This window comes from Neodiprion fabricii, chromosome 2 (genome assembly GCF_021155785.1).
Source record: "Neodiprion fabricii isolate iyNeoFabr1 chromosome 2, iyNeoFabr1.1, whole genome shotgun sequence".
Lineage (NCBI taxonomy): Eukaryota > Metazoa > Arthropoda > Insecta > Hymenoptera > Diprionidae > Neodiprion > Neodiprion fabricii.
The window spans coordinates 17,865,624-18,153,981 of record NC_060240.1 but is presented as its reverse complement, the minus strand read 5'-3'; the positions used below and the strand labels follow the sequence as shown (position 1 = coordinate 18,153,981).

The following is a 288,358-nucleotide window of genomic DNA, read 5'->3' as shown; positions in this document are numbered from 1 at the left end:
ACCACTAACACCAACACTACCCAGCACAAAGACACCACCGGAAAACACCCCCCAAAAAGACAACCCACAGAACACACAAATCACTAATCAAAAAATCATACCCACAAACGCACAAACAACAGATGACACACAAACCGACAAAGAAACCGAACCACAGATATGCGCAGGAATACGAGAACTCACACAATCACAACACACACAACTACAGACGACAATACAGCAGAAAATCTCAACAGTACCGGGCCAACTCGGCCTAACACACCTAATTAAACACAAAATAGACACACAAGGACACGCACCCATAAAACAAAGATACTATATGGTATCACCAAAAATTAGCGAAGCCATCCACACAGAAATAGGCAAAATGCTAAGAGAAGACGTGATAGAACCATCAGACAGCGAATGGTCGAGCCCAATTGTTATGATAAAAAAACCAAATAACACATATCGCTTCTGTTTAGACTTTAGAAAAGTAAACTCAGTATCAAAAAAAGACGCATGCCCGCTACCATACATGACAGCAATATTGGACAAACTACGGACAGCACAGTACATATCAAAAATCGACTTAAGCCAAGCATACTTCCAAATACCACTCGACGAAGACAGTAAACACATAACAGCCTTTACAGTCCCGGGAATGGGGTTATTTCAATTTAAAAGAATGCCATACGGACTGACAGGCGCACCGGCGACATTCCAAAGACTACTAGACAGACTCATAGGCCCAAAATGCGAACCATATGCATTCGCATACTTAGACGACATAATAATAGTAATACAAACATTCGACGAACACTTACAAAGACTAGAACAAATACTCAAAAGAATTACAGACGCGGGACTAACAATAAACCCAGAGAAGTGCGAATTCGGATGCGCACAAGTAAAATATCTCGGATACATAGTAGACAGACACGGACTACACATTGTGACGGGTTTTGAGTCCGCACGAATAATATGGGGAGGGGAGACAATTAGAGACGGGGCGGATATAATCGGTAAAACTTAGTGTGTGTATTTGCGAAAGGGGGGGAGGTTGTACATGCGTTGCGATCGGGGAAGGTGAGTCGACTTAAACTATGAAAGATACAAAAGGGTTGTAGACTCTAACGGGGGCTGATCACGCCTCAGCCCTTAGCGTTTCTTACTACTAACTTACAGGTACGCGCGCGGGGGGGGGGGGGGGAGTGTGGGAGGTGACGGGGAATGTGAGGTCGGAAGGGTTGGAATTGCGAGGGGAGGATGGTGTAGTGTGACGGGGGGTGTGAGGTAGAAAGGGTTGGTATTGCGAAGGGAGGAGCAGATCGGCTGTAGAATGCAGGCTAACCTGGCGTCGCCGGCGTGTGTGTAGAAGGGTGTGAGTGTGACGATGTGTGTCGGGGTCTCTCTCTGGTGCTCTCTCTCTCTCTCTCTCTCTCTCTTTCTCTCCCTCTACGGTTCTCGTGGACTTTTCTTCGGGTAGGTCTTACTGCCTCGCAGGTCGTGGTCGTAATGCTGCTGGCGCTCGGCTCTGCCGAGCGTCGGGGGGCTACGGTTATGTTCGGGCCTTTCCCGACGGGACAGGACTTACCCGTTCGGCTCTTCCCCGCGGGTTTGGGGTTTGTTATGACTTGATCTCTAGGTGCAACGTCACAACTCCCCCCTCCCCACGCGGGGCGAGGCCTATAGGGTGAGCCGGTTTCGGTGACGGATTTTGTGGTCATTTCGTCTGTGTATTCTCCTTTTGTTATTTCTGTTGTTTCTGTGTTGTCTGCTCCGATTTGTCGGGGATAAGGGATGTAGGTTGGGTTGTATTTGCGGGGTGTGTGTTTGGTGTGGGTTGTGGGTTGTCTTATATCTACTTATTCTACTTGGTCTCTTGTGTCCTAATCAAAATCATGTTTTTCCTCTTATACAAACTTATTCTATTCTTATATTATATTGTACTTGAATTTTTGGTTTTGGTTCGGTGGCTCTCGTCGGTGTAGGTCTTGGTGAGTTTTTGCGTTGTTCTTTGTACCTCGTGGCTCGTGGTTGCTTCTCCCTTCTCTTCTGTCTTTTTGGGTTGTGTTCTGTTTCTTTGGCCTCCGTCCGTCGTTGTTCGTCCGTCGGTTTAGTGTTGTTAGTGTATTTGGTGTTTTCTGTTTTGTCCCCTTTTTTTTTTTTTGTATCGTATTGCGTCCCGTGTTGTGTGTGCGTCGTTGTTCGTCCGTCCGTTTGGTGTTGTCAGTTTGTCTAGTGTTTTCTGTTTTGTTTTTTTTTTCTGTTTGCGTATTGATTTTCGTTTTTTGTATCGTTTTGAGTCCCGCGTGGTGTGTGTGGTTGGTTGGGGTGTTTGTGTATGTTCGACTGTGTCTGTGAGTGAGGTGGTGTCGGTGTCATTGTTTGTGTCGTTGTCCGTCGATTGTGTCTGTAGCGTGCTTGTGTGTGTGGTTTCGATGTGTATGACTGTTTCTGCGCTGGAGGTGGTGGAATCTGTGTCGCTGTCGGTGTCTGGTGTGTTTGAGGGTTGTGTTTTGTGTGGTGCTGTTAGATGTGTGGTGTGTGGTTGGCGTGTGAGGTGCCGGCTTCTGTTTCGTCAGTGTTTGTGCGTTCGTGTGCCCGTCTGGTCATGTATCTTTCTCTTTGTGCTCGTAATTCGTCGTCCAGGGTGCTTGCTGATTGTAAATTTGCAATTATGGCTATTATTTCGGGGGGTGGTCCTGTGTGTTTTTTGTATGTTTGTTTTGTCTGTGTCGGTTCTGTGTGTCTGTCCATGTTGGCGAGTGTCTGTAAGATCCTGTCTTCTGTTGTTTGTGGTCTCGCGAATCTGGTGTGTGCCCATTGAGGGGGTGATGCGGGGAGTAGTGTGTGCCATGGTGTTGGTGTGGATGTGGGGCGTGTGGTTGTGTGGGGTGTTTGTTTCTTGGTGGGTGGGTGTGTAGTCGTGTGTGTGGCTGTGGTTCGTGTGGTTTGGGTAACTGTTGGTGGGTGTGTGACAATTTGTGGTGGGTGTGGTGTGTCTGTGTTAGCTTGTGCAGGTTTGTATGTGTTCTGTGTATTTTGTGACCCGGACCAGCCCGTTGCATTTCGGGCATTGCCTTGGTCCGGAGAGTGTACTTGTGTGTGTGGTCATCGGTGTGTGTGTTTGTGAGTGTCTCTGTGTGGCTGTGGGTGCAGTGGTTGTTATGTGTGTTGTTGTCGTGGTGGTCTGTGTTACCTTTATGTATGTGGTGGGTGTCGGTAGTACGGTTCGTCGGGTCTCAGTCTGGTGTGTGCCGTCGCGTCCGTATCTGTGTGGGTGTGGGGCCTGTCCTGGTGTTTGCAATAGTGGTGTTCTTTCTGTCTGTGTTGTCGTTGTCGTCGGTCTCGTCAGTCGCAGTGTCATCAGGGCTGGTATTTTTGGTTGCTGCTTTTCCATGTTGTGTTTGTGTGGGGTGAATACACATGTTAGTTCATTTTCTAGGTGTGTTATTGGGCGTGGTTCTTTTGTTGCTTATTTGATTATGTACATAATTTTAGGTCTTCTATGTGACGTTTTCCTATATTTTTACCGCTCTCAGTTGTTAATTCGTATATTGTGGGTGAGACTTTTCTAGTGATTATGTATGGGCCTATGAATTTTTTTCTTAACTTAGCTGTCGTTCGTTCTGGTCCGGATGAGAGTGTATGGTTCTTTTTCAGTACTCTGTCTCCTTCCTTGAATTGAATGTCTCGTCTTCGTAGGTTGTAGTAGTGTGCTTGTTTTTCGTTTGCTTCTATTAAGTGCCTCTGTACTTCGTCTCTTAGTATTTGTAGTCGTGTCAAGTGGTCTGTCCATCTGTCTGTGTCTTGTAATTCTACTTCGTCGTCGTTCTCTAACTGATTTCCTAGACATTGTGTGGGATTTAATTTCCTTCTTAGGTTTAAAATGGCTGGTGTGTGTTTAGTTGATGTGTGTGTACATGTATTGATTGCAAATTGTAAGTCTTGTAAGTGTACGTCCCATTCTGTGTGGTCGTTGTTTACGTAGGCTTGGATCATTGTTTTAGCGGTTCTGTTGACTCGCTCTACGGGGTTGGCTTGTGCGTGGTATGGGGGGATTGTTGCGTGTCTTATGTTGAATTTTTGTGTCAGTTCGCGTATGAGTTTGTTTATGTATGGTGTGCCGTTATCTGTTAGTAGTATGCGTGGTGTACCCCATCGTGATATTACGTATGAGTGGAATATCTGTTCTACTGTTTTGGCGTTTGCTTTGCGTATCGGTATAATTTCCACCCATTTGGTGTATAGGTCTTCGAACACTATGATGTATTGGTTTCCTTTTTTTGATCGTGGGAGTGGGCCCATGATGTCGGAGGCTACTACTGTCCTCGGTTCTTCAATAATTCTAATGCCCATTAGTCCTGCCGGTCGCGCTTGTGTTGTTTTTGTTCTTTGGCATGTGTCACATTTTTTCATGTAGTTTACTGTGTCTCTGTACATCCCTGGCCAATAATATTTTTTTGCTACTCTTTGGTATGTCTTTTCGATCCCTAAGTGTCCTGCTTGTGTTACGTCGTGGTTTTCGTGTAGTATGTGTGTTATTTTGTCTTTGGGTATGACTAGTTTCCATGGGTTTGTGTCTGGTAGGAGGTTTGAGTGTAGGGGGTTAGGGCGGTGGAAGTATAGTTGATTGTTTCTGATTCGCCACGACTCGTTTTTCTCTGGGCGTGTTTGTACTTGTGTTTTTTTGTATGTGTACCACTTGTCTGTCGTGTCTTCTATTGTGTCTATGTGTTCTTCGTCTTCGTGTCGTCTTGAAAGTGCGTCTGGTACGTCGTGCATTGTACCTTTTCGGTGTGTAATGTCAAAGTCGTATTCTAATAGTTCTAATGCCCATCGTGCAAGTCGGCCTGTGGGGTTTTTCAATTCTCTAAGCCACTTCAGTGCGTGGTGATCTGTGATAACTTTGAATTGATATCCTTCCACGTATGGTCTGAATTTTTTAATGGACCAGAGTACCGCCAAACATTCTCTCTCAGTTGTCGAGTATTTACGTTCTGCCTCGCTTAGCGCACGGCTAGCGTAGGCTGTGACATGCTCTTCGTCATCGAGAGATTGTGTTAGTACGGCACCTATCCCTGTTCCGCTAGCGTCTCTTTGTAGTGTGAATGTTTGTGTGTAATCTGGGCATGCGAGTGTGGGTGGTGATGTGAGTGCGTGTTTGATTGTGTTCATTGCGTTTTCTGGTTCTTCCCCCCAGTGCCATTTCTGGTCTTTTTTCAGTAGTCGTGTTGGTGGTTCTGTAATGTGTGCGAAGTTAGGTGTGAAGCGTCTGTACCATGATGCCATGCCAATTAGTCTCCGTAGTTGTTTTATTGTTTTTGGGTTTGGGTAGTTTTCGATGGGTTGTGTTTTGTCAGGGTCTATGTGTAGTTCGTGTCTGTCTACTATGTATCCGAGATATTTTACTTGTGCGCATCCGAATTCGCACTTCTCTGGGTTTATTGTTAGTCCCGCGTCTGTAATTCTTTTGAGTATTTGTTCTAGTCTTTGTAAGTGTTCGTCGAATGTTTGTATTACTATTATTATGTCGTCTAAGTATGCGAATGCATATGGTTCGCATTTTGGGCCTATGAGTCTGTCTAGTAGTCTTTGGAATGTCGCCGGTGCGCCTGTCAGTCCGTATGGCATTCTTTTAAATTGAAATAACCCCATTCCCGGGACTGTAAAGGCTGTTATGTGTTTACTGTCTTCGTCGAGTGGTATTTGGAAGTATGCTTGGCTTAAGTCGATTTTTGATATGTACTGTGCTGTCCGTAGTTTGTCCAATATTGCTGTCATGTATGGTAGCGGGCATGCGTCTTTTTTTGATACTGAGTTTACTTTTCTAAAGTCTAAACAGAAGCGATATGTGTTATTTGGTTTTTTTATCATAACAATTGGGCTCGACCATTCGCTGTCTGATGGTTCTATCACGTCTTCTCTTAGCATTTTGCCTATTTCTGTGTGGATGGCTTCGCTAATTTTTGGTGATACCATATAGTATCTTTGTTTTATGGGTGCGTGTCCTTGTGTGTCTATTTTGTGTTTAATTAGGTGTGTTAGGCCGAGTTGGCCCGGTACTGTTGAGATTTTCTGCTGTATTGTCGTCTGTAGTTGTGTGTGTTGTGATTGTGTGAGTTCTCGTATTCCTGCGCATATCTGTGGTTCGGTTTCTTTGTCGGTTTGTGTGTCATCTGTTGTTTGTGCGTTTGTGGGTATGATTTTTTGATTAGTGATTTGTGTGTTCTGTGGGTTGTCTTTTTGGGGGGTGTTTTCCGGTGGTGTCTTTGTGCTGGGTAGTGTTGGTGTTAGTGGTTTTTGTTTCATGGTTGTTTTTTTTTGTGTTTTCGTGTCCTTCTGTTGTTTTCGGGTTCGTTTGTTGTTTCGTTGCTCCTAATTTTTCTGCTGCTTTTGCTTGTTTTGTGCGTGTTTGTGTTGATTGGTGTCGTGTTTCTCGTGTTTGATGTATTTGTATGTATTCTTTGAGTGGTGTTGGTAGTTCTTGTGGTCTAGCTTGCATGTGGTAGTGTGTCTGTGGGTCGTCTATCAGTGACCATGTGTTTTTTCCATAATTTATTAGTATTCCAAATCTTATTCAGTCGCTGTTCCCAATGATACCTTGCGAGCCTAAGTTTGGTATTAATCCGAAATTAATTTTTTTTGTTATGTTGCCGAGGCGAATTGGGAGTGTTACTGCTCCTTCTATCGTCACCTGTGTTCCGTTTCCCATTGTAGCTGTTCTGTCGGGTGTGTCGTTTATTTGTGTGTCCGTGTTGTGTAGTATTTGTATTACTTCTGCGCCTAGGTATGAGTGTGTTGCGCCTGTGTCTATTAATGCGTTAAATTTGTGACCGTGTATTTCGATTCTGATGTGAAACATATTTTCCGTTCTGTTGTTATCTGTTGTAGGTGCTACTGTTTCGGGTGTGTTTGTGTTGTTTGTGGGGTTGCCCTCCACCCTTGCTGGGTCAACCCTTACTCGTTTCCCTGGTTCTGTGTTTGTGTGCATTGCCATCTGAAGTGTCCGGGTTGGTTGCAGTTAAAGCATCTGCGTGGTGTTGTGCCTGTGTTTGGGTTCGTTTGTGTTTGTTGCTGAGTGTAGTGCGGTGAGTTATACGTGATTGCGGGGTATCGAGTCTGTTGCGTGTTTTGGTTTGTTTGGTTTCGTCGTATGTTGTCTGTGAGTGCCGGTGGTATATTTGGTGTTGGGAGTATTGCTGGGCGGGGTTGTGTTTGTGTGTACTTGTATGGGATGTATTGTGTGTGGTGTGTTTGGTGTGTGTAGGTTTCTCGCGGGTGTGTGTTGTTGTTTAATATTGTTTGTCTCGTGTTTTCCCATTCGATATTTGCTTCCCATTCTTTTGCGGCCATTTTCAGTTGGTCGAAGTTCGCGAAGTCGTATGGTTTTATGTATGCCTTGTATTCTATTTTCATGTTTCAGTATGCCAAGTCTAATTGTGTTCGTGGGTGGTATGGTGGTTTTAGTTGTGATAGTAGTGTTCTAAATTGTATTAGGAATTGTGTGATTTTTTGTGTCGGTCCTTGTACGTAGTTTCTGATTTTTTGTTCCAGCCTGTCCCTAAGTTGTATGTCTTGAAATGCGTGTGTAATGTCTCTTTCGAATTCTTCCAGTGTTCGCCATTTGCCTCTATTTAATCTGTACCAGTTTTTTGCGTCACCTTCGAGTATCGGGCTGAGGTTGTTGATTAATTGTGTATCGTGTATTTCATAACCCGTTTGGTAGTCGCGGAGATTTTGTAAAAATTCGTCTATGTCTTCGTTTGTGTTTCCTGAGTATTTTATGTTCCATGTATGTATTGTTTTCATTGCCATTGCTGGCTGATTCCAGTATGTACTGTTCGGGTTTGGTGTGTGGTTTGTGTTTGTGGGTTGCATTGACTGTGTGCTGTATATGTGTGGATCTTCGTATACGTTTCTGTCGCTTGGTGATGCTCCGAGGTCTATCAGGTTTTGTATAAGTCGTGTGTTACGTGTGTTGGTGGCTAAAAATGTGTCTGTTCCTGTGAAGTGTCGGTTCGTTTGATTGGTTGTTACCGTGTTAGTTTGCGTGTGTGTAGGTGTTGGGATTGTATCGTATGTTTGTGTGGGATTTGTTGGTTCTGAGCTTTCTTGATGTTGAATTTGTGTACTATGTAAATTGTGTGTATTCTCTATGATAGCTGCATCGATTATATTTATTGCGTTTAGTGAATTTATCGTGCGTCGTATATTTATTTCCTGCGGTTGGGTCGGCGTTTGTTGATCTCGTGTCGCGCGCGGCTCGCTCTGTGTCGAGTTGTTTTGGTTGCGTTCGGGTGTGTGTATGTCCATGTGTTCGCGCGCTAGGCCTTGCGGTTCTCTGTGTCCTTGGTCTGCCATTGTGTGTATCGTGTTTGGTAGTGTGTGTGTTCAACTGTCTTTATTCGAATTTTCGTGAGCCTATGTGTACTTTGTTAGCGTTTATTCTTATGTTTTGTCTCTTAATTGTTCGGATTTGGGGTAAAAATGTGGGTAATTTACGTTGGGCGCCAATTTGTGACGGGTTTTGAGTCCGCACGAATAATATGGGGGGGGGGGGGGGGGACAATTAGAGACGGGGCGGATATAATCGGGAAAACTTAGTGTGTGTATTCGCGAAAGGGGGGGAGGTTGTACATGCGTTGCGATCGGGGAAGGTGAGTCGACTTAAACTATGAAAGATACAAAAGGGTTGTAGACTCTAACGGGGGCTGATCACGCCTCAGCCCTTAGCGTTTCTTACTACTAACTTACTGGTACGCGCGCGGGGGGGGGGGGGGGAGAGGAGTGTGGGAGGTGACGGGGAATGTGAGGTCGGAAGGGTTGGAATTGCGAGGGGAGGATTCTCTCTCTCTTTCGCTCGTAACCTAGGCTGCTCTGGTCTGCTTGCTGTCACGGCCGTGATCGTACTGCTCTTGGCGCTCGGCTCTGCCGAGCGTCGCGGGGGCTTCGGTTATGTTCGGGCCTTTCCCGAGGGGACAGGACTCACCCGTTCGGCTCTTCCCCGCGGGCTTGGGGTTTGTTATGACTTGCACTCTAGGTGCAACATCACAACATAGACCCCGACAAAACACAACCCATAGAAATCTACCCAAGCCCAAAAACAATAAAACAACTACGGAGGCTAATTGGCATGGCATCATGGTACAGACGCTCCATACCTAACTTCGCACACATTACAGAACCACCAACACGACTACTGAAAAAAGACCAGAAATGGCACTGGGGGGAAGAACAAGAAAACGCAATGAACACAATCAAACACGCACTCACATCACCACCCACACTCGCATGCCCAGATTACACACAAACATTTACACTACAAAGAGACGCTAGCGGAACAAGGATAGGTGCCGTACTAACACAATCTCTCGATGACGAAGAGCATGTCACAGCCTACGCTAGCCGTGCGCTAAGCGAGGCAGAACGTAAATACTGACAACTGAGAGAGAATGTTTGGCGGTACTCTGGTCCATTAAAAAATTCAGACTGTACGTGGAAGGATATCAATTCAAAGTTATTACAGATCACCACGCACTAAAGTGGCTTAGAGAATTAAAAAACCCCACAGGCCGACTTGCACGATGGGCATTAGAACTATTAGAATACGACTTTGACATTACACACCGAAAAGGCACGATGCACGACGTACCAGACGCACTTTCAAGACGACACGAAGACGAAGAACTCATAGACACAATAGAAGACACGACAGACAAGTGGTACACATACAAGAAGACACAAGTACAAACACGCCCAGAGAAAAACGAGTCGTGGCGAATCAGAAACAATCAACTATACTTCCACCGCCCTAACCCCCACACTCAAACCTCCTACCAGACACAAACCCATGGAAACTAGTCATACCCAAAGACAAAATAACAAACATACTACACGATAACCACGACGTAACACAAGCTGACCACTTAGGGATCGAAAAGACATACCAAAGAGTAGCAAAAAAATATTATTGGCCGGGGATGTACAGAGACACAGTAAACTACATGAAAAAATGTGACACATGCCAAAGAACAAAAACAACACAAGCGCGACCGGCAGGACTAATGGGCATTAGAATTATCGAAGAACCGTGGACAGTAGTAGCCTCCGACATCATAGGCCCACTCCCACGATCAAAAAAAGGAAACCAATACATCATAGTGTTCGAAGACCTATACACTAAATGGGTGGAAATCATACCGATACGCAAAGCAAACGCCAGAACAGTAGAACAGACATTCCACTAACACGTAATATCACGATAGGGTACACCGCGCATACTACTAACAGATAACGGCACGCCATACATAAACAAATTCATACGCGAACTGACACAAAAATTCAACACAAGACACGCAACAATCCCCCCATACCACGCACAAGCCAACCCCGTAGAGCGAGTCAACAGAACCGCTAAAACAATGATCCAAGCCTACGTAAACAACGACCACACAGAATGGGACATACACTTACAAGACTTACAATTCGCAATCAATACATGTACACACACATCAACTAAACACACACCAGCCTTTTTAAACCTAGGAAGAAATCCCACACAATGTCTAAGAAATCAGTTAGAGAACGACGACGAAATAGAATTACAAGACACAGACAGATGGACAGACCACTTGAGACGACTAAAAATACTTAGAGACGAAGTACAGAGGCACTTAATAGAAGCAAACGAAAAACAAGCACACTACTACAACCTACGAAGACGAGACATTCAATTCAAGGAAGGAGACAGAGTACTGAAAAAGAACCATACACTCTCATCCGGACCAGAACGAACGACAGCAAAGTTAAGTTAAAATCTCATAGGCCCATACATAATCACTAGGAAAGTCTCACCCACAATATACGAATTAACAACAGAAAGCGGTAAAAACATAGGAAAATGTCACATAGAAGACCTAAAATTATATACATAATCAAATAAGCAATAGAAGAACCACGCCCGATAACACACCCCGAAAATAAACTCACATGTGTATTCACCCCACAGAAACACAACATGGAAAAGCAGCAACCAAAAATACCGGCCCTGATGACACTGCGACTGACGAGACCGACGACAACGACAACACAGACAGAAAGAACACCACTATTGCAAACACCAGGACAGGCCCCACACCCACACAGATACGGACGCGACGGCACACACCAGACTGAGACCCGACGAACCGTACTACCGACACCCACCACATACATAAAGGTAACACAGACCACCACGACAACAACACACATAACAACCACTGCACCCACAGCCACACAGAGACACTCACAAACACACACACCGATGACCACACACACAAGTACACTCTCCGGACCAAGGCAATGCCCGAAATGCAACGGGCTGGTCCGGGTCACAAAATACACAGAACACATACAAACCTGCACAAGCTAACACAGACACACCACACCCACCACAAATTGTCACACACCCACCAACAGTTACCCAAACCACACGAACCACAGCCACACACACGACTACACACCCACCCACCAAGAAACAAACACCCCACACAACCACACGCCCCACATCCACACCAACACCATGGCACACACTACTCCCCGCATCACCCCCTCAATGGGCACACACCAGATTCGCGAGACCACAAACAACAGAAGACAGGATCTTACAGACACTCGCCAACATGGACAGACACACAGAACCGACACAGACAAAACAAACATACAAAAAACACACAGGACCACCCCCCGAAATAATAGCCATAATTGCAAATTTACAATCAGCAAGCACCCTGGACGACGAATTACGAGCACAAAGAGAAAGATACATGACCAGACGGGCACACGAACGCACAAACACTGACGAAACAGAAGCCGGCACCTCACACGCCAACCACACACCACACATCTAACAGCACCACACAAAACACAACCCTCAAACACACCAGACACCGACAGCGACACAGATTCCACCACCTCCAGCGCAGAAACAGTCATACACATCGAAACCACACACACAAGCACGCTACAGACACAAACGACGGACAACGACACAAACAGTAACACCGACACCACCTCACTCACGGACACAGTCGAACATACACAAACACCCCAACCAACCACACACACCACGCGGGACTCAAAACGATACAAAAAACGAAAATCAATACGCAAACAGAAAAAAAAACAAAACAGAAAACACTAGACAAACTGACAACACCAAACGGACGGACGAACAACGACGCACACACAACACGGGACGCAATACGATACAAAAAAAGGGGACAAAACAGAAAACACCAAATACACTAACAACACCAAACCGACGGACGAACAACGACAGACGGAGGCCAAAGAAACAGAACACAACCCAAAAAGAGAGAAGAGAAGGGAGAAGCAACCACGAGCCACGAGGTACAAAGAACAACGCAATAACTCACCAAGACCCACACCGACGAGAGCCACCTTACCAAAACCAAAAATTCAAGTACAAAATAATATGAGAATAGAACAAGTTTGTATAAGAGAAAAAACATGATTTTGATTAAGACACAAGAGACCAAGTAGAATAAGTAGATATAAGACAACCCACAACCCACACCAAACACACACCCCGCAAATACAACCCAACCTACATCCCTTATCCCCGACAGATCGGAGCAGACAACACAGAAACAACAGAAATAACAAAAGGAGAATACACAGACGAAATGACCACAAAATCCGTCACCGAAACCGGCTCACCCTATAGGCCTCGCCTCGCGTGGGGAGGGGGGAGTTGTGACGTTGCACCTAGAGTGCAAGTCATAACAAACCCCAAACCCGCGGGGAAGAGCCGAACGGGTAAGTCCTGTCCCGTCGGGAAAGGCCCGAACATAACCGAAGCCCCCCCGACGCTCGGCAGAGCCGAGCGCCAAGAGCAGTACGATCACGGCCGTGACAGCAAGCAGACCAGAGCAGCCTAGGTTACGAGCGAAAGAGAGAGAGAAAGAAAGAACAAGAGAAACTACCACACTCACACCGACACACCCCGCTACACGCACGCCGACGACTCCAGGAACCAGCGAGACCCAGCCGCACTCCACCATACCTCGAGACACACACACACACACGCCGACGACACCAGGTTAGCCTGCATTCTACAGCCGATCTGCTCCTTCCCTCGCACTACCAACCCTTTCTACCTCACACTCCACGTCACACTCCACCACCCCATCCCCTCGCAATACCAACCCTCCCGGCTTCACATTCCCCGGCACCTCACCCACTCTCACCCCCCCCCCCCGCCCCCCCCCCGCGCCTACCTGTAAGTAATATTAAGTAACGCTAAGGGCTGAGGCGTGATCAGCCCCCGTTCGAGTCTACAACCCTTTTGTATCTTTCTTAGTTTAAGTCGACCCCTTTTGCACAAATACACACACCAAGTTTTACCTTTTACATCCGCCCCGTCTCTTATTGTCTCTTCCCCCCCACATTATTCGTGCGGACTCAAAACCCGTCACAGTGTACACCATAGGAGGTAATAGTTCGAACGATTTTATCAACTGGTTACGTATTCTATTTTCGTCTTTTTATTGTTTTTTTTACAAGATATCCGCTTAACCGAAAAACCCACCGCTAGACCACCACCTGCTTATGCACCGTGGTGTCCGATAAAGTACCCCAGTTACTGCACCGGGGCCATGATTTGTCCTCACCGAAAACTAGTGCCGATGCCGATTATATAGGAAGGGGTTCGGAGTGCCCAGACCTGTCTATAAGACCGTGCTCTGAGAGTATGTAGGAAAATGACAGATAATTCTGGTGGGTGAAGTGAGTGACTTGAGTTCGAGCCTGAGAAATACGTCTTGAAATCAAATGATAAAGCATAACGAGACGGTATTAGTAACGCGAGACAAGATAGAGACTCTCTGTCTTAGACAATTCAAAGGACAGTTCCACAACGAGTAAATGTCATTGTCGCTGTCATTTTGACGTTGTTGGATTGCTTCAATAATTCGTCGAATTTAATGATGATTTTTTTCTTCCCCTCAACAGCCAACCGAGATGCGATGTTCCACCCCGATTTATGAGGACTACATTGTACCACAATCGGATTGTTTCATCCCTAAAATAAAGGAGCCAACGGACATTCGAGGAGACCCAGACTACAAATATTGGAAGCGGCAATTGCAGCGGAAACAGCTGAGGTACTTCAGGATCCGCAGCAGGGGTACCCAAACTTTGTCCGACAATGAGCCCGACGAGGAGCTTGAGGAGGTCACATCTTACGTCGGTACCGGTTGCGGCCCCGTCAACTCCGGCCTGTTCGGGGACCACTGCAAACGGTCATTTGCCCTATTATCATGAGGCATTTCCAAATAGATGTATTTTCCACGGATACGTTCATCGTCAACATCATCTGATTCCCCAGGATCCTCGACAACTGCCGTGTGTAGGCCCCGTCTGGTAACCGGTGCACACTTGGAACATGCAATTCCGGATGCTAGAATACTGCCAACCGATTTTAAGACATACATGCACTCCGCACAAGACATCCGTAAAAATCCGGAAGTCCGATCATGTCAACGTGCGAACATCCGAAGCCAAGTAGGGCTGCATATTCCCGTTCATGATGGACTGTAAAAAGTTATCTGATTTGTATAAGTAATTAGAGTTAAAAATAAATAAAAAAAAAAAAATTAGCAAGAGAGCGTTACACACAGTTTTTTTGCGGTCAAGAAATTTGAGACGACAAAATTTGCGGTAGATAATTTTTTATTTTGCGTCATGGTATCGGTTTCATTATGGATGGATATTAGGGTGGTCCTCGTTTAGAATGTTGACGAATTTATTGCGGTTTACCCCACCAAATCAACTCTAAATAATTCCAAAACAATTCACAATTTTTTTCAAATTTTCATACCAACTGTAACCCGTGCCTGTAAGAGGAAGGATTTCCCAGTTCAAAATACACACGTTTCGGACACGTTCTTAGCATATATTTTACTGCAAGAGTAATAATGTTCGCAAAAATCCATGAATGTGAGGTTCTAGTGAGCATTAGTGCTACTATCTGAAAAAAAATTCACATCATCATACCAGGTAATATAGGCAATTGCATTTGTTCCTACCCTAAGATAAGTATCCCAGGGGCGTATCATTTTCACATCGTGAATAGTTAATCACATTTAAACAAACAAATAATTTATTCGGAAATGCAATCGACACGTATTGGTTACAGTTAAAGTGCCTAATATTATTTGACTGGACCCTAACTGATTAATCTACAGCAGACTGAAGTACGTCTGAGGGAACTACGATAAAGAACCGGAAGAGTGTAGTGCCTCAGTGATGGTTCTCGTGTAACTGATTTTGTTTAAACATGAAAATTATGCCTTAGGCAGTAAAGACTGAACCCGTAAGGGTGGGAGGCAATGCCAGGTACCTCCATGCATGGTACGGTATGGGTTGGAAAAACACAGAGACGCCTACGTCACATTCGCGAGACCCTAGGCGTAGGACCCTTAGCGGGCAGCTCATGGTAACGCGTATGGCAACCACCTGGACGCGGTAAACGGAGAAAGTCCGTGGTCCTAAATTCATTGGCTGTATTCTGACCTTGTCTCTGCTACCTTTCCAGGCATGGTTGTTTCTTGGATAATTGATGTGCGTTCTTTACAGCACATGAAAACCGTGGGTCAAACCTGGCCTAGGATTGCCTCCCTTCATAGTTTGGGAAACTTCAAAAACTCAAGAAACTATTTGATCCACAATAAAGCTATAAAATAGAACATTCGGGCATGCAGGACCGAACAGCATTTCTTATAAATAACAAGAAAAAGTGAAATTTCGAGGGTGTACAATTCGTCGAGATTGGTTGGTATGATGATGTGAATTTTTTCTCAGATAGTAGTACTAATACTCACTAAATCTTCGCAATTACAGATTGATTCGAATATCGTTACTCTTACAAGAAAATATATGCTGAGAATGTGTTACGCCCCGACGTACCGCCTTGGCTTACCTTTTTCAAAATTCCATTTCATTCCATTTCATTAATTTCTTTAATGCACAGATATTATTTCATCAAAATCTCATATTCTAATAACGGCGAGTTCCACCCCTCCTGGCAAAACTCACGTAGAGACCGACAATGATCCCTAGTATAAGATTCGACTTTCTTCTATTTAACTGGTACCAAGAACGGAGATAAGGGTCTGCTGAATTAGCATCAGTAGCGCTCAGCCTGGAAATATCCCTCTTTTTAAGTTAAAACTATAACCAATAACTAGGATAAACCACTACCTTTGGAACCACTAAATTAAAATGGATTACTTATTAAGATGTATGAAAGAATGTGTGAACATTGTATGTAAATATCTCTTGTTCATATTTTTAATATGTCACAGACGAGATTGAGAATCGTCGGAACACCGTCGAAGAGCGTGAAGTAACGCTGACCATGTGGATTCGGGCACCGGGAGGTCACCCTCGCACTTCATTGGCTAATTACCGTTGTAACTTATTACAACTGCAGCTCCTTGGACCCTTAGGCCCAAGAAGCCGCGTTTTTCGTCTGTTAAGTCGCGAGGTGCGTGGACGTCAACCCGTATTAGCCCTTCTTGAGCAATAGTAGCGTTCGGAAAATCTTAGTTGTGACCGGCCTAAAGTCTCACGCTAATTCGTCAAATTCGAGCATTCAGTTATTCTATTAGCTGTAAAAGACTCACTATCTTCTACGTTTCCATCTTTTCTGTGCTTTACTAAATCTCATCATTTCGAGAACAGACATTTTTATGCCATTCCATTTTTCGTAATTAAATTGAGTTCGGCCCTGATTCAGCCGAATCAGGTAATTTTAAGTGCTAATAATAATAACTACATTATCATTTTTAATAAATAATCTTTGGAATCATTTTTATCATATATCAAAATCAACAAATTGACACTTTCAAATCATAGCCTTCGATAGTAAAGTTAAATCATTCTAAATCCACAAAGACTAAGTGCCCGACGTTCAACATCGTTCGATTCATCAACTCTTCCGAACTTGAGGTGAGGCCTTGGTCCAGAATTCTACTGACGCAGACCGACACGATCCGACGGCTCTCAATCTCGTCGACTAATTCACCTAAAAATAAGTCAATCCGAGTGTTAATCTTCGACATTGAACGAATTCTTGTTTTCACCTTTATAATCAAAATTTACTTCTGTAATATCCATTTAAAAGCAAGTCTAGAATTGGTGGCTAGCTTCACTACCCCAATTAAATCATACGTATTGTTTCCAAGATTTAACCAACAAGAATTAACAACAGGGAATATAATTAATTTAAGATAATCTAAAAAGAGAGATACAAAAATCACGAACAGCTAGTTATAACCATCGTTCAGAGTAGATGTTTCTGGTACCAAATAATAATATCATTTAAAATAGAATAACACATCATTTGCCAAAACCCGTAAACGGTCGAATTTAGCAATTCTGCAGCTTCTCTGCATTTGAATATAAATTCGTCCGTCAGCGTGGATTATTACATAAACTTAAACACTTTATAAATTGTTACTTTTGGCTTTAACGTCATTATCACAATTCATTGTTATCAGACATTTCAATCACCAAATCGTACGGAATATATTTCATCTTTTATCAGTTAAATCATATTAAACCATTTATTTTGAATGACCTTTTTCCCATTTTTATTATTATAAAATTGCCTCAACAATTTAAACAAACCTCACAGACCTGTACAGGGCTATAGCAACACGATCCTACAAATTACCGGCTTATGGAAAGGTCGGTCTTTTCTTAGTTTTAATTTTTATTCATTGTCGTTACGTGGGAGCTTGATTATTCAATTAATCATTAACTACCACCGCTCAGTACACTCTCGCCCCCACGTAACAAATGTATCTGAAACAGGTGTATTTTGAATGGTGATATCCATCCATTTACAGTCACGGATTAGAATTGATAAAAAAATCTGAAAGAATTGGGAAATTGTTTTTGAATTATTTATAGTTGATTTGGGGGGTGGTCTGAAAAAAAATCATCAACACCCTAAGTCAGGATCACCCTAATAGATATCGAGGTATCAGTACGGGTACGGGTAATTCTGTTTCATTTAAAATTCTGATCAATTTGTCGAAGGTTACCGATTTAGTATCTCGACATGTCATGTTGTACTTCCTAGCTATTGAGAAAAAATGTTAAGCTCTTAGATGTATTTTTTAACGATTTATACCCAGGAATGTTGGCATCATTTCGATCAAGCTGGTAATTTGGAATTAGGTAGTTTTATGAACAACATGTCGTTCAAATAAGAAACTTTAGTATGTAGGGTTTTGAATTTTTTCAATGAAAATGAGCACAAGTTTTAGCATTAGCATTAGTAATGCGTATTTTAACTTTTGTAAACATTGATATCATACACAGACGTGTATCTGTGTATGATAGCATTTTTTATTGATTCGCGAAATACGTTTAGATACTTAATCAAGAGTTTTGCAGTGTAAATCGTGTTATAACCTGTTACACGAATAAAAAGACGTTTGCAATGAACACAATTCATTCTTTCAGAATTTTTAATTAAGCCAAATTCAAATAATACAATAAACAAATATTAGCACAACATTATACACGATTTCTTCGATTCGCCGATGAATTTATGTATATACCTGGGAAATTCTGCGCCAACCGCGACAGTCTTTGACCCTCGCACCTCTCGATTTTTTTCATACTTTTTTCTGATATTCGGTCGACTGAAAGAAGCGCTCGTGATTTCTTACAAATTTTTATCTCCAATCATTTTCGATTTACATATTTTTGAAAATTTTCATTTCCTAACGACCGTTAAATATTTGAACTCTCATATTTCTGGATCCATCAGTCGAATTACAAGATATGACTGTGTGAAATTAATCGGTAAGAAGTGTAATTTTCAAAATAAAGTATGTCGGGATAATTGTGCCTTGTCCTTTGTGGTGAATTCTTCGTTTAACCCTGTCTATGTCTAAAATCTAATGCCGGATTCGTAATCAGCGACCCCGAAAACCACCGAGTACCAATTTTCATCGAAATCGGTGCAGACGAAAAATGCATGACTGAAAGGGTTAAACGTGTAAAATCGATTTTCCTCAAAGTATGACGCGATTCATATTTTTCAAAAAATTCTCCAAAATACTTGGAGGAAAAACAAACATTTCAGGTTATGGCCGATCGCGGCTTTCTCTTCTGAATTTTTGTTCGAATTTAAAAAATTTTCAACGCCAAAAAGATAGCGGTACTGCATTTATTCATTGAGGAAAGCGCGCTATACAAACTGCGTACACGTTCGAAAAATAAGTTTTATAAAAAAAAGTGTGTGTGTCAGCTCCAACGCACGACTGGAGCTTATTCCTTACGAACGTCAATTATGATATATATCGAACAGAAAAAGAGGGTAAATGAATGCATCTTCCAAAATGATAAGAGAAACAAACATATATCTGTAATTATTCGGATTATTTTAACTTTAATCACTTGATGATTTCTTTAATAGTACATAAAAATACACGTATCAATGCATAGAAGTACAAGAAAACTTTAATATCAAAACATTAAAAGTTGATGGTTAGGTTGCTGTTTGTGTACGTTGTATCGATACAATAAATGCTACTATATGTATTTATTATACAGCATGCATACCCTGTATTCGGCAGCAGTATACAAGTTGCGGCAGAACTTTGTAATGCGCAGGCACACAACACACACGTACAAACATACGCACACACATTCAACTCTCAGACCAGCGGTAGTGAACTATACAGTGAGACTACGAAGTATCGCACAAAGAAGAGGCCCCAAGAATAGGATACATTGGGAGCTTTCCAGCAACGACACAGAGCGACACTGTGTCGAACATGGTGCTTTCCAACAACGATACAGAACGACACAGTCGGACACAGCTGCGGATCATGGTTGGACATTGTGTCGGATTCATTGCTGCCAATTTTTTAGTTAGAGATTTTATTTTCGACGCATGATATTGTTTATATTTATTTATTAAATGCAATGATAATCTACACGCGTTTCACAAATGTTTTTTTTCCTGGAGCGCTCAATGATCCTAGATTTTTCGTATAATGCATGAGCGGACTCTAGTGACTGAATTAAGAACCTCAAAGCGTTCCAACATGCACCAAGGCACAGTGTTCGACCATGTAACACAGTGTCACACTGTGTCTCCATGCTGGAAAGCTCCCGTTGTGTAATGTATTCCATCTAATTCTTTTGCACGTTCAATCCTACAGATATATTTATTATATATGTTTGTCTCTTTCTATAACGCCTCAAGTTTTCGTGTTACACTTGATTTTACTACTCATAAAATTTCCGTTCCGGGCCTTATAACTAAATCGTTTCTTAAGGAGTAAACTCCAAAAACAATGAACGAAATATAATGCCAAGTTCAATCGCTGCTCATATTTTTCTCTAGGTATTTCACGAGTATCAAACTGACAGCTTCATATATGGATCCTATTTCTAACGAAGTTATTGTTGAACCTGTGTGGTTCTCTTGCCTCTGTCATTATATCTGTTTGGTCATGGTGCTGAGTATGTGTGTGTATGGATTAGTGTAGGCCGGAGAGCGTGCCTCTCTTATTGTTAGCGCATTCCGTATCTTAGTTTGTAAACACGCCTCGAGACATGTGTGTCGAAAAGGCTCTGAGCTTGATCAATCGCCGTTATTAATGAAATTCTCATTTTTGTTTTCAACAACGCTTATATGTGCCGAAGAGCCCCATAGATTATCAGTTATTTTTTGGCGCGGACAAATAACATTCAAAAGCACCGAAATGAGTAGAACAATGAATTGTTATTTCATCAATCGATGCAATTTCACGAGATACGTAGTTCCACACTAGAAAAGTTCGCTTATGTATTCCTGCAATTGAAAATAAACTTAGCAATCTTGGGCGAGCGGCTTTTAGCGTTAAAAATCTTTTAAATTCGAAAAATAGTTTGCAAGGAAATAGAAAGTCACGATCGGCCCTAACTTGAATGTTTGTATTTTTCTCGAAGTATTTTTGAGAATTTTTTGAAAATGATGAATCACGTCATACTTTGAGAAAAGCCAATTTTACACGTTTAAACAAAGTTCACTATGAAGGACGAGGCACAATTATCTCGACATACTTTTTTTTTTGAAATTACGCTTCTTGCCGATTAATTTCACATAGTCATGTTTTGTAATCCGACTGATAGATCCAGAAATATAAGCGTGTAAACAGTTGACGGTCGTCAGAAATTGCAAATTTTCAAAAATATGTAAATCGAAAATGATTCGAGATAACAATTTCTAAAAAATCACGAGCACTTCTTTCGGTCAAACGAATATCATAAAAAAATATGAAGAGTGTCGAGAGTGGTGAGGGTCGAAGGCTGTTCCGGTTGGCGCGGAACTCCCCACCTGTAGGGAAATTCCAAATCTCGGAGTGAGATACTCAATTTCACCTTCATTTACCGGTATAATTGCGAAAAATTTGACAACATTACAATGCATATCAATGGATACTGTACATACCTACATATTTTATGTAACGATTTATACAGATGATTTTTCGCTCAATTCCTCAAAATCAACACTCTCAGTTTTTCAACCATAACCTCTGATCCGTACAACAAGCAGGACAAAAGTCACAAGCCGGAACTCGAGCAAAACGCCTCTTGTGTGGCGGTCTCGGAATCCCCACTCCAATTCTTGCTCGCGCTCGAGGCGCAGGAACGGGGATCAGTGAAATTATTTTATTATCTTTATTACCATTATTATTATTTCTGGTAACCTTGATTCTCTCTCTGGTTTTTTTCTCCCACCTAACCGACAAAACGTGATCTGCGTAATTTAATAAATAGCGTGATAAATTAACAGTAAATATCAGTGGATTATATTACGAGTCTCGTTTTCGAGATTACATCGTAGTACCGTCTACTTTACGTTAGTGTCACGAATATTCAGAGCTTATGAAAAAAAAGAGAGAGCGCCTGGCCCCCTGGCGCTGCGGTTGTTCCTTCTCCAAGTCATAACGTTTTTCGTGCGTAAAAGTGTAGCACGTTTAGAGCATTGTTCCAGTTTATTAATCAAGAAAAATCATGGGAAAATCACACAAGAGGAAGAAGAATAAGGAGAATAAGAGCGAGAAGTTCTTTAAAAAGTTGAAGAAGATAGTTGATGTGATGCCTGATAGCTCTTCAGATACGACCTCGAGTAGCCCGAGACGCGAGGTTATGCACACGAGCGTGCCCACCTCGGGTAGAGCTGCAGAGAAAACAATTGCTGGCAATCAGGAGGCATCGACAAGTCGTCAAGGTATTTTCTTCTGTTTTTCTTTCGTTATTTCCGTAGACCGGGCGGCTTTGCCGTACGGAGACAAGTTCACAGAAATTGTCTCGGGTCGAACAAAACCTAAAAAGGTTTGAGCGGGTGTCGCTCGCGGAAATAGTGGGCCACAGACTCGGCGGTTTTGTCCGTACGAAGGCAGACTCTCAGAGTTCTACCTTGAGTCGATTGTGAATGTAATTCGCAAAAATGAATGATTATTTGCATATTCCGCATTTATCATGGCCACATGACTCGGCGGCCCAGGCCGTACGAAGGAAATCTCTCAGAGTATTTTCTTAGAGTCGAACTGTACGATTCCCCTGTATGGAGGAATCGGCAGATGGCCCAAGGTTACGGTCGCGTAACTCGACGGCATTAGCCGAACAAAGATAGAGTAATTTTGTCAATCACGAGGCTGTTGCGAAATGAGACTCGTTTGCGTAACAAATACGAGAGGCTGTCTTTATCGCAGGTTAATCCATTGCAGGCTTGTCACCAACGAACGACAACAATGGGGGAAATATTCTCCCCGTCGCATCGGTTGATCCATCGCGAGATACCGAAGGACAAACTCCAGCGGATGCTGAGAGTCAGGCTACAGAGGACGCAGCACAGGCTTTCGACGAAGAGACCCTGCATATCCTGGGTGCCCTTGAAAAATCTGGTGCGCCAGAATTACAGCTAAACTCAACTTTGGCACAAAATTGGGAAAAATGGATAGCCGAAGGACTCAAGAAAGACGACCTAGAGGAGTTGTTGTCAAAGTATGCGCGAACAGGCAATTGTCGCTTGGAAGCGCCAGTGTTAAACGCAGAAGTAGCGTCATCGCTCTTCGAGTCGGCCACGAAACGAGACAAATACTTGAGAAATGCGCAAAATATTCGCGGTTCAGCTATGGCCGCATTGGGTGCTGGAATTTCGTTGCTGTTGACCCCCAAGGAAGACGGCATTGACGAGTATCAATTGTTGGAGTATCTTGCCGACGCGGGTCGACTGCTGGCACACGCTTCTCGTCTGGACTCGATTACACGAAGATCGTGCATTACGCCGTCTCTCGACAAGAAGATCAAGGGAATTCTGGACGAAACTAAGCCCGACGCTTTTTTATTCGGCGAGGATTTGCCCGGAAAAATAAAAACGGCAAAGTCGATCGAAAAGGTGGGCTTGGAGTTGAAGGCTCAACCATCGGTGCCCAAGGCGCCTCTTCGTAACTCGAATTCGGGAAACTGGAAAGGCCCGTCGTCCAACTCGTATCGAGGGGGATCTCGGGCGGGCGCGAACCAGAGAGGATCGAGGAAGACTGTCAAATTTTTCCCGAAGTCGAATCAGTCGTATCAACAGCGAGATCAACAACGAGCTTGGAGCCAGAGTCGCAAGCAGAGCTCGTACCAACGCTCGCGGGACAGGCCTTAGAGGTAAATAAAGCAGCGGGGCGGCTGCAAAAGTTTCTCCCCCAATGGGAAAAGATCACGCGGGATCGATTCATTTTAAACTGTGTAAGAGGGTACAAAATTGAATTAGACCAGTCAGTACACCAATCTCTTCCGCCTCCTCAGCAAAAATTCAATTCTGGGATTGAGCTTGAACATATGAAACTGACGGTCGCTAAATTGTTAGATCTGGGTGCAGTCAGACCCTGCTTGCCATGCCCGGGACAATTTATTTCGTCGTATTTCTTAGTACCAAAATCAAACGGAAAAATGATATTCGTGTTAAACTTGAAAAAGCTCAATAACTTTATAGTCACGCAGCATTTCAAGTTAGAGGACATTAGAACTGCGACGAAACTAATCTCGCGAGGTGATTTTATGTGTAACATAGATTTACAAGATGCGTATTTTTTGGTATCTATGCTCGTGGAAAGCCGGAAATATTTGAGATTCATTTTCGGGGATATAATGTACGAATTTGTATGCCTCCCGTTCGGTCTATGCACAGCGCCGTATATTTTTACAAAAATCCTAAAACCGGTAGTGAATTATTTACGAGGGAAAGGATTCATCTTGACAATTTACTTAGACGATATCCTCTGCATCGGCTCGAATCTTAATTAACGCGTGTCGCACAAACGTGGAAGTCACTATTAAAGAACTGCAGTCACTAGGGTTTATAGTGAATTATCAAAAAAGTAGCTTGATTCCCAAGAAAGATTGCACTTTTTTAGGATTCGTTATTAACTCTCGAAAAATGAGATTGGAGCTACCGGAAGTCAAGAGAAAGAAAATGGTAGCCGTGATCGACGACTTTAGCCATCGCAAGTTTTGTACAATTCGGGAATTCGCTCACCTCATCGGGAAGTTAGTCGACTGTTGTCGCGCAATTGAGTATGGATGGTTATATACCAAGAGATTCGAACGAGAAAAGTTCTTCGCCCTGTTAGTCAGCGGGGGGGATTACGATGCACAGCTCGAATTATCCGCAGATTTGCAGATCGAATTCGATCGGTGGAAACAAAATATTACAACGTCATTTGGTCCGATAAGAAGTTTTCGATTTATTAAGGAGATTTACTCGGACGCGTCAAAAACGGGCTGGGGCGCGTATTGTTGTAACGAAGGCACACACGGTTTTTGGAGTGACACCGAAAGGGGGCTGCACATTAACCAACTCGAACTAATTGCCGTCTTTATGGCCCTTAAATGTTTTGCAAGCGAATTGTACGATTGCGAAATTTTACTAAGAATCGATAATACGACAGCTATTGCATATGTGAATCGAATGGGAGGAGTTCAATATGCCGCACTTTACGGGATAGCAAAAGAGATTTGGCAATGGTGCAAGTGTAGGAAAATTTGGATTTTCGCATCTTACATAGCGTCCAAGGAAAACGTCGAGGCCGATAGGGAGTCGAGGATGAAGAATATAGACACGGAATGGGAACTGTCGAGTTGGGCATACGAGAAAGTAATTTCGGAATTTGGCAAACCAAAATTGGACCTGTTTGCATCCAGGATTAACGCGAAATGTCAAGCTTATTGTTCGTGGCACAGAGATCCTGATGCCTTAGCTATTGACGCGTTCACGATCAACTGGAAATCGGAGTATTTTTATGCATTTCCACCGTTCGCATTGGTACTCAGGTTCCTTCGAAAAGTTATCATGAGACTTGACAATATTTCTCACTCGGCACAGGGCTTCGAGATAAGGATCTCGGACATCATTAAAACGTCGAGACCAGGGGCTTTCCAGCCACTTTTGTTATTGCCGTACTTTCGCGAACAGCCTAGACTGTGAATAGCGAGCACGTTGAAGAGATATTTGGAAATAACAAAACCACTCAGAGGCGATTGCAGTAACGTACTGATCACTTCGAGAAAACCCTTCAAATCGGCGAGTACCCAGACAATAAGTCGTTGGATCCGGTCAGTGTTGGCAAAGAGCGGCATAGGACCTGAGTTCACGGCGCACAGTACATGGCACGCGTCTACGTCGGCTGCCTTGGCAAAGGGGTTGGATATTAGCGCGATAAGAAATACCGCGGGCTGGTCAAAGGACTCGCAGGTATTTGCAGAGTATTATAATCGGCCGATTAAATCGGGCAGAAAAGACTTTGCAGCAACCGTGTTCTCATAATATTTATAAGTTATTGCATAAGATATCATTAATTACATTTTGTTAGAATCGAAGTAAGCGAATAAAAAACCGCTGATTTTTGTTCTCGAGAGACCACTGGTCTCGATAAAAGTTACGTTTTTTGTTGCCTGAGGCTGTTTAGAAAATAATAAAATAATTTTTTCTCTGAACATCTACGATGTAATCTCGAAAACGAGACTCGTAATATAATTAAGCGATCAAACGAACTTACCTGTTGTGAAGTTCGATCGTAATTATATGTAGAGTCTCGTTTGAGATGATTACATCCCACCCATTGAACGTTTTATTTCCGTTCGTTTCTATCATTCCCTCCCCCTTTATTTATTGAAATGTGTTTGTTTTATTATTTTCAATCCTTATGGAGTACTTTAAACAATATGACTTGGAGAAGGAACAACCGCAGCGCCAGGGGGCCAGGCGCTCTCTTTTTTTTTTTTTTATAAGCTCTGAATATTCGTGACACTAACGTGAAGTAGACGGTACTACGATGTAATCGTCTCAAACGAGACTCTACATATAATTACGATCGAACTTCACAACAGGTAAGTTCGTTTGATCGTTTAATTATGTCCGTTTCCTTAAAGATATTGAAAATTGTAGCGACGCTCGCTATACTTGGATAACTAGTGGCGCGGCTCGGTAGCAGATTCAGACAACACGTGGACGTGCGAGTGCGGTCAGCTGTGCGGTTTATGTATTAATTCAATTAAAAAGTGCTCTCCGAAATAAACAAAAAATGGGTGGTACGAGGTACTGTTGTGTTGTGGATTGCAAAAATGCCCAAAAGAAAAATCCAGAGTTAACTTTTTATTCATTTCCAAGACGGAATTGGGAAATGTAATTCGTTTTGCTCTTTCTTCAAACCATTGGAAGCAATCTGATTGACCTTCAGATAATACGCTAATAGTCAAACACTCATTCCTGTTTGCTACAATATTTTCTTCGTACTTCGATAGCAATTCACGACGGCACGTATATTTTTGCAGTCGCATCTTGAAATCACCGACTGGTGACTTTGGATTTGACGTTCGTTCGGTGGGTGAAGTAGGTTTTTTTTGTTTTGTTCATTCGAATTTATATAATAAGTGTTTGAACGTCGGTCCTAGTACGAAGGGACATATTTTGTGGAAGTTTGACGGTAGTGGTGTGATTATTGAAATAACTCTAAGTCTTAATTCATAAACGAGACCGACGGATTTATCGGTATTTTGCGAAGCAGTACATTATGCGCTAACTTAGTGAAATGGCTGCCAACGAACAACGTCAAGAGGTCTTCCTCCTGTCCATCTATCCTCGATTATATTGAGCCAAAGAGGAAACGTGAGCCAGAGGACTCTTACAACAACGAGCCAGTGGACAGACCAACTAAGATCCCGCACAGTGCCTGCAAAATCCCTCAAATTGTTGGCACTGGTGAAGACGCAGACATGGAACAAATCTTAGCTGAAATCAAAGCTCTCAGACAAGAACAAGACACCTAACACAAAGATCTCACCGAGAGGATTGAACAAAATTTTTTCGCCTTCACAAAGGCCTGCTCTGGAATTACGGAAAATTTAAAAAAAACTACAGGAGGATTTTCAGAAATCAAAGGCCAGACATAAAGCAAAAATAACTGCTCTGGAGACAGACTCAGTCAAAAACTCTCAGATTGAGCGTTTACAGGAACTTACAGCTACCCGGAGTCCCGGATCAAGATTATACCAGCTGATAATGAGGTCGAGCTCAACAGAAAACTAGAAGACTTGGATAGGAAACTAGAGTATCTGGAGAAAGAACGTAAGAGAAACAATATCTCAATCAGAGGACTTAAACTACCAACTACCAACCAGGCTTTTCACGTACAAAACTTCTTAAGATCTAAATTTAATGTTGATTGCTCCTACGACTCGATTAAAATTTTCCCAAAACGTGTAATAGTGGAATTGAAATGCACAGAACTAAAAACCAACGTGATGAGAAATAAAAAAGAAAAACTAGCTGGTACCAATGTCTTCAGCGAACCAGACCGCACTGCTAAAGAGTCCCTGTAAGATTGGCATCTTAGAATTGCTAAAAAACAACTGGAAAAAGATGGCAAAAAAGTAACAAGAAGACACAATACCTTAACAATAGACGGCACTGTCTACAGATGGAGCAACGAGGATAATAAACTCGTCATCCAAGACAGCAGCAAGAATTCAAGAAGCTATCATGAGAACAGCATGTCAATGGAAACTGACTCCTCCTCGCAAAAAAACTCAGCATAACTAGTAAAAACAACGCAACGATGAGAATTACCTTTTGCAACGTTCATGGGCTATCAAATTTATCTCTGTGTCCACATATTCATAGACATGAAGTTCTAGCTGTCTGTGAGACCTGGTGCACCAACCAAATAACTCCTGTCTACATGCCAAACCATCAGTCATTCTGTGCAGCCGCCGTGAGGGAACACCAAGTAGGTAGACCCAGTGGAGGTCTCCTTACGGCCATCAATAGACATCTTACCTCAGAAATTCTAGAGTCATCTCCGTGGTGGTTGTTCAACAAGGTCAATGCTGGTGATACAACTATGATTATCGGGTCTGTATACTTCAGAAAGAATCTGGATCTTCATTACTTACTAGAATTGTTGCAGGACACCCTGGACCAGATAAAAGCTCAGCAAAACTATGATATTCTCGTCCTTGGGGGTGACATGAATGCCAAAGTAGGATTGGTTGATATTTAGCCAGAAGAAATCTTCGAAGGTCTCACGATAAACGACCGCATCAGCACTACCGATAGTACCGTTTGTGAAAGAGGTAGAAAACTTATTGAATTTATGGCTGATAACAACTTTGTACTCATCAACGGAAGATCATTAAGCGACTCACCAGCACAGCCGACATTTGATGAAAGAGGTACTTCAATCATCGATCTGATATGGGTGGATGCCTCCTGTATGCACCTCATAATGGATCTTGAAATTCTCATGGAGTCCACTCTGTCTGATCATAGGCCAGTCTGCCTTACTCTTAACATTCCCTGGAAAACTCATTATGATATCATCTCAGTCCCTCCTGCCAAACCAGTCACAAAAGTTAAATGGTCGAATGAATCCAAGATCGAATACCAGCTGCAGCTACTCAAGGCGGAAATCCCCAATACTAATAATCTACAAACACAGCAGATCTATAATCTAATACACAGCGCCATGATTAAGGCGGCTGACCAGGCGGGCATCTTAGTGACAAAAGTTCTTTCTCTGCCACATTTTTGCCTGATAAATCCGTGGTTTGACATAAATTGCAAAATGACCAAAAGGAATCTCCGAAAAGCCCTACGCATATATAAGGCCAGTCATCTCTCGCCCATCAGCAAAGATATTTGCGCAACCAAGAAAAAATCTTACTATAAACATGTCAAAGACGCCTTCGCTAACTTGTCAAATCCAGCCAGTTTCTGGGCAGCGGTAAAAAAATATACCTTCAAGGGAAGCCTGCCCACGACTATTTCAATAAGCAGATGGAATACCTTCTACACCAATATCTACCAGCCCCACTGCTATGTCCACGCCAGACCTTCGACCTTTTACAATGAACTGCTAGACTCTGAAATCTCGCACGATGAACTGGAAGAGGTTCTTTGCGCTCTGAAACACGCCAAAGCAGCCGGACCAGACCTCCTGACAAACGAGCTATTTCAAAACCTCACAGGATCTTGGAGGAATCTACTAAAGGATCTGTTTAATCGAAAACTCGAAGAAGAAATCGTCTCCAATAATTGAGCCAATCCACTGATGACAATGATTTCCAAAAAAGGAGACAAAACCGATCCAGCTAATTACCGCGGTATTGCCCTTTTTAATGCGGTGACAAAAATATTTTCTCTGATAATGAAAAAACGATTCGTGAAATGGATGGACACAGAAAAAATTCTTCCAGAATCCCAACTGGGCTTTAGGAAAGGAAGAGGTTGTACGGATGCAGTTTTCATTCTCCACAGTGCACTCCAACTACAACTAAGGCATAATGACGGACGTGAGATCTTTGGAATTTCGGTAGACTTCAAAAGAGCCTTCGATTCTGTTCCACATCCACGACACTGGCAAAAACTGCAAGATAAAAATGCAAGCAGCAAATTCATAAACGTACTTATTTCACTGTACGAATCGGCGTCTTTCCAAGTTAAAACAAACGGTGAACTCTCGGATAAGTTCGATGTAACCAGGGGTGTGCTACAGGGAGAATCATTGAGTGCCGATCTCTTCATCTTCTTCCTATGGGACTTTGAGCAGTTCTTCGGGAATCGGGGCTTAATCGGACTAAACATAGACGGATTAAACGATCTAATTACTCTACTTTATGCAGATGATACATCAATTCTCGCACACTCACATGTGGACCTCTCCAGGAAGCTAAAAGCGCTACAGAACTATTGCGCAGCTAACGGCCTCGAAGTAAATCGCAGTAAAACCAAAATTATGATCTACAAAGCAGCTGGCAGAACAAGACCAATTCCTGAACTGATCAGATCCTACAATGGGCACCCCCTGGACATTGTTAATAAGTTGGATTTCTTAGGCGTTAAAATATCTTCATCCACCCTTGGACTCGCTGCTCTCAACTCAGCTGTGCTAATGTCACGAGCGCCGCATAATTACCCAAAATTGTAACATATTACCGATTATAACAATTATCATTTCATATATTATTATTATCTTTAGAGACAGGGAAGCATAGTTTAGTTAGTCTATACAAAATATTTTATTATAACCAGTTCGTGGAACAGCCAAGCGCAACGGCGTAGTTGGACAGCCAGCAACGTCAGTGTCTTCGCGCCCGCCGGATCCCGGGTGTAATCAACACCGGGATGAGGCGAGCGCGAAATCACGCGCTTCGAGGATGACCGTTGCGAGGCGAGCCTTTGTTCGAAATTGCAAAGTCAGCGAAAAACTCGCTCGCCGCCCAACGTTCCAAGGGGTGTCGGACGAGCGAGCGAAGCCAGTCCCATTAGAGACAGGATCAAACCAACATCAACGGAAACAGGCTCCTTCAAAGCTGTCGAGTATAGAGTTATAAGTCTTGGGTCTCCGACGATTAGAGAGATCATTCCTTTAAATCTACACGCGGTCATCCAAGCGTCTCGCGTCGCGACGTTAGTCTTCGAAGTTAGACTTTAAGTGTAAGAAGTTGTGCCACGAACTTAATCAAGTTGTGTAGTCTTAATCGAATGTGAGTGTGAAAGAGTGAGCCGTTCTGCGAATTGAGAGCTGAACCACCGAAGAGTAAGTGCGAGAGAGAGAGAGAGTAAACATTAAGATAAGGAATATTGTAAGCTTCCCCGTCTCCCATTTCTCTTGCTATTTTTTTATTTTCATTAAACATTTTGATTCTATACAAAACATTCCTAAATTAATATTGAAATCCTCCAATCCATTTCACACGGAACGCCCTGTAGAGGACGTTCACCTCCGAATCCACCAAAAATTAAATATAAACCTTGAAGTTGAAGTCGTCGCGTGCGAGACCGCTCCGCACGTGACACTACAAGCAAAAAGTGCTACAGGCATCGCTATCTCGATACTATCAAAAGCTAAATGCGACTCCTGGGATGCCTACAATAAATTGTACGAAAGCTTAGTAGCCTCGGTACTATTGTATGCCTTCCCTGCTTGGGGTCTCCGATACCGCAACTCGCTAGAAGTCACCCAATGTTTCTTTTACAAAAAGTTACTACATCTCACACGTAACACTGCTGACTTGGCAATCAGATTGGAGTTCAACCTGACCCCTGTGGCCTGGAAGGCCATGAAGCTGCTATGGATGTGCATCATCAAGAAACTACGCTCTGAAGAAGCTACCCTGGTCAAAATTTGCCTACATAGAACCTATAACCTGCCGAAGGAAATACAACACGTCTCTAAAACTAACTGGGCATCCCAACTTAGAGAGTTCCTCTCAGAGTGCAATCATGCGGAGCTTTTCAACAACCTAGGTCCCGACCTCTGGGAAGCTAAAACCGATGATGTCTTTAGCAGATACCGGGCTGTTCTAAGAAATAAAGATTTTGATGCATACAGGCAATCTATCTCTGCTCAGCTATCACTCCACAGAACATTGCAGGACCGGGAACCGGCCTACCTCCTGGCAAATTACTCGATCTCAATCAAGCGTATTTTTGCCCAGCTGAGACTTGCCAATAAATTCATCCGTCACCTGTCACTCCTGAACTCATCCTGTAAACTTGATCCAGCAAATATGTGTCCTTTATGCAATCTGCAAGAACTAGACACCATTGAACATTTCATGATGAGATGCCCGCTCTTCACCCCGTACAGAAACCACTATCTCAGCCAACTTATACTCAATGACACCAACGTAACCCCGCTACTTAACGCTTCAAGTGAACAGTCTATCTTTCCCGTCTACAACTACACTAGGAAATGTATCCTGCTCCGCAACTGGGCCCTACAACACTAAAGTTGACCTACAAAACTGCATCCATGACGTTCTTCTCATCGTAATCTGTCAAATGACACTTTTCCCATGCCAAACTTGTATTCTCTGACTGGATATTAAATTAAAGTATTAAACTATTAAATTTTATGATCTGTTTAGATTTAATTAGAATTTATCTGTTCTGTTTCTTTTGTTGCTTAAAATTTATTTAACTCTATGTCAAATGCTAATTTTACGTGTAAAATTATTAGTTTAAATATTTATAAACATCATTTTACCCATGGCACCTTTTGCTAAAAGATTTATTTTTGTACTCTTCACGCAATAAATTAAAAAAAATTTAAAAAAATCACCGACTAACGAAATTTCGTAACACCTATAATCTCGTCTCGATTCTTGTAAGCTATAAATTAGATCCAGAATATTATATTGAATTTTGAATTTTGAAAGCGAATGGTCAAACGCACAATGCAGATAATACGCTATACTGTACGGAATCTGATTTTGGTAAATTGTTCTTTTTGTACCCATCTTTTTGAGAGTAGATTCCAGTAAACATTCGAGGTCCGCGTAGATGCAGAACGGAACGGATTCCTTATGATCGAAATTTTTAAATTTTAGAATCTTTTCCTCCTCTGTAGCTAGAATAACTTTTGTTTCGTTCAAACTCATGCAATCAACTCGGTGCTCCAACAAGCATCTTTCAAAATTAAAATGAAACAGACACCCATCGCACAACCACGTCTGATGTGAGCATTTGGAAACTTGAGAACTTATGAATCTCGACAAATTTCGAAATCATGCAAAATGATGTGTTACATTCTTTTCAATATTTTCCATACCATCATCATCATCATCGTCGTCATCGTCGTTTTCAGTCTCTATTAGTAAAAGATGGATTACTGGTTTATCAGACTTGTTTCGGCTCAAATAAACGGGTACAATTTCACTGTGCTTTTGTTTTTCCGTACTATCTACACCGTAAACGTTGATTGAAAGTTTGTTAAGTTTCTCAAATTTTGGAATCTGGTCTAAAAATATTGGAAAACGCAAACCGTCGTATTGTAGCACTGAGCTGAAATGTGGATATGAAGCAATTTTATTGGGATTGTTGTTGTTGGCCGGAAAGAGGGCTGCGGTGACCGACCAGAGGAAGCAATAAGCGTCTCTGTTGCGGATGTTGACGACAGTCTTCTTCTCTTGAACATCCTTCGGTAGTGGTGTGTATGTGAAAACACCTGCTCGCAGCGGCACTTACTTGTTCAGATTCACAGTCAAATTTATAACTTCGGTCAACGACCAACCAGAGTCTTTCTCTTGAAAATGTTCGACTTTGCTTAACATCTTTTGTCTCACGTGCTCTTCGAACCACCCGTGTATGTCAGCTGGCTGGAGGATGATCTGGTTTCTGGTATTAGAATATTTCATTTCTTCAACAAGTTCGGCGTTTTTTGTTTCACCAAATTTGCAGGTTCAGATGCAGTTGGCTTTTAAACCTCCACCCTTTTCTAGCATTCTCTTCATTCTGCCAACAATGAGGTGTTTGGCATCTTCGAGAAATCTGTTCAAGTCCTTGTGTCGTAGATAGATGACGGCTGCCATTCGAATTCGGCTCTCGAAAGCCGTCTCCAAATCCTCCCTCGTACGCGATCGATCCTCCGTCGATTTCGCAATCCAGTGCCCACTTTCGTAAACTGTTGAAATTTGGCTGTCAACGATTTCGGAATTCCAATTGTAGTCAAAATTCTTATCTTTTCCCCGATCGTTGAGGCGTTGTTGCGTAAGATTTTATTCAAAAGCCTGGTATTTTGGGTTCCGCTTCGAATCCATTTTGCAATCTCTGCCGTTGACGATTTTTCAGTTAAAATCTTGAACGCCGTTTCCATGATTTGTATTAATTTCAAACACTTTTCGGAATCCATGTTTGTTTCTTCTTCTTTCGATCACGCACTTAATTGACAAAGATACAGTTGCAAAGCTTGCTCTAGAATGACCGCTCCACGCTGGCACGGTCCCATTTATGGGTAAACAACGACGTAATTCACACATTGCCGAAAATTCGTGAACAGCCGTATACAATATTCTGTGTTAGAGCTGGAACATTTGTCATAAAATGTAACAGTTTTGTATCCTCTCGTAGGAACATGCTGGGGATCATTTAAATGAGTGCGAAATTCATCGTGCAGCAAGCCCGCCTTGCGCGCTTGGCTTCCTTATCGGCAGCAGTGCTCAAATTACGCGATTATATGCACTTGTATGCACTGTCGCTGAGCCCGGCAAGAGACTGGATAGACAGTCTCAATACTGCCTCCCGGCGTAACGCACGCCTAATTTTGCTTATACATAAATTTATTATAGCGTTAACGCCCGCACTCACAATTGCTGTAAATTGTCAATTATAACGCAATTCTCCTTTTTGAATAAACGTGAATATGTACAATCATTGCGTGATTTTCGCATGACAATTCTTCAGCGACAAAAATCCGTTGTCCGCCGTCCGCTCGCCGTCAAGTCAAAACTTGTCGAACGCATTGTTTGTCAGCATAAGTATCCCAGAATCGTTGAGGGTAGAGGCGACTTTTTCACACGGTTCACGAACTCAACGTCGCACCGCAATCCGTTGTCCGCAGGCCGCTCGCTGTCAAGTCAAAACTTGTCGAATGCATTGTTCGTCGGCCTACGATTCCGAGAATCTTTCAGGGTCGAAACAGCCGCATACAAATTTCAGAACCTTCCAGAATTCGACGTCGCACCGGAATCCGTTGTCGGCAGGCCGCTCACCGTCAAGTCGAAACTCATCGAACGCGTTACTTGTCAGTCTAATTGTAACTTTCCGAGAATCTTTCAGGGTCAAAGAAGCTCTTTCTCACGGTCCGGACCGCTCGCCGTCAAGTCGAAACTTGTCAAACGCATTGTTTGTCAGGCTAAGTATCCGAGAATCGTTCAGGGTCGAAGCAGCCGCATACAAATTTCAGAACCTTCCAGAATTCGACGTCGCACCGGAATCCGTTGTCGGCAGGTCGCTCACCGTCAAGTCGAAACTCATCGAACGCATTGTTCGTCGACCTACGTATGTGCCTCTTTATTTTATACCCGATATATAACAAGTATGCATCTTTATTTTTTAGACATTTTGAAATTGGTTTTTGATCACGTTCAATAGTCGCACGGTCCATACTGGTAAGAAGAAGAGAAAATTTTTTTTTCAATACGAAGCTTATGTAATATTCAACCTTGCTCTCCATCCTTGACCGAACTGTACTCAAACCGAGTTATGTTTTGCATTCCTGGAGCGATAGTCACCCAACTCCGCAGATCCTTGGATCTGAATGGATACTGCCGCAGCTATCGGTCGACCTTGCACTCTGGCTTTGACTGAACCCAATATCAATATCAACCGTTAATTCAGAACCTGTGTCTTGCTAGTTAAGAGTTTATTTCAGAACCTTTCAGAATTCGACGTCCCACCTCAATCCGTTGTCCGCAGGCCAGTCGCCGTCAAATCGAAACTTGTCGAACGCATTGTTTGTCAGCATAAGTATCCGAAAATCGTTCAGGGTCGAGGCGGCTTCTTCACACGGCTCACAAACTCAACGTCACACCGCCATCCGTTGTCGGCAGGCCGCTCACCGTCAAGTCGAAACACGTCGGATGGATTGTTTGTCAGCCTAGATTCGTTCAAGGCCGTTGCATGAGCCACCCAACGTCGCGTCGTACCTCCGCCCTTGAAACCTCTCGATCGCCGGAGAATCTTCTCCGTTTTATCTTACGAGAGTGGGGGTGACCTTCAAGGGTTTGCGTCTGGGATGCACGGATAGGCGGCTTGGTCGGCGGGTAGGCGGCTTGGTCGGTAAAGAAGGTGTTTGTACTCAGAATCGGCTTTGTATTGCTACTCAGGACACAAATACTTTAAGACATACTAGAATGGATCTCTTGATACATATCTGTGATGTTAGCAGCAATATATTTTATTTATGTACACGTCATAATTGTAAGAAATATTAGTGTGACTGGTACGTGAGGCTGGCTGGGATTATCACACAACAAAATCCATTCATCCCTGTGTCCGGAGATGACAAAGCCCGCCAGCCAAACAGGACGGCGGTCAGTCGGTCACCAGTCATTTACACAAAAGGACCGCGGTACAGATTTCGGCATCGTCACATTTTCGGAAGTAGACTTTTCTATAAGATACACGGGAGTAGTCTGAGACGGAAAAAGAAGAGGGACCGGGCCATACAAGCAATATCCCGGGGTTTCCCAGTAGATTTGTGTTTTGTGTTGTCCTTTCTATTATTCATTTATTTTTTTGGCCTTTTAACTCAAAACTGGTCCAGTGTCCATTTACCGCGTGTTTCTTTCATATTCTTGGTTTTAGTATATATTTATTCCCGTCAGTAGGACTTCCTTTTTGTAAAATTTTATCTATGCATATATTGGCCGTGTGTAATTTATTTGATATGTCTTTAGTTTTTAATTTTCTGTATGAACTCTATTGATTCTGTTTTTATATATATAATTTTAAACATTTGATGTTCTTATAGCGATTAGAGCTTAGGTTATATAGTTAGCATTGTTATTATTTATTTCTTTTTTTTTCTTTCTTCCTGTTTGGAAAACGTGCCGTGAGAAATCTGGGGAAGGGTGAGTTACTTGGGAAAGGCACCTCGAGGGAAACCACTGGACACCCGTGAGTTGCCAAATTGAGACGAGAGCTCGTAGAAATATCAACTCACAAGGGGAAATTATTTACACCTTTATTTATCGATGTTTGACTATATAACATTGGAAATTCGATAAAGGTTCATGCAAATACACGTATTTTTTCATTACACTACCTTTAAATTGTAATATATATGAAAAAGAATATGACCAGTGTTATAGGAGGAAAAAAAAATAAAAAAAAAAAAAACACGAGCGGGACTAGATCCAGCAACCACGGATATTGAACGCTCACCGCTCGGCCGCCGCCGCCTCGTTGTCAGTGTCGCTACGCACCGGTAGATATTGAATTACGTAAGATTTCTCTTGCGATTTTCTCGAAAACGCCGAAGTTGTACGCCTTGCTACTTGGACATTATGTTGTTCTAATAGAGTACGAAAACTGCACAAAGTTTGAAGAAAATTCGTGATCCGGATGTCGTGCGTTCTCGTTTCAGCCTTATACGTTGAAGAACTGACTAGAGTTATTGTCTGTTTAGAAGATTTCCGGTAAAACGAACATTTGAAACGCAGCCGAGGCTTATCGATCGCGTAGAAGATAACCAAAGAGCTGACCGCTCACAGCGTGTTCCCGCGTTTTTTACACGCAATCGAGGATTATCGATTGCCCGAAAGATGACCGCAGAGCTGACCGCTCACAGCGCGTTGCCGCGTGTTTTACACGCAATCGAGGATTATCGATTCCCCGGAAGATGACCGAAGAGCTGACCGCTCACAGCGCGTCGCTGCGTGTCTTACACGCAATTGAAGCTTATCGCTCGCGCAGAAGATAACTGAAGAGCTGACCGCTCAGAAGAAAGCCGAACGAAATTGACACGAGATCACGCGAATATTCACGCGTGGTCGTAACGCGCCTGTAGATCGGGTCGAAAATGTTACTTGAGAGATAGCAAAGCAGAGAACAAGACTCAGGAGAATAACAGACCTCTGACCGCGAAGGTGGTCGACGAACGAATGCGGCAAGAGCGACGCAGGCCGGCAACATAGACCAAAAAAAAGGAGGAGGGGGAAGCACGCCGGCCGGCGCGTCTGGTCTAACGTCTGAGTTGACGAGCGACCAAGCACGCCGGTTAAATCCCCCCCATCCGCGATACTTAATTTCACTTGAGACTTTCCTGAACACTTCCTAACCACGTCATGCGTGCAAAGTGCGTGCAAAGAAAAGAGTCCTTTTTTTTGAGACAATAAATAAAATGTAACGCTCGTCACCCAGTATCCTCCTGAAGATAAACAAAAAATTCGTTACATTATCTAACAGATATATCAATTCTTTGGTCCAAACAAAGACGAATGCTTGGAGACCCAAATGTTACGTAACATTTGTTCTGTGAATTTAACATAAAATTTTCACGTAGCGGTTACGTTACACTAACGTCAACGTACCTTGTAGGGCACATGCAACATATCATTTATATACCTAACCAGATATATCATTGACTTTTTCATTGTGATCCAGCAGCTACATAAACGAAGCAAGTGTGCTATCTGGGTTGTTATATCGAAGAAACAATATGCTTATGTGCACGAATGTATGTAGACGTGTTAACACTAGCTGATGTATACATAGGTATCATATGCATATCGGTAACTCCAGGAGGCAAAAACTTTTAAACTTACCTACAGAGTAACTTACCTAAGCATGTAACAAATGATACTGCAACATGAGTGTGATCAAAGACTCGATCGAGTTTGTCTACATAACAGGTGATTCAAAAGTGTGTATTTTGATTCTTCAGTGTAGTATGTCATGATCTTAATATTCATATATCTGTACTAACAAGTCGTGGAGATATGTAAAAGTATGCAGTTTCAAATCTATGTATGTATGATATATTGCTGGATTGTTATAGCTTGCCATGGATGCAATAATAATGTATTATATGCTGTGACGCCGGACTTTTATAGGCCTTAGCCACCCAAAGAAGTGACCGAGAACTCGCCGTGAGCACAAAGAATTGGCACCCCGCGATGATAGCTGAAACACAATTCTACAGACTTCTAAATACTCGATAAAGACGCGCCATTTAACGATATAAAAACAAATCATAAATTTTGTATACCAGAAGCGATAAAAAAAAAAGAAACAAATAATCCCCAAATTTGCTTTTCGCGACTCGCAAACGAATACCAGAGGGTAACAGTGAACTATTTCTCAATCTATCGAGCTCTTAGCTCGCTTACTAAACTAAACTGAAACATAATCTGTCGAGCCTTTCAGCTCGCTAAGTAAAACTAGACTCAACTTAAGATTTTCAAAATCCCAAATCTCAACTACATTCTAAATTCTCAACCTAATTGTAAGCAAAAATCGATAATCACTACGACCTCGAAACTATAATTAATTCTCGTCGGCATGCCGACCGCTAGAGATATAAATGGTGAAAATAACCAGTAAATTTATCGTATTTTTACCGTCACAAGCAGGTAATGTGACTGCAAATTTACCACATTGGTCACATGAAAAAAGTCTCATAAACTAACATACTTATTCTAAGAAGAATATTATTAGAAAAAATTATAAACAAAAACTAAGAAGAAATCTCAGAATTATCTGTTTGGGCATATATTTTTGTGATGAAACTATAATTTCATCAATATATTCATAGTCAGATGCAAAGATTATATAGTCTTCCAGCGAAAAAGATCATATTTATGATTATGAGAGGTGAAAAAAAATGACGTGCTACCTCTATCTAGTTATCATTTTGTTTAATTTTCCGAAGAAGAACGTGACCGGAATTTTTGCATGTAATTAAATGGGATTACCCTATTTTTTACCGTAGAATGACCGAAAAAAAATTGTGACCGTAATTTCACAACACAAGATTAGATAAAAAAAAAATTACATCAATTTTCGGTACAATTGCGGTATTTTTTTGGCAATTTTACTGAGAATCTTATCGGTATTCTTACACCTTCACCGATCACGTGATCGAACAGACGGCATTCTCAATAATCACCCGATTCCGAGCATCGGCACAACCGCGTAATGACTAAAACCTCAACTAGACAACTTGAACTGAGCTAAACATTATTAGGCCAGGCATCAGAACGGGACAGAACGATAAAATCGACCAAAAGTGCGAAAAAATGTTGGTAAAGGTTTTATTGTTTTAAGCGCTTCATTTTCGTATAATTCACAAGATTTCAGGTTTTTACCCCCACCCTAGACTCACGCTGAACTCTGTAATGACCAAAAAGTACAAAAAATTAATTTTAGCGGGCAAGATAGTTCCATACAAAATTAAAGGTGACAAAACTGTCTACAAATAAGGTTGTATACATAATCTCGGTAGGACCTTTACTTTTGAAGCAACAGTCGCGCAAAGTGGACCAATTTTCGACAGCCGCAGAAAATATCAATTATACGTAGGTACCAAATTCCACTTTTGACTTCCTTTATAAAATGTAAATCAATACTTGGGTAGAAGCACAATATAATCAAAGTGCTTTGAAAATTTTTCATGATTGTTTACATTCAATCACATTTCATTCTTGACAGCACTCGTGTCCCCGCACATTTTCATATTCATTTAGCTACATTCACAAAAGTCATGAGCATCGCCAGGTATAAACATTCTGTTTGATTGCGGGAAAAAAGGACTCTCATCTGCTGAAGAGGTGGAGGGAGGCCTTCGTACCTGCTAGGCGTCTCTTTTCAAACCTTGAGTGTAGCCTGGCTGTTTAGAGAAAAGGCAAAAAGATATGGATCATCGACGTAGGATCCGCGAATTAGTAACGAGGACGAGTGCAAATGAAACAAAAGTGATGTTGAGATGGAGAGAGATAATGACTACCGATAAACGAGACTTTTATTGGTTTCGATGTGGCGATACAGACCGTATCGCAAGAGAACGTTACAGAGAGTGATGATTTTACAGAGCGAGAGAACACATAGATTACACACATCCATGATTTCGAGACAGTAGACAATACATAAGATACAGCTGATAGGTTTTGAGTCGCGACACGGGCAAGCGGCGAGATTTGACGCAGAGACGGCAAGTAAACATTGCACGTGAGTGTGCGTACCTGTGCGAGGACGATTTTGAGTGTCGCGAGACACACATTTAAATATTCGATACTTTGCCGAAACACTGCCATATATATGTAAGTTTGTGGCCTGTTTACCCAAACTTATCTATGAAAAACAATAAACACGCTGAACGGGTTACGGAAAGGATAACCAAGAGTGAACACCGCGGAGCCATCGCCTCGGGAGAGAGGGGAGTGATTGACAGGCGCTCGAGACATCCACTAGCGTCATAGTGAATGCTCCGCAAAATATATTGTTTATTGTAAATTATTCTTTGTCATCACTGTTAACTAAGCCTGCATTCCCGATCGTCAAAACCGACATTGTTGTTGATTTAGGTGACTATAAGTGTTATAATTATTTTTGTTATTATTTATGTAATTATTTGTGATTGGTGTTAATATAATGTTTTAGTATCGTTTCTACATCAACCCAAGTCGTTGAGACCCAGGAATTATTATTTCCGCAACCCTTTTAAGTTATAAGAGTCACGCTTATAACTTAAAAATCAACAATGTCGGTTTTGACGATCGGGAATGCAGGCTTAGTTAACAGTGATGACAAAGAATAATTTACAATAAACAATATATTTTGCGGAGCATTCACTATGACGCTAGTGGATGTCTCGAGCGCCTGTCAATCACTCCCCTCTCTCCCGAGGCGATGGCTCCGCGGTGTTCACTCTTGGATAACGGAAAGGATAACCTTTCCGTAACCCGTTCAGCGTGTTTATTGTTTTTCATAGATAAGTTTGGGTAAACAGGCCACAAACGTAGTTGTAAAGTACGTCCTACACATTTGTGATTGTACTGTTCATAGCCATGTTGAAAAACAAATTGGACAACAAAAATAAAAATGAAGGAGATGTAATGTTGTACAAGAGCATAAACTCATACATGTTAACTTGAAACTAAAAGCTCAATCTAACTGAAAGACTAAAAATAAGATTACAATGTTTCATCCTGGCTTGGTCTGGATAAGGTAGGTGACGGGCAATTTCTGTTATACATTCTGTTGGTAACTGTGGACCTTCCTCTGGTACATCATTCCGGCAAAGGGTCATCTTGAAACGGTATTTCTTCACGCGCAGAAACTCCTGGTAGTACTTTAAAGTCATGCCATGGGTCAGCAAACTGTACAGACAGCCTCCTTTTTATGCTCCCGCAGATCTTTCTCCCCGCAGGTTTTACGCACGTCGCGTTCTTCGTTCACCTTTCCTCCTGTTAAATTTTGTAAGATCTTTTACCAAATTGCAATTTCTTTTAAATAATTTCCGAAGTTCCAATGCTCATATTTTACTAATACACTGTAGCACTTTTCATATTAATTTGGAATGAAAGGAATTTGAAAGTAAGGGAGGTTTTCTAAGATTAACATAGTACTTGGTTTGTTTATTCGGGAAGTTTCGGAACAAGATCTAGGGACGGATGGAGTCCATTGCCGAACTTTTATCCTAGATATCGAACTTCAAACTTAAAGCTAGTTACAGTTGCACATCCCTCGTTACGGTTGGTCACGCCCCAGCCGGAAGCGTTAATCTTAAAGCTACTCAGATTTAAAGAGTGTATGGATATCTGACATAGAAATTTCTTCGGATCGTTCCCGCACGTCTTTCCGTAACGCACACTCTTCTGGGTATATTTCCGTTATCCGAACCTTACACATGAAATGCTCGCATTCGAACTGTTTCTTGTATTTTTCGATGTTCTTCGAGTATTCTGTCATTTTCTCTAGAAATTGTTGCATTAACTTGGATTGTAATCTTTCCCATTGATTTTATATATGATAAAGATTTCAATAATTAGTAGTATTAGTTTCCACATGGTTTCCCTTGTTCTTGGACTCGAGAATGATAGCTCTTTCAAATATCAGTTTTTTTTTTTTGTTAGTCACGTTCGTCAATCTAGTTTATCTATGTGTTTCACAAATCGTTCACCTTTACCGTCTTCCAAAATTACATTATTATTGCCCAAGGCTTTCACTGTTTTGCACGGTCCTTGGTATCGCTTGCTAAATTTCCCCTTTCTCGCTTCAATCTGTACGCGTGCCATGTCCCATGGTTTACCTTTAAACGGATGCACCTTTTCATCGTAGTACATGTTGGATCTTTCCTTTGCCTCCACTAACAATAAGTTGTTCGCAGGTTTGCATCTCTGTCTAGTCTGGTCTCGGTCTCGTTGTCGATGCAGATCTTAGAAAAATGCATGCTTTTTTCACATGTTCTTTACAGATGTTTTAAATTTCTTTGAGACTTCTTTTTTATAAATATCAATATCAATTGGTTTGATTATATTTACATGAAGTAGTCCTTATCTAAACTATGCGTAATCCTTCTACAAGAGGGTAACAACAATTATACCTCATTGGAGACGACCAAATTAGTCTTTTTGGGTTTTTAAACCCAGCAGTACAACATGCTGGTTTTCGTAGTGAAAATCTAACCGTGCTAGTTTTCGCGGTGAAAACTACAACAAGTTAGTTTTTTTAAGAATTCTGAAACGTGCTACTTTTCGTAAGAGGCCTCGATGTACAGAAATACTCACAGTATACGCTGGATGGCGTATTTAATGGACCGACTTGTTACGAGTTAAAAACCATGCAGCCATTTTTGATAATGTTTATCGTAATATGACGACGTGGCGACCGTGATGGAGCCGTATGCGGATGTTGATTAGTACCATACGTAGTAGGAAGGATTACGTCTATACTTATTTCCAGTTAATTCCACAATTTTCGTGTTTAGAACCACTTTCCGAAACAATGCATAGAAGCCATAACATATCAAAGTCAGTCTACAAGTCATACATTCAATAGGGTGGCAGTTATTTCGGCTGTGAAATTTCTTATTGTTCTTCCCACTAAAATATAATCAAGGTGTGCAAAAAAAAATGTGTGTCAAGTTTGAAGGCACTCGAATAATTTTAACCTGTGCCAGTAAGTGTGCGAAAGTTTAAATAAAAATACATCTACGTTTTTGATAATAATACCTCATAATTCACGTCACGTATGCGATAGCAGTCGAAAAAAATCTGAAATTTGGCACATTCACTGTACATTTTGAGTGTTTAGTGAACAAAAGGACTTTACTGCGACCGCTTCGTCGATAAACTATCATCTGAATCACTTATACTTTACTACTACTTTATGTAATGTTACTAGTTCGGATTTTATTATGATCGAAAAAATCTGTGAAAATTGTATTAAATTTGCCGTCTCATAATCACTAATCACGTATGTGGTTACATGAATTGATATTTTAAAAAAAGCATGATTAGTACACGGAGAGAAAAATCTGAGAAAAATTACCCTGCTGTCTATAATCGTGATGTAAAAGATACCTAATGCATTTTTTATTGTTGCATGTTACAAAAATTATAGGTTTTTATGAAAAAAATTACTACCTTGCTTAGAAACTATGTATTTCGGCAGCACAAAATTTAAAATGTGACGACGCATTTTTCTGATGCAGCACCGTAAAAACTGCATAAAGTGTCTTTTACATCACGATCATAGTAACAGCAGGGTAATTTTTTTCAGATTTTTCTCTCCGTGTATGAGGTATTGCCGCGATGGCACGAGTAGCACAACTATGTGGTATAGGATAAAACGAAGAAAAATGTTTAAAGTGTTGTTGAATTTGCGTATTGTAAAATTATGTATGAAAAGGTTTTCAACTCTCGAATTATTTTTGTTTTTTACTCCAATATAACATTTTCCTCTATTTAATGTAACATACCTATAGCTATATATTTGGTGACGGTCTTAACTTACGCATCTTGAAATTAAGATTGACTTTTATTCGCAATTCACTAACAAATAAATATTTTTACAACTTAATTGTCAATTAACCACCACCCCCACCGTCATTCTTACCCCCACACCCTTCCTCCATCTCCAAAATCCACCACGTTCCAGACACGATTATGATTTTCAACAGTTTATTCTCTTTTTTGCAGTTACTGCAAAACATCATTAGCATACCAAGTATTGACGAAGAACGACGACCCATCGATGCACTAGTAGGTATATAAATTTCTCATTCAATTTTTTTTATCATAGTGAGTCACATGTACAAATTTTTACACCCAATTTGTCATGATTGATTGAATTTTAATCGTGGGTAAACAGATTGTTTCACACAATTGTATATTATATATTCCATTTATGATTGATTAATTTGATTCCAATTACAGCCTTATTATTTTCAAACCATAATTGTACTTACCTATAATTTATTATTAATCTGAATTCAATTTTCAGCCCTATTTTCATTTAATATTTCAATTCATGAAATTCAATATTTTTATTTACATCCAGCACTTTATAGTTAATAGTGCATTCATGCATAACTTATGAATTATCACGGTTGTTGGGAAAAACTTAAAAATCAAATGAATTTGGAATAAATTATCATTTTCTAATCCTCTCATGTACGATGTGCGTTTAATGCATTTTTCTATGTATTCCTCACTTATTTTCATTCTGTCTTACGCATCACGCACACCTTACTCTTACTAATTACACTTTTATAGTACGCAGTATATATTATAATACGTGTTATTTAAGTTTGATTCAAATGATTACACTGAACATACAGCGAAATCAACCTTTAGTAATAAAAATATTATACTAATAATAGAGCTCTCTATTTTCAATGTTTTAGCTGTATTAAAGTCTTTGAAATTAATACATACTCCTATCGTTATTGCAGTTTGAATTGACCACTTAAACATGCATATTTTCACTTGGTCAAAGATAGCTACCTAGCCTTCAAATCAGATCTCTCTTTTTCCACAGCATGCGCCATTCAGTGTAAATGTATGGAGACCGGTGATTACGCCTCTATTTATGTACAAGTGTACAATCAATAGCGAAAGGCAGAGAGGCCTTGGCGCTCGATAAATCGTGGCAAGCCAATTGTAGTTTTTATGTGAAATCTCTCAGAGTTTATTACAAAGTTTTTGTGCTATTCCGTCCATTTTATTTTTTTAATTCCATTCTTCTTATGTAGTCTTATTTCATTTTTTACGCCAACGAACATCAATTGAATCAAGCACAAGTTGATCGGAATCAAGAGACCTTGTCGAATTGATTGGGAATCTAGAATCAGGCCAACGAACATAAATTTATTATTCGACCGCGTGTTTTGCGCACCACCTCTAATCTCTTGTTAGTGATCTACCTTTTCTCCAATACCTGCTTGGAAAGTTTGTTTTTCGAAGCTCGTGGAGCGTGTCTAACAGGCCCAGTTTCCGAACAGTGGGATAGAACAGTGCTGGCAAATGCGCACATTTGAAATGCTAAATATTTACACACTAGGGTTTTCTTTGGCGCATGCGCACTTGCGAATAACTTAATTTTACGCGATGTGTCATTGAGCCCAAATTGCTGAACCTCAATTTTGATGATGTGATGCTTTTCAAATCAAACTTTCCTTAACAGGTATTGAAAAATTAGTGAGTGCCAACACGCGTAGGTGGGTGATATCTGACTCGTGTGGTTACAGTGCTCGTCTTAGCTTATGCTGCGTCCACATTTATCGGAAATCGTCCACATTCTGCACTTCTCATATAATATACTATTTTCTATTCGATAAGATATTGACGTATTTGTCACATATTTAACCAACCCGACGATTGGTTATGTTTATGAAATTTTAGCAGTGTATAGGAGAATGCTGCATTTAAATAACATTTGAAATGAAGTACATAAAATTTGGCCGATTCTGAAAAATAGTTGAGTCAATTATTTGATGCACTATATCGGAGTAGTTTTTCGAGAGGAATCTATTGAACGCCGTCCGAATACGCTGCGAGCAACGTATCAAGAATTACAGCCGAAACTCGAAAGGTTTCCATTGCAATTTCTCTGCTGTTGAGCCCACGCTTCTTCAGAGGTCTTTTTCGTATTCCTGCGAGACCAATTCGTAGAAAAAGTGTCCCGCAAAACGATTCTGAGACAAAGAGTTTCCAGGCTCTGAGTGTCGCGAAAAAGCAAGGCTAACGTCATTTTCCTCCTAACGGTAAATGGTTGTGAAATTTTTCAATTTATTGGATTGCGTGATAGGTGAGTGGTGGCACTGCAGTTTATCACAAAGTCCAGAGTTGTTCATATGAAAAACGTGTGTTCAAAGAATTTTCGGCGGAACACAACAATGGAAGAAAATTTGAAAAAACATCAAATGAAAGTAAATCGAATAACTCTCATTTCCGGAAGTATTTACAAATCTGCGAAAATCTAGAAAAATTCTATTTCTGTAAGGGGTTAGAGGTAGTCAGAGGCCTGAAAAAACGATGATTTTCAATAATTTTTTTTTGGTAGTTCATTGCTTTATTTCACAAAAATAAAAACATAGCTTTAGTACATCATGTTTCGACTTGACTTCACCAAAATTTCAAAAAAAAAAAATTAATAATTTTAAAAGTTATCGCTGTTTGTGTGGAGCCCGTTTCTCTAGAAGTCCCTTGCGGTGATCATCACAAGTCCTTGGAGATTCATCTAAAATCAATCGGACAAGAAAAATTAGTTTTATTAATAGATAATCTTGTGCCTGATTGAAGTTTTTTTTTTTTTTTCACAATTAACAAAATGGCGGCCTCAGGAAATTTTTTTCAGATTTTCGAGAAAAAAACCGACAGTTAATTGTTCAAAAAAATTCAAAATTTTTGAAAGAAAAAAAAATCCTTCGATCAGGCACGAGTTTTTAATGTTTTTCAAAAGTAGAATAAATTTTATTGAAATCTACCGAGCAGTTTTTAAGTTACAGTGATCATCAGTTCAAAAAACATAGTTTTGAGAAAAATGCATTTAAAGTTTTACTATTGATTTATGTCGAGTTATAAGAATTATTTAATGACTTACACTGAGTCATCCATTCCTGGACCATATAATAGTTCTTCAGCCGTCATAGCAGCTTCCAAAATATCGATTTGCTGGTGCCTACGTTGCAATCTACCTTCTCGAGTGTTATCATTAGCGCGCTTATCTGCCACTTTCATTCGTGCAGCATCCATTTTTTTAACACACCGATGAGAATTAGGCCCACAATCAAGTCCTAGTGTATTCATTATGACTAATAATGAATTTATACCTTCATTGAATATACAAATAGCCACGTATGCAGCTATTTGTACAATAGTATAACTAGTATTTACCGTTTTTGGGCATACTTTCCATACTAGTTGGTTAAAGCTTTCATTATTATTTTGATTGAATCCACCTACACATCTTGAAAGTAAATTTTCATTACTGAGATCTTCGTAAATAGGCTTGATAGCTTTTAAAACATTAGTAGGTAAGGGAGAATAATCGTGAACATAAGTAGCAAGCTCTCCTCTTGCTTCAGCGCGCTGGTAAGAGCACCAAGAATCTTCGCCTTTTGGACACATATCATGATTCGGCTTTTCATCGCTCGAGCCGTAGTGATAAAAGGTTGCCATTATAGCAGATTTCATATTTTCAATAGACTCACAATGCCGGCGTATTGATAAACCATAGTATACAGTTAGTTTGTCTATTACTTTTCCTGTAAGCTTACCTCGACCACCAAGACCTTTTTGATGAGTCTTCGGTGTACGTAATCGAGTCCCCATCCGCTTTTGGACATGCCCTATACATTCCTTTTTATTTGCGGTTGTATTTTTGTAAGGATCTGATTTTATAATTCCTGAATAGGTCTTGGAGTCACCATCACCGATATAGTTTGCATACTTAACTCCATATTTTTTTTCAGAATGCGAAAACATTTCGACCATCGCGTCCACCTCCATTTTTCCAGAAGACCCTTTGTGATTAGCAGAACACTCATCTTCATGCGATTGATACCATTCCTGGAACTCAGCTGTATTTGTTTTTTTTTTCCAATACTCACATAGCTTACAATATGCACTTTTAACGTTTATATCAAGAATCTTTCCAGTAAAATAGCCAATTATAGAAGAAACTCCAAATGACGATGTATATCCCCGTTTTTGCCAGGTTCTATCTCCCGATACAGTTAAATGATTTATATCTTCATTTTCAGTTGTAGTCATTGCTTGCTTTTCATCATTCACAGCTTTCGTCATGAAGGCTTCTGCGACGGTTTTACCACAATTTAAAATCTGTTTCAGTAAAATTGTATGCGTACATTTGTCTAAAAAAGACGGCATGTCCATCAGGCCACAAAACTTGCACAATCCTTCGTATCCTATTCCTAGTATTCTCATTACAAAAATGAAACGTCTGTTTATTTCATAAGAATGCCCAATGAAAGAACAGGAAGGAATATATTCATTTCCACAGTTATTACATGCAACTACAATCTTGAATCCCAGCCCACGTGTACTTGCTGTTTGAAACAGTACATTTCCATCACATTTTTTACACTTTATGAGAGCAGAAATCGCAGTGAATACCTTAATGAAATTTATTATTCGATATTCAGTACTGCTGTCTTCGGGTACATCATCTTCAGTGTTTTGTTTTAATTTTTTAGAAGATGTACTCTGAATGTTTTGATCACGTTCCGCTGTTTTCGGATTATACACATTCTTTCGTTTGACTGAACGCGACTTATTAATCTTTTCAGAACTCCGAAATTCTCTTGAAACCTTTCTAGAATCACGTCCCATGGTAAATCACTTGAGAAATAATTTATTTTAACACAAAACTATCTACTAATCAGTGCAACGACTACAGGCATACTGGCAACAAAAAAATATTTTTCTGCTCTTGTACTACCTAGAAATTGTGAATATATTTAGTAGGATATATATAAGTGTATGGAATGGGGAGATATTATGACAATGTAACCCGAGAAGTCGGTTGTTTGCAACTGCTGCTAGCTACCAGCTCTCGAACGCCAAGTAACGCCCGAGCGCACTTTGTTACTTGTTGAATAACTCGGAAAGAATTTCTCGGATTCACTTCAAATTTTCACACAATATTTTTAAAATATTATACTTTAAGGGAGCTTTCCAGTGTGAAATTTTCAAAAAATCGATTTTTTTTTTTTTGCTTTATCGAATAGTATACACTCTTCCGAATATTCCCTGAAATTTTCATGCCGAAATTCAGATTATTTCGGTTACTGTACAGCATTTTTTGGAAGAAGGCAACGGAGCGCTACAGCTGCCGCGTCGGCCGTCTGCCCGTGCGACTGTTATTTCTATTGTCTCGTTCCTACCTGCACGTACATGAACTTGGCTCGCCAATTGTCGAAAATGTGAATTCGGACTATTGCATAATTTGCCGTTAATTAGCCGTAAATTAGTCGCGCGACTTATTTTTTTGTCGCACTCAATTTTCAAAAAAAAAAGCGGATCGCGTGCTAATTTTTCAAAAACTCAGCCCCAAAGGACGTATTCTGCGGCAAGCAGATAGTAGAAATCGCTACGCAGTGTGCTGTGTGCACCTTCAATGAAGGTTACGACCCAATTTTAAAAATTTTGAAGACGATGTGATGCACGATAGGGCCGAGCGCCGCAGATTTCGCCGCTAAGTACAAGAATGCGCGCATCATCCAAGCAAACCGCCGGGCGTCCCTGGATAGCAAAGAGGCGAGGACAGCTCGTCGGACTGAACAATCCATTGAGCACGATCTTTTCGAAGAAGCAGAAGGGATATTGTACGGACCTGGCATCGCTGATTGACCGTAAGTAAACGATTTACCTAAAATTTCCTCACTTGAAACTTTGAACGCGTTTTTCCCGAAACAGCATTTTTCAAAACGGTGTCCAACTTGGAGGGCAGAGTTTTAAAGCTATCGAGTTGAATTTTTTACACAATATTCTTAACGTCATTGTTTATCGTGCTATGGAAGCTTTTTTTTTTTTTTTGACATCTTCCTATTTTTTTGTAAAAAAAACTGCCAAAAAAAATGCTAAAATCGATACTTTTTGTTCAAACTGGCGCCATTTTTGCAAAAAAAAAAAAAAGAAAAAAGCTTCCATAGCACGAAAGCCAATTATATACCGATCAATAATCTTTTTGTGTTTTTTGTTTCAGATCAAAATTGTGACCCCCAACGTGGACACCACATCCAAGTGCATTTTCTGCAACAATTGTTTCATCATTTTTATAGATATTAATTTATAAATAAATCGATCTTTAAAAAATTGTTTTGTATTCTTCAATACCCAATTAATATACAAAAAAAAAACCAGACCGATTAGATTATTTTTTCTTTAAAAAAAAAAATCGCGAAAAACAGCGATTTTTCGGGCTGTCACACTGGAAAGCTCCCTTAAGAACATCCAAAAAAAAAAAAATCGATTTTTTGAAAATTCTGACTACCCCTAACCCCTTAAATTGAACATATTCTCAATATTACATATCAATCAAATACCGTGAAAATAGTGTTCCCAGTTTGAAAAAAAAAAAAAAAAAAAAAAAAAAAAAAAAAAAAAAAAAAAAACAGCAACATAATAAGAAATCATACATAAAATAGATTAGAATTTTAGAATGTTACGCAGAGAATTATTTTTTTTCGCACCACCTGCTTAGAAAATTGGATTTTCGATGCCTGTAGAGTATACGTCAAGTACCTGATTTCCGAACAGTAGTGCTATAGTACAGTTAAACGATGTTCCTGCATGTACGCAATTGAAATGCTCGATTTTATACACTAGGGCTTCCTTTGACGCATGCGCACTTCCGAATAACTCAATTTTCCGCACTTTGTTATTCAGTGTAAGTTTTACTCGCTGTCAATGGCTCTTTTGGTAATTCTCAAATCAAACTTATCTTTACAGGTGTCGGAAAAAATTAAAATGTTACGGATGATCGATATGTGACTCGTGTGCGCAACATTACAAGGCGCGCCCTGACTCACGCTGCATTCGGCATTCGGTTATCCTAATTGGAAATTGGAATCTGTATCTTCACGTATATCACGAAAAAATACTGATCTTCCTCTTACAAATTTTTCACAAGTTCATCAAATGAATGCAAAATTTTCACAATGGAACCGATCTTCGTCAATTATAGATGCATTATCCTTACAATTAAAGAAATAATCGGCAAGTAACAACCAGCTCTCTTTTATTTGTACATGTATATAATATTAATTTTTTTAGTAGGTATCAGTACATCGACGTATTGTGGGTAGGGCTGGGTAAAATACTTTTATGAATACATTTAAAATCAAGGATGAAAAATGCTTATGAAAATATAATTCAAACGGACAAATGGAAATGCTTTGGTTCTCTTCCATTTAGAATAAATAGTGTAAAATACGTATTCAAACTAATTTAAAATATATGAAATGGTATACTTTATTCTGTAAATATTTATATTTCTTGTAATAATTGAAATACGCCACATCATGTTTGTCATTTTATTTTGTACATGGATTACTATTTTTGACAAGCAACGGCAGTTCTTCAAATTATATTAGGTAGTTGATGTGTTTCTTAGTGAATACATTAGCATTACACTATACGGAAATAATCCATGCTAGATAAGTATTGTATTTCAAGAACGGTTTTTCAGCTGTAGAAAACTACAGTTTTCAATATTATCGCTAGATATAACTAGTCCATTAGTTTTTGTAAAAATATCTCAAAAACTGTAATCAAACGCTGTTTCTTTGTAGAATATCATTTGAAACGCTCTCATGTCTCTGGAACGAGACAATAAAATGAGGCATATTTAGTGAAGACCTGATTCTAACATTACGTATCCCAATCCGAGAGAATGTAGTTCTAGAATATTGGGAATTTTTTTCAGAGTTCAGAATCTATTGTAACACAGGCATTGTAGAAATTGGTAAATAATCATTAATTAAATAACATTTTTCCATTAAAAATATAAAATATAAAATGCACGTGCGAATTTATTTGGAATAGAAATTGCAAAATGCCATTTTGCACATTAATTGCATATTGAAAATGAAACCATTTCAAATGTTACCCAGCCCTGATTGTGTGTATACATACAATTTACATACCAAACAGTATTATTATTTCATGTATACCACATGATGAATTTTCACTCTTGTTGGAGATTGAAAAACTTTACCTTAATAGTTATATACGTGTATAATGCACATATTCACGCTTTAATCTCGATTCATAGATTCTTTTCCGATTTTATAATAATATATATTAATAATAATATTAATAATAACAATGATATCAATAATAATAATAAGAATAATGCTAACAATAGTGATGGTGATAATGATAATGACGATAATAATCATAAGATATAATATAATATGTATATGAGGTATTCCATGCGAACTGAGAGGACATTTTTCCTGACCCCCGCCAATGTGATTCATAATTTTTTATATGATTCTACAACCTGAAAGCACTAACAATTTTTTTCCAATTTTTCGTCCCAATCATCCTTTTTTAAAAAAATGTTACAAACCCTTTTATGGTCCTAAAAAATAACGCCATTTTTTGTTTTTTTACAAAAATTAATATAATTTCTAGGTCCTAAAACAAACATTTTGAGCCATAGTTCAGAGTGAAGAATTGATTTTTTGTATTTTTTAAATATTTTTTTAGAGGAATAATTTTTCTTATTTTGTACATATGGGGCATTCCATGCCAAACCGACTTACCATCGAAATTGACAATTTTGATTTCGTCGTAATTATTTCATCTTTTTGTACTCTGTGAAAAAGAGCTTCATGATTTTTTTCGAATTTTTTTATCAAGCCGTTCACGAGATATGAATTTTTCAAAATTTTAGATGTTTTTTTTTTAAATACTTATAACTTTTACAAAAATGCATCAATTTGAATTTTTTTTTTCAAATTGTGTGTATTTTCATGAAGTTTTTGAAAATTTGATGCAAAAAAATATCGAAAAATTATTTGCTTGATTTTTTTTAATTCATAGATTAAATTCTGCTTTTGAACATTGTTTGTATCCTTAGATTTTTTTTTTAAATTCTCAAAAAAAAATACTTCCCATTTCACAAATTTTAAGCCTCGTCCCGTCGTGGGAAAACAATTTATCCTATTTTTTCAGAATTTTTGAAAATTATCAAATTTCTTTTTAACACAATATGATATAAGCATGACTTTCACTTATTTCTGAAAATAACACAGATAAATAACAATGTTTTCTTTAGTATTTCTCTAACGACACCGTAATATTTTGATGTGAGTCGAAACATAAATGAATGCTAGAAAACAGCTGACCGTAATGCCTGGAAACAGCTGAGCGCCTGTAGCGCTGTGCAGCGACTACCGGAGGAAATACTTATTTCCCATATTCATCAGTCCAAATAGTTATTATTTTGTATACTGAGATTGAAAATAAGAATTTCTATAACACATTAAAAATAATGTTTGAAGTTCTTTTATTTAAAAAAAATCGATTATTTTGAAAAATTCTGAAAAAATAGAAAAAATTGTTTTCCCACTACGGGACCAGGCTTGAAATTTGTGAAATGGAAAGTAGTTTTTTTGAGAATTTTTCAAAGAAAATCGAAGGATACAAACAATGTTCAAAATCAGAATATAATCTATGAATTTAAAAAAATCAAGTAAATAATTTTTCGATATTTTTTTGCATCAAATTTTCGAAAACTTCATGAAAATACACACAATTTAAAAAAAAAATTAAAATTGATGCATTTTTGAAAAAGTTATGAGCATTTAAAAAAAAACATCTAAAATTTTTGAAAAATTCATATCTCGTGAACGGCTTGATAAAAGAAATCGAAAAAAAATCATGGAGCTCTTTTTCACAGAGTACAAAAAGATGAAATAATTACGACAAAATCAAAATTGTCAACTTCGATGGTAGGTCGGTTTGGCATGGAATGCCCCGTATACAAAACATATGTTATGGTTGTAACATTTTTTAAAAAAGAATGGTTGGGACGAAAAATCTGAAAAAAATGGTGAGTGATTTTTTTAGGTTGTAGAATCATATAAAAAATAATGAAGCAAATTGGCAGGGGTCAGGGAAAATGTCCTCTCAGTTGGCATGGAATACCTCATATACACATACTTTGTACACCAGCAATTTAAATTCATCTGTGTACTCGGTTCTTATTTTATTATCTTGAACATGTAATGAGCGTGTCTTATGTGAAAAAAATGAAGAACAAACGCGAAAAGTAATTGAACGAAAGTGATGATGCTTTTTCCAGTTACATTTGTGGTCGCTACCTCAGAATTATCTAAGAATTTCATATATAATACCTACAATTATACTCTAATCTTTGATCTAGGCGGTTACAATTTATACACATTCATTCGTTTGTTAATTTATTCGTTTATTTATCAACTGTATGTATCTCGTGTCATTTATTTTTTTTCATTGACCTATGATATAAAACTTACGCAAAGGTAATCAATAAAATTGGTGTGTATAATATATAAGTATACATATAATGTACGCATGTAATATGAATTTACATTCACAAAATTCCGCTGCAGAGTTACTCATAACAATAAGTTAAATTTACATTTGCATATATATATTTAATATGTATATATATATATATGTATACATATATATATATATATATGATGCATAATCTGTAAATGTAGAACTATGTCTCCGTTTGTTTGTTATTCTATAGCTGGATAATTTTCAATACGTGTTGTGTAGTTTCAGGCTATATGCACAATAGTAGGGCCTTCACAAAACATAGATAGATCCTATGGAAACAGACCGGATAAAACGGACGTACCTCAAAATACGGAATACTTCCGTTTCCATAGAACCTGTGGATATCAACTAAGCATCTAAGGCGTCGCCTCATTTCGCATCTAGTACATATTTGACGAACCTTTTCAATATGATTAGAGCTAAGTTATTCCTTACATATTTATTTTATTCGACCGACAACCCTGAAGGCTGCAAAATTTGCGTGAAAAAGTTTGCATCATTTCTTCGATGTGTTTGTATTCGAATTTGAAAACCCGTGAAAACTGTGACTACGTCTATTTTTGAATTTCTGAAATTCTGTCGAATTTCCTTCGCTAACGTTGCGGAGAAAATTGCAAAATACATATTCCCGGTTTCTGTAATTAAAACTGAAACATTACCAAACAGATTTATCTACACGAATACTTATAGATTGATCATTTATTCCTACAAGATTTTCTGAAATTCCCTGAAAATTCTTCGTAGATTATTTTCAAACTGTTTCGATGCTAAATTTCGAATCAAGATCAGAACTTTTCAAGTGCATGGAACATCTGTAGTCAAGAATTTTTCAATCCCAGGGCATGGCAGTGCAATCACAATATCAGGTATCTAACAGTTTCTACATACATAGTATAGGTTATGATATACGTGAAATATCTATTACCGTCATCTCGACGTAAAATTTGCGGTGGCTATAAAACTGATGATCCATATTACACGTTATTGTAATTACGTTAAAAATCAATAATAATTAAATTCAACCTAACAGAAGTGAAACTGCAATGCGCATAAATAAGTTGTGAGATTTTTAATAATTTTTTACTAAAACAATTGGTATTGGTGGAATTAGTAAATCTTTTCTTCTGAGAGAAGAAAGAAAGTTGCCAAGAATAAAATATAAATTTACAACTACGACTATTATTCTACAACTTTTGTGCCAAACTTTTATCTATCGGCATGAGAAAAATCGTTGGAGAGCTCACATATTTTTACATAGCAGTATGGAACACTTTTTATGAAAAGTGAAAACACGCGTAGTATGTGTACGCAAAAATATCGTATTTGGGTGTAAAATATTTTAATTCAAAAATTACAATACTTGTATGCATTATTGTAGATTATGCCTAGTGTAATGTATCGGGAAGAGAAGGTACAGGTTTTATTTCTTCTTAATCCTGAGCTGCACGGTGTTAGAAATACCTAACACCTTTTTCGTGAAAGTTATTTCATCTTTAAGATCTCATTCTCTGTATATGTTTGCACAAAATAGATTTTCATATGATCTTCAGACATGAATTTAATAATATGTGACTCCCGAAAACTGATATCGTACATATCTTATTGGTATAAGCAAATAAAGCATTAAAAAATTAATGTTTTCGGAAAAAACTTTCCTGGTAAAATTCCGACGTGAACATATCAATATTTTAATAGATATTCAGGTTTTGAGGCTCGCTGATAACGAATCTGGAATCGTGCTTTTAGAATTAAAAATGGCGGATTCAATATGGCTAACCAAACTGCAAGTCACTGAATTAAGATAAAATTCAAACAGATTTTCGATTATTTGCATCTTCATCTCCAACGACTAAGAAAACCTTGTTACTCTGACTCTCATGGCAGAAATGTAATTTTACAAATCTGAGTCGATTGTATTAATCCCGCGAACTTTGATTTTGCAAATTAGATATCGGAGTCATGATTAGCGACCCAAAAAACTTTGAGATATGAAATTTCACGGCCAAAAAGTATGTTTTGACATTTTCATTTACCATAATCAGTCCGTCATTTTGAATGTCGAAATTTTGAATTCAGATTCGTTAGCAGTAACCTCGAAAACCCTCGTGTACCCCATCTTACCCAAATCGAGTGACTTTTTGAATTTTCGTCCGGCATATTGATTCCGCCATTCTGAATTTCGAAATCTTGTGCTCAGATACGTAATCATCGACCTCGAAAACCGCCTATCCAGGTCATTTTAGAAGAGCTGCTTGCACAGAAAAGTTCGTGCATGAAAGGGTTAATTAGAGAAACTGATCACAAAAACACTTTGCAAGAAAGTTGCAAGAAGTCAAAGATAGCTAAGATTAATCTAAATTACTATAATGGTGAAAATGCACAACAGTAGAAATCTATCTCACTTGATATTCAAATCTAGTACAGCTCGGTAACGGCTCAAGTCAAACTGAATGTCGTGGACGAAAACGGAAGACCAATTATTAGTTGTCACTGGTTATTCGAATTCGGTATATAACCATTATGTAGAGGTAATTAGAAGATAATACATTAAAAATTGTAAAAAATAACAACTGATTCGTTGCTACCGAGGGTACAGAAAAAATACTATAGCGTAAACGGAACGAGTAAGTTGTTTTCCATGGAATTAGGCGCTTACGACAAGGCCGAACTTGTCACACAAATGCATCCGAATGCAATTCCGATGTATCAAAACAATCGACCAATACCACTGCATTAAAGGATGAAGTAGCACGATCAATCGATAGATTATTAAACGAAAACATCATGACACCAGTAGCCGTGTGCAACCGGGGGACACCTGTAGTACTCCTGATGAAAGCAGGCGGAGGAATAAGAATAATCGATGATTATAGTGTCACGATCAATGAAAATATAATTGTAGATAAACCCTTGTCACCCCGGATGGATCATTTGTTGGGGGATTCAAGGCAGTGTTTTTTTCTTTCAAAAATCGACCTAAGAGAAGCGTGCGCGCAGCTACCACTCAGTCCGGAGTTAAAACAGTTATAATATATTTCAGTGATAAATTCTATGGAAAGATTCCTGTGTAGAAATTTGAAATAGGCGCTGGCTAGACCTTGTCTAATTCCAGACCAAGCATGTAATGCAATATTCCTTAGTGGAATTTCTGGTCAGACAACTCAGCAGCTGCTAACCAGGGTACTCGCCAGTATCTAGCGCGAAAACTCGACGATACTCGAGTAGATACAACAATCCCATCGAGACCAGGACTTCATCAGTCTTGCAGTCTACTGCCTGATTAGGCTCTTTTTTACTAGATTTAGTAGGTTTTAAATTACGTAACAAATTATTCAGTTTCATGTAAATGGAGCAGATGCTTCCGCAAGTGAGTAATTGAAATCTGCAGACAGATGTCAGTAAAAATAACATACTGGAAAATAATATTTCGTACGGTGTTGGAAGTGGATGGCCACAGGATATTAGAAATCGTGTGATATTTTTATCACGGGAACGTCAAGGAGTCCCATGACGCCGGGTGGCTGCTCTCGGTACTTGTAATGTGTCAGGTTCAGTCAGGGTCAGATAAATCTGGCGATTGCCAAGTCGGGCCTTGCCTAGTTTGCCCTAGCCAGAAGATGCACATAAAAGCTGACCAGTGCCAAGTCGAGATTTGACGAGTTCGCTTTAGACAGTTTATCCGGGAGAAATGTCACCAGTATCAGATCCGAATTTGCCGAGTGCGATCCGGCCAGTAAATACTCATCTATAGAAACCAGTCACCAAATTTCAACCATTATACGAATCTTTACAAAGAGAAAATTTTTCTGGGATAGGGACATATCAAATATCTTTAGAGACGCCAAAGAGAGGATTAATTTCAGCTCAAGTTCTAATGAATTTTCATCAACAAAAAGAGATTTTACTAATATGTGACGCTTACTGTTACGGACTACGGCGATTCTTTCCCATTTCACTACTGAAGGTGAGCGCCCAGTAGTGGACGCTTCCAAGTCGCTATCAGCGAGTAAGCTGAACTATGCACCAATAGATAAAGAGCCACGAGCAATCGTATTCGGTATTAAAAAAATTCTATGATTACCTTACGGAAGTAAGTTCATATTACAAATAGATCGCCAACCATTAGTCGGATTTTTCGGAGAAAACAAAAGGATTCCAAATAGCACTTGGCTGCCGGGATGGAGCCGCGTTGAAGAAAAGTTTGTTGCCAACGTTTCGCGAACATTGCAGTCCATTTCATCAGGGCGAGAGGCAACCTAATACTGGCTGCTCCCTTGAAGGGTATCCTTATATGTATCTGGACTGGATCCGTCAGGGGCTGACGTTCCAGTTGGATGGAATTGGCCAGTCTAGTGTTCTTACTTGATTAGCCAATGGATCCACCACTGCAAATTTTGGAAGTCATACTTTGGATTTGATATCAGTGATCTAAAAATCTCCACCGACTAGTTTTTATCAAAATCCGAATATTTTTAAATTTTCATCCAACATGTTGAATTCGTCAATTTGGATTTCGCAAATCTGACCGCAGATTCGTGATCAGCGACCCAACAAACCTTCAAGTTCCAATTTTCTTCAAAATCCAAATGAAACCGGTGATTAGCAACTGTCATCAGCTATTTGCCATCGAGGGTTCTAGAGCCCTTCGGTTATTGTAGAATATCTCGGAAACTGTTTATTATATTCACTTGAAATTTTCAGAGAATATTTTCGAGGCAGGATACTTAGAGAAAATACCTAAAAATCAATTTTTCGACAATTCTTACTACCCCTAACCCCTGAAGACTGAGGAGTATCCATATTGTATGAAATATAAAGCCATGTCCTAAATTAATCCTTTCCAATACCTGCGTCGAAAGAAATTCGTGAAATGCGAAAGATTTTTGACACGAAAGCTGAGTCTGCCCCTCATTGTTTGGATAAATTCAAAACTTCAACTATTTTTCTGACACTGTATAACCGCGATCTTTCATGGATCAAGGCGATTGCGCAGACGTGGAACCGCAGTTGGGACCCTATCCACTTGGATCTAAGCCGACCGTTCAACAGTTCAACGATTATTCCAGATGAACGTGTTACATGAAAGCCCATCCGGAACGCCAGGGAGGAGTCGCTTTGACCCATGCGGAATGCAACGGAATCATTCTGCATCACAAGAAGACTGGAAATTGTTGAGTTAATTAAAACTCAAATGTGTGTATTATGACGTGGCGTTTCGAAGCTTACGTTACAAAGAGGTTCTCCGAACCTGAAACGGCATAATTTCGATTCAGTTGGAAAAAGAGAAGCATCAATATCATGACGAGAAGGGGCGATATTCCGAAAGGTGACATTAGCGAGTTCGTAATAAGATTTTAGCTTATTCTTTTCGTTATTTTCTTTTGCGAGGTACGGTTCACACGGAGAAAGACGAAACGGACAGAACTGATAAACATCGAGGAGAGTAGCGTCGGACGACGACAAAATCCTGCGAAAGGCAGCCTCTCCCCACCGTCCCCCCGCAACAGCTGATCGCGAAATTTAGAGAAAACAAACGACTAGTGACGACGCCTGACCTGATCCATCTTCACCGGATCATCTAGGAGTTGCGCAAACGACAAAATTACGCCCTAGTCTTCAGCTCTGCGTTAGCGACATGACAGTAGATGCGCAACGAATTGCGCAATAGACGTATATGATCTAGAATCGATTGTTCCGAATTTTTGCAAGTACATGACGTCCGCAGAAGGTTTTGACACTCTTCGTCGTTACGCTATCGCTAGTAGTCAGAGAATTCCGTAAGCTTTTTGGAGAGCAATCAGTTACGGCATTAAGTCCGATCGCTTCTTGCGATTATAAGGCTGTGATATTATTTCCTCAGTTCGACATATTGTATTGTGCTTGCGCTTTAACTCAAGTATTGGTTAATTTTCTTTTGTCTCTTGTTGTAAATTCTCGACGTAAATTCCTGAATTTTTATTATTAATTATAGCGCAAGTATGTCAAATTTATTTCACTGTTTTCCTTGTCTCATTCTCTGTTCCCTCAAGTCGTCCCACTCCCTCTCCATAATATTGCGTTAGTCAGAGCTGTCGCGAAAGAGCTGAGTAGCCAGTAGCGTATTGAAAAAGCGATGGAGCAATATACCTGGCACCCATCAAAATTATTCGCGACTGTCATGTACCGGCAACAAGAGAGGAAGAGAGTCAGTGGCTGCCGAGCTGTGCGAATGTACGGTGTGTAAACACCTTCAAATAAACATTTGAAATATATATTACAGGTTCTGTGTTTTTATTTCGATATCTAACACCGACGTTAACATCTGATCAGGGAATCATTGCGGGTGCCAAATCATTGTAAGCCATAGCTAGTGGCCGTGTGGTTACCCGGACTAGGCGATCGTAGAGAAGATGAATTTTTTCTTCTCTTCAAGCACTATATGTGTAAGAATGTATGTAGATGGAGAATGTTTACATTTTGAATTCTTGCTTCCGATGGGAAGCCAAATAAGACAGACAAGCCGTCTAATAATTGATATACGGATATCCATATCGTTAATTACGAGAATATAATTGTTGAAAGATATAAATTCGAACAACTGGTGATTTCGAAAAAGAAGATCGTAGCGAAGAGCTGGGTTACAGTATACGCATATGAAGTAGCAATGAAAGGTAATGTAGTGACGAATGAACAGTAAGAACCACTCATTGCCCATGTATCTGTAATGATATATTTACTTTTTGGAATTTAGGTTGGAAAAACCGAACAAGTGCGAAAAAGACTAGCCATCTCAAAGATTGAAGTCTCGAAACGTGCTCGAAATTCGTTTGCCGATCTTCTTACTCGGTGGTCGTAGCTTGTGTCTTCGCATTTACGCGTAGAGTCGAGTTTGTTTGTTAGAAATTTAGCGTAGAGTTACGCGTTGAAATAGAGTCATTTCTTTTGTAAATTGTGTACAGCCAAACTCTGCTGCACGGGGTCTAGTCGCGTTAGCGTGTTTTCAAAGTGTCACCTCTCGTGTAGGTAGTGTTGTGTGTGAGCGTTCGACTATGTTGTCGGATAGTTTGCGTATTTAGCATAAATTGGCGGTTTCGGATGCGTGGCGTAAAGCGTCCATTTCATTAGTTAAGTTGAGTTTATCTCGAGATTTAGAGTAAGCTAATTTATCAGGATTCACTTCTTTCCCTAGTTCGTTTTCGGATTAGATCGTGATTAACGCGGTAGTTATTAATATTTTTCTATAACGTCGTTGCGAATAGAATCTCGATAGTGTTCAATAATTTATCCATTTCTCCTTAGCGATTAGCGCCTTAATTAGTTATAAGATTTGACTTTGTTCCTTTTTTTTTTTTTTTTTTGTTCATGCTTGCCGAATAGTACCGTTATTGAAGTTAAGTTAAAATCCGTGGCGATTAGCGTCTTAAGGGGGTAGTCTGCTTCAGAAGCTTTAAAAAATCGATTTTTTTTTTTTGCATAAATGTCTTCCTAAACTATCCAAGGATGTGTCCCTAAAATTTCAGAAGCAAATTCGAAATATTTTCGGAGTTACAGAAGAAATAGTGAGCAAGCGTCGAGCAGGTATACGAGCGGTTTTTTGAAGTTTTCAACCAGGTTTTTGAAGAGTCTGAACCAGTTTTTTGAAGTTTTGAACCAGTTTTTTGAAGAGTCTGAAGGGCAACTCTATGGACCAGGAATCGCTGATTAGCATATTAATGCGGTAAGTTCAAGAAAATTACGATTTTTTATGTACGAAAACTTTAAAGCCCATTTTCTCGAGTTTTCATTTTCACAAGTTTTAGGAAACGGTGCCGGCGATAGCAAAAAAAATATATGTCCGATCGAAAAAAATCAAAGTGATCTAGCTTAAGTATTAAATTATCTTCTATTTGAACTAAAAAGGTTGGACAAAAGTACTATTTTAATTACTTGTCTTGCAGCTTGAAGTGAAATTTTTTTTTCAAGAAAGTGAATTTTTTTTTCAAGCTTCGAAAAAATTTGGAATTTCATCATTTCTCCGGTATTTTTTTAGTTCATATAGAAAAGGAACTTAAAAAAACTAAAAAAAAATTTGGTTCGACTGTTTCAGATGCATCGCACGACCTCCACCACCGGCACCGATTTAAAAGTGCAGACTTCAGGCGCCCAGAAAAATTGTTATAACTTTTAAAAATTTCAATATTTTTTAACAATAAAAATTGTTCTTTAAAGCTTAAATATCATACACTATCATCTCAAAATTTCGTTTTACCGCAATCATTTCTTTCCCTTTCAAAAAAATTGCTGAAAAAACGCTTTTTTTCGGCTTCTAAAGCAGACTACCCCCTTAATCTAGTGAAGAACTGTCGTGGTCAGCGCGGTTGAATAATCCTTTCTTTTTGGTTTTGTTGACTTTGTTTGTTATCGACGGCGCGACTAGCGCAATTAGATTAAAGATTTATTAGATATTTGGTTTACCTTTATATTTGCTTTTGAAATCATGAAGCGCGAATTGAGTATTTTTTTTCGTTTTTTTTTTTATTTTTTTGTATCGCCTTTGCGCTATCGAGTACTTGGATTATTTTATTTTACTTTGTTAGATTGCGTAGCGTACACGTGTCCGTTCTTTTTCTCTACAAAACTACCCCTCCTCTCTCCGCGGTACTGAGATACCTGGTGCAGAGGAATATAGACGAGCAATAGCGAAGCTGACGATTGAGAGACATTCAGCAAAATCTCGCGATATCTTTTGTAAGATCAATTTTCCAGCTTTCATCGCGGATCGCCAAATTATCGTGAACGAGGCAAGTTCTCGGTCACTTCTTCGGGTGGCTGAGTGCATCGAAAATCCGCCATCACAAGCATTAATAGCGGAAAAGTTTTTTTTTTGACAATTCACAGTTTAATTCAAACTATTTTTCAATTTCAGATGTAAATATGCATTCATTTTTCACTTATTATATCAATTAGGTACTTAATAAGTAAGACAATGATAATAATTTATACTTTAATCACATAAATTGATATTATATTGCATCGTTCATGGGAGTAAGAAAATAAAAATCGGTTGCGAGGAATAATAATTAATCGTCGCGATTGATTAATAGAGTTTGAAAAATAATCGATCGCACTCGATTAGTCCGGAAAAAATAATCGATTTAATGGCAAATCGATTATTATTGGTCATTCTTAGCGTATACTGTACGCGTGATAATAATAAGTAGTAAGTAAGGAAAGTACGATGGCCAACCATCGAGGATTATTCTATCGTACCGTTAAACGTATACACGTAGTTCTAAACAAACATCCTTCTCTCTCCGATACACTACACCTAGCTGTCTATATAATATTGGGATTGAAAACATTGACGGGTATCTGGAGGACGCTGATGCTGCCAAACAAACATGAACGCCACGGGGATAAGCCGTTAGCAAGGTTCGCGTTATTTGCAAAAATTTTGGCGGAAGAATGATCGGACGCGAAGAGATGCGCAGTAATTACGATTAATGCCCAGATAATGCCTACGATGACGTGTAGCTGTAACCCCGCGGTCCCCATTTTGAATTGTACACGGAATCGCCACCAGATCTCGCATAGAATGTTTATACTCCCAACATAAAGCTGCTTTGAAATTTTTTTCTATAAAAAGAAATTACATTGACGGCCATACGATAAATAACAAAACTTAAAAATAGTTACGTAATGATCCCCGGTAAGAGTTCACGTAATGAAAGTTTTAAAGTGTCTGTAGTTCCTATTTATTTCCATTGCACTTGTGTATATTCTGTCTGTCATTAAAGCTTAACCCTACAACTCACGACTTTATTTTTCTACCTTCAAACGCATGACTGGGTTCCGAACACACCTCGTAGCTTGTCTTGATCATAAAACCGGTTCTATCCTGATAATCAGACTTTCTCATACGTAGTTTCGTCTTCTTTACACAAGGAAAGGAATAATGCACGAGAAATCTGATTTTATTTACATTTAGTCAATGAAAAACCCATTCGAAGACTGTAAACCGCTTAGCGACAGCGACGCTGAGCGTAGTTCAAAGTTTGCGTGAGGTGCGTTCGGACTCCAGTCATGAGTTGTGTAAGTAAACATATTTTTTTAATATATTTACATTTCTCTTCACAACTTCGATATTGTACCTCTCTTGGAAAGTAACAAGGTTACGGTTGTAAAAAAAAAGAATACTGTATCAATCGATATCGAAAGTAATATAAATTGCTAAAATATTTATAAATATCAAACCGCCATTTTTAGCTTTTTCATGAATTATTTCATTTTTATGTAGCGGCATAGGTAAAGGTATATATAATACAAGGACGTTAACTTTATAATATAATACATAGTGCGATTCTTCACTAGGTCTTCGGCTGTGTTTTTTTCCTCGAGGATATTTCGTAATACCTTCAACATAAACTAAAATGCATTGAAAAAATCTTTTACCCAGAGCAAAAGTTTTTTTAGATTTCAAAACTGAGAATATAACGCGATCTGAAAGTGTTCAAAGCACACAGATGGAAGTGAACGTCTTTTTTAAGTCAAAGTAGTGCACCGTGTGCTGCACTCCATAATACTCCATATGCCTAAAGTTCAAATGTGTTAATGTGTTCGAACTATTAATTAATCGCTAGGAATATCTTTTGTTTTGTTTTCGTTTCATTTTTAGCATGAATTGAACCTAATACCGTGAAAGAAAAATAAAAATCTTCTTACTATATTTATTTAATTGGAAAAAAACAGCAAACTATAGATCTTTACGTACTTTTGACGAGATAAGATGCAACTTCGTTCTTAATTATTTTGTTTCGAGATTTAACAGAGAAACCGAACATAACGGGTTCTTACTGTTAAAATTGAGGAACTTATTTGTTTTTAATAACGAGTTGAGTAATCAGCCAAAATTGATGTTAAATTAATTAAACATATATAACGTGAAAATATGTATATAGAAATTAACTAAAGAGCCAATGACACAAATTCTAAAACACAGCCTTGACGTGTTAAATTATAATACGTATATACATAGTTTCATTACGTCTTATACGCGTCTATTGCGTATAATTCGAACCACTATTATAATTTTATCTCAGCGTTTCTCTGTATCTATGCATTGAACGATTTCATACACAACTGTATATTCGTTTTCTAATAACGATCATCAAGGATCACATTGAATTCGTATTACATATATATGTTGTATATACCACGTTCAGGATTATATACCTATATATACATTAGTACAATCATCACCGCACGCATTATTACAAACGCGATTTACGATGCTCTATCCCAATACTTAGAGTAAACTACAGCATATGTACGATTTTTTTTCAATATGCGTACGTACGTGTATAATATTATATACTTTGGCAGTAGCGTTACTTGTACCAATTTGGTGTTGATGTAGGCCCGAATTATAAAAACAAAGCCCCTCTTTGCAATATAATTCAAAAATTTGATAGCTATTCTATACATAATGTAAACGGAATGGTCAGATTACCTAATCTGACGTTCATCGGTCTTACAAAGTGAGCTGTCGTTCCATTCGTCACCCCTTGAAGCATTCATGTCATGCATTACCGTCAGCCTGATTATTGGTATTCGATGTATCGGAAGACGCCGTGTAGTGGCATAAAATGCCCTGATTCTAGTTTACGTATATTTTTCACCGTATTATTTATTCTATGGTAATTTAGTATAAAGGTATATAAAAGTTTGGAAGCTTGCAGAATGCTTTTCTATCAAATTTAATTCAAGATGGTTTTAAATTCTTGAACGCATTTTATGTGTGGAACGTCATGCGTCATGCGTCAATGGGTTCAGAACAAGAATGAAAAGCACAATGTGTGTGTTGTTGTGCATGTCCGATAGTAAAATCGTCGAAAATCCAGCGGAGTAAGTAAGGATTAGTATACCAGGTCATTTCCTTGATGCATCCCACAGGCACGTATATGGGACGTATCAATGAAATAACCCGATGTACCGTGTTTTCCAACAGCGAAACGATCCGTGCGCCTGACACAGGCAACCAAAGTTACAGCTGATGTTTAGGTTGAGCACCGTATCCCGCCACGGGCATCACAAGCATAGAAAATTATTTGTCAAAATAACCTGAATATTATGAAATTCGGAAAATGATGAAAAATTGAACTCGGACAATCAACTAAAGCTGCATTTTCACGTGCATCAAACACCTACACTCTGATCTTAGCCAGGTGTTTGCTGCACGTGAAAATGCAGCATTGGTTGATTTTTCGAGTCCAATTTTTTATCATTTTCCGAATTTCGTAATATGCAGCAAACACCTGGATGCAAAAATGCTCCGATTGGTCAATGATTCTGGTGTCTTCTTCAGGATCTTTCTGCACATGAAAATTGCCGTTCGAAGTGTAGAAATGAACCCACTTTCTACATCAGTTTGCTTTGCTACATACATCAGAAGCATCCCACCATGTACACATCAAGCAGCCAATGAGAGCATTTTGCTGTTGCTGCATCCAACTGTTTACCATACGTGAAAATCTAGCTCAAAGCAATAATGAAGAAACTGAAAGTAGGGCTGTCATCAAATTCAGTTTGTCGTTTGAAATGGCCTCAACCTGAACATGATATGTAACTCCGGTTGCCTTTCACAGGCGCACGGATCGTTTCACTGTTTGAAAAAACTCACGGCGCACACTCACACACACACACACGCACGCACACACACACGCGCGCACACACACACGCACACACACAAGGTTTACCTTAGGTTTACCAAAAAAATTATTGTACAATTATTATAAGTAGGTGTTTAAGGTGTTTAAGGCTGTTGAGCGGCGTTGATGACGGCGACTTTCAAGTCCTTTGCCAAGTGCGATACGTCGACGACGCTATCCACCATCTCTTGGACGGCGGTTACGCTCGGGAAAAATTGCGCTGCCTGTTTCGTCTTCAACACAGTCTGCGCCAGTGCCTCACTCAGCGCATTGGCGCATTCTAATACTCTCGTTCGAACATCATTCCTCTGTACGTTTCTGTGCACCGTATCTCCTATGTGTACGAGCCGGTGTGCGCTTAGGACGACAAATTTTCCGTGTGCCAAGAAAACCTGGAGAAAGGGTCAGAGTTAAAAATATACAGCAAAAAATATGATAACGTAATTAACATCTGGACACGGGGTTTTTTACAGTGGAACCTCGATATTGTCAACACCAAGGCCCAAGCACTGGACAACTACGAGTACAATTGAATCTTTCTCAAGATATATCACTTTCCAACCGAATGAAACTCGCAAACCGTGTATTTTCTCCGCCATTGCATTTCCCAAAACTCAATATGCCCGAGCACTTGGTTCCGCAAACGCATGTTTAATGTCTTATATTGTGAAGTCTCTATAACCTAACCTATAAATAATAACTTGTCATGTAATTATTAGCCAGTGGCGGGAGAAGAGGGTAATATGTACGTTTCGACAGTTAAGGGGATATCAGATCCCCGCCAAATTCGCCAAATCTTTACAATTCTTTCTCTTTCTAAGTAATGAAATTTCTTAAAATTTCGGAAAATGATAGCGTGTATGATTGTGCTTGTGGATTGGGTGAAAAAAGTTTATAAAATTGACGGACGCACCTAAGGAGCTACCCTGGTCAATTTCAACTTTGACGTATACATATCCAAATGCAAAAAAGGGATTAACAGCCCTTTTCCGTACGCAATTCTGAACAAAAACACTCCAATACATTTTCATTTTGACGTAGAAATAAAAAAACGGCATGAATTTTACGAATTTGGTATTGTGATTTCGTAGAATCCCATTTTTTCGACCGTATTTGCTCAAGAATACGTTGTATTCTTATTAGTAACTATTGAAGAAAAACTGAAAATCATAAAATTGTTCGTCAACCAGAAAGTACTATTCCTCTGAATATGTGTAGGTACCAAATTTCAAGTCGATTTATCGGTTAAAGCCCGAGATATAGTGTAGATACACCGTTTTGAAAAACATAGTTTCGAGAAAACTATTTGAGAAAAACATAAATTTATACATCTTACTGTTAATCTATCATTCCTGCCTTGTATTGCATAATAATTTTGACCGTTCAAACTATTTTTTAAAGGGATAAAATTAATAATTTTATTTTGATAATTTCACAGTAGGGTAAACCTCTTAAGTGTTTGCAGCTGAATCAAATCTGTTTTCATTCTATAGTCAATTTTCCGTACTTTTGGAGAAGAAGAGAAGTTCCGTACAATTTATTCTTACCAAAACGACCTGCTGCATGTTGTCAGACCATATCTTTGTGTCACGATTAGAAAACAAAATAACTGGCAACATTTTTTCTTTTGTAAAGGGATATACTTACTGCAGTGTTGTAAGTAATAAATGATGACTGGGTTTTAAGGAATAAACATTCCCAAACGAGTTTTTCAGACCAAATTGCCGCCTATATAGGCTAGATTGCATTGAACTTTACAAAGAAAAATTTCGTCACCTCTCATACATACTCTACTGCTTCTTAATCATGAAAATTTCAGGTTCCATTGGATTGGAAATGGGACATGGAACGCGCTGGTATTTTTTTTTCCAGAGTTTTAGGTCGTGTATGGCGAAGAATCCATTTGAATATTTCAACTGATGAAAAAAGACGGTATGTTACGAAGGGAAGAGGAATTCATAATTCATATACATTTTCTGTAGGATAATTATATTTGCTTAAAAATAAGCCCCAACCGGACCCTGTACGATGAATAAGTTCGGTGATAAGAGCTTTTGAACATCATGTCCAACTGTTTTACTGGTTTCTTATTGTTTTTTTTTTTTTTGAATTTTCAACCCCGTGCAACTCCGAAAATACTGACTCTGGAAATCATTAGATTAGAATTATAAAAAAAAAAAAATCGAGGAATTCTCCCGGGGTATAAACGACATATTCACGAAGTTTTGTAGAATTTGGAAATATCAATATAACTTTTGTCCGAAAGGTGTGCGGTTCGATAGAGAAAGATTCATATGCCGAATACGAGCAAACAGCATGGTATAATATCATGTTTTTTTCAATTCAAATTCTGGGACTGAAAAATGCGATTCATGAGAATTAAAATGTTCGACACTTTTCACATTTGTTTTCGTTTACTGAGTAATAATTATAGCATAGACGACAGGTTGATGTTAGGTAATTAGGATTGGAGCCATATTGCATATAACTTCGCCGTTACCAAGTGTCGTCCGCATTGAGTAATAGGAAAAGCCAAAGCGCTCGCGACCACGGAGAAATTAACGTTTTGAAAGTTCTAAACGTTCAGAGAGTTTCGACTGTACTTGTAAAACTATTTACTGGATTTTCATGAAAGGCTGTGCCCGGGTAAGCATACCAAAAGTGCCCCCATTTTATTTAATTTAAATTTTAACACTTTTGGTATGCTTATCTCGCTATAGCCTTTGATTTTGGAAGGCTGATGATTTTTCCAAACCTAAGACTGAATTTGTGAAATTTAAATGGTGAATTGATCGCGGTGAATTAGTGATGGGTTGTCACTAAATGATCGCTTGATTTTTGGGACAATTCGCTGTCAAACATTTTTCGGAGTGCCGTTACCGAACCTGAGGGCTGAACAGAGAACATACAATTCCAAAATTAACCCTGGCGATTTTACAATGAACTTTCTATTTTTGCAAAGATCTCGTCAAGTACAAGAAAAAAATCAAGAGCTGTAAAGCTGACGTCTTTGGCATTCTCGAGTTATAGACCTTCGGATATCAGAAAGTCAGTGATGTTGTTTTTTCTACGCTCAATTGCTTTCTAAATTGAGATTTACTAGAAAAGACCAAAGATACTCAGGAATAGGTCCTATACTCGACAGGTGTCTTTAAAATTTCAACCGCTATGTCGCATCTCCAAGGCTAGAACTGATAAAGTATATCTAGGATTAGGTCTCACTCTCGATGCACTAGACAAAAATTTTTTTTACTTTCAGGCTAACGATGATTTATGAACTGTTCTCATGTTTGTGGCCCTATACTACAACTAGTGCCATTACTACGAAGGGTTTCGGGTTTACGCCTATTGATACTTGCAATAGGTACTCGATGAGATCTTTCCAATGCCACGGAGCTTTTCGCGAAACGTACCGCGTACTAGGGCACCAGGCCACAAGGGTTCAGAAATTATCCTCTGGTTCTCGTTACCGTTGCTTGCTTCAAAGTTTTAATACCAGATTCATAAAACATGGCTTCCGAAAAATCTCTTGAAATAGCGTTATTTGTTAAAATCACTCTGTTCTGATCCTCCGTATCCAAGGTTGAGATTACTCTTTTTTTCTCTGAATGTTTACGATCGAACTCGCTCGAAACTGAAATGTCACAATTACGGTCATATATCACGCCCAAAATTGGGCCGATACAGCCATAATGAAACTGTCGTTATTTGAAAACTTTTTGAACAAGAAGAATCCAAAGGACGCCGCAGAATCCTTATGGAAATTGGGTTCCGGTTAAATTGGCCAGATTTTCTGTATATTATAGTACATATCCTCCCGATCAAAAGTTCTTATAAACCCATATACGAAGAATCGGAAGAATGGTGTCCAGATTTTTTGAGATCTATGGATTTCGTGATTTCATGAATTATAAAGTTTGACGGGGACTTGAAAGCAAACAAATCACTCAAAAACCTGTACTGTTGATTCTCAAAGTTAGACGGGAAACTGTGATTGATTCCATCCATAAACTCGCTGGTTCACCGAAACGCTGTGCAATGTCAGATTTCGCGTGAAGAACTCGACGCTCCGACTCTTGCAATAATCGACTTGTCCTGTTTTTCACGCGTGTGCCGAGCTCTGCAAATTGGCTGTGAAGTTGTTGAGTGATACATTTAATTTCAAGTTTCCCTTGAAGCTTTTTGATTCGTAAAAATCGCCTACTCCATAGATACCAAAAAATCGATACACCTGCTTTCCGAAGCCTATATCTCGGCAACTATTGATTCTTGGGACTTGTGTCCGTAAGAACGTTTGATCGGGAGGATATGCACTATACATACTGAAAATCCAGCCAATTCAACCGGGAGCCTAGTTCCATAAGGATTCTGCGGGGTTCTTTGCAGCACCAAGTAACAGGCACGTTGAACGTGTCATGCGAGAAGATGCCGCGGCTGGTTCCTACATTCATGATTGTTAGATATTGAATCCACTGTCATTCGAACATTAGACTGTTTAAAGTGAATACAAAGCCGTTTCGGTGTTCCTCGAGAGATTGTCAGATTAATCGGCGCTTCCTTAAGTAACTAATGTGCCGTTAATTCTCACTTTCGGAGGTTGATTCCGTTCGACAGTCTGCAAAAAGGCGTCGATAGCGTGGGTGAGGTGAGCACCGTGAGTTATGAGCTGAGCGGCATAAAAGGCCAGAAGTTGTTTATCGTTTGGATCCATCGGCGTGGGAGTAGCGGGAGGTGCCTGGACCGCGGCTGTGTCATTCTCCGTCACGAGGAGGTCATAGCTGCTCCTAAGTTCTTGCGGCAAAGCTGCCCTCAGTTCTTCTCGTTGCTTAGCGACCACCTCCCGCGACTCTAAATTCACGTAGTCGTAGTCCTCGCCCGTTCCTTCCTTGCTACCGTTGTTGTTACTCCCGCTCGACATCACCGAGCATCTTTTGAAGAGTAAAGTCGAATTGCCCTAATGTGGAATTTGAAACAAGTTTTGTCAGTGTTGTTGTTATTGTTATTGCATGCTAAAATTGTTCCAGTTTTATAAATTTTCATCGTAAAGACATCATTTGTGGATATGAATCGAGCACGGAACTTAGAGTGCTATGCAAAAATTTCGCACGACTCTGCATTTTCAAACTTAATGGAATTTTCTAGTATGGGCTCGGCTGGGAAAATGTGGCGTCGAAACTTGCCAGAAAAAAATATCTGCGCTTTTCAACTTCTAATACGCACGTCTATGGCAGTTGAATTACGCTTTCGTGACCTGTTTTTCTTGAATATGCATACACAATTGTATTTCTGATCGTTTTTAACCAATTTTAGATAATGCAAACACATAAGTCTAGTTGCTCATAGCGGACATATTAATTTAATCTCGTAACCCCTTAAAAATATATTTTTGTATCTTTATTACCTATTGTTCAAGTTTTGCCATTATCCGAGCTATGGTGGTTTCATATTAGCTCAGATTAGCTATTGTATTTTAGATCGCAGTATATGATTCTTTGACTTGAACATGAAGTACCAAAATGTTGTAGACAGACTGTAAAAATTTGTCTTCTCTACTTTTCACGAGTGTACATTATTGGAATGTTTTAAGTATAGTGTGAAAAGTTTCAAAATACGCTTTTGGTGTAGTATTATTTACATTTTTCATTAAATAAGTGTTTCAAACGTTGAATTTTTTGCTTTCTGACTTAAAATTTCCTAAATGTGATCGAAATAACGAAAACCATATTCGGGTACCTCAGAATTGCGAATATGTACAAGAACTACGCTTCTTTTGGGATAATAATTAATCGACAGATAATTAAAGGATCAATCGAATTGAAATAATTTGATTTGCAGAATTGTAGTCGATGGAAGAAAATTCAGTACAAAGGTATTCGTTAGATATTTCGGTTCGATTTTCACCGTGATATAAATATAGATTATGGCAGCTCAAACTCCAATCTGTACTTCTCTAAAAGTGCACAAATTTCACAAACAAATGCAGACTTGCACGATAATAAATGATTCCGAGATAACTTGTACGGATAAAAAGCCAAAATATTAAGCTAAACAAAATAGTACTAACGATAAATCTATTGCGTCACTTTGTCTGTACACACATAGAATGTATATCCATTAGGGTGGTTCGAACAAAAAGCTTCTCTCCGCCGTTACCCCCGTGAATGTTAGTATCTGATAGAGAAAAGATCCTCCCAAAAGATCAGCTCTCTAGCTCAAGATTGACAGGTCGCGTTTTTATATTTTATTTCCCATTCATTTAACATGGGATTGACTTTTCGTTGAAAGTTAACATACTCGTAAACTATTTAATATTTTTCAAATTCATGCATAAGATCTTGAAGCTGATTTTTCAAGCTTTCCAAACTTCTGTTACAAAGCATAGTTATCACCATTAGAACACACATTACAGTCATCTGAAAACTACCGACTTTCTCTTTCAGATGACTGTAATGTTCGTTCTAAATTGAATGATGATAACTACGCTTTGCTGTACATACTTCAAGGTATGCTTCAAGGATTTACGCACGGATGCAAAAAATATAGAATACTTCACGAGCATTTCAAGTCTCAACGAAAAGCGAAAAAGAAAGTGACCTGTTAGATCTGACAGCTAGAGAGCTTAGCTTTTTTCTATCAAACACTAACATCTGAGCGAGTAAGTGAGAACAAAAAAGCAAAATTTTTTCTTACATCCACCCTAATGTCCATCCTTTGTGCATCCAATTAGAAGAAATAGTTAAACAAGGTAACGTTAAGATTCTAACCTGGATGAAACTGGCGACTTGACGAACATCTTCGGTGAGGGCCCTGGCACATGCAACGAGTTGATCCAAGGGATCCGGCTGCGGATGAGGTAAGAGGGACGGGGGTGAGCCGTTCGTTGGGGTTGGTGTGTCATCGCCGCCTCTAGACAGCCTCGCAACATCCCATTTAATCGAGTCAAGCTCGGTCGCTGCGTCTTGAACAAGCCGGTCGGAGTCGCGAAGAGCTTTCACCAGCGGGCGAAGCTTCGTCGCCAAACCCTTGTCGGGCGCTTTTCCCGCATTGCCGAGGGTCCCTTGAAAGATAAATTGAAAACTTAATCCTTACTTTGAGATTCCCCGGAGGCGCCTTACAGAGTATTGGTTATTGGAATCCGGAATTGCGCTCGTCGGGTGAAACGTACTAAAAATTGATCGCCCGACAACGTGTGATGGACTTATCGTGAATCAGGCTATGTTATTACTTTAGGTATAGTTTTATCCTTAGCATTAACTTTAGCATCTTTCAGGAGGAACGAAAAACGAAAAACAGTTTATGAGGGTAAATATAAATATAAAAAAAGATACAATTTTGAGACACGGGATAACATACTTCAATGTATAATATATTTTAATTCTCTTTGGTTTATGGATACCACGACACAAATGTGTTTTTCGTCATTTCAAACTAATTACGCATTAGAAGGATACTAAGTCGTTGAACATAATATATTTTAGGGCTGAATTACGATTTGGCATAGAAAAATCTATAGAGACACCAGGTAGTAAGATTCTTGATAGTTGAAAGATGATTGTTTTCAAAGAACAGTATGTTCACTGAAGTGCTTCGAAGTCGTATTCGTAAAGAAAAATTTACATCGTTGCCGCATGTCACTCTGAAGATTGAAACACAATATCTCTCGCTATTCGACTTTTACTTTGCAGTTTTGAAAATGAACCAAATAAACTAGACAAGAATACCTACTTACACTTATTAGCATGCTCGACGGACAGTTTGTCAGTGAGAGAACATTTTTTTCTCTTTACACTAATCTAATACTAGAGAACATGAAGGTTTCAATATGCCGAACCTACATCTGCGTTCCATTTTATTTTTTTATTTTTTTTTGCTGTCACGTACATGTTACATAATATGATTTTTTTTTTTCATTGTTCAAAATTCGGAGTTGTAATTTGCATTCACACCACTTTAATTTATTTGAATAGTATCTGTACATACAAAATCAGTTCGAACCCATTGAAAAAGAATTTAAAGGAGAAATTGGAAAGGAGAAATTAGAAAGAGAAGAGATTCGATTTGAAACTCCAATCGATGATATGAAAAGGGAGAAAACTACAAAATAGCTGGAATAATACCTACTATGTAGTGTAGTAGCTAGGTTTTCTGACAATTTTACTGTTTAAACTTTTTAGGGTTTTAACTTTTTTTATAAGTACTATTGCTATCATTATTATTTGATTATAATTTGTAAAAAAAATTGCGTTTTATTCAAAAAAAAAAAATATTACGTGAAAAGTGAGCGTGGTACATGTTCTTTACTACTATATTTCGGTTCAAGAGCATCAAATATATTATAGTTGCACATAATATTCAGGAGAAAAAAAGTTTTTTTATTGCAGACCAAAATCTTGTGTCGCCTAATTTGATTCGCACTTACTGCACCAATTTCCATAGGAACTGTAAAATATACGAACGCCTGTGTTTAGGCAATACGTAGTGTGATTTAAACTTAGAAGCGCAAGTAGTTGCCTACGCGCAGGCGAACATTACTCAATTGGTTGCGATTTTATAAGAATTTAATTGTTTGCGAGGCGTAATGTCTTAATTGAAAGTAATAACTCAGTCGAGTCAAAGAAATTCTATTCGTGTAACTGTTTACGGTAATGTTAAATAAATTTACAGACACCAATCGGTGTCATATATATCAGAATGCGTTCGTGCGATCATTAACATGTACATGTAGTTTTTCAACTAATATAATCGTGTGTTCTTTGGTATGTCATAACTGCATCAGTATTACACAAGTAGGAGAAATTAGTTTCAGAATTTACCGATTTTGATATGAATATAAACAATATTTTCATACAAATCATTAAAAGTTTTAGGTACGAGCAGAAATCAAAAACGCTCACAGCGAGCACTGGTTTCATTAAAAATGAATTCCAAATAACATTCAGATGTATCAAATAGCTCTTTGGACAGTTTATGATTTGACCATATTATTATTCTGACTTATTACTAGCTTGCCAGTTCATAATGTAAAAAACAAGCGGGAAGTTATTACAGTACTTCCGAAAACGAAAGGTTGAGTGTGCATAATTAACGAATATCTCGTCACTGTTACCTACAATGTGCTACCAACTTTTATAATTCAAACGTTTTAACGGAGATATTTTTTTGTCTGCACAAATGAAATGTATTTACGTACTAATATTAAAACGTTGAATATTTTCTAATCGAAATTTGAAATTTCACCTTCTCCGGTGACAATCCGTTAAATCATCTTTTCAGATTGTATTTCGAGATCGCATAATGTGCCTTTGATATGTCAATATCTATTCGTTCAATACTATGAAAAAATATTGCAAAAATGTTAAAACTGTCCAAAAAAAAGCAAGAGTTCAAATAAATAGAAGAGAGAATTCCACTATTTCTGCATAGCCGTTGGCTTCTGTTTGGTATTTGGCGCCGTTCGATTTGCTGCGACATATTGTGCATACCTGCATGCGGAAAAGAAACAAGAATATTCAAATTCGCCACGTGTAGCCAACGTACAGTGCGTGTACAAATTATCGTAGAGGCAGTAGCGTAGCGTGGGTTTTAGCCACCCGGGGCGTAGACCAAATTCGCCGCCCTCTTATTTACGTATTTAAGTCCAATAGTTTCCAAAATTTACAGAAATGTCAGAGAACTTTTCGGCAAGAATAAATTTGTTATTGTGTATTGTACAAGGTACAAATAAAGGAATGAATTGTGTATGGTTCATAATATAATAAACACGGAGAATTACCGCAAAGCAACTGGTTCATACAGATGGTGTTGCGAGTTGCTAGAGCAAGCGAGATTACTACAATCACTTGAGGAGTAACACCACTGTAAAAACAAAAGAAAAGCGCTTTTTTGATAATATATTTTTTTTTTGTGTGAAGGAAAAGCAATAAGTTAATAATTTTTGAGAAAGTTATTAGGCATATATTTAAATATGATACAAAAAAAACTAATATCAACAAACATTCAAAAATGGCGACACCAGAGTGAGACATGTCGAATTCTGTGACACGCAGTATAACTGGTGGAAATTTGAATCTGAAAAAAATTACTCAATCTACATATTAATAGCCATAGAAATACGTAGAGGATTATTAAAATATGTTTATTTTTTTTTTTTTTTTAATTGTTTTATTTTCGACTCGAATTTGCCCCAGTTAAATCGCTTGCCGCAAATTTGGCGAGAATGGCTTCAGTGTCTGAATATTTTTTGATGATAACTTTTTGTATTATACTTAAATATATGTCTAATAACTTCCATAAATATTATTATCTTATTACCTTTTTCCATAAAAAAAAAAAAAATAATAATGGTGTATTTTTTAGGTTTTTACAGTGATGTTACCCAGGCAGAAGAGAGATATGAAATGTTTCAAATTTTTAGTTCAGATAACAACATGTTATCATTTATTGTGAAATTTTGCCCCCTCCCATCCGCCCCTGCTTAGACGTTCGCAGCGGTTCACCGCCATTCGCTGCGTTGCGATGCGCGCACATGCATAAGAAAACGGGTCGAGAATACCAATTCGCAGCGATGTAGTGCGCGTTGACCTTAAAGAGTTACCTCTTGTGAAGATGTTGAGGTGATTGATCGAATAATTGACGCCACATGCTTAGGCTGGTGTAACAACACGGATAGGAAATGGTTCGTGCAATAATAATCAAGGTTACAAGGTTTAGGCGATCGAATCGTACTAATGGACGCAAAACACAGAGATGAAAATAGCTAGTTTAAGTTGTGCATTAGACCTGTCCCTAATAAGGGTAAAATCGAATTTTAATGGTCTCGCCCCCCAAATTGGTTCGAAATAATACTGGGCCTATTTAATATGAGGGTTTCGCTCGGATGAATCGTTTAAAGGACCAAACTGAGTCCGCGGGTATAGAAAATATATATTAGAAAGTTAATTGTAATAGTAAACGAGGTAAGATAGGAAAAGTAATTGAATTCGGAAGAATAATCGTGGTGTTGTAACGTAGCGTGAGTAGCTCTGTATTGGAAGAATCTGAAAAGTAAAGAAACAGTTTTAATTCGTTGTTGATTGAGGAGTTTTGTCCAGAAATGTTGGTACAAGTTGGTTATTTTCAAAGGTGAGTAGACAACATATCCAGACTTGAAGGACGTAGTACACACAATGTGTTTCATGATTGTAAACGAACGAGTTGTTTAGATAAAATAGCGCGAACTAGGCGCTTCGGACAAGATTGCACGAACTAGTTGTAATCAAGTTCAGTGCATGAATTAAATGCTCTTAAGAAGGGTGCACGAACTAGGTATCTTGAAATAGAGTGCACGAACTAAGTGCCTGAACGAAAACTGCACGAACTCGGCGCGGTAAAGTAAAAGAGGGTACTCATTGTCAACCTGTTATTTAACCAAGATATGGCGTCTTTCGTTTACTCATAGCTGATGCCAACTCGGCGGTGGTCAGACTAGCTGTGAGCGTCCATTTAACCCCCACCCTTCCAGCCAAACCGATTATGCCACGAGTTTTAATTTTCTATTTTTTACGATCACTCCGATTTAATTATTTCGATATTTAGCTCTCCAAATGACGTTTTTCAACATTTTTAAAATGTTTTCCCAGCGGTTTCCCAAACACTAGAAAGGAAGATTAGGTGATCGAAATTTTTGAATTTCTATTCGTTCTTTCCAGTGAAGAATTTCCTTTTTATTTAAGACCAATCCCATTCAGTTCTTTGACCGCTCAAAAGTTTGGATTCACTAGTCAAAATTTCTTGCCGCACTAAAAGTTACATAGCGGAGTCAAAAAAAGAGATACCTACATTTTCTAAGCGGCGTTCGAAAGGGGACAAATTCACCTTTATGTTGCTTTTTTAGAAAAATTTTTACGATTTTTTTTGGACCCGGTACGAATTTTTGATTAAAACCTCGAAAAACCAATGCTTTTCTTACGGGAAAAAGTAAGGCTTTCTAGGGGTGGGTAAATATCGAGGGAAAATTTTTTTTTAATTCCTAAATTTTTTTATAAAGTATTTCGAACCAATTTGGGGGGTGAGAACATTACAATTCGATTTTACCCTTATTAAGGACAGGTCTATTGTGCATTTTACGAAGGGGCGGTAACGAGTGGTAAAAATTATGCTGAAAATGGACACATGTTGTATATCTGTGCGTGGGTGCATCTTCAAAAATATGAATTCTTTTGTCCTACTATAACTCGAAAACGGGTAGAGTGATGAAGGTGAAGTTTGTTCTATTGGTCGATTTTATTTCTTAAATTAAAACTGCCGATGAGATTATGATTAAAATGGATGAACTCAACCTGAGTTTTATTTGGATGGATGTTTTTTTTTTTCTTTTCATATGCTATGGGAATAGCAGAAAACGTTATTATACTGGTTTTTTGAGACACTGGATTCTTCTGTTTCTTTTTTTAGCCATCAGTTACGAAACCGGAGATTTTTTATCAATTTTCAAAGATATAACACGTCAATATAAATAGTGTAACATCCAGAATTTCAACGTCTAACTATACGGAGTTATTTTCGTGATACGCCTGACAGTGACCCCTAATTATACGCAAATCAGGGTACAAGTCCACGCTGAGCAGCTCCGCTACTCTTTTGTTGTCACACAGCTGATGTCACCTGATTGTGAAAGCGAAATTCGGAGCTGCTCAGAGTGTATAGGTACCCTGATTTGCCTATAATTAGGGGTCCCTGTGGGACGGATCGCGGAAGTAATCCGATATGAATGTAAAGAACTTTTACATGAAAATTGTTTCCCGAAAGTTTCCGTAAGTGCGGATTAAGCCTTTGACCTGAAGCAGCTCGCCCCCTTAATTAAGTGGAAGAGAATATAAAACGTCTCGTTCGCTCATGTCAACCAGCTTTTAGCAAGAGGGTTAGCAGGGTGTTAATAAATGCTAAATGCGTCAACTTTCGCGAGATTCGTTTTGTTGACGGACAGAAATAGGTATGTTTTTGTTATTTGTTTGGAATGAATGAAATGGAATCTTGAATTTTTTGTTTTATATGAATGTCAATATTCATTTGAGGATTATTCGCAACGATATTGAAATACCATTAATCTCTTGTCACGTGCGTTCCTTCCTTATTACTTTTTAGGTTATAATATATATTTATGCGTAGACTGGGCGCTGAGTATGTGTGAAGAGAGAGTGGAGAAGTTGTGTGGACGCGAGTAATGCGTATGTGTATAGTTCAGGTCATGGTACCGTCTTTTTTAACAATATGTTTGGAGTATAACAATACGTGTACCGAGAATTTTACTTGAAAGGATCTGCTCGTAGCGTGCGCAATTTAACTCGCTCAACTTTGATTGGCTGACGTTCGTGCCTGTAGCTTGACGCAAGCCTTAGCTGACAAGAAAAAAATCCCTAGTATCGACCGGTTGACGAGTGACAATCAACCATAACCTCTCGCGTATTAAGGGGGTACCCTGGTCGATTTCGAGGTTGACGTATACATCTCCAAGTATCGAAGTCCACGTATCTCAAACGCGAAAACAACCTTGACAGCCCCATTTTATACACAATTCTGAACAAAAACACTATTAAAAAATTTTCATTTTACGCCGAAATAAATAAATAAAAGGGATTCTACAAAATGGCAATAGTAAATACGTAGAAAACATGCCATTTCTTTAGTTGATATTTTCAGATATATACGGCATCGTCGAAATCGACCAGGGTATCTCCTTAAGAATGGCCAAGTCACAGTACCGCCACGATACCTACGATGTTGACCATATTTTTACGAAATTGGCTACGTCGCGCTTATAAACTGAACGAGTTGTAATTGTCGAGCAGGTCGCTTTAAAAAGAACTCTCGGTATAGACAGAAGCTATATGTATATGGCTAAAAAAAGGATACGAGTCAAGAAGGAACACTCAACATTAGTGTTTACAACTGGACATCGTACAGTTAACACGCGAACCCAATATAAAGAAACACATTATTTCTAACCCACTTTACCTTTCTGGATTCGTATTAAAGTTTGTTTTATCAATTTATTACATACCTGAAGTCTTATTCATCATACAATTGACAGTTAATTAGAGCCATAATATCATTATGCAGATTCACTCACACATTACACTACGGCATTAATACTTGTATCACTCGTACGATCAGTTTTATTGAAAACCTACATTTATATTCAATAAATGAGTTATTTAAAAATAAAACAAACATAATATCTCGCTTTTCAAACGAAAATCAGATGAATCGGGTTATTTGGGTAGATTGCTTACTTGGAGACAGCTGGGTTGTTTCTGTTCGAATAAATGTCATGATAAAATGGACTTGAATTGAATCGGTATCTATTCATAGGATGAGAAATTGTGAATTTGTTTCTAAATACATAAACCCTTTCTTTTCTTCCATTAACATGGAATATTGGTAGAATATCATATCACAACGTTCGACTTTTATAAAATTCGAATCATTTTCCTCGTTTCAAAGCGAAGCAGCAAAAAATCAGCGAAATGTATATCTGTTCAACTTCACGGACTTATGTGAAAGGTTCTTTGCGGCTTAATGTACGAAGAGATGTTCACCAGGTATTGACGAGTGAAGCATATTGATACGTGAAAAATCTCACCTTCAGCAAATTCTGCCAAATCGTGTAGGGAGGTTCTTAGCCTGAGAGCGGCAAGCCTGAGGTCCATAACTGTGGTGTCTAGCTTTTGAGACGTTCTCCATCCGGGACTCACAAAGCCGAGAAGTCGAGCGATCGCGGAGCCAGCCTCTCCCTGGAGCCTTTGAAGACCTTCGAGAGCGGATTCGAGCTCCAGAGGAAGTTCTTTGCTCACAGGGACGTCGTAAATTTGTTGGGACTGCTGGAGCGACGGGGGTGGCGTCGGCGTGTGTGGCACAGGTGTGTTGTGCCTTGAGGGCTGATTCGACGCCGATGATTGCTGCGCTGGAAGACGTGGTCGTGGAACGTCGTAATCTGGGGCGGCGAGGCTTGATCTGCGAAACGAGAAGCTCTTATTTCATTTTTTCTTCTCTACGTGATCTACACTCAGAGAAATTTTTAGTTCCGGTTACCGCTCAATCCTTAACTATTTTCGTTCTTTACCACAATCGAAAAATATAGTTCTAGGTACGAAATGAAAATTAGTTTTCTAGTTTTTACCAGAAAGCTTAGTATCCGTTGCTATTCTTTCTCATTATGATCGCTGATACTATACTTTCTTGTAACTGTTATGAAAATTTAATGCTTGTGCAACAATAAATTGATGTTAAAGCCTAAGTTAACTAAACAAATACAGCAAGCCCAACAAACTGATTTTGAGTTGCAATTACCAAAAAAAAGGATCGACTATAGCGCAAAATGGTTACGTGTACCTCGTTTTTCGTAAGTCCAACAATATTCAAACAGTTTTTTTTTTATGAAACCCGGTACTGAATTTTTCTAGTTACTATAACAAAAGAAATTTTTCTCAATGTACACTTCAAGGGGGTAAAGACCTGCAAGGGCGTGGAAAACATGGCAATTTACTTATAGAAAACTTCATTGATGCACTGCGGTATTCACCACAAGTCATGAAGGACCCTTAGTTCGTAACATCAGGCTTTTCACTTCCTGGGAAGAATAAAAAGAAAGAAAAATGAAAAAATTCGAGTTCATTAAGGTTAGTTAGGTGTTCTATTATACAACAGACACCTTTTTCACGCACGGAGACAGTAAAAGAACAGATTTTACTAAAAAGGGCAGGAAAAGCGGGATGCATCACTAGGGCCCGTCAAATAATGGATAGGAATTTTTTCTACAGCCTAAAACGGGGAATATTTTTCCTGATGTTTCTAAGTGAACAGAAAAAATAAATATAATTCGAACAAGCATAATCATGCACTCGTTTAAGAGTCCCACTTTGCCCGGGGGTCATCTATATCATAGATATTACTATGAATGGTGATTCAATTTAATTGTCTGTTTAGTTTTTTTAAGTCTTAGTTTTGTTCCAAGTAACAAAGTGCAGTGAACTGAAACTACGATTCACTCATTCGCTACAGAATTTTATTAAACACAAGAACGCTGAAAGTTCATCTTGATTATTTTTACAAAATACTAAACCGTTCCTCAATCACATATTTAATAGTAATTTTCATTTTTTCAGTTTTCTTCATTACATCTTTATTGTGAATGGCTGTCTATATTTTTCAGACTGACAAGATTTGTCACCGACAATCAGCAACTGATAAGCGTGCCAATATAAAATCACATCCGAGACGATGATTGCTCTCATTTCTGATTGTTCATCGTGTATATTTGAAAGACAATACACGATAGAGTTCCAAGTAGACAATCGAAGAGGAAAACCAAAAAAGGCTGTAAGTAACCATTTTTAATTTTCGTCTTCAATTCCCGTCCGGTTTTATCTTTATCAAGCATCGATCCAGTTTCTCAAGTGGTCCGATTCTTAAGCTTATATTGAGTACAGAGTTCATACGCTAATGAATATCAAACAATCTACGTCGTGAGCTGACAATGAGCTACAGACACCACAGATCTTATCGTATATGCACGATACAGGAGTTAACCGCCCGTGCAGCGTAAACGTCCTCTCGAAGCATATAACGAAATAGCGTAGAAATTTTCCCAAGCATCGTATTCATAAGCGTTAACTCCATGAGAGATAGATACTATTGTTATTATCGTCCTCAGGATACTAATGTGTGATTAACAAATCACAAACAAGAGATTCTTATATTTACATAATTGTATGATTTATTTTTTTTTTTTCGGGTCAACAATATTTTCTATCGGAAATCTTCCTCATTGTTATCGAAAAATGAATCACCTATGCTGCGTCTCTTTCAAGGACTTCCCAGCGATTTGGAACATTTAGCTGTTTTAATTTGTATTCGTTTCGAACTCAGGAACCAATATACGGTTAAAAGAAATAAGAAAACTAAATTGAAAATACCATGGAGGAGTAAATTCTGATCCGTGACATATTGCGCTCAAATATCCGGTTTCTCACCTATTGGAGCCACTGAGGGATCCATCGTTGGTTAAGCTGGATGCTGAGCTGCTTGGAGTGAGAGGCTGCAGAGGTCTAGGAACGTCATAGCAATCCATCGGTGTCAACCCGGATCCAATGGACCCAGCGGAACCGGCGGAACAGTTCGAATTGGGGGTGTAAGACGTCGGCGGACGAGGGATGTCGTAGCAGGAAGGCGCGGGACTCGGACTGCTAGCTGGCGATGGAATAACGGGCACAGCCCTTGGCGGAACGTCGTAGCAATCGCTTACGTCACCACCACTATCCACCGAGCTCCTCGCCCCGGAAGGATATCGCCCTGGAAAGATATATTAGGTGAAACGGAGACGTGATGAAAATCCAGCAAGGCGAAATTCAACAGCTGCTGCCTTTGAGGCAATCAAATAATGTAATTATAGAGATATCACACTGTGATTTTGTTTAGACGGGGTAATGTTGTTTAAAAAATTTTGAGACCCAGCAGAGAGCTGAGAACGTGTTAAGGATTTTTTCAGATTTTTCCGTAGTAAGCTGTACCTTATAAAAATTCTTCAACATTCGGATTACTGATTTCCGGTGGATTTTAAAGAGTGACCACCTTTTCTTTTGTACGGTGTGAATATCTGGTTTTGGGTAATCCCTAGTAATTTTATCGAATTTTTTTTACTGAAAGTGCATCATTGCTTAGGAAATCATAAAACCGACATGTTTTACTATTTTATGAGCATCACCTCAAAATAATTTTTTCCACTTACAGAACTAACACAGAAATTCGAAGTGTGTAACCAGTTTGGGAGAACTTTTCCCATTGAACGTTAATTTCGAAGTTTTCGACCATAAGAATCGGTAATATAATGTGTGTTTTGCAAGTACAGCTTGTGTATTGTTAGTCACCGTTAGCTACTTCCGTTATCAAGTTTCCACGCCATCTTACATCAATGACTAGTATATATCTCTAATTTTGAAATATAATTTCCCGAATAAATACCAAAACCTCACCCGCTTGGGCGGCAACGGTGTGAAGGTGTTCAAAAATCGCAATGAATAATTGGCTACGATCAAAGAGAGGAATAAGTGATCCAGTGCTGCTCTTTTTACAAAATGTTTTGAAATCGCACGAAATCCTATAAATTCTTATAAAAGGCGCCTGCTGTATAAAATTGTGGCAATTGGATAATTCTAATTTTGTAACCGGATGCGGTTGAGTTTTCAGAATTTTGATACATCGTTCTTCAGTATTCGGGGAAATGGGGAGTGCTGCACTTGATCCAAGTCAAAGATCAAAGTTTTCTTCCAAGCATGACATTTTTCGCGGTGTTAAGTCTATAACACATTGGTCTCTATGAAGATGGTGATGTGTCTTCAAGTGAAATAATAAATAACTAGGCAACGGATCAATACAATGGGGAGGGGGCTTTATAACGCACAGGATACAATGGATTGGAACAAGGTGAAGTTTTGAGTTTCATGATTTACTGAGAAGATAGAGTTTCAATAGCGTTAATTTTGTGTTGAATTGACTACCTTAACGCAATAGACGTCTAACGTAGAAATTCGATAGCTCACTAAATACGAATTACATTGATTGACACGCAGGTTGTGAGAGATTAATTTACACACACTCACTCATCATCGATGTGCATTGATGTCATATCGATGGTGATCTCGAGAAACTATCAAAACCAAGTTTGTGGACCCCTAGTACTTAAAAATAAATAAAATTTATATCTCCATAGCTCCTTGATGAACAGAATTGCTACGAAAAAATTGATCTGCATAGCCTGCGAGTCCACGGAACGAAAGGACTTGAGTTGAACGACAACTGGCAAGAATTGTAATCGCAAATCGGGAGGCTGATAGGTTTGAAATCAGTTCTGCTATATGTATATTAAGCTCATGTATTCTAAATGCTTCCAAAGCACCTTATATGCAAGAACATTTCACGGCATACATTAGAGTGGAAGCTCTTAATAAAAATTTACTCTGCGACTTAGAAACTACCAAAATAATAATTCCCAAAGATTCTTGATATCTACATCTACGATAAATATTGAAATCGTGCAAGGAGTGTCGATTTCACTTCAGTGAAAGTTCTTGGTATTCAAAACCTAGATAGAACGTTTTGATTTTTGGGGTATCACTCATTTCAAAGCAAATTCCTGTACAAACCATACTGACACGAGGTCTTTGTAACGCTTTGAGTTTCGGTTTTGTTTCATTACTTCTACGTACTCTGTTACGCCCATCCTTATGATGAGAAAATAGATGACAAAAAAAAGAGTATTTATTACACCGGGTCTTTTAGTGGAGGCCACGAGGACTTAAAATTATAGGTAACTCACGATCAGTGTACAAGTCCACTTTGACTTTTACTGTAGAGTGGAAAAATTTTCTCGTTAAAGTGTGCGAGAAGCGGGTTCACGAATCTGACTAGGAAAATTTTTAAATCGTAGCTTATATAACAGTGTACGTCCCTAAATTCCGTAATTACTGACCTACATCGCTGATAATATTTATTACGATTAATGATGAATAAACAAAAGCCCGTCATTCGCATCAAACATGGACGATTGGAACGATCGACTTGTTGAATATTCACCGCTTCTACGATTTCCGAATTTATTTCACTTCCAACAAGGAGTTAGGAACGAATGAAAAGACACACGTAATCCCGGAAAACCTATTACATCAGTTAGCATTTTGTAAATGCGGCACACTTTAACGAGGAAACTTTCAGGTGACAGGAGCCCGTTCACTGATGGCCACTTTCCTTTTACTTAAATTTTCTGACACAACACGGTACTAAGTGATTTTATTGGCCAATTCCGTTAGATCCGACCAATCAAATCACTTAGTGTCGAGTCTGAGTTCAACGTTGAAGATTTAGAAGCGCTGTAGTACTTATGACGTCGTGAAACATAATATATGGCAAGCCAGTTCGGGGGCCCCTTGAACATCTTTTCACTCGGAGTTATAAGTCGAAGAATACATCAAACCATGAATGTTGTTGAAATAATTTTTGTGTAATGGAAAATTTTTCAACTCATAAAATAGTACACGAACGAAAAGGCAGCGTATTCGAATAACTTTTTTGGATGTGAAACTTTCTGCTTACTCATCGGTGAGTACGGGTCGAGGAGGTACACGTGTATCTTGAGTGAGTGAAAAATTATTTATGATAGTACAATTTCACGCCGATATTCGGTGCTGTCTTCTATGTAGAACGATCATAATCCAGTAAAATTTCATGATTGTGTCAAATGACAAGACGAGCAGTGCATCCCATTAATTATCCAAAATTAATTAAAAATTCAAACTCATTAATTACCTGACATACATATTCACGCTAAAATTCGGCTTTAGTCTGATTATGTTATCACCAATATCATACTAAAGTGATCATATTTTGTAAACCTGCATATTTTTCCAATTTCATGTGATGTGAATGAATGCGGTTTAACACTAAGTCAGAAACTAGAGTGCGAAAAAACTGTTGGTTGAATTTGCCACACTCCCTTTGTAAACGAGCCGTTTGTATGAGAAGTATGAATTCACATGTAGCTAAGGACTCGGGTGCCATTTTGGTAAATGATTTGTTCGTCTCTCATATCGATAGGGATGAAAGTTCAGATCAATACAAATCGATTTGGTCCAGTTAATTAAGGTCCTACGTCCCTGCGTCTTTGAGTTACAGCACTTCAAAAATGTAAAAAAAAGGGTACTAAATCATGTGTTCGTGTCCGCCTCTTGGACTGATGGTCAGAATCGTCCTCAAAACGTTGAAAATCGAGAAGCAGACATGAAGGGCCCTGCATTATCACGGGACGTAGTTGTAAAAATGTAAAAAAAAAAGCTCTACTAAATCATTTGTTCATCGTTCTGGTTGCGTCCATTCGATTCAATAGGACTACCCGAATACAAAGAAAAAGGTGGCAGACATTTTGGTCACTGATGTTGAGGTGTACCATTTTTTGACGTTCACGCAGAATCAACGGAAAGTGGATATTACGGCTATTTATTGTTAGTATTAATAGTTTTAGTATTATTATATTGTTGAGTGTTTTTATTTGATCCAATAAAAAAAAGAAAAAAAAACAGTTTATTACAACGTCAGAAGACGCAAATAAATTTAAGGATGTGTGTCATGGATCGTCCCAGCCAAAAATTGTATACGATCATACTTTTCGTACTTTGTTACTTAATAAAAATCTGAAAAAATTCAACAACATTCGGCATGCTATGAACAACGACCATCAATAATAATATTGCCTAAAAGTTATTAACAAATTGTTTAAACTAATAATTATTTAACAATTTATTATATATGTATAGGTATATACCTACATATATATCTATGTATAAGTAATAAATTTAGGGTGTTTCAAAAAAAGACGAACTTCTTTTTTTTTCTTATGGTGTCCAAAAATTGATAGTATACCTAAAAACAAAAATTTTGGCGCCAATATGAGCTCTTAATATCAATAGTAAGGTTTGCTTATATCCATTTCTTTATTTTCCATTTAAATAACACGGGAATTTTTTTTTTTTTAATTTTGAATTTTTATTACTTTGGAACGGTTCATCGTAACAACATTCTGAAAAAAAAGATTTGTAGGAAATTTTACGCTCTACAAAAAACGTCTGAAGATCAAAGTTCCTCAGATAAACCGTTTCAAAAATATCAGCTATCAAAAATAACACTAATCAAAAATTTCAAATATTTTCCAATGAAACTACAAAAAAATATCATATGCCATATTTATATTATTTTTTATGTCAAATTACTTTAACTCTGTTAATCTGAGACTGCAAACTTTTTTTTTTTTTGCTAATTACTTCAATACTTAACTCACAAAAAGCACAAATACATAAATATAAAGGTTAAAAATATCACATAAATGATTTTAATTCTGTGGCCCTTCACATTGTTTTTAATCGAACAATTCATTTCTGCCGAGCGGACATTTCATATACACGTTTTTAAATCACAAAAAAAAAACTTAAAAAATTTACTACTACAAAAGTCAGAGGTCTGGATGTCTGCATCTGGATTTTGATCGTTTCAGGATGATTCTGACCATCAGTCCAACAGGCAGACACGAACAAATGATTTAGTACACCCTTTTTTTTAAATTTTTTAAGCGCCGTCAATTGCCAACGCAGGCCTGTCATGGTGGCGGACGTGGTCCTTAATGTTTCTTATGGTACAAAATTTGATATTAATAATGTCTGCCAGACGGACAAATAATTTAAAAATTTTGGCACCCAGCTCCCTAGCTTCTATCCTGTCACTTTCCCGTCGCATAACAATTAGGGACTGAAAAATAAAAATTCAACCCACGAAGCACGCTGTCTGTATTATACATATTTTCTAAAGGCCAGCTAGAAATACTTATTAGACGGTTATATTAATTGGTGAATTAAATTTTCGAAGCCTACCTGATTTAATCAAACTTTCTGTTGAGTAAGATGGACCTCATAAATTTTTTACACGCAATGTGAAAAAATTGAGAGAGTTTTTTCAAAATTGTTCGTTTTGTTGTTTTTGTTCGTCCATCATATTGGATTCGCCATTTCAAATTTTCGAATTTCGACTTCAGATTGATAATCAGCGACCCCAAAAGCCCGTCTACGCAAAATTTTAAGTGAATCGCATGTACGGAAAAATGTATGCATGAAAGGGTTAATAGTTAATAATCATTTCTGTCAATTAAATATTTGCTTTCCGTCCGTTCACATCATACGCCATCGGTTTCACAGCTAATGAATTCTTTACGAAATTAAGTCATGTACCACACTACCGCGTTATTATAGCTATAGACCGGTAAACTTCCGTATTTTCATCTCTGTTCAAGTTTTGTACAGGTAAAGCGATTATTTATATAATTTTGTATACTTATAAAAATCTCTTATACCTACCATCGACCAAATATAGCTGGATCGACCTGCGCTGTTATTTCTATCTCTGTGTAACTTCTGCCAGAGATAGGAGAGATCTGTGCTTCTGCATAAAACAACCACCTCTCAATTCTATCTTTATACTCATATAATTTTGGATGAATAATCTGGGCTGAAAATGGAGAAGTCGAAAATTCTTGCCCGAACTGAGCACTACAAATATAGCAAATTATTATGCGTCGGCTCTCCGTTCACGCATGGCATTGAAATTGGGTTTAAACGATAGCTTTTTTTTCTATATTTATTATAAAATCGTGTACTTGGTGTGAGACTGAACTGAATCCCTCGATGCCGTTACATTTCGGTACTAGGATACTAATTTTTTCCTACCTGAAAGGAGCAAATCTGATGATCTCTGCATAATGCATGGCCGTGGATTTCAGTATGCAGCGATCACCAGATCACCGACTTCTGAAGGCGAAAAAAGTTTCCAGCTCCCGAAACTTCGAGGTGAATATTTTAAGAAGCAATAAGCCTAGACCTACAAATCCCAAGGAGTGGGTGGTAGGACGAAAAGGGGAAAGAAGTAGGGTTAGCCCTTTTTCTTCCGTCACTCCTGAATTCCCAAAAATAGCAATCACGTTACATCATTGCTGTAAAATTCATGGTTGAAACTTGGATGTTAACAGATATAGTGATATATCTACTCACTTGTATGACCAACAGAGATTTCCATAGAGATTACGTTTCAAAGATAGATCAACATTATACATGAACAGTTTTCTGTTTTTTATTTTTTTTTTTTTTAAATAATTGGATTTGTTATCAGTGACCCAAAAATCTTCCAGCTAATAATTTCTACCAAAATCCGAATGTTTTGAGATTTTTTTTTCTACCGTATCGGATTCGCCATTTTGGATTTCGCAAATCTAACTTTAGATTCGTGATCAGCGACCCCAAAAACCTTACGGTACCAATTTTCATTAGAATCTGTTCATCCAATCTCAAGATATCACCATTTTAATTTTCTTCTTAGAATTTTGTTGTTTAAATGATTCAAGAATTACTAAACCGATCACAACCAAAATCATTGAAATCCGGTAACTCGTTCTCGAGTAGTCGTTGCACAAAAAAATTTGAATACACACGTTTATCAAGATCTGTGGTCTTCTAACCTCTCCGGTGAAAATATTATCACATATTTTTCCCCTCTCACGATGAAATTCGATAACCGATCGATGCACGAAGAGCCAAAATATATCAGTTGTAATATTCCCAGCATCGTCGAAATCGTCAGTTCGGTCAAGAATTTCATTCACCTTCAGACCGTTCTTTTTCAGACTACAATATATGACATACGCTTGAAGTGTATATGTATAGGTAGGTAGACATACTAGGTTAAAATAGATCCACCCCCAGAAGTTCACGGAGACAGCACAAGAGAACGCGTGTCGATCGCTCGCGCTCGGTCGATAATAACGAACGTGGCAGTGCGGTATACGATTTAATTTCGTGAGCAATTTGTCCGCTGCGTGACACGTGATGCGAATGAACGGACAGAAAGAATATCAGAGCCAGTGTGGAGAAGTTTTTGAATACAAGACATAAATCGGTGATGATTATTTACATCGATTTGTTAAATATAAAAATATTGCGGCATAAAAATGGCACCGAGTATTGCTGTACTTTCTTGAATAACGGTGCGTCGACTTTTAGTTTATAAGAGCCAAGTTGTTGGAATTATCTACGCAACGAATAAGAAAGCATTCGAATGTGCTCTAGAACGTACGTTTAAAAATGTATGAAGTATATTTCGACGAAGGAAGAGTCGCCTGTCAGATAATTATCAAAAAATTATTTTACCGATAAGCCCAACCGTCTGAGGATTATTTATACGAGACGTAAGATTAGAGAGTATCGATATATGAATTACTGTTATCTTTCCATGAAACTATCTGATAACGTAAGTGGCGTTGTTCTAAACAGTCTCCCTTCCCAGATACACTTAAAATTGGGCTAACTCCTAAACATCCAACACCGTAACTCCTATAATAATTAAATGTATATCCATCTATCTCGTGTATAGATGAATAAGAATTCTCGACCTCGTATGTAATCTATTATAGAATCTTGGTGATCGGTCAATTAAGAAAACGTATTTTTAGTTAACGTTTCGACCCGGATATGGGCCCTCCTCAGAACGATTTATTTATTTAACTGTCAAGAACAACAAAAAGATTTTTTATAGAACAAATAACAGTACTAGAAGTAATCAGACTTAAATATTGTAGATGTAATACTCTTAGAGCTATTATATATTGTTGATTAGTAAGAACCTTATGATTAATTGAAATAAGGATGTCTTTGAGTGTTATTTACCTTTTGAATTAAGTAAGTGGACTAAGATGTAGTCGAATTCACAAATACTATTGGTGGAGACAGTGTTCTTTTGAGTGACGGTAGACAATGTCAATCTTCAAGTTATTTTACATGTGGGAGTTAATAGTTGGAAGTCATTAATTAAAAAGATTAAAGAACTATGTTTCTTCACAGTCAGTATGTCATTGTGTTAAAAGGTTATTAAAGAAGGTCTTTTTAGCAATAAAATTAATTCACAGGTGTCAAAGAAGTGGAGGTAGGCTCTTTATAATTAACTTCCACATGTCTAACCAAATATTGTTGGTTGAACCAACTGAGTCAACAGGTGAATAACGACTGATGGGAGAAAACAATGTAATACAGAGTGAAGGTGAACCTATTATAAACAATTATACAGAAAAACAATAAATATTTTGTAAGAAAAGTTATGTAGAAAGGACTGTATAATGGGGACAAAAAAAATTTTTTTGTATGTAGTTAAGGTTAAACAATATTTGTTGTGTGGGCGGAGATTAGAGGTTTTGTAAATATTACTTAAATGTTCAACATCTTGTCTAAGATTAACAGAATTGGTGTGACCTACAATGTTGCACATTTCTAATAACAGTCTTCTATAATAATTGTGTTCTTCACAAAGGATGTCTGTGTTGTCGTAATTAAAAGTGTGTTATTTATCGATACTATGTTTCGTTAGAGCTGTGTGACGTTCTTCAATCTCATGTACTACATACAAAAAAATTTTTTTTGTCCCCATTATACAGTCCTTTCTACATAACTTTTCTTACAAAATATTTATTGTTTTTCTGTATAATTGTTTATAATAGGTTCACCTTCACTCTGTATTACATTGTTTTCTCCCATCAGTCGTTATTCACCTGTTGACTCAATTGGTTCAACCGACAATATTTCGTTAGACATGTGGAAGTTAATTATAAAGAGCCTACCTCCACTTCTTTGACACCTGTGAATTAATTTTATTGCTAAAAAGACCTTCTTTAATAACCTTTTAACACAATGACATACTGACTGTGAAGAAACATAGTTCTTTAATCTTTTTAATTAATGACTTCCAACTATTAACTCCCACATATAAAATAACTTGAAGATTGACATTGTCTACCGTCACTCAAAAGAACACTGTCTCCACCAATAGTATTTGTGAATTCGACTACATCTTAGTCCACTTACTTAATTCAAAAGGTAAATAACACTCAAAGACATCCTTATTTCAATTAATCATAAGGTTCTTACTAATCAACAATATATAATAGCTCTAAGAGTATTACATCTACAATATTTAAGTCTGATTACTTCTAGTACTGTTATTTGTTCTATAAAAAATCTTTTTGTTGTTCTTGACAGTTAAATAAATAAATCGTTCTGAGGAGGGCCCATATCCGGGTCGAAACGTTAACTAAAAATACGTTTTCTTAATTGACCGATCACCAAGATTCTATAATAGATATCTCGTGTATTTCCTGAATAATCCAATATTATTTCACCATCACGTATACTTGTCTGGGTTGCCTCGCCGCTTTATTGCCTACGTTCTCTTACCTAGCCTAAGACATTTGGACAACCCATGGTTAATTCTTAGCGCCCTCGGAAGAACTGTACTGCTCTCCGCATTTCACGTTTCCACTTCGTTGTTCATTATTATTACTCGTGACAATTGGTACCCAACATCAACTTGATAAGATAAGATTTGTACGTGGCCGGAGTGCGACACACAGTACTATGCAACATTTATGCGTACAGTTCTCTTAGAATTTGAAACCGACGAACACTTGGAAAATGTAAATAATACTGCGGAAGAGTATCAGTGAGAAAGTGCCGAGTAACGAGTGCAGCAAAGTGTTATGCACCGCGACTCATGTCAGCGGCACATCTGTCTTTCAACCGGATTCTCTACTTCGTCGTAATACTAGTAATAAAAAGATCAGGGACAGAGAGTTTATATCATCGCGTACTCCGCTATTGCTCAAGTTATGGGGTAAAATAAAAGTAAAAACATATCACTCATACTGAATACGATATTGATTGTTTCAATGTTTCACTTGACTTCCAAGCAAGCTTACAAACACACGTTAATCAATGGTCAACAAAATTCACAAAGGAAAAAATAAAAATAGTGCATTTGAATAATGCATAGCAATGGAATTATGAACATTTATTGTAAATGCCTGCTGAAAACTTTTTTCAAATTCATCCATTACTGTTGTTCCATTTTGTGACTTCAGCTGGAGTGATGTCCATAACTGCAGATGTGGATTTAAATATTCTTATAACTTTTTGCATAAAAATTTTACACGTCAATTTAATAGAAAAAAAAGATGTGAAGATAATATGAATTCTAAAGTGGAGGTTCACGATATCGGCAAAAATTTTAAGAAAATTAAAATGCTGGCTTGAGCATAATTAAAAGTGTGATCAAAATCGATAGCGTGTCTAGTCAGCGCTGTATAATTATCATCATGTTCATGGATATTTCGTTTATGTTCAATTATTCTCGTACGTAACTTCCTATTTGTTTGACCTATGTATGACACGTTGCATTGAGGCGTTGAAAAATTTCATCAAAATCAGTGTCGTTGGAGTAGCGAAACATGTCGACTCCAATTACTTGCATCGTTGATGCAAATAACAGTGAACTGCAGGTGAATTAATGCGAGATGCGTTTTCTGCTGATAAGCATGGATGCGGCGTAAATCTCATTACATACGTCACAGAATGGGGCCAGCCTAAGAACCTCCTACTGGGGTGCGTTTCAAGCCGATTAAACATCAACAAATGAAATGATTTTTTTTTACTTTGTTATTTAAAGAACGCAAAAGCTACTAAGCTAATTATATTCAAAATCTAACTAGTTCTACGTAAAATTCCTATCAAACCAAATGCATATTGAAAACCCTGTAATTAGTTTAAACGTGTGAGAAATAGCTGATGTTACTGTTAAGTAGCCCGTAAGATTAGAAGTACAGTACATTGAATCTGACAGCGTCAATCACTTTTTAGAAAAAGAGATTCATTATAAGTGTCGACGCAACGAAGATTCGGCAGATCGTTAATATTATGTGAATAACGAATTACCCCTCATAATAATATTATTACCGATTTATTTTTTTGACATCGTCTCGCAGAGCAAATAAAAATAATGATTGAAAATATTGTATCGAGAGTGTGAGAAAATTGTGAAAGTTTTAGTTATAAACAAAATCGATTTTTGCGTGACAAAATTTTTGTAATTTTTCAGATAGCAAGGCTTGAAGAGAGAAAAATACGAGAAAGAATCTTGTAGAATCCACATTTTTCTATACTTGAAGGGTCCTGAAAAAAAAACCACTTTGGTCCATTTTTCATTGAAAACGGGTTAGCGATACCATTGTTTAGAGAGTACATTCGGGAAATACAACTGTTAAATGAAAAACCAGCATCTGTCCAGGAAAATCCTGCCAAAAACGAATTACTTTCGGAAATACTCTTACGAGAAAGCAAACATTCATTTACATTTTTCTTTAAATAACTATAGCAATTTTTTCAGCGTTGCGCGTTTGGACGGAGAGTCTCAGCGATACTGAAATATAGCTGTATTTGATGAGGATGAATCTAGTAAAGTTACTGTGACGATTCATATTTAGGAAAAATCGCAAATTCGCATCCTTGCGACTTTCCGAAATTTAGTAAACCATTATAAATAGAATATACACTGATCTCGATAGGCCAATACCCTGAAAATCATCATAAAATTGCCGAATAATGATTTTTTAACCCTTTGTTGCCACGTTTCTATAGAATGACGTACTTGCCACACAAGGGTGCTATACAATATTTTTTTTTCGAACGCATTAAGTTGACTTTAAAGGATCATGTAGATAATATAGTCAAGAATTAAATTAGGTGTACCAAAAAAAAAAAAAAAAATGCTAAGGAAATTGAAAAAAAACAGTTTGATAATTTTTCTAATTTCATATAATTGAGAGAAAAAAAGCCAGTGGTGGTCTATGCCCCAGGTGGCAAGTGAGGGTTGACGTTACTTGTTTCAGTCTCAACGTATTCGAACGTTTTAGATTTTTCTTTTTTCAAAAATATTCCAAACTGCAATATCAGCAACTCAGATTTTCATTAAACATGGCATGCCGAATATCTTATCTCCATTCATGTTTTTATCCATTGAAAAATTATCGTGATTTCAGCCTCAACATATCGCTCACTTGACTGGCCTATTATACGTAGGTGTAATGTATATAACCTAACCTAACCTAACCTAACCAAACCAAACCTAACCTAACCTAATTAAGTGAATATTAGTTTAGGAACAATGCAAACTGCGCGGCAGGAGCTCAAGGGAATTGACATTAAACCTGAATGCCAGTCACAATCCTCGTGACATATTTGCCTCCGGAGGTATTCAAATTTAGAGGACGCAGGCACGCGCGTTCGTCAAACGTCAGGCCATTAATCCACGTACAAGAACGAGTCACTACTTAGGATCCGGATGGCTGTGCCGTTTTTATTCTCAGCTCATTGTTCTCTTCGATTTTGTGTTCTCACAAATAGTACGCTGATAGGTGGTATTATTAAAGGTTTCATTTGTTCGAATTGCATGCCTCCAGGTAACCATTCAAAAAATTGATACTAAATCTCGAAGAAAACTTTTATTGTCCGTGAAATTATGGTATAATTACTCAAGACTAATCACCTATTATTCTTCGGTTACACTAACTCCGCGTAGTATGTTTTCAAGTGAACGTTTAGCCTCTTTGACGTTGATGGTGTCACAATTTGACAGACATTTCTCTCAATTACTCACGTTAATCCCATAAAAACCCTGGGCAATCCGTTTGCGAGTGAATCGAAGTCAAGATTTGTCGTATCTCACGATCAGTGGAGAAAGTTTTTTTCTTCACATTAAGCCGAATTGCGGTATTTTATAACTTTTGTAGGTTTAGGATTAGGTTTTTCAACTCTCTCGAACTCCAAGTGACTTTATAGGTTAGGAATTACTCGCAACGTGATTTATTCTTGAAGTTTTTCAACCATTTCTCAAATAATCAATCGTGTATTATCAACCTACGGATTGATCCGATTACTGTAACTGAAAAATGTTTACTGCTTTAGCTATCTCTGAATACGTATTCCGAAAATTGATACAGTGCACAAATAAATTAAACAAGTCTCAAATTGCAGAGATGAATATCAAGACCTAAAATTGTTCCACATCCTTATGACCAGACGTATGCATACAGATAAGGGGAAATTAGAGCATATAATATGTTGGACCACCATATAAAATTGGACTGTTATATAAGAAGTATATTTCTTGTCCTATACTTTAAGGTCATGTAGCACACCTACCCTTACCGACCGAGCAAACCCGCCCTTCTCATCCTACATTACATCAATAAGTGAATGGAACGGGTTCAAATTTCAACGGTGCATCATTCTTTTGTAGCAGAATTCAGGAGCCAACCAGGAATGTTCGACCGTGTTCTTTCCGGAATGGCGGAAACTATTTCAACTGCGCACTTTTTGGCCTTCGAAATGCGGGGTAACGTGGAAATAGTAACACATGTGAAGAAACCACAAATTTTTTCAACGATTTTCGGGATACGAGTCACTTTCTTGAATTCCGCCACCAAAGAACGATACACCGTTGAAATTTGAACCCTTCCCGATCGTTTGTTTATTTAATACATGAAGAAAAAGGGTAAGTTTTCTCGGTCGATAAAGGTGGGAGTACATTATGACCTTAATACAGAGTGGTCCAATTTACCTGGTAGTACAGCATACCCTTCTTCCTGTTGTATTTAAGACTCCCGATATCGTTAAGTTCAATAAAATTGTAAATGGTTCTTCACTTGTTAACGCAAATTAATGTCCTAATCAGGGTTTTCTCTTCAAATCAAATTATATTTCTCTAAATAACAAAATAGATCAACTGATACAACACGATGAATTGATCAATCGATTAATCGAACAAAGGATTAATCAAATATACCAATTAATCGATTAATCGCACATTCCTAAATTGAATATATTTGTTCTCTTATTGTATAAAAAGGTCAGTACAGTACACGTACCGATGTGAAGATGATCGTTAATTGGGTTGAGCGGTGAATCGTGGCGCGACGAAGGTGCTGGGCTGCCCCTGCTTGCCGGAAGATCGTAGAGGTAGACGTCACCGCATTTCTGGGGGGTAACCACCTGAAAAATAGAAAAGAGTCACCTCCGCTTGAGTAAAACGTCTGATTACTGAAGCACGAACAGTTGAATTATTCGGGGCTAGGTAGTCACACAATTGATATACAGTCAGAAGTCAACCCTCGTTGTGTTAATGTATTCTTTTTGCGGTACCTCCGTCAAGAACTCGACTACTTGGTGGTTTTTGGCGGAAGTCAGCGTGGAAAATAGGATTTGTGGCATGGACGCATATAGCGACTTGCCACGAAAATAACTGTTCTCACGTCCGGTTCGTTCTTTTCCATATTTCAATAAGCCGAAAGGCCCGAGCTTAAGGAAATCTGCAAGGGATGTAGTAAGAAAAGGAAGAAGACAAAGGACTCAGATTGTTTCCTCTTTCATCTCGACATTGACGTCGGGGATTTGGCACTGATGAATTTTTACAGAATCGAGCAGAGGGTAAAAAAATCAGAAGAACCGAAAATCAGAATGGCCAGAATTCCGAATTTATTAAACTCGAATGACGACTATAGCAGAATAGTTACTGTCTGAAATTTTAAGTCCCGAATGGTGCCCAATAAGAAGCTGCAGTTTACTAAAAATGTGTTTGGTTTCTGCTTTCCTGCTCAACTGCTTTCCGAATCAATTACTTCAGAAAACGTTATTTTAATAATTCAGTCAATATTCCAGAAAACAAATCTGTAGAATTGTTCAAATTCTCAAACGTCCAAATAATATAAAAATTTTAATTTGAACTCATCATCTGGAAGTTGTAGAAAACAGACGTCCAGAATGTAGAAGAGTCATTACTTAGAATTGTACAATTTAGAAAGATTGGTATTCCTAAAGTAAACGTATAGAGCGCTTATCGTCAGAATTTCACATTTCGAGCCTAACGGTTTAATTTATTTCAATCTGTAAAATGTTTTGGCTTATACATCAAATTCTTTACTGAATACTCAACAAAGAAAAGTAAACACTAAGCAAATGGACAACTTTTAGTTTTACAAACCGTTGAATCAGGCAGGATTAGTACGTGTTATGAGTGGAACCACTGCTCATGTCACGGGCAAAAAGCCGAATGACGCATCTTTGAGCTGGTTCATTCATTCAGCTCAGCTTTTCAAATACCGGAATTTTCTACTCAGATTTGTAATCAGCGACCCCAAAGACCCATGATTGCAAGATTTCAAGAGAATCTCACGTAAAAAAAAATGTATGCATGAAAGGGTTATATAAGATAAGAGTGTGCGAATCTCGAGTTTCAAACAGATGCATCGGGCGCATACTTTTAGTTGCAATATTTTTGTATCATTGAAAGATGAAATATCACTTCCCATGTCATTAAATTATATTTCTTGGTTTTTAATATGATTTAAATTATTGATTCTTCTGATATATTGCGATTCTTCATTCTGACGATTCTGATATACTTCAATTCTGTATTCTGATCCTTCTATGAGATTACTACCCGAAATTCTAGCCGTTCTGATTCTTCACCTTTCGCATTTGTGAATTCTAATGGACCAAAATTCTACATTATTATTCATCTGAATGTATCTTATTTCAGATTATGAGCGATAGCATTTGCCTCATTCTGCAAATGGCCTTTCGAAATTTTCACCAGTCGTGTATTCTAAATTCCATAATTTTAAAGTTAGGTACTTTTATAATCTATTTGTATTATTTCTGACTCAATGAGATTTCACACTTTGTTCTTTCCATGTTGTGAATTTTCGGTATTTTTATATTCGGAGTTCTGGCCATTCTGATTTTCGGTTTATCCGATTTTTCATCCCCACCCATCGAGTAGACAACCGACTGTTTTCAAGTACACGAGGGCATACCCATGAATGATATACGTATAAACGATCTCATGTAAATGCGTCGACTCCACACGAAAGAAGTTTTGTATCCAGTTTAACAATAATGTGTTTGCTGATCTGAGGAAAATCTGGGGAACAGTTTCTTCTGTTGAGTTCACAAGACTGTAAGTAATGTTTTATCACCGTAACCAAATAATGATTGATTATTTTCGCCACTGCAAATACGATGACCTTCAAAGATCAGATACCAATATCACATGTGAAGTCAACTTCAAACTTGTGTTATTTCTCTAACAATAAAAACGATAAGAACTGTAATACATTTATTCCCAGGATGCACAAAGTTTTTCATGAGACTCATGGTTTTGTGATCGGTTAACCGTGAAAAAATTGAAAAAAAAAAAACAGAATCCGTTCATGCTGCAGTAATCACGGTGAAAAATTGACTTTGTTCGATTGACGGAAACAAGCATGGCATAAACTGCAAGCGTCAGTCTTTCCGAAACTGCTTTCTTAATTCTTCATATTTAGCACCCGACAGTAGCTATGCAACATTACAAAAGAAAAAGTCCAATTCACGTAATATTTCGGTTTCGTGGGGTTCCAAGTTAATCTTTGGCCAAGCTTCAATCATTGGGGTCATATTGATTCTTCAGAAAAGAAGCTTCCCTGTCATCAATATTGTATTCAAAGGACCCTGCAGAATACTTATGAAAATTGGCTCCTGGTTGAATTGGCTGGATTTTCAGTATGTTGTAGTACATATCCTCCCGGTCAATATTTCTAATGGACACAAGTCCCAAAAATCAGTATTTTCCAAGATACAGGCTTCGGAACGGGGGGTGCATGGATTTCTTTTTTTTTTTTTTGATATCTGAAGACACGCAATTTTTACGAATTAAAAAACTTGAAAGGGTACTTGAGATCAAATAGAAGTTTGAAATTCGTGACCAATGTGGTTATATATATTAAAAATGATTCGTCGAAGTTGGTCATGGTAGAATATCCTTTTATTAATTGATTAAGTGATCGCGACATTTCGATCGGCCACGGCCAATCATCTTCAGGCAATACAAGTGACACTTCCTCCTGACATGGCTAGACAACAACACGTTATGCTTGTAGGATTGTCGATAATTATTGCCTGAAGATGATTGGCCGTGGCCGATCGAAACGTCGCGACCACTTAATCAATTAATAAAAGGATATTCTACCATGACCAACTTCGACGAATCGTTTTTAATAATGAAATCAAATATATCAGTCAAAACTTTGCAGCCAATTTTCAGAGCTCCGCACACGCGTGAAAAATAGGACAAGTCGATTATTACAAGAGTCGGAGAATCGAGTTATTCACGCGAAATCTGACATTGCACAGCATTTCAGTAAACCAGCGAGTTCACACATGGATTCAACGCATTGATGAAATCAATCACAGCTCCCGGCCTATCTTTGAGAAACAACCTTGCAGTTGTGTGAGTAATATGTTTGACTTCAAGTCCCCTTGAAGCTTTGTAATTCATAAAAATCCCGAAATCCATAGGTATAAAAAAAGGTGTTTCTGGACACCTTTCTTCCGAAGTCTGCATCTCGGAAACTGTTGCTTTTTGGGACTTGCGACCAGAAGAATTTTCGATCAGTAGGACACATACTATAATATAATGAAAATCCAAGTAATTCGACCGGGAGCTGATTTCACACGGGGTCCTTTCCGAAAATAGGAATTCTTGAATAAAAAGTGGTAAAGGTAGATCAAACTTTGGAATATAATATATCCAATTGGCAAGATTCCAATAAAGTTTTTAGTTTCTAAACCGGACTATATCATTGAATGTCATCGCGCAAATCTGTCTTAAGCGTGACAGTGTGGAATTGCGGAGAGTAGTGGCTGCCATTCCAGAGTCCTGAAAGGACTTTAGGGGTGGCGCAAACTCCGTCCTGGTAGCCATGGAGACCGCCTCTCGTCCCTTTCTCTTCCTCTCTATGTCTCGCGGCGTGTAGGACGCTGTGTATATGTGCAGATTGTTCGGTGTGTACCAACACCTACGCAAATCCGTTATCGACCCGCACCTACTACCATCCTGCAGGCAGCGTACGTTGGTATATCTCGTGATAGTATACTATTCAATTGATGCTCGAAAGATTATAAAGCACGACAGGTAGGTATAACCATGGTTTGATTCACGGGGATGGATTCAATGGTCTGCAGACATCAATCCCAGCCATTTTATAATCCTTCGAACCTTCGGCGTTTCATCGTATTTCAATATTTTTCCATACATATTCCAGTATAGCGCCAGGGCGTGGAGATTAAAAATGAATACCGCGATCGGATTTACTCCAGGAGATGAATCAAAACCGACTTGGAGTACACGGAATTGATTCTAATTCGAAAAGTATGTGAGAAAGATTCGCAGAACTGGCAAAAAAAAAAAGCCTTTTCTATCTTGTCACTAGGAAAATCGCGATTCCAGCAGTGAGGTTGTAATAATATGGCAATCCTATCCGGCACAAAAAAGTCTTAGACTTACCGTCATACATTTTCTATACAACAATTTGATTGACAAAAATTCAGTTTCAATTTTTCTTCTTTGTTTTCTCGGATCAATTTGTATTTAACTCAATTTTTCAAATTCTTCGGTACTGACTATCAAGTTTATTTGTAAACATGACTAGTTGTATTCGTGTTAAAGTTTGGGTTCGTAACAACTTTACTAACTTTGCAAGAAAAACGGTCAGGGACCCAGGTCAGCTAACTACTTTCCAAAAACTTGATAAAGTCCAAGATCGGTTAAATTCTTAATCGAAAATCATTTCACGTGGAAAAACATTGTGACCTAAGGATTTTTACGTACTTATGGCCAATTAATCCTTTTGATGCCTCGTGTCCATAGATGCGGTATACCTCATGGTATAAACGTATGGTTTGGAAAACAGAAAATCGTTCTAGTAGTTATGAACAATTATCCTAACCTTTGGAAAAAAATCACTATTTTGCAAATAGCTTCAGCAGAAAAATTTATTTGTTATACCTGCATGGAAAGGTGGACTTTTCACAATGTGGAGGGACCGTGAGTCGCGGATTATCGAACCAGACGAAAGCCGTATCGGAATATACATCACCGTATCGTCGGCTAGGAGGAGGAAGGTGTTGTTTCGGCTTTGATTTGAAAAACGTGATGTTTCGCGGGCGATTTTTTAAATAATTTTTTGCAGGCATCACGCGCGAGAAATATGAATTATTAGTTTAATTGCATGAAAAAATCGATATCAAATAGCCATGTATTTTAATTTTTTGTACCGATTAAATTCTTACCATACGATGGAGTCATTGAAATGTTCGTACGTCACATACGATTTAAGATGTTGTAGTAGATTGTAAAAAAATACAACTAATCGTCTAAATATAATATAAATAAATTGCAAAACAGTACGCGTGTAGAATTCGAATTTCGGAGCCTATAGAGTATGCATTAAGGTTCATATAGTTCTTTCTTGAATTTGCTTAGCGATGAATAAAAAACTGCACTTCATCTGGATAAAGTAAAAAAATCCGTTAAACATTACGGTGGGAGAATACAGACTATTTATTTCTCACTCTGGAGAGTCGCCAGCTATAATCAGCGACTTTTGACTGATATAATCTATACAGCCGTGATGCGTGAGGCAAAGGTTAACTTGAAACATAGGAAACTTTAGATCTTGCTCAATGGTATGGTGGCTAACAGAGAGAGAAGTAAAGGATGAAGTGCGGAGAGGCCGTTCCAGTCAATTCAGCCAGCGGCTGTAACGTTGAGTTCACCGATTTTCCAAAAATGCATCCACCCAAGTGACATACGAGGCTGAACATAGTAGCCAGAATTAGCAACCGAACGTTCTAATGTTCATTTCAATAAGATAGCGAAGTCCTAAAATCCAAAGTTTGTAAAATACCTTGAATCCCCAATACTTTTATAGAATTATGAGTATAAGACTGGACTACATTTTTCTATTTCCAAAAACGTTAACACGTTTGGCTGCTAACTCAGGCTGCAAGTTTGAGCTTCATAAGTGATATAATAATAAAATTACGAAATACGTTAAAGACGTTTCACCACATAGCTTTCCTTTGTCATATTCGAATACTTGATTAAAACGTTCAATTACGTATCTCACCCTTGAAATTTACAAAAGAATAAAATTTACGGCGCAAAGTTCGAATATTTTATAATCGTATTAATCAATGTACATTAGACTGGGCCAAAAAAATTGACTATTTTTTTTTTTTTTGAAAAATATATTGAGAATATCATTCAGTATGGCAAAAAAAAAAATTCATGAAATTTTAAGCCCTTAATATCAACTTTAAGAGGTCCATCATCGCTATTTTTGATTTTTAGTAATAATTTGATGTTTTACGTCAGAACTGTCGAAATATTGAAGTGAAAAAATTTATGTTCACTTATCCCTTTATAAAATTAAATTCCCTACAAAAAAGGTCTGATTATAGATTTTTGTCAGACCAGCCGTTTCCGAGTAATTAAGTTTAATAAATTGATATAATTTCTCGATTTGACTTTTTTAATTTGGAATTTTGTAACTAACGAATCAATGAATGTATAAAAAAGATCATGACAGATTCTTAAAGGAAATTTAATGTTCTACAAAAAAGATCTTTTAATATTTTTGCCTCAATTTAATTTTTCAAAAGTTATTCTCAATTAAAATTGAAGAAAAACTTGAAATTTCAATTTTTTTCTTTTCTCAATTAAAATTGAAGAAAAACTTGAAATTTCAATTTTTTCTTCAATTTTAATTGAGAATAACTTTTGAAAAATTAAATTGAGGCAAAAATATTAAGAGATCTTTTTTGTAGAACATTAAATTTCCTTTAAGAATCTGTTATGATCTTTTTTATACATTCATTGATTCATTAGTCACGAAATTCCAAATTAAAAAAGTCAAATCGAGAAATTATATCAATTTATTAAACTTAATTACTCGGAAACGGCTTGTCTGACAAAAATCTATAATCAGACCTTTTTGGTAGGGAATTCAATTTTATAAAGGAATAAGTGAACATAAATTTTTTCACTTCAATATTTCGACAGTTCTGACGTAAAACATCAAATTATTACTAAAAATCAAAAATAGCGATCATAGACCTCTTAAAGTTAATATTAAGGGCTTAAAAATTCATGAAATTTTTTTTTTGCCATACTGAATGATATTCTCAATATATTTTTCAAAAAAAAAAAAATAGTCAATTTTTTTGGCCCAGTCTAATGTACATAACTTGTAACCTAAATAACTATACGTTCTATTACAGATCGAATTCGTCTGGAATAAAAATTTCTAAACGACTACAAGCATCGTCTGTACGCAAGAACTCGAAACGGATCATCAATAAACGACGCTGATGTCTTTACCGAGTCTTGTTGGACTGACCCATCTAGGGTAAATACAATTTGTTAAAGTGCTCTCGTGCAAACTGAGCCAGTTCCTTAATAACCGTAAATATCGAGGCCTGTATTTCGCGTTCTTTACCCGATAAGAAAGGCGCGCCGTTGAGGATGGGCTTGGCTCGCGATATACCCCATTTCGAAGGTTATTATGAGTCAGCTGTTAGCCAAACCTACCTTAGAATTGTTGCCGATGACTATACCTAGGCAACTCTGAGATTGGTATCGGTGATGTTTCAAAACCAGACCTCGGTAAAAATCGCAACCTATTCAGTCATTTGCAGAATCCTTGACAGGAGAACCTGAACTCGAAATTCAAAAACTCAAAATGGCGGATCTAATACGGCGGACGTGAATTCAAAAAGTTATTTAATTTCGATAAAACTTTATGTCACATGGATTTTGGGCTCACTGATTACGAATCTGACCGCAAAATTCGAAAATTCAAAATGGCGGGCAAACAAACACAGCAAGACAAATTTTGAACCGACTCTGTAAAATGTTTTGGTGTACGTTGAGTTATGGCTTAGCAGAAAATGCTTTTTTTTCGTGGAATAGTACGAATTTTGACTATTTGTTTATTGTGTGTGCTATTTTTGCAATTAATAAATAAATAAATTTTATATTTTGTTTTATACTTAGAAATATTCCTGGGACCATTTGGAACAAAAAAACTTGGCAATCGTTACCAAACAAGTAGTTTAATAAATAAAAAGCTGCAAAAAAAGGTGAGCGTCCCAGCGTGAATTGAAGGGTTAAGTATCAGTAGAAAATATTGCTTGCGTTATGTTGTTCCACGAAAACGAGACTTTAGAATTGATTTCATGGAATTGTTTATTATTTTATTCACATTACTTTAAAATGCATTCATGGAATCATTGATAATCGTGAAATTACAAATCTTGTTGAGGGATTGCGAAATTGCAGTAATTTACTGGAAATGATCGATTTTTATTAATCTCACAAATTATTGATTCATTAGAGTAGAGTAGACCGGGGCTAGTTTGTACACGAGACGAATCAATACGCGTGGGTTATTCTGAAAAAGGAGCATCCGAGAAACTTTGGATCTTAACTGATTAATTTCACCATACCTTTTGTTTCTCTAGAACACAAGCCTTGCTGATAATTTCTATTTTGTGACTTCACAATTTTCGTTTTAATTCCTAACCATAAAAATACACTTTTTCACAGTACTTTGATATTTTTTTCAAATATATTTGTTGATATAAATGTCATCTGTTTGTCAACGGCACAAGTAAATTCTACTGTTATAGTGATTTTCTCAAAAAAATAATCGGATCGGAGCGATTTGGTACAATTTTTTTGAATCAAGGCTCTCGGCACTCACTCCTGTCAAATGTTGATTGTTAAAACAGTATTCACCAATAATTATTAGCAGGTAAATCTTGATTTTAAGCTTCAAATAGAAATGTATAAAAATACGATTTTTATTTTTGTAGCTTTTTCTTCAGTTTAAAATATCATGACTCAATACGTATACGTATATCAATGTTTAGTAAATCTCTGATCTTAAATGTTCCAATTTTGTCAAATACTCGTACGAAAATTTTTCAAGTTTCATTGACGCTTCTTTCACTTTATATCACGAACGGCCTCTGATAACAATCAAGTTGCGGACAACCAAATTTAGTCGATGTGCCAATTTTTCCAGTTATCAGATCATGGCACACAACTGTTTATCGAATTGTTTTATTAGTTCCTTTTTTTAGTAGCAATTGTAAAGAACATTTTCACGATACGAGTCAAAACTCGAAATAAGGAAAATACCAAGAAGTGAAGATTAACAAATGACTTACGCAAAGTGTCAAAACGATTCACCCCAGAAAATTATTGAAATTAGAACCGTTTGAGATTCATAATTCGTAAATTCGATTATTCCAAGCTCGAACTATTCAAAAATTCTAAATGTTCAAATTTTTGTTCGTTCGAACTTACGAGATTCGATGTAATGGTTAATTTGAAATCAAACCATTCAGTGTTTTGATGTAAAATTCATTTTCATTCTGCGAACATACATAATCTCTTAAACAGTTACATCTGAGAAACGGCATACGTTACTTTAACGATGCATGTTTGGGGAAGTCGTTACTTCGCAAGTCATTCAATCGTAACAAAGAAAACATGTTCATATTTTGAAAAGCCAACTCCTCGAAGGTCGCTTCAAAATTATAAAACGATTTATTCCATGATGTTTAGTTACGTTAACGTTACTAACTTCAACATGGTAGACTTACAGTGTTTGCACCGCACATAGCATACTGAAAAGTTCACTTCCTCTCTCGCTCCCGCTTTTTCGCGTGTGTAGCATTACCATATTTATGCTTCCTAAAAATCCGAGCAACGAGAGTTTGCCCAGGAGAGGAAGAAGCTCTGGGGACATCGTGGGTATACAACACCGGCAGTGAATATTTAGCGCGAGAATACTCGTAAGTCGTGACCTGCCCACGCAAACGTTGCAGCTTTTGCTACGCCGGTCTAACTTAACCAACAAGCCTCCCGGCACAAATGCTGACTGAGCCCACGTTCGGCCTACCTGCAGGATGCAGTCTGCAATGACCATTCTCCTGCACTCGCTCTCACCCCGATGCAATCTCATCGTACCCGCTTTTTTACTCTTACTTTCCGTTTCATACCTTTCTTCTTGTCTTTACTTTTTTCACCGTTGCATATGCTACGTGCAGAGTGGTGGGTAGACCGTCGTAATTTTTATCTCCAGCTTCTTGTCACACAGACTTGAATAGAGGATTCAAATAGTCGATGAACATTAAAGAGACCGGACAAGTGCGAGTAGAACTCGCGCGTTGAAGGTTCCGTACAAACTAAATTATGTTCTTTTTTTATGTGATATAACTATAAATTAACTATTTTTCGGCTTTCTACTTTAATTGTTCTGTGATACCTTGCTTCTTTCCAAATTTCATGATTCTGGGTCAACGGGAAGTACCTTATATAGGTTTTGATGAGTGAGTTTGCGATTATCAAAATATGTAACGTTAATGGCCGTATCTTTCGATTGCGTTGACTTGGAAACTTGAATTTTTCGTAACTTTAAGTGGCCGTAGTCCTTAGTATTCTATATTAATTTCAACTTGATACCTCTATTCGTGCCTGAGAAAAAGGCTCATGACTGACGGACAGACGAACAACGAAGTCATCCTATGAGGATTGTTTTTTTTCCCCCTTTTGAGGTACAGAATCCTAAAAATTAATACATTTGACGTAAAAGGTTCTCCAAAACTTAACTTTCATTTACAGTAACTATAATTTTATCATGAATTGCATTTATTCACAGCTGCATTTCTTGAGCGTGCAATAACAAGTTGAACTCAGGCTTCAGGCTTGTTCCTCATCATGAAATTTACACATAGCCTCTTCCCAAAGTTAGATAGTTTATAGTGATACAGGCGTCACCATTTCCAAGACATTTTTGAAACTGTCAATCCTAGGTCTAGTGGAATTTCCAGTATATCTGAACCTTTCACGGTTTGATTGCTCCCACACTAGATATCGACGAATAGCCGTTGTGTTACTGACAATGAGTTCCATGGTGAAAATTTCACTGTCCCAGCACAAATATGTATTTTCATCAATGGCCTTGAAGTTATGGCGGCCTGCGCTATTGGCAGCTATTTATAAATTCACAATTTATTGCGAAAAGTGTTTGCTCAGGTCCCAATTCATATCCTCTCCCTAAATTTTGGAAAATGGTACGAATCTTGAACACTATTGACACATGGCCCCTCTCAATACGTGACCTGATTTCAGATAAGAGGCAAAATAATGGATAGACCTTCACGAATAATATCTGATACGATGGCGCCGATTCTGGTCTGTATTTGAAATAATTGGTTACAGTTATATTATTCCTTTCTCTGAGGTGCGAAGAGTTTTTCTAAATTCAATACCGGTATAACCGACTGGCCTCGAAAGTCTTTTACACGCATATTTGCAGTGAATGACGAAAACTCCGGAGCATGTAAAGAGAGTCGAACGAGTAACAGCGTATAATTTGCATCTCAAATAAATGCCAGTCGCGAACATGTGCAGCTCCAGTCTCACGAACTCGCAATCAGAGTCAGTTTGTCCCACGCGAGCAAGTTCTACCGAGTTCATTGATACGTGAATGAACCTTGCGGCCCACGTATGTTCAGCGCCATTTACATTTGATGGTGTTCATTTTATTTCACCCCTCCCGACTGATCGCCGAATGACACCTACGTGTGTCTGATCCTCGCCTACGATTACATACGTGTACAAGACACTACTTACAACGTTTATTGCAACTGCCTAAAGCTGCCAATGGTTACGGATGTAGGACGTTTGATCGAAACCTCCAGCTGCTGCGTTTGCGCGTTATTTTGAGAGTATAATAATAAAACAAGTCAAGACATCTCAAATTCAATTTTACTTAAAAAAAAAATCCCCATAAATTTATATAAAAAAATTATAAAAAAATGAAATAAACGGAATCACATTGCTGTTTTAATGAAAAAATCGTTATATTCATTGAATTTTTATGGGTCACGGCTAATATCATTTGTCAATAGATGCTATACCGATCATATCAAATGAGTTTTTGATTACCTTAACGTATTTCAAGGTAAGGTATTTTGTTAATTACAATCCACAATGATTTTGCATACCAAATTTTTGTGATTGACAATTTTGTGATTTTGTCATATCCAGTTGTGTGTAGGGAATTTATTAAAAAACTAAACAAGATGTAATTCATTAATAGAAATAACAGAACAATGTATTTGTTCTCTAGTTATCAATGACTAGGCTTTTCTCAGTTAGAAATTACTTGTTTCAAATATTTTTCTGGCTTACCTCCGTCAAGAACTCGACTACTTGGTAATTTCTATGAGCACTAATTGTTAAAAAATTGACTCGCATGATTACGAGTTTTTCCATGCGTGTTTTCCGTACACAAAATACACGTTTTTATGACGGACTAGAGAGTCTACGAATGCGCATGCGCAGGGCACTGAAAAACCACTTTCAAGTCCTAGGAGTCAAAAGTAGTATTTTCTGCACAGCGCGCATGCGCTGTTGCGAACAAATCTGATATTACGCGACCCTAACCTCAATTTCGTGCTTCGTGAAAAAACTCATAACATATACTTGTTAATGGAACAAGGAAGCAACAATCTTTTCGCCTCACGTATTTGCAATATTCGTCTTCAGCTCACCTACGACTCATATTGCAAACTTACGCCTGACTCACAAATACCGAGTCTGCCTCCTTGGTGTACAATATACTATTTTGGCATGTCCGCAAAAAGGAATTAGTTGACTCGTATGAGTTTCTTTACATTACTATATACTCGACAAAAGATCCCTATTTTACGCGCATTTGCCACGAAAGTAGGTTTCGGTGTTTTGGGGATGTCGTTTGAATAAGATACAGCTTGATTGACTTTGGTCATATTTTTTTAAGCTTCATTTCGTAATTCTCATGCTCCAACTGTGGGCTTGGTGTATTCTGAGGTTTTTTTTTTTTTTTCAACTAGAACCGAAATAAAAGCTAATTAATTAGAAAGCTACCGAATGAAATATCAAATTCTTTGTAGCGTGATCGTTGAACACTTGGTAACATTTGGGGACTCCTCACCGTACTAGAAACACCTCGTATTTCCTATTATTTGAATAAAATAACAGGAACAGACCTGGATGGGAAATTATTAAAAATTCGTCAACACTTCGACTGTATTTTAAAAGTCGCACAATTCCGTTAAGTTATCCAAACAATGCCGACTTCGAGGAATGGACGGAAACGTGGAGTGAAAAATGAACTCCAAAAATTACTAAGGATAAAAACTTTCTATTATGATACGTACCACGGGTCATTCCTAAGAGTGCATATAATTACTAATTCGTTTATTTATTTCTTTATAACCATCCAATTTATTTTAGGCGACAAATTCTCCGGACGCAACAACGGTCAATGCTATAAGCTGGCCGGTAGTTCCTAAAAAGGAGTCTGCCCTCGACCCTGGCTGAGCCTGGAACAGTCCTTATAAGTCCCTCCTCTGCCGAGACAACGTTCGACCAAAGACTATGCCTTGTCCACCGAGTCAGTCCCCATGGTCACGATAAGGGTTAGCAAAAAAGATGAGGAATTTGTCTTGGATACTTAGCCCTTCACGAGCGCAATTACACAGTATACAGGTAAAAGTCGCGGTTAAAGAACCACCGCGGAATTGATTACTCTTACGTGAAGTGAGTTTTTTGATTTTACGCCGTAGCATTCGGATAATTCAACAGACATGTGGATATATTAAGACCCTCGTCCTGTAGTAACTTTCTTAAATAACTAAAATATATCCAGGAAAATATCACAAAATGAGAGTCTGAGTAATATTTAAGTAGATGAGTTTTATGAAAAGAAAATCTTCGCTAAAGCGGGATGAAGTTGTTTTGCTGATAATATAAATCGGAAGAAGTCCAATTGGTCAACATTTTCGATAACTCATAACGTTCATAAACGACATCGATCCAATTGCAATGTACGAATAGTTTGAGATGAATTTTCGACAAGTTTTTTCAATTTCTTCCAAAAAAGTTTACTCATATTTTTATGCACCTGGATTGATTTTTGGATGATAGTTGTCTCAATCGAAAAACAATGCTGTCAAAGATCTTTTGTGAAAATTTTCAATTTTTGATCGCATTTACCAGTACTATTACTTTCACCGGGAATAGAAATTAGAGACAAAACATTGCATTTTCGAAATGTTCAATATTGTATACGCTTCTGATTAACGTAAACGTTATAAAAGTTTTGACGACATATGAACATTTACAACTCCAAATTTTAAATTCTTGTTTCATAAATGTCTTAATCGTCATGAAATGGGGCGGCAATACAGAATGTGACGAGGTGTTATAGCTTTCTTTTAACACGTCAGAAAAGAAGCAATTTGCCCAAATTTGGCTGTTTTCGAAGTTTTCAAAAATATGTTATCTTCATTCACAGCGATTGAAGTATTTCCGAAGTTTTCGTTACAGCAATTGTTCAAGAAATAGTCAGCGAGTGGTTTCTTGCAACCAACGATTTTAATAAAATTTGAATCGCGAGATCAAGCGAGCCTAAAAACAGTTGAAAACTTTGATTGAATCTTAACTTAACTTCCATGCAAGATTATACATGTCCCAATTTCTGGATAACTCTTTTACACGATTCATCGGAGCAGATACAAGAGTCTTGGGCAAGTTTCTTCACCCTCGTGGGTAACGTGCATTTTCAAAGAAATACTTAAGGTCATGTAGTACTCCCAGATTTACCGATTGAGCAAACTCACCCTTTTCCTTCCTATTTCCTGAATTCCGCTCCAACAGAGCAATCAACCGTTGAAATTTGAAACCTTTCCATTCGTTTCATTATGTAATATAGGAAGAAAAAGGGTGAATTCGATCGGTCGGTAAAGGTAGGAGTAATCCATGACCTTAACCCCTACATGATCAATCGTAGTTTGTAATCGATGAAATTCTGAGATGACTGGAGGATCTGCGCAGGATGATGAGCTCCTGCACGCTATTGCTCCGCATCAGAAATAAGGTAAGCATACCTGTTATTGACCCTATCCCAATTACTGACCTTTTTTGGGTTGTATCTGTTTGATCCTTAGTTTTAAGATTAAGAAAAAGTAAATTTGTAGCATCTAACCCTCTAGCAATTGGTTTCGGTCGTCGAGAAATTCATAATTTGTGCCATCAATTTGTAATTGAGAAAAATAAAAGGGTCAATAATTAGGTCTGAACTCGTCAATAACTGGTTCGCTTACCATTTTGATCATACAAGTTCCTCGTTGCAAAACTTTCGAGTTTGAAACGTATGTAAACAATTACGGGCAGAGTGGTTCACCAATGTATATACATATACGTGTTCATCTTCCAGCGAAGCGGGGCGACCTCAAGAGTCATCTGAAAGGAATGTCACGCGGCCGCGGCACTGTCGCTCAAAGAGCAGAGCGGCACGGACTCCGACAAAGTTATGGTAGGTACGCCGTGCCAGGCTGTGCACAGTGGTAAACATGTACAAATGGTGATCTTAGATCTTCAGAGGCGACAAGAAAACAATGTAGAAACCCACGTATGAGCTCTGTTAACAAATACACACCGGAGAAAAGGCGAAGCCGGACGCAGTCACCGGCGTTTGAGTTGTTACGTACATATAATTATATTTGTTATACCTGCGTGAGATCTCGTTGCCAAAATCACAGAACCAAAACCACCGACAAATGAGCTCGTTGAAAACTTTAACCACCATTTTTCTACACGTTCGGTAACTTGGACACACCTGCGGTAATTTCGTTCCTGCTTTTCTTAGTGATGGTTTACTTGTAATCAAGATCGGCGGTATCCCGTAGTGGTACTTTTTTCAAAAAAATTAAAACTTTTTGTCACCGTAAACCAACCATGCACTGACGTCTTCACCTTTCGAATATGCGATGTGTTCAAACACCTTGAAAAAATCTTCAATGGCCTATAATGACAGTGAAATATTTTTTTCCTCAAAGTACATTTTAAATTTAATGAAAAAAAAAAAATTAAAAAAAGAAACAATTTCCTTCAAATAGAAAGAAAATGGTAATTGTTTTTTTTATGAAATAACGATTTTCAGACATCGTTGTTCTGAATTTTAAGCATTTTTACTATGATAATATTATTCTTCGCATTCTAGAATATTACCATTCGATTTATAGGGAATTTGTTCTCCAAGAAACATTGCTTATCGATTACTTTCGTATCATTTATACCGGAGCTATAGTGCGAATCGCACTAGTGAGTCGGTATGTTCAATAGAGGTGTGGTTACTACGGGTTAGATATAAAAATTTTCGAATTTCACTGACAACAACAAACCGAGGCTAAATACAACAAATTTAATCTAGATGATATGAAAGCAGATAAATTGTTTTCAGTCTTAAAAACCAGAATTAATAATAAACTAAGCAAACCACGAAGCAAACCAATCCAGTTACTTACGTACCTGATAAATGGCTCGCTAATCCATTCAACAAACCGTTACTTGATGATATGAAATAATTTTCAGCCCTAGGTCCGAAACATGGACTACCTTTCAAGGGGATGACTTGAAAAATGCTTACTTATACGCCAAGCTCTGGGTCGTTTTAAGTCAATCAAGGTTATTCCAAGTCATGTACAGTTCATAAATGTGAACCGTTTCGAGTCTTGCCGGGAAATAATAATTAGGGACGAGTCCGAACTCCTACTCCCAACACACGTCAATAGTGGACCTAGTTTTGGTTACAGAGTTTGGTAGTACTGAGGGTGCAGCTTGTAGCGTGGTGGTTCTGAGGCAGATTTAGGATTTCTAGGTAATACACTGAAGCAGAAGAAGAAAGAATCAAGTACAGTCGTAGCTTACAGCATATTGTAGCGCATACGGAGTGTTTGCAAGTGACTGCCGCAGTATGTTGAGATGCCTACCATGAGGGTAGTAAATATCGGTAAAACAGACTTGCGGGGTTATCGGTAGATAGCGCGTTTAAAGTCTTCGCGAGTGAGCTGGCCCGTGTTACCAAATTGTGCGGATTTGTCCAAACAGTTGTTTCGTTGTTTGTACCGAACCATTCAATGATCCCGTTCTGGAGTCACGTTAAAGTGATTATACGACTTGACTTGACTAAAGTGATAATGACTCGGTAGATCTGTTTTACCGATACTTGTTCTGCTCAGTGGTAGGAATCCAACATACTGCAGGGTTTACTCGGAAACACTCTGTATATTGTAACGTTTATGGTTTTCAGAAAGCCACAGGCTCGTGTAAAAATCCTTTTGTTAAGAGAGTTTTTTCCTAGAAATGAAATTAATGGAAAAAGGAGTTCCGCTTAGTAGATAGAAAATAATTAGGTTTACCAATAAAAAACACCCCTCGCTAGTCAGCTAGTTTCATTAACGGACTCCGGCAATTTACGTTGTCAGAGCCGCCTTTCCCTCAGCAGAGCAGGAAGACTGAAATCCTGGTTTACCGTGCCTATTCTTTATACGTGCGAAATTCCCAAGCTCGGACCAGGAATAAAATTCATAGCTGTCCGCTGGGTTCTGTAATTGGGTTCACCAAAGTTATTTCCATTCCAGATTTGGTTTAGCGAGGAAAATTAGCATGAATTCTTAAAGTTTGGTGACATAAGAAAACGAATTTGGATAGAAAATAATGTTCCATCGAAATCTTGAAAATTCATCACAACATGAAATAAAATGAATGTAAGCTTCGCGCTTCTCCAATTATAAAGAGTTGTCTCGCTGACCATTGTTATGCCAGGCATTTGATCGGCTTGAACAGCTGGTTGTGTTACAATATATCGCAAATTTGCTATATCTTTTGGCGTGCTGCTATTGCACTAGGCATTACCCACAATTCCATTATCCGCCTCGGAACCGCCACGCTACCAGCGACAGTATCGGTACTATCAAACCCTCCCACCGAAATTGGGCCCACTTGTACAAGTCAAGTTCATTCTCCTCTCTAATATTACTTTGTGGATTTAACATTATAATACCGTGTCGCCTAACACCACTTTGTGTTGCAAATCACTTCAAGCTATTAGTCGAAGACGTGATAACTTCAAGTTATTTCTAGAATACTAGAATAACTTGTGCGCATTTAAGGTCATATCTGTAGTTCTTTGAGGTCCTGTCAGTTTTCAATTATTCGGCTGTAAACATAATGTCATAACCAATAATTTGAAGTCCCTTGTATTCGCATGAAGTGACATTATAGTACCCAAACTTGCGTGAATTTTGCTCTAAAGTATATTGCAAAATCATAGGCCAGTCAAATGAGCACTGACGATTAGATTCTGATGATGCACGTCGTCCTGGATATAACCAGTATTTTTTCAATAATCTTAAAATTACTGGAATTTCACACTATAAACATCGCTCATTTGACTAGCCTATCACCTACTATGGGCATAAACAATTTAGTTACTCGACTTCACGGTACAATAGTTCAATCAAAAACAAAGTTTCAAGCAAAAGTTAAAAACCATGGCGCAAGTTGAAAGTTCGTTCAAGCAAAAATCTTGATATTAGCTACATCGCAAATAGTTGAGTGGTACGTTAGGTTGGTTATAAACAGATTTTAATGGTATAAATTTTTCTATAAATTTTGAGAATGGTTAGCCTCCTTACTTTCTGACTTCTCACCTATAAACTTTTTCATCCCTGGGGACCGAATGTTTGAAATCCTTCCAAATTTCAAATTGTATTCGCTCAAGTGGACTTTAGAGCAGGTTTTCGAATTTTCGTCAGATTTTTCACACCATTTACCAGACAAAACTACTTCGTTTTGCACTTACGGTTCCGTATTCCAGGTTTGCCTCATAAAGAAAAACAAACATAAATCTGGGACTATTTCCAGCAATTAGGAAATAATTGCCCACGTGGCATCCACACGGTCGAATGTAAAATTATTTTTGGTAGAAGAACGGTGGGAGTTGACGAGTAGAATATTTGCTATAGTTGTATAAAAGGAGGGAAAAGATACGGGTTCAGTCTCCGGACAGGCGCGCAGACAAACGGAGCCGACGTTTCGTTGACCCTTCTGGTGTATTTCCGTCCACCAGACGCTTACGTACTGATCGCAGGACTCGAGCTTCAACTACACAGTCATAGTTCTATCGTTTTACCGTTCACTGATCTACGGGCCTGGTGTTATCCATGACCTTCCCCGAAAAGCTTTTGGTAAAAACTTGAGGTACCCTCACTGAGATCGTAATAAGGTAAAACAATAGTAGATCGTGCACCAAGGAGGCAAAGTAGGTATTTTTACGCTGAGACTTAGCTTGCAGTATGAGTCGTAGACGAGCGCGCTCAACAAAAGTGAGGTTTACAATTTTTTTTTTTTTTTTTATGTAGCGGAATACAAAAAAGAGTACTTTTAGGTACTCCGATACCGTTTTTTTTTTTTGTACTATCGCAGAAACGATTAATTTAGGTACAAAAAGCAGGGAAAAAAAGACGCGTAAACAATACTAGTGTTACATAAGGATGCTTAAAAAAACTGGATACTCACACGTGGATAGGCTAAAAGTCCGAAAAGATTTGCTACATGATTAAAAACGAATCAAAGACAAACTATATTGAACTTATTGCTTCTGGAAATTTTCTTAGTCATTCGCGCAGGAAGGAATTTCGGCACAATAATTGTAAGGCAAACCTCGGTTGGACAGAAGAGATGGAAAATACATTTTCAGGTGTTATTTGGAGCAAATTGAAGCATTTGCAGAAAAAAAAAATTGAGTCTCATAAAATAAGGTGAATAATTGTGATGGGATAATTTTTCTAAGATTATCAAAATCAAAATTATTGAGTATTAATTATTTGACTTGAACCCTGTCTTCTTGATGTCTCACTACTTTTGTGTTACTTATTCGTATCTCACTTCACTCTGAACATTGAAAAAGGCAAGACATTTTACCCCTGCTCACGTAGTTCAAACTTTCACCTACTAATACATTTTCTGACGTTAAACTCTCCTGTAGGAAAAATGTTTTGAGATTTCCATGTTCAACATTCCTTGCTGTCCCGATGATTCACTAGAATCAATCAATACTGGCACGCACTTTATTTTTCACCCTTTCCATCCAAACGAAAAAAGAACTCACATCGAAGTCACGTGCATACGAATACTGCTCAATAGTTAATAATATTTTGTACAGTGAACCAGGAGGGGTTGGCTCGTATTAATCGATACTAAAATGACTTTGGCCTACACCGAAAGAGTCCGGTCGGTTTCCAACAGTTCCCGCCCGTTCCGTTTTGCCACAGTCGACAGTCTCATTTCCGCCCTCAGTCTAGCGCAGTAATTATTCGTCATCACCGCGATGCTGCGACATACTTTCACACTGCACGCACTGCAAATGCATCCATAGGTAACTATGCGCGTGTACCATGGTATCTCCAAAAATTGGTAAAGTGGTGTAGCGATTAACAGTATATTTGTTACAAGTATGGAAAGTAGGCGATTTTCAACGAGTATAAAATTTCCATCATGAGTCCAGGCAAGCGCTTTAATCACACGAATCCGATATCACTCATCTGCGCGTGTGAACCACACGTTCTTTTTTATAACGCCTATGAAGGACAGTTTGATTTGAGAAGCAACGAAGACGCCACTGACAGCGCATAAGATTTGTGATAAGTAACTTACGGTCAATGAAAAAGCACGTAAAATTGAGTTATTCGAAGGTGTGGATGCGCCAATGAAATCAGCTTAAACAGACACTTTCACGTCAACGCGATATTGAAAAAGCAAAGCACCAAAAAGTGAAAATTGGAAAATTGAAGTCCATTTTAATAGAAAGACTTTTGTTCTCAATAAAGAGGAAAAATTGAGATTCATAAATTCGAATCAAGCAAGCTCAATTAGCAATCATTTCGTAAAGATTGCATCCGTGTTTCATTTCATTGACATCAATATCGTATGATTTATTCAGTTTCGATGTATTTAGAATTTGTATTAATTACAAACGAATTTGTTACGAATCATGTTGATACGAATTTTTATTAATGTGGACAGGTTTCTCAATAGAATATGCGTGCATCAATAGAAACCTATAATGATTTCGAATTCAATGTTTTCCAGAAAATTTGTAATCATCAGATTTTCGCAGTTGAAGTACGTGAGTTTGAAACTTTTTCTGTAAAATTTAACTTGAATCGATTCCAGTCACGGCCTTTTAGCTTGTTCATTATCAATATTTCAATTCCAACTTTTTTGTTCGAGCAGCTCGTTTAAAAAAAAAACCCATTCTTTAGCAATGTCTGTTTTTGTGAATTTTTCATAGAAGACTATGAAGAATGAATTTTCGCGTGTTCTTCACCTCGAGTATTGCCATAGACGTTGAACTTCAGGAAAATTATCCTCATCGCATGCACCCGTGCTCTTATACCCTAACAATAAGTATCCCAGACCTAAAAAGATACGTGTGCCTTATTCAAGCAAGCGGAGTTTCAGCTCATGTTCAGATTGAACATCGTATCCTTCCACCGTCATCACAAACGTCAAATAATATTTGTTTTGACAACGTTTGAGATGGCCGTGGCGGGATGCGAGGCTCAACCTGAACATGAGCTGTAACTCCGCTTGCTTGAATAAGGCGCACGCGTCGTTCAGCGTCTGGAGATACTTGCGTTATTGGAAAATGTCCTCATTATGTCAGAGCTTGATCGTCGGTGCCATTTTATAACCACATAATCAAAGCTTTTAATTTCAATGGAGGCAAATCGTAATTCTTGGGCTTTCAGATCACTCATGACATCACATAAATCAATTAAGCACAATCAATAGTATACCCGTTCTGTCGTCCACATACGAAAAAACACGGTAATCGGTCTGCTGTCAGGTTGGTTGCATTAGTTTGATTTTTTCTTTTTTTTTTATTCACAAGATAACGAATTGCAAAATGGCCACAATCGAGCGTCGTCGAATCAGGAATAATCGCTACCGCAAAGAAACTTAGGGTATGGAGATGACGTTGCATGGAGAAACAAGTTGTAAGAATGTAAAAGAGCACGTGTACGACGTGCAATCGAAGTATGAGAGACTGTTTCTTTGAAATAATCTTTAAGTTCGGAGAGAAGGATGATGATGGTGGATCAATGACGTGGGATCCACAGATAAGCGATTGAACGAATGGAGTGAGTGAAGTGAATCGAGGGATTAAGCAAATTGACGAAACTTAAGTAAAAAAAATGCTTTGCTTTATTTAACCCTTTGCGGCACAGCGCCTCATATAAGAGACACTTTTTTTCAATCGGTTATTAAAGTTTCATGTTCATTTTTTGAGATATGTATTGTAATTTTTTTTTTTTTGGCATAATGGGACTTCATATATGTCGAAGTTGATGTTTTAAGAGGGATTATGATGATTCCACGAAAAACGATTCAGACCTCAAAATTTCAAAATTCAAAATAGCTGATCCAATATGGCGGAGTGAAAATATAAAAATTGATTCTATTCGCTCATATCACATCTGCCATTTTGAACTTTGTAACTTTCTCAGATTAGACTCCATTTTTGAAATCAGCAGCCTCGAGAACCCCTGCATACCCTTTTTTTAAATTTATTTATTTATTTATTTATTTATTGCAAAAATAGCACCTCTAAACAAATGGTCGAAATTTGTACTATTTCACGAAAAAAGCATTTTCGGCTAATCTGCCATGAAAATCCAACTACCAATTTTGACACAATCTTAATATACACCAACAAGTTTTTCAGAATTTTTTCTTGTTGTTTTTGTTTGTCCGCTGTGTTAAATCCAGCATTTTGAATTTTCGAATTTCGAGTTCAAATCCGTAATCAGTGACCCCAGTAACCCATGTAACATAAGGTTTTATCAAAATCAAATAACTTTTCGAATTTACGTCTACCACATTGGATGCGCAATTTCGAATTTTCGAATTTCGACTTCAGATTGGTAATCAGCGACCCCAAAATCACATGCATGCAAAATTCCAAGTGAATCGCATGTGAGGAAAAATGTATGCATGAAAGGGTTAATCGTTAGTTCGCTCCCTGTTTCGTTGTTGCGACTTTCTGTTGTAGTATTCGGAAGGTAGGACAATTACACGGAAGGAGAGGGGAAATGGACGTGCTTAAAACGTCACTAACTAAAACATTTTCAAAGCGCTGTGTATGCGGCTTCCTTGCAACTTGCACCCTTCGTTTAGTGATTCATTTTTCCGCTGCGACAAATGCTAATTTTCAGTCAAACTTGTATTCGGATAGGCGTGAAGTGAGATTGCATGTCCTGTAGGGTAGTCGAGCTAGATCGGTCCATTTGATTTTTCCATTGTTGCTGTCACCCGAATTTGCAATTGGCAAATGTAACTAATTGTCAATGTAAAAATAGGGGGAAAGTAACGGGAGGTAATCAAAAATACTTAAAGAACCGAAAGAATATAATAAACGACGACAGAAATTGGAAACTAACTTTAAAACAATTATGTATAATGCCATGCATGATCAAAATATTGGGACAAAACTTTATCTTAGCCTGTGATAACGTCAACAAAGATAAGGATTTTGATTTAAGCGTGATATTAGCATATTATTACTGTCACTGTTTAGTTCCTTGGGTATATCATTTATTTGTCAGAATTGACGTTCGTGCGAATGATAATAAAACGTATTGTTTGGCTGATGGTCGGATATTAATCAGACTAGAGTCAAATTTGTACTCTTGAATAAAATTTTGGATTTGAATTTTCCTTTATCAATCAACAATAGTAATATAGATTGTTACGAGGTCCAGTGTTATCTTATATGAAGTTTTTCTTTCTTTTTTGCAATCTTAAGATTAGCAAAACAACTAATAAATACACTCTTATTTATCGAAGTAATTTCTGATAATTTCAGACTCTTCAGAAAAATTCTGTGCAACAGTTCTGCCAGGCAAATTTGTTTAGAAATTAGGAAGTGAAGAGAATAAGCTATTCAAGAAGCTGAAACAAATATTTTTATTGTTGGTTATTATTTCAAGAATTTATTATAAAGTTGTCGCGATTTCTTGAGTCACCGCATAAGGTTATGAAAAGTGTAATATTTCATTCTCATTTATGGAAACGAAAGAAAAAGATCAAGCATTCTAATATTTTAACAAATTCAATGTTTCAAATCACTAAATCACGGCTTGTGTAGAATATACTCACACCGAATTCCTCGGAGAAAGTAAATTTTACTCCAATCTAGTTGAAACGAAATTCCCCGAAAGAATTGGTGCGGAAATTTGTTCTTTCAATTCGTATATCCAATCGACGCTGAGACAGTCATATTCGGCGTGTTTCCGGAACGAAAATTAAACGAAGGGTGAAAGAACGAGAAAAGTGGACAAGAGGGATATAAATTTGATGAAAGGTGCGCCCACGGTTAGGAATACATTTAAGTGTAATAAAACTCACCCTGTTGGGCTGCACGTGCCAACTCCGCCGTTTTCCGTGCCTCTGAATTCCATCTTCTTGTATGCTGAGGTCACCCCGACTGCCCGCGAGGCACCCACCAGTCTCGTACTGCCCAACCAGAAGTCGTAGTCTATTCCCCGGACAAATACCCTATAACAGAGAAATATCGTCCCTTTTATGCCTCGGCACGTGCCAAAGAGAGAGAGAGAGAGAGAGAGAGTTTCGCTAGTTTCCAGCTAATCCGCTGCAACCACTCATCGTTTGTTTGAGAAGCGGCGATCACAAGTTAAAGATAAGGTCTGCTTCAGGGGCGGAAGCGAATCGCAATTGTTGATAATAATACTGATGATGACAGATACCACCGCGCTGGAAAATAGGTACAATCTGACAACGCGGAAAAATTTGTGCGACTGTCAATCTAACGCGACAACCTACTTTTGCAATAAATGCTCATCGATTGTATTCCTTTTTCTATGCGACACGGAGAAAGGACCCCGCAGAATCATTATGGAAATTGGTTGTATTTTTACTATGTTATAATACATATCCTCCAGAGAAAAAGTTTCTCATGGACACGAGTCTCGAAAATCAGTAGTTTCTGAGATACGGGCTTCGGAAGTGGGGTGTATGAATTTTTTAATATCTATGGATACGTAATTTTTATGAATCACAAAAGTTGAAGGGGTACTTGAAATCACATATATCAATCAAAAACTGCATATCTGATTTGCAGAGCTCCGAACACGCGTGAAAAACAGAGCAAGTCGATTATTGCAAGAGTCGAAGAGTCTCGTTCTTCACGCGAAATCTGAATTTGCACCTTTTTCCAGTAAACCAGCGAGTTTATAGATGGAATCAATCATAGCTTCCGGCCTATATTTGAGAATCAATCGTGTAGTTTTTTTGAGTGATTTGCTTGATTTCCAGTCTCCTTATGACTTTCTAATTCATTCAAAAAAATCTGATCACTTTTCTTCTGAAGCCTGTATCTCGAAAACTACTGACTTTTGGGACTCGTGTGCATGAGATCTTTTGATCTGGAGGACCTCTACTATAACATAACATAACATAACATACTAAAAATCCAATCAATCGACCAGAAGCCAATTTTCATAAGGATTCTGCGGGGCCCTTTGAGGAAAAAATTAAACAGGTTTAAAAATGTGTCATTTAAAAAAAATATATATATATATGTATATATTATATACGTCAACGTACAGAAAGAATGTACAATTTTGATATTTCCTAACTGTTGAATAGGGATACTGTTGTCGTTAGAACAAAATTATCTGAAGGATTATTACTACTGAACTATCAAGAGAATCTGCACTACACGAGTGTAACAATCAAAACAAAAATATGTTGGTTGCGTAAACGAAAGCAATAATCCCTCCGCAACGGATAAACACAATTATACTTGTCTTCGATCGTTAACAATGTTGAAGAAACTAGAAATCTGAATACAACGATGTTGTTCCGTATAGTGGGTGTAATGAGATGGACGATAGGCGCGTCCGGGATTACGGATATACGCCACCCACGTTCATACATCATTTATACTTCCGTGAATATAATTTCACACCTAGTCATCGTGGTTATCAACTGTGTAACGCTCGCGGGAGTGTTCTTTTATTTTACTGTCAGTATACGCACATTGTTTGTGGGTAAATGTGAACGGCACATTCATGGCCTGCACAACGATACGTCTTATGCCTGACTTGCCTTACGTACAGATCGTGAGTATGTTGGTACCTTATTATTTGAGTGTAGGCAGGATTTCTTCCGCAAAGTGACTAGGAATACATTTAGTTGGATGAATTCATCTGTCCAAACATGAACAAATCGACTGAGTCGGCTGCCACATTGCATCCGGCTCACAAACTCCGATTATAATAGGTACTAGAGAGATTCATCCGAAGAACTGCAAGGTTATAGAAGTTCATACGCTGTGCTCAAACTGCTGTTACATATAAATTATACGAGGTTTACAAGGCATCCCAGGTCGATCTATCCGATTTGATCTCTTCTCTAATACCAAATTGCCCCTTGACAGGCATTATTTTGTAGGGTGGTTTCATCCCTTTAACGTGTTTAATGGCAGGTTGAAAACTAAGCGACACGAATTTTGTCTATCAACTATAACATATTAAAAAAGAAATAAAATCGGAGGGATCGACCTGTGATTCGTTTCTTGTTAGAGCTGACAATAAGAGCTTCAGAGATGGGCAATGAAATTCTTGTCAGAATTATAAGCAACAAGAAAATTACGATCAAGGGTGTGAATGGGATGAATGACGGAAAAAATAAAAAAATAGGAAACTCATTTCTTTGAATTTCTCTCCTGTTACATTGTATTATAAATTCGTTCTAGATCGAGTTCACTATTTTAGTCCAGTCATTTTAATTTCTGACCTCACGGGACTTTTCCAGGTTACCGAAACCTCATCCAAGCCGCAAACAATTCGTACTGCCCAATTATTTAAAAGCGAATAAAAAACGACAATCGGCACGAAGTCATATTTAATTGGCTGACCAGAGAAGTCCGACCACCGCTGCTCCAGCCTTGCGCGTGTTGTAAAAATTTGTTTGTTACCATACGAAAACTAACTTTCAACTAGCCCACTAACATTTCTCAAGGCGTAAAAAATAAAAGGCCACGCGGTAAATTTGCAATCTTCTCGGTACCGTTTCAATTTCTGTTCAATTATTATCAAGGTGTATTACAGTTATTTGTTGTTCTGTTACTAATAATTCACGATTTCAAAATAACAATGTCATCATTTTGCCTGTACGAAGTAAGCCTCCTACCCTTACCGACGAAGCCAACTTACCCTTTTTCTTCCTATATTATCGTCAAGAAAATGTGTGGTTTTTTGTCACGTCCTACCATTCCCACATTTCTTGCATTTCAGGGTCCAAAAAGTGCATAGTTCAGATACGTTGCAAAATTCGGAAAAGAACGAGGAGCAAAATGAGCCGTCGTGAGACTGTTTTCATGCAATATTGAGGTTGCTAGAGAAGAACGCAGGCTCCACTGACCGCAAGCGCCACTTCGTGCTGCGGCGACCACGTCAACCAAGAAACTCTCGGCCGTGGTCCCAGCTGATTGTGAGAGCACATTTCAATTACGAAATTATTGTAACTCCTATTCCTCGACTAACGACCTCAAAATTGCATGAAAACAATCTCACGATAGCTCGTTTTGCTCCTTATTCTTTCCGAAACGGCGGAAAGTATCTTAACTTTACTATGCAGTTTTTGGCCCCTGAAATGCGGGACATGTGGGATTAGTAACACGTGTCAAAATTCCAAACATTTTATTGACGATTTTCGGGATATGAATAACTTTTCTGAATTCCGCTACGCGTAATGCACCGACAAAATTTACACCCTTTCAGTTCGTTTGTTTTTTTTATTATAATATAAGAAGAAAAAGGAGAAGTTTGCTCGGTCGATGGAGGTAGGAGTACTACGTACCCTTGAGTTGAAGTTCGGAACGTTCGCAAGTGTCATTTGATGTGAGACTTACAACCGCACAAGACAACTCAAAAAGGTCACGATGCTCGCAGTCGCATGAAATTCTCCACTTTCACTGCTTCTCGAGTACGTCGCCGAACTGGCTTTTTCCGCGGTATATGATATTACAAAAAACGTCGCGTACGTCACGTCGGTTAAATAAAAATAATTCAATGACCAACTCGGTTCTCCGCATTGTTATTTAAGCATATGGTTTTCTGTCGGGCTGATCTGCGTGAGTGGCACGTGGGGTGTGTAGAAAACACGTGACAGATGTGAGGGTATCCCCCGTAAGCAACCATCGACATCCAATGCAAGCAAGTTCGTTGCATTGAACTACCGGCTCGTGGAACGCATCGTTGGTATGAACAAGTATACAAACACAACAATATGAACAATGCATGTGCCTCACTTACTGGCCATCCACGTATACGTGTTGCATCCCCGCAGGTACGCACACATATATGCGCACTTAGGTATGTACCTACGCAAAACCATATGTGCACAAGGTGACTCATTCCAACAATCTATAGAGTGGATTGCCACCGTGGAACGTAAAAATGTATTGATCGGTGTTATGTCGAGAAGAGAGACGTATGGGTTGAATACTGTTGCGGTGATTGGCATTCTTCGAATAGGATTGTACGAGAAATTCGATCTCGCTGCAGTGATGCAATTATGAAAAGTGAACACTAGATATCGAATGATAACAACAAAAAATATTACACCATGTGAGTAATACTGGCAGGTATTATATGTAGTCATTTTTCAAATCTAACGTAGAGTCCAACGACTGTTGGGTACTATAGAATTCCACATAGTTTGGTATCAATTTCCACACCATAAGGTGTTGACCAACTTCCAAGGGTCTCTTGACAATATTATCAAAGGGTTTTAAACGAAAGGTTGAATATTGGACCAAAAAGCGAGTTTGACAAAAGCAGATATTTCCTTTTTTTAACGCCTATAGTTCAACAACATCATGTCTATTTATTTCAACTTTATAGAAGCTTTGGTTATGTTTAGAAAGAACTCCACGGATGGATTTGAGAGAAACAGCATGGTTACTCAAGTGATAGGTAGTTCTATTAAGATGCAATCCTTGTCAAAATACCAGCACTTTTAGTAGAATGGATCATATAACCATTAATCCAAATCAAGATACAAATTCGGAGGCGGCAAGTATAGTAGTTTTGGTTACATCGATGTTGATCCATGCATGCGAATTGTACATCGTATTTTTTTTTTTAATCGAGGTGAGACTGTTTTTCAGAAATATAAGTAAAACGCGTGTCTATAAAATCGTTAGTCTTGAAAGACGGAAGGAAGTTAAGAAATGAAAAGCAAATGTAAAAAAATTATTGTAGTTTTTGTGAAAAATATTTTTTCACAGAAATTTTCGTTCTGATCCTACTAACGTATAGTACGCGCCAAGAGATCGTTCGCCTTTTATAATTCACTAACGTATAATATGCATACGAAGAGCCATAATCCTGTAAAAATATCCGATCGGCATCCGTCGGGCAGTTTGCTCAAAATTGGTTTAAAGTTCTCTCATACCGAAACCCTAATTCATGCTCAATATTAGGTCTACAAATGTAACTCAAATAACCAAGAAGAGAGTGATTTCTTAATTTTAATTTTCACCTTTTTCTCCAAATGACAGAATTTGATTGATTTGATTGAAAATGACATCACATTCAGAGCTCAAAACTAGAAAAAAAATAGTATAACCGAGCCACATCATTTTACGGAACTATTCGGATATACGGCACCTTACACTCGCTCTACAGTCTTCGGAAGTAAGTGTTGGAAAATATTATTGTTTAACGTTTGTGTGTTACAATTCGATGGAAAAAATGTTGATCATTTTTCATATGTCAGTTTCCCATCGAGGTACAAGCGCCAAACTTTTTTTTAGGAAACGTCTAACGTAGAAAAACTGATTTCTTTTGTTTCGATCGATTTTCTTTGGCGCAACACAGCGGACCAAATGGAAAAAAAGTATTTTTCATGTTTCATCGTTTACATTATATGCTCATGCCTAATTCTCGGATTAGATCACTTTCTAAGACAATATAACTGACAAAGCTTGATCTAATATAAAACGCGATATTCCTTTTCTGCGAAAGTGAGACTATTTCTGGAAACTTGCGTGTAAAAACACCGTGAAAATTGCTGTGGTGCATAATACGTATAAAATAGAAGTTGCAAAACTGTACTAGAAAATTATTCGTAATGAATACATATTCATTCATTTACTTTCTTCCAAGAGAATACATTAGAAAATATATCACTCGCCGTCTCTTACATGTCTCTTGTTGATACGTGCAGCGTCTTTTTGGCAAAACCAAATGACGCACCATACAATCTACTTCGTCTATTCTGAATGCAGATCCATTTGACGGTAAACCTGCGCGTAGAAGAAACATTTTTTTTAGGCGTTTTTTCTTACGTTGCGACATCTATGTCTCAAAGCAGTCCAAGAAAGAAGTCTCGTAGGAGTATACGAAACACGCATTTGCGTGTCAGTTTTTCAATATCTCCGTCATGAACACGGTAATAAAACGTATTTTCGTACATTGCGATATGAAATATCACTATCGATCGTAATTTTCAGAGTATAAATCCTAGAAGTATTAATATGAAAAAATGAATTCCAATTCATTCGATTAACCAACTAGTCTCTTTTTCTGGATATCGAAATGTTCGTATGTCTTTTTTTTTCTGTAATATTAATCAATTTTCAGTGTATCAAAATTCTTGTTATTATTCAATCATTGTTATTATTCCGATAGATGTTCCAAAAGCTTGCACCAGATTATCTTGTTTTGATACGTCGTTATTCAGAAGGCTTCATTTTGCTATCGATTATCTCTGAGTAGATGTGCTAATCCGAGACTGTTGAAAACACGTGAAACGATACATCAGGAAACAAATTATTTTCAATTATTATCACTATGTAGCACCAAAGAAAATTGATTGCAAAAAATTAAAGTCATTTTTCCGTATCAGACGTTTTCTGACAAAAAAAAAAATTGGTGACTACACTTAGATGACATGCTATGGAAGCAAGGATTTGAAAAATGACAAATAAAAATTCGTTCAGACTGTAAGCATACAAAAATCGAAAAAAAGTGTTGTCTGTTCAGTTTCAAGCTCTTGATGTAACATACTTTTTCAATGGATTTCGATCACTCAGCGGTTTATGTAAGGTTTAGGGTATAAAGTCCAGTTTTGAAAACCGATTTGCGGACATTTTCGTTAAAAACACATCTTTCGTCACGCCTTATCACGCAATATGACAAGTTTAGGAGTTGTAGGTACATGTGAATTTGATGAAAATTTTCAATAGAAATTATGTTTTGATTCGTCACATTTTCGTAAAACTAATTCCACTATCAAGGAGGATTTGATAGCTGGTAAATTTTTAGGTCGTACCTGTCTTCCCCTGAGTGCGCAGAGCCACCATCCCTCCAAGCCAGAAGTATTCTGTTCGAGAACTGTCAAGACGTCTCCCTTCCGAAAAGCCAATTCGTCAGGTGCCTCTGCAATGTTGTCGTAGAGGGCTCGAGCCTTGACACATTTTGGCTGGAAAAGATGAGGATAAATGAGATTAGACGAAGTAACTGATCGACCGAAGTCGACGATTGGTCGATTTACTTGAATTTGTGGAAGATTGGTTTCTATTTTCAAAAACAGATCAATCTTCGCTTTACTTTTCACAAGCAATTGAATATCGCGTTGATTCCATAGCATAAGAACTGAACTATCCGTCCTCGTCGTTTAAACGAAATTATTGATTCTCTTCAAGATATCTCCAAAACTATTCAAGCCAGCTGGATGAAATTCATGTTGGAATCCACCGACGTCTACTGGCTACTGATCGACTCAAATCTCGAACGGTACAAATCGAGAGTATCTGTAGGTATACACGGGGAAATGAATTCTGAGACGGCCAACTTTTTTAACACGTCAGTCGCGTTGGCAATGCAGAATTAGCACGCAGCACCACAGAAACGAGCTCAATCTTTGTAAACATAACATAACATAACCCATTTGAACATTGAGCCTGTGGCGCTGCACGCTAATTCTGCATTGCCGATACAACCGACTTGTCGAAAAAGTTAGCTGGCTCAGAATTCATTTCCCCGTGTGTACGTGGCGAAAAATTGTAATTCGCGTCGTCAAAGGCTTCGAGACTCCTTCAGAATTGAATATATTTACTTAACGGATATTCTAAATGTTATATCATACATTTCAATGCTGGAACTGTAACACACATGAGTGTTGTTCAATATCCATTGGAAATCTGCTCAAATTAGCATCAACAGTTTCGTAGATATACTTCGGGCCAAAAGTTTGGGTACACCAGTTGAAATTTCTTGCCACACTGAAAGTTGGATATCGGAATTGAAAATAAAGATAATGAAATCTACCAAGTGGGGTTTTAAAAAGGGCAAATTTACCTTCAGTTTGCGTTTTTAGAAAATTCTCTACGATTTTTTTTCAACCCCGACACGTACTTTTGAACATGGCCATTTTTCGCCTATTTTTTAGCCGTCCAATACCCCACAGCTTATCAAAAAATTTTCCCTCGGGTATTTCGACGGTCAACTTAAATAGGATATCAAAACCTACATTTTCGTCTTTTACAAAGTTTCGTAAGATTTTATTTGATTTGGTTATCTTCATTTTTGAGTCCGCTGTTTAACTTTTAACGCGGCAAGAAATTTCGACTGGTGTAATCAAACTTTCGGCTGGCAGTGTATTTCACAAAAGATACACTACATATCAGTGTAGCTTGTTAAGGAAACCGCAAATTCACAGAAACAGAAATTAAACTGCACCGAGCCAAGACAAATAACACATTCCAGGCCGAATACTTTAAATCCAAACATCTTCGACTGGACCAGTAATTTCACTCGATGGTTAGGTTTTCCAAATCCCACCATCTTTTCCTATTCGTACCGCATCATGCACATAGTGAGAACTACGTCTGCATACAACACACGTGCCTACGATTGTAACGACAAATGGTTTCTCAACGTTAAACCGGCAGTAAAACACAACAGCATGACGTCATTGTCAAATGTTGACCTGTTAAGCTATCGCTCACTCGTTCCCTATTGGCTGGATGTAAATCAATTATTATTGTCATACGCAATTGAAAAACGCGCTGAGAGTTCAACGGGTTTAAATCCTCACGTGCAGTGTCAATAAAAATCGCCTCATGCCGAGCGTATATTCAGCTTGGACGAGTGACGTCTTTTATTTGCTTTCCGCTTGTCTCCCTTCAATTTCTTATTTCACAAATATTAACACGAGAGCGGAAAGAACAAAAGAGAAAGAACAGCCAGAGAAATTAAGTATACTCGTAGATAGTGTTGTAATAGTCAAATAGTGCTTCTCGCTAGGCACGAGTGAGAAAATATAACCTTCTCTGGTTGACCTCGTAATTCACATAAATGTAAAATGACCTTTCGAGTCTATTTATGGCTCACGGGATTCTCACTGTACACGTTTTACTCTGTGATGCGATGCTGGAACAATATGTGCGTACGTGTGTGGGTCCGTATGGCTACGAATGCAAATGCACTAAAACAGACAAGTATCTACAATGTTTGTCCGTCACGCATGATGTATTATGACGACGTTTATGACGTATATAATTACAATATACTCGTACATATATACATATATATTTTTATGTACATGTATAATACGATGATGTATACCCAATATACCTGATGTGTGCACCCGGTGGGGCCCAACTTTTAGGGCTTAATTTTCTTCTCAATCGAATCAATATGCAATTATAACGTCCTCCTTGTAGCTGCACCCGAGGCTGCAACCTCGTTTCAAGTACATATGTACGCTTGGGGACAATGAATCTGAGACGGCTAATTTTTCACACAAGACAATTATGTTGGCAACACACAGACACCTACAGCGCCATAGTCGGCCGAGCGCAAAACTAACTCAATCTCAATAAACATAACATAACCCATGACCGTCAAATCTAACCTTAGAATACCGCGGGGATAATGACTTGTTGGATGGACACGTATTTTAAGGTTAGATTCGACGGTCATGGGTTACATTATGTTTATTGATTGATAGAGTTTGTTTCGCGCTCGGCCGACAATGGCGCTGTAGGTTTCTCTATGTTGCCAACATAACTATCTAGTGTAAAAAATGAGCCATCTCAGATTCATTGTACCCAAGTGTACATCTTCTGCGTTATTATCTCTGTTTTCATGATAGCCGCTCACTCATTGTCTGCGGCAGATACTCTTTCCCATCGTGAATAAGTCTTTAAGGCGCCGCTTAACTGGCTTCTCATGTGTGTGTGTGTGTGTAAAAAATTTGAAATTATGAAATGAATATAACAATGAAAGAAAAAAAAAATTTCAAAAAAAAGTCATTGAGATGTGAGACTAACCCCTCAAATGAACACTGGTGTGTCTTCGCAGTTTGTGTCATTGTGCCGCAATTGGCGCGCAGCGAGCTGAAATGTTCCAATTACAATTAGTTTCCAACGCAACTGGCTAGAGAGAAAAATTAGCTGTCGCAGAATTAATTTACGTATGTACATCTGAAGCAAAATCCAATGAAAACCATAGAATTTATCGAATTGCCGAGTCTGGACTGGACAGAAATGGCAGTGAATCCTAACATTGAAACTGGAGTACCGTCTGCTTGCAGCGTGTTTAATACTGCATATGCAAACCGGCGCTGATGCCACAGCCTGTACCGGCTGTGAGAAAGGTGAAGAGGCAGAAAAAGAGCCCGTTCTCCGTTGATGATCGGTCGGAGTAACGCGGATGAATCTTGAGGCCAAATGAACCAACGGTAACTCATGACTGCAGCGCGTTCTGAGTTCTGGTACTTTTAGTACTTGGAGCGAGACTCCAGATGCAATATTCATCTCTGCCGATGCACGTGCACTCGATTAGATGATCTTTGTATCGAACTAAGATGTGCGAACTAGCAACACTGATCAATTCGGATCAATCAGATTATTCCAGTGTCATTCTGTAGAATGCCTCGTCAAATTTCGAACGGTATGGTAAAATTGTTCAGAGTAACACGTTTGTTAGTGTGAAACCGAATAATTCCAGAAACAATAACAGGTTGCCGGCTTTTCGATAACTGACATTGCACTGAATCGGAATTGAAACTTCAGTTAATATACGTTCCTATCGTTTACTGTATGATGTTGTTGTTCGTTTACTGGGGTCGTCGTCTTGTTTAAACACTCGTCCAAGCACATCGCCATCCCTTTATGTTGAATTAAACTTCAAGTGAATCGTAAAAAAGTGTCCTTATAAAATAATACTACTATTGGTGAAATGGCGATCATAGGATCTAATGTTTGAGATTCATTCTGAAATAGCAGGTTATTCTTTTTCCGATTTCATTCAAGCGTATTTTCAATGGACAAATTTAAAAGTATTACATAAATTTCACCTATATGTAATATTTTTTTTTTTTTCTATCGCGTTGCTTTACTTTCCAAATATGAATTTTAGCGTTTTTTCTACGGTACCTTGCTTGCCCCTTGAAGCTGATCATACACTTCGCATTTCGACTTGCGTAACCAGATGTACAGGCCGTTATTTATAATACGACTTGTTTCTCTATATTTCAGTTTTTCTGCGGTTCGTTTCTTCGCAACTTGCCACAATAATCGCTATGAAATGATGAAAACGGACAACAGTCTCAATCAATTGGACCTGCTTACATCCTTTTATGTAAATTTGATATCGTCAAGTTTAGAGCCATTCATTTAATAACACAGTCGCACGTATGCGAAGCGAACTTCGCATTGATTAGCTATACACAGCTATAGCGCATGTAGAACATATAAGTACGAGGAACAGATAATACCGATGGAGAAAGCAGGAGAAAAAGGTAAAGAAAAGAAATTAAAAATAATAACCGCATGGCGCCGCATCTATCATCAAACGTCACTCCTCGAGTACCAGACTCTCGGTCTTGGAACTGGACTAACTGGTGAACGGATGTCTATAAATAGGAACTACGAAAGAAATCACACGCGAATGTCTTGAAATTAACACAAGAAAATTAGAAAAAGGAAAGAGATAGGGAGAGCATACATTATGTAAATTTAGAAGAGGTGAGAATAATTATAGATATTCAATACAAAGAAGATAGAGAGCCCGCGGAAAAGAGAGATGCCTTTATTACTACTCATTAAATGTTGAGTAAGGCACGGAGAGGCCGAAGATATACAACAATATTATTTACTGGTACTGAAAGCAGGAAATACAATTCGATGCAGAAGAAAGGAAAGCAAAGTATGGATATGAAGTTGTAGAGAGAAGAAGAATCAGTCGGTGATAGTGACAATATTAATAATTAAATGAAAATACACCGAATACATTTTTTTTTTTAAGTATTGGGATATTCAGTCATTTCAGCCTAGAGAGAAAAGAGTGATATTGTAAGAAAACAAGAAGATTGAAAGTTAAACTCAAGTTTCGTGTCTAGTTGAAACAGGTCTGAACTGAAAATGTTCGGTACGTGGCTGCATTTTTGTCTGTAGGGGTTTTCGTTTCCCTCAGAAACTCAGATCCGAAGTCATTATTGAGCGGCATAGTCCATGTTTCGAGAAAATAGCAAAATTTGACGGGCTTCGCGTTTTCATCAAAAACTGCTATCGACAGATGAACATGACTTGACCATCGTGTAGAGTGGAAAATTTTACATCAAATTATGTCCTCATAAGTCGGAAATGGAGTCGGATTAACAAATTAACGAAAAAAAAAAATTCTACTTATTGACGGCATCTGGGGAATTTTTGTGAAATAAATGCGGTCACAAGAAATAATCCTAGGTGTCAGTTATAACGAGCCAAGTGCGCATTTTACTAACTATTTTTGTGTTTTGAACAGTTAATGGTTAATCACCGTAGAGCCCGTAACAAATTTTTGGTTTAACTTGAAGTTTTCAATATTTCTTGGAATCAATTGTAAGTCAACTTCTCTTCACTTTATACAACTTTCTTTTTTTGGTTTGAAATCTTATTCGTACCACGTCTTTTAATTAATTTGAGTGTAAAAAATCAATTCGGTGTAGATTCAACAAATAGTTTCGTTGTCTGGAGTTTTGGAAATTCCGTTCCTCTCGGTGGTAACTTATTCATATTTTAATGAGTATTATTACTCACGTTTGCAATCAGTTACTTCTTATATGACATGATCAAAGCGAATAAAAACAGCTCAATTTTGGTGCTAAGTTGTTATAACAGCTGAAAATCGCTTATGCCTCAAGTACTTTACCTAAACAGCGTGCATCACTAGGTCTGTATCGTACTGCATCCTTTATAAAAATATGAGAATAGCATTACAGCAGAATCTCGATTATCCGAACCATCACTTGATTTATCCGAACGTCGGCTCAAGAACTGCATTTTTAGTGCAAAATATACATCGTTGCTCGCTGAACAATATGGATCAGACGTTCGTCAATCGACAAAAGACGACTAGATAAAACGAAAGTAATAAAATAAGCGTTCGGTTTTTGAAAGAGGTTCAACATGTATTCAGATGTTTAATACGGACTGTTTATCGATTTAAATTTGTGTTGTACATCATTACACCTCAAGATAAAAATTCCATTTCGGATATCCGAACTTTTGATGATCCAAACTAGGCTCGGTTCCAACTAATTCGTATAATGGAGGCTCTACTGTTGTTTGAACAAAGATAAAACGCGTATTGCCATATTTAGCGGGGGCAAATAAGTGAACGAAGTATCCATGGCTTCAACAAATCCCTACCAAGCTCTCGATCACCGTAACGCAGACGATAGCTGGTAACGCAATCTTTTCTTTTTCACAAAGTTGAATCGCACCATGTGAATAATTGCCAGTACCGCTATCCAACAGCGGTATACTAGCCACAATCATCAAGCTACCATCATCGAGGATATCTACCAAGGGAAAAACGTACAAGACACAACTGAGGGGAGAAATCGCCTCAAGCGAATGGCAAGAATTGCAGTATTCAGACGCTTCGTGCTCCGCGCTATGTTTGAATGAACGCGATGACCGGTTATGCACGCATGACGCGTACGCGTGCAAGTGTGTTATCCTTATACGACAGATGAAAATAGCCGATGCACACGCACCATGCGCGTGGGCTCATTAATGCGATATTATGGGCGCGTAAACTCCGGCTCCTGGTTCAACCGCCCGCTGATCATCGGACATACTCGTGTTGTACACGTTGGTTCAAATTCAACCGCACACAGCGTGTGAGGTTATGGTAGTCCAGTCGAGATAGACATAAAAATAGCCTTAAATGGAAATAATTAGGGGGAGCGATTTTTTTTTCTTTTTAACTTTGAGGGGGAGGTGGTTGGAAGTCTAAATCTCGATTTTCGGGAAAATCCCGCCATTGCGTTCGCCGCCATCTTGATTTAAAGTTCATGTTTTTCGTTTTTCCGAAATAACTCGTTAATTTACAACCTTAGAGCAAAAATGGTAGAATCCAAAGTTGTTGGAAATTTAATTTCCCACAAGTTTGGTCGTTATCATTTTTACGATAGGATCAATATTTTCATTTGATGAGAGGAATTAACGACAACAGAGTCAGGGCGGCTAGGTGGTCTAGTGGAGTAAGGTTCCGGTAAAGCATCTCTATTATAGATACCAGGTTCGATTCCTGGCCCCGTCGTTAATTTTTCGAAATCACTAGTTTTTCAAATTTATATCTCCAACAATGAATTTTCTCGTAACTAATGATACTGCACATTCGCATATCATTTATTAGACGGCTTTGATCGTCTTGCGTGGCTTCCCATCGGAATCGTAAGATTCCAACATGTAAACATTCATCTACATACATTCTCACATCGGGTGCTCAAGAGACGAAAACTTTCTATTCAATCATAAATGATATTCAAGTAGCCAATATCGCTGCTGCTTCGGTTCTTGCGTGTGGACTTTGCAGAGAATTTCAAAGCACAGCCAAGTTCTATTATACGCTTATACCTCACCAGTAATTCATTCCTTTTAACCCTTTAATTTGCGTTTTTCTTTGCAACTTTTCTTTCTTTTCACGTGGTTCTGAGTCTAAAAAACCTATAAAATTTACTTATTTATTTATTGCAAAAATAGCACATGTAAACAAATGGTCGAGATTCGTACTTTTCCAAGCAAAAAAAATCGTCTTCTGCTAATCTACCATGAAAATTCTAATGCCAATCTTGACACAAACTTAATACACACCGAAAAAAATTTCTTGTTGTTTTATTTGCCCGCTATGTTGGATTCACCATTGAAAATTTTGGAATTTCGAGTTCAGATTCGTAATCAGCGACCCCAAAAGCCCATCTATGCAAAATTTCGCATGTAAGGAAAAATGTATGCATGAAAGGGTTAAATTTTATACTCCTTGAACTTACAATTAGAATTTCTTTTTCGCGTCCTATTTATATCAGACAATTCAGGGAATGGTTTGTGAAATATCCAATTAAAGGCGTGATCGGTAGATGAAGTTACATTGCTGAGTTTCGGTGAAGATTTCATCAGACAAGCACAAATAGTTTCGAAAATATCATGGAAATTGTAACTGCTTACATCATTTGCGGCCCAATATTGCAGATATAAAATTGGCTTTCTTCGCTCACTTTCACCAACAATTGGTTATTTTGACACTTATCATTTGAAATCCTCAGTGAAATGATGATGATAATAAACTGCTGCATGCCAAGTTAAGTGAATTTCACGTTTCATTTCGAAAACCTCCTCAATCCAAATTTTTCAATTGTCAGATCAGACGTTAAAATTTGAGAAAAAAAAGATTAGGTAAATCTACGAGTGAATTGGTAGAAAATTTCATCATGAAGCATTAGGAGTTGAAGATAATATTCTAATGAAATCTGGAGAGATGGAACAAATTGACCTCTTCTTCTGTTTAGGGACCCGTTAAAATAAGACCTCAGCCCATTGCCACTGCAGTAGCTTTTTTCGTGCTTGAATATATAAACAATATGTTGAAGAAAATTCTCAGGAACTGGGAATCCCGGAGCGTGAATAAATGATCAAACATCTTCGCACTTGCTTACGTTCTTGAAACATCTAATTTGAATAATGTAATTTCATGTTCACAAACCAAACGTTGATCTATTTACTCTACAAATGAATTTTTCTACTGAAAAAAAAAAATTAATAATGTATACTTCTGAGAGAACTTGGGCACATTCAACCGTGGCCCTAATTTAACAATTGTACTCCGCAGACTCAGCTGGCTCCTTCATTAATGCACATCCTTAATTACAAGTGTGCTGGTTTATCGATATTACTTTGTACCTGACCACCTGACCACGAATGGACTTTGGAATGGATGAAAGGACCGACTTGCTCAACCGACGATGTCATTGTCACGAGTTATTACTAATGAAATTTCGATAGCCTTAGTCCAGGCTTATAAACCAAAACAGAAATTCGATTTCCGAATAGAATCTTCGTTGAATTCGTTGCCATGCCAGTCTTACAAAGAAAAGCGCACAACAACCATCAGACGCACGTATCGATAAGCCTGCCTACCCGCCTACCAGATCACTCGACCATAAACCATGCAACGGAGCTTGGGGCTGAGCACGTGACGGGAAGTTTAAAACGCCCGAGGGTGGTGAGTAAGTGGCTGTATATCAAAACCAACCGAATTCAACCCATTATGTGCACCGCACATGACGCAGAGGTAAAGTAAGTATATGTACACAGCATGTATTTCTATTTATATCACTGAGCGCACAGCATCCTCCGGTTCCTTTCTGCCTGACGGAAGCCGTCGAGCGGAAGAGATCAGAGAACGGTGAAGGGTGAAGGGTACGAACCCTTCGCCACGTGTCCGAGATCAGGGAAACCCTCGATTATCTCTAACCTTTTGTTTTTATTCCACTCCATGATCCGACACCCGAAGTCATCGGCGATGGCGTAACTTTTCAGCTGTCGAAAATTCTCGATTAACATCAATTATCTCGTCACTAGCCACACTCGTAGTCATCTTTCCTCTGCCGTGTAGACACGCCAAATTACCGGGGAACATTGAGTATTTTTGCAAATCATCTCGCACGCTCGAAGTCTGGATTCGTTAAGGAGCGGCTTCACAGACTGTGCAATAACGGTAGAACTCTGCAGTGGGTTCGGATATAATCGATGTATTAGGGCGACGTTGAAGTTCCGAATGTGGAAAGTTCCGAAAGCGACAAATTCGGAATTTTTTGGTGGTGAAACTTAAAGTGAAGAAATCAAACTTTGACGAAACATCAAAGCTTCGAATATTCTGAAACGCGACGCTCAAAGTTCCGAAAAGACGAAATTCCGAAGGGACAAAATGCCTAAAGGGCGTAACTTCGACAGGTCGAAGTTGCGAAAGTGTAAAAATGGGAAAATTTAAAAATGTGAAACATCAAAATTCCAAATGATCGAAGATTTTTAGTTCAGTGAATTTCTGGCGTGGTGAAATTTTACCACTTTGATCTTTCTTGTTTTGGATTTTCGTTATTTTTACGTTCGTAATGCTGGTCATTCTGATTTTCGGTTTTTCTGATTTTCTACACCCACTCGTTGAGTAAACTCCGCTGTGTGAGTATATTTTAACTTTCGAAATTTTACTCTGTCGGAATTTTACTCTTCGTTACTTTGCTCTAAGTATCGTACTTGAATTTTCAGAATTTTATATTTCGGAACATTGAGCCTTCAGGTTTCTGACCATTCGAAACTTTGATGTTTCGTAAAATTTTCATTTCTTTACTCCAAGTTTCGCCACCAAATAATTCGATATCATGCGCTTTCGAAACTTCAACACCACCTCTCGAAGTTCACGTATCTCAATCGCGAAAAAGTGCTCAACAGCCACATTCTGTACACGATTCTGAGGGAGAATACTCGAACGCATTTTCATTTGACGCAGGAATAAAGAAACGGCACGGATTCTACGAAATCACAGGAATAAATTCATAGAATTCATGCCATTTCTTTATTTTTGCATCCAATGAAAATGTATTGGGGTGGTTTTCTAGAGAATTGCGTAAGGAATCTTGCTGTCGAGCACTCTTTCGTTTTAGAGATACGTGGACTCAGATATTTGTAAATGTTTATACGTCATCGTCGAAATGGACCAGCACTCCCTTAATGTTTATTAATTTATATTTGGAGCGTTGAACGACATCCCTTCACTAATTTATTCACTCTTTCTTGATTCGGACAATTTTTTATTTATTTTCTTTTTTGTCGAGCTCCGATTCAATCAGTAAAAGTACAAAAATTTGGTTGTTAAATAGTTCAATGGAATCAGAGCTTTATCTAGCGCTATCGAGAGTGATGCAATGAATATCTGAGAACAAGTTGAACCTTGATAATTCTTAATCAATTAGCCGGAATCGCCCGTATATGTTAGGTACATGAAAGAAGAGAGGAGAAAAAAAACAGGTGGAAATTCAGTTGAAAAATGGCTCAACACCGATGCATGACAAAGTTCAAACAACCGAAATGAACGCTCTTATTATTATACTCAGAAAGATTACCACTTCGGTATGGAATGCCATTATATTAAAAAAAAAATCAATCAGGAAATCCTGGATCTCAGCGTTCTTGAACATTGAAGTTCGACTTTTTTTTTAAATTTAAATTTAACTGTAATCACCCGGAAAACGAAAATTTCAGTTATCAATTCGTACCATTAGGTTTTTCGTGTCGCTAATCACGAATCCAAAGTCAGATTTACAACATTTTTATCGTTGTCCTTGTTTCGGCTCAAAACGAGTAATAAATGGAAAGGTTAAAGACTGGCTCACGATCAGTCCAGACCCGCTTGTTACGGTACAATCCTTTTTTTTTTTCTTTTTGCTTGGGTGTCAGATGCGTGGCGTTATATTTTCAAGTCTGTCATTCACTGGGCTTAAGCTAAATTTTGGCGTCGATCGAGCATTTTGAAAATTAATTTTTGATGCTTCTCTGGGGAGAATTGTTTCTGACAGTACGATTCAAAATTAATTTTTTTCCAGTCTATTCACATAGCGGCAGAGGTGAAGTTGAGCATCATTCAGACTGAAATGCACAATATTTTTCGTCAAGTCTTCGAAACGGATTAGTTAGTAGGTTAAGAAAAAAATCCTCACATTTATAACAAAAAAGTTAAGACGTAATTATCGTCGTCAGCATATACAAAAGCGTCCACCAGATTACAAACCTGACTTATAATCGCTGACAAAGATAATGGGTGTTATGTGATACGTAAGTCTTGAGCCAAGAGAATTGTTTTCTTTTCCCCATCCCATCCTCCTTCGCCTTCATTCTTATTCCTTTTTCGAACCATGCGTCTGATTATTAGGAAAGATGGCTACGTCCGCAAACCATGTGCTAGTTCTGCATCTACCAATGAGAAGTATCTCCATATACGTAGATGCATGTAGGTATGTAAGTAAGGAACGAGCTTACGCACATAGTCAAATACAACGTCTCGCACACGTACTCATTTTTCCCTTTGTGCAAGCACAACGATGATAACTGACGGAGAGGTGGGGAAGTATTCTCGGGTTACTTCCTGGCAGCTGAACGATTCCATTACCTACGTGCCGATAGGCGAAATTTACCCACAAAGCACCGGTTCGTATGACAATCGTAGGAAAAGGGTCATATAAGCTAAGTTTGTTTGGGCGAATAATGTTTTTCACATGAGCATAAATTTCATGTTTACAGGAAACACGTTAAGCTTAATCCTCTAATTCATATTTTTTGCAGCAGCAGCAGCAGTAGCAGCATTTTATTTATTAACCGAATTTTTTGGTAACGACTGCCGAGTTTTTTGGTTCCAAGTGGTTTCTGAAATATTTCCAAGTCTAAAAAAAAGAAAAAAAAAAAATTAAATTTATTTATTTAATCATCGCAAAAATAGCACGTGTAAACAAACGATCGAAATTCGTACTTTTCGACGTAAAAAGGCATTTCCTGTTAATCTGCCATGAAAATCCCGATGCCAATTTTTAACACAAACTTAATACACGCCAAAAAATTGTACAAAATTTTTTCAACATTTTTCTTCTTGTTGTTTCTGTTTGTCCACCATATTGAGCCCGGTATTTTGAATTTGCAATCTTCGAGTTCGGATTCGTAATCAATGACCTCAAAAACCATTGAACGTAAAGTTCAGGGTTGCCAAAGCAAATGCGCACAATTCGTGCGTACTCGTTCGATATTTGTATTTTATAAATTTTTCCCTAAAACATAGTTTCGAATAGTTCTTTCCCAAAAAATGATCGTGGACCAGATCCTAAAATATATTAACCAAATTTATCAATCATAACGCTGTTTTAGATGTTCTGTTTCCATAATAACCGACAACGATCCTTTGATTGAATTTTCACTGAAAAAAGTAACAAACCCTAAAGATATATTCCAATTATTAATCGTGAATAATTTGAAGTTCGACGCATTGGTTGAGAATTTTCAACTCTGTGGCGCTTGATAAAATCAGATTCACTTGAACCTGAATACTGAACTACTGGTGTGAGAATGATGACCCGTTACTCCGTTTCAGGAATGACGATTGCTGTTAACTTCGTGTAATAATCGGTTGTGGAAACCAAAGTGAGTAAGCATAAAAATGAACGTGTCTAATTCATTAACCGTACAGCAAAAAGGTCGTTAATTGAAACTAATTGGAGTAATTAGGCGTTGACTAGTCGTGACGGATAAATTGCTCGGGAGAAAGACTCACTGGAGATGCGGTAGCACCATTTCAATACTATACCTAATTTGTAAGTGCAATATAGTATATATTTCACAAGTAATCATAATCGATAAGTGTATACTCGTTACTGATATAGTTTCTTTATATGAGATAGAAAAAGAATTGCAGTTTATTTACTGCAGAAAAACAGAGAATTAAACGGATTATTTTAGGATATTGATGTTGCATTCCAATTAAAGTTTGGTGAGTATAGAAATTTTGTAATGAAAAGGAATGATAATTGGAATTAGGAAAACTTCGTACACTCCTAGAGCTGTAAAATTTTGACGGCAAATAATTATAATGCCTCAAACAACGTAAAGCTAACCTTCCTCAACCAATAAAAATTAATAAGACAAGTAAGTACTAATTCAAATTTTGCGAATTTCTCATCACATCAAAAGGTGTCCAGTTACAAATATGATAAATTGATGTCCGAAACGTTATTAAACTTCGCATATAACATGTATTACAAATTCGTAACGATCTATTTTACCATAATGTTGAATAATATCAAAGTTCTCCGTTATAAAAACTGCTTAAAAAAATTAATTTATTAAGAAATATGGACATTATAATGTTTCCCCTTTAATTAATAACTTTTTTTTCCAACTTCATGTTTACGATTGGGCGAATGTATGTAGTAGACCAAATTTTGGGTAAAACAAAAAGGATACTATAATTTGTATAATCATTCAAACGAATGTTTGCTGTCAAAGAAGAAAAACTTGATAAAATCACAAACCATGTAACAATAACGCTGTTAGAAAATAGGAATTCAAGTCGTTCAAACGCTGTTTCTTTCATCAGCTTCGCTGTCTCTCACTTCTTGTCTCAACTGATTCAAGTGTTTGCACAGTTGGAAGAATCACACACACCTTCGAAACTGGCAGTAAAGCTAACAGTTGGCGCAGGTCAGCTTTGTCTCCTTTTCGAGTTACTAGCTCCGAGTGGTTGACTGTAATACACTCGCATATTACACGGGAACTTCACTTATACACAGTCACAACCACTCGCAATTATACCGAAAATGCGCCACATTATAGGAGAGCATCAGAGCTGTTAGGGTCATGTAGTATTCCCACCCTTACCGACCGAGCAAACTCACCCTCACTTCACGGCCAACCAAGGAACGCTCGGCCGTGGGCCCAGCTAATCGTGAGAGTATATTTTATTTACAAAATTATTGTAATTCCTAGTTCTCGACTAGCGACCTCGACATTGCGTGAAAACAGTCTCACGACGGTACATTTTACTCCTCGTTTTTTCCGGAATCGCACAATGTACCTCAGCTAAGCGCCTTCCGTCCCCTGAAATGCGGGAAATACGGAAATAGTAACACGTGTCAAAAAGCCCCACACATTTTTTTTTCTTTTTTTTTTACGGTTTGCGGGATATGAGTAACTTTCTTAAATTTCGCCACAAAAGAGCAACGCACCGTCGAAATTTCAACCCTTTCCGTTAGTTTGTTTACTTAAGATACAAAGAAAAAGGGTGAGGTTGCTCGGTCGGTACAGGTAGGAGTACCGCATGACCTTAACGTCGTATTCCTCGCAATCCAGGGCGTACACGTCGTGAAGGCAGCTCACGTAAGTAAACTCGTCATAGCTCTTAAGTGCGTGCGGTGAAGCCTGATGCGTGGCAGAGACACGCGCCTAGCCGAGCAATAGTAACTAACCACTCATCGTCAGAGAACTCGCAACCTGGCCTAGACAACATTCCTGCAACGTCGCAGGCTCGAATTCTTGAGAAGATGCCCACCCGCCTTACCGTGCACTGCCCGGCTGATCGACTGCGACACTCAAATTTAACGACCTTCGCCTACCCGGCGGCGATCCACGTTCCAATTTTCGTTCTTTCTTTCTCTTTTTATCGATCTTTCTTATTTCGGTTTGCTGTAAAGAGTCTTGGGCTGTTGCGAAAGTTCCGACTGTTTTAAGGCGTGAATAGTATTTTGAACAACTGGAATAACAATCGTAAGAATGTTCTATTCCCTCGTTGTTTTGTTAAAATGAAAATTGTTCAGACACGAAACGGAAGAATAGTATCGAATTTTTTAATAGAAATAAGTTCGATAATATCTTTCTGAGATTCCCAGCTAGAATTGTTGTCAACTTTCTGTAAAGTATTTCATTTCACTTACATGTATTCCTGTAAAAATAAAAAACGAATGTTGTGGATTGACCATTTATTTAAATAAAGCTTATCTTGTTTTAATCTCTTTGATCCTAATTCATAACGATGCACAGATCATACAGCTTGAAATTAAAATACTGAAAACATATCCAGCATTACACTTTACTCTTTTGGATAAATGGTCTGTTAAATTGTAGAAAAGATTATTTTGAGATATATTTTTTGTTCAACATTATGTACTTGAGTCAGACTTTAAAAGTTGAAATGAGCTCAGGTCTCCGGTTTGAATACGCTACAAGATTCAACGCTTTCAAATTGATGTAATACAAATATTCCATACTTACACATATTTAAGAGTAGTGAAAGAAATGTTAATGTGAAAAACAAATAGATATTCCGTTTTGATAAATTTCGTTCCCTGCGCTTCTCAATTAGCGATTATTTCCGAGAATAATTCAGAGTAAAAATGACCGCTTTAATCGTTGATAAGTCATATACACCTACTATCGATAACCTTAAGCCGATATCACGATAGCATCGCTTTGCGTAAGGTTGTATCACGATAACCAGTATTGGTATACCCAAGTTTGACGAATTTGAGTCGACGTAGGATCAATGGCGATACGCACTAGCAATCATAGATAGATAATCATGTGCAATGTAAGCTTCAAGCGACGCCATTTGTTCAGAACTCGGTTGGCTTTGCTGTCACGTGGCCCCCGTAGTCGAAAAATTTTATTCATCACCACTCTGATTATATATCCAAGTATTGAAGAAATAAAGATACACAGATGCAATGAGTCCAAAACACGACCCACCACGTAGGATTTCACAATATATACTCTGATAAAAATTTTCGAGACCATTGGCGAAAACGGCGCGTTCAGTCTGACCTAACCTATAAATTTTAAACCGATGGACGATGAGACCGCTCGCTTACCGCCTGAATACAACTCTCGTTCCTCCTCACTTCACTTGGTAGGAATTGCGCTAAAGATTTACTGCCCTATTGACGGTGGCTGGTGGCCAGGATGCAGTAACCAAAAGACGACAATGGATGGACGACTCCGCCTTCTCCCAATAGCCACCAACCAAAGTAACCCTAGGACGTGGTCACAGGAAGAAAGACCGACGAATTTTTGCAGATGGTAGTGGATCAGGGTCAAGACCGGATTGTGTTGAAACAGGGAATATTATACTTATCTTGGCACGGATCGAAAAAATTTCCGAATCCAAACCTCACGAAGTAATTACAGTCGATATTTCTTCCGAGTTGCATTTTATTCTCGAGTGTGTGTTATAACTGCACTGGCTACACTCTTGCACTTATTTTTAGTATGCGCCGGATATACGTTATTATACATGTTGTGGACATAGCAGATTACGGATACATACTAGCAAAAACGCGTCTGTTGGCTGTCACTTGGTAGGCTGGAGCGGCGAATATAATAGGCGCATTCATAAGAATGAGATTCGAAAGATACGCTACACCACGTTGCGTGAGAGACGTGCATATGTGGATGTGATGGCCTGATACCCAGGCAGGCGTGAGTGAGGGCGACTATTTATGGCCTATGCCACGATCGAATCCTCCATGTGCGCCCGTTATTGATCAATAAAACAACCGGAGGTAGGTAAGAAACAGTCGCAAGAAGAACGAAGGATCTGTAGAGACGGAGGCGCTAAGGAAATATTTAATTCCAAGCATTTCTTCCGTTCTTTTACCGTCATTTTTTATTGTTTTATCTTTATTTATTTTTCGTGATACTCTGAAGTACTTCAACAAGTGTTTGCCAAGTCGAGTTTTCACCTACTAACTGCTGCAAGCCTGCTTGCTTCTTTTCTCCACTTCCTTCCGTTCGTCTTTACAGAGTGTTAAGTGTCGGTAATACTTGAATATGTTGGAGGATTTGAAACGGCCAGAGTTTGTATACGTATACGGTTTACGGGTACGTTACATGTTTTATGCATTAAAGAATAAAATTATAAAGTCAAAACTGTCACGTGATCAATGACGTCTTCTCACTTTCAAATTTTCCAAGCACACGGATTATTTTTGATAAAATCATGGAAGCTTGTCATCGAGAACAAGAACGATGCAATCAAATAGATATGTAAAAATAATCAGGGCTGCAACCAAAAACAAGTTCGACGTTACAAAGAATAATAATACAGATTGTTAGAAAAAAATCACACGAGGTGATAATTAGTATGTACTCACTGAGTTGGCGCTAAATTTCGTGGATGAATAGGAGGTTTTACGGTAATTTCGAAATATTACTTTGAATAATCGATAATCATTAACTTCGTATCGATGGATGTAAACATTACCGCGTGTGATTTAAAAATCTATACGCTTGTCGAATAATTTTTAATTATTCTTCCTATCAATTGAAGACAACTTTTGTCTTATAAGCGCAGGCTGCATGTTATCTCAAAATATAGCCGCAATCGGCAAAAAAAAATTTATATAAAACGTAAGAACAGCGTGCTTGTACCATATTTTTTTTTTTTTTTTTTTTTGCCCGTACGTACTGCAGGATGCAGCAGAACTCATTGGATAACGATTATTTTTTTTTAGATGGAGGAACCAACCTCATCCTCAAGTCTTACATCCATTCGGAAAAAGTTTGGCTATCACACCAAAAAATTGTTGCATCAACTAAATTTTCATTTTTTTTGTTACTATTTAAACAACTAAGTTTTTGCCAAGTATAAAAAAAAATTTTTTTTGCATTGTTTTGTAACAACAATCCATTGATTCGTTTGGACAACATAAAAATCAAATAGTTGTTACAAAATCGATATGATAAAATAATTTGGTCGAAATAACAAATTAAAATATCAACAAATATATTGTTGAACCAACAAAATTAATTGTTGCCAGCTCCGCTTTAATTTTTGTAAACCAGTAAAAGGAATTGTTCTCAGTGAACTAAAACGAATTGAGTAGGAGAAAACGGAATTAACACGAATTAGATAGAATTAAAAAGAACTTTGTGTGAATTCCTTTGTTGTAGCAAAGAATTTACACACGTAAAATCTCCACTCCACTCGCGTAAAATCAAACTAGCTTCATCGTCCATCTGTATTTTCTTCAATTAATGTCGCAATCAGTATTTTTCCACTTCTTGTCCTTGTTTTGCGTGTTTTAAAACTTTTAATGTTGAACCCGTTGCACGCGACGACCACACTGGATATGCGGCGTGCTCATCGACAGTTTGCGAATTCGCATCACTGCGCAACGTTCACGCGCAGGTTACGGTACTGACACCCAAAGCTATTGGTTGCCGATGAACAGAAAATTTGTCGCGGACGTTTGATCCGAATTTTCACATTGCGCAATGTTTGCGCGCAGGGTGTGGTACTCAACCACCAAAACATTCGGCTGGCCGTAAAACAATAATTCAATTCACAATTCATGACAAAGCTATTTTGTTGAAAAAAACTAAGTATAAACAACTAAATAATTAAGTATTATTAACAAAACTGAAAAGCTATGCTAATAATATTTTTCGTTACGACGGCCAAAAATTGCCTACAAAACGATTTTGTTGCAGTGACTGAAGTATTTTTCTGGTTGTGCGTTTAAGTGTATTGGCATGTCTGTTCGGGGACAAAGCTGTAACAACAACGTGTCGCATCTTGGCGACAAAAATGACACAACGCGAAAATTGGTAATTTTTAATTCAGACCATATTTGGATATGCAAAGTTCGAATCCATAAGCTTGAGAAGTGACAAACAGAATGGGAAATTGCGAGAGAAGAAAACCCAACTTAAAGATACACTCTGCAACAGTGATCATTGTACTTTTGCAGAGGTGGATTCTGACCGATTCAGGGCCAACCGATTCTTATGCCACACGAGTAGAATAGATGGCAACAGACGATTCTCGTGGCCTTGAGTCGGTCAGAATCCACCACTGTACGTGTACAAACAACGGTTATTTCGGCCCTGGACGGGTGTCTCTGGTTTCAAAGCGGGACCGCCCCGACCGGGCCCCAATCCAAGTATATCAGCTGGAACGCTTGAAAAAATGCTCCGGTGGCAACACGATGGTAATGTCTTTTTCTTTTTCTAGGATACTTTTTTACCGATTTTTCGGCTGAGACGAAACCTATGGAGGTTTTTTTTTCTCTCTTTAACAACCTCAAGTGGGTATGCCTGTGGAGTGTTCAGTCTGCGTAGCTTTCATTATGCAGTTGTACATAAGTTTCCTTTCTTGTCTTTCGCATTAAGGGGGTGTCCCAGACAATTTCGACGTTGTCGTATACATCTCCAAATATCGAAATCCATGTATTTCAAACGCGAAAAAGGGATTAACGGCTCCATTCTACACGCAATTCTGAACAAAAAAACTCAAATGCATTTTCATGTAACGCAGAAATGTAGAACAGGCACAAATTCTAAGATTTCTAAGAGGATACTAATTTTCAGTCTTCACCGACCGAGCAAGATTTCACTTATTTTCACTATTTCTCACGCTATCATTTTTTACTTTTCATAACCTTTGGTGACATAAGAGAAGTATTGGTGTCGGTAGAAAATTTCTTCTTCTAATTTCAACGAAACTTTACGTTTTTGAACCTTTGGAATCCAAAAAACAGGGTGTTAGAAAAATGTCGGTCTGTCGACCCATCGGTTTGGCCGAAAAACTTGCGCGATGATCTCGGAAACGGCTTGATGAAAAAGTCTAAAACCTACAGGATTTCACAACGAAATGATGGGCATGAAAAATTTCCATATCCCGTTTAATTTAAACTTCCTGTTCTATCGGAAATCAATCGATTTTCAATGTTTTACCAACAAACCTATACTTGTTCCTCTTTATTACCTTTTCTAAATAAACGATATTGTTTTTCCCAGTTTATATGTTTTGTCGAAAAAATGTCCCATCAGTTTTAGATTTTTCATTCGCTCGTTTATAAGATCAAGACTGACAAACTTTTCCCTTTTTGTGGTGATAAAAAGTATCGCGGAAATTACGTAATCCTTTGATGGTAACACTTCAGACTATTTCCTGTTAATTTTGCTGCTCGCCGAATATATAAATGCAACGCTTACAAAATGTAAAAGTGTTAAGTTTATGTGAACTCGACATTTTTTTTTTTCTTTCAAAGCAGATGATGTTAGCTAAGTATTAGTTTGATAAATTAATTGAATTTCGGCGCACCAAGTTTTCATTCTATATCTATTTTTGCAATGAGCCAGAGCAACATATTGATTTTTGTTCACACTTCAAATATTTTAAACACGTTAGGAAGTTCATTTTTACATTTTAAGCAAATCATCGTATTGAAGTAAAATTAAAAAAAAAGGGAAATAACGAGGTTCCCGTAAAACAAAAATCTGTCAGATTGAAAATAATCAATAGGTACTGACATTTTGTTGCACGAAATCAGATGATCAAAGATTTGTACCGCACATGGCGAACCGTAAACGATATACTGAAAGAGTAATTAGCTAGCGGATTTTCAATCTGGTTGTGTTACGAATTAAAAATAATTCAACAAGTCAAAAACCAAATATAATGAGATGCAAGAATATTAGGCTTATGCAACTAGTTATTCCTCCGCTAATGGCAAGTGAAAAATTTAGCATTCAGAAGTATCAAATCATACGAAAATCTCAATCAGTCGGTGAAGTGTGCGACAGTAACAGGAGCATTGGTAAAGAAAGTAACGGGGTCGAGGCAACTGCCTCTCTAGTCAAGTGCTCGTACTTATTTTAGCCGTCATACGTATTTCGGTCTGTTTTTACCAGTCGTAAGCACGCCTGCAGCTTTTTGACTTTTCCATATTTGGTAGTTCCGCGAACGTGGCATGGGTTACAGGTCAATTACCTCCAATCAAGTTTATACCCGTTACAATGCACTTGTGGAGGGTGGAGGTGAGGAGAAGTATCTCGTATTGGTTTGCAGCTGACAATAAAAAAGTTTTCATCAAAAAGTGAGAATGGTTCAAGAAATCTCCAGAATGGCGCTTTATGGAACTTTTGCTGCAGCAACACCGTCTTAATTTCCCTCTAATTTACGAAGACTTTCTATACACGGTGATAGTCCGTGCCTTTATCTTCCATAAATGCACCTTACCAAGTCGATATGGAAAGCGAACTGTCACTATTTTAAGCACACAATTATTCACCTTCGCTGCATCGGTAAAGAAATTCAGACCTTGGAGTCTGATTGTGAGATATGGAAACACGCCACATTGCGACAGAAAGTACAATGTTGCATCCGGATTACGTTCAATCAACGTACAGGTATATCGGAGTGATGACGCGGTACCTCAAGATTTGATCGAAAAAGACGCTATCTCAAGTACATGTTTGTTCTCTTTGAAAATAAGTCGGGAATACTACGACACGCTACATGTGAATTCAAAATCTTGCACGATACTTAGTAAAGCCTTGTTAACGTGACCTATAATAACTCAAATCTTTGTAGTAATTGTGGAAGAGAATTTGTAGCTTGCAACCATTTGAAACAGAATTTTTTTTCTTCCATCGAACTCGAATCTGCAGTAAAATTTTCAATGCATATAATATTAAGCAAATTTAATGTTACATACATCACATGACTATAAATGAAATATAAATCAATAGATGTGGATTCAACTACGTCGATGAAAATTTGTGTAGATTTGCAGATGTTATAAGACTTGCTTTTGGTTATCCGTAGTTTTCTTTATCTCATTTTTCTTTATCACGCCACGACCAAGGCGTGTCGAAATTGACTGCTTGATCAAATTGCTATCAAGCACTCGGCAAAGAAAAGATAAAATGATCGTTTTAACGTTCCGAATAATGTCAAGTGCTTTAAGTAACTGTTGGCCACAGGTTTGCGTCAGGCTTTCCCGTATGAGACACTTCAAAGTATGTAATGGAACGACCCCTGCCATGGTACATCTACAGGCGGATGAAGTCCCCTGAACAGCTCTCAAGAACTGTAGAGCCCTGTGCACAAAGTGCGTCATAAGTTAGCAATCTGACATCGTGTAAGAATTTTGTTTTCCATATATCCGTATCACGGCAGGTCGGTCGGTCTGTCTTTTCCCTTCAAAAGGGTTTATTGCTCACGTGTGTCATACCTGCGCGAAAAGAAATAAATTTCTTGAACCAACAAAATAGATTAAGTTGGAGTATTACTCAATATGAAAATAGCAGTGTGAACGGGATCCGTAAAGAATTTTACTGACCAAAGATATAAGATCAATAGTAAAATACGACTATGCATTTATCACTCTGATTTTGTAAGGCCGGAATTTCGAATTAAGAATTTTCGGAAATAAGACTAGAATTTTGAGTCTATCGGTGAAATAAACTCGTTCGTATACAAAGTACTATCGATCTTGAGAGAAACGAAAGTTCATACATTCTATGTATATTACTTAATACCAAACCTTCCTTTGTTTTTTTTTTGTTTTTAATTTTTTAATTTTTTATTTCATACGGAAAATCGCAGGTTGTTGTTTGCAAGCTGATAGTCAGACAGAGTGAGTTAGTTACTAGGTGATATTGAAGATATTAGTATTGATGTGTAAATAAACTTGTCATTAATTAGCGACATTTCTTTGAAAGGTTACTGGAAAAATCTTATTTTCAGGCTGGAATATTTTGAAAAGTTAGAGAATTTTAGAATTTCGAAAAGCGTAAAAACTCGTAACGATTAATGCTGAGGCAAAGCCGTTATTTCGCGATTCTGGAATTGTCTGAAATTGAGTAAATCGTAATATAACAAAACACGCTCATATTTCGAAATCTTGTAATTAGTTCCTTAATAATCATTGCAAAAACAGTTTTTTTTTTTTTTTTCATGTTGAATTTCGCAACTACATCGTGTGAATCAAAATTTCAATCATTACAGTCAGGACCGCATATACATATTTCTTACATTGTTATACATCTTTTCATACTTGTATACGTCCGATTCGTGTGGAAATATCAGCAGTGAGCGTTTAGTGGCATAATTTTCGCTCGAGGCTGAGAAAAAATAAGCCGTAAAATAAGAAAAAAAATAAATAAATAAAATAAAATTGCCTGGGATCCAAATATCGTCAAATTCGTGTGTGTTCTACTTCGGTTAGTCATCGCCGACAAACTTGGTGCAGTCTTCGGAGAGATTATACGTTGAGGGAACAAGGCCGCATAGAGCAGATTGTAACAGGCGTTCCGTTCTGACGAAAATCACCCTTGTCTGCACGTGACACCCTCATGACGGAGAGGGATTAGTACGAGGGCCGAGGGGTCGTGGCTGTTCCGGGCGGCGACGGGAGTGGAAAGTTTTATTGCCGCTATCAGACACCGCTGAACAGGATCCGTCTCGCTTGGGGGTGAATTTTTGAGAATTTTCAGAATATTGTAACTATTGGGAATTCGAGGTGTTCGTAGTACACTGGGAGAAATTTTTATTTCCGGTTACCGCTCAGTCCTTCGACTATTTTCGTTTTTTTTTTTTTTTTTTTACCACAACCGAAAAATATAGTTCTAGGCAGAAAATAAAAATTAGTTTTCTAGCTGTCACCGGAAAGTCTAGTATCTCTTACTACTCTTTCTCATTACGATCAGTGTTACTATATTTTCTTGTAACTGTTGCGAAAATTTAATGCTTGTGCAACAATAAATTGATTTTAAAGCCTTATTTGACCAAAAATACAGAGTGAACCGAACAAACTGATTTTGCGTTGCAATTACCAAAAAAAGATCGACAACAGCGCAAAATGGTTACGCGTACCTCGTTTTTCGTAATCCCGACAATATTCGAACAGTTTTTCTTTTTTTTTTTTTTTTTTAACGATACCTGTTTTACTGAATTTTTCTAGTTTCTCTAACAGATGAAATTTTTCTCAGTGTAGAACTAAGGAATAGTTCTTTAAAAAAAAGTTATGGCGTTGTTTTTTTTTTTTTTTTAGATATTTTAGATATTCATCAACTAACTTATAGGTATATTAGATTGTCATTTTCATTGATTATAATACTCTAGCAGCTCTTTTCCGCACGCTCGACTTTCTCTCTTCTTTATTTGTTTTGTTTTTTCTTTCTGTTTTTTTTTCTTTTTTTTTAATTACACTTTAATTTTACTTTATTCTATGCGTACTATTGCCATCTTCCAATCAATTATCATTATATTTACTTTATACCTTCGTACTTCTACATTTAGTTTCACCTCTTTTTACTTCTTTTTACTGCATTATTCGTGTTTCTGATTCTCGATGAACATTGCCATGGTCATAACAAACCCTATCTGTATATATCTAGCTTCTCGCTCAACGATAATACCGGGTGTGAAAAGTTTGATGGTAACACCGAAACTCATTTGAGGTGACAAAAAGTAGACAAGAATCACTGATACGAAAGAAGTGAAACAAACGTAATTTTCGAAATCGAATTGTGACTCGAATGTCTGTACGCCCCTGTATAGAAGTAAGAAATCCAAATTTTAAAAACATCGAACCCAAATTGTCATCTATGTTCTCTACCCTGTTTTCAAAATACTAAAATTATAATTGTAATATGTGCCCATTCCATTATTAATCTGCCATTATTTTTTCTCTCTAACACTTTGAGTTACACATGATTGTGCTAAGTCAACTTTTATAACAAGATAGTATTCTGTGGTTTTTGGGGTCACCGATTACAAATATGAAATCAGATTACAAAAATTCAAAATAACGGATCGAATATTATGGACGAAAATTTCATATTTGACCGAATACGGTAGTTCACTTCTTAGAAATATCACAAAAAAAAAAACCGCAAATAAATATATTTAAAAGTTCTTTGAATACACAAAAAATTGATATAATACGAGAGGTAAGAATATTTACCGCTATGACTGAAAGGGTTAAACTAAAAATTGTATGCGAATTTGTTTCATCTGACACTGGTATGACTTACGCGTCTTTTCTTTTTTTTCGCTTACGATCCGTACGTAAAGTAATTGGTTTTTGTGATAGAATAAAAAAAAGAGCATCGGAGCGCGTAAAAGTGTACTATTACGTCATAACAATTGAAAGTATTCTTTTTTGTACTCTGCTGCAAAGAAAAACCTGTCAACCACACTTCTTTTACATCGAGTATCACGCGCACTATAGATGCAAAGTCTTCTTCACCTCGCGTACTTGAAGCACTCTTAAATTTTCATTAAAACCGAACAGAGTTTGGTTCATTAACATTACTATTGGAAATCTTAAAGTATAAGAGCAGTACAAGAACAAGACTGTAATAGTGAGAGAGTTTCTTCAAATTTTACAATCTCATTTACAAAGTGGGATGATTAAAAAATCTGAGACACATTCGAGACACTTGTTTAAATACTTAATCTTATCGTTGTTAATACGGCTACCGTCAACCAGCAAATATCCTTTACGAAGCATTCCTCTTCTCCACAGAGGCGAGCGACTGTGATCATGCATCGACTCAAAGAGAAATGAAAATTATCCGGAAAGTATAATAGAGTGGAAACCAGAAGACGGAAAAGGAGAGCGGAAAATACCATTGGGAAATATCTGACGTGCCGCGTGTTTTTACAAAACCGGGTCTAAAATATAGTGTAAGTGCCGATGCGAAGTTCAAATATTCGCGGCCTTATTAGGCCACTAAGATGTTAAATTAGAGGAGATCGGTGACGCGGCGCCGAGTAGCGTTAATAGCCGATACGTTCGCGGTATTCGCGCGGCCAGCGAAAGGGGTAAGATTTTCGGGGACCACGGGATCTCTTCCTCTTTCTCTCCGGGGACGTTGAAGAGGTCAGACGCGTGCCAATTTATAACAACTGGAGAAGGAGGAAGGGAGGAGAACGTGGACTGGATACGGACGGCCCATCCCGATCGAGTTGAACATCGGGAGATTCCACAAATTAATTCTCCGCCAAATCACCATCCGAGAGTCCCCGGAGTCTAAAAGAAAGAGCCAGCGATCGACGAGGCATCTAAAAAGATAAGTTGCTCAGACAATTGTAATTTCGCCCTGTAGGGATCGTACGGTTAGTGAACCGATATTCTAATATTTGATTGTTGTAAAGAAAGAAAAGCTGACGTAGGACTGGTGAAGCTAGATTCCCAGAATTAAATATATTTGGTTATTTGTATAATCTCACAATTGTAATTTCGCCCTGTAGGGATCGTACGGTTAGTGAACCGATATTCTAATATTTGATTGGTGTAAAGAAAGAAAAGCTGACGTCGGACTGGTGAAGCTAGATTCCCAGAATTAAAGATATTTGGTCTTATGTATAATCTCGCAAATAATATATTTTTGTTAATTCTATAATCTCACAAATGGCGCCCAACGTGGGGCACGAAACCGACGCTAATATATAATAAACAAAAGATTAATTTGTTATAAATCGTGATAAGGCGTATGGAAGAAAAGCGTACGGAAACCTACGTGACAAAATCAGGTAGAATAGCTAAGCAGAAATTTAAGCGTTACAATTTTTCAAATAGGTGTGCAGAAGAAATCAAAACAAACATGCCGATACTGCGTGATGACGAGGTCATAGCGACCGATCGACGAGAGTTAGAAATGGAGCAGCAGAATTTGGAGAGACAGCGACGCGAGCTTGAACAGCTACGGGCTGAGGTCGAAGCACAACAGGCAGCTCTGGATCGCGGACGGCAGCAGCAACAACAACAGGCGGCTTATGTTAATCCGCAAGTCGAAATAAATCAAGGCCAGTACAATAGGTTTGAGGAGATAGCAGCGATTGTAGGTAACGTACAAAATTTCCATGTGGAAATTAAAATGCCCAAATTCGATAACGAAATAGAGCGAAATCCCGCAGAGTTTCTCGAGGAGATGGACAAATTCTTTAAGATAAAAAATATAAAAAATGAAAATAGAATGAATATTATAGAGCACGCGCTGGAGGGTAAAGCGGCGTTATGGTTTGAGTTGAGAGTAGCTTTTCGCGATTACGAGCACTTCAAGGATGATTTTCTAAGTGAGTTTTATTCAGTTCCTATTCGAGTTTTATTTAAAAATCGTTGGCTAGAACGGAGGTGCAACGCGAACGAAGAGTCGTTACAAACTTACTATTATCGTCAGCTCAGAGACTCGAGATATTTCAGTCCGCGCCTGACCTCATACGAAATAAATTATAATGTAATACAACAGTACCCGGTCTGGATAAGAGAGGCGTTGGCTACGGTTGATTTTAATAATGACGCGTTGATAGGCCAGACGCTCGGAAGTTTGGACGGAATACGTAGGGAACGAGCAAAATTTCGGGATGATCGACCGGGAAATCAGAATGTAGCTATGAGACCTCCGGTTCGAGTTCGACAAGTGAATATGGAGCAACAGGAACGAAATAATGGTTACCGATATGAAAATAGACGATTTTCGGACAGTAGACGGTTTTATGATCAGCCACGAGGCAGGTATAGATACGGGCAATTTAGCAACAGTCATGCCCAAGCTCAAGGCTCTCAGCTGAGTGAACGGTGGCCAGACACGCGTTTTCCACCGCCGATAAATACGCGGGCACAGACAAGTCAGAATGTTAGTTCAAACAGTCAAACGGAAAGAGCTACCGGTCATTTAAACTCTCATGCGACGCGCTGAATAAGGGTCCGGCAACGCGTCGTTACGATTTTGATTTCATTGACGAACTTTCAGAGGGAGTGAATGGAAAAATGGACCGCAGGAGTAACGAGAATTCGAGTCCGTTGGTAATGAGATGTCCTCATCTTAAAGTAAAGATCTTGGGGGAGGATCGGACTATTCTCCTTGACTCGGGTAGTCAGGTTACAGCAATATCTGAGGTTTGCTACAAAGAAATATCGGCTAAACAAAAGTTAAACGTCTTGCCGGTCTCGAATTTATTCGTCACGACGGCTATCGGGAAAAAATCCACGACTATAAAGCAACAGGTTTGGTTGGATATAGAGATTGAGGGTAGAAAATTGAGCTTTCCTTTTTTGATAATTCCGTTATTAACGTCTACAGTTATATTGGGCAACGATTGGATGGATCGAAATAGCGTGGTATTGGATTATAAAAATAGCGAGATCGAGGTTGCGGGTAAAGTTCTTTCTACGTCGACGGTGATATTCGAGCGAAGCGCTTCCGAGACTCTTCGCTGTTCACAAAAAAATAATAATGAAACTCTTGTGTTGGTGATAGACCTCAGGGGTTTTCCCGTAGAAGAGGAGTCGGTTGAAAATGATTGCGAAGGGTTGAATAAAATAAATTCAGTGAATGATCTTGAGTCTAAGGGGGAAGGGGTACCCCCAAACGAGGGGGAATGGCCTGAGAGTCGATTCACTTGTGAAGAAATCTCGAAAACGACAGGGCGACTTCATAATCACGAGGGAAAAATGAGCGAGATAGCGGCGAGAGTGATTCAATCAGACGAGGACTGTTTCGTGATTAGCGAAATCGATGAAAAACCAGAATTTGGGAATAGTGAGGAGTTCGCGGACGCTCTTGGCGCGGTCGCGTGTAAACTAATATCACTTGAGGTGGCGCAGAAAGAAATTGTGGTAAATACCCTCGCGAGATTCAGATTGTTGTTCTCGGATAAACCAGGGTGTGCTCGAGGATACGAACATCAGTTACGCCTGATCACCGCGCGGGCCGGTTTTCGACACACCTATCCGGTCCCATTTCGCCTAAGAGAGCCCACCAAGCAAGCAATAGACCAAATGGTAGAAAACGGAGTTGTAGAGCGTGCCGTGAGTCAGTATTGTAACCCCTTAAGGATTGTTATGAAAGGAGACGGTTCCGTGAGAGTGTGCCTAGACGCCCGATTCTTGAACAAACTTATCGAGGACGATCATCAATCTCCACCGCTGATAAACGAATTGTTGCAAAAGTTTCATGATGCTAGGTGGTTCTCAAAGTTGGATTTGACGCAGGGCTATTGGCAAGTGCAATTGCATAGGGATTCTCGACAATATACAGCATTTCTATTCGATTCGAATCTGTATCAATTTTGTCGTATACCGTTCGGGCTTAAAACCGCCGGTAGTGGCTTTATGAGAGCGCTGGGGTATGCGCTAAGAGGAGAATTTGATGAATATATATCGTGTTATATCGATGATATATTGATAGGTACGAAGACGTTCGACGAGCACCTGGCGGTACTCGAGAGAGTTTTCCGACGATTATCCGAGTTCAATTTTACCATTAAGATATCAAAATGCAATTTCTTCCTCAAAGAAGTGCCTTTTTTAGGATTTATTATTTCCGCTGCCGGAATTACGCCGGAGCCTAGGAAGCTAGACGTGATCCAGAACTTTGAGGAACCGCGAAACAAGAAACAGCTACAACGATTCCTAGGAGTTTGCAACTACTACCGACAATTTAACGTGAATCATAGCGCGGGTGTAGATAAATTACGAGACCTTTTGACAAAAGATAAAGACTGGGCATGGAATTCCGAACATACGGAGTCATTCAAACAGTTGAAACATGATTTTGCGAATTGCATTGCTCTTAAACACGTCATTCCCGGCGCACAGTATAGATTACAGACAGATGCTAGTGACCGAGGAATTAGTGGAATATTATACCAGCAGGATAAACAGGGTTATCACAATGTGATCGGAGTAGTCAGTCGATGCCTAACAAAGTACGAGGGCAACTATACAACAACCGAAAAGGAGTTGTTAGCGATCGTATATGCTATAGGAAAATTCCGAGTGTACCTACTGGGCATTAGCTTTGTAATTGTGACGGATCACCAATGTTTAACGTTTTTGGATAAAGCCGTATTTCAAAATTCGAGATTAACGAGATGGACATTGCTCTTGCAGCAATATGATTTCGCAGTTGAGCATTGTCGTGGAATTGATAATACAGTAGCCGATTTTTTCAGCCGAAATCCGAGAGGGAAATTCGAAGAGGAGGTGTCGGAAAGGTTAATTATTTCTGCCTTGCATCGATGTTTTCTTCCGGTAGAAAAGGGCGTTGAGGATCCTACATCTTGGACCATAGCTCTCTTGAACTGCGATAGTAACGTTCATCAAAGTTTCAGGGAACTAGGGAGGTTGCAAAATGAGGATCTGAATATAAAAAAAGCGATTGATGGATGGCGGAATAATCCTGACGGACAGTCCCAATATCTTTTACATAATAATATCCTTTTTCACCAGGAAAAAATCGGTGATTGGAAAATCGTAATCCCGGAGATTCTACGACATTCATTGGTTGAAGCGATACATATAAAACTTGGTCATCCGGGAGTCTATAAGACCCAGAGTCATTTAAAGAAATTTTATTATTGGAGGGGATTAGCTGCTCAAGTGAAGAAATTTGTAATGAGTTGTGATCTATGTCAGAGGGTGAAGTATCTATCGAGATCAATGGAGGGAGAATACGGTTGTGTCACGTCAGAAAAGCCTAATGATTTAGTAACGGTGGATTTTTATGGACCTCTCCCGAGGGCTCGAGGGGGTATGCAGTATATTTTCGTGATCCTAGATGCATTTTCGAAGCTCGTTACCCTATATCCAATGAGAAACGCGACCGTGAGAACGACGCTAAAGAAAATTTTCACCCAGTTCATACCGAAGTTCGGCAAACCTGAAAGAATTCTCTCTGACCATGGTACGCAATTTACCTCCCACCTATGGAAGGCAGAGTTAGAAGCGAATCACATTAAAGTATTATATAGCTCGATTCGACATCCACAGTCCAATCCCACGGAGAGGGTTATGCGCGAATTGGGGAGGTTGTTTCGAACGTTATGCGCCGTTAGACATACGAAATGGGTCGAATATATACCAGACATAGAAAGAATTTTGAACGTGACGGTACATCAGAGCACTAATTTCTCCCCGTTAGAACTCCATTTTGGGAAGCCCATCCAGGAGGAGATCCATAGCATTATCAGTTACCCCCCAACGCATGCCCTGTCTCACGAGTATATGATAACGTTAGCGCGCGCGAATCTTAAAAAAGGTTTTGAGAAGCGTAAGAGAGGTCAAAAGCATGCTTCGAATGTTGAGTTATCCGTTGGCGATAAGGTGTTGTTGCGAGTGAGGCATCTCTCGAACGCCTTCGATAAAGTTATCAAAAAATTTTTCCATCTCTTCGAGGGGCCGTACGAAATTCTCCGAATGGCCGGGAAAAATGCATTCGTTCTGGGTGATCCTAAGAGAGATCTTGCTGAGGTCGGTACATACAATCGCTTTAATTTACGAAAATACTATGAGCCGGTCGTTGGTGCTGCTGCGTCCGACGAGGAGGCACGAACAAATTTTGAATGAGCGAAATGCGAAGTTGTCTGTCGAAATTCTTCTGTGATATAATTCGATAGTTAGTTAATATAATTGTTATATCATTAGGTATGTATGTGAAAGGACTCTATTAGAATTAGGTAGTTAGGTAAGATGACTTTATCATGATAATGTAAGGATGAATGAGGCGTATGTACAACGCCATGGACGAGAGTTGTATGACTCAGAAAAGATTGTCTGTATATATGTTTAGGTAGTTATTTAAGATGATTGTAAATAGTTAAGTAGTTTAAGATGACGTTGTTATTGTAACATAAGATTGAAGGTGGGGTGTAATACACCAGGTGCAGGATTAGCACGGCTTAGGAAAGATGAGTAACGAAGGTCAGAAGGTATTGGGCGAAGGTTTATTTTCTCGAATGTAATAAATAATTCTGCGCCGGTCGAAAAGTTCGCCCGGCACAAAAAGGGGGAAAATGTAAGTGCCGATGCGAAGTTCAAATATTCGCGGCCTTATTAGGCCACTAAGATGTTAAATTAGAGGAGATCGGTGACGCGGCGCCGAGTAGCGTTAATAGCCGATACGTTCGCGGTATTCGCGCGGCCAGCGAAAGGGGTAAGATTTTCGGGGACCACGGGATCTCTTCCTCTTTCTCTCCGGGGACGTTGAAGAGGTCAGACGCGTGCCAATTTATAACAACTGGAGAAGGAGGAAGGGAGGAGAACGTGGACTGGATACGGACGGCCCATCCCGATCGAGTTGAACATCGGGAGATTCCACAAATTAATTCTCCGCCAAATCACCATCCGAGAGTCCCCGGAGTCTAAAAGAAAGAGCCAGCGATCGACGAGGCATCTAAAAAGATAAGTTGCTCAGACAATTGTAATTTCGCCCTGTAGGGATCGTACGGTTAGTGAACCGATATTCTAATATTTGATTGTTGTAAAGAAAGAAAAGCTGACGTAGGACTGGTGAAGCTAGATTCCCAGAATTAAATATATTTGGTTATTTGTATAATCTCACAATTGTAATTTCGCCCTGTAGGGATCGTACGGTTAGTGAACCGATATTCTAATATTTGATTGGTGTAAAGAAAGAAAAGCTGACGTCGGACTGGTGAAGCTAGATTCCCAGAATTAAAGATATTTGGTCTTATGTATAATCTCGCAAATAATATATTTTTGTTAATTCTATAATCTCACAATAGTAATAACTGTAAACACGTTTATCATCGCGAGTATAAGTGTAACTGTAAGAAGCCAGAGCATATTTCGTTTTTCGTTTACTTAGGATCGATGAATCGGCCTCCTGTCAGCTCCGGAGGCGAAGGAGAATAAAAAAGACCCTTATTTTCAGTCTCCCTTCTTCGACGACTACACTTTCCCATGTATCCGATATATTGTCGGGACTCTTAGTTTCTGGCACCACGATAATATTTTACATCTATACATAAGTTAATGTACGTAGACGGTTAAAAAAAAATGTCCCAGCAGGTCCGCTACAATTTTTAGGTGGTTCGACCATTTTTTTTTTTTTTTTTTTATGTATTACTAAGTAAAAAAAAAAGCAGGAAAATTTACGAATTACATGTCGATATGACAATTTAAATGTTAAGATGACAAACATTTGTGTCATATTCGCTAACAGAAATGTAACAAATAGCACAAATATGAAATAGACTTGCTGGGACATCCTGAGTTAAATTTTTCTGACCGTGTACTGAAGAAATATCGAAATTTTTTTTTTTTTATTCTCCAATTGGATCAGAATTTATCTCCATCGATACCTGCGTAAGATATCCTAACATAAATACTCCATGTTGCTATGACATGTTTGCCAATGTTTTAAAGAGATGCCATATAAGAGTCCATTTTCCAGTTTCAGAAGTTTTGGTTGTGATCAAACGTCCGTTGCTTAAATTTTGTAAAAAATAACTCTTTCGCAAATAAAACTTGAGAAAATAATATCAATCTTATTCTGTGAATAAATCTGAAAAAGTTTATGGAGATTAGCCAACACTTGAAGAAATCTCAAATCAAGTGTAAATAAAATGATTGATATTATGCGCCAAAGATTTCCTTACGTGAATCTGAAACTTTGATCTTTACGAATTGATATTCGTAGAATACTCTTTATCATACCGTCTTTTGAATGCTCTTTTCCATCTTTTGGCATTAATCCTCGGTGGCAAATAAATATATTTATGAAATTTTAATCGAGTGCAATACACCAGATATATGCGAATATCTTGATCTAAAATTGGCAAAGGAATACAAGTTATTGCGAATTAAACAGACAAAATTCCTTCCTTTATAATTTACATCGAAACTGATTTTCCACAATTATTTGTTCATATGAAAATCGAGTTTTCTAAAATTCCTAGGTTAAGATTGTAACGTCCGAGTCTTACGGAGCAAAATTGAAAAACGAGCGATTGTTTCAGTGTCACTTCCCAATGAACTGAGCTATACCCAGCTCTAAGATCTATCCAGTATAATAAAAATAATTACTTCTCCTTGCATTGATATTGTACAGTGCAATTTTCACCCTTTCAGGCCTAACGAATGAATCATTTCAAAAAAGTTTAAAATCCACAAGGTTCTTCCGACGATGTACGTTTCCCTTGAAGTGATATGATAAGAAATTGAAAAGAAAAGACAAACAATGTGAAAAACGATCTTACTTCACTTACTACACTTACGAAAAAAAAAAAACAAAAAAAAAAAATCAGAAATGGTTCGAACGATCGGCGGACCGGTAGGAACATCACGTATAAGGTGTAGCATTCGGGTATAGATGCTTCCCGTATAAAGTGCATCAGTCACTGCTCTCTGAGTGCATCCATAAAGCAGCAGGGCCAATGTTTCATGAATTATTATAGTAGCCGAGATTAGCTCGCGCCGGCGTAGGTATACGATGGCTAGCGTAGACGTATCTCTGTAGGCGGCTGATAATTCTGCAGATAGCGGATAAAAATATCCCACGCAGAGCGAGAGATGCGAGATTGACACTAACACAGTATGTGTAAGCATGTACAATGTGCAATATATAGCATGTGTGTATATATTTAATGTATTTCATTTCACATATCAGAGGAGAAATAATCTAGAAGAGAAGAAGAGAGTAAAATGGCGCAAGATCCTGGTTGTCGGCGCCATTTTATCGCCACATAACCTAAGTTTTTAATTTTAATGGAGCCAAATCGTAACTCTCGGGCTTTCAAATCACTCGTATTACATAAATTAATTAAACATAATCAATAATATATCGGTTCTGCTATCCAACCGGGAAAAAAGACAGCCAACGGTCAGCTGTCGGCCTGGTTGCATTAGTTTCATTTTTTTTTTTTTTTTTTTTTTCTACGAGACGACGCTTTGCATAGAGACAATACCGATACAGAAAGTTCCGTCAAATTCAAACAAGAGATTCGAGAGATTTCCGATGATTCCAAGTATAGGAGAATAAAATTATGTATTCTTTCTGTGAAGGTTGATTTTTTGATCACGTGACTCGACGGCCAATGAATTTCAAAAATTAAACTAGATTTTTTCAGCGGAATCTGAACTGACGGGCTATCAAAAGTCATAGGATTTATACCAAGTTTAGTATAACATCGCAAAGAACGCATACTTGCACGTTTTCAGTCAGGAATGGATTGATTGATCGATTTCAGACAGAGCTCGAGATTCCGTTACACTTACCAAAAAAGTTCAGAAGAAAACCACAGTTTGAATATTTTTTCGTAAACTATAATGGCTTGAGAATATAAGTAGATATAACAATATAGACAATAATGACTCACGAATGTAAGAAAGTGCTGGAGGATCTACATTTTGAGCTTTTTTTCAATTCATCGGCACGATTCGTTGCAGAGTTCAAATTAAATTCCATACAACGGGAAGTTTATTTTTTTATTTTGTCATTTACTTAATTACGTAAAACAAATTTCAAATTTCAACAAACCGTAAAGTTTTTACAGCTACATGTGGGCATAGATTCTACGCCGAAAAAGTACGCGAAACGCTTTCGGGGGAAAAAACAGCGAACTCTGCATCGGAATTTGTTTTCAACGTGATTATTCATATCTGGAGCATTGAATAAACTTTCACGAACGACGGTTAAAAAGTTATTTTTTTTCCTACAAATTCTAAGCTTAGGCTCATGCAGTACTCTTGCCCTTACCGACCAAGCAAACTCACCCTATTTCTTCCTATATTAGATTAAATAATTAACGGCATGGGTTCAAATTTCGACGGTGCGATTTTTGACACGTTTTACCATTCCCAGATTTCCCGCATTTCAAAGGCCAATAAGTGCATAGCTGAGATACTTTGCGCAATTCTGGAAAGAATGAGGAGTAAAATATTAGTCTAGAAAAAGTGCACTTGCTCGGTCGGTAAGGGTAGGAGTACTAGGTGCCCTTAACGTACAATATTCTGACAATGTCAGGCTTTTTTCTAGGCATCCACCATACCACGAAATTCCAAACGATAATTCCACGATTCGAGAACTTCGACGATGACTCGACACCACGTTGATATTACATTGAAATAACGACGGAAAACCTACACACCCAAAGTGGCATCTGAATGGAATTTCGTCGTTTAACCGCGTTTGCGTGTTTCACGTGACACGGGTAGGTATAAGGTATAATACCACGTATATTACACGTACCAGGGACACATATGTGGACATTTACAGGCACTACGTGGTAAACGCGAGTCCTTCAGGATGATCTTGAGATTTAATGACGGGGTGGTCGTTCAAAATGGCGGGCGTTTATCGGACCACTTATAAAGCTCAGCGCAGAAACTTTTCCGCTATGCTCACTGACACGCAGTCCCCAACCAATCGAATGGACAGCAGCTGTGTTTGCGTGCTCGTACGTGTAGAGCAGCGAATAAATTTCTGCGCTGGAATTACGATTAAAACCTAACCTAACAGGGCAAGCGACGCAGCGGCAACGGAAACCGGAGCAAGCGATCGGATGCTTCTCGTGCTACTCCGTGGTAATTGTGTTACCTATATGTATCAGAAATGACCAAATAAAACACCAAGTGGTTATAAGAAACGATAAACGCAAAACTTACGAAGAGGCTGCAGGTTCCGCTAACGAGCGGCGTAAGTTGAACGAAACAAGTCCATTAGGGTATATCTTCTGTTTCTATTCGTCTTCTCTCTTTTTTTGCTTTTTTGGATGCCCGAAACATAACTTTGAAAAAGTATCGCTCGTTATTTCCGTTCACTGATAAAAAATATTTTTAAATGCTCTGCCAAGTTTAAATTCATGATATTATCTGATAGAATTTTTCACAAGAAAGTCGAGTTGAATTTTGCAAATTTCTTTCATTAAAATATTTGAATACAACAAACTCTGGAATAAGGTAATGTTTGAAATAAAAATTTTATTATACTTCACAATATTTTTTCTCAAAAATCACATAATCCTACGATATAATACATATTCATCACTGGGTATATTGTGCAACAATTTTTTCCCACAAAGATCAAATTATTGCATATTTCGTGCTCAAATGATTTTGCACAAGTTAACGCATCATCGTCCGTTCTCCATACGGTATCTTCAGCTCTGATGCACCTATAAGTCTGATCCTGTGTGCAAAGAGAGAAGGAACGAGAGAGAGAGAGAGAGGGGGGGGGGATTGGTTGAGTGAGGAAGGGAAGTCGGGAATGAGAGGGGGCAGGGAGGGGGGGGGGGGGGGGGGTGAACGTGGGAACACCGTGAAAACGTGTTGGTCACATTTCGAACCACGTGGTTCTCACAGGAGTTTAAAATAAATCTCTTTGGAGCGAGGTCGACGTATCTCCATATCCACCGACTCGGAATCGCTGTTGCTTACCGTCTATGGTGAAAATAACCAAAAACCATTAGGTTTCCTCGTTCCGTAAGAGTGAAAACGAACAAGCGGTACATTTTTTTTTTTTTTTTTCAACATCTCATTCGGCGAGGAATAAAAGAGAAGGAACAAAAAGAAAAGAATAAAAAATCGATGCACCTCACCGTCAGCCCTTGTATGTTCCTTATTTTTTTTTTTTTTTTCCAATTGGTCTCTCAGTCATCTTCCCTCTCTCATCTCTGCGAGATATATCTCTACGGAATCAAGCACCGTACCAGTCAAAAGACGCATGCCGCCTTATTAATATGCAAGCTCCGTGTGGCCGAGCGATGCTCACACGCATACGTGTTATACATACAATACGTATTTGTACGTGTATTATACGTCCATAGAGGGTGAGGAAAAAGTATGGAAGCCTCCCAGAAATCTACTAGGGGTTCGGTGAAAAATAAATTACCAAGGTCAAATAGTATCTTGGGTAATTTTTAACAAGGGTGACCTTTCATTTGACCTTGAGCATCATCCTCAAGGTCATTCTGAGATCAATTTTGCTGCCATAAATATCGAAAATATCGGGAAATTATACGGTTAAATATGTGTCAAGGACGAGGGTCAGCGTGACCTCTATAAAATAAAGGTCAAATAAAGGTCAAGGGATCGCTTGCTAACAACAAAAATGACCTTAAAGATGAGGTTCAAGGTCAAATCAAAGGTCACCGTTGAATCACTTGTTTATAAATTACGTAAGATTCAACCTTTGTAATTTTTTTATTTTTAAGTTATACTTCTTTAGGCGCGTTATGAAAAACTGATGAGAGTGAAATTTCAAGATGCGCGCGCATCACTGTAACACAAAAAATTGTAACACAAAATTAACAGGATGAAGTTGCCCATTCAACCGAATTCATTAAGTCTCGAAAAATTTGTGAATATTAGTGAAAAAATTGTGCTAAAATACTTTTTCAAGTGCTCCAATATAATTGAGGTTAGTTATCCGTATGTATTATTTATTGATATAAATTAAAATATCATTATTTAATATAATTAATACTAAATATTATTTAAATTATCAATGTTGAATATTTATTATTGGTTTTTTAAAATTTACAAAATAAAGAAATAAATTTAATAGAACATTTAATAAAAAGTTTGTGACAAAAATTTAATAGATTATTTGAATATAATGTAAGACATCCGTTATTTGTTTTATTGATTTTTATTACATACTTCTTTTCTTTATCATTGTGTGACAGAAGATTTTGACATGTTGTGTATTTTTTAACGATGCCAAAGAAGTATAACTTCTCACGCGCGTACATAAGTACACGCACCCATTTTTTTTTTTTTTTCACCGAACCCCGCGAGATTTCCAGGGATTTCCATGCTTTTTCCTCACCCTGTATACACGGCGTACATACGACATATAGGCACGTAGGAGACGCGTGCATAGACGTGTATCATACGTATTACGGGCAAGTATGTATTGCCTGTAATATCATACATAACACTTTGAAAAGGTGGCATCCCTCCGGGCCTCCGTGCGGCAGGTAGACTTTTGTATATTACACACCTGCTCTTTTCATGACCTTGATAGACAAGAGCCGGGCCATCGGCCAGGATAAAGCGAGATGCTGAATATGAGAGTTTAGTTTTTTAATTGGAATGCCGCGATCGGGTCGGAGAGCCCATTTTCGCTTTAAACATTTTACGGCCCTATATGTATACAACTATGCCACGGATGGTGCGACGAGGTGAAAAGATGATGCCGGTATTTCAGTTATTTCGATCAGAGAATCTTTGAACAATGGCAGTACGGGTATTTCATTCGGTTGAAATACGAACGAATTGAACGATTCGAGATCAATTCACACGTGAATAGACGCTTCGAGACGGTGTCTACTTTTTTCGGCGAGCAGAAAATCATGACATTTCAGGTTTTTTCAGAAACAAAATAAGGACGTTTTCATGACCTTTCTGACGATTCAAAACTACATTACAAAATTTTTAAATGTGATTTTTCAAATAATCAGAGTATAGCGAGCAACTTAACACCAACATCTCGGTTTTTTGTTTATTAATTATCACAGATATTTCTACCACAACGCTAAAGCAAGAAACGTATTAAATGCATATATTTTTTTACCTTGGTAATACTCGCAATAATTATAGCAATATGTTCCGTACATAGGAAGAAAAAATAATCATATTTTCATACAATCGATCTATCTGTACAAGCGACTCAAAATTTTTAAAAATGTAAATGAGTATCGATATTCCAATATTGTTGAAATCCGAGTTGTTAATTGACCGAAAAAAAAAATTTCAGTTTCATTACTAAAATTTCATGACTTTTTAAGGGTCGCATTGAAATTCATGACATTTAAGACTTTTCAGGTTTTTTCAGGCCGTTAGACATCCTGTCATTAAAATCGCTTCAACACCTGTGACATCGACGCAAACTACTATTTCATTAGTAAAAAACAGCTGGATATTTTGAGATACAGGTAGATTCCTGTCAATGGAATACTACGACACTTGGAAATGGATCCTTGCAGGTTGAAGCGAAAGACGGAAAGGTGATCGAGACGGTCAGCCATCTTGACAGGCACTATCGGTAAACATATACCAAGCATTGTGACAAATGATAAGATAACTTATGAAAAATTCAACCACGTTCTGGATACAAGTATCATGTGGAAATCTAGTGCGAAAGATCATTGGTATAAACTTGTTGGTTAGGATTTCGGACGAAGAACAATTGACTTTTTCATTTCTACGCGTTGCGTCATCACGCCAAATTTGCTAAAATACATTATTTGTGAGATATGAATAATTTGCCTTTCACTAATATACCTAAATTACCTACATATCGACTTGAAAGGCAATTTTACCTTAAAAGTTTCTTTTTTTAGAGAGAAATCGTGTTTTTTTTTCATAAATAAAATTTTACTCTTAAAAATATCTATAGTTATTGAAATATACAATCAATGGCCTAGTAAAATAATATCTTATTACTGGAAAAAAAAATAAATTGAAATTGAACTCAGCTGATAACAATTGTTTTATCGACAGATTTAGGCTATCTTGTGATAATTTGAAAATAGCACGAGAATAGGGCCTATTATCAATATGGCCGGCCTGCTAACGTCTGTAATCCCGCAATATTCATACTACTTGTCTGTAATTTCATCATGTGCTCCGTCCATAAGTCTATACGACGGTAAATTTAAAATTGTTTCTTTTTTCTTTTTCTCTTTTCTCATTTTCGAAAATGCCGAATTGAATTCCTTCATATGCGGAACCAAATTTAAAGATTAATGTTAAGACGACTTAAATGAGTCAATTTTTAATCTCGCATAGGCAGGTACTTGTTTGATTATTACCGTTACGAACTTCAACTTTGTGAAAATTGTGCCTACGGTAATTCAAAAGCTCCTATGTGCAATCAACCCGTTTTGTTTTCGTCAGAGGTCGGACGAAATAGAAGAATAAATGAGACTGTACAATTACACAACTACTTGATATTTTGCACACTCTGTTTCAAAAGAGCTATTAGGGAAAGGCTTTGTTGCATTGTCGAAAAATTGGTCACCATCGCGAAACGGAAAAATAACAGTCTTATTCATAAACGACCCTGCATAGCAGTTGCAATTTTGTCTGGTGAACGAAATAACCATTTTGCAAAAGTCACGTTAAATTTAAGTCATGCAAACATTAACCTTCAGCCAGGACATGAAATCCTTCTGTGTACCAACTGTCACGTCAAGAATTGTGTCTAAAAAAAAAAAAGAGAATAAATCGAGGAATAAATCGTTTTTCCTAGCTGATAGTTGAGCATATATTGTCATTATATATATCGTTCGGCAAATTTGCTTATACATTTTCAAGCGGTTTTTTCTTTTTCTTTTTTTTCACAGTTTTAGCACATCTCAGCTCGGTTTCACCGCTTCGACCTTGTTCCGTCACCTTTGTTGTTTGTAGATCTGTTTTTCTTCGCTTCTTCTCTTTTTTTTTTTTTTCGAAAAGGATAGTGTGGGTTACATTTCCTCCAAATCCAAGTGCAAACTCAGTTCTTACATACGAGAGTATCTCATGTATGACATTTGGAGTAGGTATGTATACGTCACCGCAGAACAAGATTGCTTCAGTTGTACACGCGATACCTATAAAGCATGAGCGTGTAAAAGTCGAAAGTGAAAGTTGCATAACATTGTCACGCTGCTTGTGTGCGTACACACACGTATATATATATATATATATATATATACACATCTACTGTAGCTCGTAGCTGTAATGACTCCGTGAAAATCTGTGCGCATGTACGTACGCTGGTTATACGCACCAACACGCCAGGCGAAGGTTGTGCCTCGCACTTGAAGCCAGTGGGTATGTCGTGTACATCCAACGAGGTTTATTCCGACCCCCCTTGGAGTAAGATTACTCGGCATCTCTCATTGATCCATAGGGTACAATACTTCTGATACGACGACATGGTTAACCCTTTGAAGTATACATTTTTCCTTGTCAGTCAAATCCCTTGAAACTGGTTGTATAAGGTTTCTCGAGGTCACTGATTTGAAAAATGACCTCAGATGTGAGAAATTTTCCAAATTCTGATCTAATATGAGCGAATCGGATCAATTTTTATATTTTCAGTCCGCCACACTGTATCCGCCATTTTGAATTTTTGAATTCTGACGTCAGATTCGTTTTCAGTACCCCCGAAAACCCTCGGGTAACGAATTTCAAGCAAATTGGATCAATTTTTATATTTTCAGTCCACCGTATTGGATCCGCTATTTCGAATTTTGAAATCTTTACGTAGGATTCGTTTTTAGCGACCCCCAAAAACTCCAAAATTACCGACTTCCACTTTTATAGCCCCCCAAACCTTGCCGCAATTACATTTATTGTGTCTATATTCGTGAAACCATCATAATCCCACTTAAAACGTCAACATTGACATCTAAAAAGTCGAAACAATGCCAAAAAATGCCGATATGTCAAAAATTGAATGGTAAATCTTGAATAACCGATCTGAGAAAAGTGTTTCATATATGAAACGCTGTGCCACAAAGGGTTAAGGAGGGCCTTCAAAGAGAACTCAAGGTTGATTCTCTAAGGCAATCAGCGCAATGGATTTATAATTTTTTGGAGGAATATATTAAATTCAATCAAAAAATTCACTTATCACATTATAATGCCTGAGTACGCCAAATTATTCATTTTCAATCTTGTCAACTGATTTAGGCATTCAATTAAAAACGATGTAGGTGCTTTTAGGGAAATGTGAAAAATTTTAGATACTCGATTACTTTTTGTTTGTTTTTGTTTAAATTTCGATTCACATTTATGACTCGTGTCATGTGACTTCAGGTTATACTAATTGAATTCGTGAAATTAAATTGATAGAACCATCTGTGCTGGTTCACCTTGAAAAATCAAAACTCCAACGTGAAAAAAGAAGTATCGTGCTACGGTAATATCGCCCGAATGTACCGAAACATCTTCAGAGATGATTGAATTAAAAAAAACTGTATAAAATCCTATCAAGACCCTGAAATTCCAATAAAGAAATCTTCGGAAATCTCATTGTGCATATTTTCAAGCAACGTAAAATTTGCTGGATCATAAAATACTGTAATTTCTAAATACTTTAATATTCATGCGACTCGAAAACCATACTATGAAATATTGTAATTCCGGAAGAATTGTAATATTTAAAATCGATTTCCATTCTTTTAAATTTGCGTAGTCCGAAATCTTCCAATCCCCGTCTACATTGGCGAAAACTCTTGGTGATTGAAAACTTAATTCTCATTCCGTTTCGATATTACTAATTTCATTGTTTTGTCACATTGGGTGCAATTAAGGCTTTGCTTGTACGAATAAAGCAGAAGAAAATCTCTACTTTTTTCTTGCCACATTTTCACGACATTCGCAACACGCGGGAAATGCCCTGATACCGGAAACAAGTCTCATTACATACTACATAATTCAATAGTAACAAATATTTTCATGTTTCAACGACTGTCAAATATTTTATGCACAGTTCTAAGGAGTCATGTTAATTTATTCATTTATCCTGCAAGTCAAGTGTTTTTGCTTTTAACCCAACAGAAAACTTCGCGAACTTCCTGAACAACGTTAACTTCACAAAAGAATCAGTCACGTTGGGTGTACTTGGGAATACAGACCAAGTGTCGTAATCCACGTACGCAGCTTCAGAGTTGAGAGGCAAAAACGTGGTGGAATTAGAGTCATCTCCACGCTTCGTGCGCCTCGAAGGCTCGAGTCGTGTCTGTTGGATCAAAGTTGCTCCTGTAGAACCTGCTCCTCCAACGTATATCACGGCGACTGCTTCAGAGCTATTAACTTCGAAAACGTAGTCCTGCAGGTGGCAAGTTCTAAGTCCAGACCTGGATCCTCATTCCGATAGCACTCCCAGTTGCTCGAATGGATCACCTCTAGTTTTGAGCGACACATAGATCACGGCATGCCACAGGATCTCCTTTCCTGTCCCTTTCTACATAATGCGATGACGTGTCATCAATTGCTTATCTCGGCCCTCGAAGGCGCGAGTCTTCTTCCAAAGAATAGAAAATTTTTAGATTAGGTTAGGCTAGGTTAGATTAAGTCAGTTCTCACCTCAAGTGGTTTCAAGTTCTGAGATTCTTTTGAACAACATCCCTGAAGCTCTTGAATTCAAAATGGATCAGGAGATTTAAACTTTGATGCTTTTTTCGAAAAAACGGTACGAAGAAAAATGTTGAATTGAATGAATTTTTTTAAATTAATTTTAAAAATTTATCACTCACCTCATGTAAACCCATCATTAAATCAACGTTGAAAAATCTTGCATACGTAAGACTTGTCTAATCTTTTCACCAGACTACTTTTATTTTTCATCATCAGTTACAGACATGTATTTTTTTTATTTAGAATTAAATTCACCGAGTACTTTGAATCCATGAAGTACCCAAAATATTTTTTCGACGAATATTCAATTGAAAAGGTATCTTGGAACTTTATTATTAGGTTCATATATTGTGACCCTCAAAAATTCTGGTATCTTTTAGTGTGATTGAAACTATCGGTACGGTATTGAATTACAAGTAGTTACCTACGTAAGTGAGATTCACTTTAGTGACTCCATCTCGTGTCTTGTGTTCATAGAAGAAACACGAAGTCAGAATCACACTGACATTTTTTTCTGTACCGGATGATATAATTATTTCACACGTGTTAAAAAATTAGTTCACTTTACGAAGTTCGTGTAACCAGTTTAACTATGGACTGGCACTAGATATTGAAACAACTTTTTACAAAATGACCTAGGTCCAGTAGTAAAAATATCTCTCACTTTAACGGTAAATTTTTCTTATCGTAAAAACGGAACCAATTCAAACACAAGAAATTGCTGAAAACAATAACTGTAAAAATCAAACCTGATCCAAAATTCAGTATCCAATTTCTTAAAAACAATAACAAAAATACCTAATCTGTTCATTTATCTCCGTATACATTTATTTATTTATGGGACACTTCTGTGCACGAATATCTTTTAGTTTTCATAATAATACAACCAACATCGTGGCTTTCAAATAATAATATACCCGCTTACGCTAGCATCTATGAAAACTTGTCATTGGAACGTTGCGAGAGGACAATCAGAATGAAAATTTCAGGCAAAAATAAATAACAAATTTTCTTTATTAAAATAGTTTACTCATTAAACTGCTAATGTAATCAATTTTCATCACAGCGAATAACAGCCCAATGGATCATACTACACTTCAGAAGCGTTATAATTTTGGAGAAAGAAACACCTGTAGCATTTTCAATAGAATCGGGAATGCAGATTTCTGATACTATAGTTCTAAGTACGTACCGAGGTACAGTCTAAAATACAAACCAAACGAATATTAATAAATTAAAGAGTTTGTACACATCAAATAAAGTAACAGTTGTACTAATAATTATTTTCAAATTTTTTAATTACATCATAGTTCTAGAATTGAGATATATATATATATACATATTTTTTAGTTTATGTATATTAAGAGTATTTTTGCTTTACAGATGAGATAGTATGACCTAAACGTGAATTTTCTATTTACTTATTCATTCAAATTATTACAATTATATTAGAAAATATGTAGGCTATGATGTGACGGAATATTTTTACTTTTCAAATTCGAATTGCATTTCGGATAACAGATTACTGTTTCTGTAAAAAGGCAGATGCGATTCTTTGTTGACCTTGCAAAGATCTTTGCAGGCTTTGAGATTATTCATATTGGTCTATAATGAGTGTATCTTTCCATTTTTCGCCTCGTTTGTAAATTGGAATAACCTGCAACTGAAATAAGCTCCAGGTTTCTTTTCTTCGTGTATTGTTCGCACAATAAAGAATTTTTTCCTGGAATACAAACGGAGGATATCAAAACAATGCCAGAATTGAATTAAAATAGCCATCCACTAGTTCCTCGCAAAAAAAAAAAAAAACTAAAACAAACAGATCACTAGTCGCACAAGTTTGAATCACCAATCATGTTTAAGAGAAACAGATTTTGAAGAAAAAAAAAATACCGAAATAAGATATATTGCGTGACCCAGTCTGTATTTTCAACAATAATGGTGGCATAAAAAGCTGTGCTGATGCATGAATAGATCCACTCGTTTCCCACAGAGCGTATAATCACCCGACGAAATTCAGGTGAAAAAACGTATGCATAATCCGACCGATTTAATTTTCAATTTCTAAAAGCACATTCACAATATTGTGATCTTTGTATTATATCATCCAGGCATATGGGAATATGTGATGCGCAGACACATTCTCCGAGAGTCGGAGTGAACGAGTTTTCTCATTGTGACGTACAGACATTATTATAAGCTAGGACTAGTCCTGTCCTATGCACACCATATGTGTTGCTTCCAGAGGGAGCGTGTATGTCATGTATAGCTTCACGGATATCAGGGTTCCGTTTGAAACTGTCAACGAATAAAAACCGAAGATACAAAACCGTGCTGGGGTTTCAGCTCGAGAAGGATATATAATATATTATATTTACATTGGTCGGAGATATTTGTATGATTGCGAGAGTGCCAGAGAGCCACGATGATCTTTATTTAAATATACGCGATACCCAAAGTCCTCTTTGTCGACTAAATAAAAAGAACTTATAACTAAAATATGGTTAGAGTGTGCCTTTCAAATGTGCAGTGTGCGTGTTGGCATCGTGTACACACTATACACACAATAACTATATTCAAACGCTTGTAATCACGGAAAACAATATTTCGCTGGACAAGCATAGTTTAGGGTTAGTATAGAGATGAATAGAATTCAAGGTGTCAAAGCAAGAACCTTTACTGCAGTAATAAAGATTTTGGAAGCATAACGAAGCGGGCTTTCCAATGTATGTGGTAAACCCGATAGTTGAACTTGCAAAATTCTAGGTGCAGCGACAAGTTCTCTCACTGTCTTTATATCGACACTAAAATTTGCGAGTCCAGCGAATTATTCTTTAACGTCTTCATCATGTTAATTGCAATTCCGAACCCATATTATGTCGGTCGTTCATTTCGGTTTTGCACTTACGCAGCTATGAATCTTTAAACGTGTGTTATGTTCATCATATTTTTTATGGTTATTTCGAATCCTAAGTAGAAGTACAGAATATCTGATTTCCATTGACCAGAACGATCAACGATATTATAAGAGTTACGTACCGTGCTTCTACGGTATAAAATTTGAATATTTTGGAAAAATCCAGGAACATACAAATTATTATACACGTTATACATATTCGGATCGCTCCATTTATCTCACACAATCAGATGTAGAGAAAGCAAGATTATATCGGACATGTACCTCTCATCGTCAGTACATGCTTTAACAATAAGAGTTAGCCTAATTAGCCGACTGTTACCGACTGTTACCGACTGTTACCGACCATTAAATCGGTGTATGCTACGTTATCGACGTATCGCACGTGTACAGATGTTACTCAGGTGTTCTATGCTTGACGTAAGTTAACACAATTTGAATGTCCGACGATACGATTCTAAAATTTCCATCCTGTGCGTACACCACAATGGAGGTGAATCACTTTTTTTTAGTAGTTGAAATGCTTTGCAAAGAAAACCCACATTTTGTAGTAATTCTAGTATTTTTTATTTTTTTTTGCTCTTAATCTCAAAAAAAAAAAAAAAAATGAATTTTAGCATGAATTCAACTTTAACCTTGAACAAATTTGGAGAGTCGAGTTATCGAAGAATTATAAGAGACCTTTTTTTTTTGTAGAACATTGAATTCGCTACAAAAATATGTATCGGATATTTATGTGCATTGCCTCGTTACTGAGCTACTTTATTCATAATGAAACTACAATTATTTTCGAACGTTCGTCAAATGGAAAATGAAAAATGGCGTTCAGGAACTACTAAATGGCAACATTAATGGCCTCAAATTTTTACAAGCGTCTTATTTCCTGTTTCTACAACTATTAAACGTGTTGCTTCAAAAAAAGATTAGAATTTTCATTTTTTTTTTTTTTTTTTTTTTAGCCCAGTCTAAATTGTGGTATCGACAAAGAACGACTGGGAGGAAGAGGAAGCAAATGTTTGGGGTGAAAATGTTCAATATATCAATTACAATTGGCCATATTGTACTAAAACATGTGGTCCGGTTTTTTTTTTTTTTTTTTTTTCTTTCAAATGTTGGGAATCTCAGTTTTCATACAAGAAATTCCGACCGTGCGAATCTCCGTGTAAATTATTCCGAGGTTTGGAAAATATCGTGCGTGATGACGTCAGTAACGAGTTTACTCGGGTAAATATTCACATCTAGCAATCGCCGGAGTACGGATAGACACTCGGCGGCGATTCACTGTCGTCACTAATCTTGATACATGTAACGAATTTACTGAATATAAAATATCACCAAATCGGTGTAGTACCCAATGAACGCAGTTCGACTCATAATTTTCAAAACTTGAGAAAATTACCGCAAGGAGGCGTAAATTGTCAAGTTTAAAATTTCAGAAAAACTATTCGCAAAACTCAACGCAATTAGAACACGTTGAAATGAAAATATGTGGATTAAAACTCATTGTTAGTGTGACGTGGCCACAGTTGAACGTCAGACGTCAAACACCAATTGAACTGACTAGGAATGCCCTACATACGTTGTTGAGAAACCTCTCGAGGAAAGTAGGAGACATCAAAAAGGCCGCAACGGGTCAATCCATGTACAATGATTATTCCTCGCATTTGAAACCGTGCACCGTTAGAGACGCTCTGATCAATTTAATTTCAAAAACGCAGGCACCCGCAGAGGGATGTTTCTTAATTCTTAAGGGCTGGGACAGTCGTCGGAGTTTGTAGTGAATCCGCACCCCTATACAGTCGCAATTGAAGTTTAATTTATACGTTACGCTGTCGTGCCTTTTCCTGTTTTTGTCGCCGAACAATTTATGTCTATAAACATTGTTTGGATATCGGGGCGTCCGGAGAAACAGAAAAAGCAATATTTATCTTTTTCGTCTCATCTTTAATTCACAGGTTTACACGCGTTGTAAATATTAATTTGAAGAAGCGATCACAGTTCTGCGGGCAATTAATAATAATTGTCGAGCGATCTTCCTGCTTTGAAAAGGCAGTTACATTTGAAACGAGCCAGTGGCTGAAATGAAACAAGAGTTACATGTTTGAGGTCTAGAGGCAGTGTGGATTCGTTGACCTGTTAGTTTATTGTTATTAAAATCGAAAGAACTACGCTGAGAAAATATATAAGATATCACTGGATTAATACTATATAAATTGACGTTATAATTATTAGCGGATAGAATTACAGTAAACTAGGTGTATAAGCTAACAGTAAGATAGAAAGATCTCTCCACTACAGCGCTAAGTTTGAAAATTTTTGTATCTGACACCAGATTTTTTTTATTCTCAAAAAAAAAAAAGATAAAAATTTTTTTAAAAAAACGAGTGCCTTTCACAGTGATAACAATCACGGGCCCAATTCGAGAGGTCAACGATCGGAGCCAGATCGAAGTGATAAGGTGCCCCATTTACCATATATTGTAACGTAGCATTTTTAACACGAACTTTGGACGGTACCCACAATTAAAGAAATCGTAACAGCAACTGTCGAGATAGTAGAAAAAGAGCGCCAAGACGAGGATCACGCGTCCGAAACTTCGAGAGGGGATACTTTCCAGGCTGGCTAATAAGTTACACCGTGATTTTTCAAGTGAAAACTTCTTTAGCGCCGTTGGTGAAAACTTCGGCACGGGAGTGATTTGAAACTCGATGAAACTAAATGAAACGACTATCGATGTAACGGAAATGCAAAACTTAACTTAATTAGCGCGGTAGTGATTCGAAACTCGGTGAAATGAAACGACTATCGATGTAACGAAAACTTAACTTCTTTAGCACGGTAGTGATTTGAAACTCGATAAAACGACTGTAGATGTAACGATATGAAATTACTATCGATGTGACGAAATGAAACGACTATCGACGAAACGAATAATTATTCGACTCCTGATACTGCATTCTCCTCATTCTCTCGCAGTTTAGTTTCCGAAGGTTTCACTTCTACCACCTGTGAACTGCGCACGTTTGTTTTTGTTTTTTTTTTTTAAGTTATACTTCTCTAGGCGCGTTATGAAAAACTGATGAGAGTGAAATTTCAAGATGCGCGCGCATCACTGTAACACAAAATTGTAACACAAAATTAACAAGATGAAGTTGCCCACTCAACCGAATTCAATTTCAAGATGCGCGCGCATCACTGTAACACAAAATTAACAGGATGAAGTTGCCCACTCAACCGAATTCATTAAGTCTCAAAAAAAAGCGAAATATTTATCCACATGGTTTTAGTTTTTACAGTCACAACACGTGTTTTATTTTCATACAAGTGCGAATTATATATGTGGCAATAAAATATATTCAGTAGTGATTTAAATTGAATATTTGGATTAATATTATTTACTATTTGTGAATATTAGTGAAAAAATTGTGCTAAAATACTTTTTCAAGTGCTCCAATATAATTGAGGTTAGTTATCCGTATGTATTATTTATTGATATAAATTAAAATATCATTATTTAATATAATTAATACTAAATATTATTTTAAATTATCAATGTTGAATATTTATTATTGGTTTTTTAATATTTACAAAATGAAGGAATAAATTTAATAGAACATTTAATAAAAAGTTCGTGACAAAAATTTAATAGATTATTTAAATATAATGTAAGACATCCGTTATTTATTTTATTGTTTTTTATTACATACTTCTTTTCTTTATCATTGTGCGACAGAAGATTTTGACATGTTGTGTATTTTTTAATGATACCAAAGAAGTATAACTTCTCACGCGCGTACATAAGTACACGCACCCATTTTTTTTTTTTTCCATAGAGTGGAGAAAGCCACGCGCCTTTTTGTTTACCAAAATACACGTAACAAGAATTCACGCGAGCACGAAAGACCATATGATTCACTTTTAAGGTTAAGTTCGGATTCGTTGCGATTGGCATGTTGGTTTAAGTCGAAGATGATCTTGGTTAACGCGTTCAAGTCACATTCAACAGACGTACTTTTGTCTTTCGTTTGTTAGTGCGACTAACACGGTTAGGTTTAGGTTTAATTTGATACTTTTTTTGGGTGTTTTTATTTGTTTAACGTGCGAAAAGCGACTTTAGTATTATTGTATTCCGTTTTTTCTTGTATCGCGTATAGTTTAGGATATATTCTTTTCGGTTTAATATGTTAAAACGCGTAGTGTAACGAATGTCGCTTTTGTATACACTCCATGAATGATAATCGATGTGAAAGTATCACATGTAGTACGTTGGAAGAGATTTATTCTGGGTTAAAGCGAACTCCAACCACCTGTGACCTTTTGAAAAATAAGAAGTGTTCAGTGATCACGATACACGGAATACCCAACACATGTCCATTTTACCATTGTTTTCAGTGCTGTATAGACAGCTCCAATACGGAACGTCATGTGAGTTGAAAAAGAAAGACGATGTGCAAAACATTGTGAAAAAATGTATTTTCAAAAAATAGACATACATATCCGATCTGAATGTAAACATCTGACGAACTGTTCATACTTCGGTAAAGAAATCATTGATTCTAACGAAGTGAAGAGTTCAAGTCACGGCATTTCAAGCATACAGGATTTAAATTTTTTGCAAAATTTCATATGCTTCTTGATATTCTCAGTTTTATTCAAATGGATCATAGAGTATGTGCCGTTTTGAATTGAATAGACAAATATCCTAGGAATAATAGGTAAAAAGGTAGCGTTTCCAACAACTTTCTAACAATAAGTGATTGTAGTAAAAAGAGATCGAACTTGCTTCAGATTTCTTGATAGTGAAACTATCTTTGTGTTAGATAAATTATAACTGATCACGAGAGAAATGCGTCAAAAAAATTTGTGGAATTAGCTTCAACGACTCAAGAATCGTCGCATTTTTAAGCCGCTGAAGATTCACATTATACAGTTGAGAAGCAACTCCAGCAAAAAATAAGGTCGTTATTGTTGATTCGTTCCAAAATTATGGTTTTAATCACAAGTACTCGTTAAAATTTGGTAATTTCAAATCCGAAATTATTTTAAAATATTTAAATACGGTTCAGTGGCCCTTCTCTTTCACCCATTTTCAACCGTTGATTATCATAGATCAGAGTACCAATCACAGCACGAGCCGAAGATAAATATTTGCATTTTATTTAATTCCTATTTTCTACAGCAGAACTTTCCACCACAGGATTTATAAATAAAATAGTTTGTAACTTGCGGCTCGACGATTCCGCAATGCCTGACTCGTGTGAATTATTAGTAATCGAGAACTTCCTGCAGTACTTGCACAAAGTATAGTTTTAAATGGTTAAAGTGTAGTTAATAACGCAATTGGAACGATTCATGTTGAGGAAAAACCATTCTTTCGCAACTTTAAGACGGTGTGAAATTCAGTAAACCGTAATAAAACAAGACATGTTCAGATTTTTAAATGATACAATTAGTTCTTTCGGTAATTGTAGAATCAAAGAAAAAAAAAGTGATTTTTTCCCCAATATTTTATTACAATGGCGTTACTAACTTCAACATTGTATATTTATCATAATGAAGGTAGTAACGTTGTCGTAACGATTCACGCTGAAGAAAAACCATTATTTTGCAATTTTGAAACTGTTTGAAATCTAGTAAACCGTAACAAAATGAAATATACTCATATTGGGCAATTCTAGTGCGTCCAAAATCATTGTAAAAATAAGAAAATAGTGGATTTTTCTCAACGTTTCGTTACGATAATGCTACTTAATTCAACCTCATAAGTATTTGGGCATTCCACTCAAAATGGATCACACTATTCGGCCAAAATATCATTTTGGTTCAATTGTTCCGAAATAATTTTGCTTTCGTTTCTAGAATTTGAGGAGCTGTAGAGACAGATGATTTTAAAAATAACAAACACTAATAACAATTACTTGGTTCGTGAGAAACGAAGTCAACTAATGCTAAATACTAAAATAATAATGTGGTAAACTAACGCATGCAATTCACCTGATTATTGATAATCGAATTATCTTTGTCAGTTCAGACTCACGAAATGATTCTATTTTTTTTTTTTTTTTTATTGTTCGATTAACACAAATATTGCCCTCTTGTTTTTCGGAAATAAAAAAATTAATATTCGCTGAAACGTAGGTAAATGGCAAAAATATTTTCGCTTTGTTAAAAATAGATTCAACGAGTGATTAGTTCTTACGTCCATCTGTTGGGTTCGATTAATTTCTACCAAAGAGATGAGAGGTAAAAAATATGAGGGAAAAAACGAAAAATAAAACGCTTGCGCGCTGGATGAAAAATCTCTCGAGTTCACTCCTAGAAGGTGGGTTGGAGTTGGCGTGTTAAGGCGCGGACGGGCTTTGCAAGCTACGGTTGGCGCCGTTAAATGCCGAATCGATTCTACCCCGGGAGCCGTTCTACCCTGCAAACTGTCAGCTTTCACCCTCGAGCAGTTGTTGTTCCTTGGCCAACGTCGTTTTATCCTAACCTTACTTTCCTCCTCCTCGTCTGTTTTTTCTTTCCCTCTTCGTTACTATCTCGCCTATAAAACGTGACTGGGCGAGCTTGCGTACTCAACTCTGTCAGAGGCTGGCGCCCCCGTTAAATTAATTACTAAACTCTTTGCTCGATCGATCATGCAGCGAAACGACATTTAGACATGTATAAGTAAAATTGTATTTGCACGTACGTTGTTATACGTCTTGTATGCACAATATAACAACCCTTACACATGATTAATATATAAGCGACCTCGTTCGTTCAAACGGGGCAGGATTGGAATTCCGATTTTGTAAAGTTCCGAGAGCGACAAATTTCGATTTTTTTTTTTGTAGTGAAACTTAAAGTACTAAAATCAAATTGTGACGAAACATCAAAGCTTCGAATGTTCCGAAACCCCGTGCTCAAAGTTCCGAAAAGACAAAACGCCGAAAGAGAATAACTCCGAAAAGTCAAATTTCCTAAAATGCGAAAACGAGAAATTTAAAAAATCTGAAACTTCGAGATTCGTAATGATCGGAAATTTTTAGTTTTATGAATTTCTAACTGCGTGAAATTTCAACACTTTAATGTTTTGAATTTTCGACATTTTTATGTTCGAAATCCTGGTCATTCTGATTTTCTATATACCCACTCGTTGAGTTATGTAACCACGCTGTGCGAGTAAATTTTTATTTTCCAAATCTTACTCTATCGTAACTTTATTTTTCGGCATTTTGCTATATCGGAACTTTACTTTCGGCGCTTGGCTCTATCGTATATAACTTCAATTTTCGGAGTCTTGCATTTCGGAACTTTGAGCGTCGAGTTTCGGAATATTCGAAGCCTTGATGTATCGTAAAAGTTTGATTTCTTTACTTCAAGTTCCGCCACTAAATAATTCGGAATTAGGCGCTTCGGGAACTTTTCAAATTTAGACTTTAAGCCCCGCCCCATTCAAACCTGAATTTCTGTTATATATTGGTCCGCTACTCACCTATATATGGAATCGATATTTCCGAGTTCAATTTCAGTAAGTGTTCGAAAAGTACGAGTAAAAAAAAAAGAACATTCGAGATATGCAGGACATAACGTGGCGTTTATCATTAATCAAAACATATTATATATTCGATGAATCAAATGACATTTCTCTATTACCGTTTACTTGTATAAATTAACGTAAATATTGCAGCCTTTAAACTCCCAAGACAAGAATTTTATTAGTAGCGAACTAGGACACAACCGGAAAATGTGTGTAAACAATTTTTGCTTCATTTAATTTTTTTAATACACCGCACTTTGCCCCGAGTGTGCCCGCATCCTCTCTTTTCTCTGAACTTGAAAAATTCCCATCTTCAAGGAGATGAGAACCACTGTCTATACAGGCCGTAATTGGATCCTACTATCAGGCAAGTCATATTATACGAATCAGAGCTCCTACCTACCCATATGGTAAAATTCAAACCTAGCCTGAAAATCAAGTATCCCTGTAATATCGAAGCTCACATCTTGATTCTTAGAAAAAAACCTACTATGATCGGATTACAACGTTTTTTCACCCATCGGATCGGTTAATTGATAACTCTTTTTTTTTCTCTCTTGATTATTTATCATGAAATCTAGCTCCAATCGTGACATATATTGCTTGTGTCTTTCGTTTCGGTTTATTCGCGAGAAAATGTATTGAAAAACGGATTAGACAACCGAGACGAAACTTGATCTCGCACTGATTATTTCTTCGTAACGAATCACCAGCGAGATTTCAAAAATTATATATATATATGTATGTATATATTAAGGTGATCCTTATTCAGGGTGTTGACGAATTTTTGCCAGACCATCCCCCAAATCAACTTCAAATAATTCGAAAACAATCGCCTAATTTTTTCAGATTTTTACATCGAATCTAAGATAGTCCGCATTGTGATCGAAGTTTCTTATGGAAATTAACACGGGTAAAACTTTTTTTCTCAGTATATATTTTATTGCAAGAGTAATAATGTTCCAAATAATTTGTAACCGCGAGGTTTTCGTGAGAATTAGTGCTGCTATCTGGGAAAAAATAGACATCATCGTACCAGATAATCTAGACGAATTGCACAACCTCGAAACCTGACTTTTTTTTTATTTAGAGGAAGTGCAATTCGTCTAGATTGCCTCGTACGATGATGTGTATTTTTTTTTTTTCATATAGTATCACTAATGCCGACTAAAACCTCGCAGTTACAGATTTTTTGGAACATTATTACTTTCGCAATAAAATATATAGTGCGAAAAAAAGTTTTTCTCACGTCACTTCCATAAGAAACTTCGATCACAATGCGGACAATCTCGGACTTGCTGTAAGAATCTTAAAAAATTTTGGCGACTCTTTTTAAATGATTTAAAATTGATTTCAGTGATGGGGCGGTAAAAATTCGTCAACACCCTAAACAAGGACCACCCTAATATATATATATATCTCGTTAACATTAAAAATTAAGACAGGTTGCGGGACGAAGATGAAAAGAATGAAAATAAAAACTAAAATTCTTAATAAAAAAAAGTGCAAGAAAAAAAGATGTAGATATATTTCTTCAACAAGGTACACTCATACGGGTGACGTAACTGGCATACAGATATGTAACTGGAGTTAGTTCCGCGGAATGTGAATAAGTGAATATGTATATTTGCAAATTTGCGGTGTCTCGCCGTAAGACCCGAGTCTCAGAAATCCATAATATGTTGACATTAGCGAGCTGAGTCGTGGGATTGCACATCGACGGAGTTGGAACGCTTGTACATACCTATATATAGTATAGGTAGATGCCACGCTACGTGTACAGAACATTCGACACGCACACCTTCATTACGCTCATTAACACGTACATTGAAGCAGACAGCAAAATAAGTTACACATGCAACTCATGTCCACCGAATGCATGCTCAATAATATCGCAGTCGTTGTTCAGCTGCATATTTTACATTGTATTTTTGAAGTTATCAAGACACTAAATTGGGTCTACTGCTCGTGATTCATCCGTGTGACATTCACATTGCGATACGAGATCTTCTTATCAACACCTTCAGCTTACGTGTGGCTTGGAAAGAACAGTCACTAGTGCAGTGGGGGTATGGACATAACGATGAATCATCATTTCACCTGTCCTATAAATGTTCGTGGTAAATTTCATAGACGTGAAAATACAATCTGGCGATGCGCTTATACGTGGCGATATTAATGTGAATATTTAAAAAAAAAAAAAAAAAACAACTCTGAATTGTAAATTCCTATTTAAGTAACAGATCCTCTAAATTAGAAATGGAGAGAAAAATAAACTACAACATGTACTTGTTCAGCGGTTGAACATTATTCGTTACCATTATTATTAATTTTTTTTTTTTTTTTCTCTCTTCTTTAGCGTACTACGTACAAGATTTCTTAGGTCACAGAATATGTTATGTAGATGTATGACCTATCGTGTGTCGAAGAAAGAATCAGGAGAAAAGCCTGGTCGAAAAATTGATCGAACACAATGCGGTGGCCATTCGTCACCAGCAAGACGGCTACGATGAAAATTCTTGATATATTTATTTATATAACGCGAGCGTGTTAAACGCGTTTTCCATGCGTGTTTCCATTACACGAACTATCCGTTTCTGTTACAGTAGATCAAGTCTGTATACGCGCGAGCGCGGAGAACTGAAAAGACGACTTTCAAGTCCTAGCAGTTAAAAGTGGTCTTTTCTGTACTGCGCGCATGCGCTGTCGCGAACAAATCTGACATTGCGCGACCGTAACCTCAATTTCGTGCTTCGTGAAAAAACGTTGTATAAAGAATCGTGTGCAACAAATAGACAGCGGTCTTTTCGTCTCGCGTATTTGCAATAATCGTCTTCGGCTCACCTACGACTCACTTTGCAAGCTTATGGTCGGCCCGAAAAGATCGAATTTGCCTCCTTGTTACACGATATACTATTTTTTTTTTTTTTATTCTGTTCAATTTCTTTACTGCAACGCTGATTATCCCTTCTCCGACATGTCCAGGACGTGCTTCGCTTGTCAACGATGGTCAAGGATTCGGCCGCGCCTGGGATTTCCACATATCTGGCATTTGTGGCGTGACGCAACCTTTACTTCTGACTTGGGGGTGAGCCTGCATTATTTCTGCATAATTTTCACCAGTCTTTACCGTGTCTCCGCAACGTACTCAACCAGCTAGTTTCATCTCTGCCTCCTGCAGCCATACTATTTATAAAATAAACCATTTGCTATCTCCGTTGTTACAGTTACCGAAACTTCGGCGTCAATTATTCGATCCATCCCTCCACGCATCTCTACACACAAAAATAAAAATTAATCAAACTCGGAATTGAAGAAATGCCAACGAAGTTGATTGTGTTATATTTTACTGAAAGAATCTCTCACTAATGTTGAAACAAGTTGAAAACCGCAACTACGAATGAATAAATGTCAATTATTGTCAATGATTTTGTAGACAGTATAGTTTGCGATGAACTGCCATATCATAAGGATAAAAACTCATCACAGGTACTGCACAAAACTTATCCGCCAATAGAGTTAGCCATTTGTATCATTAATGGAAATCGAAACAACATTACGTGTTCGGAATTGGTAAACTGTTGTACAATAATATAATTCATACTTCAAAATGATTCACAAACCGTATATCTCATAAAGAGTTGAAGTTAATCAGGTTCAAAATTTTTATTTTTTTTTTCAGTATCAAGAAAATATGCTTTTAATTATTCTTAATATTTTCTTTCAATCAAATTCATTTTTGATCGAGTTCATTTTTGAATTTCTGCATTATTTGATACATCATCAAAAACCGTATGTCATGCTTGTACAAGTCTGTGGACTTATATTTACGTTTCATCTTAATCGTATTCACCCAGTCGTCAAATGCGATAATGCGAGTGTGACCGACGATCATCGATATTAAAATTAGCCCAATTACGTTCCTAGTGCAAGCAGTCAGGAACTGAGGAAAAAAATGAAAGTTAAAATAAACACATCATGGCAGCTTAATAAAACGATTAACACTAATCAGCATCAAACGACATAGTTAGGTAGTAATTAAGATATTCTCCCGCGTTAATTTATCTGTTTATATAATGTTGCACAGAGTGTTTCATATGTCACGTGACTGCATACATATGTAAATCGTTCATTAACCAACTTTCATTTTACGGATTTGTCTCTAACTTTTTTTTTCATACTTTGTCTCAACATACATTAAAATATAATGATTCTGCAGCCCGAAGACGATCGGCCTGGGTCTCGATCGAAAATTTATTTTTGTCAATAAATCACTGACCCAAAGAAGATTAAACCTCTTTCCATAAATAAAACGCAATAGGAATGTTTGATATGAACCCGCGGCATTGAAATTTCTTGCAGATAAAACCAGGGACATTGGATTACACATATCCGAAAATTGAACAATAAATATGATGGGTGAACCACCTCGATACATCTTTCGATTCTATGAGACAGAAACGTTGAAGTCTGATAAAAGTCATCCCACGATTGAAGACGACGCATTTACGCGGTGATGATAATAGTTATTAGATTTGAACGCCAATTGAAACGCCTTTTCTTTACCCTTGACACAGGCGAAATTCGAGTCCCTGTTTTTTTTTTTTTTTTGAATGATGTTTTATGCAATACTGCTAGAGCAGATATACGGCGTGGCGTAGTTAAATATTATCAAATTGGCGAGATTTGTCGACGTGAACGACTGACACGGGCAAACTACCGCGTTATACAAATTGCCTAAATACACACAACCCACGTGCAACCGAACTCAACACGCAATTCACCATCTGCTAGATGCCCGAATACAATCATTCCACTTCCAACCATCGATTTGCAGAACGAACCTACCCAGATACCGTTCACAGGTACGTGTATCTATATGTATAGGCAGTTCGACACACGTAAAACATACCTAACCTAACCTAACCTATAATCCGAAAATATATAGTTTATTCGTTCTACCTGAGGATAACGGTGTGACGGGTTCGATGCTATGTGTGCGTGTGGGTGTGTGCGTGTGTGTATATGTGTACGATTTTCCGCGTAAAATCTCAGAAGCTGTTCTATCTTCAACAGTGAATATCACAGTATACACAATGGTTGGTAATCGCGGATGAGGCGTAAATTTATCATGCAAGTGGAGAAAAAAATTTGTACTCGTTACAATTTCTTTATGATCGGATATTTTATAATGAAAATAAACCGAATGAAACAGGTGAGAAACAGGGCGAGCTTATAATTTACGCAGATACCCATATTAACGTATAAAAACAGCAAATTTCTTACTCAAGAGTATGCTGTAGTCAGTCTTTACCGACTGAATAAAATGTCACTTATTTTATGGCAGCATTGATCCGATAATGCCCGCAGTCGGCACAACCCTACATGCAATGCCTGTCAAAAGTATATCCAAATACTTTTTTTTTTTTTATTTCAAGTGAAAATAACCTATGATCAGTAAAGACTGACTACAGAATACTCTCAGATGTTGTCCTGGTCGATTTCGACGTTGCATATCTCCAAATATCGAAGTCCGTGTATCTTTAACGCGAAAATGGGTTCAACAGCCCCATTCTATACGCAATTATGAACGAAAACATTCCAATTCATTTTCATTTGACGCGGAGATATATATGTGAACGTCGAAGTCGACCAGGGCACCCACCGCAACGAGTTTTTACAAGAATTCATCTCATTCTTTCGTAAAACTCTGAATCGATACCGAATTTCTCGTTAAATGACGGTGCTGTTGTTGAAAAGTGCGTTCTGGTGAGCCAGGATTAAAAATAGATAATAATAGATTTTTCATATAATCATTTTGCTGCGAAACAGGCTTGGAGGTTGCACTTTGCAAATTATTCGACTAATGATTCATATGAAAAATTATCGGGCCTAGCTGACCCGACCGCACTTCCTAACATCAAAAATTACGCGACCGAGGATTTGAAATCGAATCGATGGCTTACGAAAAAATGAAATAGACTTTTATAAAAACTTTCAGTCGATCACGACGAATTACGCAATTACGCTGAAACACCTCAAGAGCAGTGTTTGCCCGATATAAATATCGTGGGTGTACGAGTAGGTATATCAGAAATTCGACGCCGAGGTCAAGTAGGTGAATGATGAAAGAGGTCTGATAAGATAAGCTAGCGAAACAACAATGTGTTCTTTCATCGCGTATCATCTGCGTCGCCACGGATATACCTGCGTGCCACATACGTGGCGAGGCGCACTACGCGTGACGTGTGCGCCTTGAACGCGGTGCGGTATTTTTGAATTTTTAAATGCCCGTTCGAACGAAAAGCGCGCCACGCGAGAGTCGTTCGGTATTAACGATCGTCGCGATAGGAAGGATAGCGACTGGGTAGAAGATGATCATAGGCATGTGTGGCGAACAGTACCTGATTCAAAGACGTGGGAATGATGTCAGGAGTCTGCGGTAACATTTTCACGTTCATTTACCGTCGTCGTTTGGTCGATGCTCGCCTATATCGGCACACAAGCTGTTGCGCCTAAGGCGGTCTGCGATAAATAGCAACCGAATGGATGTTCACACTCGGGCAATCGGCGAATTACAATATTATCCACGCACTTTTGATACACGAACTTAAATGTAACGGAACTCCAATTTTACGCACTATTTCTTAAAATTCTATACCGTTTTCCTCACTGAACTGTCAAAACACAAACACATGTGTACACGAGTGAAAACTGACGAACAATTTGCACCGTTTTCCACCTTGTTTAGAAAACAACCGATTTCACGCTCAAGCGGAGCGGGCAGCGTGTTGAATTGCACTGATTCGATGCTTTGTGATCTGTTCGTGTGTCCGTTAACACCCGGAATTTCACGAAATTAAAGTAACGGAGAGCGGAAGATACAGGGACATCTTCACCGCCGGAGGTCGTGCGCGAGACTGGCGGCTCTGGAGAATCGAATCGAATCGAATCGGGGCGGTGGAACCGTTGGCCCGAGGCTTGCCGAGAACGCACGATTGTCTACGACGAACCTTCTCTGCACCCTTGTCGATGCAAGGTGTCTGTGACGAGCGTAGTACAATCATATATGTATGAATGCCGGGACAATCTCTTGAAACTTGAAAATCAACCGCGCATGTGCCAAATAATTTAATCTCATTGGTCGGCGAAATCTTTGCGCAGCGATATTCATGTCTGCGACGCAGGCGGGCCAACCTACGCAAAATGTGTACGTTTGAATTTTCAATGAGCTCAAGCATTAAATTCCGACCGTTCTTTGATGAATCAACTTTCCGACCCAATAACAAATGCTTCCCAAACCTTTCCGAGCCACTGCCTCACTTATTTGAGATTCTAACCTCGATAACTCGTATCAACTACATCGCTGCCTGAAACAGTTTGACAGCTGAAACTCGGGATGGCCAGCCTGCGCGAACAGCCGATAAAACTCGCGCACGCGCAGTTGATTTTCAAGTTTCAAGAGATTGCCCCGGTATGTACTAATAATGACCAGAAGTAATCGATTTTAGATTAAATCCATTATTTTTTTTTTCAATGTCGATTAATCGACCGACTCGATTATTTTTTCTTACAATCGATTTCGGTCCTTTTTTTTCGTACTCTCATGAATGACGTAATACAATATCAATTTATGTGATTGGAGTATTAATTATTATCATTTGCTTTCTCACTGAGTACCTTTTTGATATAACAAGTGAAAGATGAATTTATATTTTCACCTGAAATTGAAAAATATTTTAAATGCATTTATAAATTATCAAAAAACTTTTCCGCTATTAAGATTATATGCTGAAATTTACAAAATTTTGGTTTGATAATCAATGTTTCAAGAAAATACAACATAATCGATTAACCGATTCATTTTCACCAAATCAATTGATTCGTGTCCGATTAAATTTTTTTTTTTTTTTTTTCGCAACACTTTTTATCACTATAAAAAGTAGATAAATCGACAGAAATTTTTTTAAGAACCTGTTTTTCGGATTCTAGAGGTTCGAAAATGTAAAAGTTCGTTAAAATTATAAAAAGTTATTTTCGACCGGCACCAATACTTCTCTTATATCACAAAAGGTAATGCAAAGTAGTTTTGAAAATAGTGATTACGTAGTTTATACGTGTAAAGTTTGGAATGCCAATGTATTGCGGAACGTTAATTAATTTCAATTTTTAAGAGTCTTCGACTGACAATAATGTGAAATGGATCTATTTCAGCGATTAATGAATTTGAAGAAAGCTGTCAATATTGAACAAAGTAAGTAAATGAAAGATGAAATTGAACGGGCATTATGTACGAATAAATCAGTATAAGAATCAATTCAATTAAATTGAAATAAGTCCATTTTGGCCGATCTTCGAATCGATTTTTTACTTGAAATGAGTAAAAAAAAAAAATATTCGGACATCACAAGCATTGACATTAATTATTCTCACGCATTTCATTAAAACTAGCATCTTTTATACATAAATGATACTGTGCCAACCAATACATATATTTAACATGATTTATTTTAAGATAAGCAAAGTAAACGTGGGACAGTAAGATTAATTCAGTTTCCCAGACATACGAAATAATTACAAGGAAATCAAAGTAAACAGCATGTAGCGTTGTATTACACAAAATGAGATTTGGCCGCCTAGAGTAATTTTATGTTTTTTTTTTTTTCATTGCTATTGTGATTCAAATTGAATGCCTATAATACCCTCTCACTCCTTCATTCCATCCAAAATTACGCTGTCTAAGAATCAATTGATACTTCTGGTAAGATAAAAAACATGAATAACGAGGGAGGTCGACTGACGACTCGTCTAAAACATCTTTTTGAACAAAATACACTGTAACTAAATTTTTCCAGTTTGGTTGGTGCAGCTAATCCAACATGTATGACACAGAGATACTTGAATTTTTTACACACTAATCTAAATTTAAATGTTCGAACCCATCCAACGGTAGCTCGGTAGCTAAATAAAGAACACACCTTCTGGATGTTAAGGGATTATCCTAGTGTAAATTTTTTTTTTTTTTGTTCTCTGCATTATCCAATAGTATAGACAGGATATCGTATAGACCTAGCATTGTCGATTGATCGTAAGTAGACTATTTGTATGAAAATTCCAAAACCTTAAACGCATTTTTCTCGAAACGTAATTTTTTAAAACGATGCTCATCCTCAAAGAAGAAGTTTTTAAACTATGCGTCTCAAATTTGGACACAACATTCTTCACGCGATTCTTTATCTCGTTATAGAAGCTTTTGCTCTGAAAGCTTCATATTTTTTTTTTTTTTTTCCAAGAAAAACTGTCGAAAAAGTAAGCGAAATTCAATACTTTTTCTTCAAATGGCCGACAATTTATCGATTTTGTTAAAAAAGAAAACAGCAGAATAGTGGTTTTCATACTGATTAATAATCGTTTACAAATTTTGTTTCAGATAACATTTACGGCCACAACCGCGTCTACCGACAAGACTCCTTTTTTTTTTTGTCGAAACAATTTTCAACCTTTAGAAAAAGTTAAGATAAATAAAAATAAATAACTTTTCTCCTGTTCTTCACGACTACTCAATTTGACATAAGAAAAATCAGACTGATTAACGTATTTTAACTATTATCAAAAAGAAAAAAGAAAAATCAGCTGTTTTTCGATCCGTTATATTAGGATAATCTCTGAACCCGCCGTCTCCAAAACGTGCTTACGTAATTTGTTAACGGCCCCTATCGGCCCCTATTTGTTAATCGGAGTATATATAATGAACATCACAATTTATTTAGTAGGTATTCTCATTTTTCAAGGCAACGATATGTTTCAATCACATTTCTGATCCGTATAGGTACTGTAAACTGCCGCTAATACACATCATCATACCGATGTGTCTCGCCTTGGTAAGCTGTAACGATTATTTGGGCATAATACATTATACAGATCACCTGTTTAAAGAGAGAATGTTGTGAGTGTCGTGGAATTCTTTTTTAAATTCTTGAAAAGCATGACATTCCATGCTTAAACTCGTTTGCGTGCAGAGAAAAAGTTGACGGAATTTTTATACTTCACGGTGACAGATTTTTATTTTTTTTGTCTGCAGTAAACCTTGCAATAATTTTATTATTCCACCTTTGGTAATACTTTTAGTAACAAAATAGTTATTTCGGATGAAAAATTGAGATTTAGTTGACAAATTGCCACATTCGAAGTGACTAATTTTGTAATCCATTGCAATATAGAGTCTTCTAGAATTCAGGTGATTCGATTTTCTTCACGAGGTATATTGTATGTGTACTGATTTGGTGTAGAAAAAGCGGTGAATGAAGAAAAATGAACGATTACTCGTATTATGCAAGAATTGGTATTTTGTCAGTGCGGCGAATTCGGGTCATGCAAATAAGTTAATGTCACTTTCAGCATATAAGTAATATATTTTTTCTTATATATCACTCCAATGCTAGTTCGGCAATATCATCAAATAATTGTTAGGGAATCACGGAATTTCTCGATGAAAAATCACGAGTCGATCAACAGAAAAGAAAGAAATGTTACTGCAAATTATAAAGCTGACAGAAGATACGTTACCGGCAATAGAATCGAGAGTGTAATGAAATATCGTCCCGCATATGGGGTATTCCACGTCAAATTAGCAGCCCATGTGCCTCAGCCCCCCCCCCCCCCCCCCCCCTCCCCCTCTTCGATTCTGATCATTTTTTAGTATAATGTTCTTATCGACTCAAAAGTGTTTCGGGAATTTGTTTTTATTTTTATTTTTTTTTTTATTTTGCATATGTCTTGATCTAAATAGATTGCAGAATCACATTATTTTCACAATTCCGTGATCTGTTTAGATCAAGCAACAGAAAGAAGAAACTCCAATTTCGACATATTAAAACTAAGAACTTGCGAAATTAGTAGTAAATATTGAGATTCCGTTATCGTGTGTTGCTTAAAAATCACATTTCAAATCATAGAACCGGTGTGACATTTTTTTTCCAGATTTTCAAAAATGGCGTTTTTGGAATAAGTTTACGATTTTATTTTTTTTTTTTTTTTTCAAATTTCACCGATAGCTAAAAATATTTGAAAAAAATTCCGAGCCCCTTTTGGGTTGATATGAACAACACACTGAAAAATGATCAACATCGAAGAGGATGAGGTACATGGACTACTAATTTGACGCGGGACGCCCCATATACATGTGCATGGATACAAACATACGTAGATGTGTGCGTTCTGTGACATGGGTTAAATATAGAGGACCGGTTACTGAATCGGGCCTTCTGAGGACTAATAAAGAATGGTCTTCTTGTTTTTCAGTAACAGACTGCACACATCCTGCGCACTTAGGTAGTTACATAAGAATTTTTTCCAAGTAGGAAGAAAACCGCTGCGGTAAAGTGAGCGTGTATGCCTATACTTATTACAGCAGTATACGAGATATAAAACGTTGTATACTGTATACACCGTTTCAAGTTCGATCCAAAAAAAATAACCACTTCCAAAGAATTGTCAGACGAAAAATACTTTATTCGTGCATGCTTATGGTACGTGAACGAATGCGTATCAGTGTATATTTGCGAAAATGAAACCCTAGAAACCTGGGTGATAACTGGCAAAACGGACAAAGTGAACCACAAGAACTTTCAAAATAGAGTCTGGTCGATATTGGAAAATGTCCTCATGACGTCACAGCCTGGTTGCCGGCGCCATTTTATCGCCACATAGCCCATGCTTCTTTTTTTTTTAATTCTAATGGCGGCAAATCGTAATTCTTGGGGTTTCAAATTACTCATGTCACGAATGAAATGATTGTGAAATCAAACAACGTGTCACTTAAATTAACCCCACTCACTTACACTTATGGAAACTTCCACGTTACTTACACGGAGTTGCCGAGATCACAGCCAAACTTCGGAATGTTATTACTGTACACAATATTACGTTATGCACAGTTACGACTTGAAGAAAATTCTGAGACAAAATTTAGAAATTCAGATCTAGACTCCAATCTTACTTTTAGGAAAAAACGATGGAGGATGTGGGGAAAAATTCTTGAAGCAAAAAAAGTAAAACAATCTGCGATAAGAAACCACAAAGTTTTTTCAAACATTCTTAATTTTACTTGCACAAGCAGCCCTGATTTAAGCACGCTGACTTTAAAATTGTACGTCAAAGTTAGTTCTCGGGGTCAACCGGACCCCGTTGCAGTGATATGGGTTAATTAAACGTAATTAATAATATGCCCGTTCTAGCATCCGCACGCGAAAATACACTGTTAAAGGTCGCTGTCAGACTGCTTGCATTAAGTTTTTTGTTTTTACGGTTATTTATACATAAACATATTGTGTGTTGAACATGACCGTACGAAAAAGTATCCGACTACCGACGCATCTACCCTATATCGAGTTTAACCCCAACAGGTATAACTTGCGGTGAATTTCACCCCAAATATTCTTCAAACTTCTAGTAGAGTCCCTTAGTTTTTTTTTTTTTTTTGGCACTCTGGAATTTTCTTTAACTTTACCGATGTTTTGCAATATTTTTGGTTAGGAAAACTGAAAAAGATTTGTCTGCGATCCTTAAACAATATCTAGAGCTCATTTTCTTTTTTTTTTTTTTTTTTATTCAGTCAAATATCACATTTGAGGTGAATTTCACCCAGTGTACTCGTTATACGATTCTACTCATTGTGAGGTGTGGCCTACTATAGTTAGGGAGCTGGCTGCCATTTTGGTAAATGATTTGTTCGTCTTTCATATCGATAGGGATGAAAGTTCAGATCAATACAAATCGATTTGGTCCAGTTAATTAAGGTCCTACGTTCCTGCGTTTTTGAGTTACAGCACTTCAAAAATGTAAGAAAAAAGGGTACTAAATCATGTGTTCGTCGTTCTAGTTGCGTCCATTCCATTCAATAGGACTACCCGAATGCAAAAAAAAAAGTTGGCAGACATTTTGGTCACTGATTTTGAGGTGTACCATTTTTTGAAGTTCGCGCAGAATCAACGCAAAGTGGGTATTACGGCTATTTATTGTTAGTATTAATAGTTTTAGTATTATTATATTGTTGAGTGTTTTTATTGGATCCAATAAAAAAAAGAAAAAAAACAGTTTATTACAACGTCAGAAGACGCAAATAAATTTAAGGATGTGTGTCGTGGATTGTCCCAGCCAAAAATTGTATAAGATCAGACTTTTCTTACTTTGTTACTTAATAAAAATATGAAAAAATTCAACAACATTCCGTATGCTATGAACAACAATCATCAATAATAATATTGCCCAAAAGTTATCAACAAATTGTTCAAACAAATAATTATTTAACAATTTATTACATATGCATAGGTATATGGGCTGTTCCGCGTCAACCGGATCAGTCATCTCTCAGATATTTTTTTAATTTGGCATGTGGATTGTGTGGGAGGAGTTAGATTTTTGTGCCAAAGCGCGAATCTCATAATGCAAAATTCGATTTTTTATTAACAATAACAAATTAGACTCCCATTTTTTTCAAAAATTCATAACCTTGGCAAAAAATTAGATACAATATATTTTTTTTTCAAATTACGCGGAAAGCTCTATAGAATTTGAAAAAAAATACGAAATCGTAAAAAAAAGTTGTTATCAATTGTTTATTTAACAATTAATTTTTCAAAGATTTTTAAAACAGTGACTGACACGATCAAACAATTTTTTTGAAATTCTGACATGTTCCTTGAACTGTACTACAACCTGTGAATTAATTCCAGAGGGGTGTTTTTCTTTGTTTTCGAGTAAAAAATCATTAAAGGTGTCGATGCGCGTGAAATTGCGGCGCGCCGAGTCTCTACGTAACGGCGGGCGGCCGGTTGCCGTCCACCGCTACCCCGCGGTGGCGTCGCAGCGTTATTTTAGTCATTTTCACGATGTAGGACATGATTGAAAAATCTGAAAAAAATACTGTACCTTCACAAGGCCTGCTCAAAGCGATAAGTGAAGTTTCAGGAATGTGTTTTTCACCGTTTTTTTATTACAGAGATTCAAAATAACGGTTACGCACCATGAGAGTGCACATAAATGATAATAATTACATAACTTGCTACTTATTTTAAAATAAAAACACATTCTTCAAACTTCACTTATCGCTTTGAGCAGGCCTTGTGAAGGTACAGTATTTTTTTCAGATTCTTCAATCATGTCCGACATCGTGAAAATGACTCTAAAATAGCGCTGCGACGCCACCGCGGGGTAGCGGTGGACGGCAACCGGCAATGATTTTTTACTCGAAAACAAAGAAAAACACCCCTCTGTATTTAATTCACAGGTTGTAGTACAGTTCAAGGAACATGTCAGAATTTCAAAAAAAATTTTTGATCGTGTCAGTCACTGTTTTAAAAATCTTTGAAAAATTAATTGTTAAATAAACAATTGATAACAACTTTTTTTTACGATTTCGTATTTTTTTTCAAATTCTATAGAGCTTTCCGCGTAATTTGAAAAAAAAATATATTGTATCTAATTTTTTGCCAAGGTTATGAATTTTTGAAAAAAATGGGAGTCTAATTTGTTATTGTTAATAAAAAATCGAATTTTGCATTATGAGATTCGCGCTTTGGCACAAAAATCTAACTCCTCCCACACAATCCACATGCCAAATTAAAAAAATATCTGAGAGATGACTGATCCGGTTGACGCGGAACAGCCCATATACCTGCACACATATCTATGTATCTATAGGTATGCCCCAACTCTCTACGGAGTTGTAACGTTCTCACTTTCTTTTCTCTAAGAAAGAAAGACAAACTATACAGTTCATTTTATACCTGCGGGACGGCAGGTAACATATTTAGAACCCGAATTTTTGAAATATGTTTTTAAAATTGTTCCTATCGATTGCTTGTATGTAACATCAATTATTTTCATTAACATTTTGTTGGCGCAGAATTTTTTACTTGTGGCTTGGCGCAAGCGTAGAGTTAAAAAAAAATTTATATTCAAATGGTCTGCCTCTGGATTTTCAACGTTTTGCGGACGATTCTGAGCATCAGTCGAAGAGGCAGACATGAACAAATGATTTAGCACAGCTTTTTTTTTACATTTTTGAAGAGCTGTCAATTGACAACTCAGCGCTACCATGGTGGCAGACCATTTTTCTGTGGCCCTTCACATTGTTTTTAATCGAACAATTCACGTCTGCCGAGCGAACATTTCATATACACGTTTTTAAATCATAAAAAAAAACTTAAAAAATTTACTACTACAAAAGTCAGAGGTCTGGATGTCTACCTCTGGATTTTGATCGTTTTCAGGATGATTCTGACCATCAGTCCAACAGGCAGACACGAACAAATGATTTAGTACACCCTTTTTTTTAAATTTTTTAAGCGCTGTCAATTGACAACGCAGGCCTGTCATGATAGCGGACGCGGTCCTTAATGTTTTTTATGGTACAAAATTTGATATTAATAATGTCTGCCAGACGAACAAATCATTCAGAAATTTTGGCACCCAGCTCCCTAGCTACTAGGATTAATCAGATTTAGAAATGGAGCCGTTGAACTTCTTCCGATATTTCGTTCATTGAATTCATTTCAGCATTGTAAATAGATTTATATCACCTGGAAAGAGTCCATCTGTTCTACGTATAATAATCTTTTATAAATAAATGAATACCAACCAATGCCCTACTAACAAAAGAGACTTGTTCGTCCAAGAAACATGTATATCGCTGCCGGCGGTAATTTTTTGGGCAAGGCAATGACAGATTTTGGTACCGCAAGTAAAATTTAGTTGGGACAGTGAAATATATTTTTTTTTGGAATTTTTTTTTTTTTTCTCACCACCCGCAACCAAGTTACTCGTTACTCATTGTTTAGTCTAGTCGATAAGCTCAAAATGGTCTAAAATAGATATACTGCTCTTAAAATTATGTGCGATAGCTCATTGAATTCGGAATGACGCCTATGCAAATGTGCTAAAAAGTTTATCAGCAGATAAAAAATTGCAAAAAGTTATAAACAATTAAGGGATCGTCTCAGTGTGACCCTCCGAAAAATCACTGATTTTCGCGAATTTTTTTTTAATGTTCAAATAAACTAATCGGTCCGGTTTTTTTTTTATAAATAAATACTTTTTCGAAGAATACAAAATGATTTTTTTAAAGTTTATTTATTGAGTGCATCATTGTTGTATAAATTGTTGTAATTTCACGTAAAAAAAAAGGTGCTGCACGGTTTCCACGATGACGGCCGCAATTTGGATCTGAAAAAAAAATTTCAAAAAGATTATTGATCTGTAGGAAAGTCGCTATCGCGCTATGGAGGGGTTTTTTTTTTCAAATTTGACAAAATGGCGGCGGTTTGAACAAAAAGTGTCGAATGTGGCCCTTTTTTTCGACAGTTTTTCGTAAAAAAAATAGGAAGTTTTCAAAAAAAAAAAAAAGCTTCCATAGCGCGATAAAGAATGACGTTTAAAATGTTCTCCCGAAATTGGAACTATATATCTTTAAAACTCTTCCTTTGAGAGTGGAAACCGTTTTGAAAAACACCATTCTGAGAAAAACGCGTTTAAAGATTGAAGTTGGAAAAGTTTATATAAATCGTTTACTTACGATCAATCGGCGATGCCAGGTCTTGATTTTTTTCTTGGCGGTTTCTCTCGTACGTCTATCCGTGGTGGATGTCAAAAACGAACTGAAATGCTTGGACAGTTTATTCTGCAAGGTTATAGAACCTAAGCACCTTAGTACACGCGCAGGTAGAAAAACCGTTCCTTTTCTACAAGAAACGCTGTAGCGACCGTAATAATTTGAATTTCGATTTAAAAGTTTGAGAGAATGTTTAGAACAGTGTATACTATACGATAATGCAAAAAAAAAAAAACAATTTTCTGAAAATTTCACACTGAGACGATCCGTTAAGAAAACTTTTTTTTTCAAAAATCATAATATTTATAATATGATAAAGTTGTGAAAAAAAATTGTGAAAAAATATTAAAATAATGATTAAGAAAAAAAAAATTTTTTTCAACAGTATTACTTGGATTTTGCATTTTTTGTTCGAGTACAAAAATTATTATAAACAAAGTATGAATATTTCTTTAACTTTTATATAAGAAAAGCTCCACGAAGCGAAATATTTTTGCGACAATTATTTAAACATTTTTTTTCATTTACAATGAAGACGGAAGTTGGAGAAAATTTTGTTACTTAACAATCGTTTAACTTGTTGAAAAATTAACTTTAAGTAAAATTTCCGACTATAAATTTTTTGAAGTGTTCAAAATACACCATAATTTTTTCAAATTTTTAAAAAATATTCAATACCTTAAAAAAATTAATCAATTTGTCGTACTCGCTTTTGACGCGCACGCGCGATCTAAAAACGAAGCGCGGAGATCCATTTTCAGTGTTAATTTAAAATATTAAATAATGGAGATAGAGTTCCGGGAGCTATGAGTTTCTTATTGGAAATTTCCTCCTCTTCAAGAATCTTTTTTTAAAATTTCAGAAATATGAAAAGTCTATGAGATATTGGCGAAAAACGAAATGCCTTTTTTTCATCTTTAATTGTTTATAACTTTTGCAACTTTTTATGTGCTGATAAAATTTTTTAACACATTTGTATAGGCGTTATTCCGAATCCAATAAGCTGTCGCACATAACTTTAAGAGTAGTATCTCTATTTTAGACCATTTTGAGCTTATCGAATAGGCGTGAGACGCCAAATCTGCGCATGCGTTTGATGAAGGACCCTAAATTTATGTAACTTGTGACGCGTTTGGACTACTTTCCGGTTAAAGTATACTTGGAAGCTCAAGTGGAAATACCAATTTGAAGATACCTACGGCAAGGTATATCATGTGGAGAATGACGTTCTGGTGAAATGTACTATCCATGAACCTGCTACAAGGTGTAATACCTTGATTAAAAACGCGGTTAACATTGTAGATATAATAGTGTATCCAAAAAATAAGAGAATAGTTAATAAACCACGAATTGAGAGGAGATGCAAGGACATGGATCTATTTAAAAATTAAGAGTGGTAACAAAAAAAGATCTAAATCTCTATTAAGACATGAAAATTATCTATGAGAAAAGTGAAAAGAGTAATCCTCATAATTATAGACCAATTGCACTAGCTAACGTCCGTTTCAAAGTCTTTATACAAATAATGAGCAAAATATTGAATGTTTGGGTGGAAGATGGAAAGTTGTTACCTGAATCCCAAAAAAAATTTAGGGCTAAGTGTAGATGCATGGATAATATCTTCTCGTCAAACACAGTTATTCAGGTACATTTAAGCAAGTACAAAGCGGAATTTTCCTGAACGTTTGTGAACTTTAAATCAGCTTTTCTGTCTGTAAGCCACAGCCTGCTGTGGAATAAATTACATAAGCTCAAAAATGATGAAATTCCTACTGAACTATACCCAAACGCTGAACCACTGTAAAGGAGGTAGTCTCGATGGAAGTTCTTGAAGAAGAAGCTTTCAGCCCAATTACTATTCTGTAATGTAAGAAATAAATAAAATAAGAGGGGTTTCAATCAGCTCAATTGAAGGAATTTTGATGTTCGCATATGCAGGTCACAAATATGTAATCACAAGTATAAGTTCAATTTTAGTATTGCAGATATGAAAATTACAAAAATGTATAAGCACCTAGAAATCACTTTCACTCATTGTCAGTCAGCAATATTTAAACTTACAGCTGGAAAAAAAAAAAAAATTATAAGTAAGGCAAATTTCGCAAGCGGTAAGTAGGTACTAATACTACATGAAGGAAAAGGGTTATTTAAGGTGCCGCTGACTGGATCTAAAAGATGTAATCGATCGAAGCGCCCTCTGCGTATGTTTCCTCGGTTCCAAACCATTCGAAGGTGGTACTCTCCACCGGGGAGTAGCGCAACACAATATTAGACAAAACGCGGTCGGTAAGAGGCCTGAATCTGAGTCGGTAACCATACCAACAGGATTGACTCGAATTTTGCATGCAAATGATGACGTCTTGCGTGTAGCGATTGCATCACGACCGAACTGATTGTTTTGATAGTTTTACGGTGAATATAGCAAATTCAATTTATTGTTCCGTGAAACACCCTTGAATATGGGACATTCTTTGACGAATCGGACAGATTTAGATAAAAATCGACCGACACAATTTTGATGTAGCTTAAAATTGTTTCACGGGTTCTATATAGAAAAAATAGGGAATACGTATTCGAGGATTTTTTTATTTTACATATTTCGTAACATAGAGGGGATCGAAAATTTGATAATTTGGTGTTTTCTGGCACGGAGAACTCATTTTCAAAAATTCATAACGCCGGTTCTGTTTGGGCTGAAAAGTTGGTTTTTTGAACCCAAAGCTAATAAAATGAATTTAATGCAACAATTGTTTCATTTACGATTATTCCGAAATTTATATCGTTATAAATAATTAATATGTTTAAATCGATTTTTAGCAATTGCCTTCACCTCGTAGCGAGTTCTCAGCACGACCATCGTATTCTACGTCAAATTATCTATCAATAACGCATTGTTATTTGATGGAGAAATTATTATTACTGTAGGAAAAAATTAATTTATCCAGCGCGGCACGTCACATCGGCGCGCGGGTTCCATTGCACGCCTCATTATCTTGCCTCATATCGTTTTCTTCTGTAATATAAATGATTACTATATATTCTCAATTGAATAATAATATTCAATAGCAAGTAAGACTTTATAAAAAATGTGACAAAAAAATAATCAAATACAAAATATTATTGTGTCAAATAAAAAATCAATTTATTAAGATTTCAATACATTATTTTTAGTTAATAAGTACCTCGTCCTGCAGTACGTCGTACAATATTTACATTTATTCTTGAAAATTTGTGTGATTCCAACCTCTCTTGAAGAATTGGAAACAAAGCAATTCTCATTGTGTCAACAAAAAAGCGGTTGTACAAATTTTTAAACGAAAAATATTATACATATTAAAAGTGAATGTAAATATTTTGAGACGTAATGCAGAACGAGGTGTTTATTAAATAATAATAATGTATTAAAATCTTGGTAAATTAATTTTTTATTTGCCACAATAATATTTTTTATTTTATTATTTTTTTGTTAAATTTTTTATAAAGTCTTATATGCTAATAAATGATATTATTCAATCAGAAATATAGAGCAATCATTTATATTACAGAGGAAAACGATACGAGGCAAGATGATGAGGCGTGCAATGGAACCCGCGCACCGATGTGACGTGCCGCGCTGGATAAATTAATTTTTTCCTACAGTAATAATAATTTCTCCATCAATTCAAAATACGTTATGGATGAAAAATTTGACGTAGAATACGATGGTTGTGCTAAGAACTCGCTACGAGGTTGAGCCAATTTTTAAAAATCGATCGAAAGATATTAATTGTTTATAACAGTATAAACTTCGGAATAATCGTTAATGAAAGAATTGTTGTAATAAAATTCATTTTATTAGCTTTGAGATGAAAAAAACGAACTTTCCAGCTCAAATAGAACCGGCATTATGAATTTTTTAAAGTAAGTCTTCCAAGCCAAAAAACACCAAATTATCAAATTTTCGATCCACTCTATTTTACGAAATATGTGAAATAAAAAACCCTCGAATACGTATCCCTATTTTTTCGGTATAGAACCCGTCAAAAAAAAATTTTAGCTGAATCAAAAATGTGTCGATCACAAAGGTGTTCGGTTGTAAAAGAATGTCCCATATACATTAAAACATATCGCGCAATATTAGTTTTACACAGCACGAAGTATTTTCAAAATGATTTCATAAATATCACCATTCACCATTTGTAGATATTTGGAAATATGTTCGAAAAATACGATTGAAACAAAACGGGTACGAATCGTTGTGGTCTCGTTTTATGAAGTTACGCCATCGGTCGCCCCCCCCCCCCCCCGCCCAACTCCGCTTCTCCTTGTCGGCAAACTTGAATGGTCATGTTTATTTTCCGTCCGTGCATTACATTGTATTCGATTATTCGCTCAGTCTACGGATAGTGACTGTGCGCGAGAAATAAAAAACTTTGTGTCGTCAGACGACTGTGCTCGAACATTTTGTATTTTGAAAATAAAGAGTATTTCTCATTCTTCTTCAGAGGTTTCCTATGAGGTACATACATGATTATCTCTGGTGAGTATTTATACATATATATACATACATTATACAGTTGTATAAAACGTGCACCCCGACTTACGTTTTTTTCGACTTACGCCGTCAATGCCATAGCGTAACTTCGGGGTATTACTGTATCGGAATCATTCTGAAATTGTACGTCGCTTGTTACACACAACTCTACTGACAATAATGAAATAATTTTATGTTCGAAGCTATTTTACTAGTGAAAAGGGTTTCAAAAAATGATTATATATAACATTGGAACACTTTATTCATGTTACTATGGATATATGAAACAATTGTTGACATCGACGTTGAGGATTATTTTTATACCCTCTGAAATATTAAATGCAAGGAAATAATATCTGAAATTCGAGGTAACTATGAAGCTGCGGGTTGTGCGAAACAGTTCCTTCTCCCGGTTGATGGGAGTTTCTAACATGCTTTGCGAAGTAATGTGATTCGAACATAGTTCACCACTCCATGAAGATATCCTCGTGGCATGTGACATTGCGTCCGTCCAACGGTTACGACGGATTATCCTGTAAAATATAAGCGTGTTCATTTGGTTGTTTCGCTTTTTCAATGCAGAATCCGTAACATGATTAGTACTTGTCGATAAAAATATACTTTGGCAGAGAATTCGCGCCCTCCCCTCCTTATCATATAAAGACACATACAAATACATGGGTCCTCTTCTGTTCTCTTACAACCATGTGTCGGCGCCATCTCACTATACCCAAAAATGTTAAAAGTGAATGGTCGAATCTGATGAAATGGAATAGTGTGATTAAAAATTTTCATCATCTTGAATAATCCGAAAAGTTTAGATAATTCTTTTGAAATTAAGATATTCATTTTTTACGAATCACTCTAAATTTCACCGTGTTCAATATTTTACTACAGATAGCAGATATCTAATGTATGGTCGTTCGGAATGAATATGAATGGGAAATTCCTCGTCAAACCCGACGGATTATTTGTAATCGGAAAGATTTTTTACAGAATGTATAAAATGGTAGAAGCCTCGCCAAAAAATGGTACCATTAAACAATTCGTTCGTTAATAACAATGACAATGTTCAATGTTTCCGGATAAACCAAAGTTTTCTACGAAAGCTTATCCTCTCTGCTCGCGAATGTGCTGTGAACAATTTTTATACGTCAAATAGAATCGGAGATGAGATCTTGATTCTTCAAGTTTACTGCGCGCTCATTTTGCAACAAAATTGAATGACTCGGCGCTTCCGGAAAAAAAAATCGTAGAAATAGGTTTTGACTTTTTATGCTCACATATCCCTTCGAAAAAGCTTTCATTGTTTTGGAAAATACGCGGTCACTTTTTGTCAGAATGATATTTCTGACTCAAGAACCTAAATTTCGTCCCAACTGACTTTTTATGGTTTATATGATGAAATAATAACAGTCGTAATATTTATTTTCCTTAAGATTTGAAATTTCTCGCATATTTGCATCGTACTTAGGGTATATGTCAACACGTGTAAATTTCTCCAATTATCGGAAAAGAAAATGACCGTACGATTATAATAATTGAACTCTCCGAGCATTCGAATCTAGGCTCCGATAAAATTGTGGTATTCGCAACGAAGCATTCAGCAATTCTTATATTCTGCACACTCCTAACGAAAAATCAAAATGATTACATATGAAGAGAACAGAGAAAAGAAAATTTGAAACACGTATACAATTTGGTAACTCAATATTTTGAAAAATGTATAACAAAACGACGTTCGGAACAAATGTCAAGAAAACGACGATCTTTCGAACGCCACTCCTTCGAAGCAAGCGTAAACAAGACGATTTGTTTTCTACATTTTTTTTTTATACTATGAAAATGCTGGAAGTCCTTCCCCACTCCTCAACGGTATACATTTTCGTAGAAATACAATGAGCATCATGGGTACAGTGAGAACACTCTGGGGCGAGTGTTTCCATACTTATAAACGGTAGTGTATATTCATTCGAAAAAAAACGGCAATTTCTCAAATAATGAATTGAAAAATCTGAAAAAATTCACGCAGAGTACCTTTTAGTAGTACTTTGATGTAACCAATTACGGGGCAGATCTGAGATGGTTGAAAACAAAGTGGCCGAGTTGACGGAGAATCCTTCCTTTTCGGTTTAAATTCCGAAAATATCGATTTTTGGAAAAAAAGGTGAAAACAGTAGTTGTTCAGAATTTGATTCTCAACAAGTTTGTTACTATTCATTTATGCTATTAAGTTGAAAATAAACGAGATAATGGAAATATTTCGAATTTGTCGCTTTTTTCAGGTTTAATTCCAAAACTCTTGATCCTAGAAGAAAAACTGTAAGAACTAAACTTGTAGAGAATCAAAATTTATACAGCTTTTCCTATTACGGTTTTTCTGTAAAATCAAAACCGGCCGAGTTATTCAAGAAAAACCATTTTAACCTAAAAAAACCATTTTTCGAATATACGCATAAGCATGATTTGGTCACCATTTTGAATTTACACTCCCAGTGACTCCCCCGAGACAGCTGTGGGAAAAAAAATTTCGTACAAATTATTTACAGATTAACCGGGAAATTTCGATATCAATTCTGACGATGACCCAAGAAATTAAAAGGTTGATCGGAGCAGAAATCCGGAAAAATGAAATTTCCATTTCTTTGAATGAAAAAAGGCGTTTTCCCGAAAAATTTCTTAGGAACTTTCGACTCCAATTTTGACAAGGATTCGCCCTGTCAAGTATTTGCTGTGAATTACGAATCACCCTGCATAGCAAGTGCAGATTTGGCAGGATTCTTGTAAATGATATCTATAATTGCATAACAGAAATTTGCAGCATAAAACACTTACCATTGCAACGAACGATTCGTTCGTCGGCGCGTCAAATTTAACCTTTTTTCGGTTCAGCCGTGCGACGTAACTTATCCATTGTTGCACTCACAAGATTTTTGTTGTTTGTAACAAATATACCTATGTATAGTTTCAAGAGATTGTCCCGGTATGTATGATCAAGGAATCGAGAAGTGTAAGCTATAGACGACGGATGAGCGGTCGATCGTTATCAGAGTGCGCTCTAAGAAAAAGGAATCATGACGAATGGACTGATACAACTGACGAAAAATGAAGTAAAACGCGTACGGATTCTATTGCGATAACAAAGAAAAATTAGCAGCGACCCATCTTTTACGGATTCCCGATGGAGGAAAACCGCCTAGAAATGACGGACGAGGGGAGTCCAATTGACCGGGAACGGAATAAGCGAGTGCAACATGGAAAATGGAAACTGGAATGTGGAGAAAATCACAATAAAAAAGATAAAATGGTAAGGTTAGGTTAGGTTAGGTTCTCCCGCGTGGCTGTCGACCTTGACGTGGTGCGTGGAGCTTGAGACCTTCCGCGATGAGCCGTGGGAGCGATGCCGGCGGGGGCCCTTGGCTCCCTGCAGGTTCAACCAAGCCGGTAAGGTCCCTGGGGAGCGAAAGGTGACCAACAGGCAGCCTAGGGGAGGGACCCCGAGAAACAACCCATCATGGAGGGAGATAGGAATATAATGTTTACGGGACAGGGGCTCGGATCCCCAGAACCGGCACGTGGAAGTTTCGTAGCGGGCTTTCACGGGTCGTCATCATGCAACCGCGATGCGACATACACAGACGACAATCGTCCGGGTGCGACGGCAAGTAGTAGTACCCCGAACGATCAAGGGAGCGGATCAAGGATAGGTGACGCAGCCGAGGACATGAGCTATGAAGTGACCTATAACGGCACCCTGGCGGAAGATAGACAGGAGACAGACGCGGAGTCGGTCCGGGATGTGACGTGGGCGGGAAAGCGTCGGGTTGCAAGAAAGCTTGCTGGTCTTTGCAAGGAGTTGAAGGACACGTACGGCAAGAGTGGAAATCTCAGGAGACAGGCGAGGCAGGACGCAGACACCAAGATGGACCTTCTCATAGAAGGACTTACTGCAGCGGCATCCCAGGAGGAGCCGGAAGAGTATGGGCCCATGCTGGACTGGGGCAGTGAGGTGGGTGGAATACTGTTTACTCTCGAGGCAGAAAGGCGCTTCAGCCGGGAACTGGTAGCGGTGATGGAAAAGCTGAGAGAAGAGGGTATGGATCTGGTCAATAGGTGGTGCAGCAACGAGCCCCTCAACCTCACGGAAGAGGAGCTGAGAGAGACGAGAAAGAGGTGGAGGAAGGCGCACCCCTCGAAGAGGACAAGGCGCGAGAGAGACAGCACGGACAGCGAACCGCAGGGCGGACCCGCTGAGGATTCCCCAGCTGAACCGCCGCCGGTCATAACTCCGCCATCACAGAGGCCGCGCCTGGAACACAGTAGCCCTGAGGAAACAAGAGAGAGAGAATCGACGGTGGTAGCCCACTGTGCGGTGAGTGGCGGGACCAGTCGACCAACGAGAACAGCAGCGAGAGCCGCCGCGAGCGCCGGTGGGCGAAACGCGGTACGCGTGGAAGCGGAGGGCAAAACTTACGCGGAGACGGTGAAAAACCTCAGGAGGAGAGTCGATACCCATGACATTGACATCAGGCTGGTCCGCAAAATGCGCAGCGGCGAAAGCGTGATCATAGAAGTGGATGGCGGGACACACGCGGCTGAATCCCTCGCACAGCGAATCAGGGAGGCGGGGCACACAGCAAGTGCGCTGGGACGAAAATGCGGAAGGGTGTACCTAGCCAGAGTGGAACTGACGACCACCGAACAGGAGCTATGGGCCAGTGTTCTCGAGGCCACTGGGGGCGGAGAGTGCACTAATTGCAGAACGGTTTTCACTAGGACGAACGACAACGGAACAAAAGCTGCATGTCTGGAACTCCCGAAGGCCCGGGCAGATAGACTGCTGCGACGAGGGACCATCAGGGTTGGATGGACTGAGACCAGGGTGAGAGGCTTTATCGCCTCGGAGAATTGCTTTCGGTGCGGAGCTCGGGGGCACAGGGCGCTAGACTGTCGCAAGCCTGGCAACGTGTGCTACAGGTGTGGCGAAGCCGGCCACGTACGCAGAGATTGCACGGCGGAAGCTGCGGAAAACGCGGGGACAACGTCAGAGGGCCAGACGCCCAGCAGGGCCGCCGAAGTGCGGGAGCGCGATACACTGGAGCGAGAGATGAGCCGACCGACCCTGCACGAGAATCAAGGCAGGAGCTATAGGAGCGTGGGCACTCAAACGGACCCCGCCACACCAGCGGAGCGGGAGAGAGGCATCGTCACACAAGGACCGAGCGGTTGGGCGGTACCCCCCCCTCTGGAGGGCAGGACCTACAGTAACGTGGTCAGGAGCGCGACTCCGAAGAACCAGCGGACACCAGGGAATAGGGCGAACGCTGACGGAAGTGAAAATGGGGCAGGACAGGGAGGACCACAACCCGCCAAAGTGCCGAAGGGGACCAAGGGGGCCGCAGTGACGGTGGAAATTGCAGGCAGTAGCTATGAGCAGACACTGGACCTCATAAAGAAGAAGATTTCACCGCCAGACGGAAAGCATGCGAAGGGAATACGAAAGACCAGACAGGGGCGGCTCCTCATACAGTGTGATACGAACGAGGACGCCGTCAAGTGGAAGGAGGCCCTCGAGGCCGCCATGGGGGAGAGGGCAGTAGTTCGGAGGCTGACGAGCAACAAATATATTAAAGTCAGGGGGCTCGATGCCCTGGTGGACGAGGCAGAGCTGGCTGCGGCAATTGCAAGTGAGACTGCGACACCCGAGGAGACGGCAGAGCAGACAGCGGTGATCAGGATGTTCTCGTACCCCTGGGAAGAACGGGCGGCTGTCGTCAGAGTACCTTCGGACGTGGCGGACAATCTGGTGGAGAGAAGACGCTTTAGGATAGGCTGGACGCGGGCAAGGGTAACCCTGGAAACAAGGACCCCCACCAGGGCAAGAAAGCGTGTGGAAGGTGATAGGCACGGTAACCTACGGACAGAGGCCGACGGAGGGGGCCGGAGAACATCTGTACAGGATGGCGATGAAGGTTCTGCAGGCGAACACCAATAACAGCCCGATGGCGCTGGATCTACTGCTACGTGCAGCGGAAGAGATAGGGGCAGCACTCCTACTAGTATCGGAGCCTCCCACGAAAGGAAGGGGGGGTGGAGCGTGGCTCTGGAGCACAGACAGAAAGGCCGCAATCGTAGTGCGGAGCAGGGAGGCCCAGGTGAGACAACTTAGTAAAGCAGAGGGGCGAGTAACGATACGGATAGGCAGGGGGCTGACCGTAACGTCAACCTATTTCTCACCGAACAAAAGAAGGAACGCCTTTGAGACGTTCTGGCGTGGAATAGAGGAGGAGCAGGCCCGGCTGAGGGACAGCGGGGTGTCAGACCGGATTATTGCAGGCGATCTTAACGCGTGGTCGAGGACCTGGGGCAGTGCCCGGGATGACCCGCGGGGAAAGCGCATTGCCGGGTCAATGGAGCAGATGGAGATGCTGTGCTGCAACCGCGGCGCAACCCCGACGTTCCAAAAAGCGGGCAGAAGCTCGATAGTTGACGTTACTCTCGTTTCAGCTTCAGGGTACTGGAAGATTAAGGAGTGGATAGTCATGAAGGAGGAGGAAACCCTGAGCGACCACAACCGCATCGCATTCACAATCTGCGGACAAGACCGAACCTGCAGCGACGAAGATGGGCGAAGGGGGTGGAACGTCAGGAAGCTGGATGTCGAGCTCTTTAAGGCAGAGATGGCAAGAGTGACCTTAAAGGATCCGGGAATAACCGGGCCTGACAAGCTTGTCGATGAGTTAACGGCTGCCATCGCCGGCGCATGCGACAAAGCGGCGCCGAGGAGGAAGAAACACCAGAGACGGCCGCAGTACTGGTGGAACGAAGGAGTAGCGGAGTTGCGAAGGCGGTGCGCTAAGGCCAGAAGGGAGGTGATGAGAGCCAGGGGACGAGCGCAAGTCGACCCAGTACGCGTGAAACGAGCAGAGCGCAAGCACAAGGAGAGGCGCAGAGCCCTGAAAGGGGCGATAAGAAAAAGTAAAGCCAGAGCCTGGAAAGAGCTTATAGAGGAGGTGGACCATGACCCCTGGGGGAAGCCCTATAAAATAGTAATGGGGAAACTGCAGCGCAGTGCGCCCGCACCAACCCACCCAGAGGAGGCGGAGGAGGTGATCGACTGCCTCTTCCCAAGCGGGGAGCCGACTGCGGCACTGACCGACGATGAGAAGCGGCAAATACTGGACGCAACGGATCATCTCGAACTCCGAATTTCGGAGCAGGAGGTGCGACTGGCCCTGAGGGAAGCGAAAACTGGCAAGGCCCCTGGCCCCGATGGATTTCCCACGGAGCTGCTGCGGCTCACGCATGCAGCCAAACCTGAACTACTAGTGTCAGTGTATGACAGATGCGCACAAGAGCTGCATTTTCCAAGCCGGTGGAAACGAGCCAGAGTGGTGCTTATACCAAAGGGTGAAACAGGGGCTTTCAGACCAATATGCCTGCTGGACACGCTAGGGAAGGTATACGAAAGAATTATCTGCAACAGACTGCTTGTTCACCTGCACAAGGTGGAGGGAATCAGCCGCACCCAGTATGGATTTATGGCCAACAGATCAACGGTGGATGCTCTACAAGATCTGAGGGAGACAGTAGGCGGGCAACTCGCCAGGGGACGCGCGGCAGTTGCCGTGGCAATAGACATTAAAAATGCCTTCAACACGGCCAAGTGGGAACGCATCACGGCGGCGCTCGAAACGAAAAAAAGCCCGCCGTACCTCGTAGCCATAGTCAGAGCATACCTCAGCGAAAGGTATATAACGTACGAAACACCAGCGCTGAAGGTTGAGCGCGGGGTTAGCATGGGCGTCCCGCAGGGGTCCGTGATGGGGCCGTTGCTGTGGAACGTGATGTTTGATGGAGTCATGAGGGCCGCAGAAGCGCCAGAGGTGCGAACTATTTGTTATGCGGACGACACGTTAATAGTGGCAGGAGGAAGAGACCCGGAAGTAGCGGCAAGGAGCGCCAACTGTGCCACGTGCACCATTATCCAATGGATAAGGGACCAAGGGCTGGAGGTTGCCGCCCACAAGACTGAGGCGATCCTGTTTGCAAAAAGAAGGAAAGGAGCTGATCAGGTCACAAGAGTTAAAGTCGATGGTCAGGTAATCCCCTACGCAAAATCCATCAAGTACCTGGGAGTCACCGTAGACGACAAAATGAGCTTCAACGAGCATTTGGAAATGATGGCTAACAGGGCCCCAAGCACAGCTACCAAACTTTCAGGGCTGATGCCGAACTTGGGAGGGCCTAAACCTCCCCGGAGGAGACTGTATGCTAGAGTCGCTGAGTCAGTAGTATTGTATGGGGCACCGGTGTGGGCAGAGCACCCTATGGCGAGGAAAAAAAGTAAAGCGCTTACCATGGTTGGAAGAGCAGGGGCCCTGAGGGTGACTAGTGCGTACCGCACTGCGTCTACTAACGCGGTGGAGGTGATAGCTGGCCTTCCACCCATTGACCTGGTGGCTAGAGCCAGAAAGGAGGAATACGTTGAACAGCGTAAGCTGCGAACCGCTGCAGGAAACGGGCAGGATGTCCGGAGAATAAGTGCCAGGCTTCACAAAGAGTCGCGGCAACGAACGATGGAGAGGTGGCAAGCGCGGTGGGACAACGCGACCACAGGGACATGGACGAGAAGGCTAATTCCAACGCTGAAAACGTGGGTGGACAGAAAACACGGGGAAACTGGGTACCACCTGACTCAGGTGTTGACGGGGCACGGGGCGTTTGGAGCGTACCTGCACAGGCTTAAGCGCAGACCTCAGCCTGATTGCGAATACTGCGACACAGCGCCGAGCGACGACGCAGAACACACCTTACTGCACTGTCCAAAATGGGCAGAGTATAGAAAAGACGCCGACGGTAGAAACATCTTACCGCAACGCATGGACGAGCTGTTGCCAGACATGCTGCGGGATTGTAAGACCTGGGAGATCCGTGAGGAGGCCGTTCGGAACATAACAGCAGCGAGAGAGGCAGAGGACAGGGTGAAGGGGTACTAGTACAGTCCAGGAGAGTAGGCCAAGAGCGGATCGCCAAGAGGAATGGAGGAGAGAAGGGGAAAAAAAAAAAAAAAAAAAAAAAAGGGGGGAAACGGTAGGGGTGACGACGGAGGAGGACGTGACTGGTACAGACATAGAGGGATGGGAAGACAGACAGGACGTGAAATCGCAGGATAGAGACGGAGATAGACTAGGGTATACCTAACCATCTAACAGTCCCTGGAAGGGTGCTGCCCCGCGTTCCCACGGGGAGGGGCTCCCGACCAGGGGCGACTGCCGAGGACGGTCCCAAGCCCGGTCATGCCGTGTGTCCTCGTGAACGGTACGCACACGGTGAAAGTAGAGGGGCCTAACGTAACTTAACCTTTGTCCCCACCGGCTGTCCAACGCCGGGTGCGAGATGCAATGCCTAACGGCGGATTCCTTGCACCCGGGTCGAGGAACTCCAACTCGGCGACAGTTTCGGTCAAAAAAAAAAAAAGGTTAGGTTAGGTTAGGTTAGGTTAGGTTAGGTTAGGTTATAAATATATGATGATATATGATGATGAATATATGATGATAAATATTTGACTTATGATAAAATTTTATATTCTGACCTGATCTATTTTTATTTCTAGTTATACGAGTATACCGTTTATGGAATTGTTATTGTCAAAGATGTCCGCCGTGCCCATTTTATTTATACAATTTATTTATCATTTTCTTTTATATGTATACGCTTCTTTTATTCGGTTTTAGTTTATAGATAAATGTCATAAGGTCATACCGAACATCCGAAATTCCATTTCAGGTAAAAAAAAAATTAAAAAATAAATTGATGGCGGATGATTTTTGTTAATTGCGAGAGGCGCCTCAGTTGGAGTTGGATCCTGGTAAGAGCAAACCGCGATAATGGAAGGACCGTTACAATGGTTTGAGCCGACAGGCACTGAAACGCCAAACATCTTCGAGGTCAAACAGTGTGACCTTACAAAAGACAAATTGATTGCTTTCTTTTTCTTCAAGTAGATATAGTGAATATTACAGCAGTATGTGAGAACACGATATACCTGTAGCCGATTTATGCGGGCTCATCCAGACTCGGAAAATCGAATTCTCCCAAAGCGACGTGGACGAGTTCACGCGAAACCGCTCTTACATCGGGGACTTGGCCGCCTCTATGACCAAGACAGGCTGGCAGGGAGATCCCGTGATTGCGGTGCACGATGCTCAAGACGATTCCTGGGTCGTGTTGGACCACCAGGCACTGAAACGGCAACTGTAGGGGTCAACTGCAACTGATCAGGTCAGATGCAGCAGGGCTTCCAGATCATCAAAATTTTTCGAAGTTCTCAGAATCCATATTGACGCCGCGGGGCTTCAAGATCACCCAAACGAACGTTTTTTTCAGACGAAACTATTTGAAGTATTACCAAACAGTGGTGGTGCTGAAGCAACGCGCAAAACTAACACTCACAGTGGAATGCGTTCGAGTCCGCGACAGAAGAAACACTGTTCGTTCGCGAAATTTCTTAAACCCACCGTCTAGCACTAGCTCATGTTCGACGAGAGATATCAGAGACTGCTGACAGCCGAGAGAATACGTATGCCTCAAACATTGAATATAAAAGTACTCGTTACGGAGTGAAACGTAATTCGGTTTCATATCTGTTTGGCAGGTCTATCCGAGTTGTCCTGACGCTGACTCCCTCATAATGAAAACCAGCGCCAGGTTCTTTCGGCTGCGGTGTGTGCTTCTCGATTCTCTTACGCATGGCTCCGCCGGCGTTTCGCGTCTTGAATCGCTCGTACGGATGTAAAGCCTCGTTGAGTACGTCGTTCTCCTCGTACACACGCATTCGGACCATTAACGTTTCACTCTGACTTATGACTGCTGCGGCGATTCGCCTGTGGTCCAACACGACCCAGGAATCGTCTCGAGCATCGTGCACCGCGATCACGGGATCTCCCTGCCAGCCTGTCTTGGTCATAGAGGCGGCCAAGTCCCCGATGTAAGAGCGGTTTCGCGTGGATTCGCCCATGTTGCTTTGGGAGAATTTGATTTTTCGAGACTGGATGAGCCTGCGTGAATCGGCTACATGTATAGTGTATTCTCGCATACTGCTGTGATATTTACCATATTTACTTGAAAAAATTGAAAAAAAAATTTTTTTCTAGTCGTAATTGAACACCGTTCGACCATGAAGATGTTTGGCGTTACAGTGCCTAGTGGCTCAAATTATGAATCCGAATTCTCGTAACGCACGTTCGGTTTCATATCGGTTTGGCAGAACTTCGCTGGTTGTCCTGACGCTGACTTCGTCATATTGAAAGCCAGCGCCAGATTTTCTTGGCTGCGTTGTCCGCTTCTCGATTCTCTTAAGCATGGCTTCGCTGGCGTTTCGCGTCGTGAATCGCTCGTACGGATGTAAAGCCTCGTCGAGTACGTCGTTCTCCTCGTACACACGCATTCGAACCATTAACGTTTCACTCTGACTTATCACTGCCGCGGCGATTCGCCTGTGGTCCAACACGACCCAGGAATCGTCTCGAGCATCGTGCACCGCAATTACGGGATCTCCCTGCCAGCCTGTCTTGGTCATAGAGGCGGCCAAGTCCCCGATGTAAGAGCGGTTCCGCGTGAATTCGCCCATGTTGCTTTGGGAGAATTTGATTTTTCGAGACTGGATGAGCCTGCGTAAATCGACTACATGTATAGCGTATTTTCGCATACTGCTGTGATATTCACTATATTCACTTAGAAAAAAATCAAAATTTTTTCCAGTCGTAATTGAACACTGTTTGACCATAAAGATGTTCGGCGTCACAGTGCCTAGTGGCTCAAATTATGAATCCGAATTCTCGTAACGCACGTTCGGTTTTATATCGGTTTGGCAGAACTTCGCTGGTTGTCCTGACGCTGACTTCGTCATAATGAAAGCTAGCGCCAGGTTTTCTTGGCTGCGTTTTCTGCTTCTCGATTCTCTTACGCATGGCTTCGCCGGCGTTTCGCGTCTTGGATCGCTCGTACGGATGTAAAGCCTCGTCGAGCACGTCGTTCTCCTCGTACACACGCATTCAAACCATCAACGTTTCACTCTGACTTATAACTGCTGCGGCGATTCGCCTGTGGTCCAACACGACCCAGGAATCATCTCGAGCATCGTGCACCGCAATCACGGGATCTCCCTGCCAGCCTGTCTTGGTCATAGAGGCGGCCAAGTCCCCGATGTAAGAGCGGTTTCGCGTGAATTCGCCCATGTTGCTTTGGGAGAATTTGATTTTTCGAGACTGGATGAGCCTGCGTAAATCGACTTCATGTATAGCGTATTTTCGCATACTGCTGTGATATTCACTATATTCACTTAAAAAAAAATCAAAATTTTTTCCAGTCGTAATTGAACACTGTTTGACCATAAAGATGTTCGGCGTCACAGTGCCTAGTGGCTCAAATTATGAATCCGAATTCTCGTAACGCACGTTCGGTTTCATATCGGTTTGGCAGAACTTTTCTGGTTGTCCTGACGCTGACTTCGTCATAATGAAAGCTAGCGCCAGGTTTTCTTGGCTGCGTTTTCTGCTTCTCGATTCTCTTACGCATGGCTTCGCCGGCGTTTCGCGTCTTGAATCGCTCGTACGGATGTAAAGCCTCGTCGAGTACGTCGTTCTCCTCGTACACACGCAATCGAACCATTAACGTTTCACTCTGACTTATCACTGCTGCGGCGATTCGCCTGTGGTCCAACACGACCCAGGAATCGTCTCGAGCATCGTGCACCGCAATTACGGGATCTCCCTGCCAGCCTGTCTTGGTCATAGAGGCGGCCAAGTCCCCGATGTAAGAGCGGTTTCGCGTGAATTCGCCTATATTGTTTTGGGAGAATTTAATTTTTCGAGACTGGATGAGCCTGCGTAAATCGGCTACATGTATAGCGTATCCTCGCATACTGCTGTGATATTTACTATATTTACTTGGAAAAAAAAAAAATTAAAATTTTTTCCAGTCGTAATTGAACACTGTTTGACCATAAAGATGTTCGGCGTCACAGTGCCTAGTGGCTCAAATTATGAATCCGAATTCTCGTAACGCACGTTCGGTTTTATATCTGTTTGGCAGAACTTCTCTGGTTGTCCTGACGCTGACTTCGTCATAATGGAAGCCAGCGCCATGTTTTCTTGGCTGCGTCGTCTGCTTCTCGAGTCTCTTACGCATGGCTTCGCCGGCGTTTCGCGTCTTGGATCGCTCGTACGGATGTAAAGCCTCGTCGAGTACGTCGTTCTTCTCGTACACACGCATTCGAACCATTAACGTTTCACTCTGACTTATCACTGCCGCGGCGATTCGCCTGTGGTCCAACACGACCCAGGAATCGTCTCGAGCATCGTGCACCGCAATTACGGGATCTCCCTGCCAGCCTGTCTTGGTCATAGAGGCGGCCAAGTCCCCGATGTAAGAGCGGTTCCGCGTGAATTCGCCTATATTGTTTTGGGAGAATTTAATTTTTCGAGACTGGATGAGCCTGCGTAAATCGGCTACATGTATAGCGTATCCTCGCATACTGCTGTGATATTCACTATATTCACTTGGAAAAAAAAAAATTAAAATCTTTTCCAGTCGTAATTGAACACTGTTTGACCATAAAGATGTTCGGCGTCACAGTGCCTAGTGGCTCAAATTATGAATCCGAATTCTCGTAACGCACGTTCGGTTTTATATCTGTTTGGTAGAACTTCTCTGGTTGTCCTGACGCTGACTTCGTCATAATGAAAGCCAGCGCCAGGTTTTCTTGGCTGCGTTTTCTGCTTCTCGATTCTCTTACGCATGGCTTCGCCGGCGTTTCGCGTCTTGGATCGCTCGTACGGATGTAAAGCCTCGTCGAGTACGTCGTTCTCCTCGTACACACGCATTCGAACCATCAACGTTTCACTCTGACTTATCACTGCCGCGGCGATTCGCCTGTGGTCCAACACGACCCAGGAATCGTCTCGAGCATCGTGCACCGCAATTACGGGATCTCCCTGCCAGCCTGTCTTGGTCATAGAGGCGGCCAAGTCCCCGATGTAAGAGCGGTTCCGCGTGAATTCGCCTATATTGTTTTGGGAGAATTTAATTTTTCGAGACTGGATGAGCCTGCGTAAATCGGCTACATGTATAGCGTATCCTCGCATACTGCTGTGATATTCACTATATTCACTTGGAAAAAAAAAAATTAAAATCTTTTCCAGTCGTAATTGAACACTGTTTGACCATAAAGATGTTCGGCGTCACAGTGCCTAGTGGCTCAAATTATGAATCCGAATTCTCGTAACGCACGTTCGGTTTTATATCTGTTTGGTAGAACTTCTCTGGTTGTCCTGACGCTGACTTCGTCATAATGAAAGCCAGCGCCAGGTTTTCTTGGCTGCGTTTTCTGCTTCTCGATTCTCTTACGCATGGCTTCGCCGGCGTTTCGCGTCTTGGATCGCTCGTACGGATGTAAAGCCTCGTCGAGTACGTCGTTCTCCTCGTACACACGCATTCGAACCATCAACGTTTCACTCTGACTTATCACTGCCGCGGCGATTCGCCTGTGGTCCAACACGACCCAGGAATCGTCTCGAGCATCGTGCACCGCAATTACGGGATCTCCCTGCCAGCCTGTCTTGGTCATAGAGGCGGCCAAGTCCCCCATGTAAGAGCGGTTCCGCGTGAATTCGCCCATGTTGCTTTGGGAGAATTTGATTTTTCGAGACTGGATGAGCCTGCGTAAATCGACTACATGTATAGCGTATTTTCGCATACTGCTGTGATATTCACTATATTCACTTAGAAAAAAATCAAAATTTTTTCCAGTCGTAATTGAACACTGTTTGACCATAAAGATGTTCGGCGTCACAGTGCCTAGTGGCTCAAATTATGAATCCGAATTCTCGTAACGCACGTTCGGTTTTATATCGGTTTGGCAGAACTTCGCTGGTTGTCCTGACGCTGACTTCGTCATAATGAAAGCCAGCGCCAGGTTTTCTTGGCTGCGTTTTCTGCTTCTCGATTCTCTTACGCATGGCTTCGCCGGCGTTTCGCGTCTTGGATCGCTCGTACGGATGTAAAGCCTCGTCGAGCACGTCGTTCTCCTCGTACACACGCATTCAAACCATCAACGTTTCACTCTGACTTATAACTGCTGCGGCGATTCGCCTGTGGTCCAACACGACCCAGGAATCATCTCGAGCATCGTGCACCGCAATCACGGGATCTCCCTGCCAGCCTGTCTTGGTCATAGAGGCGGCCAAGTCCCCGATGTAAGAGCGGTTTCGCGTGAATTCGCCCATGTTGCTTTGGGAGAATTTGATTTTTCGAGACTGGATGAGCCTGCGTAAATCGACTACATGTATAGCGTATCTTCGCATACTGCTGTGATATTCACTATATTCACTTAAAAAAAAATCAAAATTTTTTCCAGTCGTAATTGAACACTGTTTGACCATAAAGATGTTCGGCGTCACAGTGCCTAGTGGCTCAAATTATGAATCCGAATTCTCGTAACGCACGTTCGGTTTCATATCGGTTTGGCAGAACTTTTCTGGTTGTCCTGACGCTGACTTCGTCATAATGGAAGCCAGCGCCATGTTTTCTTGGCTGCGTCGTCTGCTTCTCGATTCTCTTACGCATGGCTTCGCCGGCGTTTCGCGTCTTGAATCGCTCGTACGGATGTAAAGCCTCGTCGAGTACGTCGTTCTCCTCGTACACACGCAATCGAACCATTAACGTTTCACTCTGACTTATCACTGCTGCGGCGATTCGCCTGTGGTCCAACACGACCCAGGAATCGTCTCGAGCATCGTGCACCGCAATTACGGGATCTCCCTGCCAGCCTGTCTTGGTCATAGAGGCGGCCAAGTCCCCGATGTAAGAGCGGTTTCGCGTGAATTCGCCTATATTGTTTTGGGAGAATTTAATTTTTCGAGACTGGATGAGCCTGCGTAAATCGGCTACATGTATAGCGTATCCTCGCATACTGCTGTGATATTTACTATATTTACTTGGAAAAAAAAAAAATTAAAATTTTTTCCAGTCGTAATTGAACACTGTTTGACCATAAAGATGTTCGGCGTCACAGTGCCTAGTGGCTCAAATTATGAATCCGAATTCTCGTAACGCACGTTCGGTTTTATATCTGTTTGGCAGAACTTCTCTGGTTGTCCTGACGCTGACTTCGTCATAATGGAAGCCAGCGCCATGTTTTCTTGGCTGCGTCGTCTGCTTCTCGAGTCTCTTACGCATGGCTTCGCCGGCGTTTCGCGTCTTGGATCGCTCGTACGGATGTAAAGCCTCGTCGAGTACGTCGTTCTTCTCGTACACACGCATTCGAACCTTTAACGTTTCACTCTGACTTATCACTGCTGCGGCGATTCGCCTGTGGTCCAACACGACCCAGGAATCGTCTCGAGCATCGTGCACCGCAATTACGGGATCTCCCTGCCAGCCTGTCTTGGTCATAGAGGCGGCCAAGTTCCCGATGTAAGAGCGGTTTCGCGTGAATTCGCTCATGTTTCTTTGGGAGAATTTGATTTTTCGAGACTGGACGAGCCTTCGTGAATCGGCTACATGTATGTAATATACTTATCCCTGGGATGTGGATGGGATGCAGGTTCTTAACTCTAGTAGTGAATAGGTTCAGGCTTTGGTTTAAGTGTTCATTATAGTGTCGTACATAAGAGTGACACGTCTTTGTCGGTAACGCAGTAAGAACTGAACTCCCTTCTCAGGTCAATTGACCCTATGTCCCCGTTCACCTCCCACTCCACTCTTGCCTCCCTCAACGTCATACTTACTCCTACACTCTGTACAAAATACCTTATTACTATACCTCAAACTACCTGATGGCCTGTGCATACTGGCATGTTTTTATTTTTTTGATATTACACTCGGCCATACTGCAAGGAGATCTGCCCTCAGATGTTTTATTCTGCTTCGCTGCTACCTGAATCGTCGTCCTCGTCGTTGGCACCCCACAGCTTCATGGAATCAGCCGTTGTTGATGTTTGGTTAGGTCCTTCGTGCTCCCCAACCTTTTGAACTGTGTAGCGTTCATTTCGTAATGCCCGTATTACTCTATACGGACCCAAAACTTGCCTTTCAGCTTTAACCCAGCTCCGAACTGCGTCCTTTTTATTGCTACTAAGTCACCGCTCTTGTATTGCCGGGCATCCTTCCTCCCTTTATTGTAGTTTCTTTTGTCCTTCTCTTGTGCTTCAGTGATCGCTTTTGCTGCCTCCTCGCGCAACACACACCTGTTTTCATCAAATTGTGCTGTCCACTCTGCTTCAATCAATTCTCTGACCTGCATGTCCTCCTTGATCCGCATATCCACCTCAACGAGCAACTGAAATGGCGTCTTCCCGGTGCTCCTGTTGACTGTGGAGTTCAAAAACCTTTGCACCTTCTCGACATGTTTGTACCAATCGTCTGGATTAGGCGCCGTCAGTTTTGTTAACAATGGTATGAGAGTACGGTTTACTCTCTCTACCTGTCCGTTCCCCCTGGGAACTCCGGTCGTAATTAAGGAATGCTCTACACCTTCTTCGATACAGTAGTCCTTGAATGCATTAGACGTAAATGCTGTCCCTCGATCGGAGATGATTCGTTTCGGATTTCCAAAAACGGCAGCTTGCTTCGCAATCTGTCTAATACCTCCACTGTATCCGTAGATTTAGTGGGATAAAGCCACGTAAACTTTGTCAATGCATCCACCACTACAAAAATATGCGCATATCTTTTCTTTGTAACAGTCATTGGGCCCACATGGTCAATATGGTAAGTATCCAACGGCGTGTCTCCTTTGTCCAAAGGATTTAAATACCCCTCTTGTTTACCCAGTTTCCGCTCAGCCAAAATACAGTCTAAACAGTTGGCTATTACGTGCTCAACCTTTTCTAGCAGCCCCTTAAACCAGAAGTCTTGCTTAACAAACGCTTCGGTCTTTGTGACTCCAAAGTGGCCACGTTCGTGTGCCTGCTTGACTACCTGGGTCTGCATCGCCTTAGGTACTACAATTAGCAAATCGTCTTTACAATTTTTGTACAAAATATTATTTCTAATTACATACCCCTCGGTCCGGCTGCACGTTACGGCATCTATAAGCTTACGGACTTCACTGTCCTTGTTTTGTGCGCTTCTTAAACGTGCAATCAGCGCATCTTCACTCTCACTTACACACATGACACTCGGCAATGGATTTCGGTTTAATGCATCAACATGCTGCATACTTTTACCTGGCCGATGACATACTTCATACTTAAAATCACCCAACAATGAAGCCCATCTGGCCACACGCAAACATAAATCTTTCTTTTTCATGGTCATTGCAAACGCTTGACAATCAGTTACAATAGTAAATGGTATAGGCAGTAAATACACTCTAAACTTAACCAATGCCTTAACAATAGCTAGCACTTCTAATTCATAACTCGTGTACTTAGACTCTGCAGGAGTTGTTTTTCCACTGGCAAAATAAACCGGATGGAACCTCCCGTCGTCCGGGTCTAATTGCATCAATATTGCCCCGTACCCTTCTATAGACGCATCCGTATGCAATTCAGTCTTAGCCCCTATTCTGTATAATCTTAACACAGGATTATTGGTAAGTACTGCCTTCAAGGCCTCGTATGCTTCTGTTTCATGATCCCCAAACCGAAACTTTACGTCCTTTCTCAGTAAATCTGTTAACGGCTTAGCAATCTTCGCGTACCCTCTTATAAATTTTCTAAAATAACCCGTAAGTCCCAAGAAACTTTGGACTTTTTTGACAGATGTTGGCTTGGGAAAGTTTACCACGGCCTGGGTTTTATGAGTAGATGGTTTTATGGTGTCTTTCGAAATGACATACCCCAAGTACTTGATTTCTTTTAACATAAAACGACATTTTTTCCAGTTTATAACTAGCCCGTACTCTTCGGCTGATTTTATAACCATTACCAAACGTTCCCATGCCTCCTGGAGATTCTTCGCCAGGATAACAATATCGTCCATATATACTATGACAATACCCTTATCTATAAGCTCCTTAAATATCATCGTAATATATTTCTGAAATACAATCGGGGAAATCTTTAAACCAAACGGCAATTTTAGAAACTCGTACTGTCCCGTCGGTGTGACGAAACCTGTATATTTACGACTCTTTTCGTCTAGCCATACATGAAAAAACCCATTCTTCAAATCTAGCGTCGTAAAATACTCCGAACCCTGTAACGCGTCTAAAATATCATCTATTAACGGCAACGGGAAATGTGGACATTCAATAAGCTCATTTAACTCGCGAAAATCTATACAGACTCTAATTGAACCATCTTTTTTCCTTACTACTACTATAGGACTCGCGTATTCAGAATTTGACGGTCTTATCACTCCGTCCTCTACCCACATCTTCATTAAATCATCGACTTCTTTTTTTTCGCAAGGGGCCAGTCTTCGCGGCCGTCTAACAATTGGCTTCTCGCTCTTTAAAACAATTTTAGCTGTTAATCCAACATCTCGCGTCTTTTCCGGCTTATACCCGTTAATAATGTCTCTCAAAGCGTCTCGATAAGGTATATCTTCAACATAAGATAAGTCTACCTCCTTGGTCTTCTCTATAACATTTATACTAAATATCTCCGGCGCGTTTACGTTAGTCTCGGCTTCATCTAATTTAAAAAACGTCACTTCACCTCGTTTGACCCTAACTTCTACTTGGTCCAAGAAGTCAGTACCCAACAATAAACCGTGATTTGTCAAAACCTTATTAGATACTACATGCAATGTTACTGGCAAATTGTGCCCATCAGTATTAATTACCTTAGAAAAATCACCCCAAGTTTCATTACCAGTGGATCCAACACCTGCAAACTCAATTCTGCGGTTACCCAAAGGTGGTGACCCCAATCTTACATACTCATCTGATCTTATAAACGTTAAATCACTCCCCGTATCCACTAATGCTACAAACTTAGAGTCATCTATTGACACTTCCTTGGTGTACTTCTTCATATCTAGTCTTGAGATCACGCATGATTCTTTCTTCTTGTCCGGGCACCGCGCCGCGATGTGCCCAAACTTATTGCAATTGAAACACTTCGCTCCTTTTTCTTTATCCGGACACTCCGCACTAACGTGATCTTCACCGCCACAATTAAAACACCTCGTTTTGTCACTTTTCTCACCAACTGCCCGCTTCCTCGGTAGACCTTTTGCTTCCGGCTTCTTCGTCTTGCCGTCTTTCTTCTCGACGGGCTTTGGCTTCGTCTTCATGTCCCTTTTCATCGCTTCGTACTGTTTGAACCGCTCTTTCAACTCTTGCATCGTCTTGGCACCATACAGTGCACTTTTGTTTGTTACTTCGTCAGGAATACCCTGAATAATGTACTCAACTGATGATCGTGTATCCACTGTTCCTTGCCCTGCAATCTCACGCATAGCGTACATGTACTGTTGCAGGGTCTCCTCCGTTTTCTTCTTCCTTTGCCCCAGCTCTCGGTGAATCTGCTGATCGGTCACTTTTTCTTGGAATTCGTCCTCCAGGGCTTTCTTGAGCTTAGCCCACGTCATCGTACACCTTTCCTGCCGCACAAAAGCCAACGCTGAACCCGCCAACATCTTCTTTCCGAACGCGACTTTGTGTACGTCAGACCACCCACAAACTTCCGCCATCTCTTCAAAATCTTCAAGCCAACGAGAAACGTTCATCAAATCGTCCCCGCTGAACTTCTCCAATGAGTTCTCCACGTCTTTTAAGAGCAATAACGTCTGCTTGGGTCTGTTCGGTCGTCGGATTACTGGGGTTGCACGGTCTACTTCGTCGTTGTTTTGAAGGTTCACCTCTTGGCCTGCCCCGGCGTCTGCCGGAATGCCTTCCGGTTCCTCTTCTTCGTTTTCATCTTCTTCTTCTTCGTCGTCGTCGTTGTCGTCTTCCTCGGCCTCTCGCGCCCCGTGCTCCCGTTCCAACCTCAACGCCACCATCAACCGCTGTAAAAGTTCCCGCTTCCGACCTGATACCCTGAGGCGTCTTCTCCTGAGCTCAGCTTTTAGCTCTGGTACGGTCATTGGGGCCACTTCTTCGTCGGTTAAACCCAACACTTCGTTAACTCCTCCGTTGTTTGCCATTTTATCAAACTACACTGTCACACTTAACTTTAAACTCGAACTGTCACAATCTAGATCCCGGTTGAGCCCCCAAATGTAATATACTTATCCCTGGGATGTGGATGGAATACAGGTTCTTAACTCTAGTAGTGAATAGGTTCAGGCTTTAGTTTAAGTGTTCATTATAGTGTTGTACATAAGAGTGACACGTCTTTGTCGGTAACGCAGTAAGAACTGAACTCCCTTCGCAGGTCAATTGACCCTCTGTCCCCGTTCACCTCCCACTCCACTCTTGCCTCCCTCAACGTCATACTTACTCCTACACTCTGTACAAAATACCTTATTACTATACCTAAAACTACCTGATGGCCTGTGCATAATCGCATGTTTCTATTTTTTCGATATTACATGTATAGCGTATTCTCGCATACTGCTGTGATATTTACTATATTTACTTGGAAAAAAAAAAAAAAAATTTTTTCAGTCGTAATTGAACACTGTTTGACCGTGAAGATGTTTGGCGTTACAGTGCCTAGTGGCTCAAATCATGAATCCGAATTCTCGTAACGCACGTTCGGTTTCATATCTGTTTGGCAGAACTCCTCTGGTTGTCCTGACGCTGACTTCGTCATAATGGAAGCCAGCACCGGGTTTTCTTTGCTGCGTTGTCTGCTTCTCGATTCTCTTACGCATGGCATCGCCGGCGTTTCGCGTCTTGAATCGCTCGTACGGATGTAAAGCCTCGTAGAGTAAGGTAAATACCCCAATGATGGACACTTTAAGAAGAAAATTTTGATATTTTAAAAAATACACTTATACCCATGAAAGTTTCAACACAAAACGTCGTGAAAATCGGAAGTCCTGTATTTATTTCATTTTTCTGTTCTATTTAATGTAGAGCACTCCAAATGGTTTTGATGTTATTAACAAATAAAAACTCAGATTTTTCCGACCAGTTATGGACAACGAAAATTTAGTTATGGACACCCAGTTATAAACAAGAACCTAATATGGACAGCCAGTAATAAACATTATTGTTATTCTCTACAAGTCCCTAAATAATCACTTTGAAAAGTTTAGAAACTACTCCCAATTAGCCTTTCATGTTCTAATATTCATTTATATACTATATGTTATACATATTCATATCTTCCATGTATTAATCAGTTGTTCACTCATGAACTATGTATTACTTTTTGAAGTAAAATATATCATCAGAATTAACAATATTAAATTATCTTTTCCGTCACAAACTGTCACAAACAAAAAAAACTAATATCTCTAGAAAAATATAACAATTAAGAAGTAAAATTAGAGTATTTTTTCATATCCTTCACAGCATAAAAACTTCTTTTGTCAATCAAACTTGGCGGACAAATCTGCTCCACGATATTTATTTGTTGGTACCACATCTTATCGGGTTTATCTGACCATTTATAGGTGTTTCCAGTTGAAAAGGTCATCGTGCTTACTTCATACTCATTTTTATTTGTATTTCCAATGACTCCAAGAAAATGTTGTCCTTCATATAAAACTATCACGTAATTTCCCTTTGATAGTTTTTTTCGGGACAAAAGCAATGTACTCAGTGGTGCATCGTCCGATTCCGATCCTTCAGTCAAGACACTTCCGTCACTTTTAACGTAAAGGACTTCATCCTCAGTTTCAGATGATTCAACTCTGCTTTTTCGTTTATTTGAAACTTTTTTCTTCTGCTTAAGTTTCTTAATTTTATTTTCTTCTCGTTGTTTGGCTCGCAATTCCTTCTCTTCTATTTGTTCTCTTTTCTCTTCTTCCTTCTCGGTATTGTATGCTTTCCATGCAGGGCTCGTAATCGTAAATGAAATTTTCTCTTTCAATTTCCGTTTCTTATTTTTTGTTATTTCATTCGTTTCTGGCCAAAATAAGCATCGTTTAAAAGGCGATGGTATAACATAATTTGAAGTGCCAGGGTTATTAATCTTCATATGTGTTTTGGCACTACGTTTTTGTAAAGAAGTGTTAATGACTTCTGAATTTCCCTGTTTTGCATTTCGCTCATTTGAGGTATTGAGAGTTGAAGTGCTTGGTTCGGAATTGTTCATCTTCTGAAACAAGACCGCAATAGTTTCGTTTGTTTTTGGTAAAGAATTATTAGTGGCTGCTAAGTCTTTCTGGCCTGCATTTGAAGTATCAAGATCTGAAATTTCTTTGGATAAACAATTGTTTTGTAAATAAGTTCCTGGTTTAGAATTGTTCTTATTATGAGACATGACAGCAATAGTCTCGTTTTCTCTTGATGATGAATCATCAATAACTGGTAAGTATTCCCGGCCTGCATTTGAGGTATTGAGATCCGATGTTTTTTTGGCTAAGCAAATATTTTGTGAGGAATTGCTTGGTTCGGAATCGTTCGTGTAATGGGATAAGACACCAATTGATTCATTTTCTTTTTGAGATGCGGTTTCATTGAGATCATCAGTTTCTGATACGTGATTTGATGTTTTAACGGAGTTAGTGGGTGCCGATACTTCACATCTTACATCCTGATCGAGAATTTGCTTACTACTGGCCCAAATCAAATACAGAGATTTATCTTCATTTGGCAGAAGATTTTCCAGCTCGAGGTGACTTTTGTAATAAAGATCTTTGAAAAGCTTCAGTTTGGCACAAGACAAAGTTGCTTCAATCTTGTTCTCTAAAGTTCTGAAAAATTCTCTCTGGCCAGTAGAATCAGTATTCTGCCTGTTTTGAAATTTAATTTTACTCATGTCTACTAATTCTGGACTAAATGGGTACAATCCTCCAGCTCGAAATCCATTTTTGATTGTCTCAACAGTAAGTTTTTCGATTGCTGTCTTCAAAACTGGAGCAAATTGCTGTTTTTCAAGAACTTGTCTTAAATTTTGTGTTTTCCAGGTCTTAACCGCTTCTCGCCATGACAACTTCAAAGGCCTGAACACAGCCAAATCCATTGGTTGTAATATGTGTGTAGAATTTGGATTGAGTGCTATGACCTCAATACCATTGTCAGAGCAGAAATTAGACAAGTGCAAAGTCAAATGTGACTTGTGTCAATCCAAGAATAATAAAATAGGCTTTTCAATATTTTTGCTAGTCAGCCAAGGATTGAACACATTCGTCATATATTCGAAGAATGTCCCTGAGCACATCCATCCGCTTTCTGAACGACCAATAGCCCAGTCATCAGGCAAAGTTTCTGAAATTCATGACGGTATCCTTGCATAATTAAAAACAACCTGAGTAGGTGCGAGCTCTCCTGCTGAATTTCCAGTAACCAGAACTGTTAAATTTTCTTTATCATCTCCTGAAGAAGCATATACATTTTTATGACCCTTTTTAGCAAGGACACGTCCTAATTTTGGATTTAAAAAAAAACGCGCTCTCGTCGGTATTGAAAATCCTTTGAGGGTTTTTCAGTATTTCAATTAGTCCTCTTTCTTTCAAATCAGTTTCAACTTCTGAAAACCATTTCTCAATGTCATTTCGAGTAACATTATCCCTTGCCGTGCATAAATTTTAAGCAGTACGCTCAGCAATCGTAGGGTGTCGTTTCATAAAAGAGGAATACCATTTTTTGCCTGGTCTATTATTAGTGAAAGGAGTCTCCTGCTTTTTGTCGACTATTATACGTTGAACACTATCTAATAATTCCTCTTTGGTTATTGGAATATGTTTATTTGACATATCTATTATCCAATCTTCTAGAATGTTTTTTTCTTCCTTCGACAAAATCGTACTGGGTCCCATTAGACACTCTACGGGACTTTTCGCTGTGATTTTATTATGCGATGTTATTCTAGGCACGTTAAATTTGTTGGCTGCGTCAGATATTTTCGCGCCTTTTCTAACAGCTTTGATAGTCCAGCCCATTTGTCGAGGTGTATAATTTTTTTTGGGCGCCATTTCTAAAATAGAAGGAAAATTTCTGTATTACTTATTTTACTTCCATGTCCATAACTTAATTTCTATGCAATACCCCAATAATGGACACAGGCGTCCATTACTGGCAGGCATAAATATTCTTATAATTCTGAACTAGCTTTCAATAAAGAATTTAAAAAGGAGTAAAATTAATTCAAAATCTCAGTGAACAAAAAAAAACACAAGTTTGGACATTTGTTCATTATTGCAACTATTCAACTTCAGAGCACCAGTAATGAACATTGACAAAATAACGTGGAACATGACCTCTCAAGAGTAAAAGCACAGTACGTCTTTATCTTGATTTCATAGTCAATCCGAACAACAAAATAGATTTTGTTTCAAATGAAGCAACAATAAATTAACAAGTAAACTTTCTACCTACCTCACTAACCATTTCCGTAACAAAAGCCACTAATATATATTTTCAATACCACGAGCACCAATTTACCTCATGTCATTTTGTGTTATAAAACGGAAGTGAATGAAACGTCGAAATTTGGCAGCTCGACGACTTTTGTCTATGGTAAAGTGTTGCCAGTATAATAAAATTAATTCCCGCCCTTATTCTAGCAGATTTGTTTTTTTTTTCGTCCATTATTGGTTCCTTGTCCATCACCGGTGCGTCTACCTTGTGTCGTTTTTCTCATACACATCTATTCGAACCAACAACGTTTCACTCTTACTTTTCGCTGCGGCGGCGATTCGCCTGTGGTACAACAAATTTCATGTTAGTGCGGTTCGCAACAAAGAAAATCTAATCGGAAGCGTAGAAACCAGGAACGTAGATCACATCCTGTGACACAAGTTGAAAATCAACCTTCTCAAAATGCGCCTTAACGTCACAATTAGCTTCAAGGACAATCATGTTTTAGAGTAATGTCAGAAAATTATTACGAGGATATTGACTTATCGGATTCAAGATTGTGTCCCTTATTCCATCAAAATAAATTAATATCTAATTTTTAACGAAGTTTATGAAGATTTTTTTCCAAATAATGTAATCCGATACAATATCTTGTCCATAGTCCTCCGAACATCACCTTGTAACAAGGATATTTGGAAAGAGTCCCTTTGTTGCAGGAACCATTATAAAATTCTTGGTTTTCAATTCGTGCTACTGAATAACTTCTGCGTTTCAGGTTCCGTTTCCAATCTCAAAATGAGATTTTTTTTGCTCCAGACAATGCTAACATGAAATGCAGAAATAATTGCGGTAAATGGAGATTCACAAGCTTCCAGTCTTAGCGTAGGACCCTATAAAGAGTGTAAAATTAAATTTGGTTTCAAGTTATCGTGCAACTAGCTAGCCTGACGACACCGTCAACTAAGATTAAATTTAAAGACATTTTTAACCGAAGTTATTTAACAATTCTGGATTTAGATTGATTCAGTTTGCTTGGAAAAATTCAACCCTAGAATCTAATTGAGGACTTGAAAAACTATTCATCTGAGATTAATGCCAAAGAGAGTAAAAGTAAGCTTCAAAATAAGATACCAAATTAAATGGTATAAAGTTTGAAAAACAATGCTTGTCAATAATAATGCTTGAATTGCAATGGTGCACAGAATGATTCCTCGGTAGAATGAATTGGCAGCAACGGTTAAGTAACAAACTTATCGCTATTGGCTCGATCAAAGTAAAATGATGGGATATTCAGCCATTATCATCTGTAGTATATCCCGCTCTTCAATTTTGCCTCAACTGATGTTAAGAAGGTGGCGATGGCCTGATGAAATTCACTCTGGCACCTGATGTCTGGCGGAACAACCAGGTTCGATGGTTATAATGATTGCACCGCTCGAGAAACCAGGATCCTTGCCACCTAAACGTTTTGACCATCAGGTAAGGCATAATTTTCCTCGTGTTAATCAAAGTTTAAACTTTGAGCCTGCTGAAAAAAAAACTAATTTTATCATTGAATCCATGTTAAAATATTGTAATAGTCAAAGATCACGTAATTAGAAATGTACCTACATGCTTCCATGCCTGACAAATTTAGTCCCGCTTTGACAATGAATTATTTCGTACCTGAAAATATTAGAAGCTATTATTATCAGACAGGATCTTTTGGTGTTTTCTGATACAACTAATTTCCAATAAAATGCACAAAACATAAATCGTTAATGAGACGCATTTTTAATTTCATGTAAATAAAGAATCTGTTCACAATAAACTTTGTTTTTACTTACCTACCTCTGTTTGTCCAGACTCCCACTTGTTAATGACATTTCACATTGAATTTCAAATTTCTTCTTTCAATAAATAACACCCAATTTCTGTATCATTTGATATTTGCTTTTCCGTTAAATTCTTTATTGCGTAGGTTGGATATCTTCCGATATCGACCGCGGTATTGCTGAACAATACTGTTCTTCTTAAACAATTCACGTTACGTAAAAATAAACAACAGCATAACCTGAATCCACGGCTTTACGCGCGAGAGATTTACAGCTTTAGTTTCATTTTGTGTACGTTGGCGCTCTGCTCAGCAAACGAAAACATCGCCGCAGAGCGATTTCACCGACCAATGAGATTGAATTATTTGGCGCATGCGCATTGTATGTATACTTTCAAGAGATTGTCTCGGTATATACTTGGAAAAAACGACGTACTCGACGAGGCTTTACATCCGTACGAGCGATTCAAGACGCGAAACGCCGGCGAAGCCATGCGTAAGAGAATTGAGAAGCAGACAACGCAGTGTGACATTACAAACTTTCGAATACAGGCGGCAATATTTCGGATTTGACCGGACGGAAGGAGAGTGAGCGTTTGACTAGTCTGGTGGAACCGGCCACAAATCTGAAGGATAGAAGCCAAGGAGACTCTGCGGAAAGACGCCAACCTGTGCAGACCAAAACCTATAATACTCCGCAGCAGTTGAAAGTCTATTCTATTTTTACATCACAAAACTCAATATACACAGTACGAAGTTCACCGAATATTCGATGTCATTGCGATCCTTGCTGATTTCATCCCCACTCTGAACGCGTGTAAACGACGAAGCCTGAAGGTGAACATCCAAATTCAAACGATCTATCGAACGAGAGCAATGGAGAGAAGAAGATCAGGATCGGCAAGTGACTCACATGGTGCAACCACATTCGAAGATTAAGACAAGCAAGCAGCATATTTCAACGTATTGTGTATCCATGGCGTATTTTTTAAATTGTGTGAATGTTCGAACGAATGTTTAGTTTCTAATTTTTTATATGAACACTTTTATTTCTACCCTTTATTGCAATCTGCTTATTTGAACTGTTTTATTGATACTATTTTATCGTTACAATTTTGTCGACTCTTTTATTTATAATTTATTTATTTATGTTTATCAATTGTTCAAGGAGAAATAAAGTGTTACAGCAGCCAAGAGAACCTGGCGCTGGCTTCCATTCTGAGAAAGTCAGCGTCAAGACAACTAGGAAAGACCTGCCAAATAGATATGGAACCGAACGTGCTTTACGAGATTTCGGATTCATAGTTTGAGCCACCAGGCACTGAAACGCCAAACTTTTTTGAGATCAAACAATGTCACTCCGTGAATTGGAAATTAATTTTTTTTTTAAATACTTTTCTGTGCTACCTGAACCAGGAATGATCGATGCGTCGCGCTGGCTTGCCGATGTTGCCTTGAGAGAATTTGATTCTTCCAGACTGGATGAGCCCTCGTAAATCGGCTACAGGTATATCGTATTCCCGCATAATACAGTGATATTCACTATATATACTTTATTTTACTACATCCGCAGCCCGAACGCATGCCATTGCGAACGTCAGTTTTGCGCATTGCTTCAGCGCTATCGTGCCTACAGGATCACGTCGATTTGGGGACTTGGAAGAATTTGAGTGAGCGAGAAGCCCGTTAGCACCACTACTCTAGAAGCCCTGCAGCATCACTTCTTTTTCTTCTACTTTATCTACGTATCATAATTTGAAGCACTTTTAACTGACTGATTGTCAGCCCAAGTCAGCGAGATGGCATTTTTGCTGATGCAGCGCCATCTTACAGATAGTTTGCCAGATGGTATTTGATTCTTGCAATTAAATGACTCTCTTTTCACTATCTACCTTGCGATAGGAACCGGGTGCAAACATTACGTCTTGGTGGTCGATGTTGTACTACAGCTGTATTCTGATTAGAGATGTGCGATTCTGCTGAAAAAGATCTATATTTGCGACATTGATTACAATGGTCTCCCAAGACAAGAGAAAATGATTGATATTCAAGGAAATCTATTAAGGATTGTTTGGTATCAGAATTGACAACTAAAGTCCGTGCGAATGATTCAATGAAATTCTGATTGTACCATGATTAATAATAGCAGATTATTTTGTGTGCTGTGTAGCCCAGAAATACGATCAAAGATACTCGCATGACAATTCAAGAGCAAACGAAGTTGTTTTGTCGGGTCGACCAACCGTCATAAGTTATCAGACGACAGATCGCTGCGATGTATGTAACTTTAACTGTCCCAACTGTCAAACTTTTCAAGGTTATACTCACATCCCAGCGACCTGTGATCTAAATTTAAGACGGTTCGTCGACCTGACAAAGCAACTACTTTTGGTCTCAAATTTTAATGCATACGCGTTAACCCATTTTATCGTGAGCTAATTACTCTGTAAATGGGGCATTCCAGGTCAGATCGACCTCACCAAAAACCTGACCCTCTCAGAATTAGTTTAAACTTTGTGAAAATCTTCTGTTACTTCTCGAGAATATTGGTGATTTCTCAAGACCTTTATTCGACGATGTTTAGACGTTAGCATTCGATATAATAGATGCGGAAGTCGAGTGTACAAAGTTCAATTAAGTATAACTCGAAAACTGTTGATTATAAGAAAAAAGTTAGGTATAAAAAAAGTTCCAGTCTTGCGTTAACTTTAATGACATTATATGCAAAAATGTGTCGAGACCACTGAAAGTTCTTGAAAACTAGAAAAATATTAGTTTTTCAGAATTTTCAAAGCCGATTTAATTTTTTTCGCTAAGAATTTCATAGGATATTCCTCTCTTAGTGTTCAACAGCTTGTGTAAACTTCATCATTCGCCGGGATTTTTTTTCGCTTGACAAGCGAGCAAACCGAGTGAACAAGTACAATTATCAGCTAGTTTTGTATTCGTTTCAGATTACTCTAATTGAGCAGTTGATCCGCACCCACAACGGAATGTTTGAAATAATTGACTTCACTTGCAAGTACAAAAAATTGAATGTTCAATCACTTTCAATGACCTTTGATGCAACTTAGTTCAGGATATGCACGAAACAGCCGGCAAATGTTTTTCGGTACCAAAGATATCCGTAAAGGCTTTGATAATCTTTAAAGCACTGTCTGAAATAACAGTGACCATCTTTTCTATAGGATATTCCACTGGTGGAGCGTAAGGTAAGTGTACCAGTTATTGACACGGGTAGACTCAATTATTGACCCTTCTATTTTCCTAAATTATAAATTGACGAAACAAATTATGAATTTCTCGATGACTGAAATTAATAGCTAGAAGATGTAACTCCCTAGAAGATTTTTACATTAAGCGTTTCTTTTCATACATCGTGGTGATGGAAGTGTTTTCAACAGTTCCGAGTTATGCTTTCAGCTCCCGTGACAATGTCCTGTTCTTTTCTTCGATAAGTGTTGTGGTAGTTTTTAGCCCTGGAATTATATTGAGCGGTGCTACCGTCTTCATGAACACCTTAAATCCTTGTTTTTTTGCAGTATGGAGTAACAAATTGTCCTTCGAAATCATGAAAAGCATCGCGCTCGTCACTCTACCAACTGTGGTTCCATCATCTGTACTAAGAAATTCAATTCACAGCTATCAAAATGTCTCCGGTTTAAAATCGGTATTTTGAAGTGTGTAAACATTGGTGCACATTTAAAAATACAAGTTTTTCATGATGCTTTCAAAACGTTTATCAGCTGTAAAAGCATCATCTAGCCGAATCTGGGATGCTAGTTTTTGCACTTAGCTTGATTCCACTGATATCAAAGATGCAGAAGATCTTGATTCATAGGTTGGTTCGCTCGATTCAACTCTTGTGTTCATAGGCTTGAAGATCATCCGGCATATTTTCTTCGCCACTATTATGAACGAAAAAATAAAGGACGTAAATAGGAATTTTTTTCATGGCGCATACCTATACTGCAATAGTGTAGAAATATTGGCATCGTCTGATCAACATGAGAACAGGTTAATTGTTTCACCAAGTCAATTCCGAATATTGCTCGTCGTTTCTAAGCGTTGGGCTCACATGGTTCAGACATTACTTCTGGATGAAGGATTAAAATTCTCGACCTCATAGATAATGTAGTGGTGAATCTTGGTGAGCGGTCATTGAATGTATTACGTATATTTTCGTTAACCTTTCGGCCCAGGTAGGGGCCCTCCTGAGAACGATCAATTTTTTATTTAACTGTCAAGAACATAAATTCCATCAGTAAGACATTAACGTCCATGGATATAATACTATTAAGAGTTATTATCTATTGCACATTGGTATATAGACCTTATAATTATTAGACCTATTTATATAACCTAAATTATGTAATTATATAGACCTATATATTAGTATATAGACCTTACGTAAGGCATCCAAATTCCGTTAACCTTAGACAAGATGTCGAACACCTTAGCAATATTTACAAACCACTTATCACCGTCCACATGCCACACATTGTCTAACCTTAACTATAAGTTGTACATAATTTGATGTCCCTGCGTTGCTATTGTTTTTAGTTTTGTATATACCTGTTCGCCTTCACTCTGGGTCACATGTGATCCGCCCAGCAGTTGTTGTTTACCAGTTGGTTCAAACGATTGTGTAAAATTGTTCAGATATGGAGAACTGGGAGATAATGACACCATTATTATTGTGTCGGCATCGTTTTAACTATTTTAACTTTCCTAAACCCCTTCTTTAAGCTTTTTAATCTTTTGACTTGTGCATTGTGAATATATTATTGTTAATTTATTTATTAATACTCAAACCTTATACACCTGCACTGTTTATCAATTGGAGAAGATGCCAATGTCTATTGTCATCCTATGTGAAGAACCATCGCTCTCCAATTTGAATTTCATGATATTGACCAGTGTTTTAATCCTCTTTCTTATACAAGGTAAATTACCCCTTAAGGTCGACATATTTTTTTAATCGTAATAGATATACTGAAATGTGCTCTCCAATGTACAATAGATAATAACTCTTAATAGTATTATGTCCATGGATGTTAATGTCTTACTGATGGAATCTATGTTCTTGGCAGTTGAATAGAAAAATTGATCGTTTTGAGGAGGGCCCCTACTGGGACCGAAACGTTAACGAAAATATACGTAATACATTCAATGACCGCTCACTAAGATTTACTACTACATTACTTCTGGATGTTTACAATTCAGATGATGTTTCAAGTGAGTCGTGACACCCCTTTTGTCTTTACTACTGGTTTGCATAATTTGCATGTTTCGCTATCCACTGTTCTAACAAAATGATGCCACATAGTGATCAGCTTCTTTCTTGACGTCAAATTAAATTAGCTTTCTTACATCCATTAAGTAAAAATAAGTTCAAAAATCCATCTGGCACCGACATTTCTCCAACGATTATAGATAGATTTGAGGTAGTGTTTTTAAATTTTTTAAATTTACATTCTCTTTATTAAACTATTACATCAGGCACACAAGCCAAAAATAAGTACGAATTATACAATGTGATAAATACGGAGTAGTTTACATATTGTTTGTTAAAGTTTCGTAAAAATGACATAAACTATGTAAATATAGATTAGATATATATTTTTATATATGATAGATACGTACATAACAGATAAAAACATACAAATATATGAAACATATTAGAAGCCCGACTAGTTTTTTTAGTACAAGTCACAACAGTTTGCGTTTTCTTCCAATCTCTTCTTAAATCATCACTGTTTCTTCTTGAGCTAATTGTAAAATTTTTGATTTCCTACTCTGCAACTCCTTAGCTTCGAGTGCAATAGCTTTTCGTTTCAAATCCGAACTATTCTCTTTCAGCTTTTCTTATGGTTCAATTCCAATGCCTCAGTATATTTGCTGTGCGAATTTTTTGCTGCGTGAACAAGTGATTTTGAGATCTCAAATACATCTGGACCTCCTTTAGATGAAACGAAGTCATAAACACCCCTTCTGGTTATCAGTGATTCTTTTTTCGCATTTTCTAGCAGACAATCTTTATTCACGGAAAACCCCCGCTCTGCATTCGCCTTACCATGCGAAAGTATTAAAGTCATTATAATAATTTATGATTCAAGATAACTTTCGGATCGAAACAAGAAACAGCCTTTGTCAGCGGATGCAGGAGAGGTGAACGTGATTTCAATTTTTTCACACATTTGTGCGCATATTCTCTGCAGTTATTACGGAAGATCAAAATATCTTCGTCACACAAATTCTTGGATTGTTTAAAAATGCTTCTGGTAGTGAATATCAGCTTGAAATGAGCTGCAGTAAAAAGATGGTCTTTCTTTTCGAGATCTAGGTTCATTAACAACGCGGTATTGCTAAATAAATCGGTCTTGACTATGCATTCTATCAAATTACGCAACTCCATAATCATCTCACTGTATAAAAATATTGAGAGATAGCTGTCAGTCTAAAATTCGCAGAAAAATTTTTCAAATTTCAAAGCAAGTGATGTAAAAAAAAAACTAAGGTTTGCAAGTAATAGCTCGTCTTGCACAGAATTTTTGGCAATCTTGTAGCTGTTGTTGGAGGGTTCTTGTTCATCTTCCTTTACACCTTCTATAAAAGCCTTGACATGAGGAAGAATACCGAGGGCACTTTCAGCTACATTCGCATTTTCCAGTCGTCTTACTGAAAAAATTAGAGAGGAAAAAAAAATTTGAGCTGGAGTAGGTGGTGTACATACTTCTTCGCGCTGGTGAGTTTTTGAATAAGTAATGCAAAGCTGTTAAGAAGCCCATCCAATTCCAGCCAGTAGCATTCGTATCAGTCTTGAAAGCACCGTGCATCGCGTGAAGTCCACAACTTCCAATACCCGAAAAGGCTCGATCAGATTCCTTTTCCTTCAAATGCACTTGAAAGTCTTTTACGAATTTCTGGTTAACGTTCGGACCATCCATAGACAACTACAGGATCTTTTTGGGGTATAATGGTGAGATAGCACTTAAAAACGAGTTCAACATATCGCTAGCTCGAATACGGCCGGGAAAATCTGAAGGCAAACACAGCGTTGCTACTTCATCGACGCTATTGTCCCAAAATCTAACGTTAATATCCATTTGTTGTCTTTGAGCAAGTCAATTCAGCGATTCATCAAAATCCATTACATAGTTATCGCAGGATAGAATTTTTCCTTCGAGTTTCTGTTTGAAAACAGGGCTATGCCATGTACAATCATGTACCCAATTTTATCTGTGTGTACCCGCATCTTATTGGATGTTTCAATGTTCGGGACCATATACGAAAATCTCTTCACATCTTTTTCTATTTTTCTCGCTAATTTGTATACCAGTACGCACTGTAGAGGTGATATTACTTCCGCTTTAATGACGTGTTTTTTTTTAAACGAATTTTTCTAATCCGCGATTGAGTGGTCTAGAGTGCTAAGTCTCAACTTTCTCAGCAGTGGAAGGTTGGGTCTGTGATGTTGATAGAATTTCCAGTCGTTCAAGTTTGCTTTTAAGATAATGAAGACAGTAGTATCTGTAGAAAATAGATGTTGCTTTGGTCAACAAGCGCGATGGTATAAACATTGCGATTTACGGTGACGACTTCATGTTTTCTACTCTGGCTAGATGTTTCGTTCCTTTGCTATAGCTGTTTACTGCCATGAACCAATGTTACTTAAATAGAAGGTAACTCACACAGCTAACACAAACTTGGGTTATTCAGTCACTCAACCGGAAACTGTGTATTCTTACGTTTAGAGAACACCATTATTTGTAAAAGAACGGAGAAAATATTCTGATTTTATTTTTTTCGTATTCATACTTGCAAGTCAACCTAAAATCATTTCGGTGTCACGAGCATGGAGACTAGAGGTGAAGAGCCCCAACGGCATAGGAGAATCATGATAAATTTGGACCCTGAAATCGACGAAAAAGATATATGTTGGTTGTAGTTCGAAATCAGCCACGTGCGCGCTTGTGTTGTCAGTATAGGATATGAAGTATGGCATTTACCCGATACCATAGACTTACGAGTATAAAGATAGACTGAACCAGCCCCCTGCAACTAGATCGAGCGAAAAAGTAAAAAGAGTAACCTAGTATGTCACATAATTTTAGTTCTTATTGAAGGCGCTAGTAGTGCAGTTGCACGGGTTGCACCACTGTATCAGTGGGTTGCACTCTGTAAAGGCCGTAAAGGTAATCGCGCAAACCGTGCAACTGTACTACTAACGCTCTCTACCGAGTGTGACAACATAGACTCGTTTTCTGAAACACGGAGTGACAGGGGGCTGGACTGAACGCTCTTATGAGCCGCTTGAAGCAAACATTTAAGAGGGTATTCTAGTGTAGAGGCATGAATTTGAGGTGTTTTTTGAAGTGCTATAAACAAAAAACAAAAAATATTTTTACCATCCATTTTTTTATCAGGCGTTTATTATTATTTCACGATTACAAAAAAAAAAAAAACAAGTCAAAAAATACAAAATTGAAAGTGCTATGAGTTGTTGAAGTGGGGGGTACAAAAAAAATGGCGCGCCAATGTTGTCACGATTGCAAGCATTTTCAAAATCAGAAAAAAAAAAAGATTATTAATCTACATAAATGCAGCTATCGAACTAACTAAAAAAAAAATTTTTTTTTACCAAATTACAGCTGTCCGAAAAAATAATACGTTTTTTTTGACTTTTTTGGACGTTTCTGAATTTTTTAAAAATAATAAAAATTACTATTTCGTTATAATAATAATTCGTGCGATAGAGACATGTATTGAGAAGATTCTCACCAAATTTCAAGTAAATCGGTTCAATAGAACTTGAGAAATCATGTCAACCGTTTTGAAAAATGTAGTTTTGAGAAAAACGCGTTTAAAGTTTCGAGTAAAATTCGTTCCAGCCGAGCCAGTATTGAAGACGTGTCACTAAAATAGCTATATCTCTGAAAATAATTGAAATTTTGACTTGTCCTTTTAAGGACACATTCTTGAAAGGTTAAGCTTTGAAAATATAAAAAAAAAAAAATTGTTTTTTTCAAATTTCTACACTAGAATACCCCCTTAAAGGACAGAAATATGCCGGGAGTACTCCTTTCTCTCTCTGACGATATTTGTGGCGGGGATCGAGGCGGTAGAGGAGAATGAGGCGAAATAATGCGCCTATATCTATAGCTGTTCCACTTCCACTGCTCCGTTGTCTCCCACCATGACGCCGATTGAAAAGAGAGAGCAGTACTCCCGGTATGTCTCTTTCTTTTACATGTAATTGTCAGTGCCTCTTATAGGAGCGCTCAGTCTATCTTTGTAAGTCTATGCCCTATACTAACGACAGCAGCGCCACCACAGCCTATGTAACTTTTTCGGTGCTTTCAGGGTCCATATCCATAAGTACAGCGTTCGGGCTCCTTACCTCTAGTCTCCATGGTCACGAGGCTGACGATTTACTTTGTGAATAGATCAAGGAAACTGATATTTGATTCTTACTTACCATTTGTAATCAATAATTTTCAATCAACGAAACTAGGGCTCCCCTTTTTTCAAGACAAGTCACAACTGTCGCTGGCCATTTGATATATAATACGTAGTCAAGTTGTCCTACTTACCTCACTAGATATCGTACATCCTCTGGAAGTCTCTTCTCGTATCACGGACGTGGCGCTACCATGCGGCAGGGCAGTGCAACGCAATCTGTACGTTTCGCGATTCAAAGAATTCCCCGTCACTTTACCGTCTATATTACTATGTAAGGCAACGCATCCATGAACTATGTGTAGCCGGAGTTTTAGTCTAGACAAGTTGTACTGCATTTCTGGAAATTTCCTGCGTTTTTAACACAATTCTCAAATTCCCTGTCTTTTGCCTAACTTTTCCAGTCACTGAAAAATTTCCTGACTTTTCCCGGACTTCCCGGTTTTCCGGGATCAGTTTAGACCCTGAGTACATTTTCCCCACTGAACTTTTACACTACAGTAAAAATGGATCGAGATTTAAGGATTCTCACTTTTCTGCATCGTAAGCAACATTGTGTCAAATATATTTTCGACCGAAGGATAAGACCAGGCCGTTGTGGTCTTAGGGACAAAGGCTGTGAATGGCAAACAATACATGCAAGCAATATATTAGATTAGACAACGCAAAGGTATTTGAAATTTGAAATGCCATTGTACCCCTAAATATTGTTTGTTTTCAAAATCTTACCTGAGATTTGGACGAACTAGCAGATATAACAAAGAACCACTGTCCAGACTCAATAGTACTTTTCCTAACAAGGGCGTAAATCCTACGCCCGAGTCGCAAATATCAGTTCATGATACAGTGGGTGGAAAATACCTCACGAGATTGCGTAGATTAATTAAAACACAAAAAAATAGACGCAATTTAAAAACACCAAGCAATATAAAAATGATACTGAAGGAAAGATTTGGACGGGCGCATCGTCGCAGTCACAACCTTGGTGTACGTTTTCCGACTTTTTCGGCGATTTAGCCCACTGTGGGGCGGCTTGTTAAAGGGTCGGTGGGGCTTCAAGGGCACAGCCCCTAATCGGGGACCTAGGGCCCCTGACAGGATTTGGGGACGCGGAGCCCCCTTACTGAAATAATAATGGACTGAAAAATCATCAAAAACATCCCTCAAGTTAATCATGTTATATTTTATTACTTTGAGGAAAATACAATCTTCATCACTCGCTTTGTTATCACTCATTCTATTGCATACAATCAATTGAACACGTGTTCACAAGTTCGATTGGCACTCAACACTGATATAGCGGTAACAATATTAAACAGAAAGGCGCAACCGTTACAATGCTTTCGGTGGTGTTTAGTAGCGCACGCTCGCGCGGAGATGCTACATTTTGACTGTGAGTTTGATTGGTCGCGGCCAGCCCGCAAACACGAAAAAAGACAGAATCCTGATCCTTCACTTGCGCGAGAGTGATGAAAAACATCGTGCGTAGCGTAGTTTTGCGTAGTATCACTCCGAAACTGCTTGTTTCAGTTAAAAATTATGATTTTCGAGAACCTACATTTCACGCCCCCGGAGGTGTGACACTGGCATTTGACGCCCGCAAAAGGTGGCGTAAAATAAGCATTTTACGCTATTTGATGGGGAAGTCTGGTTAAAGTGAACTATTTAAAATGATAAGACTGGATTCATTATTAAGGGAAATATGTAATAAGAAGGCCATAATAATGAAAGTTATAAAGAAAGAAATTAATTTAAAGGAAAAAAACAATCGCGATTTTATCACTTAATTTGACCTGAAATGCAAAAGAGGCTGTATTAAGATGTGTTTGCACAAGTTATGTGCTCTGAAATAGGATGCAAATAGTACAAACCAGTAACTGCTGCTTTACGTCCATGAAGTGAACTGAACCCTGATCGGACGAAAACTAGGCGCCCGCTCAGCGGGGTCACTTTTATACAAGGCGGTCGGGCTTATGAAGGAGCGCTTAGAGAACCGTCGGTAACGTCAAAGCTCTAGGGGATCTCCCTAGATCGACTGATCAACCCCCGTTTCGTTTGTTGAGGCTAAACGAGATGATCATTGATTTCCAAACAATCTATCCACGTTGTACGTTTTGAAGCATTATGCAAGAGAGTGATTGATCTTGTGGAGTGTAATAAGATCGTACTTCCGGGAAATCCAAATGAAAATTTATTTTTTAATTAACAGAAAAACAAATAACAACGGAAATATAATTGTTCAGTTTCTAAACAACGCCCACTGCATCAAAATCAAATGACGTAAACGGGAAACCCCGAGAAACTCTCATTTAGCAATTCTTGATATACCAAGGATGGATTCCCGCAAAATCGAAGCGTGAAAAGACCGATTTGCAAGATCGAATTTTCAAGGTAAAAAGATCAATCTTTGGACTCTTCGTTATAAATCGGACATCCCTCATTCAGATGTTATAGGTACGAAATTTCATCTATCATGCTGTTCGGAATACAGTCATTACATGTCCCATGTCCCAATACATCTACATTTGTCGAGCCATCGCAATTTAGATGTGTAACACTCATAGAGCGTAAAATAATAGCTACATTATGCGCCAACTCGAAGTAATAGCAATGGCGAATTTACGGTACAAAGATGTCGATATTCTTAGAACCATATAATTTATTATATTCTGAACAAGAAGAATTTAAGCTTATGTTGAGAAGTAATTTATAACCTTTGGACGGAAACTTTTCGTCAATAACAATAATATTTGGGTTATGTTTGGTCTATATTTATTAAAACGAAAGATAGAAGTTGTATTAAGTAACATCATTTGTAAAATCTGATACCTGCATTTTTCATGAAATCATTCTTGCAAAGAATTCTTGCAAACATCTAAACGTTGAATTAATAATAAATGTTCGATATATTGTTAGACTTTGGAAAATGATAAATCACCAGTATCTCCAACTGTTGGTAAATATAGTTAAACTACTTTTTCACATTTATAAATTCAAAAAGACAGTATTTAGAACTAACGTTGGAAAAAAGGTCAATACATATAATTAATGTGCTGGCATTAAAAGTTTGACATCACAAGTAGTATAATCCAAAGCAGGTCAACATTAAAAAGGTGATTTTTTTTGTTGCACTCCCTTGTCCACATTTCATTTGACGTTGTAAAGGTGGGATTTAACCCCGAGTAACCGAAGAGACGTCGATCGGAACGGATAACCGATTAGAATGTGAGAATTGGCGCCACGTGAGCTAGACGTTCATCAATAAAACATGGCTGCTGAGCGCCGTGACGTGATAAACAAGAAAACCCGTAGCCTCTGTCATGCTGTCTCCTCGTCCGTTGTCAACACGCGGTTATGTTGTTTGCCCTTGAGCAGTTCTATGCGTGAGTTATACAATCGCAACCGGTACAAATGCCCTGAGGATAGTTGCGATCGTAACCTCAGAATTAGAAAGAGACGGAGCAAACAAGGTTACGCTGCTTAGCCGTACGTAGATACCCACTAATTATGGTTATATGCACCTCACGATTAGTAAATTTCTCAGAACCGGTATACTTGGCATTGTCGACGTTGTGTGGTTCACCGATTTAATTATAATGATGCGTCATCAAAATGCTTGGCCACCGGTTCATGGATTTCAGCATTCCGTTGCAATACATTGATGTGCCTATAGATCATTTCACTTTGTTTTATACCTATCATTGAATGAATTATTGCACTTCGTGTGCAATTCGGGAATCCCGGGTCTCCGTATCGAATGGTACAAATAGTGGTCCGCGTTACCTTCCTGAAGTTAGTTCGCTTGGCGGCTGCAGCAGCATTGGGTTGACAAGTACCCTAATTAACATCTAAATCATGTCTGATAGTAAGTCATCAATTAATGCAGATGCTAAAACAAAGCATCGAAATGCTGAAATCTTGTTTTATCGATACCGACTGAAAAAACTGCGTTTGGTATGCATACAATTCATCATTCCACTTAATACGGAATTATTGGTTCCAGAAAAAGTTTTTCATTTATGATCAACTTCTCAAGCTCGAAAAAAAAATGATTCAGTCGATAAAACTGAGAATACTAGAAAGCAATGCAACAACACAGTACAAGGAAATAATTAGATATTGGAAACTCTATGACATAGCGTATGACGCAGCGTTTCAGGAGTTCATACTAACGGAGCCGCACACTAGTTTTAGGTTGTGTCCTCGAATATTGGTATTTTTAGATAGTTTCAAAAGATCTTAGAATCTTAGTGGCTCTACGCAAGATTGTTTCTAGGATTTCGATGCTTCCCACTAGGGACGGGGATCATAAACGTTAGGAGTTTCCAGTATAAGGCGTACATAGGTTTCACATATTTTGAACAGTAAAGCTAAGGTAATGTATGGAAATGTTTCTTTTCCAACATCTGTTTGGAAAGTTCAATTTTCAAAGTCTGTGCGTGAAGCCTGCTTGAAATGCCCTATTTCCGAACAGTGTGGTAAAGCAGGGTTGGCGGATGCGCACAACTGCATGGACTGCTCGATTTTACACAGTAAGGGTTTCTTTGGCGCATGCACACTTTCGAATAACTGAACTTTGTGCACTGTCAGTAGTACCTTCGTTGCATCTCAAATCAAATTTGCCTTCAAAGGTATTGGAAAAAATAGCATGTGTAACATGTTCGAATGGGCGAAAAATGACTCGCATGATCAAAGCGCTCGCCTTGGCTCATGCTGTATTGATACGAATACCCTGGCCATGTCGCCAACTTCGTACTCGTATTGGTGTGAACGCAGCATGCGTCTTTGTAGCTCGCGCTGCAAACTTCACACTCATCGGCAATTGCCCACTTTCCGTATTAATAACAAATTATACTATTCTAACTAAGTACAACGGGGAACTTGCGTTCTTAAAAACATTGTTGATGTGGCCTGCCAATTCAGGCTGCTCATGAGGGTGACCCCACGATTCCCGTGAGAGTCAACAGGTGTCAGTCATCAGCCTCTAAGTTCGTACTGCAGGTGTGAGTTACTCTTGCCCAAGTACAATAACCACACACTTGGCAGCGCTTAGAGAAAGCATCCATTTCCAGATCCACTTGTCCAAATCACGCAATGCACTCTTCAAGGAATGCCCATACAGTTTTGTGTCGTCAGCAAATAGCGGTGATTACTCTGAGCACACTTGAAACTCCGGCAATGTATAGTTCGCAGCGCAGCGGCCTCAGGACGGAGCTTTTCGGTACAGTACTAGTGACTGGCCTTGGCTTACGCACTATCTATCCAATTTTAAGCTGCAGCGTTCTTGCCGATAGGTTGGCCCTGATCCACTGGAGCCGCCTGCCGCGTACGTCCAGGTACCCAATTTTCTGATCATTAGCTTGTTAGGCACCTGGTTGAAAGCTTTCTTGGTAAAATTTTTCTAGTAGGCTTTTCTAGTAGGTTCTTAGTGACAGACCTTCCTGGGAGAAAGCTCTACAGACTTCTTCGAGTTAAACCGTTATCATCAACGAAGTCCCAGATTGTGTTTACGGTTCCTTCTTAGAAACTTGCAAACTGTCGAGGTCAACGAGATGGGACAATAGTTGGCTGATAGTAGCTTATCTCATTTTTTGTAGATTGGTGGACGACGCATTCGACCAATATGCAGTCCCTCATAATATAGCAAAGTTCTGGCGGCAGTGACACACGTAGTGTCTTGAGTGGCAGCGAGAGAGAGAGAGAGATATATATAATACATAGATTTATGTAGAGAATATTCTTGATGAATAGATAATTGTACAGGTGTAATAACAATATTAAAACTACTTAAAACTAAACTTAATTTAAGTGCTTGAAAAGAACTAAATATGGAAATAACAAAATGATAAAGGTATATGGGAATCGAATATAGAGTAATATAGTATAATGTTAGGCTCATAGGACTGGAAATCAAAAGCAGGATATTGCATTGATATATTGTTAATATACGCAGACCAGAGCCGAACTAAGAAGAAATCGGAAATAATTCATGCTGAATTTAATAAATGAATTTATTATGTCTGAGCACTTAACAAACCCTGCTCTAGCTGCAAAAAATGTGCATAAAGTTGTGATTTGAATATATTTAGAGTAGGGGAGGAAGTAATATTAGCTGGTAACGAGTGCCAGAGATATGCTGCAGTGAGTCGAAAAGAGCAGTGATACGTTGCTGTTCTATGAATAGGGATATGAAAAATGGAGGAAGAAGGAAGTCGAAAAGAACGTCGCAGATCAGGCTCGAGTTTGGGAAGGAGAAGCCTTTGATAGAGAGGTGATTTCATAAAGAGGATATGGTATGTCATTATGCCAAGAAAATATCTTCGACGATTGCTCACATTTAGCCAATTCAGCTGTAGACGGTAAGAAGTAATGCGTTCATCACGATGTAAATTAAAAATGAAACGAATGCACGAGTTTATCAAACGCTGAAGTTTAGTATTTAGTTCGTCAGTTAAATAATTATATACAAGACAACAGTAGTCTACATGAGGGAATACGAGAGTCCTGATCAGTTTAATACGAAGCGGTACAGAAAGTGAGTTTTTGTGATGTTTAAGTTTATGTAGTATGGCATATATTTTCTGCGATATCAAAGAGATGTGGTGGTTCCATGAGAGATCATTGTCAAGGAGGATATCTAGATTGCGGACGTTCGATACATAAGGTAGGGGATTGTTACCGATAGAAATGGATGGTAGAGTAGTTAAATCAATGTTACGAACGTAGGAATTGCTGCCTAGAATAATAGCTTTCGATTTTGATATGTTTAGAGCTAGACCGTTCGAACGAAAAAACTCAGCAATGACCTGGGCATCGTGGGAAACCTTGGCAATCGCATTATTTATTTCAGATGGTAAACGGTGAAAATAGATTTGCGTGTCATCTGCAAAGATCATTCGCTGACAATAACGCAAATTGTTTCCAATGTCATTTAAGAAAAGGGTGAACAGCAGTGGTCCAAGAACTGAACCCTGTGGAACACCAGCTGTAGTATTAAGCCAGTTAGAAGATTCGCCCTGATCATCTACATATAACAGCTTGCGATCTACCCGTTAAGTACGAGAAAAACCAAGTGAGAGCTGAATCAAGAGAGAGAGAGAGAGAGAGAGAGAGAGAGAGAGAGAGAGAGAGAGAAGCGTTTATTTATTCGCCGTGGGACAAGTCCCCTCACGCGGCATATGTATAATCAAGAACGAAAACAGAAAAATTAATAAATACGAAAATAAGTAAATTAATTAATTAATACAAAATAAAATAAAAATAAAACACAATAACATTGATAAAAATAAATAAATAAATAGGTAGAAATAAGTAAAGATAGAGAAAGAACCCGCATAATGAATCAATTATTTTTACACAAACCCATACAAATTCAATTAAATCTATTCCAATTTTTGATAAAATAATATAGTCTTTCGTTCATAAAGTATTTTATTCTTTTTATTTCCTATAAACATGCTTACATAAGAATAATTTTTTTGCCGTGTAACGAAACATTGAGGCCACAAATCGAAAATGTGCCATAATTAATATAGAGAGCCGTATAATATAGTGAGGGATAGGTGTTATTTAACCTTTCGTGGTCACTCTCATTTTTCGTCTCATAAGAAATACATTAGTTCCTGGAGTCGTGTTGACCGCAGGTGACCGCGAAGGGTTAATAATTTCAAAATCATTTTACTGACCGTAGTAGCGTAACGCGTAGCATGCATGACTCTGGAACGAAAGAACTTGAAATTCAAATCCCCAGCCTTTCGAAGAGGACCTGAGCGGCAACTTACGAAAACTGTGAGACAGGTTACACCGTTTAGGCGCCAAATCACTGAGTTGCGGTTTGAACTCGGTTCGGTTCTACCCGGGCAAGGTTTTCTGCAGTTTACTTTGTTCTTCGTGCGAATGCACATGTTTCTATTAAGCATCTTAAGTCGGCTGCAATCGCAAAATGATGGTTACTGGTCCATTCACTGATCCCTTGCACCGCACAAGCCAGAAAATGTTTTCTGGGGATATACCCTATCGCGCATGGTTGGTTTAGGCAATAATTATTATTGAGAGGCGATATAAACTAAGAATAATGAAATTGGTTAATTTACTTGCCAGCTGTACACTTAAGTAATTTTCATTAACGATCATTTATTAATTGTTTTCCAAACGAGAAAAATTATTTTCCGAATTTGTCCAAATGATGAGAAACATTCACTTTAAAATTAGTTCCAGCAGTTTGTTAGGTATACGGTCCTGCTTCGTTCTTGGCTTCAGGGGGAAACCAGTTTAGACCGATCGAAAAATCGTCTTTTTTTAATTACATGAATCGTTAGTATAACTATTCAAGAATATGTGGTCAAAATTTCAAAGAAAAATTCCCATTAGTTCGAATGCAATGAGCACTTAAGTGATCGCCCGTCGGTTTTGTGAAGAAGCGCACGGTAATTATAACGGAGCGGTCGCCCAGGCCCTTCTTTTCCAGCTACCTGCCTCAATACCGCTGTGCTATTGAATAATAGAAAGAGGGGAGTTTCGGCAGATGTTCTTGTTTGGCATTGGGTAGAACGTTCTCGAACGTTTACGATATTTCTACAGAGCGTCGAGTCTGGTTAGTTGAGCTCCGGCTTTCTTACCGAGAGTTTTCAAAATGTCCTCGTATCCGAAAGGTTCTCATGAGTCTTGCGAACGACGAAGTAGACCACGTGAAAGATCATTTTATGGAAATCAAAACACCAAGAGTGAGTCGAGTGTCAGTGAAGAAGGTGGAGCAAGTACGAGCAAAAGAAAACTTTCGACTGCTGCTAGTGAGAATGTGATTGTGAATCCTATACATTGTTATAGGATCATCGAATTTTTCACAGTATTCACTGCTTTGTCGGACATTCTTATTTCCGGAAATTGTAAACAAAAAGTAAAATTTCTAGAAACTCATTAATTCAGGTCCTTTAATCAACACTGGATTTGAGATAAATCGTAGGATTGTATTTGTCATGCGGCTCTTAGGTGTTGGCAAAAAAGGGCTAAATTTATTTTGTAATTACATGGACATTGGCAGTGGTATAGCCGAAGAAACATATAATGGAATTTGCGCTCACATCCACGCCGCTGCGAAAACAGTGTATGAATTCTGCTGTAAGAAAGCAGTTGAAGAAGAAAAGAAAGAGAACGAGAAACTCGAGAGACCTATTTTGAATTTGAAAATATCTGATGATGGAACGTGGAAAAAAAGAGGATTCAAATCACTTTTTGGCGTTACAACCCTCATCGGATATTACTCCGGAAAAGTCATCGATCTGGTTATACGAAGCAGTTACTGCCAATCATGTACATATTGGAAAGATAAATCGAAAAATTCAGCAGAATATATAGCATGGAAAGAGGATCACGACGAAGAAAGTTGTATGAAAATACATGATGGCTCCGCGGGAAGCATGGAGGTGGAATCGGTGAAAATGATGTTCTTGAGATCGGAGGAACTACATGGTGTCAAATACGGCAATTATATCGGTGATGGAGATTCGAAAACGTTCACAGCAATTCTAAATTTGAATCCCTACGGTAATGAACTGAAAGTTGTTAAAAGTGAATGTATAGGCCATGTTCAGGAAAGGATGGGAACTCGGCTCCGAAACATCAGGAAAGATAAAAAACTGGGCGGAAAAGGAAAATTGACAGAGGCGTTGGAGAAAAAGCTCAGCACGTACTACGGCTTAGCGATTCGAAGAAATATAAACAGCGTCGAAGACATGAAGAAGGCTATAACGGCAACTTTTCAGCACATGATATCCACAGACGACAATCCACAACACGACAACTGTCCAGAGGGAGAAGATAGCTGGTGCAAGTGGCAGCAAGCTAAAACACTTGGAACAGAGCGTGAACCGCACCCTGCCCCATTACACCCCGACGTTCAAAAAGAAATTCTTCCAATATGCGAAGATTTATCGAGAGACGATCTGCTGACGAGATGCTTAGGCGGTCATACGCAGAATGTGAACGAAAGTTTCAATTCAACCGTTTGGCGACTGGCTCCAAAGCATCTACATGCTGGTTTAAAAATAGTCGAGGTTGCAGCATTCTTGGCTACTGCATTATTCAATGAAGGAAATTCAGCCCTTCTAATGCTGATGAATGTATTAAATCTCGTCGTTGGCTCACAGAGCTTCAATTATGCCGAGAGCATGGGCAGAAAGCGCATGACGAGACAGAATAGGCGCAGCTCATTGGAGACGAAGGAAGGTCGTATAGCTCGTCAAGCGGAGTTGTAAGCTAAAAATGACGCATATGAGCAAGAAGAGGGATTGCTATATGGTGCTGGAATAGCTGATTAACCGGTGAGCATTTTTTATAATTAATTACTGCCTTGAATTTCTCGTTTTCGCTACATTTTATTTCAAACGCGTTTTTCTCGAAACGACTTTTTTTCGACTAGCGTATATTCTAGCTCAAAAAGTTATTGATCAATCGTTCTGAAATTTGGTGCAGATATTCTTTATTCAATTCCATGTAACATGAACCAAATTCGGGGATTATATTGTTATTAAAAATATATGTGTTTATGCAAGAAAGATGAAAAAATATAGTATAAAAACATGACATTGTGTTCAAACACCTCAAAAACATGCAATTTTCAATTTGTTTGATCAAAATTAGGTTCATATTCTTAGAAAATATGTTTTTAATGAAAAAAAAAAAAATCTTGATGATTACAGATAAAAATTGCGACGTCAGGGATGTACGCCAGCCAAATGCTCGGATGGCAATCGCCCATGGACTGCACGCGGTAACTCCACTATTTCCGGCGGAAATCGTTTGAAAAAATTTTAAAGTGTACTTGCAAACATAAATAAAATATCCTCCAAGTTTAAACAATTTGTGATTATTCCTTCCTGGTTAAAAAAAATCATGAAAAACAGCAAAATTTCGACCTCATGAACCGGTTTCCCCCCTTCAGCAACCCAGTAACACCGCGCAGTGTATCTTTATAAGACTAAATAGTCGGTACTGATGGCCACTCAAAACTACTGACTCTGCGTTCTAGTATGTACATTTTCACTACATAATTTAAGGTCCACCTCTCGATTAGTCGAAAGTGTTCGTTAAGACGTCATACTCAGGTATATGAGCTCTACGGGCTGTACGGACGTTATATGTCGTTTACGTTTACGACCGGACACCTAAGGAGTTACATTCTAAATTAAATCGCGAAAATGTACTGAGATGTACAATGGGTAGTTTGGGTTGCCAATATCGATTAATTGTAAGTATTAAAGTACACTGGAAAGACGTGAAACAGCCATGTTATAAAATTACAGTTGGGATATTAAGTGGAATCTACAAGGAGGAACTCGATGGATAATAAGATTAATAATAATGATTTGATGTACAACTTACCTTGTCTCTACTCGATTCAGGACCAGCAGTTAGCGGCTGATGATTCTCGTGGAGCGGCAAGGAATCGACGATAAGTTTTAGGGTTTGAGGAACTAATTGATAATTAGACTTTGAGTTTATAGGTGGATTTAAAAAGAATTAAAACTTGAATCTAATACTTTTAGATCATTCAAGATCGATGATAACACTATAAGTTGGATTACAAATTGGAATATGATATTATTTAAAATACTTGGATGAAATTGTACTTCGTCACCTCATAAAGTCTGTTCGCGTATCCCGGCTAGCTTTTAGCTTGCTCCCAGAGCTACTTTGCTGGAGTTTATAATATTTGATATTGGATATATTTTCGCGTGTGGCTTCATGTATATTTTAGAATAATTTTTACCATCGAAATATTTCTGTAATTCAATAATTTTATATTTGAATAATTGTATACTTAAATAATTGTTTGGAAGACTGCACAGGTGTGCAAGGGTGCATTGAGTATTGTTATTTTATACCGGGACTATCTCTTAAAATTTGAAAATAAACTGCGCATGCATCAAATAATTCGATCTCATTGGTCGGCGAAATCTTCCCAGAGCGATATTCTTGTCTGCGACGCAGGGGGCCAACGTACACAATGTGTGCGTTTGAGTTTTCAAAGAGCATAAGCATTAAATTCTGACCGCTCTTTGAAGAATCAACTTTCCTACCCAATAACAAATACTTCCCAAACCTTTCCGAGCCACTGCCTCAATTATTTTAGATTTTAACCTCGGAAATTTGTATCAACTACATCGCCGCCAGAAACAGTTTGATAGCTGAAACTCGGGATGGCCAGCCTGCATGAACGGCCGATAAAACTCGCGCATGCGCAGTTTATTTTCAAGTTTCACGAGATTTTCCCGGTATACGATACCTAATGGCTTTGCTTCACCACAAGTAAAATAATATTGACTAATACGACTTTTCATCTAAGATTAAATATGATCGAAGAAGGCCCTTAAAGCTTCGCAACGTTGCCATCTGTTGCGCACCATTTCTGAGAATCAGCCTTTGCGACGTACCGACGCACTGACGGTGGCACAGCATGGTAAGGCTCATGATTATATGAAGGTAAATATAATTATTAAATATAAGTATTGTAACATGGAGAAATAATAGTCATGGTTATATATGCTATATATCGTTAATGAGGTATGAGTATAATATCCTTGAGTACAAGTGTCGATTATGTCTATGGTATCCTTACCGACAAAACCACTTAGTGCGCGTGGCGTTGGTCTATGCTTTTCCTGAGAACCACCTCTGAGGTTTTTCGATTGATTACAATTAATGCTGAATAGTGCCTTTGAGTAGGTCAAGTTATGATTATGGTAATTTTAAGATTCTGTAGGAGGATGTCACGATTTTCAAGTAAGTCTGGTTTGCAATTTAAATACATAGTTAGGTATGAGTAACTGAACGTCATCTAGTAACTTTTGGTTTGATCGCAAGATCCTCGTGCCAAAGCAAGGCGTGGTTTGTAAAAACTGTGAATATAAAGAAAAATATTTGTAGCGAGGCGGTCGCATGTCACAGGCGGTTGGTGATAGTTATTTAGGGTGCATTCCGATATTAGCTCCCAGTGCTGTCAACAATTTCTTATCGTTTTTGCGCTGCCGAGTTTGTGAATAGTTCTGCCTGTGTCCTAGGGAGTTTTTAGCGCGGTTACCGAATTTTGGAACGCTTCCTAAGGGGAGTTTTGGGCGGAACCCTTAGAGCATATATTACTGGTGGTAGCCTTGCGTGTATAGAAAGAGTGACGGAAGAGTGAGATAGAGCCTTATGCCATGTACAGCCTGTCTCTCTCACTCTATAACCTGGTTATCTGATACGTTTCCTTTCAGCCAATAAAATGCAGAGTGAGAGAGTCAGAGTATCCACGGTAACCTGGGGATATATATTTCGCCCTCTCACCACTACAACCAGAGTTTTCGCGAAGTGATGGCATGTGTAGCTGCCTCTAGTTGGATATGCTGTAAGGGCTAAGCTAGAGAGTACCTAGGAGGAAGTAACACGACCATCTAGCAATACTGACTGCTTTTCGGCCAGCTGCTTTCGTAGGAGTTACGTGAGGTTAACTTAGCACGCGTCGTGTGGGATTTCAGCACGATGTATGACGATTACAATGATCAGGTGAGTAAATCGAGCAATATGCAACAATTAGCACTGTCTAACTCCATTGTATTTTCATAATCCAGTATGATAGCTACGCCGACTACGGGCCAGTCGCGGATACCCACACCGATGAGTATGACAGGGACGCATACCGCCAGGTGCCCGAACTGGTTAGAAAGTTCTTGATATATTTTCGGAACTGTATAAACGAAGGAGTAATATTCGAGGTTCAAACCCTCTACGAGAATTCTTTTCCGAAACTGTCCGAGCAGTTCTTCGACAAACAGTCGTGGCCAGACGAGACCGACGTCGCCCATATCGTCGACAATGACCCAGTGTTCTTGGTCCTCTATAAGGAGCTCTACTACCGGCACATTTACGCCAGAATTCCAGGTGGCCCGACCCTAGAGCAGCGATTTGGTTCTTTCTTCAATTACTGTGATCTCTTCAACTATATTCTCAGCGCAGAAACTCCTGTTCCATTGGAACTCCCTGATCAATGGCTGTGGGAGCTGATCGACGAGTTTGTTTACCAGTTTCAGTGCTTTGCTCAGTACCGTGCAAGGCTGTTGAAAAAGACACCGGAAGAGATAGAAAACTTGAATGCGCATAATAACATATGGAGCGTACTTTGTATTCTCAATGTTCTACACTCGCTAGTTGATAAATCGAAGATCAAGAGTCAGCTTGAGGTTTATGCCAGTGGTGGGGATCCCGATTCTGTCGCTGGAAGTTTCGGTAGACATTCCCTGTATAAAATGCTTGGATATTTCTCGCTGGTAGGTCTTCTCCGGCTCCACTCTTTGCTCGGAGATTACTATCAGGCTATAAAAGTCCTTGAGAATGTGGAGCTTTACAAGAAAAGTGCGTATTCGCACGTCCCAGCCTGTCAGATTTCTACAGCCTACTATGTCGGCTTTGCTTACATGATGATGCGCCGGTATGCAGATGCCATAAGGACCTTCTCGAGCATCCTACTTTATATTCAGCGTGCTAAGCAACTCTTTACGTCAAGAAGCTACCAAAATGATCAAATAAACAAACAGACCGAGCAAATGTACCACCTCCTTGCAATCTGTCTTGTTCTTCACCCTCAATGCATCGACGAGGTTCTGCAGCAGGCTATGCGTGACAGGAATTACCATGAAAAGATGTACAAGATGCAGTATGGTGATCTTGTTGAATTTGAAGCCTGCTTTCTCTTCGCCTGCCCCAAGTTTTTGTCTCCTTGTCCGCCGCCACCTGATGCCCCCAATGAGGATTACGTCAAAGAAGCTATCAAGCATCAAACCCAAGTATTTATGGACGAAGTTGCCCAGCAGAAAATGTTACCCACAATTAGGTCCTACTTGAAGCTGTACACTACACTTCCCCTCAGTAAACTGGCCACATTCATGTGCAGCAGTACTCGGCCTGATGGATCTTGGGACTTGGATAAAGAGGTAGCCACATTGGGTATTTATTTGCTCTGCTTCAAGCATAAAATGAAAAACATTGTTTGGACCAAAGGCTCTTCAGGATTGGATGGAAAGTTTCAGTCTGGTTCTGAGGTAAGGATTTGTCATTTTTTAATGAAATCTACTTTGCATAAAACGGGTTGTCCGGTCCCACAAAGATCTTTAATTATTAATTAGCATGTGTTAATGACTTTCAGGGAGTTGAATTTTTCCTACGGTGTCAACTTTATTGAGTTGTTTATTTGCAGTGAAACTTCATCACTGTCGGAGTTAGATCGAAACGTTCTTCGGTGCATTCTTTTATTGTCAGTCTTGAAAACAGTTAGTTTCCAATTCTTTCTTCAGTAATTAATTTTTTTTTCAATATCTTACACATTAGTTCAGATTTTGCTGTCCAATTTTTAACAAAGTTCAAAGAATACTGGTCCCATGTATCAGTTGTAAAAGTTCAGTCTTGATTCTATGAAAAGAATTACTTAAAGTGGATGTGCACTTATACAAAGGTCCCTAAACAAAATCTGTTGAGTAAATACTTGATTCTCCAAACTCGGGTATGAAAAACTTGATCCATCGTTTTTCGCGTGTGACATTCAAAATATTTTGATTTAACATTAATAGTGATGGAGTTCCAGTGCAAACAGCTTCATGAATTCTCTGCTTTTATTTTTGCGATAGTCTGTAATTATATTGCATGTATAATCTGTATGGAAAACGAATTAAGAATTTCAACGTCCCGATTGATCTATATCCTCCAGAATAACTCACAATTGTGAATGGTTTTGATGAAATTTTGATGAACTATTTTTCGTTTTTTTACTACAAAGCTGGACTTCTACATCGATCACGACATGATCCACATCGCTGACACCAAGGTGGCTCATCGTTACGGTGATTTCTTTATCCGTAAGATATTAAAGTTTGAAGAACTCAATCGCAAACTGCATAAAATAAAGATCTAATCTGTTGGAATGTAGATTTGCAATTATGATTAATTTGTGTACACCTAAATTTTGGAGAATAAATTAATGAAACTTTAAAATAAATAATTTTTATATTTTTTTGATACAAAAGTCGAAAACCTATCGATACCAATATTTTTCAATGCATTATTGTTACATCATAGATTAGGCACAACGTATCCTATTCACAGTATATACATTATTGCATCACCAAATGCATATTATCACTAATAGGTCACCTTTACAACGGTAAAATAAATTTGATTCTTTTCTCAAAGATGTTACTATGATTTACGAATTATCTACAGAAAATTTCAGATTAAAATTACATTTTCGAAGATGTTGTTTACTACAAAACTCAGGCCATCAACAACTTCAAATCCGGCACAGAACAGTTGTAATGATAGAATTGATTTATTTTGAAAGAAAGAAAATTTCAGATCAATTCACGAGTTGATTACAACTATTTGATTCGTTACCAACAATTAACTCATTTTCGAAACACTGTTCACTAATAAATAAATAAAAAATGTTTTCACAACCAAAGTTCTTGAAATCGCATAACATGGAAATTGACGTGTAATGGATAACCAAACAACAGTGCAGTAAAAAATCATGAAAATATTAAAGTAAATTAGTTGTATTGATAAAACTCAATGAGTATACTTCGTTATTGCGTTATATTTTGTAGTCACGTCTGAGAGTAGTCTCTGTAGTTTTTGTTAAATTACCTGAGTCTAAAAATATTCGTGATGAAAAATCCACATCTGCAATAAATTCTGTGTAAACTCTACCAATTTTTGGAAAATAAATCCAATAATTTAGTTGACAATGAAGTTCAGGAACAACTTACTACTTCAATTAACATATGAAAAAAATAGTAATAATGGTACGAAAAATATTAATGGCAATACATAGATTAACCATGAGAAGCATTCGTTCGTTATTTGAAAACAAGAACATTGGGAAGAGAAAAAATTTTTTGTTTTACTTTTGCGAAGATGCTGAAGATCAAAAGATGAGAACTTGAAAAATTTGAATCAGGGATTGTTAGGCAAAATAAAAATAGATAGAAAAAAGATATGCTGGAATCTGAGATAGCCGGACATTTGAGATAAGCTTTGACGATGGTGGAAAGTTGTTTCCGCAGCATAAAATAAACTGGCCATTCAATTGTGATTCGATTTCAACCCGCATTTTACCTTAAATCATTGTCAGGTTCAATGAGATCGGATCATACAATTTAAAATTGGACCTCTGGAATCGCGATAATAAGTTATTAAGGCACTATAAGTCGGAAATGAAGCTAACTGATTCCCGGATTAGGGCTGATTAAATTAAACTCAAATTTAGTCATGTATGTTTATCTTGAAAAACAGTGCTAGCTGCAGCGAGTACGTTATTTGATGCAGATGTCAGGTTTAGGCCGTGTAAATAATTGTGAAATCGGTTTCCCCGTTTGGTATTAGCTTTTGCTCGGTTTTGTTCAGTTCTGCAGATAGTTCTTACAACGGGTAAATAATCTGTTGCTGTAGATCTATGTTCTAGAGTTGAAGGAATGGCTTGTGACAACGCGAAATCGACCCCCAATTTCACTTTTCTTTTTACAGCCAATTGATGAATGCAGTCAAAATTTGTCGGGCTGACAGACTGTTCAGATTTGAATGAAAATCGGTATAGCCATTCAGCGATGTCATTACCAAGATCAGTAAAATTTGAGTATGGATTAAAGTCTTCCGTAAGAGACAGGCTGGCATTCAATTTTTGGCTCCAAGGAGGTGCCGCAGGATTCTCCGTTTCTGTTAATGACGATATTAAAGAAATAGTATCTAACTTTTCTGCCAGTGTATTGACTAGTTTAGCGTTTTTCTCGGCGATTGCCTTATCATTTAATTTTTCTTTTTTATATTTCTTGCTAAGCTTAATCGCCGGTTTATAGAGCAGAGGCTGCATGTCTGGCCATAAAGTTGCCATGGTGTTTGAATGCAGTTGAGAAGTACTTGGTGGTCCAGATAGCAGAATATACTGAAGTTGTAGCAACGATTGTCTTAAATCTCCATTTCGTAGAAGGATCTGCAAACAATATCAAATATAATCGCTGTGAGTAAAGGGTGGAAAACTAGGCAGACAATTTAAAAAATGAGCTTCAATTCGATTATTCAATTTCGAATTCAGAATTTTAAAAGATTGCATAACTTGTGGCTTTGATTTTACACAATGTAATAGCTCTCAAAAAAAAAAGTTCAAGACCAAGAAAGATAAAAAAGAAAGGGCGCCACAGCTTGCTTATTACAATTTGATTGGTTTCACTATACACCTGAAATTCCCTGACGTTTAACAATTTTCCAATACAGGGGCCATCTGCTACTTACATTCAAGCAAGGTTGAGGGAGTCGATACCCAGATTCAGCTAATGATATTAATTCTAATAATGCCGAGACTCTGTCTCCTTTAGCTGCTTGAAAATGAATGAATTGTTGATGGGGAGCCATTTTGTTGAGATGTGGACATGTCTCTTTACAGGTCATGACAATTGGTCTTTTAGTGTTGGCGGCCAGCTGAAAAGTTGCCGAGATAAACCCCTCGTCTTCCTCAAAGATAAGGTCCACATCTTCGATCAGAATCAGAGACTTCTGCGGCACTTTTTTGTCAAGAGGCTGTTTCTTCATTGGTACCGACAAGGATCCCTGAACCCTCTTTACTCGGTGCGATTTAGTGGCCTCTTGGAAATCGGTTGTAATTTTCTTACCTGTACGCCTGGACGATGCATTCACCTCTAGTACTCTATTTAAAAAACAATTCTCAATAAATAAACACACTGGTTCTCAGGGAATCGATCGATTGGATACAGGGCTCTAACAACATTCGATTGTCAGGAACAGTATGAAAAGGTGAGAAAGTGTGCAAATCAAGTGAAAAACCTGTGAATGAGCGAGTGTGAAGTCTGAACTGTAATTGATAATTTGAACATTAACCTGTATCCAAGTTCTGCAGCAATGGCATAGACGCTAGCTGTTTTTCCACTGCCATGCGGCCCAAGCAGAACAGCGACTTGGCTGTTTTCGCAAGAATTATGGCTATCACAATCTGTTGAGTAAAATTCGTCACCACTGCTGTGATCGTCAGTGAGTGAAGGTAACCGCCATCCGCTAAGCCAGTTCCGTAATTTAGTAACTGCCTCGTCGTTACCAACAACTTCGCCAGAACTTATCGGTTTATATTTACAAGTCCAGGTTGGGTTTTGGTTTTCTGAATTTTCTTCCTCTTGCGGATTGTTGCTATTTCTTTGGAGACTGAGCTTCTTGGTACGTTTTCTTGGCGATCTTTTCGCCTTGTGATTTAGAGACGATGATATACTCGCCCACATCGTTCTCGTCTCTGAACAACGCGACTCAATGTCTGTTAACACGCTTTCAAAATTAATTTTTTCGACACGATCGATTTCATTTAATTCAGATTTTTCCATGACCTTTGGCAGAGCTTCTTTACAGTCAAAAAGAGACTTGAAGTGGCTCGAATTGACTGAAAAACTGAGTAGCGGGAGTTCTTGTTTACGTTTGTGCAAAGTCTGACAGCTAATTTCCTCCGAATCTGGTTCAGCCGGTAGCTGGGAAACGTGACTGACCATGGGAAAGGGCATTGTCGATGATCCGATGTCATTGTAGCAAGTTCTCGGTTCAGATATTATTTTTTTTAAGTTTTCTGGGATACCGGATAGCAGAAAATTCCGCCGTGCTTCAACAGTTGCTGAATTTGGCTTGGATTTTTTGACAAATAAAGGTGCGAGTTTTTTCTTCACCATCATGGCAGGGCAATCGTTACTTTCTGCCATAATTTCGTTTACGACTATAATACTCTGCTCACCAGGATTTTTAATCACATTCGTTTTACTACTTTCTATTGTGTCTATGAGAGGATTCTTATCTGTACTTTGTTTGATATCCTCGTCAATATTTCTATTACCTTTCTTCACTTTATTTTTCCTGCGACTTTGGTGCTTCATTTCTCGTGTCTGAGATAATTCGGAATCAAATTTTGAGACTGAATTTGTGGCGTTTCTTGAATCATTTGTCTTATCCTGCTTTTTGCATTCCATCGACTTTCTCCTCTCCTCAGTTTTTCCTTCCCTGTTATTTGATCGTATTTTAGTTTTTCGGAACTTTACTTTGGTCTTGGGGGTGAATATGTAATCATAGTCGCTGGAACTACCATCTGTAAAGTAAATGTGAGTAAAGATTATTTCTAATCCACAAAATCACAAAAATTGTCAACTACAGAAAAATATCAGCGATCAAAGTGCAACAATCATTGCCATCATACTGTGCATGAATTATGCACAGGAGACTCTCATTCTGTGTGTCATCATCTTAGTCGCCATTTTTACATATGAGTATTATGAGTAATACTCTTTCACCTCTTGAAAAAAAATCGACATGGTGAAATTTACTGGTATAAAGATGGTAATGAATTTAATTATGTTTCTGGCAGGAAGCATGGATTATACGGTAATCTTTTAAAACTGTCAATATCATTTACTTTTACAAATAATAAATTTTTAACCAAAAATCCTTAGGGAAGACTATTTTATGGTAAAGCAACACGTTTTTCACCAGAGTCATGTTCTCAAACAGCATTTGTCATTTAAAGTATATTTATCAGTGGAATGAAATAAACCCCTTAATACCACAATAATAAAAATAAGAAATTGGATTGTTCTCTGTGAATAACGAGTGAAGCACTTTGTAAAGTAACTGAGATGGATTGGAAAAGGTGAGTAATCAAAGAGTTCTGCAGCTATGAGAGTATTCTTTAAAATAAAACTGGTTTGCCTCAACTTTTATAGTAAACCAGGGATCCTGTGACTTGTCATACTTTTTTTTATTATCTCCGGTTTGCCAAACTTGTAACATCAATGCGTAAATATCAACTAGCGGATGGGAAAAGAAATTCACCACATCCAAAACGAAGAAAACTTACCTCTCACTTCTTCATTGTCAGATTGAGAATGCAATTGAACCCTCATAGTCCATTTGGTTTTAGTTTTGAGTGTATTATCTGTGGAGAATGAGGATGACGATGACATAGATAACGATAGACTTGGAGGTTGTCTGACTACAAGGTCCTTAGCTACAGGGCACGTACCTTCTTTTGCTTGGTCCTCTTCTATTTCGACACCTTTATCGCTATTGCTACTCCGCATACTGTTAAGAAAACCTTGTGCTGTGTTCTTTCTTGCTTCACCTGGAATAAAACAGGTGCAACTTGTAACACGAAATACATATTTTCATTATGTAGCAAAGCAACTAAACAGTGATGGTGACTACAAATAGAAAATATAACAATATTATTGTTGATAATAGGCGTTTAGAAGATCAGTTTTTAGTCCATCGATATACTCTCGTAATTGATCCTGGTTTTACATGAGATAATCTGAAATAAAAATCACAAAACACCGAAGGGAAATCATAAGCAAGATTGATCAAGAGACACGAAAGTGTCTCACGTCGAACACGTTAAAGAGAAGGGAAAGAATTCATGCGCAAGAGAGTCTCATTACCGCAAAGAGAAGCTCTTGACCTATATCGAAGAGAAATTTCACAAAAATCAAAAATCAGATGTTTTTTGTTATAGTAATACTACGATTCAATGTCTATTTCACTGTTATTTTAATTAGAAATTGTTTATTAACTCACAAGAATTCTGAAAATATGGGAAAAACAAGATTACCGGAAGAAACAGGGTGATTAACTGGTGAAATTCACGGCAAAAAAACAAGTGAAATAACAGGACACATAGAGCAATTTTAGGATGTAGCAGATATATTTGAACAAAACTTGTTGTAAAATGGAGAAAAATTAGTAATCAAGCGTTAGCCATTCAGCTTCAAATAACAAGAAGTTGAAACAAGCTCGGGAATAGGTATTTAAGGTTGAAGTTCATTCCATTAACATGAAAAAATATCAGCTGAAATTAACTGTTTCACAACTTGGGAATTTCTTTGTTGAGATTGCTGTTGCAAATGGTACATGTTATACATGATTTCAATTGGATTTACCAGCTACCGAATTCGGAATTTTCGAGACAGCGATTGGTTCTGAAAGTAGTTAGTAAATTAATGTTACAAATTACAGCTTTGCAGTGTTCATTTAATTTATCTGCTCTTGGTTCTTAAAAGCTAGTAACTGAAGTAATTTGTCATACGTCAAGACATATTTTATGACAAGTATCTTGAAAAAAAGTGTTCATGAAACAGCTGCAAAATTACATTGAAGTTTAAAATATAAGCCATATGTCAAAGTAATGATGAATAACAATTAATTTTTAATGGCAAAAACATGTTAGATATTAGTACTTAATACTTCAGTCTGAGATCAAAACTGTGATCTGTTAGTTTTTATATGTATGGCATTAACACTGCAAAATTTATCTATACGTGAGCCTTGAGCACCGATTCTTACCTTTCCGCTTCGCTCTCTTATCGCTATTCTTTCCTTGATTTTCGACCTCCTTGCGGTCGAATAATTTTGCACGCTTTTTAGGCCTGTTCTCGATGACTTCGATCTCATCAGCCTCAGTGTTTTTGCGCTTGGAATAGCCTTTCTCATCAGCCGTGACAATGAGCTTGCGCTGGTTGTCCTTCAACTTTTTCTTGTGCTCCTTTGGCCTGTTGATGTTATTTTCACCATCTCGCGGTGAGGATGTGGGCAGCATATTGAGGCGCAGCGGCTTCTTACCCATCATGAGAACCTTGAAGGCGTTTGGCGTCACCTTGTCTTTGGCACAACTGTCAATAAAGGGTGTAGAATCCTCATTTCCGGAGACTGGGCTACGTGTATTGGAGCTGTGCACCGCAAACGGACTGGGGGTTTTTTCCACGGTGTCATCCTTGTTGTTGATTATGTCACACCGCGTTGTCCTCGAGTCGTTTACAGATATTTTTAACTTGACCCTCAGGCGTCTTTTCACCGGTGTCTTCTTCCCGCTACCGAGCTCAGCTTCCTCTCTTGTACAGTCAACGGAAGCAGCGTATTTCTTGTCGCCATCCGCGTTTGATGGTGTAGCCGAATTTTGGTTATCCCCTGGTGAAGCGGTAACTTCTTGCCGCGTTTTTGGCGGGCTCACGAAGTAATGCGTCAAATTCTTCATCGCTAACGATTCCTCGCCAGCGCTTATTAACAGAATAATTATTCGCTAGTAGAACATCAATATTTGGGTATTTATACGAGTGCACAACACATTTGCAACATGCAACAATTGTCTGGCGCGAAAAAGCCATGACACATAAGGCTGGGTTCGCATAGGTGTGACGTCGAGCGGCAGTTCCCGGAAATTCCAGTGGTTAGCCACTGTAATCTGTTGATGAAAACGCAACTAGACGCTAGAATTAACATTCAGTTTTCGATCAAATTTGGTAATTTAAGATTTATGTGATTCAATCACCAGATTAAAATTTTGGATCGATTCACGGGATTGTTTATGAGATATAAGCAAATATATCTTTGCTCGCATCTTTTACACGTATTTTTATGGAGGAATGGACGAGAAATGGAGTCATCGATTAAGTTTGTAATGAAGTGGTATTAAAATTTCGTGGACATTTTTTTGGCAGTAGAAGCAAGTCTAATAATAATTGATATAGATATTTCAGAATTATTCATCACTCCCATGATATTGGAAAAATTTATTTAAAAAATGTATACATGGCTGAGGTTGTATCCAACTGTGCAGGTCACAGTACGTTATGACGTGGCATCAGCGCGTCACATGCGTAGGTATAACATGAAATTACTGTATTAGAGTTACTTTTCTGTCATAAATAAGAAAAATTAATTTTATGCATGACAGATCTTGGAAGTATATAGAGTGAATATACAAAGCATTCACGATAACTTGACGTGACGTTGCCAAACTAAAAAATATAATATGGTAGTCAATCACGCAACGCAGCCGTACAACACCGCTCACTCCCCCATCCTATATTTTAGTTCTAATGGTAATCTTGTATTCATAAGCCATGCTAGGATCCTCACCTTTCAACGCTCACAGCCCAGACACGCCCAGAATATCTATATTTTCGTGCGTTGTTCCAATGCAGTCATTAGTGCTATGTGCAGCAGGATACAGTTATTAGATTGATAACGTATAAGCGTTTTTGATGAGTAATTTGTCAAGATTCTACGCGTGTGAGCTTTGGCCGCATCGGTTACCTGTTTCTTAATAAGATCTTTTTATAAGCTATGTGTACTGACATATTATGCTTGCTGTACCTTGTGGATAAATAATATTATTTACTATACCTTATAGATTAACATAGTATCATGGTGGACTGGTTTGTAGGGTACTATCTTTGTTTAATTGAAGTGACAACGTTATTGCTATTGTTACTAGTTGTGTTAACTAGGCCTCTCATAGCTTATTGGTATGGTATTGGTTTTGTAAGTTGAATGTTCCGGTGTTAAGTAATGATTCGATATTTATAGAAATTGCCGCCGCGTATGTGTGATGATGGTTTTTTTTTCATGAGCGTGATTTTTTTGAGACAGGACTCCTTACGCGCGTGGTTAGAGTATACGATGTCATGTGTTGGTTGCCTAGTATCTGGGGCTGCCACGTGAATGATTTATATGTGCTTTGCGGGATGTTGGGGTTTGTTTGTGGTCGCATCCTAATTACTTATTAGTATTGATTATATTTATTTAAAAGGTTATACAAACGGTTATTATATACCAAGTGGCTTTTATGGTGTTTTCGTTTCAGTATTCTTGTTGCCTTACCTTACGAGATTATCCCCTGAATTAGTTTATCTTCGGGCGCCCTGTTGTTGTGCTGTCGGTATGTTCCCCGGGTAATCGGATGTGTGGTTCCGCAACGGGGATCTGCAGCGCTGACAAAGCGCGTGTGTTGTCTACAGTACGGCGTCCTAAGAATTGCGCTTTAATTCACGTTAGGGTGATGTTAGTCAGAAGGTTGTTACATTTGGAGTTATGGTGATTAGTATAATTATATAGTATAGTGATTAGTGAAGTAGTATGAACGTTCCAGTCGGATAGGCATAGGCGCGACGGCGCGGAGCGCGTTTGAGTGATAACCAATTAAAATGCCTGGAATATAGTGTTCACTAGATTTAATGTATTTTGATCAGTTTCCGCGACCTCCGTGAAGTTGGCCCCCCGAAGTTGTTATTTTTAAATCTAATTAATGCAATTCGGTTGAGAATCGTTTGAGAGGGTTTGAGAGTAAAGAAAAATCGTTTGAGAGTTAGTAGTTTTTCCGGAAAATTGATTTTAATTTTGGGTGTGAAGTTGGCCCCCATATTTTCTATCTCCTCAAAAAATGGACTTAGACGTTTAATTTTTTTTTAATCGTTTGAGAATCGTTTAAGAGGATTTGAGAGTAGAAAAAAACTGTTAGAGAGTTAATATTTTAATTGATATTAAATAATTATTCAATGTGCGATTTCCCCTAGGATTAGAGCACTTCCGGTGTGCGCATTGTGTGTGCGCACTGTATATGCGCAACATGTCTGTGCAGTGCGTCTGACATCAGCTGTAGCGACCGAGATTGACGAAGAAATACGAGTTTCGAGGATGCGGATTATCGTAAATCGAACGGGTACGAGATGGACATGGACACGAAGCTGAGCAATTTTCTCTCAATGACACCAATGGTAAGAGAAGAATTGGATGAAACTATTGGAAAAAGACACGAGCGTCGAAAACGGGAAACTTGACGAAATCTTCTTAACGCAGTGCAACAGAAAGTGAAATCTTTTATAGAACGCCAAAATTGATATTTACTTGCAGATAAGGAATAATGCACTCATAATTGGAAGAAACGTGGAATGTCGATGGGCTTATAATATATGTCAGCGATGTTCCTGTTCGTCTATCCCAAGATTTCTGTGTTCTCAGATCTTGTAAATCTTGGACCGTGCTCGAAACGTCATTTTTTTTAGTTCTCACCATATCACGTATCGTTTCCCTGTGTTTATAACCCCTGAATTCCCACAAGCTTCAATATTTGTTCACAACTCGACGATGTTTGGTAAGATCATTGAAAAAACGTCGGATAAATTTATTATACGACTTTATTCCAAACGTTCTTTCGCTCTTTGAACATTATTGCTCTCGTTGGAATGTTGCTCAATTTTTTGAAGGATTAATTGATTTTGTTACTGGAGAACACACGATGAAACAGAAACGCCAGTTTCTTCGGCGCAGAACACTCACGATCAGCCTCCAGCTGATTTTAGATACACTGCGCATGTACACCGCGCATATCCATTGCGCAGGCCGGAAGCACTCGGAAACTAGGGGAAATCATGGGGAAATCAATCACTCAATAATTATGGAATATCAATCAAAATATTAACTCTCTAACAGTTTTTTTCTACTCTCAAATCCTCTCAAACGATTCTCAAAAGATTAAAAAAAAAATTAAACGTCTAAATCCATTTCTCGAGAAGATAGAAAATATGGGGGCCAACTTCACACCCAAAATTAAAATCAATTTTCCGGAAAAACTATTAACTCTCAAACGATTTTTCTTTACTCTCAAACCCTCTCAAACGATTCTCAAACGAATTGCATTAATTAGATTTAAAAATAATAACATCGGGGGGCCAACTTCACGGAGGTGTTTCCGCGTAACCGCGCCTACGTAAACCCGCCGAACTGAAATATAAAAAACCAGGTCTGAAAAACCCACCATTAGATGTCATTCCAAGGTAGCGTTCCGAAATTAGCTGGCAGCGATATAAACTCCCTAGAACAAAGGCAGAGCACTCACGAACTCGGCAACCCAATGGGTGCTTCCATTTACATGACTTTTGTGTCGACTTGTGTCAACTCGTGTCGACTCTCGAAAACGAATAAATGGAACATCACACATTTGCGCGAGAGTTGATGCGCACGACACAGTAAGGTTAGCATGTGAAAAGAATGGTGTCAACAAATTTAAGCTTTGCGATGAGTAAATAAAAATGTAAAAGTAAAATTGATTATAGGTATGCTAAAAGTTCTGTGTATTATATTTAAATGGAGCAAACATGATATATACTACATCAATAATTACAATATGAATGAATCCATAGAATAACGTATTCATATTAATCGAGTTCATTTCTTAAGAGCTAAAATATGTTTTTGCATTATAATTGTATGTTATTTCAAAATTAAATATTACTGATTTTATTAGATGGAAGAGGCTCTATTAGCTATCCTGATGAGTGAATCCAGTAGTAGTAGCAGCAGCAGCAGTTCAGATTCTTCAAGCGATGATAGTTTCAACCCGCTATTAGAAGAAGATGACTACGAAAATGATCTTTTATTTCCCTTCTCCACTTTCTAATGGACGGACGTGAACGACAGCGTGTGCAAAATTTTCTCAAAACAGTTCATGCTAAAAGCAACGAGGAGTTTAAGGAAGATTTCAGATTGGAGCGGCCAATTGTTAACATATTATTAGGTAATTATGTGCACATATTTCACCATGGTAGTTGTATACTGATATTTTTAAAGGAAAAAGCTAATACATATACGTCAATATATTTGCAGAAAGTTTGGAAAATAGTGGATTCATTCCAACCCATATCTTTGGAAAGGAAAAGAAACATAGTTTATAGTCATAGTTTTTTTAATTAATTACTTCCATATTTTTAACACCTATACTTTTAACAATTGGAGAAGTCGACAACGATTATTGTCATTCTATTTGAAGAACCTGCGCTCGCCAAACTGTATTTTACGATTCTGACTTGTATCTTAATCCTCTTTCCTATAAAAGGTAAATTACTCTTTAAGTTTTATCACTTTATAATCATAACAGATATTTAATATGTACTCACTAACCTACAATAGACAATAGCTTCAATGGTATTACATCTATAGTAATTAATGTCTTATTGTATCTCTGTATCTAATAAAAAAGTTTCAAACAAATGAACAGGTATAAAAAGATTATAATAACAATAGTAAAAAAAAGACTATAATAACAATAGTATAAAAAATATTATAATAACAATAGTATAGGCATGAAGTTGGCGGTGGGGTGAAATCCCGAAAACAAAACAAAAAGCATTTAGCAAACCCTTTGACAGCTGTCATCGGCTGTTTATGACAGTCTTTGACAAATATCTTTATAGGTATCTGTTTCTGACGCGCAAAAAATGAACATACAAACGAAAATTATCAAGATGATTCCCGACGGGAATTGTCTTTTTCGCGCGTTGGCGTATTGTGTATACGGCACTCAAGATCGACACGCAGAGGTGAGACTGAGTATCGTTTCAAATATAGTGGATAATTGGTCTACATTTGCGGGTTTTATTACAGGTAATGAGTCAAACGGTGCTGTGATTAGGTCACCTGGTGATTACAAATCACATATGAATAAAAATGGAATATACGGGGGAGAAGCAGAATTAGCTGCAACTGCGGACATTTTTAAGATATGTTCAATCGTGTATCGCGAAGAACAAATTTATCCACACCGGATCGGATCACAAAATGAAACACAATTCTCGCTACTCTTCACCGGCGACGGAGACAGTGGACACTTTGATGTCTTGCAGAACCAAAATAAAATTCAGATAGTGAGTAATAAGTATGAAAAGTAACAATCAAATAATAGTAAATCTAAATATATCACCAAACAGTCAAAAGGACAGCCAGGATTTACGATGACAATGGAGAAAGGAGGAGTTTCAAGCAGCAGACAAGGCGATGAAGATGGTGGATGGTCGCAAGTATCACAAAAGAAAGAGGAAAATAAAATTGTTAGTGCGAAGAACCAAATAAGCCATAGAATAATATCCATCAAATATTCGTATAACCAGGCAAGAGGACGACCAGGATCTATGTTAACCACAAGAGAAAGAGGTGTTTTGCGGAGTGAACAGCAACACAAATATAGAGAAAAAAATAATACAAAGAAGGTGATTTTGGAGAATAACGGGCAGAGCGGTAGCAAAAATAATTCAGTAAGTCAAGGAGATAGATCGATATCAATAGAGAAGGAACACCAATTTTCAACCAACGAATGGAAGCTTAGATTGAGGAAAAAAAGAAAAGTAAGCACAGAAGGAATTGAAGTGGACAGCAAGTGCAGACCTGTCATCAAATCAACATGAAGGAATTCGCCTGTCTACTAGACAATGCGTAAGGAAATAGTGAGGCGCGCGAAGCGCGCAGGGGCGAGGCCCCTAGTACTTAAAAAAAATTTTTTGTTCTTGACACTCAAATAAAAAAATTAATCATTCTGAGGAGGGCCCATATCCGGGCCAAAACGTTAACGAAAATACGTTATACATTTCTATGATCGCTCACCAAGACTCAATAATATATTATCTACGAGGTCGAGAATTCTTACCCTTCACATTATTCTATTCTACTGCAAGCTGTGGTTGACTGCGACCTAAAATTTACGAATGTATATTGCGGAGACCTGGGCTCTTTTCACGATGCCAGAATGTTAAGAAGATCCGATCTATTTGCAGTAGCCGAACAGAATCGCGAAAGAATTTTTCCTAACAATAGCTTTTTATTAGGCGATAAAGGATATAATGGTGTAGCACAAACGTGGCTGGTTTGTCTTTTTCGGGACAACGGAAATTTAACAGTTCAAGAAGATGAGTTCAACACGAAAATTTATCAAACACGTGTAGTAGTCGAACGAGCTTTCGGCATTCTTAAGGGTCGTTTTCGTTTATTGCAAATGATGCCACTTCGCGATATTCAATTCGTGATACGCGTTTTTGTCGCATGTTGCGTATTGCACAATATTTGTTTTATTAACGGAGATAATGGGGAAGGTTTCTTCAATGACGAACTTGATCAACAATGGAATGACATATCAGATAATGAAGATGTAAATGAGGACAGGGATGTTCCACAAAGAGACCCAAGAAATCTTCGGGGATACTTGTTCAACAATATGTTTCCAGAAAATCTGTAATTGGAAATTGAGAGTTCGAATCCAATGATATTCCGATGACTTGATTTACTAATATATAAATGTAAGCAATAGAAGTATAATTCAAAATTTATTTGCTACATATTTGACGGAACTTATTTTTCCAAAATTGTATCATATGAACTCCATTTCATCTTCATGAAATTGTATATTATATAAATGTAAGCAATAGAAGTATAATTCAAAATTTATTTTCTACATTTTTGACGGAATTTATTTTTCCAAAATTGTATCATATGAACTCCATTTCATCTTCATGAAATTGTATATTATATAAATGTAAGCAATAGATGTATAATTTAAAATGTATATGCTAAAGATATGATGCTGGATAACTGTTAGTTATAGTAGGGGTACAAATTGAGTAGATTTTGTATCAAAAGTTTTTTTTCTTTTGTCTTTGGGCAGAAACAATAATATCATCTTAGGGTTTAAGTACATAAAAACTGGTTTGATAAAACTATAAGTATTAAGTACAAGCATGAAACTATAGATATTAAAATACTATAAGTCGATAACAAAACTATAAAATACATTTAAAGTCTTGAAGGAGTTGACCGTTTTAATCAATAAAGCACTCTAACTTGTAACAGTCTTGTTTTGATCAAGAATACAATAACAGTACACGTACATAACTATGAGTATTAACTACAAGCATGAAACTATTGGTATTAAAATACTATACACTCTGTGACAAAACTATGAAATACATTCAGTCTTGAAAGAGTTAACCGCTTTAATCAATAAAGCACTCCACGGATAAAAGTATTTTTTTTGGTCCAAAATACTTTTTAGAAGATTGCACTTCTCTCTTTCTATATTAATTTTTCTCTGTGTCTTTCCATTTTTTTTTGCCAGTTTCAAATCTTCAAAACGTAGCTTTTTTTGTTTTAAATCAAATTCATCTTTTTTTAATTGTAATTCTTCTCTCCGCTTATTCTCGTTTTCAGCTAATAACTTTTTTTCAACTTTTTCTTGTTGTATAATCTTGAAATTCTGTAGCCATTGCTTCTCCAATTCCATCTTCGTCTTTGCAGTTCTTGAACCAGTTCTGTGAGCAGCTTTACGTTTTATTGTATCAGGTACATTGTCGCTTGCTTCTGCCGGAATTGAAGTTTCTATTCATTTGTTCGGTCATAAATTTCTCTATTATTAATGGATTTCAATTTTTCTGAAATCTAGAGGAATGCCAGAAGGCCTGAATATAGTTCATACCATTTCATTCTTTTTTTTAAGTTATTCAAAGATCCAAGAAAACTAAAAACTTGCGAAAACAATAGTAAATGTAGAGATCCCATTATCGTGTCGTGCTTAAGAATCATATTTTTAATTATAAAATCAGTGTGAATTTTTTCAGAATTTTGAAAAAAGCGTTTTCGGAATTAGTTTTTCAATTTTTTTCCATTTCAGCGGTGGCTAAAGAAATCTGCAAAAAATTCCGACACTGTTTTAAGTCGATTGAAACCGTGGTTGCAACATCATACCAAACAATTATCAAAAGCGAAGAGGGTGAGGTACATGGGTTGCAAATTTGACGTGGAATGCCCAATATACAATGTATATCTATTAGGATGGTCGTTAAACGGATTTTTTCCGTTAATGGCTTCGAATATAAAAAACCATCTCTAATTTTTTCAGATTTTCATTTCGAGCTCTTAGTGGCTTTATGTGATTTTCTTTTTAATTAGAAAAAAAGGTAATTTTATGATTTCCGGAATCTCGCCTATCGACAGTGATCTCAGATAGGAAATATCCTCAGGATTAGGGAAAAAATAATTAAAGAAATCCCACCTGTGCGCAAAATTGTTAAGAATCGATTTGAATACCAAAAAATTAAGGAAATTTGGAAATTGAGGAAAATGTTTTCCCCCAAAAAAAAAAAAATTAAAATGATCGAAAATGTGTACTATATTCTTGGGCACTAGAATGGAATTCCCCACACATCTTCTTCCTATACATACAAAAATAAAAACGTTTTACAATTCAAGGAAAATTAAATAAAGTATAAAATACGACTACAGGTCCTTCCCTTTTTTTCTCTTCTTAATCTATAAAGTAAATAGACGATCGTAAACCTGCCGGTTTTTCCATACATGTAAAATAATTATGTAATTCACTTACCATCTTGCTACCTCGAGAGCTGCTAGCACTAAACTGAACACTGTGAAGCCTCTTAACTGGCTGCCAATATCAGAAAAGGAGAGGGGTCCATACATTGTTGCTACTGAAATAATTTTGTTGTTCCGATCTCGCATCTCTCAAAATTCTTAAGAAATGCTCGTCAAGACTGATATAAGATGTTATATGATATAAAAAGTTTTGACAGTAATGGAAAATAGAGATTACTAAAAACAAATGTATTGTTTTTTAATAACACCGGCCCAATTAAATTTTAAAAGGCTTATGGTTGAATAAACTTCACATTTGGGTTTAGCGGACCAAAATGCATACAAATCATACTTGGTCTATAGTTCCATAAATTTTTTTCTTACCAAAACTGCTAATTTTTGGCGATTTTTATGGTTTTTTGCAATTTACTCAAAATTTTGAGGGTTTACGGGCAAAACTGACTTCAGATTCGGATTCAGTGCGTCAAAATACATAAAGATAGGTAGGTCCGGTCAAAAGTACAGACCACTTTTTTTTTATTTTTGTGGACCGGTGTTATTAAAAAACAATACATTTGTTTTTAGTAATCTCTATTTTTCATTACTGTCAAAACTTTTCCTTATTAAAAAAAAGGCGCCAAAAACGGGGAACAAATCGATTCACACTCGGAATTTTATTGTTTCAATTATTTGTTCTTTTCTGGATTACCCCCACTACAAAAAGGGTGGGTTCAGTAAAACAAAAAGCAAAAGGAAAGAAGGAAAAAATCGACCGGCTCTGGAAATTTTCTTTCTTTCATTTGTTTTTTCTCTCCGGAAATACGAAAACAATAGCCGGGATTGAATTTAAAAAAAAAAAATAAATAAAAAGAGTGAACTGCGATCGAACCCGTGTCCCGCATCACTCCATCCTCATGTTTTTTTTTTTTTGAGAAGGAAACCATATTTATTTAGATGAACAATAACTGTACAATATTTACAATGTTGCACTTGCAATTATCTTAGTTTATGTAACTCCGGTTTAAATTTTAAGCTCAATCTAACATTTTGTTTTACTTTAAGTGGTTAACTTATTTTTTAGTGTTTTGTTTAAGACTTGAATGCAGTATTATAGCAAAGGCAGCAGTAATTAACTTAAATACAGGAAAACTTCGCGCAAAAACCTGTGATTGAAAATTCATCCTCATGTGGTATCCACTCAGCCACACCACAGCTACGTCCGTGAGCGCGCGTTTGCTCGGTATGTTTATGGAGCTTGCTTGGAATTCGCTGATGCTTCTCTGGAAGATTCAGTTCGAGAAAAAAAAAATTTCCCCCAACCACTTGCCCATTGCACATTTTGCATAAATGTTATCGAGCTGGCTTCGTATATTTTTCCATAGACTGCGTGTACAAATATTCGAGAACACCAGGCCTCACATATTTTCGTATCAATAAAAAAATAATATATATTAAAAAAAAAAAGTATTCGGACTGGGAATAGTTAATTAATTTGGTTCAGCGTCCGCTAATTGAATCCAAGATTTATCAAATCTGGAGATACTTTTATTCGCTGACATTCATAACTGAAACAAAAAAATGCCAATTCTTGCATTCCTGGAAACATCTGTGCGAGCGGGGACAAGGATGCGATTGGCAACCACTTGCTCGAGCAACCGAGTGTATCTATATATACACGATCGTGGGCCACCTTCGGTGCATGGCCGCCTGGTATCAGGTCGGAAATGGGCCACCTTCGGTGCGTGGCCGCCTAGGTGTCACGTCGACGCTCCAACTTAGCTGGTATCACGAAAAGCCGAGCGTTGGAGATCTCCCTACTCATCTCTGGTTTGGTACATATAAATATGTACCAAACTTGGTTACGGCAAAATGCCGACCGAAGAAAAGAAAAAAGTACAAAGAACAAAGAACGGGTTGAAACCACGCGAGATTTCAATATATCTGTCATGTCGGTACGGTTGGCACTACTTCTCGCTGAAAATTGAGCTTAAAGTGGGATTCAGAAAATCTTTAAGTGGGAGGCGTTTAAAGTTCATATAAACTCGGCTACACATCAGCTTTATTGGGAGGCGCAATTTAAGACCCCCACTTAAAGCGTATGTGTAGACCAGGCAATAGAGATAAAAAAGATCATTAACAGCTTTAGGAGTTAATTTCGCCACGTACTCTATGTCGTTGAGTTGTGACGTCGGTATGTCACTCAACAAAAACAGCACATACCAGATAGAACCGGAAAAAGGAAATATTTGTTAAATTATTAAATTAAAATTGTCATACCTTTTTGGTGGGTAATTGGATCTGGACGAACGTTGGATTAATGTGATGAAAGGAAGTTTTAGAAGAATCACTAAATGGATTTTTATAATTGGATGTAAACTTGGTATATTCTGAATATTGAAGATACGTATAGGATTAAAGACTTTTAATACAGTGAAATAAAAACGGTAGTAGTAAGCAGAGTAACGTTGTTGGATTGTACACTTGGGGACAATGAATCTGAGACGGATAATTTTTTACACTAGAAAATTATGTTAGCAATATAGAGAAACCTACAGCGCTATAGTCGGCCGAGCGCGAAACAAACTCAACCTCAACAAACAGAACGTAACTCACGATCGTCGAATCTAACCTTAGCATACCGTGTTAGATTGACACGTCAGCAAATCGTTATCCCCGTCGAATCTAACCTTAGAATTGACGTGTCAATCCAACAAGTCATCATCTCAGCGGTATTCTAAGGTTAGATTTGACGATCATGGGTTATGTTATGTTTATTCAGATTGAGTCTGTTTTGCGCTCCGCCAATTGTGGCGCTGCAGGTTTCTCTGTGTTGCCAACATGGATGTAATCATTCAATGTATGTTGAAAACGTAGTTTTTGCACATTTTTTTCCGTAACTTAACTTCAACTCGTCAGTACTCTTTCAAAATCGCTGGAAAAAATATTCAAAAAATCATGCTCAATCTTTGACGCTTTCTGCGTGCAATGCCTTTGAATTTCGTAGAAATTTCTAAGATTATGGTCACGGCAGTCAATAATAGCCCAAGTGGTGATCTCGGTAACGGGTAACAATAAAAGGATGCACTATAGCTGAAAATTTTGAGAAAAATTATGGTAAGCGGTTACCATTGCGATTTTATTACTTTTATGCGTTGTTTAACAATTGATTTGAGGCATTCCGCGTTGAGTTTACGGCACGGGATCACGCGCGCGATTAACCGTGGGGATGTCATTCATGCAATTTAAGCCACTTCTTTGGAAGTCGTAATGGACTTTGTAAAAAGTTAATGTTTGTACATTGCTAGGTTTCATTTCCAAAATTAGTGTGGATGTTATTGGCCTTAAAGATTTCAGGTTATTATAATAATGTGTTTCTCATTGAGTTTCTGTCTTGAGATTGCGGAAATGTTCGTTCACTTATATTCCTGGTATTGCATACCAACTTCGGTTCATAAAATTTTGATTCACGGAGCTCAAATTGTCGATAGTGCCCCATTTCCGATCGGGCAGTTGTCGAAAGATGCTCAGGAAGCAAGAAATAAGAATATAAAAAAAACATAGAGAGAATTTTTCGTGGAAATGTTCGAGAGAAAAAACGATGGAAGATGTTTTTTAACGCATGATGATCACATCTGATCGCTACATTTCAACTCTGGGAAAACATTTGAAAAAGACACGAAGTAGCTTCTCACCTGAAGCTGCGGCCATGTTTCTGTGTTCTGATGGTTCTGTGGACGTGGTAGAGGATGACGATGAATGCGGATAGTTTAGATGTAGTTTAGTATATATTTACGATGACTTCTACCGTTTGAAAAAGAAAAAAATGTTTGAAATACATGTCTCATATTTCATCAAGCCACGCTTTGTACTCTTTTTTTGTTACTATTCATGACCAACCAACAAGTAAAACCTGGATATACTGAGTTTAACTTTGAGAAACCATTTTGACTCAGGAATTTTAAATTTTGACATAAAATTCATTTTCAAAAACATGGAAGACATAACTATACGAAGTTTTACTCAAATCCAATGAAATTTTGTGATATCGGTCGGCCATATTGAATACGCCATTTTGAATTTTGGAAATTCGACTTCATATTCGTGATCAGCGACCTCGAAAACGTATGAACTCAAAATTTTGTCACAATCACAAGCTTGGTGTACTTTTGCCGACTTTTTCGGCGATTCAAACCATTGTGGTGATGCTACTAAAGGTGCGCGTCGAGTTGCGCAATCTACGGAATCGATGAAGGATCGATTGTTGCGTATTCTTGCGGGTATGACGTCACATAAGTAGTAGCGTATCGAGATCGGCTTTGCGGCCGGTTGACCATTTGAAAGATCACTCTAGTTCTGGTGATTGCGCGAGATGGTAGTTGGAGAAAATTTGTGACACCACGTTTGGTCCTGTTTTTTTTTTTTGTTGCGACGATGTCGGCGAGAAGTCACGAGGGAGTGGGAGGGTTCGCGTCTTGAATGTGGATCGGTAAGCACTCCTAATATCCTAGCGATTGCATTTCGAGAGTAATTGCGAAACGGCTCGCCGAATAACGGAAAGCCATTTTGGATTTGCGTTGTCGAAAAGTACTCGAAATTCTTTTGTCGCTTCTTTTGTTTGGTAACCGTAGCCTGAGTAGCGTGTTACGGAGTTGAGTAAATTTTGAGTCATTGAGAATGTTGAGTAGAGTCATGGTTTTGAGTTTCGTCTTTTTCGTTTTTGGCATTACGTACTGCCCGAATTCCGCTGTCAGGGTCGAGCCACGTTATCGCGTTTTTCAGTGCCGCATCTCGAGTAGGTTGCGTATCGTCAAGGGTGAGTGCTCGGTTTAACGAATGACTTAATAATTTTGGGTGGGCGCGGATACGGATTGTGTTCGGATCCGTTGCGATATGCTTCATAAAATCAAAGTTGAGAAAACTGTAATTTCGAATAATAATTAGAGTTGCGATTAGCGCTGTAATTTAATGGAAGCCGATCGCGGTTAGCGTGTCGAGTGATATATTGTTTTTGGTTCTTGCCCTTTTGTTTATTATTAAGAGGGCGACTAGCGCAGGTAGGCTTAAGATTTCTTGGACAGTTTGTTTTTTCAGTTCTGTTTATTTTTTTTTGTTTGTTAATTTCGATAACACGGAGAGCGAAGCTTGTTAGTCCTTTTTTTGTTTTTGCATCACCGCTATTGTAAAATGTATCATATTATTTTATTTTTCGTTAAATAGCGTATTGTTATCGAGTGTATCTTTCTCTCTCTAGAATGTCCCCTCCCCTCTCCGCGGTACTGAGCTACTGAGAATATCACCCGAGGTTTAGCGAAGATAAAGGTTTCGAGGTGTGTTGACCACGCCAGGTGCCTAACAGAATCTCGCGATATCTTCTGTGAGATCACATTTGTTTTCAGCTTACATCGCGGGCCGTCAAATTATATATTTTATATTGTACTATATTATATAAAAATATCGCCGCCACCACCGTGTCAAGAATCCCCTTCCACTTCCCTTCACCATCCCTCTCACCCTTCCCTTCCTCAGTCATTCCATCCGCCACCCACCCTTCCTCTATTTAACCCTTCACCCTTTGATCTTCGACCTTCAACTTCGACCCTTGGTATTCGACCTTCCATCTTCGATCTTCGATTTTCGACCTTCGATTTTCGACCTTCGATTTTCGACCTTCGATCTTTGATCGACCTTTGACTTTCGATTATTGATCGACCTTAGACCTTTGCAACGTTTATGCTCTTATGGCTATGACGATTTAACCCTTCACTCTACGTATATATCATTATACATGTGAAGATTTAACCCTTTGCCATACATGTATACCCGCATACTTATGCAGAATCAACTCTTTTTCTTACGTTTATGCCTATATGCCTATGAAGATTTAACCTTTCATCCCACGTATATACCATTATACCTTTACTGATTCAATCCTTCACCTTTGAAAATAAAACTAAGTTAATCCTATGAATAAGTGAATTTGTGGGAAAATTGGACTGGGTAAGAAAGATGATTCAAGTCAATTCATAAGATTCATTAATTTTAACGTCAGGTTTGTCTTGCAATCGTAAGATGTTTTTGTTGAATCGTTGGAATAAGGAAATGATTTTTTATTATAATAAATGATTAACAATTATCTGCTAACAAAATAATGCTACATTAGTAATTTGTGTTACACGCTGTTGTGATTAAACAATGAATAATGAATGAATGAATGAGCAAACTCGTCGAATTAAAATGATGGATTGCCAATAAATCGTTTATTGGAAAATAATAGTAAGAAATCGAAGAGAATTAATTTTCGGACGTTTGTGTGGGCAATTTTCAAACGTTACTCCCTCGATGAGCCTCGTTGATACATTTACGCCGCAGCGGAGCAGCTTTCTGGGGTTGAATACTTCGATGAAAATCAGCCAAGTCCCTCGATGAGTCTTGTTGATACAATCAAACCGCAGCGAAGCAGCTTTCTGGCGTCACTAAATTTGAAGCTAGACTCACTTGAAAGTCGCAAGATCTTCTTACAGAATCCTAGTATTGCCATAGTTATAACCTAACCCGTTAAAAGTATAATTAGCATTAATTACAGTCAACGGAAAACCCCTAGAGGAGGTTTTCCGGGAGAGCATAGACTAACGCCAAAATAAAGGCAACCCCATCTACACGGAGTAGATCTATCGGTACAGACACCGTAGACATAATTAACACTTGTAACCGAGAATATTGTATTTATATCTCAATACCTTTATACATATAACGTTGAGCATTATTCCTATACATCATAATTTAACACCAATAACCCAAAATACTGTTCAACTACACATTACTACTTCAAAACACTTAGAACAAGAATATTGTTTTTCTGTACTAAAATATTATTTACTCATATTATAAATCAGTATATCGCTATCAAAATCATGAATTCAAATATCTGTAATTTTAAACATTGTTAATGTCGTTCGCATTATAATATAATATGCAATATATCTGAAGAATAGGAGACATAAAGAATTTATATCTCCCAACAACGAACTTCTCGTAATTAATGATATGCACATCCGCATATCATTTATTATACGGCTTTGCCCGTCTTGCGTGGCTTCCCATTGGAAGCGTAAGATTCCAATATGTAAACATTCATCTACATACATTCTTACATCGGTTGCTCAAGAGACGAAAACGTTCTATTCATATCTGAAGAATATTATCACATTTTACTTCAATATAAAATAGACAATTTAAATATTGGTTAACTGTATAAATTTATTCAGTTCAATATAATCATAACATTTGCTATAGGTGAGTCTAGTTTAAGCAGTGTTGTACCACCGTTAGTTCAACATTGGTAATTTCGCACCGTGAAGGTGTAATTCTTAAAATTGGTGCGCGGCAATTGGCAACGTGGCGGAGTCTTGAGAGATATATTCGATCATAGATGAAATGCTTATTAGTCAATATTATCTTACCTCAAGTATCGAATATTAAATGTTAGGAATAAGTCCCAAAGGTGAAGCAGCCCAGTAGAACTCTACCTAAGATAATTATACTCGATACACTCCGAACACCTGTTCAGTCTTGCCATCTGTGCCATCTTTCGTACAATTATAGAAATCATACAATTAGTGTATTATTCAATTGTTCAACTATAAATTATGGAATTTCAAGCATATTCTGATTATAGATATGATATTGAAAATACATGAAGCCACAAGCGATAGCTCATTTAATATCAAATATTATGAACATAACAAAGAAGCTCTGGAAGCAAGCCAGAAGCTAGCCGGGGCTATGTGAAGCATACCCTTTTAGGTAACAACTACGGAACGAAATTAAGTCAACCCGGTGCGAACTAGTCACAATTTAGATCACTTCAGACTCAATGTCATAGATCTGTCAACTGAAATTGTGTAGGAGATGGCCTATGATATATAGGTATAAACGGGTGTGGATCAAGGTCAAGCGCAGTGTGAAAATATAAAGTCATTTAGTAAGGGGTCACTATGCCCAAACGTAGAACAGTTTAATATCAAAAATTCAATTAGTAAGGGGTCACTCTGCCCGAAAGTAGATTCATTTATATTCCATCCGAGGCACACTCATTGAAGTACATTTTCGTACTTAATTTTGAATAATATTATATTCCAATGTGTAATCCAATGTACACTATCATTTGAATCCTGAATAAACTACTAGCATCAAAGTCAAAGTTTAGTTATTTAAAAATTCTCTTATAACTTCATATATTAATTATCAATTGAATCTTCGAACACCAACAACTCATCTACAATTCGTCATCGAGAAGCACCGACTGCGGATCCTGAGTCGGGTAAATCCAAGGTGAGTTATACATTAATTATTCTTATATCTCTCCAGTTCCGTCTTTCAAATGTCATTTAATACTTTAATTATAATTCTTTAACGCGATTATTTCATGCTCGTCTAGTGTATTTTAGTACTTAATCGATATTCGCAACTCAAACTACTAATTGTACGTCCTAGTACATTTTCGCTACTAAATTTAGAGGCTAACTCATAAATTGTCCGGAACTGTCCGTTAGGACATCACAGAGGCATGAACTCGGGAATTTGCTGACTGAACCAATAGATCGCACATCCAACTACTATCTTGTGAGGTTGTCACAACCCTGGCTTTCGTAGGGTATTGGTAAACCATCTGCTTGAGACGATGGCCAGCTTCGGAGACCCCGCGGATAAAGATCACGGGTCTACTACCGACCGAGGCGCGAGCTCAAGAATGCGCGGACTGAACCATACCGGTAGACACATTCAGCCGCAATCTCGGGATGCTATCACAACCCTAGCTTTTCCAGAGGGGACTCCGTCTCCTTGAGACGGCTAACCTCGGAGACCACTCGGTGTACTTCAATCGACAACCCCCAACTCAGGCATACGCTCTTGTCGATTCACTCGTCACTCAACGATCTCATTTCGGCGACGCTCCAAATCCAACCGATCGTGCTCGGACTCACGCGATCCATATTCGGATAAGTCTCGCCCCCTTTATCGATCGATCGATACATCTGAGGTGTGACAATTTCTTTACTGTTACAAGCGTTACAACCACAGTTTAGCTTCTTTCAAATTTGACAGCATTTTCACTGATTTAACCATCACCCTCGCTAACGGTAGAGTTCCGCACGAGAGATCTGCATAGCTTCCTAAGCGTTTGCGAGCGATGCCTACAATACAGCGTTTCGGAAAGCATTCTACTATTTATGATGGATAATTAGTATTCATGGTTTTGGAGGTTCCAGTCATTGGTTTTATGGGTCATTGCAGCAATGCGTACGTCTCTACATTGTATTGATTATGTATGTACCTATTGTATTACAGTCTTGTTTATCTTCAAGGCTATATGGTGTAACGTAGGTTGCCTATAATGTAGCTCTAAACTCCGTGATCGCTAGTAGCATTATTAAGTATTGTATAATGTTTGCATAGTTAATTATAGGATTAATATAATAATATTATGGTTTTCTGTAATGCGAAGATCTCGTAACATGATTTTAGACTCTTCATTGATAATTCTTGTTATTATACCTCATCTAGGAATATTTGGATGACTAGACATATGGTATAAGGAAGCAAGGTGTGATCTAATATAAAAAGAGATGCGCAGTAGGAAAGTCACGTGATTCCCACATGACGTCATGACGAAAATTCAGTTTTTGTCGTAAAAGGTACAACATAACCTCTGTAAACAATTATTTAACATTTAAACATTATTCCCCCATCAAATAAGGCACGGTGGACGTAAGAATGAATGACTGTTTTGTAGCTTTTAAAAATAGTGCTCAGAATAACTTCATGTGAATAATGGCAGTGAATCGCAAGAACACACCTTGTTTCCTTACACCATGGTTAGACATTTTCCATGAATGATCTGGTTACAAGATTCTAACATTTTGAATTAGGTTAGTTGGTACTAGTGTTAAGGAATAGTTATAAGTAATAAAACATACGGTCGTTCAAGTCGCATCTTTGCAAGAATGGCGATTGAACCTCTTGCTCGATCATTCTTCCTGACGGTCATTGGGTGCTGTAGGTCGTTGAGTAGATGTAGGCAACGATCCTTACGACTGGCATTGGTATTGATGACTTGGGTAGATTATTGGTTTGTGTTCGTAATGCAGAGTATATTAATTCTGTGTTTTCGTAGGATAACTGCTGTTCTTCCGGCCCGCCCTTGTTTGGAAAGTATTTTTTTTATTTCCGTTCATTGGTTCATATTGCGATGATGTCGTCTATCTTGTAGTCGGTACGTCTCGGATAGCATTGGCACTGCGTACACATGTTTAATGCACATGACCATGTGTATTTCATGGCATTGCTTCGATTTTGTTTGTGTTTGAAGAATATACCCAAAGGTTGAGTTACTAGCGTGGTTCTTCTTGCTTGTCGGTTGGTCCTCTGGGTTCTGTATTGCCTTTTTTCTTTTGTCTGGCTATGTGTAGAAGTAGGTAGTGATGGCTACTAAACTAAAAATAATCGATGCGTCGATTAATCGGGTCCAAGAATATAATCGGTCACGACTCGATTAAATCGGTATAAAATAATCGATTGATTAACTATCTCGCATTTCTTTGAAACAGTGTATAAAAAATCAAAATTTTGTAAATTTCAGTTTGTAGTCTTATTGGTAATAGCGGAAAAGTTTTTTTGATGATTTATAGTTTCATTCATAATATTTATCAATTTCAGGTGAAAATATTCATTTATCTTTCTCTTATTATATCTAATAGGTAATTAGTAAAGTAAGACTATGATAACAATTGATACTCTAATCACATTAATTGATATTGTATTGCGTCGTTCCTGGGAGTGAAAAACAAAAACCGATTATAGGGAAAAATAATCAAGTCGGTCGATGAATCAAGTTTGAAAAATAATCCATTATACTCGATTAATCGGGAAAAAATAATGAATTCAATCGAAAATCGATTACTTTTGATCATTTTTAGAAGCAGGTTCGTCAAGGAATTCCATGTAGCATCGAGCATGTGAAGCTGCACCTGTAGGCGTTCTTCACGTGTTTGACACGTTTCACGTTGATTACAGTGTCGAGAATAAGTTGTGTTATTTGAAAATTTACCCAAATTCCAATTCTTCCTTCAGTGAGGGTGCCAAAGTTTACGAACCAACTCCACATTTTCGATAGTTGACATTATCTCAAACTATTTTGTGTAGGTAGTGGTTTCTTGTAATTGATATTCAATCGTTAGAAAACGGTGCAGTATATTTATACATACTGTGGAATATCACCGGCTATAACTACACATATAGGCGCCGAAAAAAGTTTCTTAAACACATACGTGTAAAAAAACCATATGAAATTTTAATTTGCATTATTAAGTACCAACTGAAAAGCACCTCCCTGATGCCGATGATAAAATTACGTAGACTTTGCTGAAGTAACTTGCAGGGCAAGGATATTCTTATTTTTACCATTGAGAATAATTATGTTAACATTTGGATTTTATTCGCAATTTGCTTTGTATTTTTTCACAACCCGATTATAATTTTAAGGATCTACATGATAAATCTTGCAAAAAATATACATATGCATAGACATACATATTGCGTACAAATATACAATAGATACCGATCATGTCTTCATACTGAGGTGAAAATTAGTAGTTTCTTGAATTGTTTTCTCTCAGCAAAATGAATTAAAAAAAATTCCAAATGAAAGAATAATGTTTTTGTGAAATTAGAATTTTTTCGATAACGGAAATTGTCATTTATCTGAAAAATCTGGGAAATGACGAGATATTCTGAAGACCGAGTCCCTGCCCAAAGTTTTTCAGAAATTCTCGCCCGCCTGGCTAGAGAGCGAAAAAAAGATTTCCTTCGCGAGAATTTTCACCGGGAAATGTGTTTATAAAAGCACAGCCCCCGGGGTTTGGACTTCGCAATAGCTGTCAAACTTTTTCATTTCCGTCGTAAAGGTTGCGTACATGTTCATATGTACACTGAGAGAAATTTGCGCATATAGTTAAAAATCTGTATAGTTAAAATATTACAGTCGAGAAGATAATTTTTATAGTAGAATTTACTCAAATTATCGTTTGGCGCACTATAAACAAAATGTTAATTTTACCACACACTTCTAGTTGATCCAAGAACGTCAAAGGGACTATAATAATCGTACAATTAACTATATTTTTTGTTATAATGTTCACCATACACAGATGTTCATCAGGATTATATTCGTATAGTGCGGTGAGCTCTGTTCTGTAGTCTTCGATAGTATAGAGTATGGTTCAATTAACTAATTTATAATCAACTATTTACGGATAAGTATTTAGACCACACGAGATGATTCCTGCAACATTTGTCAGAGTTGAATGCACCATATATAGTTTGACTCGATTTAAATATGGTTAACGCTAATACAGTAATTATTCAGACAAGATCCTACGAACATAGTTTCAACAACTAAACATAAACTGTTGAAAATCTTTGAAAATCTACGACACATTTACAACACAAAAGTGTAGTTGAATTACAAATTTCATGTTATAAAGTGAATTACTAAGCATTCTCAATAAATGTGCATTATAATTTTGTCATTTTGCTTAACTTAGTTGGAAACACGCAAAAGGGTATTTTGAATTTACTTCATTGCGCAGTAAATGTATCAGGTATATTTGGAAATTTAATTTACGGTACTTGGAATTTACTAAAAATTCTGCTGTATTCACTTGATAAATGGAATAATCTTATTGATCAGTTTTCAGTGACTCTACCCGTCATGTCCGTATGGACCGTATATTGTATTATCAATCAAATAACGTTATAGATTATCATAAGGTAGTTTGGCGTAGTAGATAGGGTGCCCGACTTATAATCCGAACATTGCGAGCGAAAGGGGTTCGAGCCCCGGTAAGGAAAAGATGATGCGCTAGGTTTTAATCGATCCAAAATGCGTTTTCAACGATTGTAGCTAACTGATAAGTTATCAAAATGGTGTCTGCGCTCACGAAAAATCATTGAAATGAAATATCTACGAGTTCCACATCTATTTTTTTTCATTCCAGTTTTACTATACATTTACGATGAAGCTACTCAACTCGTATGGTAAAAGTTAACAAACTGCAATCCACAATTTCTGTATTGAATTTCCAAATTATAAATCGAGTAACGATAAGTTTATGACGTTTATCGCACTAATG

General features: G+C 38.3%; 5 protein-coding genes and 1 long non-coding RNA gene across 8 annotated transcripts; 2 read left to right on the top strand and 4 right to left on the bottom strand.

The window, feature by feature from the left end:
* Positions 1 to 2,514: 2,514 nt before the first annotated feature.
* On the bottom strand, positions 2,515 to 3,385 carry LOC124174723 (integumentary mucin A.1-like). The gene is made up of 2 exons (XM_046554134.1): positions 3,185 to 3,385; positions 2,515 to 3,018 (listed from the first exon to the last, which is right to left on the bottom strand). Exons 1-2 carry the CDS (start codon positions 3,383 to 3,385, stop codon positions 2,515 to 2,517), a joined length of 705 nt encoding a protein of 234 aa, XP_046410090.1.
* A 7,024-nt stretch (positions 3,386 to 10,409) lies between these two features.
* Positions 10,410 to 14,313, top strand: LOC124174720 (mucin-5AC-like). Its single transcript, XM_046554131.1, has 5 exons — positions 10,410 to 10,739; positions 10,997 to 11,206; positions 11,373 to 11,841; positions 12,258 to 12,478; positions 14,002 to 14,313. The coding sequence occupies exons 1-5, from the start codon at positions 10,410 to 10,412 to the stop codon at positions 14,311 to 14,313; spliced, it is 1,542 nt and encodes a 513-aa protein (XP_046410087.1).
* Positions 14,314 to 64,431: 50,118 nt separating this feature from the next.
* Positions 64,432 to 192,488, bottom strand: LOC124175112 (breast cancer anti-estrogen resistance protein 1). Of its 2 annotated transcripts, XM_046555021.1 has the most exons (9): positions 191,788 to 192,485; positions 130,743 to 130,892; positions 123,786 to 123,935; positions 99,457 to 99,580; positions 85,100 to 85,418; positions 82,711 to 83,081; positions 74,855 to 75,147; positions 72,679 to 73,044; positions 64,432 to 68,482 (listed from the first exon to the last, which is right to left on the bottom strand). In XM_046555021.1, exons 1-9 carry the CDS (start codon positions 191,842 to 191,844, stop codon positions 68,195 to 68,197), a joined length of 2,118 nt encoding a protein of 705 aa, XP_046410977.1. In that variant the 5' UTR covers positions 191,845 to 192,485; the 3' UTR covers positions 64,432 to 68,194. The 2 variants fall into 2 exon arrangements, with proteins under 2 accessions (XP_046410977.1, XP_046410978.1); XM_046555022.1 differs by lacking the exon at positions 123,786 to 123,935 and having other exon boundaries at positions 191,788 to 192,488.
* LOC124175114 lies at positions 141,152 to 150,580 on the bottom strand. Its single transcript, XR_006869100.1, has 3 exons — positions 150,543 to 150,580; positions 147,403 to 147,406; positions 141,152 to 141,199 (listed from the first exon to the last, which is right to left on the bottom strand). It is a non-coding gene; the product is annotated as an uncharacterized LOC124175114 (long non-coding RNA).
* A 64,009-nt stretch (positions 192,489 to 256,497) lies between the features above and the next one.
* On the top strand, positions 256,498 to 259,176 carry LOC124174671 (eukaryotic translation initiation factor 3 subunit L). Its single transcript, XM_046554014.1, has 3 exons — positions 256,498 to 256,691; positions 256,757 to 258,223; positions 258,955 to 259,176. Exons 1-3 carry the CDS (start codon positions 256,668 to 256,670, stop codon positions 259,087 to 259,089), a joined length of 1,626 nt encoding a protein of 541 aa, XP_046409970.1. The 5' UTR covers positions 256,498 to 256,667; the 3' UTR covers positions 259,090 to 259,176.
* LOC124174670 (ATPase family AAA domain-containing protein 5) lies at positions 259,163 to 266,373 on the bottom strand. Of its 2 annotated transcripts, XM_046554013.1 has the most exons (6): positions 265,548 to 266,373; positions 264,232 to 264,330; positions 264,067 to 264,144; positions 262,065 to 263,301; positions 261,462 to 261,873; positions 259,163 to 261,162 (listed from the first exon to the last, which is right to left on the bottom strand). In XM_046554013.1, the coding sequence occupies exons 1-6, from the start codon at positions 266,233 to 266,235 to the stop codon at positions 260,443 to 260,445; spliced, it is 3,234 nt and encodes a 1,077-aa protein (XP_046409969.1). In that variant the 5' UTR covers positions 266,236 to 266,373; the 3' UTR covers positions 259,163 to 260,442. The 2 variants fall into 2 exon arrangements, with proteins under 2 accessions (XP_046409969.1, XP_046409968.1); XM_046554012.1 differs by having other exon boundaries at positions 264,067 to 264,330.
* Between the last annotated feature and the right edge of the window lie 21,985 nt (positions 266,374 to 288,358).

Coding starts and splice junctions, on each gene's coding strand:
- LOC124174723 (XM_046554134.1), bottom strand. CDS start 3,385: ATGGAAAAGCAGCAACCAAAAATACCAGCCCTGATGACACTGCGACTG. Junction 3,019..3,184: donor CACCCACCACATACATAAAG/GTAACACAGACC, acceptor CAAAATACACAG/AACACATACAAACCTGCACA.
- LOC124175112 (XM_046555021.1), bottom strand. CDS start 191,844: ATGAACGTGAAAATGTTACCGCAGACTCCTGACATCATTCCCACGTCT. Junction 85,419..99,456: donor TAACGATCATCTTCACATCG/GTACGTGTACTG, acceptor ATATCTTTCCAG/GGCGATATCCTTCCGGGGCG. Junction 68,483..72,678: donor AACGGAATCAACCTCCGAAA/GTGAGAATTAAC, acceptor CCCTTTCTCCAG/GTTTTCTTGGCACACGGAAA.
- LOC124174720 (XM_046554131.1), top strand. CDS start 10,410: ATGATCCAAGCCTACGTAAACAACGACCACACAGAATGGGACATACAC. Junction 11,207..11,372: donor CACCCACCACATACATAAAG/GTAACACAGACC, acceptor CAAAATACACAG/AACACATACAAACCTGCACA. Junction 12,479..14,001: donor ATAATATGAGAATAGAACAA/GTTTGTATAAGA, acceptor TCCCCTCAACAG/CCAACCGAGATGCGATGTTC.
- LOC124174671 (XM_046554014.1), top strand. CDS start 256,668: ATGTATGACGATTACAATGATCAG. Junction 256,692..256,756: donor ATGACGATTACAATGATCAG/GTGAGTAAATCG, acceptor TTCATAATCCAG/TATGATAGCTACGCCGACTA. Junction 258,224..258,954: donor AGTTTCAGTCTGGTTCTGAG/GTAAGGATTTGT, acceptor TTTACTACAAAG/CTGGACTTCTACATCGATCA.
- LOC124174670 (XM_046554012.1), bottom strand. CDS start 266,235: ATGAAGAATTTGACGCATTACTTCGTGAGCCCGCCAAAAACGCGGCAA. Junction 263,302..264,066: donor TGACAATGAAGAAGTGAGAG/GTAAGTTTTCTT, acceptor TTTACTTTACAG/ATGGTAGTTCCAGCGACTAT. Junction 261,874..262,064: donor GCTGCAGAACTTGGATACAG/GTTAATGTTCAA, acceptor TTTTTTAAATAG/AGTACTAGAGGTGAATGCAT.